The 267,100-nt window shown below is 40.8% G+C and overlaps 1 protein-coding gene, 2 long non-coding RNA genes and 1 pseudogene across 15 annotated transcripts; 2 read left to right on the top strand and 2 right to left on the bottom strand.

Annotated features, from left to right (window-relative positions):
• The first annotated feature begins 69,095 nt into the window (after nt 1-69,095).
• On the top strand, nt 69,096-266,062 carry LOC134357955 (aryl hydrocarbon receptor-like). Of its 13 annotated transcripts, XM_063069773.1 has the most exons (13): nt 69,300-69,452; nt 69,886-69,958; nt 90,083-90,212; nt 96,514-96,695; nt 125,123-125,224; nt 193,795-193,913; nt 232,150-232,239; nt 247,840-247,975; nt 250,052-250,179; nt 252,692-252,894; nt 258,462-258,568; nt 258,872-259,013; nt 260,774-265,042. In XM_063069773.1, the coding sequence occupies exons 6-13, from the start codon at nt 193,866-193,868 to the stop codon at nt 262,002-262,004; spliced, it is 2,085 nt and encodes a 694-aa protein (XP_062925843.1). In that variant the 5' UTR covers nt 69,300-69,452; nt 69,886-69,958; nt 90,083-90,212; nt 96,514-96,695; nt 125,123-125,224; nt 193,795-193,865; the 3' UTR covers nt 262,005-265,042. The 13 variants fall into 13 exon arrangements, with proteins under 13 accessions (XP_062925836.1, XP_062925846.1, XP_062925833.1 ...); XM_063069776.1 differs by lacking the exons at nt 69,300-69,452; nt 90,083-90,212; nt 125,123-125,224 and adding an exon at nt 69,233-69,292 and having other exon boundaries at nt 260,774-260,845; nt 264,903-266,062; XM_063069771.1 differs by lacking the exon at nt 125,123-125,224.
• On the bottom strand, nt 102,353-106,094 carry LOC134357958 (uncharacterized). The gene is made up of 3 exons (XR_010020763.1): nt 105,998-106,094; nt 103,342-103,438; nt 102,353-102,726 (listed from the first exon to the last, which is right to left on the bottom strand). It is a non-coding gene; the product is annotated as an uncharacterized LOC134357958 (long non-coding RNA).
• On the bottom strand, nt 162,587-190,712 carry LOC134357959 (uncharacterized). Its single transcript, XR_010020764.1, has 3 exons — nt 190,489-190,712; nt 166,612-166,771; nt 162,587-162,780 (listed from the first exon to the last, which is right to left on the bottom strand). It is a non-coding gene; the product is annotated as an uncharacterized LOC134357959 (long non-coding RNA).
• Nucleotides 163,416-164,140, top strand: LOC134357957 (ferritin heavy chain B-like; annotated as a pseudogene).
• Nucleotides 266,063-267,100: the final 1,038 nt, after the last annotated feature.

Below are 267,100 nucleotides of genomic sequence, written 5' to 3'. Positions count from 1 at the left end.
GGCATTTCAAGTACACATCCAAATAGTTTAAATATAATGCCATTAGCATCCTTTCAGGTAGTGTACTCTAAACCCATATTGGTCATTAGGTGAAAAAAAATCTATCCTGTCATCTTAGTAATTATTTAAATATATGCTTCTTGTTTTTCTCTCTCTCTACTGAGAAATAGAACATAGAAGCAGACCCCTTGGCCCATGATGTCTTTTGTCAGCCATGACACCAATTTAAACTAATCCCATCTCCAGCAGGTTGTCTCCATTCCCTGCATCTCCTGCATGTGTAACTGCTTCTTAGACATTGCAATTGTATCTGCTTTCACCACACCCCCAGCAGTGTACTCTTGTCACCTACTACTCCGTAAAATAACAAGACCCCTCATAAATCTCCTTTCCCCTCTCACCTTGAAACTCTAGTATTTGACATTTCCACCCTGAGAAGAAGACTCTGACTTTCTACCGTGTTAATTCCTTTCTAATTTTTACATACTTCCCTCAGTTCCCCTCAAAGCCGCTAACACTCCGGAATAAAATCAAACCATGTAGTCTAATCTTTCCTTGCTGTCAGTATTCTCTAACCAGGTAGCATCCTGGTGAACTTTTTCTGCACATTCTCCAAAGCCTCCATATTCTTCCTATAATATTGCAACCGGAACTGCACGCAATACTCTGAATGTGGCTGACACAATGTTTTATATAGCTGCAACATGACTCCTACACTTAAGGACTAAACATTACATCAAAGAAGTTAAGTATGTCTTGTTTACTATCCTAGTTTACTCATTTTGCCCCATTCAGGGAGCTACGGACTAACAGCCCAAGATAATTCTGTAAGTCAATTCTCCCATCATTTTAAAAATTATTTATACTTTTATTGAGCCTTTGAGCCATACCGCCCAGCAGTCCCCCAATTTAATGCTAGCCAAATCACAGGACAATTTACGATGACAAACTAACCTACCAACCAGTACGGCTTTGGATGGTGGGAGGAAACAAGAGCACCCGGAGGAAACCCACGCGGTCACTGGAAGGACATTCGTACTTTTTACAGGCAGTGGCAGGAATTGAACCCGTGTCGCCTGTACTGTGAAGTGTTGTGCTAATCAGAATCAGAATCAGGTTTACTATCATCAACATAGGTCATGAAACTTGTTAACCACTACACTACCATGCCGCCCCTGTAGACTTCCCTCTTGTATTTGACCACCAAAAGTGCAACACCTCACACTTTTCTGGATTAATCTCCATCTGCAATTTCTCTGCCCACATTTCCAAATAGTCTATATCCTGCTGAATGCTTCGATAACCTTCCTCACTCAGTGCAACAGAGAATTTTTGTAATCAACCCACCTACATTTTTGACCACACAAGGGAAGTCTAAGAGCATAAAAGCAAAAGAGAGGGTATACAATGTACAAAAATTGCTGAGAAGCTAGAGGATTAGGAAGTTTTTTAAAAACAACAGAAGGCAACTGGAAAAAGGAGATAAAAGATGGAATATGAAAGTAAAGTAGCCAATAACGTAGAAGAGAGATACCAAAAGTTTTTCAGATACACGCATAAATAATGAGAGGCACGAGTGGACAATGGGGAACAAAGAAACAACAGATGAACAGAATTAGCATTTTGCACCATCCTTCACTGTGGAAATCACCAGCAGCATGCTAGAAATTCAAGAGCGTCAGGAGTCAGGAATGAGGGTAGTCACTATTACCAAGGAGAAAGTGCTTGGGAAGCTGAAAGGGCTGAAAGTAGATAAATCATCTGGACCAAATAGACTACACCCAGGGTTCTGAAAGAAGGAGCTGAAGAGACTGAGGAGGAATCAGTACTGATCTTTCAAGAATCAGTAGATTTTGGAATGGTTCCGGAGCACTGGAAAATCAAAAATGTAACTCCAATCTTTAAGAAGGGAGGGGGACAAAAGTAGGAAATTATAGGCCAGTTAGTCTGACTTCAGTGTGTGACGAAAGAGGGTTGCAAAAGTACACATAGACTAAGATGTTAACTGTCCTGTGCTAGCACCAGTGGGATCAACAGTTGATCTGCCACCTGTCTTCAGGAGAGAGAGATAAGTAAGACAATGGAGCAGCATTTGCAAATGTTAATGAAGAGATGAGAGAGTTTAACGGAAGGAGACACCGGTCTGAGTATTGTCAAGACAAGCTCCTTTTGAACCCTGAACTGTTTGAAGTGTGATGGACAGGCGATACCCCAGCAGGGGGGTAAAAAGGGGCAGGTTCGCTGAGACAACACACACGACACCATGAGGTAACGAGACCCTGGAAGTGGTGCGCCCCCCCCCCCACAAGTCGGTGGGAGTTTTGGAGGTCTGGTTGCGGGACCAGCCATAGACGCACAGGGTGGAAAGATACGGTCGGCGGGAACCCGGTGTGTGTCCGCCCTTGCCTGGGTGCCAGGTTCACCGCTGAAGAACGATCGTGTCTGGAACAGAGGGGTCACAGTCGGTGACCTCAGAAGACATTACAAAGGGCTCGCCCGAAAGCTGACTGCGAGGAATATCGAAGGTCTGTTTGGAATCCGATTTGAATATTCATTCGTTCTCTCTCTCCCCGCCCCCAACGGCACAACAGTGATTACTGTGAACTGAACTGAACTCAATTGAACTGAACTTTGCCTCACTTGAAACTGGTCATTTACCCCTGGACGGCGATAGAGCTTGATTGATCCTATTATCCTAGTTCTGTGTACATGTGTGCTTATCATTGCTGAACTGTTGCATTTATTATCCTTTTGATTAGAGTACTGTGTTGCTTATTTCTTTAATAAAACTTTCTTAGTTCCAGTAATCCAGACTCCAACTGAGTGGTCCATTTCTGCTGGTTTGGCAACCCAGTTACAGGGTACGTAACAAGTGATTGACAAGACATTAGTGTGATTATTAAGGATGAGGTTTTGGGGTACTCGCAGGCAAGCAATTTAAAAAAAGGCCAAAAGTTGGCATGGTTTCCTTAATGACAAATCCATTGGAATTCTTTGAGGAAATAACAAGCTGGATAGACAAAGGAGAGTAGTGGATGTTATTTACTTGGATTTTTAAAAGGCTTTTGATAAAGTCCTGCATCTGAGGCCTCTAAACAAGATAAAAGCCCATGGAATAGCATGCATAGGAGACTGGCTGACTGGCAGAAGGCAAAGTGTGGGAATAAAGGAGACCATTTCTGGTTGGCTGCCAGTCTCTAGTGCTGTTCCACAGGAGTCGGTGCTGGGCCCACTATTTTTCATATTATGACAGAATTGTTGGTTTTGTGGCCAGATATTAAGAAAGCTTGGATTCTGCAGAAGGAATTAGAAAAACGGACAAAGAAATCATAAATGGAAAATAGCACAGGGAACTGTATGGTCATGCATTTTAATAGAAGGAACTTATTTTCTAAATGTGGGGCAAATTCAGAAATCAGAGGTACAAAGGGACTTGGGAGCCCTGGTGCTGAATTCCCTAAAGGTTAACTTGTCAGTAATAAGGAAGGCAAATGCAATGTTAGCATTCATTTTAAGAGGACTAGAATATGAAAGCAAAGTTGTAATAAGAATATAAGAACGTAAAAAATAGGAGCAGGAGTAGGCCATCCAGCCCATCGAGCCTGCCCCACCATTCAATAAGATCATGGCTGATCTGTCTGTAAACTCAGCTCCATCTACCTGCCTTTCCCCCATAACCCTTAATTCCCCTACTATGTAAAAATTTATCTAACTGTATCTTAAATATATTTAGTGAAGAAGCCTCAAATGCTTCCCTGAGCAGAGAATTCCAGATTCACCATTCTCTGGGAAAAACTGTTTCTCCTCATCTCCATCCTAAATCTTCTCCCCTGAATCTTGAGCAATGTCCCCTAGTTCTAGTCTCACCTACCAATGGAAACAACTTTCCTACTTCTATCTTATCCTTCAAATTTTTGTATGTTTCTGTAAGATCCCCTCTCATTCTTCTGAATTCCAGAGAGTATAGTCCCAGGCGACTCAATCACTCCTCATAGGTTAACCCCTTCATCCCTGGAATCAATCTGGTGATCCTCCTCTGCACTGCCTCCAAAGCCAGTATATCCTTCCTCAAGTATGGAGACCAGAACTGCACACAGGACTCCAGGTGTGGCCTCACCAGTACTCTGTATAGTTGCAGCATGACCTCCCTGCTCTTGAATTCAATCCCTCTAGCAATGAAGGCCAACATTCCGTTTGCCTTCTTAATAACCCGTTGTACCCGCAAGCCAACTTTTTGTGATTCATGATCAGGCACTCCCAAGTCCCTTCGCACAACAGCATGCTGCAATCTTTCACCATTTAAATAATAATCTACTCTTCTATTACTCCTTCCAAAGTGGATGATCTCGCATTTACCAACGTTGTATCCATCATGGCAGGAGGAGAAGATGGCAGCACATTGCGCGTGCGCAGCTCTCCAGTGAAAATGATATCGTATCCATTAAATAGAGGCCGTGGACAATTCTGGTTGATGGAGAATGGACGTGAAAGCACAGACGAACATCTGGAGAAATTTCTGAAACGCCCGTTCGCTGATTGTGGTCGGCATGGCAGGGAGAGTTTTTCTTCCTTCTCCCATCTGCGTGAGATGTGAGACATTTGAGAAACTTTGAACTTTACTGTGCTCATGGACTTCTTCATCAAGTTATGGTATTATTACACTGTTTGTAACTATATGTTATAATTATGTGGTTTTGTCAGTTTTTTCAGTTTTGGTTTGTCCTGTGTTTTGTGATATCACACCAGAGGAAATAATGTATCGTTTCTTAATACCTACACTACTAAATGACAATAAAAGAGGTCTACGTGTTTTCATAATCATAATAATCATAATCATAATATTCCATCTGCCAAACTTTGGCCCACTCATTTAACCTACCTATAATCCCTCTGCAGACTCTCCACATCCTCCGTACAATTGCTTTTCCACTCAGTTTAGTGTCATCAGCAAATTTTGCTACGCTACACTTAGTCCGCTCTTCCATATCATCAATGTAAATGGTAAACAGCTGTGGGCCCAGCACCAACCCCTGCAGCACCCACTCACCACCGACTGCCAACCAGAGAAACACCCATTTATGCTAACTCTCTGCCTTCTATTGGTTAACAAATCCACTATCCATGCAAATACACTTCCTCCGACTTCGTGCATCCGTATCTTATTTATAAGTCTCTTGTGTGGCACCTTACCAAACGCCTTCTGGAAATCCAAGTATATGACATCCACCTGTTCCCCTCTATCCACTGCACCCATTATGTCCTCAAAGAACTCCAGTAAGTTTGTCAAACAGGACCTGCCCTTTCTGAATGCATGCTGCATCTGTCTAATGGAACCACTCCCTTCTAGATGTTTCACTATTTCTTCCTTAATGACAGCTTCCAGCACTTTCCCGACTACAGATGTTAAGCTAACTGGCCTATTGTTGCCCGTATTTTGCCTACATCCTTTTTCAAAAAGTGGCGTGATATTTGCTGTCTTCCAATCAGCCGGGACCCACCCAGAATCTAAAGAATTTTGGTAAATGATTACCAATGCGTCTACTATAACCTCCGCCAATTCCCTCAGCACCCTGGGATGCATCCCATCAGGACCAGGGAACTTATCTACCTTCAGGCCCTCTAGTTTGCTCATCACTATCTCTTTAGTGACAGTGATTTTATCAAGGTCCTCACCTCCCATTTCATCCATAACGTCATTCTTTGGCATATTAGACATGTCCTCGACTGTCTTTATGAGGCTTTATGAGGCATCGGTCAGTCCCTATTTGCCAATCAACAGCAAGAATGCCTACTGTGCTTTTCCACGCCCTCACTCCAGGAAGTCTAATCACCTGGTTATACTTCTACTCCCTGAGTATAGGCAGAGTCTGAAGACTGCAGCACCAGTACTGAGGACCAAGAAGATATGGACAAGGGAAGCACAGGAGCGCTTACAGAACTGATTTGAATCGGTGGTCTGGACCATATTCTGGGATTCATCTTCGAATCTGGATGAGTATGCTGCAGCTGTTATCGATTTCATTAAAACCTGTGTGGATGAGTGTGTGCCTACAAAGACTAAACCAAAAGCTGTGGATGAAGCAGGAGGTATATCATCTGCTGAAGGCTAGATCTGTGGCATTCAAGGCTGGTGACCCAGGTCTGTAGCAGAAAACCAGGTATGACTTGCAGAGGGCTATTTCAAGGGTGAAGAGACAATTTTGAATGAGGTTAGAGGCGACATTGGATGTCGACAACTCTGGCAGAGTTTGAAGACTTTACTTCCTACAAGGCGAAACCCAATAGCATGAATGGCAGCAATGCTTCACTACCAGATGAACTCAATGCTTTCTATGCCTGCTTTGAAAGGGAGAATATAACTAAAGCTGTGAAGATCCCTGCTGCACCCAGTGACCCTGTGATCTCTGTCTCAGAGGCCGATGTTAGGCTGTCTCTAAAGAGAGTGAACCCTCGCAAGGCAGAAGGTCCCGATGGAGTACCTGGTAAGGCTCTGAAAACCTGTGCCAACCAACTGGCGGAGTATTCAAGGACATTTTCAACCTCTCACTGCTACGGGCGGAAGTTCCCACTCGCTTCAAAAAGGCAACAATTATGCCAGTGCCTAAGAAGAATAATGTGGGCTGCCTTAATAACTATCATTCAGTAGCACTCACATCGACAGTGATGAAATGCTTTGAGAGATTGGTCATGACTAGACTGAACTCCTGCCTCAGCAATACCTGGATCCATTGCAATTTGCCTATCGTCACAATAGGTCAATGGCAGACGCAATCTCAATGACTCTTCACACGGCTTTAGACCACCTGGACAATACAAACACCTATGTCAGGATGCTGTTCATTGATTATAGCTCAGAATTTAACACCATTATACCCACAATCCTGATTGATAAGTTACAGAACCTGGGCCTCTGTACCTCCCTCTGCAATTGGATCCTCGACTTCCTAACCAGAAGACTGCAATCTGAGAGGATTGGTGATAACATCTCCTCCTCGCTGACAATCAACACTGGTGCACCTCAGGGGTGTGTGCTTAGCCCACTGCTCTACTCTCTCTATACACTTGACTGTGTGGCTAGGCATAGCTCAAGTACCATCTTTAAATTTGCTGATGATACAACCATTGTTGGTAGAATCTCAGATGGAGATGAGAGGGTGTACAGGAGTGAGATATGCCAACTAGTGAGGTGGTTTCGCAGCAACAACCTTGCATTCAAAGTCAGTGAGATGAAAGAGCTGATTGTGGACTTCAGGAAGGGTAAGGCTAAGGAAAACATACCAATCCTTACAGAGGGATCAGAAATGGAGAGAGTGAGCAGTTTCAAGTTCCTGGATGTTAAGATCTCTGAGGACCTAAACTAGTCCCATCATATCAATGCAGCTATAAAGTAGACAAGACAGTGACTACACTTCATTATGAGGTTGAAGAGATTTGGTATGACAACAAAAATACTCAAAAACTTCTATAGCTGAACTGTGGAGAGCATTCTGACAGGCTGCATCACTGTCTGGTATGGAGGAGCTACTGCACCGGACCGAAAGAAGCTGCAGAGGGTTGTAAATTTAGTCAAATCCATCTTGGGTATTAACCTATAAAGTACCCAGGACATCTTCAAGGAGCAATGTCTCAGAAAGGCAGCATCCATTATTAAGGACCCCCAGCACCCAGGGCATGCCCTTTTCTCACTGTTACCATCAGGTAGGAGGTACAGAAGCCTGAAAGCACACACTCAGCGATTCAAGAACAGGTTCTTCCCCTCTGCCATCCAATTCCTAAATGGACATTGAATCCGTGAACACTGCTTCACTTTTTAATTATATATTATTCCTGTTTTTGCACAAATTTTTATATACGTATATTATAATTGATTTACTTATTTATTATTATTATTTTTTCTTCTTCTATGTTATGTATTGCTTTGAACTGCTGCTGTTAAGTTAACAAATTTCACAACAGATGCCGCTGATTATAAACCAGATTCTGAATCTGAACCTGACCTGGTGCAGGAGGCAGAGGACAGAAAAATCAAAGGGCAAGTGAAGTGAAGTTGAGAGAAGCAACAAAAACTCCGGGCCTGTGAACTGAAAACATGCCCCTCAAAACCGTCAGCTAGTTACACCTCCTCCAGAATATCACTGTTATCTATCGATAGGAGTGTATTATGTTGAAGCAACGACGTAGCAAATTTAATAATGTGTCTGAGATAATTTAAACATAGATTCAGTCTTAAACTCCTTTTGTGTTAAGTAAATGCTACACCTACGATGATGAGAAATGGTGATTTTTTTTTTAAATGAGGAAGAGGAAATGGCAATTTATGTCCAAATGGTGCACCAGTCTGCCTTGAAGTGAACATCAGTTTTCTTATGTTCCCATATTCTTGATGCTGGTGTCTTTATTAATGGGAAATGTTCTATCCATCAAAGGAGAAGATGACTTTTTCCACCACTCTCCCATTTTAGGATCGTAGGTGCTATAGACTTTCAAAGGAGTGGTTTGTCACATATGCCAACATAGTTATATATTCATCATACTTCCTTTTCTTTTTCAATCTTTTTATTAATTTCAAAATATAGAAACAAAACATAGCAATAATACAAATAGTAGGAGATATATTGTTACACTTAAAAAAGTAATTGCAAAACCAGATAGTGTAAATTAACAAAGCTCCCAATCATGTAGAACTAACAACGGATAATACAAAGCAAAAAAAACCTGGGAAAAAAAACAAAACAAAAAAACAAACAAACCCCATCCCCAAAGAAAAACAGAATTAATCAACTAAACTAAAAGACTTGGGCAGAACTAACAGCTTAAAAATGGAAAAGAAGAAAACCTTAGTGTCGACGACTCCATTCCCCTCCAACAACAGTACAGAGAGATAAAACAAGTTTGGAAATAACCAAATTACATCAAGTGAAAATGCTGAATAAATGGCCTCCAAGTTTTTTCAAACTTAATGGAAGGGTCATAAACCGCACTTCTAATTTTCTCCAAATTCAAACACACCATAGTTTGTGAAAACCAATGAAATACCTTAGGAGGGTTACTCTCTTTCCAATTCAACAAAATGGACCTTCTAGCCATCATACTTCCTTAGGACAAAGAAGGCAGCCATTGTGAGTGAATGTTGTTTCTCAGAGCAATCCTATTTCCAGTTCCCTGTAACATGTTCTCTCTCACATACTCATCAACTCCCACCCCTTTCTCCTGTCTTCCATTTGAGCAATAAACAGTGACCAATTAACCTATTAACCCGAATGTCTTGGATTATGCCATCAAACCAGAAGGGGCGATCCATGCAAACACAAGAAGCACACATAACGTTCACATGAAGTTGGGGTGAACCTCATGTTGTTGGAGGAGTGAGACCTCCGCATTACTGGTTGCATAACTCTGCCACCCATATGAGCCTTTAAATGATGATGGCATCCTTGCCCTTTCATGGTGGTGATGATGCTAACTATCAACAGTGAGGCCAGTAATGGAGTGCAAAAGGTGGTAGAATGTTTCCTTGTTTGATATTGCTTGCTGATGCAATTATTTGGTAAGAATAGTGTCTCTTACTCACAATCTCAGTCTTGGATGCTTTCACAGGGCCGTCCTCAGGAACTTGTACGTGGACTTCTGTAGTCCCCCTTTTAACTTGCTAATGGATAGCAGGTCATTGACAAAGCAGTATCACATAACTAGATCAGGAATGCTTCCCTGACAACCCTGCCTTTTATCATAACCAACTAGACCACTACCCAAAGCAGAGGCACGGCAGAATACCTCAGCCAATTCATGTCATCATACTGCAGAATATTCAAATACGCCAGTGCCCCTTTAAATAATGCCACCTTAGTGAATAGAGTGCTTTGACAAATCCTTAGTGTAATCTGTTGATGCTGACTGCTGAATATCCCAGAACTTGAAGTCAACATCACACTTATTTTGAACAAGCATTAATAATAAGCGTTACATTTTAATGCTTATTCCTTGATACTTGCTCTGAGTAATCATCAGTAACACCTGTTAATTGGTGAATCAATTAATTGGCAAAAGCATTTTGATCTACAAGTTATTCAAAATAGATTTCATCCCAAATAATTGTGTTACTTTGCTTGGATATTGGAAGAGAACGTAAAGGCAAGAAGTCTAAAGCTAGTTTTTTTGAATGAAATGTAGTTATAAGTAAATTAAACAAGTTTATGAACAACCTTCTCACAAGAGCAGAGGGAATGGTAATTCACCAGAATGATTGAGTTGAATATTGCAAATCATACATTGGTACATACAGAAACCACAGTATATACATCAGGTTGGAGTGAAGTGTGTAAGTGCGTAAGAAACAAAATAATAAGCTGATATGTTGATATGAAAAGGAAACCATGATCAATCCATATTTAGGTGAGGTGAAATCCTGGGGCTAAGGCATGCATTAAAAAAGATTGTTCACTCATGGAAGGAGTACAGCTCTGATTTAAAGAGCAGCCAAGGTGAGAATTCTGCTTATAGCTTCCTCTCATACAGAAGTGGATTATGTTTTATCTTCTGCTGGGTTATGCTTGATCTCAAGAGGGAAGTTCTTTACTTTGGTATTCAAAGATATATAAATGATCCCACAGCATCACTTGAAAAGTATGCAAACTCCCCTAGTGTCCTGCAACTACATAGTAATCAGGTTAAAAGGACATTCATCTCAGTCATTAGTGGAACATATTTCTGTGTATTGTGCACAAACAACAACAATTGCGCACTAAACACTTCATTAGTTGTGAAGCACTTTGGAGAGTTTCACAGATATGAGGGATATCATACTAATAGATAGACAGATGCTTTATTGATCCCAAAGGAAACTACAGTATCACAGTCACATTACAAGTGCACAAGTCTAGAAACAATAGAAGAGAAGTAAGAAAGTATAAGTTATCTTGAACAGTCTAGGAGGAGGGGGTCATCACTTCCCCGGCTATAGGTTGACTCTTTATAGACCCTAATAGCTGAGGGTAAGAGTAAACTCATATAGCGCTCTTTGGAGCAGCACAGTTGTTTTAGTGCATTAGTAAAAATGCTCCTCTATTCAGCCAAGCTGGTATGTCCAGAATTGCCAGGATTTTCCACAGGGTCCTTTGTTCTACCGCAGCCCCCAGTGTATCCAGTTTGACTCCTAAAACAGAGCCAGTCTTCCTCATCAGTTCATTGAGCCTGTTGGCATCACCCATGTTGATGCCATTGTCCCAGCACACCACTGCGTAGAACATTGTACTGGTGACAACAGACTGGCAGAACATGTGAAGGACTGGTAGAGCACTTTGGAGGGTTTCACAGATATGAAGGATATCATACTAACAAATTGATAGATACTTTATTGATCCCGAAGCAAAGTACAGTTTCACAGTCACATTACAAGTGCACAGATATACAAATATTAGAAGAGAAGTAAGAAAGAATAAAACATAAGTTACCTCAAACAGTCTAAGAGAAGGGAGTCATCACCTCCCCGGCTATAGGTTGACTCTTAATAGGCTGCAACACTGTCTGGTATGGGGGAGGGGGGGACTATTGTACTAGACCGATAGAAACTGCAGAGGGTCGTAAATTTAGTTGGCTCCATCTTGGGTACTAGCCTACAAAGTACCCGAACATCTTCAAGGAGTGATGTCTCAGAAAGGCAGCGTCCATTATTAAGGACCTCCAGCACCCAGGGCATGCCCTTTTCTCACTGTTACCATCAGGCAGGAGGTACAGAAGCCTGATGGCACACACTCAGCAATTCAGGAACAGCTTCTTCCCCTCTGCCATCTGATTCCTAAATGGACATTGTATCCATGAACACTACTTCACTTTTTTAATATATATTATTCCTGTTTTTGCACAAATTTTAATCTATTCAATAAACATATTTTTTCTTCCTCTTCTATGTTATGTATTGCATTGAACTGCTGCTGCAAAGTTAACAAATTTCACAACACATGCAGGTGATAATAAACCTGATTCTGGAGAGGTCTACATATTTCAAAGGACCTCAGCCTCCTCAGGAAGTAGGGGCAACTCTGGCCCTTCTTGTACACAGCCTCTGTGTTTGTGCTCCACTCAAGTCTGTCATCCAGGTGCACCCTAAGTTTTGAGGTTGCAATAAGACAAGTTGATATTATTGAGTTCTGACTGCGACTTTGGAATTTCTACAAAGTTTGATATGGAAGTCAAAATACACTGATATTGATTAAGTGCTCCTCGACAAGTTTCTGCACCTTTCTCCACAGCTACCAAATAAAATCTTATCAACTACCCAACCATAATATGTTGTGCAGTGCATGTGATTTTATTTTATATATGGTATGCTAATTATTGCTTGACAAACTCTGTCCTAAACAAAAATTATGCATGAGGATTATAACTACATCAAATAAAGGACTGAAAATGTGGCCTTTAAGCTGGTTTTCAGCTTATAAGACCATGACTATATGCCACAATATTTTCTCATTTGCAAAATGAATAACTGTTAACTGGAAATTGCCCTTTTCCATTCTGGGTTTCCTGAGAACTCTACATTGAGATTAGCTGGCCAGTTATCTGAAACGCATCATGGTTTGCTCTTTCTCAGGGATCCCACTGAATTAGCAACCGACCCCAAATCAGTTTTAGAAATCAGAGAGAAAGCATCCTCATGATCATTAAATTATGGGAGCACCTTTCAGAGAAGAGTGGCACAAGTTCACAACAGCGCATGTCTTTGATTTAAAATCTCATAAAAAAGCAGAGGACACCAGCCTCTGGTGCTAAGATTGGATGTAGTTCCATTCAGCCATCACATAACCAAAGATTTTGAGCCTTGCCTTTAAGGCCCACCACGAAATACACTAATTTGATAGTGGGACTTCAAGAGGCTCACTACAGTTTCATTGCTTGTTGCCAAAGAAGGTACAGTGAAAGAGTTCACAGTTGAGAATCCATGGGTGATAGAGCATCATCTACAAGCTCCCACCCAGGCCCCTGATTTCAATGACTGTATTGATGCAGAGAGGGTGTTATGTTCAAGAATTATTACTGGAGTGATTCAGAATTACCTCAAGTACATCAAGGCATCTCCCATTATTCTACCACTAGGTAGGGCCCCCGCCAAATTTTAGTCAGGCTCTTCACTTGTTCTGGGACATGTTTCTGCAGGAGATGCAGGGACATGAATTGGTGATGAGAGAATTGTAGTATGCAAAGGTCAGCGTGAATGCTTATTAAACTTGTGCTGGGAGAAGAACACCATCTCTACTAGTTGAAGATAACATAACTAGAGGACTACATGGACAAGAGGTCAGAAGAGGCCAATTTTTCCTCTTCCCTGAAACAGAATTTTATGCCGTATAATTTACTTTCAGTACTTAAAACAAAAACTATAGCAATATTTGAGTTGGTAAGGAAAAAAGGAGAGGGGGATTGCTAATTGGGACTATGGTTTAGAAGCTACATTCAAAGGTCAAAGTACAAAGTACATATATGTCACCATATACAACCCTGAGATTCATTTCCTTGCAGGTATTCACAGTAAATATAAGAAACACAACAGAATCAATGAAAGATTACACCTAACAAGACAGGCAAACAACCAATGTGCACAAGACAACAAAATGTACAAATATAAAAGGAAGGCAAAATGAAATAATAACAATAATAAATAAATAAGCAACAAACAATGAGACATAAGAGAAGGAGTCCTTGAAGGTGAATCCATGGTTTGAGGGAACAGTTCAGCGATGGAGTGAGTGACATAACCCTCTCTAGTTCAAGAGCTTTATGGTTATGGGGTAATAACTGTTCCTGGACCTGGTGAGGTAGGTTCAGAGGCTCTTGTACCTTCTTCTTGATGGCAGCAGCGAGAAGAGAGTATGGCCTGGATGGTGGTGGTCCTCGATGAGGGATGCTGCTTTTCCTGCAACAGCACTCCGTGTAGATGTGCTCAATGGTGGGAAGGGCTTTACCTGTGATGGACTGGGTCATATCCACTAAAGTTTGTAGGCTTTTCCGTTCAAGAGCATTGGTGTTTCCATACCAGGCTGTGTTGCAACTAGTCAATAAACTACACTACATGTCTATAGAAGTTTGTCAAAGTTTTAGGTGACATGTCAAAACTTCACAAGCTTCTGAGAAAGTAGAGGTTCTGCCGTGCTTTCTTCGCAATGTCACTTACGCGCTAGACCCAAGAGAGATCTTCTGAAATGAAAACACTGAGGAATTTAAAGTTGCTGAACCTCTCCACCTCTGATCCCCTGATGAAGACTGGTTCATGGACCTCGGGTTTCCTCCTCCCAAAGCTAATAATTGTCTCCTTGGTCTTGCTGACATTGAAAGAGATGTTGTTGTTGTGGCAACACTTGGCCAGATTTTCATTCTCCCTCCTATAAACTGATTTGTCACCTCCTTTGATTCGACCAATGACAATGGTGTTGTCAGCAATTTGAAGATGGCATTGGAGATGTGCTTAGCCTCACAGTCATAAGTATAAAGTGAGTAGAGAAGGGGGTTAAGTATCCCGCCTTGTGGTTCACCTTGCTGAAGGAGGTTGTGGAGGAGATGTTGTTGCCAATCCAAACTGACAGGGATCTGCAAGTGAGAAAATCAAGGATCCAGTTACGCAAGGAGATACTGAGGCCAAGGTCTTGGAGCTTATTGATTAGTTTTGAGGGGGTAGTAGTATTGAATGCCGAGCCATAGCCAATGAAGAGCATCCTGATGTATGCATCTTTACAGTCCCGGTGTTCTAGGGTTGAGTGAAGAGCTAATAAAATGGCGTCTGCTGTTAACCTGTTGTAGCAGTCGGCAGATTGGATTAGATCCAGTTTGCTTCTCCAGCAGGAGTTGATATGTTTCATCACCAAACTCTCAAAGCACTTCATCACAGTGTAAGCACTTCTGGATGATAATCGTTGAGGCAGTTTCTTCTCAGGCACCGGTATAATTGAAGCCTGCTTGAAGCAGGTGGGTACCTCAGATTGCTAAAGTGAGGTGTTATAGGTATCAGTGGACCCTCCAGCCAGTAGATCAGCACAGGTCTTTAGGACTTGGCCAGGTGCCCCATCTGGGACAGATGTTTTCAGTGGGTTCACCCTCCTGAAAGTTTCTCTCATGTCGGCCTCAGAGACTTAAATCACAGGGTCATCAGGGGCTTTGGGAGTTCATGAAAGTCCCTCAGTGCTCTGATGGTCAAAGTGAGCATAAAGAACATTGAGCTCATCTGGGAGTGAAGCATGTTGTCACCCATGTGGCTCGGTTTCACTTTGTAATAGATGATAGCATTGAAGCCCTGCCACTGCTGTTGCACATCATTCAGGGATTCAGGATTGGTCTGGAATTGCCACCTTGGATGTGAGAAGGCCCTGCAGGGATTATACTTGGACCTCTTATATTTTACTTGGTCGCCAGACCTGAATGCCACTGATCTAGCCCTCAGCAGATTGCGGATCTCATGGTTCATCCACAACTTCTGACTCTGAAGTGATTTTGTGGGAACACACTGTCCACAACTATTCTTATAAAGTCCATGACAACCATGGTGTATTCGTTCAGATCCTCTGATGAGTCCAAAAACAGGGCTCAGCCCACCCACCTGAAGCAATCCCATCGCCATTCCTCTGCCTCCTGTGACTATCTCCTTGTTATCCTCATCTCTGGAGCCTTCCTCCTTACCAAGAGCCTTGCTCTTTACATGGAAATGTAAATCATTTGGAATACCTGTCTTGGTCACGTAGTACAGTGGATTCCAGTTAATTGGGCCATCAGTTAATGGGGCAGCTACTTAATTGGGCAAACCCTTAAAGAACAAGGACTAACTGAGAAAATATCCAGGATTCCCTTCATTTATTTGGGACCCCCTGCAACTGAATTGGGAGAGGAGACTGTTGCCGAACAATTTCTAACTAGTGTCAGTTGCATGCACGTTGGATACTGCACCGTGCTTAGAATGAACAGTTTTTAAATAGCATCAGGTGCATGTATTTGTGTTCAAAAATTTGCGGTTTTTGTCACTGATAGTTGGTGACAAATAAGCAGTAAGACAATTCAAAACAGTTTTTCTCACTGTGATTTCAAGCTTTCAAGTTTGGAGATGTCGGAAATGGCTGGGAATTAAAAATAAACAATTTCACTACTTTAACAAGTTAGGGATTAACAGTTTTTTATAGTACTGTAGTATTATTGATAGTGTTCTAATTTGTTCTGTAGTTCATTTAAATACACAGTTTGTTACTCATTTAAACCGTAGTTTGTCCGTTTAATAGCTTTTTAACTATTTCCATGAAACTTTCACTAATTGGGTTAGCTGCTTAATTGGTCCTGATGTGTCCCAATTTACCAGAATCCTCTGTAAATGTTTTTACTAGTCTATGGAAGACAATAAGTAAATTAAATTGTAAAGATACAAGGTTAGTTGAATATTCCAGATCCTTGAGGATTCAAGGAGATTTATTTAGGAATATTTTGTTTAAAGTTCTAGCGTAGAACTCAAGATAGTGCAGTCTGAACATATTTACACTCAATTAGCAAAAACAGAGGCATTGTTTTTCTATGCTACCCTACAACTTTAGCAACATCCTCATGTCATAAGCTAAATATTTAGGCTAGGACAGGGAAAATAATCCAAGCAAATGAAGGAAATTCCATGATGCAAAATCATGAAGCAGTCTGAAGCATCATTAGGCTGGTTTAGACCAAGATGTGTGTGCTGAGACAGAAGCTTTGCAGTTCCAAAAGGGTCAAGGTTTAATTTAAAGGGTCTTTTGACAGTTTGCACGCCGTAGTGACTGCAGAGTATTAATCTTTAAGGTGCTACCTCAGGGAAGCCAGACATCAGAAATACAGTGTGGCTGCCATGGAGGAGAGGGAGGGAACAGGCAGCAATATTTACTCAAAAGGACATGGATGCTTAAGGAAATAGAGGCCAAGATGGAAGTCCTATGTGCTGGTGGTGGGGGGGGAGGGAAGTTTGAGTTTCAGGGCCCTTGCATGGGATGGTACAGTGTTCTCAGGAATGATGTTTCCCAAAATATGGAACAGTGTTGTGCAGGGAATTCCATGACCTTCCTGCTTATGTCAAGGTGTACTCTTGGCAACAGAAGTACTACTATTTCATGCTGAGTGTTCTTCATCACAGCTACACACACACACACACACACACACACACACACACACACACACATAAAATTGAACTGTTAATTAGTTATTAGTCATTTAATCTTTGAACAAAATATTTGTGTAAGGGGTTTCTTCTTTTCTGTTACTGTGTAGGCTAATCAAAATGGCTTCTTTGTTATGTTAACTGCTGAGAAAGTTCTCTCACTAGCAGCTTGTTTGGGTTATAGAGGGAGTTGTATTCAGTTGCTAACCAGTTGGGATGGATGTTATTCTTTCTTGTGTGTCTGTAAGCTATTGTGATGCGCGGGTTTTTAGGCAGAAGGCGCGATGGGGAGAGTGAGAGTGGACCCGATGCTGTGAACTGGCCGATGGGGCGGACCCCGAGCCGGAGTCCAAGGTCCAGGGTCTTTGACAAGGAGAGGAGACGAAGACAGACTCTTGTGGAGCGTCTGGTCGACCACCGTGGTTGGTCCCAGGCGGCGGGTCGAGGTGGTCAGAGGGGATCGAATGGTGAAAAGAGGACCGTTACTAGAGCTCCAACTGTTTGCGCACGAAGAGGTTGAACTTTGATAAGTTTGGCGCCTTTTACTTTCCTTTTATATTTTTATCTCTATTAATTACATAGTTCCAGAAATATCTATAAATAATATCATTTATTATTGTCTGTTATTTGGCGGGGGGGGGGGGTACATCACAGAGCGTCCGCACAAACTTAATTACCCAGTTTGGCGGGGCAGAAGGCTGCTTCCCCTAGACGACAGCGAGTTGAGCGAGCCTAAGGCTTACCAGGAGGGCTACATTTGTAATTTCACAAAAAACTTAATGATTATCCCCTAGTCTTTCAGTATTGGACTTTTTTCCCCCTGTGAGATCAGCTGTTCTCCAACTGTGCCAATTCAAAACAAACATTAATAATGTCTTATGGCTAATAATATTTTTATTTTGAATGCTTTGGCATGATTGCAATAAATTAAGATTTCCCTAGCCCATACTGATATAGAGACTGAATATTGAAAACTTAACTATTGCAGAGAGAAATTGACTATAGATTATAGATTAATGCCACTGCAGATAGATAAGGAAACCAAGTATATGAACACCAACTAACCAAGGTATATTGGAATTAATTCAATAACTCCTACCATTCCTGAGAGAAGCTAAACCATTTTGGAGTTGGAACACTTCATCTTCCTTGTCTGTACTTCAGAGAAGTTTTAAATTGAAATTGGACTATTGAACATCATTCCCAAGGTTTTTTTTACGATCTCCAGTAGTCACTGATTAAATTGACCCATTCTAGATATATGATAAATTACCAAGTTTAAGCAAAAAACTATACCCTTATGTCTGTTGGGAATGTTACGTACCCCGTAACTGGGTTGCCAAACCAGCAGAAATGGATCACTCAGTTGGAGTCTGGATTACTAGAACTAAGGAAGTTTTATTAAAGAAACAAGCAACACAGTACTCTAATCAAAAGGATAATAAATGCAACAGTTCAGCAATGATAAACATACATGTACACAGAATTAAGATAACAGGATCAATCAAGCTCTATCGTTGTCTAGGGGTAAATGACCAGTTTCAAAGTGACGCAAAGTTCAGTTCAATTTAGTTCAGTTCAGTTCGCAGTAATCACTGCCGTGGCGATGGACAGTGGGGGGAAGGAGAGAGAGAGCAAAACGAATGAATATTCAAGGATTCCACATACAGACCTTCGCAGTCAGCTGTCAGGCAAGTCCTTTGTGATGTCATCTGAGGTCACCGACCGTGACCCCTCCGTTTCCAGATACGACCATTTCCCTGCGGTGAACCTGGCACCCAGGCAAGGGTGGACACACACTAGGTTCCCGCCGATCGTGCCTTTCCACCCTGTGCGTCTATGGCCCGATACTTCCCACCGACTTGTGAGAGACGCACCGCTTCCAGGGTCTTGTTACCTTGGGTGTCGTGTGTGTGTCTGCCTTAGCGAACCTGTCCCTTTTTATCCCCCTGCTGGGGTATCGCCTGTCCATCACTTCAAACAGTTCAGGGTTCAAAGGGGGAGCCGCTCTTGACAGCTCTCCTTCCTTCATTAACATCTCCAAATGCTGCTCCATTGTTTTCCTTATCTCTCTCTCTCCTGAAGACAGGTGGCAGACCAACTGCTGATTCCACTAGTGCCAGCCCAGGCCAGCTACATCTTAATCTATGTGTATTCTTGTCACAGGAAAAAGACAAACATCTGTCGGAATTGTTCCCCCACCCCCCAATTAGCCTTCATCATATTTTAAGAAAAATCAAAATTGGACTTCTTTTATATTAGAGTGAAACATCACTCATGAAAGATCTGCCTAATGCAGAGATTGATAAAATACACCAATGAAGTTTTACCCAAAATTAAGACAGAAACCTGCATTTGACCGATGAAAATCTAAAATGTGATTTAATAATGAAGGTTGATCTGAAGGACAAGGCAGGGAAGCTAATCAGACTCCTTATGGTGGAAAATAAATGTTTGTATGAAGGCAATTCTCCCTCGTTGCCAAAGCTCCAGCTCACATTGGTGAGGGCCAAAAGAAAACAAAACTCTCTTTCATTAACTCTTCAATTCATAGTAAATGCTCCAGATAGAATTTGTAATTACATAGAAACATAGAAAATAGGTGCAGGAGTAGGCCATTCGGCCCTTCGAGCCTGCACCGCCATTTATTATGATCATGGCTGATCATCCAACTCAGAACCCCGCCCCAGCCTTCCCTCCATACCCCCTGACCCCCGTAGCCACAAGGGCCATATCTAACTCCCTCTTAAATATAGCCAATGAACTGGCCTCAACTGTTTCCTGTGGCAGAGAATTCCACAGATTCACCACTCTCTGTGTGAAGAAGTTTTTCCTAATCTCGGTCCTAAAAGGCTTCCCCTCTACCCTCAAACTGTGACCCCTCGTTCTGGACTTCCCCAACATCAGGAACAATCTTCCTGCATCTAGCCTGTCCAATCCCTTTAGGATTTTATACGTTTCGATCAGATCTCCCCTCAATCTTCTAAATTCCAACGAGTACAAGCCCAGTTCATCCAGTCTTTCTTCATATGAAAGTCCTGCCATCCCAGGAATCAATCTGGTGAACCTTCTTTGTACTCCCTCTATGGCAAAGATGTCTTTCCTCAGATTAGGGGACCAAAACTGCATACAATAGTCCAGGTGTGGTCTCACCAAGGCCTTGTACAACTGCAGTAGTACATCCCTGCTCCTGTACTCGAATCCTCTCGCTATAAGTGCCAGCATACCATTCGCCTTTTTCATGGCCTGCTGTACCTGCATGCCCACTTTCAATGACTGGTGTATAATGACACCCAGGTCTCGTTGCACCTCCCCTTTTCCTAATCGGCCACCATTCAGATAATAATCTGTTTTCCTATTTTTGCCACCAAAGTGGATAACTTCACATTTATCCACATTAAATTGCATCTGCCATGAATTTGCCCACTCACCCAACCTATCCAAGTCACCCTGCATCCTCTTAGCATCCTCCTCACAGCTAACACTGCCACCCAGCTTCGTGTCATCTGCAAACTTGGAGATGCTGCATTTAATTCCCTCATCCAAGTCATTAATATATATTGTAAACAACTGGGGTCCCAGCACTGAGCCTTGCGGTACCCCACTAGTCACCGCCTGCCATAAAAAGAAAGAAAACGTCTTTGAAAATTCTTCTAAGACCTTGAGGGATTTGTTTGAGATCGAGGAGAACCTTGGGAGAAAAACAGTAGAACAATGTGATTACAGCTGTGTAACCCACAACACCGAAACAATTCCACAAACAGCATGCCTGCTGCTTTTCAATGAACCACTTGGATAAGCAGAACAGCATGTGAAAAATGCTTCACGCCAATCAATCACCATTTAAAAAGCTCGAAATCTGGAGGATTTCTGAACAGAGTTCCCAGTAGGAAGAGAAGTTGCCGTGGAGATACTGAGGCACAAGTGGATAGTCAAGAGGGAAGCAAAGCAAAATCAATGCATTCACCTGATAAAAGTATAATGATCTTCAGACAAGCAGACCCAGGTTCAGAGTAAGCTAATCACTTAAGAATGAGAAGCATAAGGAAACTGTATTCATGTAACGATCATAAAGAAGAAAACAGTGAGAGCTTAATGATAAAAGTGGTCATCAAACAACTCCAATAAATGACATTCAGGTATGTCGAGACCTACCGCTATGTTTTGCTGGTTTGACGAGTTCATGACAGGAACCCCCACCCCATGGCTAGCACCTGATGACTCAGGGTGATCAGGATACCTGTTAAGAAAGTCCATGACTAATTGAAGTCCATAAAGTACTGAGAGGGGACCTAGTATCCTTCTGCCGCACCATAACCTTCACAGTCTACAAGGTATTGTATCTTGCCACAAACACAAGATGCAATACTGAAGACTGAATACTTCAGTATTCACTATTGAAAAGGATTTTGGTGATTGTAGTGATGACTTGCAGCGGACTGAGCATGTAGACATTAAGAAAGAGGAAGTGCTGGAGCTTTTGGAAAGCATCTAGTTGGATAAGTCGCCGGGACCGGGTGAGATGTACCCCAGGCTACAGTGGGAGGTGAGGGAGGAGATTGCTGAGCCTCTGGCAATGATCTTTGCATCACCAATGGGGACGGGAGAGGTCCCGGAGGATTGGAGGGTTGCGGATGTTGTTCTATTATTCTAGAAAGGGAGTAGAGATAGCCCAGGAAATTATAGACCAGTGAGTCTTACGTCAGTAGTTGGTAAGTTGATGGGGAAGATCCTGAGAGGCAGGATTTACGAACATTTGGAGAGGTATAATATGACTAGGAATAGTCAGCGTGGATTTGTCAAGGGCAGGTCATGCCTTATGAGCTTGATTGAATTTTTTGAGGATATAACTAAACACATTGATGAAGGAAGAGCAGTAGGTGTAGTGCATATGGATTTCAGCAAGGCATTTGATAAGTTACCCCATGCAAGGCTTATTGAGAAAGTAAGGAGGCCTGGGATCCAAGGGGACATTGCTTTGTGGATCCAGAACTGGCTTGCCCACAGAAGGCAAAGAGTGGTTGTAGACGGGTCATATTCTGCATGGAGGTCAGCGACCGGTGGTGTGCCTCAGGGATCTGTTCTGGGACCCCTACTCTTCGTGATTTTTATAAATGACCTGGATGACAAGTGGAGGGATGGGTTAGTAAGTTTGCTGATGACGCAAAGGTTGGAGGTGTTGTGGATAGTGTGGGGGGCTGACAGAAGTTAGAGTGGGACATTGATAGGATGCAAAACTGGGCTGAGAAGTGGCAGATGGAGTTTAATACAGATAAGTGTGAAGTGGTTCATTTTGGTAGGTCAAATATGATGGCAGAATATAATATTAATGGTAAGACTCTTGTTAGTGTGGAGGATCAGAGGGATCTTAGGGTCCAAGTCCATAGGACGCTCAAAACAGCTGTGTAGGTTGACGCTGTGGTTAAGGCGGCATATGGTGTATTGGACTTCATCAATCGTGGAATTGAATTTAGGAGCCAAGAGGTAATGTTGCAGCTATATAGGATCCTGTTTAGACCCCACTTAGAGTACTGTACTCAGTTCTGGTCGCCTCACTGCAGGAAGGATGTGGAAACCATAGAAATGGTGCAGAGGAGATTTACAAGGATGTTGCCTGGATTGGGGAGCATGCTTTATGAGAACAGGTTGAGTGAACTCGGCCTTTTCTCCTTAGAGCGATGGAGGATGAGAGGTGACCTGATAAAGTTGTATAAGATAATGAGAGGCATTGATCGTGTGGATAGTCAGAAGGTTTTTCCCAAGGCTGAAATGGTTGCCACAAGAGGGCACAGGTTTAAGGTGCTTGGAAGTAGGTACAGAGGAGATGTCAGGTCTAAGTTTTTTATGCAGAGAGTGGTGAGTACGTGGAATGGGCTGCTGGCAACGGTGGTGGAGGCGGATATGATAGGGTCTTTTAAGAGACTTTTGGATAGGTACATGGAGCTTAGAAAGATAGAGGGCTATAGATAACCGTAGTAATTTCTAAGGTAGGGACATGTTCGGCACAACTTTGAAGGGCCTGTATTGTGCTGTAGGTTTTCTATGTTTTCTAGTCCAGTAGCTGCCTAACTCTGTCAAAAAAAATGAAGAGGGGAAGGAGCCTTGAGAGTAGGGGGCAAGGGTCTTGCAAGTACAGGCTTGAGGTGAGAGACATGAAATGTGTGTTGGATGCACAAGATTCTGGGTAATTCTAAGCGATATGTCCCTGGATTAATTTTCCGGTGAACATTCAAAGGGCAAACTTGTGAGACAATTTCTGGATCCTACCTGCTTGGAAAGGTCCAGGCTGGATAGCCAAACCCTCTGGCTCGGTCAGAATGACGTGCATGGTCATGCTCAATGGTTAGCCAGTTGCTGCTGCTTTTGGGAGTTGGGCATTAAAGTTGATCTTGTCTTAGATCATATCTGCTTGCATCTGATAACCAATTTATCAGCAGCAGGGTCATCCACTGTCTGATTCATGCATACCACAGAAATCAAAAAGCAATTCCTCATACTACTGTGAACAAACCACATATTCGGGAGAGCGTCATATGTTCCAAGATCCAGTTCTATTTCTGCACTTGCCTCTCATCCTCATTAAGGTTGGTGAAATTCCCATGGGCCTGCCTCTGACCAAAGGCACCCCGTTGACCATTCAAATGGAAGTCTCATGCCAGCAGGTGGTGATCCTTACATCATGAAGATTGAGTAATGAATAAGGTGGTTCTTCTTTTTTGCCTTTGCAAGACATAACTCTTATTCTACAAACATTCCCAAAATGACCAATACATGTGCTATCAAGAGCAAATATGTACAATGGTGCTTACAACCCTTTTAATTCAGCACTGCTCAGCTGCCCCCAAGGGGAAAGAAGGCAGCTGAATTTTTTCAATACAGAAGTAAAAGCTGGTGTGATGGCCATCCCCTGGGACTTCTGTTGTGATGAGGCCAAGGCTGGATCAGCCTGATTTTATGGAATGGGGAAGCCGGCTTGAGGGTCCAGTTATTGCTGCTTCTTTCCTATATTTTCTTATGTTTCTGGTGCAATTATCAAGACATGCCTGAATGCTGCCTTAGTCTTGCTGCGTGTAGACATCGACTGTTTATTTTGCTTCAAAGTTATGAATAAAGTTGAACACTGTGCTCTCAGTGGACAATCCATTTGTGATTTCTCAGTGAAACGAAAGTCATTGATGAAGCAGCCGAGGATGATTTGAAATTAGAACAATGAAATCAGAAAAAATCTGCTAACACTCAATGGGTCAGACAGCATCCGTGGAAAGAGAAACAGTGAAGGCCCTTTGTCAGAACAGGGGCAGTGAAGAAACTTGGTGTAAAGTTACAAAGAAGGTGGGATAATGAAAGAAGATGAGAGTGAGAGAGGATGATAGCAGACAGTCAATGCTGTGGAAATGAGTTCTGATGAATATCTTATCAAAGATGGGTGCCGAAAAAAAATACCTAGAGAAAACAGCAAATGGTACAAATGGAAACACCTGGACTCAAAAACATCCCTTTGACTTGAAATATGAATATTTCCCTTTCTGTGGATGCTGCCTGACATGCTGATATTTCAAGCACCTTTTGATTTCATTTCAAATTTCCACATCTGCTGTTTTGTTTTTGATTTCCATTTTTGGTTGAAGATATTTTCATTTCTTTTTCAAGTCACCGGGACCGGACGAGATGTAACCCAGGCTACTGTGGGAGGCGAGGGAGGAGATTGCTGAGCCTCTGGCAATGATCTTTGCATCATCAATGGGGACAGGGGAGTTTCCGGAGGATTGGAGGGTTGCGGATGTTGTTCCCTTATTCAAGAAAGGGAATAGAGATAGTCCAGGAAATTATAGATGAGTGAATCTTACTTCAGTGGTTGGTAAGCTGATGGAGAAGATCCTGAGAGGCAGGATTTATGAACATTATGATTAGGAATAGTCAACATGGCTTTGTCAAAGGCAGGTTGTGCCTTACGAGCCTGATTGAATTTCTTGAGGATGTGACTAAACACATTGATGAATGTAGAGCAGTAGATATAGTGTATATAGACTTCAGCTAGGTATTTGATAAGGTACCCCATGCAAGGCTTTTTGAGAAAGTAAAGAGGTATGGGATCCAAGGGGACATTGTTTTGTGGATTTAGAGTTGGCTTGTCCACAGAAGGCAAAGAGTGGTTGTAGATGGGACATATTCCTCATGGAGGTCGGTGACCAGTGGTGTGTCTCAGGGATCTGTTCTGGGACCCTTACTCTTCGTGATTTTTATAAATGATCTGGATGAGGAAGTGGAGGGATGGGTTAGTAAATTTGCTGATGACACAAAGGTTGGGGGTGTTGTGGACAGTGTGGAGGGCTGTCAGAGTTTACAACGGGACATTGATACGATGCAAAACTGGGCTGAGAAGTGGCAGATGGAGTTTAAACCAGTTAAGTGTGAGGTGGTTCATTTTGGTAGGTCAAATATGATGGCAGAATATAGTATTAATGGTAAGACTCTTGGCAGTGTGGAGGATCAGAGGGATCTTGGGGTCCGAGTCCATAGGACACTCAAAGGCTGCTGCGCAGGTTGATGCTGTGGTTATGAAGGCACATGGTGCATTGGCCTTCATCAATCAAGGGATTGAGTTTAAGAGCCGAGAGGTAATGTTACAGATATATAGGACACTGGTCAGACCCCACTTGGAGTACTGTGCTCAGTTCTGGTTGCCTCACTACAGGAAGGATGTGGAAACCATAGAAAGGGTGCAGAGGAGATTTACAAGGACGTTGCCTGGATTGGGGAGCATGCCTTATGAGAAAAGGTTGAGTGAACTCAGCCTTTTCTCCTTGGAGCGATGGAGGATGAGAGATGACCTGATAGAGGTGTACAAGATGATGAGAGGCATTGTTTGTGTGTATAGTCAGAGGCTTTTTCCCAGGGCTGAAATGGCTAGCACGAGAGGTGTTTGGAAGTAGGTACAGAGGAGATGTCAGGGGTAAGTTTTTTGCGCAGAGAATGGTAAGTGCATGGAATGGGCTGCCAGTGATGGTGGTGGAGATGGATACAATAGGGTCTTTTAAGGGACTCCTGGATAGGTACATGGAGCTTAGAAAAATAGAGGGCTATGGGTAACCCTAAGTAATTTCTAAGGTAAGGACATGTTCGGCACATCTTTGTGGGCTGAAGGGCCTGTATTGTGCTATAGGTCTTCTATGTTTCTATGTTAAGAACACAGATCATGAATTTCTGCTACTTCTACCATGGGATTTCTGCCCACTTAATGTTTAATTTCACCCTCAGTGGCTCCTGTCTTTTCTTGTTTTTGATAAGGCATTGACTAAATTCTGGAACCTCATCTCATTCTGCAGTAAATATCTCTAGTTCCAATTCATCTCACATGGATTCTCATCTCTCTGTAACATCCTCATTCCACAGCTTATTTTTTTCCCTTATTGGCATTTTCTATCTCTAACCATTCTTTAACCAGCCAACCAGACAGCTTCTTCGACAGCTTATTCCCAAGGCTCCTCTAACCTTATCCTGTCAGGGATCTTCCTTTTCTCCGTATTCACCCCTCTCCCCACCACCACCATCCCTACCATCCATTTTCTCTTTTTCTCAGTTCTAATTAATTGTCTTTGACCTGAACACTAGCTCTATCACTTTTCTACAGATGCTGCCAGAAATGACAAGTCTTTCCAGCATTTACTATTTTTATTTCATTACTGAAGAGAGTTGGGACTAGGACACAGCTTGCCTTGATGGGATGACTGACGACTGACGATTTGTGCAAGGTATATTTCCAGCCACAGCAGTGATTTCCTCTCAACGCTCATCAACTTTGTTTTTATCAGGACACATTGATACCACATTGGATCATATGCTACTTTGATGGTAAGTTGTTTGCTTTTTCAACTTCTGGAATTCATGCTCTTTGGACCATATCTGGCCCAAACTGGGCAATATTAGGCAAGTTAGTGAGACAAAGTGCCACTTGATAACACTGCTCTGAACTTGTTGCTGACATCTCCCATAACTTTGATGATTAACAGTAGGCATCAAGTACAGTTGGGAAAAATTTACTAATACTGATAAATTCTGGTTGAGATATTAATTTAAAGTTCCTAACAAACTAATTCATTTGTAGAAGATAGCAATCTCCAATACTTCATTACAATTTTGCTGCTCAATAGGGACATGGTTGGTTCTGGAGCAAGCAAGTCATGTGTTCCACTATGGTGAAATGACTTTTTTGAATCTGTAATTAAAACCAGTTGGGGAAAAAAACAGATATTTATTACACTGTGCCTGAAGAATCAGGGCTGAAACTGATCTCAGTGCCCCTTACATCTCCAGTCTCACTCGTGAACCTACCTGGCCTTGCTTTCCCAAGATTCAGAAGAAGAACACTCCTCATTAGTACGTATGGTTGAGAGGGATTAGAAAAGCTGGGAGCAGGTGCTTCTCCAGGTTCCCTAGCACGAGGCATCATTACCCAAAGCAATGAACTCAAGCTAACAAAGAACATACTGTCTCAGGGACAACTAATTATCGTTAAAATGTTGAGCCAATTCAACACTTAAAAATAAAATTAATTAAAGGAGATAGATTTATAGACAGAGACAATACAGCATCATTCAGTCTTAAATGAACAAGGAGTTCAGCCAATGAGTTGCTTTCGTTGTTGCAACACTGTGATCGACACACAGGAATGAGCATGCATCACTGAGGGATGAACAACAGCCAGGATATCAGGGAGAATTACCCCATTCTTCAAAATAAAAACAAATCCTTAAAAGCTACAGAGGTGCCAAATGGAGGCTTCAACTTAACAGATCACCTGGAAACATTTTATTCTCAACAAATCTGCAAATTCACTCTTGGGTTTCATGCTCTGACAGACCTGACTCTGAAGAAATGACTACAGGCTAAAATGGTCACCAGTGATGAAATCCCTGACTATACGTTTACCATTTGATCACCAATGTCTTGAACACCAAGTTTTCAAAGCAGACCTGTTCTCTAATATTACAATGACACTACTCATCCTGATACATTAGTTGCAGGGAATAAAGTTATCTTAGGCTATGTGCTTAAATGCTCAAACGGCTAGTACAAGCTTGGCCTAGTGTTAAGTGGATTGAATAATTAATCACTGCGGTTTGTTTTGCAAGTCATGGTTGTATTATCCACTCCCACTTCATTAATGAAAGTTTTCCCTATTGCTACAAAGCCAATTGTAGCAATATTCCTTCTCTACATATACAAATAGATATTGCCAATTCCTTCTCTACATATACAAATAGATATTCAGCTACAAGTTAGTGCACCTTTTTGAAAACCTCTCTTTTACAAGCCATAAATTTGTAAATGAGTAGTGTCAGTGCAGGATAGTTATAAATGATATTGGACAGAACTTCCAAGGTGTAAATTAGATATTGAGCACAGAATTAATTAAGATAAAATGGTGAAATTCAATTTCTATATGTGCAAGAAAATGTGACACCAGTAGAAGCAGAAAGAATAAGTGTGTAATTGATACCTGAATCCGAATCAAGTTTAATAATATTTAATATCATTGGCATATTAGTGAAGTTTGTTGTTTAGCTCCAGCAGTATGTTGCAATACATAATGATAATAAAAAACTATAAATTCCAATAGAAATATATTATGCAACACACATCAAAGTTGCTGGTGAACGCAGCTGGCCAGGCAGCATCTCTAGGAAGAGGTACAGTCGACGTTTCGGGCCGAGGCCCTTCGTCAGGACTAACTGAAGGAAGAGCTAGTAATCTCTTACTAAAAAAACACAAATCACACGAACAATAGAAGTGAGCAATAACATTCCGAACCAAAATGAGTGCTTAGATCCGAATTCCAGAGCAGGCTGTAGTAGGCCCAAAGCCTAGGTATCAGTTCATCATATTAGTGGGTATGGTGCATAGCAGCCGGGGCAGTCTTCAAAGCCTCAGCGCCATGGAGAGGAGAGTGAACATCATGGAAGAACGAGCAAAATTGGCTTTTGCCACTGATCCCGACACCCTGTCTCAAACATCCCACCTCTCCCGGAAGTTCCAGAAGTCTCCCGCATATTAATAGTGGCTCCCTGATGCCCGCAAATTATATACAATATCACGGAAATCAATTTTTTTGAGAGTGAGCGCGCGAGCGAGAGAGAGAGAGCGTGAGAGCAACCACGAGACAGAGAGAGAGAGCGCGCGAACAAGAGAGTGAGAGAGAAAGCAAGCGAGCGCGTGGGAGAGAGAGAGCGCAAGAGCGACCACGAGAGAGAGAGCGCGAGCGAGAGAGAAAGCAAGTGAGCATGCAAGCGAGAGAGAGAGAGCGCGCGAACAAGAGAGTGAGAGAGAAAGCAAGTGAGTGCACGAGAGAGAGAGAGCGCAAGAGCGACCACAAGAGAGAGAGAGCGTGAGCGAGAGAGAAAGCAAGCGAGCATGCAAGCAAGACAGAGAGAGCGCGAGAGCAACCACGAGAGAGAGAGAGAGAGAGAGTGCGAGCAAGAGAGAAAGCGAGAGCACGCCGTGGCAGAGTGTTCCAAAAAAAAGAAAATATAAAACGTACATCACCCCAGTCTACCCTAGAGTGTACCCCTGCCTAATAGGGGTCAAAATAATGACAGTGTTGCTCGCTGCACTGTTTGCAACAGTGACTTTTCTATTGCCCATGGTGGGTTAAGACTGTAAATGCAAAAGACAAGTTGAGATGAGTTTAACAGGTGTCATTCGTTGATTAGCATAGCTAACATTATTTAACCTAGCTGGCTAGCTGCAATAGAGTAGACATCCTATCTCTTCCGGAGGTTCTGGGAGCCTCCCGCAAATTGATGGTGCTACCTCCTTGAAATGAGTTTTTGCAGGGTGGGATGTCTGCTGTCTTTCCAACCTATCTGGGCCAGTGTTTAAATTAGCCAAAAAGTGTATTGAATCTCGCACCAGGACTTGGGCACTGCAGCAGCGAAAGGCTCTGGGTCTAGACCACACTGCCCAGCAACTTGCTCCAGAATCAGATTTCACTGCAACCTGAAGCTTCTCTTGATTTCTCCAAATCAGCTCAGCACCCAGAGCAATCTAACCTTGCACCCAGAGCAATCTAACCTTGCACCCAGGCTAGCAGTACGGGCATTGAAAATCTTCTGCCTCAACTTCTCCCCTCTGAATGGCTCACTCCATCTGCACCAATTCTGCAATGTACCAGCACGGTACACGTCTCGAATTTGCTTCACCTTCACTCACCTTTTCATGGTTTAAGGGGATAATTTACCACAATTTACTTCAGAAAAGGTGTTATTAGTAACATTTTTAGCTGAATTTCTTGCCTTTTGAACTACCAGTGAGCTGTCACAGGCGTTTGGTAGCGCCATCTTAAACTGGAAGTATTCAAAAGAGCAATGCATCAGATCAAAAGCACTACAAATAGGACATACTTCTGGTCTCATTAGACTGATAGATGACCTGTAAACTGACTCAGAGTGTGATGGTACACGTCACCAGTTCTCATGGAGCAAACAGCACCTCTCTGCCTGAACACCAACAAGTTGAGGACCTAGGCAAATGCAAAGAAGTCTCAAACTTGCTGACAGATTCTTGCCAGTGATTCTGACATTTTCACTGGGAAATCTGCTTTTGAATCCATTGCCAGATCAGACCTTGCATGAGAACCCCAAAGACATCCTTTCGAATTGAGATTTTAAATATCAAAAAAGCAAACACATGCAGCATTTAAAATGATTTTAATTATTGAAAGTTTTAGAAAATGAAGGTTGTTTTTCTTATTTTAATAGTTTTGAATGTCAGCAGAGAAAATAAACTAAAGCTGTACTCATCAAAATCTGAGAAATCAATCATTTCTTCACAGACACTGCATAACTGGTTCAGCATTTTCTGTATTTTTTAATTAAGGCACACAGGCCTCGTATCTTCTTCATACCTTATTAGCTAGTGTCACCACTTTCATGGAGCTAGGTCCTGCTGTTCATCAACATTCCTAAGTGCCTTACCATTTATTATAAATGTATTGTTAATTGATTTTCCAAAATGTATCACCTCACAATTCCATCTGCCAATACTTCGCCCGACTTACCATCTGAACTACGTTTGTATATACTGCTGTAGATTTAGACCCATTCAGCAATAGATCAAGCGCAATTTTAAAACCTGAGCTGGAGGAAGAATTGACAAGCCAGAACCATCACTTGATTTGCTGTTATTCTTGTGAAGGTACTCCAACCCCCCTCAGTAGTCTAGCTAGACCTGCAGGTACCTGAATCATCGATATACTGATTGGTATTCCTCTCTCTTCTGCTCTGCCAACATCAAAACCACCAACTGCAACTGTGGAAATGCCAGCCTGTGAAAACATGCATTGAAAAGGGCAGCAGGAGAGCGGGGGAGGTACGGAAGCATACTTATAGAGGCATGTAAACTAATAAGACGTCCCCTGAGCATTTCTCCAGGCCATTATCAAATGAAATTTGACACACACCTACCTAATGAGTCATTCAGGGAGTTGATCAAAAGTTTGGCCAAAGGAGATCAATGAACAGGTAGATTTATGGACGATTTGGGGAAGGGAAGTCTGGCAACTGAAAGACATATGAATTAGATGAAGGAATGAAGAGATCAAAATTGCAGGACCAGCGATAACTTGGAGGGCTTTAGGACTGAGGCAGATCACAGAATTAGGTAGAGTGACACAGTCGAAGAATTTACCTTGTTTTACTGTATTATACTGAATAATAATAGAATTTACCCCATTATCAATCAGAAATAAAGACACAGACCTCGGTATAAGATTAACCCTTTAATACATGAATTTATATAGCACATTTTGGGCAATGGTCAACAGCGAAACATACTTGGTCAGTGATTTCAAGAATTAGGATTGCATGTCCATATTCAGTTCCCCTTTTAGCCAGACAGGCTGTAAGTTACTTTGTTTCTCAGATAAAGGTCAGCAATACCTCATTATTGGCATGACCTTTTGTTAGTTAGCACAAGCAAGACAAAGTCTGCATCTTATCCTGTCACCCCATGACCGAAATCTGGGGCAATACTTAGCTGGTCAAGCTTTACAACAAAATTTAATTCAAATTTTTATTTTCTGTCTCAACTTTGTGTTTATGGAAATGGGGAGAGTGTTTAATTGGAATTAAAGGGAATAAGAAAATGAAAGTAAAGAGGAAACCAAAGGTGAAGATGTTGCTTCAGAAAAAAAATTGAGGTATTACACTGGACAACAAAGATTTTGCTTCCTGAATAATTTTGGGTGTATTTTATGGATTTTGGGCTGCGTATCATGAAAATCACCATGAAATTTCCCTATCACTTACCATTTTTTAATTGCCTATTTTTGATATTTCAATTCATAATTCAAAATCAATTAAAATGTTGCTCATAATGCAAGCTGAAAAGTTTTCTATCTTGTCCAGGTATGCTTGGGCATGCTTAGGCAGGGCAGATGCTGCATGGCAGGACAGGTTTTAGAAAGGCTTTAAATTTCCGTGAAGTATTTCGAAATTTGAGACAGGGGTTTCCCAGATAAAGGAAGACGTACTTGTTGTTCACAAATCAAACAGGTCATCAATGGCAGGCAATTCAAAGAACTTGTAGTGGGACCGAAGAAAATTGTATGGAAGGCTTTCAAGGATGTTGTTGAAATTTTTCTTGGCAACTACAGAGCACCAAATTACTTGCAGGTGGTTGACAACATGCTTCAAGCATAGGAAACTATGAAGTGCAACATGTCACTAAAGATTCATTTTCTGCATTCTCATCTAGACTTCTTGCCATCATGGAGACATGGTATTAGGGCAAATGGAATCCATCAATGCTGGCCAATTACTGTTGGACACTTAAACGAGAAGCCTCAGACACTGAGTACAAGTGAAAGTCAACAACAAAATATTTTTAGCTTAGCAAAGCACCAGCACCGTTATGCTATTTAATGCAATTTATTCAATCAAACTTAACTTCTTGTTTCTCTAAATTCCTACGTGATACAAGTAGTCTGAAATTATATTTGTGTTCAGCTTCAAGCAGTCTACCATAAACAAAAAAATTCTGAGGAAGCAACACTTTTGAAAAAATTCATCCTCCTGTGTTATTGAACCAGGAAGACAAAGTAGATCAATAGGCACATAATTGATGGATGAACAAGTCATAACACAAAAGCAGAGTCTTGGATGACTTTAATTTCATGGACTGCAAAATTAGGGTGACCTGTTGTCACTGCATAGAAGTAATCAAGTCAATGGATAACAAAAAAGTAATGAGATTTCAGCAGTTTATAGTTTGAGGCAGAGATGGAGGGAGGAGCCATCATGTGGACCAGGGGTTCCCAACCTAGGGTCCACAAACCCCTTCCTTAATGGTATTGGTGCATGGTATAAAAAAAGGTAGGGAATCTCTGATGCCGACAGAAATTGAAGGTACTCTGGTTATCATATGAAACCAATGTTCTTAACATACTGGTATGGTTTCAGATAAATGTTAAAAGACTGGAATGAAGTAAGTGAGCAAAAACTAGACTTCATGTTGGAGGCTGAAGATGATGGTTTGAGTCTTCCGAACATTAACTGCGCTGAAGGTTTCAACCAAGATTTGATTTACAGCAGAAACCGACTGACACCAATTTCTTCATACATTTTGTCATTCAGAATACACTGTGAAGCTGCTAGGTTTATCCTTGTCATGCACTAAATTGAAGGAAATGGAAAATATAAACCACCTCTTACCTCTGTCACAGTGTGATAGATATTCACTTCTATCTCATGTTTGCTAAGCTTGCTTTCTAAATAGCAGCTGCCATTTGAAAAGTCACAAACAGTTATAAGTAAACTTTCAACTATATTGCTTTATTTAACTTCTGGTCATAATGGAAGTTGGTCTTCCGTTCTTAAAATGTAAATGGATAGCACTCTTTATAGACCATAAGACATAGGAGCAGAATGAGGCCATTTGACCCATTGAGTCTGCTCTGCCATTCAATCATGGCTGATCATTTTTTCCCTTCCTTAATCCAATTCCCTATAACCTTTGATGCCGTGTCCAATCAAGAACCTATCAATCTCTGCCTTAGATACACCAAGCGACCTGGCCTTCACAGCTGCATGTGGTAACAAATTCCAAAAATTCACCACCCTCTGGCTAAAGAAATTTCTCCACACCTCTGTTTTAAATGGATGTCCCTCTATCCTGAAGCTGTGTCCTCTTGTCCTGGACTCCCCCAACATGGGAAACATCATTTCCACATTTACTCTGTCTAGGCCTTTCAACATTTGAAAGGTTTCAATGAGGTCCCCCTTCATCCTTCTAAATTCCAGCGAGTACAGACCCAAAGCCATCAAACGTTCCTTGTATGATGACCCTATCATTCCCAGAATCATCCTTGTGAATCACCTCTGGACCCTCTCCAATGCCAAAACATCTTTTCTTAGATGAGAAGCTCAAAACTGTTCAATATACTCAAGGTGGGGCCACATCAGTGCCTTATAAAGCCTCAGCATCACATTCCTACTCTTGTATTCTGACCTCTTGAAGTGAATGCTAACATTGCACTTGCCTTCCTCACCACTGACTCTACCTGCAAGTTAACCTTGAGGGTGTTCTGCACAAGGACTCCCAAGTCCCTTTGAATCTCAGGTTTTTGGATTTTTCTACCTATTTAGAAAATAGTCTACACATTTATTTCCAAAGTGCATGACCATACATTTTCCAACATCGTATTTCATTTGCCACTTTCTTGCCCATTCTCCTAATCTGTCTAAGTCCTTCTGCAGCCTACCTGTTTCCTCAATACTACCTGCCCCTCCACCAATCTTCCTATCGTCTGCAAACTTGCCAACAAAGCCATCTATTCCACCATCTAAATCATTGATATACAGCATAAAAAGAAGCAGTCCCAACACCGAACCCTGCGGAATGCCACTAGTTACTGGCTGCCAACCAGAAAAGGATCCTTTTATTCCCACTTTCTGTCTCCTACCAGTCAGCCAATGCTCTGACTATGCCAGTAACTTTCCTGTAATACCATGGGCTTGGTAAGCAGCCTCATGTGTGGCACCTTGTCAAAAGCCTTCTGAACATCCAGATATACAACATCCACTGCATCTCCTTTATCTATCCTACTTGTAATCTCCTCAAAGAATTCCAACAGGTTCATCAGGCAAGATTTTCTCTTAACAAAACCATGTTGACTTTGTCCTATCTTGACCTGTGTCACCAAGTACTCCATAACCTCATCCTTAACAATTGACCCACATTTTCCCAACCACTGAGGTCAGGCTAGCTGGTCTATAATTTCCTTTCTGCTGCCTTCCTCCTTTCTTAAAAAGTGGAGTGACATTTGCAATTTTCTAGTGCTCTGGTGCCATGCCAGAGTCCAATGATTTTTTTAAAAATCATTGCTAATGCCTCCACAATCTCCAACTCTACCTCTTTCAGAACCATAGGGTTCAGTTCATCTGGTCCTGGTGACTAACGTACCCTTAGGTCTTTCAGCTTTTTGAGCACCTTCTCCCTTGTAATAGTAACAGCACTCACTTCTCTTCCTTCACACAGTACATCTGACACACTACTAGTGTCTTCTACAATGCAGACTGATGCAAAACACTCATTTAGTTCACCTGCCATCTCCTTGACCCCCTTTATTATTTCTCTGGCCTCATTTTCTAGTGGTCCTATATTCACTCTCATCTCTCTTTTAATTTTTACATATTTGTAAAAAACTTTTACTATCCACTTAGATATTGTTTGGTAGCTTGCTTTCCTATTTCATCTTTTCCCTTCCAATGATTTTTTTAGTTGCTTTCTATGGGTTTTTAAAGGCTTTCCAGTCCTCTATCTTCCCGCTAATTTTTGCTTTGTTGTATGCCCTCTTTTGTTTTTACATTAGCTTTGACTTCAAATCTATAGAACATCTTTGCAAACAGGTGCTGTATTTTGAAGAAGATCTGTCTGTAAAGAGTCATTACACCTGCTTTATTGTTCCTTCAGAGTAGAGTATAAGACATTGGATTGTTACAAACAGACAAGTTGACTCTTAAGTTGCTTAGTTCAAAGTACCTTGCAGAACCAGGTGGATAATATCATTTAGCATATTAAAAACAGATGAGTTTGTAGTTGGAAGAGTTTTATGTACTCATAAGTTCACTTCACAGAATTAATGGTAGCTATCTAAGATCCATGTTTCCAAAAATGTTTTTAGACCATTTGTATTAAAAGGAGATCTGAAGAAATATCACATGCTTGTGAAGTCACTCAAGTGGGACAAAAGGGATATAAATATAGAGAAAAGCTCAGGCTTATTGGGAATGGAGTAAAGAACATCAAGAAACGGGGAAGAATTAGAATCTATTCCTCCAGCTTTGATTTCAGTGATGGACGAAATGTCTGTCTGCATCATTGGTATATCTTTTTCAGTTTATCGGAATTTATCTGTGTTTTGGAAAGCCTTAATCATTTTTGTTTGAGAAAGACTTTGTACTCTGTGCTTTGGAAATGTTTTGTGTTGTGGAAGTGGTTTGTAAATGGGAAATGTTTAATATTAGAGTGTTTTTTAGGGATAGCACATATAGTAAATGACTTCAGAAACTGTCTTCAGCAACCAGCTTTCAGATGGGAATTTGAACTATGGATTAAAGTGCATCTCTGAACAATGAGTTCCTCAGGACCATGAACCAAGTTAATCAGAAGACACCAAAGCTAATCGGAAGACCAGACAATTTTGATTTAAACTTGTGTGTATCTGGGTGTCTGTAGTACAGATGAGAAGAGGGAGCTGTGAAGGTGGTGTGCAGTTCAAAGAAAGAATTGTTCTGAACTTTCCTTTGACCTTTAGCATATAAAATTTCATGTAGTGTTGGATCAAGCAGACCTTTTGCTCCAAGAGGGTCTCAGTATGATGCCTGCAGTATCTCCTTTTGTCCAATAAAGAGATCACATCATGTCTACCTGTACTTCTCTCTGGTACCTTTATTTATGTGACTAAATTTGGGGGCTGGTCTGGAATGCCTTTGCGACCCTTGTGTGGTCAGTGATCTCAGCAGTCTAACTGAGTGAGTATTTTTAAAATTAGCACTCACACTTGGACTTGTTCGGATTGGTGGCTACGGGATCGTTAGGTATCACGAACACAGTGAAGAGTTGAACTGCTGGATAGTGTGTGTGTGTGTGTGTGTGTGTGTGTGTGTGTGTGTGTGTGTGTTGTGTGTGTGTGTGTGTGTGTGTGTGTGTGTGTGTGTGTGTCTTTATGTAAGAGGCTAAAATTTGAGTGTTAATTTGGTGAGATAGAGCCACCAGTTGCGAAGGGTGGTTATTGAAGGTTCGGGATGCCAGTGGGGGCATGTACACTCATTCTGAGAAGAGTATTTTAGCTCACACATTTGTGAGTGTGGTGTGCCTTGGTGTAACAGTTAGGCTCAGAGGAATACAGCCCACTTCATGTGTTTAGATGCACATAAGTGGCAGATTCCAGAGTACATACTTTATAGTTTTAAGTGTGTACTGTTTAACTTTTATTCCTCATTTATATTTTGCGTAGTGTGGGAATTAGTGTGGAGATATTTTAGGGAGAGGATTGATCCATATATATCTGTCAGGATGGCACTGATTGAGGTCAAGCAACGTCAGATCAAGAACCCTGATGACCCAAGCGAGCCCTTGACTTTGATTACGACCACCCGTCACCCTTTCACCTCCGGGAAAAAGCAAAGTATTCCGCGGAGCTGCCCTCACTTGAGGCTGCCTGCAGGAATGCAGAACTGTGGCACAAGCCTGAGAAAATGGTTGAAATTCACCAGATGCACCCCAAGGATATACATGTGTTGGTAAAAGCAAAATGCCCGAGGGATATGTGGGACAGTATGGCCCAGGGAGTGCAGGTTGGTACATGGGCAACTACAGGGAACACCAGCAATGAATAAAGATTTTGCTTTTTTAAAGGGGAAGTGAAGCCGCAACTGGGGGGCAGTAAGATTAACAGGGGAATGATATTGGCAGTGATTCAAGAGCTGATGAGACAAACATGGACTATGCAGAACATAAAGATCAAGTGTTTGAGGAGTATTCAGGGTTGGAGACTAGTGTTGAAATTGCGGGGTCCCTGGCAGAAATATTTAAAATGTCGCTGTATACGGGTGAAGTGCCGGAGGATTGGAGGGTGGCTCATGTTGTTCCATTGTTTAAAAAAGGATCGAAAAGTAATCCGGGAAATTATAGGCCAGTGAGTTTAACGTCGGTAGTAGGTAAGTTATTGGAGGGAGTACTAAGAGACAGAATCTACAAGCATTTGGATAGACAGGGACTTATTAGGGAGATTCAACATGGCTTTGTGCGTGGTAGGTCATGTTTGACCAATCTGTTGGAGTTTTTCGAGGAGGTTACCAGGAAAGTGGATGAAGGGAAGGCAGTGGATATTGTCTACATGGACTTCAGTAAGGCCTTTGACAAGGTCCCGCATGGGAGGTTAGTTAGGAAAATTCAGTCGCTAGGTATACATGGAGAGGTGGTAAATTGGATTAGACATTGGCTCGATGGAAGAAGCCAGAGAGTGGTGGTAGAGAATTGCTTCTCTGAGTGGAGGCCTGTGACTAGTGGTGTGCCACAAGGATCAGTGCTGGGTCCATTGTTATTTGTCATCTATATCAATGATCTGGATGATAATGTGGTAAATTGGATCAGCAAGTTTGCTGATGATACAAAGATTGGAGGTGTAGTAGACAGTGAGGAAGGTTTTCAGAGCCTGCAGAGGGACTTGGACCAGCTGGAAAAATGGGCTAAAAAATGGCAGATGGAGTTTAATACTGACAAGTGTGAGGTATTGCACGTTGGAAGGACAAACCAACGTAGAACATACAGGGTTAATGGTAAGGCACTGAGGAGTGCAGTGGAACAGAGGGATCTGGGAATACAGATACAAAATTCCCTACAAGTGTCGTCACAGGTAGATAGGGTCGTAAAGAGAGCTTTTGTACATTGGCCTTTATTAATCAAAGTATTGAGTATAAGAGCTGGAATGTTATGATGAGGTTGTATAAGGCATTGGCGAGGCCGAATCTGGAGTATTGTGTTCAGTTTTGGTCACCAAATTACAGGAAGGATATAAATAAGGTTGAAAGAGTGCAGAGAAGGTTTACAAGGATGTTGCCGGGACTTGAGAAACTCAGTTACAGAGAAAGGTTGAATAGGTTAGGACTTTATTCCCTGGAGCGTAGAAGAATGAGGGGAGATTTGATAGAGGTATATAAAATTATGATGGGTATAGATAGAGTGAATGCAAGCAGGCTTTTTCCACTGAGACAAGGGGAGAAAAAAACCAGAGGACATGGGTTAAGGGTGAGGGGGGAAAAGTTTAAAGGGAACATTAGGGGGGGGCTTCTTCACACAGAGAGTGGTGGGAGTATGGAATGAGCTGCCAGACGAGGTGGTAAATGCAGGTTCTTTTTTAACATTTAAGAATAAATTGGACAAATACATGGATGGGAGGTGTATGGAGGGATATGGTCCGTGTGCAGGTCAGTGGGACTAGGCAGAAAATGGTTCGGCACAGCCAAGAAGGGCCAAAGGGCCTGTTTCTGTGCTGTAGTTTCTATGGTTTCTATGGTTCTATGGATAATCCAGGGAGGGATGGCCCAGTCTTCCTGAAAATGATGAAGGAAGGCCTGAGCTCAGTCCACCAGCAAGTTTCAGATTTGGGGAAAGCAGTGGGATTGACGTTCTCAGCTGTAGTTTCATTGGCCACTGAGATAGACCAGAAGAAGGCTAGAGAAGTTGTAAAATTACTGTAGTGGATGTAGCTGCTAAGCCATCACAGAGACCTTGCGTTGTGTACCAACAGCTGGGGGAATGTAGCAAGGAACTGCAGGAATGGAGGTGGGAGGGTAAAGGAGATGATTTGTTCTAGCTGTGGCTTCTCAGTCCAAGGTTGGAGGCAGTGCCCTGAAAGGGTAATAATCACTCACAAAAGCAAGCAGAGTCCACAGCAACACCCTCTCTTTCTGCTATGGCTGCCGACCAGATTATAGAGGTAAGGTCAGGCAAACTACTGACAGCAGCCTCTATTGCCAGTGGTGGTCATCCACAGATGTACACAAGAAGAGTATTAGGGGGCTGGCAATGCAAAATGTGAGTGGACACGGGATTGTCAGTATCTATAACGAATCTACCCTTGCCCACGACTGGAGAGGCAAGTTTTCCTCCCCCACTCCCCCCTCCCGTTCCCTCCTCCCTCCTGCCCTGTTAATGGTGGTTGGCAGTCCAACTTAAAGGTGTATTTCCGCCACCAACTGGATTGGCGTGTGGTGTAGAGAGTTGGGAAATAAAACCCCTACTAGTTCTTTATCAACTGAAAATTAAATTACCCCAAAAAGCCCTTTAGATTTTAAATATTGAAAGACGATATTGTGAATTAAACCAAAGTCACTTCCGTAACTTAGTAAAGTTTTTAAATGAAAAATGTCAACCCCCCCAAAACTAGTAATGGAGACTGCATTTCCTTTCTTTCAGCCTTGTGTGCAACTGTTTCATAATGATGACAACACCTACACTCCCCAGAGTGATGTTTTCCAACAAGATATAAGGAATAATTATGCAGAGTATGCCCAATTCTAAGTCGAGTCAATATAATTTCTTCCCTTCTTGTCTTACCCCATTCTCCCATCAATCCAACAGTTCTATGTATTCTGTAAAGGTCTTCCCCTTATGCCCATGATCCCACAGGTCTCGCCATAATCCCTGAATTCTTAACCCCACCAACCCTTTAGCTTCTGATTTGCTAAGTGAAAGGTCTATATCCCCAGATGAAGTTTTAACAGCTTTTTAGGCCAATTAATCAACCTGCTCACTCCCCTCAATACCTCTATGTCCAGGAACCTATAAGAAGAAGACAAGGTTACCAATACTTTGAATATGAATAAAGTTTGAAAAGATTCCAGTAAATTAGAACTACTGCGAGAATTACCTGTTTTAAGACTAGCCAAAACCGAAAAAGAATCTGAACAAATTATAACTTTGCAAGGACAGATTTCCTCCACCCACTGTAAGCCCAAAATGATGCCAACCAGTTCTGCGTATACACTGATAAATAGATGGTAAGAAGTTTCTTTATTGCTACCTGTAATTCAGGCACAAAAACAGCCACTCCAACATTCCCCATTAAGTTATCTTTTGATCTATCAGTAAAAATGGTTAATATATCACAGTAATTTTTCTTAACATGATAATGAATCAACAGAGTCTCAGGCATATCAGAATCCTTGGATTTCATTAAATCATGCAACCTAAAATCAACTAAAGCCATTGGAAATTACCATGTTGGGTGGGGTTACCAAAAAAGCTACAATGGGACAGATTGCACAATCCAGCAAACCCGTTTTCCTAGTGTGATGAGAACCCAGCCATCCAAAACTAAAAACAATTTTCTTGTGATGTTCTCAACAGTCTTCCAAACATTTTTAACAGGGGTTCGTTCCCCTGCGCCCTCAAGTTAACGCAGTATGTTAACAACAACTACATCCTCCACAACTGTAAGGGTAATTTCAACCAGTAAAGCTGAAACAGGAGATGACATTACTGCACCACAATGCAGTCTTAAAGTCTGTGCTTGTATCATATCAAAACATTTTAAATTTGAAGATGAAGCTGATCCATAAACCACACAGCCATAATCAACTACCAATCCATTTAAACAAATACATCTAGTCAACAGAGATTTCGTGTAGCACCCCAAGAATCTCTCCTGGGTATGAGGATAAACTACATCCGGCTGTGGAGCATTTGCTTTGGGTAATGAGGTTACATTAACCACAGCTCCCTCCAGGTCACCCTTAGGCAAGGTGTAGCACCTGTTAGCCTCCCTACATGGGTTACAGTGAAGCCACGGAATGCAGGCGGTGGATGAAGCAGAAGGCAAGTTGTGGGTAACACAATCGATGGTTCCTGCTTCTCAGACGCTGAGCAGTAGATCCTTTTAATAGGACAATGTTCAGGGTCACCCGTCTTGTAAAGACACTGCATCGGAAGCAAGCAAGGGGAAGCTACTTCTTGTATTTTATCCCTAGTACAACCATGGTTAATACACACACAAATGTAAAAGACAACAGCGTAAATGGCAGCCCACTTCCAAATAGTGTGGACACCCCACTGGGTACGGAATATCATGTAAACAGACAGGTGAGCCCGGACTGTCATACCACTACTGTCTGCAAGAACAAGAGACTGCGAATTGCCACTTGGAATGTTCGAACCCTGCACCAAGCTGGTGAGCTAGAAAATGTAAAATTAGAAATGAAGAGGCTAGAAGTCAGCATCCCAGGCCTAAGTGAAATAAGATGGAAAGGCACTGGAGTATCCCAATCAGACGACTACAGGGTGTTATACTCTGGTGGAGGTAAACACGAAAAGGGTGTTGCAATCATCTTAGACAAAGAAACATCCAAGAGCCTGCTAGGATACTGCCATCATAGTTATGGGCCACTTCAATGCAAAAGTTGATGAGGGAAGAGAAGACCATATTGTTGGAGACCAAGGATTGGGAGAAAGAAATGAAAGAGGAGAAAAGCTTATATCATGGTGTAAAACAAACAATCAGATAATCACCAACACTTGGTTTAAACAACATCCAAGAAGGAAATGGACATGAAGAAACCCAGATGGGAACAACAAAAATCAAATCAACTACATAACAATCAATAACAGATTCAAAAACTCAATAACTCAATCTAAAAGCTACCCTGGAGCAGACTGTGGAAGCGACCACATACCAGTCATTTGCAAAATGAAAATAAAGATGAGAAAATTAAAGAAACCAAAAAGATCAGAACCACTGGATTATCAATAACTACAAAACAACCCTCACCTGAAAACACAATACACAATCAAGGTGAAAAACCATTTTCAATTGCTGCAGGATGAAGGAGGCAAATCTTCCTGGGACGTACTGAAGGAATCCATGGTTGTAGCTGCAAAAGAAACTATCCCACGAAAGGAAAGGAAAAGTAAGAAGAAATGGATAACTGAAGATATAATACAATTGATGCAACAAAAACAGACCATCAAACTAAGAGTCAGAGAAGAATACAAACAACGTGTTAAGACAATAAAAAGAAAATACAGAGAAGCTAAAGACAGGTGGCTAAATGAGAAATGCTCAGAGATAGAAATGCTACAAACCCATAACCCTGGAACAAAGTTGATGCACAATAAGATTAAAGAACTAACGGGGAAATTACCTTGCTCAGCAAGTGGATGCATCAAGGCAAAAGATGGCAGCAAATTATGAACAAAGAGAAAATCCTAAACAGGTGGATAGAATATATAAAAGAACTTTTTGAAGACCAAAGAGGAGAAAAACCGAACATAAAGAAGAATCTTGAAGGACCTAGCATTCTAAAATCAGAAATTCGAGCAGCCGTAAAAAAAAACAAAACATAACAGAGCAATTGGTCCAGACAACATCGCTGTTAAAATGATACTGGCCGTAGAAGATTCTGGAATAGAGAAAATAACAGAAACAGCAAATGAAATCTATGATCATGGGGAGATACCTGATGATTTAAGTAAATCAGTGTTCATCACACTTCCAAAGAAAGAGGGAGCAACAGAATGTGAGTTACATCGTACAATAAACCTGATGAGCTACGTGGCAAAAATTATTCTCAGAGTAATCATGATGAGAGCAAGACGCTGTATAAAACCAGAAATCAGTAAAGAACAATGCGGCTTTGTGGAAAACACTGGAACCAGAAATGCAATTTTCATGCTACAGATGATCTGTGAATGAGCCATCCAGGTACAAAAAGACATCTACTTATGTTTCATTCACTATACTAAAGCTTTTGACACTGTCAGACAGCAAGATCTTCTGGAAATGCTTCAAGATCTTGACATAGATGGGAAAGATATACGTTTCTTACGAAACTTATACTGGGACCAGACAGCATCCATCAGAATAGAAGGAGAAGTGAGTGAGTGTGTGAATATCATGAGAGGAGTCAGGCAAGGTTGTGTCTTTTCGCCAGACTTATTCAACCTGTATAGTGAAAATATCTTGAGAAGTATCAAAGACATCAAAGGATTCGCAATTGGAGGCCATAATATAAATAACATCAGATATGCTGATGACATCGTACTAATAGCTGACTCAGAAACAAAACTTCAATTACTACTCACTATAGTGGCAGCAGAAAGTAATCGCAGAGGCCTCTCAAACAGCACCAAGAAGACAGAAAGCATGGTCATCTCCAGAAAGACAAACATCCCACAATGTGTGATCAAGATAGGAAATACAAACATCAAACAAGTCAACAAATCCAGATATCTTGGCAGCCTAATAACAAGTGATGACAGGTGCGACACAAATATCAAATACAGAATAGCAATGGCGAAAGAAGCTTTCCAAAAATGAAGACCATATTAACAGACAGAAAGATGAGCACATACACTAAAAACAGAATACTGCAGTGCTACATTTATTCTATCCTGACTTATGGAAGTGAATGCTGGACCATTTCTCCAGCAATGGAAAAGAGACTAGAAGCAGCTGAGTTATGGTTCTACAGGAGAAGGTTAAAAATATCATGGACCACACACATATCAAGTGAAGAAGTTCTCAGAAGAGCCCAAGCTGTTTGATCACTCATACCAACAATAAGAGAAGTACAACTCAGATTCCTAGGACACATCATGCGGAAAGATGAACTAAAAAAACTCATACACTCTGGAAAGATTGAGGGGAGTAAACCTAGAGGAGGACCTCGGCTTATGTACATCAAAAGCATCGAGGAAATGGAAGTCATCCAAAAAATGAAGGATAGATCTATATGGAAAACCATGGTCACCGAGGTCCGCATCGGATATGGAACCTAGACAGACAGACAGACCCCAAGAATGCCCACATAGACACCTAAGGATATTTAATGTCCCTTATCGATATGGTGCTTCCAGTCAGCTTATTATCCATCCGCCTGCCAAGAAATCTTATCACTGACACTTCTACAAGAGTTTGACTATATGATTTCAAATTAAGTACAGATCTATTGATCCTCTTTGTAAAATATATAATGTGATTTAGCTAGTGAAAGCTTAAAAGCCCCTCTATTTGCCCACTGTTCGACCTTATTAATCACTAATTGCATCCTATATGCAGTTAAATTGAATTCTTTTCCTCTGATCCATAAAGCTCCATCTGTAAAAAGTGATTTACTCACCCCAGTACCTATCTCAAAGAAAATATCATTAATCATAATATTAAACAATAAAAGGCTGCAAATACTGCCTTGTGGAGTCCCATTCTCTATCTCAAAGAAACCCCAATATACCTTTCCTACCATACCTGCATAGACTGTCCAAGTAAGAAACTCAGAAAAAAATTATATAGCCTTCCTCCCACTCCTAATTTTCTTAACTTAATCAAAAGACCCTCCCTCCATAACATATCATATGCTTTTTCAATATCAAAAAATACTGCTATTACAACTTCTTTATTTACCTGTGCTTTCGTAATATCATCTTCCAAACATAAAACTGAATCCAATGTCATTCTACCCTTCCAAAATCAGCTCTGATAAAATGCTATATCACCTCTTTTTACCAAAGGATAATTCAACAACTCTATTACCATACATTCCATAATTTTACACAAATGAGACATTAATGATATTGATCTATAACTAAAAGGATTTTCAACAGGGGTTTTCCAGGTTTTAGGCTATGCACTACTATTGCCATTTTCCATGAGGAAGGAAGATGGCCTAAATTCCAAATATTCAAAAATTTTAATATTATCTTAAGAGAGCTGTTGGCCATATGTTTAAACGTACAATAACATTTATCATCCTTTCCGGGAGCTGTCTGACCGGTACTATTAATAGCTTTCATAAGTTCACACAAAGAAAACTCTACATCACTAATACTATCATTGCTATAGCTGGCTTCCAACATTTCAGGGTATTCACTTAGAACCCTATCCCTACATTGTTTAGCCTCTTCACTTAAATTATCTTGATTACGAATTGCAGCAAATGACCAAGCCAGAACTCAACCTTCTCTGTTTCAGTAACAATCATGTTATTTTCTGTAATCAGTATTGGAATGTTATTAGCCCTATGAATGTCCCCATTTTTTTAATCATTCCCCAAACATCTCCAAGTTTAAAACGCCTTCCAATACTATGACACTGAGTTCTATCCTGGGAATAGACACACTGAGTAAGGCAGGTGCGATGATAGACTCAGGAAAAGGAGAAATAACATGGACATCGAACGTGTGTGATCTGCACAGCAGCTAACATGGCCCACAGAGAGACATCAGCTCCAGGAAGAGACGGGAGACAGGGCGATCTGCTGCAATCATGTCTGGAGTTCCCAAGGGGAGGGGCCGAGCACAGTCAGGAGCTATTAGAAGGACAGCAGCTTCCTGAGCTGATTACAGTGAAGGCTCACCAGAAAGAGGGTAGTAAGAAGCAGAAAGGGAACAAGTGGGCTGACGTCAGTGTGAGGAGGGCAGCGGAAGAACAAGAAGCAACAGAAGTTACAAGTGTACAGGAAGGAACTACAACTTCCGGTTTAGTAAGATTACACGGAGATGTGAAGGACCAAGCAAAACGACAACAGCTCATTGCTGATCAGCGAGAGCTGAAGGGAAGGAAGATAGTCCTCCCACAGCCGGGTGACCAAGTCATGTGAGGATAGGACCACAGATGGTACTTTTCACAAATGACGCTCGTGTCTGCGTGCAGACTCGGAGTGGCACCCAGTGGAAACACTGGACTCAGGTTTAAAGCTTACGACTGACCTGCTTGTTGCCCCCACAGGCAGAGTGGGAGATCAAGTGCACCCAGTAACCATGGATATACAGAGAACCTAAGAGATGACCACCAGCTGGCAACACCAAACCTGGCCACCGCTGATGGAAGCAAACCCATGGCCAATATGAAGGCAGAGAATACCAAGACAGCATGACAGAAAGCCGAGAATAGCATGTTAAAGTGTAATGGTAATGGTACTCTGTAATGAAAGCTGGTTCCTGAAGATAGATGATTACTTCTATAGCATAGAATAGAAAAGATATTGGGAAAATAGATGGGGAGGAATTTAAGTTACAGTAGAGACATCAGGTTCCACAACTTCGCTGGCATAGCAGACTGAGAAAGAGAAGAAATTGCACACAGCATCTGAGAGCATTCCAACCCAAGCCTGAATGGGGAGCGAATACAACTGAGCTGGGCCCTTTCAGTGGTTGGGCTAGCAGCCAGTGATTGGACAGTTCGAAGGGAGGGCCTACAGGGAGAGGTCCTTGCAGTCATTCAAATAGAGACCAAGCCCAGCCCCTCCTGCGTATCAGTGTGTGCCTGTACATTTACCTTGCTGGTGCCCCTGGAAAAAGAGGGTTTTAGCTATCAGAGGCGAAAGGGTGCAGATAGAGAATGTGATCAAAACTACAATCAGCCAGCAGCAAAGGAGGTAACGTGCATACGAATGACAAAGTGACATTTCAGTCCCCCGTCCCCCTCCCACTTTCAAATCTCTTACTAACTCTTCCTTCAGTTAGTCCTGACGAAAGGTCTCGGCCCCGAAACATCGACTGTACCTCTTCCTAGATATGGTGCCTGGCCTGCTGCGTTCACCAGCAACTTTGATGTGTATTATTTCAGTCCTGCTGAAGGGTCTCGGCCCAAAAGGTTGACTGTACTCTTTTTCATAAATGCTGCCTGCCCTGCTGAGTTCCTCCTGCATTTTTGTGTGTTGCTTGGATTTCCAACATCTGCAGATTTTCTCTTGTTCTTATCTACCAATACTTCTCTCTAGTGACTTTGTTAATTTAAGATAGAAATCCTATGTGAAATTTAAATATGTTTTAAGAGCGCAGTGCCGAATTAAACATGTATCACTGTAATTAAATGAACTGTGGTTTAAACTACTTTGAAAGCTGGTAGTATCTTCTCCTTGGGGATGTATCACACAAATAGTGAGTATTGGCAGCTAAACTCACTACCGAGAATAAAAACAAGGAATTAAGCTAGTCTTTGAAGATTGGTAGTTACAGTATAATCGTCCTTTAGAGTGAGCACTTGTGGCTATTTATATTGATAGGGCTTAAAGTCTTTATTTGAGTTTAAAGCACAATAGAACCGAGACAGGTCTGTTTGTGCTGTGTACCACAATGATTGCAATTGATAAAAGGTACTAACTAGAGCCAACAGCGATGTCCTCCAGCATTCACTGTCAATACACTAAGCATATTATCTACGTGTAGTCCCTCATTAATACCTGTTAGTATTTGTTGTCCTCTGCATATCACTCAACATGATAATCAGCAGAAGTGAAATTTACGAGATAGGCTGGATGTGGATATTCACAAACAAGAAGGAGTCTGCAGATGCTGGAAATCCAAGCACCACACACAACAGGCTGGAGGAACTCAGCAGGTCAGGCAGTATCTGTGGAAAAGAGTTAACAGTCGACACATCAGTGGGTCTCAGCCCAATACATTGACGGTTTACTCTCTTCCACAGATGCTGCCTGGCCTGCTGAGTTCCTCCAGCATGCTGTGTGTGCTGGATGTGGACATTGCCTATGACAACCCGATTGGCTTTCTGTGTTAAAATAGGAGGCATTTATCGTTCTTTCTTGAGCTCCTTCTGTACTTTTCTCACTTGTCTATTAAGTGCACCCAGCTCACAAGGCATTATTTATATGTCTACTTCATCCTGAACTAGTAAGGTAGTTATTAGCCCTAAGGTATTAAATGAGAAGGAATTGACACAAATTTGGTATAAGAGCAAAGTTAATGCATCGCCACTCATTTCAGCATTTTCCCTTTGTTTACTGTACCTATCTTGTGCCACGAGTTATTGCTGGCAGAGGTCACTGTGTGCTTACTTATTTATATTGGCTTTCAACTCCAGAAGCAATCAATGCAAGGTCTGCTACCTCTGTGCTGGAGGTTTCCATTCAATAAAATGACTCCCCTACACCATTTGGAAACAATCAGTCCATGTAACTTGCAGATTGGAAAGCAAGCAGAAAGTGCTGAAGTTAGGTAAGTCCTCATTGCATTTCAAAGAGGCCCACCCTTCCAATGCTCTTTACAATTAATAATCCGATCTCTCTCTCTCTCTCTCTCCATCTCTCTCTCTCCTCCCCTCCCTCTCTCTCTCTTTTTCTCTCTCTCCTCTCTCTCTCCTCCCTCCCTCTCTCTCCTCCCCCTCTCTCTCTCCTCCCTCACTCTCTCTCTTTCTCTCTCCTCCCTCTCTCTCCCTCCCCTCCCTCTCTCTCTCTTTTTCTCTCTCTCCTCTCTCTCTCCTCCCTCCCTCTCTCTCCTCCCCCTCTCTCTCTCCTCCCTCACTCTCTCTCTTTCTCTCTCCTCCCTCTCTCTCCCTCCCCTCCCTCTCTCTCTCCTCCCCCTCTCTCTCTCCTCCCTCTCTCTCTCTCTCTTTCTCTCTCCTCTCTCTCTCTCTCTGTGATTGGTGAGTTGAAACTTGGAAACACAATGTAAGGTTGATGCACAGGAGGAATTCAGTTCCTACATAGTGTCCTAGCTCTAGTCCAATTCATTTCTCCGCTGTCTCACTGCAGCCTCTGAGACTGAACTAAACATAGCTTTCACTCAGCGATATCCAGTGACCCGACTTGATCCTCCTGCCTCTGAGGCACCAACCTTAACCAATCAAGCGGGTGCCTTTCATCTCCCATGAATGAGTCTGAACATGCCGCTTGAAGGGAACCACTCAACATGGTAAACCAGACGGAGATACCAAGAGCCAATGCAATTCCCCTGCCCTGTGCATGTCCGACCAGAAAGCAACAAGCAGGTAGTGGCCCTTGGGTTTGGCAAGTGCTAATCAAAGAAACTAACAGCCCGACACTACTCAGCTGTGAACAGGGCTGCCCCTCAAATCCAGTGATTATGATTTTTAAATGTTACCATCAACTGCCAAATTTTGTCAGTCGTAATGTTTTCTATAGTATTGTTTTTTTTAAATTTCAAGACATTTGTGCCAAATTGGTTAAAGATGAGCATAAATGGGAATAATTGCTGCATCTGTAAGCCTCAAGCAGTAACTCACTCAAAGGCCTTTACATTTCTGATAGACATCATCATTCAGGTATGTCTCTTGTCTGTATGTATTTTTTTTTCTTTCTATGCCCTCTAATAAGATTTGTTTACCAGTACAGAACAGGAACAGACACTTCAGCCCACGATGTCCATCCCAGTCATGATGCCAGCTGAAACTTATTCTATCCCAGCTCATGTGCCAGTCTAAATGCTTTTTAAACACTGTTTCCACCTCTTCCCCTGGGAGTACATCCCAGCCAGCCTCCTCACCATTAGAATCAGAATCAGATTTAATATCTCTGACATGTATCATGAAAGTTGCTGGTGAATGCAGCAGGCCAGGCAGCATCTCTAGGAAGAGGTACAGTCGACGTTTCGGCCCCAAGGGTCTCGGCCTGAAACGTTGCCTGTACCTCTTTCTAGAGATGCTGCCTGGCCTGCTGCGTTCACCAGCAACTTTGATGTGTGTTGCTTGAATTTCCAGCATCTGCAGAATTGCTCGTGTTTATGTATCACGAAATTTGTTGTTTTGTGACACGAGGGAAGCATAATACATAAAAATGCTATGTTACAATAAGAAATATAAGTAGTGCAACAAGACAGCAAAAAGAGTGAGGTAGTACTCATGGGCGGGTTCATTGACCACTCAGAAATCTGATGGCAGAGGGGAAGAAGCTGTTCCTAAGTCATTGAGTGTGTGTCGACAGGCTCCTGTGGGTCTTCCCCTCTCTGATAGGGTTAATAAGAAGAGAGCATGTCCTAGCTAACGGGACTCCTTAATGATGGATGCCGACTTTTCGAAGCATTGCCTTCCAAAGATGTCCTCAATGCTGGGGAGGCGCGTGGCCATAATGAATTGGCTGAGTTTGCAACCCTCCACAGCTTTTTCTGATCCTGTGCAGTGGCCCCTCCATGCCAGACAGTGATGCAACCAGTCAGAATGCTCTCCACGGTGTATCTGTAGAAATTTGCTCGACATACAGTACCAAATCCCCTCAAGTTCCAAACGAAATTTAGCCGCTGGCATGCCCTGTTTGTAATTGCTTCAACGCTTGTTTCGAGGACATCTTTACCCAGTGATACCTCAAGAAGGCAGCACCTATCATGAAGGGCTTTCACCATTCAGGTTCGCGTTTCCCATTACTACCATCAGGGAGGAGGTACAGGAGCCTGAAGGTGCTGGCTCATCCTTTCTGAAATAGCCTCCTTACCTCCACCCTCAGATTTCTGGATGGTCCATGAACTCATGACCACTACCTCACCATTTCACTCGCTTTCTACTCTCTATATATATATATAATGTAACTTGAAGTAATTTTTATGTGATGCACTGTACTACTGCTGCCAAACAACAAATTGCATAACACATATCAGAGATAATAAACCTGATTCTGATTCTGATTCACCTGGAGATCCCTCAGTGCAACAGTCCAAAGGGTCTTGCCACTTATTATATATTCTTGTCTTAGATCTTCCACGGTCCAACACTTCAAACTTGTCTTTATAAATTCCATATGCCTCTTGTCTACCCACATTTTCAACTCATCTACAGTATACACTGTTGAAACCTCTGACAGCCTTCCTCAATGTCCACAGCTCAGCCAAGGTTTGTGTCATTTTTGATGTCGGGTGTAAAGGATGTGTCCAAATGTTTTAGTGCCATCCCTGCGCAGCCTTGAAGATAGCCAATTATGGATGTTAGACAGTGTAAATGTAGGTACATAGAGCTCAGTAATTGGAGAAGGATCCAAAGTGAAGGGCATTTTTTGCTGAATCAGTCCCTCCTAAAATTTTGGCCTTCCTGGAACAGATTTCTGTCCAAGGGCCAAGAGGAAGGTATGCTAAGGAGTATTCTGGAGTTCTGTGAATAACGCAGATATTAATTCAAATAAGAACCAGGCTTCAGTTCCTATTGTAGAGGTAAATAAAATCAGGAAGCTTGCAATTAACCTTGTATTCTTTGTAAATTGCAAGCGGTAAATTGAAGTTAAAAGCTTAGCCTGCTCCACAGACTAAGAGATTGCATATGCAATAGCCAATCATTAAAATAATGGGATTGTGTTCATTTGTTTGCATCAAATGAGGTAATATGGATAAGTTATTTGCACCATTGTGACTTGAGTGCAAGATGGCAGACCAGACGGATGTTGTCATTTAGCATTTCAAACATAATCACAGGTATAGGAAATCAATAGTTTTTGTGTACTCAAGGACAGCCCTAACAACATTCATTTCATGTGCCTGGCTTTCTGTTAAAAGGTTTTAGAATATTTGGTTTAATTAGTTTCTCCCAAAGGCGTTTGGATCTTCGGAGATGTCTTATTGATTACAATGTGTTTCCACTTAAAGGAACCATTTGTCAACAAAAGTATTGAAGTAAACAATGTTATTGGAACTATTGAAAATGTATTAAATCAGCTGCTGTCACCTTGATCTTAAGGGTATTAAAATGTGACGTACCATTGGGTTTGTGAGCCTTTACCGAGAGTGTCTCCAGTATGATGCCTTCTTGAAGTGCTATATAATGACTTCTGTATCGCCAACTTCAGTCTCTCCAGTGACTCGGTTCACGGACCATTCAGAGGTAAAATAATAGAAAAGTACAGCACAGAAACAGGCCCTTTGGCCTATCTAGTCCATGCCAAACCACTTAAACTGCCTACTCCCATTGACCTGCACTCGGACCATAACCCTCCAGACACCTACCATCCATGTACTTAAATGCTGAAATCCAGCTTGCGTGCACCATTTGCACTGGTAGCTCGTTCCACATTATCACAACCCTTTGAATGAAGAAATTTCATGAACCCCTTAAACTGCTTTCCTTTCACCTTAACACACGGCCTGTAGTTGAGGTCCCACCCAACCCCAGTGGAAAAAGCCTGCTTGCATTTACCCCTCATAATTTTGTACACCTCTATCAAGTCTCCCCTCAATCTTCTACAATCCAAAGAATAAAATCCTCATCTATTCAATCTTTCCTTATAACTCAGGTCCTCTAGTCCTGGCTACGTCCTTGTAAATTTTCTTTGCACTCTTTCAAACTTACTTACATCTTTCCTGTAGGTTGATGACCAAACTGCACATAATACTCCAATTTAGGCCTCACCAATGTCTCGTACAACTTCAGCATAACATTTCTTGTACAGTACTCATTATTTTGATTTATGAAGGCCAATGAGCCAAATGCTTTTCTTAAGACTCTATATACCTGTGATGACTCCTTCAATGAATTATGGACCTGTATTCCTAGATTCCTTTGTTCTACTGCGCTCCTCAGTGCCCTCCTTTTCACTGTGTAAGACCTACCCTGGTTGGTCCTACCGAAGTGCAACATCTCACACTTGTCTGCATTAACTTCCATCTGCCATTTTTCAGCCCAATTTTCCAGCTGGCCTAGTGTCAAGTGAGGTGCTAGAAGCTCTGATAGTCTTTCTTACTGTCCACTATACCCCCAATCTCTGTGTAATCTGCAAATTTGCTGATCCAGATAACCATATTATCATTCAATATTGTTGATACAGATGACAAACCACAACGGATCCCTGTGGCACTCCACTAGTCACAGGTCTCAAGTCAGAGAGGCAACCATCTACTACCACTCTCTGGCTCTCCCACAAAGCCAATGTCTAAACCAATATATTACCTCATTTGAATGCCGAGCAACTGAGCATTCTTGACCAATCTCCCATGTGAGACCTTGTCAAGTGCCTTGCTGTTGACAACATCCAATGCCTTGCCTTCATCCACTTTCCTGGTAACCTCCTCGAAAAACTCTATAGGATTGATTAGACACAACCTACCATGCATGGAGCTACGCTGACTATTCCTAATCAGCCCATGTCTACCCAAGTACTCATTTACCTGGTCCCGTAGAACACTATGCAATAACGTTCCCACTACTGATGTCAGGTTCTGCAGTCTGTCATTTTCTGGTTTATTTTCAGAGCTTTCTTTCACAGCAGAATGACATTAGCTATCCTCCAATCCTCTGGCACCTCACTTGATGCTAAGGCTGATTTAAATATCTCTGCTAGGGCCCCAGCAATTTCTGCATTTGCCTCCCACAGAGTCTGAGGGAACATCTTGTCAGGCCCTGGGGAAATAGCCATCCTGATGTGCCTCAAGACAGCAAACACCTCCTCCTCTGTAATCTGTATACGGTCCATGAAGTCAAAGCCACTTTGCCTAACAGCTATAGACACTGTTTCCATCTTCTCAATAAATACAGATACAAAAAATTCATTTAAGATCTCCCCCATTTCTTCTGGCTCCACACATGGATTACCATTCTGATCTTCCAGAAGACCAATTCTGTCCCTTGCAATCCTTTTCGCTCTTAATATATCTGTAGAATTTCTTAGGATTCTCCTTCATCTTGTCTGCTAGCTAGGGCAACCTCATGCCTTCTTTTAGCCTTCCTGATTTCTTTCTTAAGTGTTCTCTTTATATTCATAAGCACCTCATTTGTTCCTACCTGCCTATACCTGCTATGCACCTCCTTTTTTCCCTTAACCAGGTCCTCAATATCTCTTGAAAACTTAGGTTCCCTAAACCTTTTATGTTTGTCTTTCATTCTGACAGACACATACAAACCTTGTACTCTCAAAATTTCATCTTGAAGGCCTCCCACGTACCAAGTACACCTTTGCCAGAAAACAGCCTGTCCCAATCCACTCCTGCCAAATCTTTTCTGATACCGTCAAAATTGGCCTTTCTCCAAATTTTAGAATCTCAATCTGAGGACCAGACCTTTTTTCCCCTCTATATTTACTTTGAAACTAATAGCATTATGATCACCAGATGCAAAGTGTCCCCTACCCTGTCTCAATCTCTAACGGCAGGTCAAGTGTCGCACACTCTCTTGATGGGACTTCTACTTACTGATTAAGAAAAGTTTCCTGAACATATTTGACAAACTATATCTCATCCGGTCCTTTTAAACTGGGTGTCCCAGTTTAAGTTGGGAAAGTTAAAATCACCTATTATATCAATCTTAAGTTTCTTGCAACAGTCTGCAATCTCTACAAATTTGTTCCTGTTAATCCCTCAGACTGTTGGGCGGTCTGTAATATAGCCCATTAACGTGGTCATTCCTTTATTATTCATCAGTTCCTCCCAGCACGCCTCACTGGAACAGTTCTTCAGTCTGTCCTGGCTGATAGTGCCGTGACATTTTCCCTGACTAGTATTGCCACCCCGCTTCCTTTAATCCCTTGCACCCAGTCGCGTCTAAAACAATGGGACCCCAGAATATTGAGCTGCTAAGTCTCACCAATAGCTACAAAATCATAATTCCATGTGTCGATCCATGCCCTGAGCTCATCTGCCTTTCCTGCAATACTTCTTGTACTGAAATATATGTAGCTGAAGACATTATTCACACCATGCTCAACAATTTGATTCCTGACTTTGTCTGATGTCTTAACAACATGTCTCCACAACCTCTCAACTATCTATTCTGGTACTCTGGTTCCTGTCCCCTACAACTCTAGTTTAAACCCCACTGTGCAGCACTAGCAAACCTTCCCACTATGATAGTAGTCCCCCTCCAATTCAGGTGCAAACCGTCTCTTCTGTACAGGTCCCACCTTCCCTGGAAGTGCCCAATGATCCAGTAATCTGACGCCCTCCCTCCTACATCAACTCCTTAGCCACATGTTAAACTGTATAATCTTCCTCTTTTTGGCCTCACTAGCATGTGGCCCAAGTAGCAATCCTGAGTCACAGCCCTGGAGATCCAGCTCTTTAACCTAGCACCTAATTCCCTGGATTCTCAATGCAGAACCTCGTCACCCATCCTACCCATGTCATTGGTACCTACATGAACCATGACTTCTGGTTGTTTATTCTCCTACTTAAGAATGCTGAGGACTAGAACCGAGATGTCCCGGACCCTGGCACCTGGGGGGCATTGTACCATCTGGGAATCTTGTTCTTGTCCACATCGCCTCCTTTCTGTTCCCCTAGCCAGCAAATCCCCTATCACCACAGTCCACCTCTTCTCTTCCCTTCCCTCTGAGTCGCAGAGCCAGACTCATTTGCAGAGTCACTTTCCTCTGCTAGGTCATGCCCCCTCCTGCAACAATAAACAAAGTGGTATACCCATTGTTCAGGGGGGTGGCCACAGAGGTACTCTGCACTGGCTGTTTAACCCTTTTCCCCTTCTTGACAGTCACCCAGTTTCCTGTGTCCTGCAACTTGGGTGTAACTACCTCTCTATTTGTCCTATCTACCACCCCCTCAGCCTTCAAAATGATCTGGAGTTCATCCAGTTCCAGCGTCAAATTTTTAAAGTGGAGTGTGAGAAGCTGCAGCTGGATGCACTTCTTGCAGGCGGAGTTGTCCGGGACTCTGGGGGTCTCTGACGACTAAATCAGATGGAGGAGGGGAAGAAGCTACTCCTAAAAACATTGAGTGCGGGTCTTCATGTTTCTATATTTCCTCCCTGATGCTAGTAATGAGAAGAGAGTATGTCCCAGATGGTGAGGGTCTTCAATGATGGATGCTGCATTTGCTCCACCACTTGAAGATGTCCTTAATGATGGCATGAGTGATGGAGCTGCCTGATCTAGAACCCTCTGCAGCCTCATTCAATCCCACACATTGCAGCCCCCTTAGAAGATGGTAATGCAACTCATCAGAATGCTCTCCACAGCACATTTGTAGAAATTTGGAAGAATCTTTGGTGACTACCAAATCCCCTCAAACTCCCAATGAAGCAGAGCTGCTGCATGCCTTTTCATGGCCTGGTGTGTGTTCTCCTGACTTCCCTTTCCTGAGGTCCACAATCAACTCCTTGGTCTTGCCAACACTGAGCACGCAGTTGTTATTGCGACACCACTCAACCAGTCAATCTGTCTCGCTCCTCTATGCCTCCTCATCACATCAAGTGTGATTTAGTAAGATGATTCTAATCCTTCTGAACTCCTGGTGGTTATGTACCCAATTTACTTAATCTCTTTCCTAGCATAACAACTCACCAAGCCAAAAATCAACCTGTTGAACTTTGGTTGCTCTCTTTCATGAATATATTCTTCCCTCAATTGGAATTATGCATAATTTTAAGTTCGTTATCAGCTGGCCTTTTACAATTGTAGTGGGATGTCTTTTGAACTCAGATAAAGACTGAAACACCCTTAATCACTTGCTGTTCCTCACAGTAGCTTGCAAAGTTTCGTGAATGATACCCAGCTCCTTCCTAACACCAGCATCTTTTAACCTTCAACATTTAATAAAAGAATCTCTGTTTGTCAAGATCTTTTTCGCTCAAGCACGTGGCACTACAGTTTTTCATGTTATATTTCATCTACCATGTTTTTCCCCCATTCGACTTAATTTGTCAATGACTCCTTGAAGTCTCCCCATATCCTTGCCAGAAGTGCAGCAGCTTTACATCAGTAGTAACAACGAATAGGTTGCACATGGTCCCTCTTGCATTAGCATTGATTGTGAACAGCAGGGGTCCAGCATTAATCCCTGTGGCATTCCATTTGTCACAGTCTCACAACCCAAACATGACCCATTTATTCCTTTTCTATTTTCTGCCCAAATCACACCAGTACTTTACCCTCAGTCTAATCTGCTGCAATTTTGTTCAATAACCTCGTATATTGCATCCTATTGAAGGCCTTCAGAAAGTCCATTCTGCAAGTTCCCACCTCAGAAAAAACAAATTTCTCAAACACGTTTTTTCTTCCATAAATCCATGTTGACCTTAATCAATCCTATCAACCCTTCTTTCTTTCCCAGGGTGAGGTTACTGTTTCTTTAGTATCCGTTTTGGTATTTTCCACAGTACTGATGTCAGACTGACTGCTCGAATGCTTTCTTTTGTATCACGAGATTGGGTAATGAAATGTGTGGAAACATGGGCTAATTCACAACCATCATCAACATTAAGTTGGGATTCACTTTAAGAGGTTGACGCAATTACATGAAGTTTTTACTGTGCTTTATGCTTTATGTTCTGTGTTTAGTTGACAATAAAGGAGTTGTTATATTTTTGCTTAATCATAAAACGCCTCTGTCGTTTTATTTACGAAAACCTACAGGATTACATTTACCTTCTAGTCCGTGGGAACCAAACTAGAACCTATGGAATTTTGGGAATTGACATATAGTATGTCAACTAACTCCATAGCCACCTCTTTCAAAACCTGGGCATGCAGATTGTCCTGAGGATTTATTGCCATTCACTCCTCCCAATCTATTTTTTCACTAAAGTTAATTGCTTCCATTGGCACGTCATCAGCAAGGTTATCCTTAGTTATCTGGATAGTGGTCTGGAACCACCTTTCTCAACTGCCACGCTGTCTCGTTATAGATTGTGTTCTGAAAGGACAGCTGTTACTGTACCTTGCTGTAAGTTGTGGGTCTGGTTTAGAAAATTAATTAGATGCTCGAACTGAGGCTGGGGAGAATGCTTACATGCTCTAATTGGGAGGAAGTGATAGCAATCTGTGTTGGGAGGAGGCCTCATTTATTCACTGTACTGAGTAATTACTTAAATAATACACTCAGTGGCCACTTTATTAGGTACATCTGCTCCTTACTGCAAATATCTAATCAGTCCATCATGTGGCAGCGATTCAGTGCATTAAAGCAAGCTGGCATGGTCAAGCCTTTTAGTTATTGTTCAGACTAAACATTAGAATGGGAGAAAGAAATATGATTTAAGTGACTTTAACTGTGGTATGATTGTTGGTGCCAGATGGGGTAAATTGAATATCTCTGAAACTGCTGTTCTCCTGGGATTTTTTCACACAGCGGGTTTACAGAGAATGGTAGGAAAAACAAAAAAATAACATCCAGTGGGCAGCAGTGCTGTGGGTGAAAGTGCCTTGTTGAAGGAGGTCAGACTAGTTCAAGCTGACAGGAAGGTCACGGTTACAAGAGTGATGTGCATCTCTAAATGCACAACATGTTAGACCTTGAAGTGGATGGGCTACAGCAGCAGATGACCACACCAGGTTCCACTCCTGTACCCTGAGTCTATGTCGGATATCAAAATATTCAGTGCATTTGGGACAAATTGATTACACGAATGGGCAAAATTGAGGCAGAAACTTCTCAACATTCAAAATGTGAGGTAATCAATCTTAGTAAATAAAAAGTCAGATGCAAGTATAAAACAGATGGTGAGCAAACAGATGGGCATCAGTACAAAGTGCTCCAGGATACAAAAACAATCCAAATACTGAAAGAGTGATTGCATCTGTAACTTAAATGCTAATTTTTTGCCAAACAGCTGTGGGAAATCCTGGGTAGACTACACATGAAGCCCAGTCTATGGTTAATTACTAATTAGTTTATTATTGTCTCATGTTCTGAGATACAGTGAAAAAATGTTGTTTTGTATGCCTTCCATACAGATAATTTCAAAACACTACATTGAGGGTGTAGAAGGGGGAAAACAAAAAAAGAGAATGCAGAATATGATGTTACATTTCAGAGAAAATGTTTTGCAGGTACAGTAAGGTGCAACGGCCACGTAGATCGTAAGCCCAAGAGTTCACCTTTATCATAGATCAGCTCCTTTCAAGAGTCAAGCAAAAGTGGGATAGAAGCTGCTCTTTGGCTTGAGGGTATGTGTTTTCAAGTTCTTGTGTCTTCTGCTTGATGGAAGGGGAGAGAAGGTAACACACATCTTGGGGACGTTGTGTTGGAACTGGAAAGTGTATCAGTTAGTGCAAGACGTTACAGTGCCAGTGATTACCAAATTGGGGTTCAATTCCCACCACTGCCTGTCAGGTGTTTGTACGTTCTCCCTGTAATCACATAGGATTCCTCCAGGTGCTCCGATTTCCTCCCGTATTCCAAATGCGTATATGGTGAGGGTTCGTGAGTTGTGGAGACGCTATGCTGGCACAAGAAGCATAGCGACACATGCCAGCATCATTCTTGCTGATTTATTTTAACAAAATGATGCATTTCACTGTACGTTTCGATGTAAGACCATAAGATATAGGAGCAGAGCGGGCCATTTGACCCATTGAGTCTGCTCTGCCATTCAATCATGGGCTGATCTAAGTGTTCCAGTCATCCCCACTATTCTCCCCATACCCTTTGATGCATTGGCTAATCAAGAACCTATTTATCTCTGCCTTAAATACACCTGATGACTTGGCCTCCACAGCCGCTCATGGCAACAAGTTCCCACAGATTTACCATCCTCTGGCTAAAGTAATCTCTCCGCACCTCTGTTCTAAATGGACGTCCTTCAATTCTGAAGTCGTGCCCTCTTGTCCTAGAATCCCCTACCATGGGAAATAACTTTGCCATAACTAATCTGCTCAGGCCTTTTAACATTCAGAATGTTTCTGTGAGATCCCCACTCATTCTCCCAAACTCTAGGTAATACAGCCCAAGAGCTTCCAGAAGTTCCTCATACAGTAACCCTTTAATTCCTGAAATCATTCTCATGAATCTTCTCTGAATCCTTTCCAATAAGGAACCCAAAACTCCATGTGTGGTCTCATGAGTGCATTATAGAGCCTCAACATCACAGCCCTACTCATATTCTATACCTCTAGAAATGAATGCCAACATTGCATTCGCCTTTTTCACCACTGACTCAACCTGGAGGTTAAACTTTAGGGTATCCTGCACCAGGACTCCCAAGTCTCTTTACATCTCTGTATTTTGAATTCTCTCCTCATCTAAATAATTGTCAGCCCATTTATTCCTTCCACCAAAGTGCATGACCATACACTTTCCAACATTGTATTTCATTTGCCACTTCTTTGCCCATTCCCCTACACTATCTAAGGCTCTCTGCAGGCTCTCTGTTTCCTCAACACTACCTGCTCCTCCACCTATCTTTGTATCACCGGCAAATTTAGCCACAAATCCATTAATCCCATAGTCCAAATCATTGGCATACATTGTAAAAAGCAGCAGTCCCAACACCGACCCCTATGGAACTCCATTGGTAACGAGAAGCCACCCAGAATAGGATCCTTTTATTCCCACTCTGTTTTCTGCCGATCAGCCAATGCTTCACCCATGCTAGTAACTCCCCTGTAATTCCATGGGCTCTTATCTTGCTAAGCAGCCTCACGTGCGGCACCTTGTCAAAGGCTTCTGAAAATCCAAGTTCACCACATCCACTGCATCTCCTTTGTCTACCCTGCCTGTAATTTCCTCATTAATTGCACTAGGTTTGTCAGGCAGGATCTTTCTTTCAGGAAACCATGCTGGCTTTGGCCTATCTTGTCAGGTGCCTCCAGGTACTCCGTAATCTCATCCCTAACAATCGATTCCAACAACTTCCCAACCATTGATGTCAGGCTAACATGTCTATAGTTTCCTTTCTGCTGCCTCCCACGCTTCTTAAATAGTGGAGTAACATTTGCAATTTTCCAGTCATCCGGTGCAATGCCAGAATCTATCGATTCTTGAAAGATCATTGTTAATGCCGCCACAATCTCTCCAGCTACTTCCTTCAGAACTCGAGCGCACATTCCATCAGGTCCAGGAGATTTATCCACCCTCAGACCATTAAACTCCTGAGCACCTTCTCAGTCGTAATTTTCACTGCACATACTTCACTTCCCTGACACTCTTGAATGTCCGGTATACTGCAGATGTCTTCTGCTGTGGACTGATTCGAAATACTGATTCAGTTCCTCTGCCATCTCTGTCGTCTCTCTTTACAATATCTCCAGCATCATTTTTTATTGGTCATATATCTACCCTCAGCTCTATTTTACTCTTTATATACTTAAAAAAGCTTTTAGTATCTTCTTTGATATTAGTCGCTATCTTCCTTTCATAATTCATCTTTTCCTTCCTAATGACCTTCTTAGATTCCTTCTGCAAGTTTTTAAAAGCTCCCCAATCCTCTATCTTCCAACTAGCCCTGACTTCTTTGTATATCCTCTCTTTTGTTTTTATTTTGGCTCTGACTTCACTTGTCAGCCATGGAAGTGTCCTTCTTCCCTTTAAAATTTCTTCTTATTTGGAATATATCTGTCTTGCACTTCCTTATTTTTCACAGAAACTCCAGCCATTGCTGCTCTGCTGTCCTTCCTGCTAGTGTCCTTTCCGGTCAACTTTGGCCAGTTTCCCTCTCATGCCATGGTAATTTCCTTTATTCCACTGAAATACCGACACATTGGAATTTAGTTTCTTCTTATCAAATTTCAAAGTGAACCCGATCATATTGTGATCACTGTTCCCTTAGGGTTCCTTAGCCTTAAGCTCTCTTATCACCTCTGGATCATTGCACAACACCCAATCCAGCACAGCCGATCCCCTAGTGGGCTCAACAACAAACAAACTAAAAAGCCATCTCTTAGACATTCCACAAATTCTCTCTCTTCAGGTCCAATACTGACCTGGTTTTCCCAATCCACTTTCATGTTAAAATCTCCAATAATTATCATGACCTTGCCTTTCTGACATGCCTTTTCTATCCCCTGCTGTAATTTGTAATCCACATCCTGGCTGCTGTTTGGAGGCCTGTATACAACTGCCATTAGGGTCCTTTACCCTTGCCATTTCTTAACTCAACCTATAGAGATTCTACACCTTCCAATCCTATGTCATCTCCTTCTAATGATTTAGTATTATTTCTTATACACAGGGCCACACACCCACTCTGCCTCCTAACCTATCTTTCCGATACACCGTACTGTATATCCTTGGATGTTCAGCTCCTGATGGCAGCCATCCTTTAGCCAAGTTTTAGAGCTGGCCACAACGTCATACTTGCCAATCTGTAGCTGAATTTCAGGAATGTCCATTTTATTCCTTATGCTACGTGCGTACAAATACAACACTTTCAGTCCAGTATTTGTTGGTTTCTGTTTTAACTCCACCATACTTGCCCTGTAACTCATCCCACTGGCTTTGATTATGCCTCATTTCCTGCCTATCCTTTCTATCATCTCTGTTGCATGCTATCTTTGATTTATTTCTGTTTCCCCTTCTTCAGCCCTATCACTCTGGTTCCCATCCCCCTGCCAAAATTGTTTAAACCGTTCCTAACAGCTCTATTAAAACTGCCTGTTAGGATATTGGACCCTTTGGGTTCGGGTGTAACCCATCCTTTTTGTACAGGTCGTACCTCCCCCAGAAAATGCCCCAATGATCCAGGAATATGAACCCTGTCCCCTACACCAGTCTCTCAGCCACACATTAATATGCCTGAAAATGCTATTCTTGCGCTCGTTAGCATGTGGCACAGGCAGCAACCTTGAGATTATTACCCTGGAGGTCCTGCTTTTCAGCTTCCTACCCAACTCCCTAAATTCTCTCTTCAGGACCTCCTCCCTTTTTCTACCTATGTCATTGGTACCAACATGTACCAAGACTTCTGGCTGTTCACTCTCTCCCTTCAGAATACTCTGCACCTGATCCGAGACATCCCGTACCCTGGCACCTGGGAGGCAACACACCATGTGGGTATCTCTATCAGGCTGACGGAAACTCCTGTCTGTTCCCCTCATTATGGAATCCCCTATGACTACCTCATTCCTGATTGTCCTCTTTCCCTTCTGCATCAGGGAACCAGGCTCAATGCCAGAGACCCGATCGCCATGGTTGTCCTCTGTCAAGTCATCCCCCCACAACAGCATCCAAAACGAGATAACAATTACTGAGGGGGACAAAGAAAGCTAATCTTTACAATCTGTCTTTAAAATGCTACAGAGAACCACTAGATTATTGTCAAGACTTCATGGGTTAAATTATGTGTTAAGATTATGTAAACCAAGTTTGTATACTCTGAAGTATTGTTGAAAACCACTGTTCTTAAAATAATACTACTTATAAGAGTTATACTTTTTAACAAACTCATGTATTTTTCACAGTATGTGGTGGTCCATCCCCACTCACTGGCAGAAAGCGGTATAGCAGCTAAACTAACGGTTTATCACCTTCACACATAAAAGTTGCTGGTGAACGCAGCAGGCCAGGCAGCATCTCTAGGAAGAGGTGCAGTCGACGTTTCAGGCCAAGACCCTTCGTCAGGACCTTTCTCATTTTTCTTTGGCCAAGTATTAGCCCATTGCCCACGTGATAAAATTGTTTTAATTATGTAGCCTTTTAACTTGTTTATTCCTATCTAAGGAATTTCTTAGCTTCTCTATAAAAGTGATGGATTTTTCAGAAGTGCCATCTTTGTTTCTTTTTTTTTGTCTTCACATTCTTAGCATTGTTTCTCAGCTCTTTATTTAGTTTGCTTAGTATTTGTATGTTGTTTGTACTTTAAAATGAACTGAAATTTGTGAACTAAGACTGCTTATCATTCCAGATTCCTGGAAGAACCAAAAGGATCAGAAAGTAAACAGAGATTTAACAGTAAAGGGGGAAAGGCTTATTTTAATGGTGCTTCTCGGGGATGTTGATGGAATTTAGGATGTTATATACAGAGTGATGCAATTCAAGTAGGGTTAGAAAACACCATTCACAGAGCATCCAAAAAATAACAGATGATCTCTCAATTATTCAAATTAAGCCGCAAATATTAAATAATTCCCTTGTCATCAGACTTAGAATCTCTGCTTAAACATAGCCAAACACAAAGTCCTGAACTTACTCATCCAAAGTCAGCACCATATCTGAGAGTAGCTGCAGAGGGTTGTAAATTTAGTCGGCTCCATCTTTGGCCTACAAAGTACCCAGGATGTCTTCAAGGAGCGGTGTCTCAGAAAGGCAGCGTCCATTATTAAGGACCCCCAGCACCCAGGGCATGCCCCTTTCTCACTGTTACCATCAGTTAGGAGGTACAGAAGCCTGAAGGAACACACTCAGCATTCAAAACAGCTTCTTCCCCTCTGCCATCTGATTCCTAAATGGAGATTGAACCCATGAACACTACCTCACTTTTTTTTAATATATATTATTTCTGTTTTTGCACTATTTTTAAACTATTCAATATATGTATACTGTAATTGATTGATTTATTATTAATTTTTTTCTTCTTCTGTATTATTTATTGCATTGAACTGCTGCTGCTAAGATAACACATTTCATGACATATGCCAGTGATAATAAACCTGATTCTGATTTTGATATCTTTCCTCCTGGGACCAATCCTTGTGAGATCTGATGACAGAGGTGGGTCTTGTTGAAATCCTCACTGTTTCTGTTGAGGAATCCATTCTTGAAACCTGCTTCACAGTAGACGACACAGGATTCATAAACTCTTTGACTTCTAGCTGTGGGAAAGAAAAACATGCAGAAAATAAAAGCAACACACATACAATGCTGAAGGAACTCAGCAATCAGGCAACATCCAATATTTTGGGCTGAGACCCTTCTTCAGGACTGAGAAGGAAGGGGGAAGATACTAAAATAAAAAGGTGGGGGCAGGGAAAGGAGGCTAGCTGGAAGGTGGTAGGTAAAGGCAGGTGGGTGGCAAAGATTCTGGAGAGGAAGGATTCCGATAGGAGAGGAGAGTGGACCACAGGAGAAAGGGAAGAAGGAGGGGACCCAGAGAGAAGTGATAGGCAGGTGAGAAGAGGTAAAAGGCCAGAATGGGGATTAGAGGAAGGGGGGTGGGGGAGGGATTTATTTTTAACTGGAAGGAGAAATCAATAGTTGTGCCATCAGGTTGGAGGATACCAAGACAGAATATGAGGTGTTGCTCTTCCTCCCTGAGGGTGGCCTCATCTTGGCACAAGAGGAGGCCATGGCCTGACATGTTGGAACAGGAATGGGAATGGGAATTAAAATGCTTGGCCACTGGGAGGTTCTGCTTTGGACAGATGGAGCAGAAGTGCTCGACGAAGCGGTCCCAGTTTACAATAGGTCTCACCAAGGTAGAGGAGGTGTATCAGAGCACTGGACACAATGGGGAAAGTAAGTTCCTTCCCTTTTAACCATCTGTGGTTCATTTAAAGGTTTAACTTAATTGTTTAACCCCAAGATACAGGGTCATTAAATAATTTTAAACAAAATGGTTTAATAACAAAATATTTTTAAAGACAGCTGCCAGATAGCAATGCAGCTGAGTAGTACTAACTAGTTCCTGACCATAAAATAAAGCTCATTCATTGTCCTGTCTCTCAAACCTGTTGTGTGAATCAAAATATCACAACTAATCTGCACCTTAACTCCAAGTATCTGTTTTCTTGCCATGTTAATGTAAGGTTAAACTACAATTGTAAAACAACATGACCTGGTCACAAGCTTGTAGATCAAGTTTACTGTCATCTGACAGTACATTCAGTATATAAACCACACAAAACAGCATTCCTTTGGACCACGGTGCACCCACAAAACATGTATCACACACAGCACATCACATAAACCAAAATATTACCGGAAATAAGTTACTTGAATGTAACTCAGCATGCACGTAATGTGCATCACATGTAGGCAGGAAACTGTAAACAATACAGTGATGAGACCTTGGTGGTAGCAGGATATTCATTAGTCCAATAACCTGGGAGACGAAGCTGTAAATCTAGTCTGGCAGTCCTAGTCCTGATACATCAATACCTCCTTCCTGATGGTAGTGGGTCAAAAAAATTGTGGGATGGGTAGTGGAGATGCTCTACAATGCTTTGGATCTTGTGTCTGCAACACTCCCAGTAAATGTCGCAAATACGGAGGAGGAAGACCCAAGAATCCTATTGGTTTCTCGTCTAAAGATAAGGAAAATTTAGCTTTACACAAGGATTAACCACCTGAAGTAACTTTCAGATAGAGAGAAAGAAACAAAAGCTCTGGCGTAACTAAGAACAAGTCTACTGCTATATAAATGTTGAGGTATTTTCTTTCTGAACGAATGGAAAAGAAATGCTGAAAGACAAGTCCTCACTGAGGTAGAACACAGAGATACTGTAACCACAAATTAGATGGATGATGATGCAATTAACCTCAGTGAGTAGATGCAACAGGAGAGGAAACACATATTCTCCAAGGCATTGCAATCAAAGAAAATTGCAATAATTGTCAATTATTTACTGAAATTTAAATTAAACCGGTTGTACCAAGGCAATTATCCAGCAGAGGGTGCTGTTCTCCAGAAGCTTGGATAAAAATGAGGCTTCCAAGTTAAATGCATCGAGAAACTAACTGTATGTCTGTAAACATTGGTTAAAAGTAAAACGCATTTTGCTGTTGCTTTTGTATATCATCAATGGTTTTAACTTGACAGAAATTGTCCTTTAATATAAAGTGTCCTTCAAATTGTTTGCCCAAATTTTAAAATTCTTTAAGGCTAAGGTGATTGATGACTCCTATCTAGACTTCAGAAACAACTAAAGCAACACATACAAAATGTTGGAGGAACTCAGCAGGAGAGGCGGCATCTATAGAAATGAATAAATAGTCGTTGTCTTGGGCCGAGGCACTTCCTCGGGACTGACTTGCAAAGCTAATGCACTTACTGTAGCACCTTGAACATTATAAAGAAGTCCCAAGGTACTTCACAGGAGAGGCAGAATGATTGGACAACACCTGATACCAAGCCATGTGTAAAGCCTTAAAGCTAGATAACTGCATCGTGCAGAGAGGGGATGTCTAAGCTTGGGGACAAGGCAGCTGACGGGACAAAGTTAAAAATCCACAACGTGCTCAAGGTCAGAATTGGAGGATTGTGGACAATTGAAAACCAAAATGAAAACTATGAATGATGAAAATCTAAAATATAAGTCAAAACACTAGAAAAAAAACACAGATCAGGCAGCATCTGAGGGGATCAGAAAAAAAGTTAACGTTTTAGATTAATCAATCCTTCACCATAAATGGATTGTAGAACTGAAGGAGACCATAAGACAAGGTGATGGGATAATTGAATTAAAATTAGCATTTTCAAAATTGAAATCTGTTCAAAACTAGATTTGGTAACACTGAAGATATGGAGTCGGGAGGCTGGCTCATACTAAATGGGGAGCAGCCTGATTCTACTCAGACAGTGACAGAGGAGCCGGATGCAGTCTGTATCCAGCATTTAGCCAGAAGGAAGCTTGCAACATGATTGAAAGACATTTGTTCTTCCCAGTGTTTAAATGAAAAAGATTGTATTTTTCATTATTGGAGTCAAATTGTGATAAATCAGAAGGAGAGGTCAAGAGGTAGGATGTTGACAAAAAATATCCTGGGAACATCTGAAATCACATTGCTAAAATAACTGAAAACTACTAATTCAACTTGCATACTCATATTAGAGCACAATTCAGGAATAGTAATCCACACACAGCGGGACAGGTAGCGTCTATGGAGGGCAATGAACGGTCGATGTTTCATACCAAGGCTCTTCGTCAGAACTGGGGAAAAAAAGAGTAGAGAAGCCAGAATAAAAAAAGATCAGGGGAGGGGAGGGACACAAGTTGGCGGGTGACTTACGGGTCTTCTACCTTCTTTCATTCCAGTTCTCATTGAAGGGTCTCTGACAATCTATCATTTCTCTCCCCGATGCTGACCGTCCTGCCGACTTCCTCCGGTTTTTAATCCGTGCTGTTACTCCAGATTTCCAGCATCTGCAGTCTTTCTTGTGTCTCAATAATAGTAATTTTTTGGGTTGATTGGTGATTGGAAATAAAATTAAGGATTTATATGTTGGGGGTGCGGGGGTTGGTATTTTGCTCAATACATCGCAAGTAGGTCGACCTTTACATTACAGAATGATCAACGCCCTGTCTTTTTTTTTGCATGTCCAACACTCACTTGCTGGAGAACACACATCGGATAAAACATTTGAAAATGCTGTTTTTTTACTTTCTCCCGATGCATTGTCACGAAACAGACTTATAGTTTTCTCTTTAATTGGGCAGATATCTGGGAAGTTGGCATCGATCCAACTCGGAGTCCTCCAGTAAAATTAAAATACAATTATATATACATTATGTATTTTTTAAGATTTGCAGTTCAGGGAAGTTAAAGATAAACCGGCTGCTGTTGCTGCCCATTTCTCGCAGTGCTTGGTGAGTTTAGTTTAATGCCATGTGTACGCGTTGATGAGCGATTTAGGAGTTTTGAGGGCTGTCTCTCTCCGCTCACCGCTCTGTGCTACTGTTGTGGGTGACATTGCGTGCAAAGATTCTGATGACATTGAATAGGATCCGGTACCTGAAATATAAGGAAGTGAGCTCTTGCTTAGTTGGGTTATTTAATGCGGCAAAACCATTACTTGGGGCTACATGTTCAAACCTAATGACGGTCAGCACCAATTTCTAGACCCATGCTGTCGGATTATATTGAGTAGATGCGCGCGCGCGTGTTTAGTGTAATCTAGAGGCGAGAGGTGCACATTGATAGCAACTGGAACTCTGTTGTATTTCCTCATCTCGAAGCTCCTCTGAAGCTTGCCCGGGACCAGGTAAGTCTGGTACACCCTGGAGATGGCTAATCACAGAGGTGAGGACAACAGATCGAGCAGTGAACCCACGGGTAGGCTCGGGGAGTTCAAGTGTTAATGTAACAGGAGCGTGATCTCTGCAGTATTTGTATACGTTTTATGCCCAAACCATTGCCACGGACGTAACTCCTGAAATGCGTCGGATTTAACGGAGACTGGTCGCATCCCTGCATAAACTCAGAGATCTGGTTAGGAGTTGGCGTAACTTTTGAAAGTTTGAAGAGGTAGTTGTATTGACGTGGTAGTAACCTGTTTCGGATGATCAATAGCGAGAGAGCTGACGGGATGTGACTGTGCGGAGTCACCGATAATACAGGAATAAGGGGAGGGAATGGGCAATGAATGGAGCGGAGCGAGCACAAGTGATTAAAGTAGCACCTGTAACTGTTGGCAGGAGCGAGAACCATGATCCCGCTCGGAGAGTGTATGTATGCGGGGAGAAAGCGAAGGAAACCCATCCAGAAACAGTGAGTACTGCAAAAGCACTGAGTCCCTACTTTATTTTGCCTTCACAAATAATTGGTGCCAGCGACTTGCGCGGCGATCGATCAAATTCGCCTTCATTTTGCAACGGAATTCGCTGTAAAACACCTACCGAAAAGCTAGTCGTAAACCTTGGAACCGTGTGGAATAAAACGTTTAATGTAAAAGATATGAGACTTTAAAAGTAGTTAGACTTGATATCATTAATAAAGACAAATAAAACTTAAAGAGATTTTAAATTGTCAAATGATTTCATATGTAGATAAACGGCACCAGTGGTAGGAGTTTATAATATATTCTATTTTTGAAATATATCCATCTATCGAACTCTAAATGTGTAAATTCATAACAAATTCTAAAATAGATTGTTTCAATGCTGAATGTGCAGATGCAGAGTCCACTATAAGGAGGCCTTATAATTTTATTAATGCATGTATTAAAATTGATTACTTACTCGTTAAACGGACAACTGTGAAGTTTAAATGGGTTAAATTGTAACATAAGTGTTTTTAGTTATCCATAAAGAGTTAGTGAAATGGCAAATAATAACGTTCACATTTCAGATTATTTGACAAGAGGACACATTATCATCCCCCCAACCACTTTGCAATAATTAACATCATACAGCTGAATCATAAAATGTGTTTTCACCTGTAAATCTTATGAAATGGTTTAGAAAATCCTTTACAATGTGTTTTTAACTTCAGGCTTGCTTGTAGCCCAAGCTGATGCATTTATTTATTAGCTGATGTTACTTTGTTCAATGTTTAATACCTTTTCTGATTATAAATCACCAATTAAATTCTAAAGGTAAGGATGATGAAAACCAAGTTAAATTTGGATTGATCAACTGTTTTCTTTTGCCACATGAGTATCGCCTCAAAAACTTCTGTGAAGGTTCCATGATTTCAACTTGAGTCAAAAAGCAAAGATTCCAAAAGGCAAACTGATCCAGCTGCAATTCCGATATAAGAGTAAGGCCAAGCACCAACTCCAGTGCTGCAAGGGAAGTTTATTTTATTGATTAATGAGGCTTCATTAAAACCAAGCCCCGAGCACCGCTAGTTCACTTCCGATGTCCATTTCACACCTTGCCTGATCTTACTCCAACCAGTCAGGGGTGAAAAGTCAACGATGTCACCTCACTTGTTAGCATCCACACACCAGGAGGGTGCTCCTACTGCAGCACCATCCTGCTGCAATATTGCTAGAAGTGGGGGATATTTTGAAAGGGAGTTGGTGATGTTTCCACACAACACCTCTGTGCTAGGAGATGGTCACATAATGAGCAAATTTCCCGCGTGGAGATTCCCATTGTAGTCAAGAGCCTGTGTTGTGCTCTATCCGATTCTCTCCGCAGGAGCATGCTAGTACTTTCCCCCACCTATCCTTACAAACCTCACCCATCACCTGCTCACTGACATCTGACGATCAGCAGCCGTCCCTTCACTAGCTCCCTGTCAATTTTTCAAATTCTCGTTCCTGGTTCCGGAAGTCAGCATGGTCTAGAACTCTGGAGCCTCACTTAAGTCTACAACACTCTGAGGTTTCAATACTTCTCCAATTCTCAGAACTCTAATATTAGTAACTTGTCAGAGTGTCTCATTGTGAGATTGGAACTAAACTTTATTGAGAATGTTGTAAAAACATCCCTGAGGCCCTTATGCCAGCTTAAAAGCATTGTAAAATGTACACTCATTGTTAGGTACATTGTATGCCTAATAAAGTGGCCACTGGGTGTACGTTTGTGGCCTTCTGCTGTTGTAGCCCACCCTCTTCAAGGTTTACAAACAAGAGAAAATCAGTCCTGCCGAAGGGTTTCGGCCCGAAACGTTGACTGTACACTTTTCCCAGATGCTACCTGCCCTGCTAAGTTCCTCCAGTATTTTGTGTGTGTCACTTCAAGGTTTGTCATCTCGTGTATTTGGAGATGCTCTTCTGCCAACATAGTTGTGATTATTCGGGTTTATCTGAGTCACTGTTGCCTTCCTGTCAGCTTGAACCAGTCTAACCATTCTCCTCTGGCCTCTCTCATTAACAAGGACGTTATTACCCACAGAACTGCCACTCACTGGATTTTTTGTTTGTTTTTCACGTCATACTCTGTGAACTCTAGATACTGTTGTGCGTGAAAATCCCAGAAAGTCAGCTGTGTCTGAGATACTCAAACCATCCTGCCTGGCACCAATAATCATTCTACGATCAAGGTCACTTCCCTAATCTGATATTAGGTGTAAACAACAACTGAACCTCTGCCATGTCTGCATGCTTTTATACATTGAGTTGCTACCACATGATTGGCTGATTAGATATTTGTATTACTGAGCAGCTGGAGAGGTGTACCTTATAAAGTAACTACTGAGTGCAAGTTATATGAAATCAACACCTCATCTACCGTCTGGGTAGTCTCCAGACCCTTGGTATGAACATTGAATTCTCCAACTTCCGGTAACTCCCTCCCCCTCCCTTCCCCCATCCCAGTTGCACTCTGCCCCCTTCCCCAGCTGCTTATCACCTCCCTCATGGTTCTGCCCCCTTCTACTACCCATTGTGCTTTCCCCTATTCCTTCTTCACCTTTCCTGCCTGTCACCTCCCTGCCTCCCCTCCCCCACCCCTTTATCTTTCCCCTTACTGGTTTTTCACCTGGAACCTACCAGCCTTCTCCTTCCCACCCTCCCCCCACCTTCTTTATAGGGCCTCTGCCCCTTCCCTCTTCAGTTCTGACAAAGGGTTCCGGCCTGACACGTTGACTGATTGTTTCCACGGACACTGTCCGACCTGCTGAGTTCCTCCAGTGTGTTGTGAGTGTTGCTTTGACCCCAGCATCTGCAGATTATTTTGTGGTTATGAGTGCAAGTTATTATTGATGACAAGAGTTTTATGAGACAATGAATCCTATCATAAACATGTCATTTTGGGTAATCTTGTAGTTGTATCCATTTAATATAAATGTTTAAAATGTTGAAAAGGCCTAATTTTATATACATAGGCTCTAAAGTGGAGGAGAGGGGAGACTTTTAATCCCTTCCATTTTTCTGTCAGTCTAGGTCTGTCAGACAGCCAACTTCTAAAGTTAGCACCAACTCAATATTCAGGTTCTTTAGCACCATTATTTCACAGGACCTCATGTGAGAGAATCAGATCTCCTTCATTAACAAAAATTCTCAGCAGAAGATGTACTTCTTGCGGCAGTTGGTAAATTCCATCCTCCCTGGAACACACTGGTGCTGTTCTGCGCTGTCATCACAGAGAGAGCGTATTCACATCAGCCATTACTGTCTGGTTTGGTACAGCATCCCCTCACAATGTACACAAACTACACTGAACTGTTCGGTCAGCAGAAGAGATCATTGGCTGCAGTCTACCAGCACTGCAGGACTTGTATGCGTTAAGGGCAGGAAAAATCACTGCAGACACTACCCATCCTGCTAACTGCCTTTTCCAAAAGTTCCCTTCTGGAAAGCACTACTAGGCTATTAAAACAAAAACTGCATGCCATTATAAAAGTTTTTTCTTGCTGGCAGTTAATCTAATCAACCATTTTAGTCCGCTCCCCGCCCTTCTCTATTTATCATCCCCATGACTGCACTATAGACTGCACTATAGACACTTAAACCACTTTTAATAATGTTGCTACATTGTAAATACATGCTGGTATTTAATTTTTATGCATCTTTTATTCCATATCCACCCTTTCACATCTAACTATATTAGCCTTTTAATTTATAATTCTTTATTTTATGTAATTATTTATTCTTTATAATTGTTGACTGTAATTCCTTTTTGTTGTATGTCGCGCACTTACCAACACTCCAGAGCAAGTTGTTAATACGTGTAAATGCATATTGCGAATAAAGTTTATCCTTGATCCTAGTGTAATTTAGAGTATTATTCACTTTCTTATTATTCCAGTAAAAAGAGGTGTTACTATGCATTTCGTAATGTGCATAGTTAAATTATCTCCTGCCAAAACCAGAGAGAATTACAAAGCTGAACTGAAATTCATGAGGTTAGTTATTCAGATGAAGAGTTTACTGTGTAACAGAGGCCAATACCAATGCTCAGTGAAGTTTAGAAGAAATGGAGATGAACTAGTTGAGATATACAAAATTCTAAAAAACTAACAGGATGAACGTCAAGAGGCGGTGCTGTCAATTTGGATTGACTTGAGCAAGGAGGCAGAATCTCAGGATAAGTGGTTATTTGGGATTTTTGAGTTCAGGATAAACTTCTTTGCAAATGGAATTGCAAATCTTCAGAAAACTATCATTTCCTCAAAGGTTGTTGATGGTCAGTGTATTTAGAGAAAACTGAAATTTATTGTAATTATTTTTGATTTGTCTTGCCAGTGTTTTTAGTTATTATTGTTAGACAAAATTGATTGCTTTTGATTTCTAAAATATTTTGGCAAATACATCAACATGTTTCTATAATCAATTGCAGTTAAATTGGTAATGACAATGACTTTACATGTACACTCAAAATCACCTCATTGTTCCACTTGCATTTTTACTATTCTGGGGATGTTCCCTCGTAAGTTGCTTAGTCATGTCACTGACTAGTATATTCTATTATGTATCCACTTACAAACACATTTGGATATTAGTCTTTGCAAGCACACTCTTAAAGAAAAAATGTATAGTTGATATGTAAATTCTAGCATATAACACTTGATTTTATTTCTATGCACAAAATACAAATCAATTTTTTGTGTAGGTCTAGAGGACGGCATTCTTTTTGTTGCAACCAAATGAAACTCATGCTCTGTGTACACTGAAGACTAAGAATCAGATCAATTATGACTTCATTGAATGGTGCAACATATTCAAGAGGACATCTGGCCTTCACCTGGGTCTGTTTCCTTTCTCCTTACATTTTCTGAAACCCTTTTACACTCAGTGGCATCATTATTAAGTACAGATGTGGAACGCAGTGAGGTGCTCTGCTGCTGTAGCCCATCTACTTCAAGTTTCACCACTTGTACATGCAGGGAAGCTCTTCCACACACCACCTTTGTAATGTATGGCTATTTGAGGTACTGTTGCCTTCCTGTCGGCTTGAACCAGTCAGACCTCTCCCATTAACGAGGCATTTTTGCCCACAGAAGGGATGTTCACTGGATTTTTTTGTCTATCACACCATTATCTGTAAACTCTAGAGACTGTTATCTATGAAAATCCCAGGAGATCAGCAGTTTCTGCGATACTCAAGCCACCTCATCTGGCACCAACAATTATTTCATGGTTAATGTCACTTAGATCAGAATTCAGAAGAATTAGGTTTAATATCACTGGGATATGCTATGAAATTTGTTATTTTTTTCTTCCCCATTCTAATGTTTGGTATAAAGAACAACTGAACCTCTTGACCATGGCTGCATGCTTTTATGCACTGAGTTGTTGCCACGTGATTGGCTGGTTAAATATTTACATTAATGAACAGATGTACAGGTGTACCTAATAAAGTGGCCACCGAGTGTAAGTAAGCAGATTATAATATTTCTTCTGCCATCCCAGCAATTTATCAAAAAATTACTTTTGATTCATAGATTTTCCCAATGGACCTGCTGAGTATAGACTTTCTGCCACACGGAGAAATCTTAAATGAACAGAAAATATTCATCTATGAATGTTTGTACGTGAGCATCTAAGTATCTATTACTCAAGCGAAGGCCGTTTTGCTGGAGGCACACCATAGAGAAACCAGTTTCATAGTCAGTTATATATCCTATGCACAAACTTGCAAAATATGGTTGGCATTGTATTGGTTGTGTGTTACGCCTTCACGATTGTTTGAAAACTTTTATTACCTGCCCAGAGTGAAAGGTGCCAACCTTTTCTAAGTGGACAGTTTTCTAACCTCTAAGTCAATAGGTCCTAGATTTGGTATAGTAGCTTAGTAGTTAATTTAGGAGACTGGACTAATGCTTAAGAGTTCAAGTCTCAATTCAGCAGCCATGTAATTTAAACTCAGTTAATTGAAATGATCTGGAAGAAAAAAAATGTCAGTAACGTTGTTCATGAAATCAGCAGATTATCAGAAAAGGACAGAATGGTTCACAAGAATTCCCTAGAGATGTAGATCTGCCATTCCTACCTGTTCTGCTCCACATGTGACTCCAGGCTCACATCACTGTGAATGACCCAGGTGCTTTGTGAAAAAGCTAGTTACAGAAGGGCAATAAATATCTTCCTTGCCATCAACTATAATATCCTGTGAATGAGTAAATGGATTCAAGATCTACCCCAGCAATTCAGGCAATAGGATGACACCCATTTTAGAGTCACCAGGAAGCGTAACAGATTCATATAGTATTTTTGAATATAGTATAATCACTAGCCAATTCATTCAACAAACAACATAGTTAGAATTAAAAACAGAAAATGTTGGAAGGCAGCAGGTCAAGAACCATCCATAGAGCGAGAAATCAGGTTAATGTTAGACTGGCATTCTTTCATTTCCACCCTGATGGAACATCATTGATCAGAAGCATTAATTCTCTTCCTCTCTCTACAGATACTGCCTGACCTGCTGAGCATTTCCAACATTTTTACATTTATTTCAGATTTTAGCTTTTACAGTTTCATGGAAGAGGTTCGATAGTTGAAAGTAAATTGAAGAGCTGCTGTCTAAGAGAATAAGATTTTTTTTTGATTTAGCACCAGAGAATTTAGCACCTAGTAATAAATCATGGGCATTAGTTTTTCCTTCAGAAATTTCATGAGTGATATGAACTAGCTTTTCCTCTACGGATTTTCTGGGGGGTATTCCTCTCTATGTCCAAGGAAACCTCTCAATAGGGATAATAAGGAAATTTTCAATGTAGGATTCCAATAAGAGGGCTGTACAGGACAATGTTTCTGGTTCCCATGTTTCAGTGTCAGGGACACTGTTCTAGTCATGGGCATGCAGCTCAGAAACAGATTCTTTGTCCCACCAAGGACATACCAGCCAACAAATACTGACACATCTATACAAATCCCTTTTGCCAGCATTTGGTCTGCTGAATTCTATGCCTTGGAAAATACTATTGACAAACACTAAATGACTTATTGGTAAATGGCAGAGATCCAACATTATTTAAAATACCCTGCAATATACTATGTGAGTAAATAGATATCACGTATTATTGTAGCATGATGTGGATGGCGCAATTCTGCTGCTTCACAGCACCAAAGACTTGGTTCAATCCTGAACAGGGGTGCTGTCTGCATTTTATAGGCATCTGTTAGTCTCGTGAGACCATGGATTTGCGCCTTGGAAGGTTTCCAGGGCACAGGCCTGGGCATGGTTGTATGGAAGACTGGCAGTTGCCCATGCTGCAAGTCTTCCCTGTCCATGCCACTGATGTTGTCCAAGGGAAGGGCACTAGGGCCGATACAGCTTGGCACCGGTGTCATCGCAGAGCAATGTGTGGTTAAATGCCTTGCTCAAGGACACAACATGCTGCCTCAGCTGAGGCTCAAACTAGTGACCTTCAGATCACCATACAGATGCCTTAGCCACTTGGCCATGCGTCACACGCTGTCTGTGTAAAGTTTGCAAACACTCCCCATGACTGTGTAAATTTTCCTCCATGTGCACTGGTTCTCCCATATTTTGGGGACAATAATAATAATAATAATAAATGGGATTAATGTAGGATGAGTACAAATTGATGCCTGATAATCAGTGTGGAGCTTGTGGACCTTTCTCTGTGCTATATCTTTCTTTCATTTTATCACATCCTCCACTAGCCAGCGGTTTAGAATAATCCATTTCTAACTTATTATAGGAGTGCTCTCTGAGAAATGGGAAGAAAGAATTCAAATCAGGAGGGAAGTGGAAATCAGGAATTTACTTCTCCAAAAAGACTTTGGTGCTGAGGAACATGATACTTTGATACACTCTTTTGTTTTGGGGTAAACCTGTCAAGGGAACATGGAGCAAGAACTCTTTAATGCACATGAGATTGTGATAAGCCTTGACTTCACAAGCAGAGATAAAGAACTAATGGTTTTCTCCTAATCCCCCACATTGCCTTTACTTCCTGACTCCTCTTGAGTTGTTGTATGGGGTACTGAGTAGTTTTAATGTGAGGCTTTATCTTCTCATCCAGGTAGAGGGTAAAGATGTTGTGCTGCTTTATTGAAGCAGAGAATTTCAAGTCCTAAGCATCATTTACCTCTTAAGCATCACCGTTAAGTTGACAATCTGACCATTATCCCTGTGAATCCACTGGACGTACTGCATTGTCCTATTTTACTGCATCGGTGGTGAAGTGCTTTGGCAATCCTGGCCTTTGAAAGGTGCCCCATGAGTGCAAGTCTGTTTTCTGACATGTTGGGGGCCGATTTCACTTTGTAGTTAACCACCTAACAAAATTTTTGAAATCAACATCACACCAATTTCATCAGTCGTTCTTTAGTTTTGAAGGAGAGCAGGTATTCTCCCTCTGGAAAAGAGCTGTTTTTGCAGCTGCCCAAGCCTATGCATAGCGACATGAATACTGCCTAAGCAATATTTTAGTTGTGAGACAGTAAATAACTTGCTGAAAATATTCCTGATCACCACAGTCCTTTAATTGAAGACACTTCCGTAATGAAGTGGCAATGACGAACTGGTGATATGTTACTAAATCAGGATGATATGCGACATAAAAGGGAACACATAGGTGTTGGAGTTCCTGCACTCCCAATGCCCTTGGCTTAATTTGTGGCAGAAATTACAAGTTTGGGAGGTGCCATGAGAGTAGCTGAAATAAGTAACTGCAATGCATTTTGCAGCCAGCACACACTGGAAGTCACTGGGCACTTCTTAGCCCATGCCTGAATGTTGCCTGAATCTTACTGCATTCACTAATGGACACACTTCATTAGCTGAGGAGTTGTGAATGAAATTCAATATGGTGCGATCATTGGTGAACATTCCCACTTCTAATATTCTGAGGAAATGAAGGTCAGTGGTGAAGCAATTGAAAATGACTGAGTCACCAGGTCCCGTGTTGTTCAATATTGTTCTGCATTTCCACTAACTTCATAGTAACATCGGATGCAATTTGAAGGAGACTCTGTAAAGTGACTTTGAATGGTAAATACTGGGCCACATTGTGAGCAGTTTCCCATCTCAACTAAAATTCAAATGCTTCTGATTAAATCCAGTACCTCTTTTCTTTTCTAGCACTGATTATCTAAACAGTGAAAGTCAGGAGAGAGCATTTATACTGTGAAGGACATATTCTGCACCATTTCACAACTTTCAAAAACCCCTCAGTTGAAAAGCAAATGGATAGACACAAGACACTGTCTCAGATCTTTGGGGAAATTGGATTACATTTAATGGGGAATTAGCTGCTTACATGATCATACCACTGGGAAAGTGGCATTGTTACAATCTGGATTCTCCCTCTTAAGTTTTTCTCAAGTTATACAGAAAGAGTGAAATGACTTGAACTCTCAGTCTCAAAAAGCCTCCTGCTCTCAAGCACAGAGAGTCATGATTTTCATTACTTGTTGTGAACAGACTATAAGGATTGCATTTATTTGACTGATATTCCTTTGCACTTTGAAGATTGAGATTGATCAAATTAAAATGTTTAAAAATAAACCAAGGCTTTGACAGGGAGGAAATTTGTACAAACAGTCTATTTTTTCAGTATAATTCCTGTGAAAATTGGTCGCTTTTGGAGTGCAATGCAATTGTGGTGATTTCTAGGTCAAATTACATCACAACTTAAGTTTAAAAAAGTCTCTGCTGGATGCCTTTTGCACACATGCAAATGATACGATTTTCAGGCAGGATTTTAGAGCATGAGCTGTGAAATTATGTCAAAGTCTGTTTTTGGGGCACTCTTAGAATAACCACATTTTGTCCTTGAGCCAGAGACAGAATTTCTCTTACCTACCTTCCCTCCTTCATTCTAGTGCCCAAAGGTCTTCCCACCCTCACTGATGAGACATTCTCACCAACCCTCTGGGTGAGATCTATGTTTCTAACTGATATCTTACTCTGACCATGATCTCTCAGATGCTTCTGAATCTTTCCTCATTTCCTCTAAATCTTTGCCAGAACTTCTGACCCAGTCTCTCCTGTTGCTCCTTGACGATGATGTCAGTTCTTCATTCTGACCCAAGACTGGCTGTCTCCTAACCAAGGTCTCAGTTGTGCCTCCCAACCTGCAGCTGAAGCCAGGAATTGACCTCCCTCATTTTTATCCCAGGACTGGAATTACCTGGTATCCTCCACTGCATGCTCCATAGTGGTGCAACACACTAAGAAAAATTGTAAGAACTTTAGGTACGACTTTGCTGAGGCATGCCCACAGCCAAAAAAATATTGTAGATATACGTCTCTTTGAGCCTTGATAAGAAAAGACCTGATATTTGATCTTGCACACTGCAGTTGCCAAAATGACAAATGGGCATAATTAAAGAAAATCAGACAATAAGCCACAGACTTAATGTGTCACTATGATACTTAGCATACAATATCCAACAGAACCCCAAACATATTTTCTGTGTCAATATTTTGAGCAACGCAATAAAATGTAATATTCTTTTAGGAGTTCAGCTCTAGGTGCAGTCACAACTCTGCAATGGGAATCTCTTGGGTTTTAGAGAATATATAGATCATTGAAAAGGCTTGAAGAAAATGGAGGAAAGTTGATTTGGCCAGAATGGGCAAGATTTTAGATCTCTCAGACAAATAGAGCCCCAGTAACTTACAGAAACATTCACACGCTCTGTGGGGCTCAGTTGAAAGTCCCTCGTATAACGTTTACTCAGAGGACATTGAACATAAGGTAATGATGGAATTAGATGGTAGGGGTTGGTCAAATGTACAAAATATGTTTTTGTGAGGTATGAGGAAATTACGTGTTGGCGTATGAGTGTAATTATTGCCATTTTATTTTGAATTTGGGTGCTAATAGTGAACTGCAGTGATCCAGTATATTTTGTTCCCTTCTGATAACCGTGAACACTTAAAATTTACAGGCACTTACAGACCCTCCCCCCCCCCCCATTTGACAACTCTGACTTCCATTTCCCCAGCATTACACCCTGTGGCTTTGCTTGTCCCAAATCCAGAACTTCATTCTAAATTCTTCTATTTCTCTGGAACTTTTCTAGTTTTCAAAACAATCCTCAGAAGCTTCTATTTACCTTTGCAAAATATCTTTATAAGATTTGGCTTGAAGTTTTATGTGTTCTCATCATTCTTTACAATTCAGTGGGAAGCCATTCAGCCCATTCAGCCAATGCTGGGTCTCAGGGCAACCCCGTTAATCCTACTCTCCCAGAAATCTATTCTCCCCCACGTGTACAACAACTTTCTTTTCACTATGACCAATGAACTAATTTAGGTACCAATTAACCTACCAACAAGAATTGCACTTTTGCAACGTATCCTTGAAATACACATCAGCAGAAAGAGTTAACTTAACAATTGTCAAACCTGAGAAAGAGACGGTGTAAATTGCCCATGACCATTGTACCATTGCCCTTTTGACATACGTTTTTTATCTCCTGTTTAATTTGTAGACCACATCTTTGCTACTGTTCAGAGGTCCTCCCATCAGGGTCCTTTTACCCTTGCAGTTTCTTAGCTCTGCCCACAACTATTCTACACCTTCCAATCCTATGTCATCTCTTTCTGTTTTTTACCAACAAAGCAGCACCACCCCCTCTGCCTGTCCCTTTGATACAATGTGTATCCTTGTACGTTAAGCTCCCAGCTATGATCTTCTTTCAGCCATGATTCAGTGATGCCCACGTCACACATACCAATCTGTAACTGTGTTACAAGTTCATCTACCTTATTTTGTATTCTGCATGCATTCAAATTTAACACCTTCAGTCTTGTATTCATTATCTTTTTCGATTTTGTCCCCCTTTTACATTGCAGCTCATCCTGTTGACTGTAATTTTGCCCTATCGGGTTTCCCTGGTTTGTAAAAACTGTCTATTTCATCTGAATTAACTTCTAAGACAGGTTCTTTCTGGTCTAAATATTCACAAAATTGCAGTATACTCATCCCTAATATGGTGACCACAAGCCCATTTACTTTGAATTTGTAAGATATCCATGTGTGTTTTCTCCTTGCCCATTACACATATTGCTTTCAATTCAAACCATTCTTGATAAAGAATACTGCAAACAAAAGGTCTAAATGAGCAGTAGCATTCAAGTGAACACTGTAACACTATAGTCCTGTAACACGACTTGACTGTTTGAGAAATTTTGAGAAATTTTTAATGAAAGGGTGTGTAATCATTGCAGATAAATTACCAGAAATAAGGTGATTATATGTATATGCATGCCAGCATTGCATTCTGTTCCATTACATTTAATGGAACTAATTTAAAGAGTATAAAACAGAATTTAACTTTGTGAATTCACAACCTCATTACATAAAACTTACACACAAGCAAGTCTCTCAGCCCAACTGGTGTATGCCAGTGTTATATTTTCCACATGATTCTCCTCCAAATCTTTACATCACAAAATATTTCTGCTACTTTCTTCCTCAAGCAGCTTCCCTTTAAGTGAATAAATGCTATTCACCTCAATCACTCCACATGGAAACAAGTTCCACATTCTAACTATTTTTTTGTAGAACGAAACTTCTCCTTGATTTCTCATTTTCTGAGTTTGTATGTTCAGCAATTACAATCTCATCGTCGATTATTTCTGTTCTTGCATACACCCCAGCGTAGAAGACAATTCAGTGTCAATTTTGTATTGTAAGATCTCAGCTCCTGGACTCTTATGAAAGTAGATATATTTTCATTTCTCAGACAAGGTGAGAAAACTATAGCTAGTTTCATGCTCCTAAGTAGCCTGGACTCCAAATGAAGAAGACTACTTCCTTTTCTGTCAAATCTCTTATCATGTTTGCTCTGATAAGGCATAAGCCCGTTCCTAGTATGTTCACCAAAATCATGACATCTAGAAACTCACCCACCGGATTCCAAGAAATTACAGGAAAATGTTTATTCCAATGTTTGAGGGAACTTGCATTTTATTGCTGAATTATGGATAGTGAAAAATTATAGTCTGTCCAGCTTTATGCAGCTGTGGATAACAGAAAGTGAGAATACATTCTTCCTATTTTTTACCACGGTTTAGCAGTAGATGGTCATTGTAGAACTCATTGCTGTACTTCATATTCCAGGAACAACAAATAGAAATTATTTTCATATTTACGTCTACCAAGCTCCAACACAGTAAATGTTTCCCTTGTGTGCAAATTATTTCTTTACAAATTGTAGACTTAGCTTCAGAATGTCTTGGTGCAGATTTGATACCTTGGCCTAGATTTAACAATTTGTTTTTTTTAAATCACTTGCAAATTCCAGTTTATTGAAAAGTATCTAGTTTATGAAGATTGTTATCACCTAGTATTGAATAACTTATAGCTAATCTGATGCCTTTGTAAGTAGTGCCAATATATAAAGTCAATGCATGGCTGCAATCTTCTACTTCAAAACTCAACCAATGTTCGAAGGACAAATCTCCACTGCAGATTCAGCAGTGATTGTGGAGTTTATCCACTTGGAGGAATGGGATGGATACCTGATACTTTGGATCAATTCCTAATACCACTTTTAATATTATATTCCCACACCCCCATGGTAACTGATATGGAGAGTTCAGTGGCAGAACAATTTTCTGGGTTCCCAGTAACATTCCTTAGTTAAACTCAGTTGACTCATAAGCTCTCAGCCAATCCCACATCTTTAAGAGATTATGAAACAAGTACCTTGTTTTTGAATAGTTAAACATGATAGACAAAAGCATTTGTCATCTAATCTTGGATTCTGTTTCCTTATTTTCAAATATAGTCTGAATTACTTCCAAAATGTTTATACAAAGATTCATAAAATATATATATTCATAATACTTTTTGCCCTCCTCAACACTGATGATGGTTTGGACTTGTGTATACGTTGACTGAAGAGTTGATTGCTTCCCCAATTGACAATAATTAGCCATTTAAGTTTTCATATCTGTCTAGCAGCTTCCTTTCTTACATCTCCCACTCTATACCCCAAGTAAAATTTCAATGACTTTTTATTTAGAGCATTATCTTACCTTTGAGACATGCTATTTTGGGACTTGTTTAATATAATTTTAAAATCTGGAGAGTAAGAAAACTTTCTTAGGGTATCTCTGATTTGAACCCTAACAGTATAGTTAAAACTGCTCGGGCTAAGTTTACTAAAACAATCATGTAAAACAATAGCAATTAAAATGAAATCTCTTCCATGCAGCCTTTTCTGAACTGTTCCCTCCCAATGAGTTTTCAAACTGATATCTGTGAGGCATTTTCTTTCCTAGCAAGTAATCTAGGATTAATAGATTTACGTTATATGTGGATATTGAGAATAACTGAACCAGGATGAGTAAATTAATCCAAGAGGCAGATCAGCTAGGATCTAACAGAATGTGGGTTCAGGATCAACAAGCTGAGTGTACTTTTCCTGCTCCCTTTTTCTTATTCTATTTATCCTGCCTAAAGTACTCCAAAAACTTTCCAACTCATTCCACTATCTCTTTTAATGGCATCATGATTCAGGGAGCCATTCGAGATGCTGGAGGGAAGAGGAAATATAATCAGGGGAGTAGGCACAATTCTCTGTCTCAAGGATCAACAGCCCTGAAGGTTGTGTTGCCTGTCTGATGCCCAGGTTTGGAACATCTTCTCTGAACTACAGAGGAATTTGAAGGATGAGGGAAAAGATCCATTTGTTGTGGTCCATGTGAGTACCAATAGGTAGGAAAACAAAAAAAATTCTGCTAAGGGAATTTAAGCAGCTAGGGATGAAATTAAAAAGCAGAACCAAATAAATAATAATTTCTGGATTGTGCAAATTGGCATGGCAGCAATAGAATTAGAGAGCAAAATGAGTGGCTCAAAGATTGATGTGGGAGAAGTCTGTTTAAATTCTTGGGACATTGGGTCCAATATTGGGGAAGCAGGGAGTTGTCTGATGGGATGATCTTGACCTGAACAATGCTGGGACCAACCCTTTGGAAATTTGCACTGTCCACTGCAGCAGCATGACCTTTACAAAGGGTCGGAGCTGTTAGTTACAAAATTAAACTTCCAAAACATGTTCCTTGCTCAACTTCTGGTTGTAAACAAGAACCAGTCTTCAGTCCTCAATATAAATTGCAGAAGAAATAGGTTTGAAGTGAAAAGGATACTTGGGCTGGCTGCTAAGAAATGTGGTTTGCAAAGTGAAGTGACCATGAGGGTTCCTGCCTGCATTAGCCAAGCACAACACAATGGGGTTATGGTAAAACTACAGCTGTTATTTGCACCATTGTCTTCAGGAACTTTTAGACCAGGAGTTCCAATCTTTTTTATGCCATGGACCCCTACCATTAAGTGAAGACTCCCTGGATGCCGGGTTGGGAACCCCTATTTTAGACTATCTGAGGAAATTAGTTTGTCCCAGTAAAGGTATCTGGAAAACATGACATGCAGATGATGTCATCCAGCAGAAAACAATACAAATATTGGGAAGCATTAGGGATTGTTGGGAATGACAAGAATGACAGAAAAATGAGGTGACAGAAAAAAGAATTAGAATTCATTCCTCAGTCCTTGGTTTGTGAGATAGATGACTCCATCTGCAACTCGTTCTTTTAGTTCATAAGAATTATACCTTGTTTGGAAACACTTCGTAGCTTATAACTTCTTTGTAACTCAAAAATCTATTATAAATTAGGAAACCTCTAAATGTGTATCATTAAAAATAATATAATTTATATTTACACTAGTTCATTAGCTGGAAGTATCTCCTCCTTGGTAGGGAAGGGGGTCCTACAACTCAAGCTGTGGGTATTGGCAGGTATGCCTTGCCACAGAGATTAGACAGGGAAGTGAGTCCTGAAGAGTAGATGTCTACAGGTACCCTCTATAGTAATGGTACCTGTAGACATCTATATCAGGTAGGGCGTAAAATCCTCTTTTGGGTTTAGGGCTTTGTGGACAGGGAACCCAATACAATCACATCAGGGTCTTAGTGAATTGCCTAACCAGAGCTGTGGATATGAGAAAGGGGCTGGGCTCAACAGATTGGAAAATAAACAGATAAAGGGAAGGAGATTGCAGGTGGGGTCACTGAAGTCTCCTCCGGAAAAGGATAAGAATTTAACTTCAGAGAACACAGAGACAAAGTTGATAAGAGGGGCGGTAAATACAGGACTAAACGTGTTATATTTGAATGCACACAGCACATGAAACAAGGTACATGAGCTTATAGTACATTTAACAATCACAGTTACAACATTATTTGCAGCACAGAGTTGTGGCTAGAAGAAGATCAGAGCTAGGGAGCTGTTAGATTAGGATGTAGAACTGGTACTTTTATTGTACTTTTCTTGTAGTTTAACTTTCATATATTTGCTTCTATTTTTATATAATCACCTATATAGACTATGGTCAACACGCTCCTAGCAGACAGCGGCGCGTCTAATGTAGATGAACTGAACACACTGATGAGGGAGAGGGAGAGGCCATTGTGCTTGACGCCGGCCCCCTAGGCCTGAGTCGACGTAGTAGTAGTAGAATATACGAGGGGTGATTGATAAGTTTGTGGCCTAAGGTAGGAGGAGTCAATTTTAGAAAACCTAGCACATTTATTTTTCAACATAGTCCCCTTCTATATTTACACACTTAGTCCAGCGGTCGTGGAGCATACAGATCTTGGACCTCCAGAAAGTGTCCACAGCAGAGGTGATTGATAAGTTCGTGGCCTAAGGTAGAAGGAGATGAGTTATACAGCTCTTGTTACATGCACATGCAGTTCAACGCTTTGAGTGATTATGCAGAAAGTTTGAAGTTAATAACTTATCTCTTTCTACCTTAGATCACAAACTTATCAATCACCCCTCCTGTGTGTGGTTGTTCATCCAATTTTCCAGTAATTGTAGTACAGCTGCTTCTGACATTTTCAAGAAGCTTCTTAATTTTCTGGAGTAGATGTCTCATAAGTCAAATCTAGCTTTTTTGTAGGTTAATTCCATCAGTGGAACATTGTTGCTGCCTTTTTAGTCGGAGCTAGTTTTTTCTTGCATATGATGACCTCTAATCGTTTGTTCTCCGCTTTTCTTTTTAATTCATTCTTTTGTTCCTGTAACACGTAATGTAATGGCTGTAAGCAACAAGTTTTATTCCTCATTCTTGACTTTTGAACCTCTGGATCACAAAAATGTCAGGATCCAACAGAGCTAAACATCCAAAGACATACTGTATACCCTATTGAAAAGACAGGCGGGTGTGTAGAGGGGGTGGGATGGCTCTGGTGGTAAAAAAAGAAATCAAATCCCTTGCAAGATATGAATAGAATCAGAAGATGTAGAATCCTTGTGGGCAGAGTTAAGAGGGTAAAAGTACCCTGATGGGAGATTATATATAAGCCTCAGAATAGTAGCCAGGATGTGGTATACAAATTAGATGGATAGATAGATAGATAGATATACTTTATTGATCCCGAGGGAAATTGGGTTTCGTTACAGCCACACCAACCAAGAATAGAGCATAAATATAGCAATTTAAAAACCACAAACAATCAAACAACAAAATGCAAACTATGCCAGATGGAAAATAAGTCCAGGACCAGTCTATTGGCTCAGGGTGTCTGACTCTCCACGGGAGGAGCTGCACGTTCGATGGCCACAGGCAGGAATGACCTCCCGTGCCGCCCAGTGTTGTATCTCGGTGGAATATGGCCGAAGTCCAACAGTAAAAAGTTCAATATCCGGTCTACAAACACGTTCCTCGATCGTAATATGACCCGGATTGCACCATCTGTTGTTAACCAGAACAGTAAGCACCCAACTCCTTTACACTTACAACAGGAGATAAAAAAAAGGCACATAAAAAAGGAAATGCTACAGTGGTCAGGGGAGACTTAAATATACAGACCGACTGAGAAAATCAGGATGGCACTAGATCCGAAGGGAAGGTATTTGTAGATTTTTTTTTAGAGAAGTATAGTCAAGCCTACCAGGCATAAGGCAATTTTGGATTGGGTGTTCTTTAACGAACCAGATTTGATTAGAGAACTTAAGGTAAAGAAACACAGAGGAAGCAGAGACCACAAGGTGATAGAATTCACCCTGCAGTTTAAGAGGAAGAAGCTAATATTAGATGAATTGATGCTATAATTGAATAAAGGTAACTCCAGAAGCAGGAGGGAGAAGCTGGCCAAAGTTGATTGGAAGCAGACTCAAGCAGGGCTGATGATAGAGTAGCGATGGCAGGAGTTTCTGGGAGTAACCATTGAGTACATCAACATGAAACACTGTCGCAGAAGAGCAGCATCCATCACCAGAGATCCCCACCACACAGAACATGCTCTCTTCTCGCTGCTGCCATCAGGAAGAAGGTACAAGAGCCTCAGGACTTACACCACCAGGTTAAGGAGCAAATGCTACCACTCAGGCAACAGGCTCTTGAACCAAGGGGGAAAATTTCACTCCATTTCACTTGCCCCATCAATGAAATGTTCCCACAATCAATGCACTCACTTTCAAGGAATCGTCATCTCATGTTCTCAGTATTTATTGCTTATTTATTATAATCATTTCTTTCTTTTTGTACTTGCACAGTTTGTTGCCTTCCGCATTCTGGTTTAATGCCCAAGTTGGGTAGCCTTTCACTGATAGTTATTATTCTATAGATTTATTGAGTATGCCCATAAGAAAATGATTCTCAGGTTGTATATGGTGATGTGTATGTACTCTGATAAAACAATTTAATTTGAACTTGAAATTTTAATTTGATTTGGAAAGCACTGGATCAATTCATCACAAAGCAGAAGAAGCATTCTAAAGGGACTTTAAGGAAACTGAAGCTGACAAGGGAAGTCAAAGACAGCATAAAAGCATAAGAGATGGCACACAGTATTGCAAAACCTACCTGGAAGATGGAGTATTGGGAAACTTTAAAAAAAAACAAAAGAAGACAAAAAGAAAGCAAAAAGGGGAGGAAAAAAATGACACATGTCATACTGAACTGTGAGACAGACTCGAGGTGACATTTGGCCGACTCCTGCTACTTCCTTGTGCTCTTCTGCACAAACCGTGCAGACCAGCTTCCACGTGAATGGTACACACAAATGTCTCAGGCATGTGACAAATGGTGTTAGGTATCAGCCACGTGTTCAGTTGCTTCCATCCTTTAAGGCATGAGGAACCAAGAGGAAAATCACACACTAACTTGCAGCACCTCCAAAGTCCACAGCATTTCACCGATAGAATCGGAAGTGGGGTGGCCGAAGTTGATCAGATCAGCAGATTTTTTGATGGCTGATCTTGCTGGGATGGCTGGGCTGGGTGGCCCAGAGAAGGAGTGTGCTCTTAGGGGTGGGGAGGGTCATCTTCTAGGGCTTTGTGGTATGGGCTGGGCTGGGCTGGGCTGGGCTGGGCTTGAAGGGGATTTCATTGGGCTGGGTTTTTCTGAAGATGACACTACAGCTTGAGATCAGCTCATTTCCTGTGGCTGAGGTTTCGCCAGCATCATGGGGGCCTGCTTTAGCAAGTATCATCAGGTACATATGCACAGGAAGAAAATCCCAGAATCAGCACTCAGCCTGCGTTGCCTTCCACCGCTCCTGTGTGATGCCAGAGTTAAGAGGAAAATCACAGGTCTTGTGCAACTTGCAAAAAGTCCCGAATTGTAATTTTTTGTTTTTCATTCAGATTGAATTGCAACACTTAAACATGACAGTTTGTTGCTGTTTGAAGGGTGTAAATTGCTGCAGTAGCCAACACCTTCATACTGCACTGAGTGTCAGCAGGAATATATGCTCAGGTCTCTGGAATTAGGATCAAACACTGCACCTTTAGTCTAACTGAAGTGTACTACCACTGTACCATATCAAACAGCTCAATGCACGATGCAGAGCTGTTTTCCCTGATTATCCATATAGTCAGTAGGCAGGCTGTTACAGTGTGTGTTGATTATAATGATGCTTTCTATTTTCTGGAAAAGATTTGAAAATTTCTTTTGATCTATGTGGTTTACTGATATAAAGAAGCTCTCTAAAGTCTGATCACAGAAACCAAAAAGAAACAAAGCAGTCCAGGGGTTTACAACTTTCCTGTATTGCAGGAACTGCAAAGGGAATTAGTAACACACATAAAAGTTGCTGGTGAACGCAGCAGGCCAGGCAGCATCTCTAGGAAGAGGTGCAGTCGACGTTTCGGGCCAAGACCCTTCGTCAGGACTAACTGAAGGAAGAGTGAGTAAGGGATTTGAAAATGGGAGGGGGAGGGGGAGATGCAAAATGATAGGAGAAGACAGGAGGGGGAGGGATGAAGCCAAGAGCTGGACAGGTGATTGGCAAAAGGGATACGAGAGGATCATGGGACAGGAGGCCTAGGGAGAAGGAAAAGGGGGAGGGGGGAAAGCCCAGAGGGTGGGCAAGGGGTATAGTGAGAGGGACAGAGAGAGAAAAAGGAAAGAGAGAAAAATAATGTGTGTATATAAATAAATAAATAATGGATGGGGTACGAGGGGGAGGTGGGGCATTAGCGGAAGTTTGAGAAGTCAATGTTCATGCCATCAGGTTGGAGGCTACCCAGACGGAATATAAGGTGTTGCTCCTCCAACTTGAGTGTGGCTTCATCTTTACAGTAGAGGAGGCCGTGGATAGACATGTCAGAATGGGAATGGGATGTGGAATTAAAATGTGTGGCCACTGGGGGATCCTGCTTTCTCTGGCGGACAGAGTGTAGGTGTTCAGCAAAACGGTCTCCCAGTCTGCATCGGGTCTTGCCAATATATAGAAGGCCGCACCGGGAGCACCGGACGCAGTATATCACCCCAGCTGACTCACAGGTGAAGGGTCGCCTCACCTGGAAGGACTGTCTGGGGCCCTGAATGGCGGTGAGGGAATTAGTGTTTTTTTATGCTGAGTTAAGGTGATCCATCAGAGTGAATTTTTGCTAACTTGTTCATTTATTCTTGTAACAGTGCATGCACAGAAAATATATTATTCCCGCCGATCTCATTTACGGGTTTATGTCTTACAAACATGACCCAGAAAAAAATGATGCTTGGCAGCATCGTCAGGAAAGCTGGATGCTAGCCTTCAGTCTCCTACAGAGCAACCGTCAGGGTAGTCATAGAACTAGGCAGCTAAATCCTAAACCAGTATTGTCAAAGTGGTGACATTTGAAAAGTACTTTTTGGTCTGTAGCATCCTTTGACAGCTCCTGCACTTGTGTGAGATTCTACCGTATGTTAATACAAGTTACAAACACAAGAGATTCTGCAGATATTGGAAATCCGGAGTAACACAAAATGCTGGTGGAACTCCACGGGTCAGGGAGCGTCGGTGGAAAGAAATACACGGTCGATGTTTTAGACCAATGCCCTTCGTCAGGACGGGAAAAGAAGGGGGAAGAATCCAGAATGAGAAGCTGGGAGGACGAATAGGAGCCCAAGCTCACTGGTGATGGCTGAAGCCTGAAGGGTTGGTGGGGCAGGGGGGAGGATGAAGTAAGAAGCTGAGAGCTGATAGGTGGAAAAGGTAAACAGCTGAAGAAAAAGGAATCTGATAGGAAAGAAGAGTAGACCTTGGGAGAAGAGGAAGCAGGAGGGACACCAGAGGGAGGTGATATGCCGGTGAGGAGAAGAGGAGTAAGAGGGGAACCAGAATAAAGTTATTTCTTTTCTTCTAAGTTGGTTCTTCCATCCCACGATAGTAAGATAACTTTCTCTGCTATATATTGCCAACTCAGCTGTTTAGCTTTATGCATGTAGACTGGTTCAGACCACAGAATGACTTGGGTACATTATGTAGCACTCCAAATGTAGCAGTTGGTGGAGTCTACCGTCAACAGGTGTGGTGCTATAGAAGTCTACCTTGTCTGTTAACACTTACCTTGCTCTTTTGTGATGGAATCTATAGATTATGAAGACCTGTTTAAGTATCTTTTAAATACTAGGCAATGTAGTGAAGTACCTGTTCTCTTGTTCATTCCCTGCAATCTGAGGAGGCGATAGTTTCTTGAGTGCCCTCACTATTCTATTTTTGAGATACATTTCAAGTTTTTTTTGTGACATAGCCATTGAAGTTGATTTTGATCTTCACTATCTTGTTGAGATTAGTGAGATAGGGACAAATGACATTCTCCTTCATAGAAATATTTAGATAGTCTCTCGAATAGGCAAGGAGACAGATCTAATGTGAGCAAATAAGATTAGTGACGGTGGCCAAAATGTTCAGCACATACACAGTATGTTGAAGGTCTTTTTCTCTTCTGGACAGATCTATGGCTCTGTGCAGTACACACAAAATGCTGGAAGAAATCAGGTCAGGTAGCACCTATTGAGGGGAATTGTCGATGTTTTGGGCTCAGACCCTTCATCAGGACTGGAAAGAAAGGGAACAGGATCCAGCTGAGAAGGTGAGGTGTATAAGCTGGTAGGTGAGAGGTGAGACCAGTTGAGGGTGAAGGTGGTAGATGGGGCAGGGGATGATGTAACAAGCTGGAAGGTGATGGGTGGAAGAAGTAAAGGGCTGAAGAAGGGGGAATCTAACAGCAGAGGACAGTGGATCATGAAGAAAAGAGAATGAGGAGGTGATGGGGCAGGTCATGGGGTAGAGAAGAAAAAGGTTGAGTAGATAACCAGAATGGGAAATAGAAAAAGAGAGGATGGGGAAGGAAATAAAGAGGGGTGTGGGGAGGGGGCAGTAATTGCCGGAGTTAGAGAAATTTTCATTCATGCCATCAGGTTGGAGGCTATCCAGATGGAATTTGAGTTGTTGCACCTCCAATCTAAGTTTGGCTTTAATGTGGCAATAGAGGAGGCTGGTAATTACTCCACAACTACCTGAGTTCTCACTTCCTTGAATTTGATACAGTAATATGGAGAAGAATCTGGACATATGCAGAGGCATCTAAAATCATGCATCAAACAGTTGGAATCCACTTGTTTAAAATTTAATTCTGTACATCTTCAAAAACTTGTGCAAATTTAAACTTTCACAATGTTTGTAAAGCTTCATAAGAATGATATAAGTAGAAGCAGCAGTAGGTCATTTGGCTCTTCACATTTATTCCACCATGCTGTAAAATCATGGCAGATCTTTTACCTCAGTATCACTAACTCATTGATTCCTTTAATATGCAAAAAAGCTTTCTATCCCTTGTCTTGAATATATTCTGGATCTGAGCCCCCCACAACTCTCTTTCAATTTCCAAAGAATTGCTTTTCTCTAGAGAAGACATTTCACACCATCCTGAATTTAAAAGCTGTACCCTGCTCCACCCAACAGTAATCTCATCCCTTCAGCTACTATGTCAAGTCCTGTAGAAATTTTGTATGTTGACTTTCAATAGTTCATGCATAAAGGCAGCTCAAGTCCTCTGAAAACCGCAGTTTTTCAATCCCTCACCGTTTATAAAATATTCCAAAATTTAATCCTTTTCTGTGGAAACTGATGGCCTCACATTTTCTACATTACATTCTAAATGCTATTTTCTCAGTTATTCTTTTAACCTCCCTATATCCCCTTGAAAGCTCTCTAATCCTGTTCACAGTCACAAAGCAATCAAACTTCATATCTTCAGCATACCATATCTTATCAAAAATAAAGGAATTTTAAAAGGAATTTTGAATAGTCTGAGCCACAGCATAAATTCCTGCAACATCTCACAACTCACTTTCAAGGACTCTTCAACTCATGTTCTCAATATTTATTGCATATTTACTTATTTTTTTTTGTATTTTCTATATGTTGTCCTTTGCACACTGGTTGGCCACCATATTGGTACGCTCTTTCATTGATTCTGTTATGGTTATTGGATTTATTGAGTATGCCAACAAGAAATTGAATCTCAGGGTTGTATATGGTGACATATATGTACTATAAAAAGTATTCTTCCCCCCGGAAGTTTTCATGTTTTATTGCCTTACAACATTGAATCATAATGGATTTAATTTGGCTTTTTTGATATAGGTCAACAGAAAAAGACTCTGCGTCAAAGTGAAAACAGATCTCTACAAAGTGACCTAAATTAATTACAAATATAAAACACAAAATAATTGATTGCATAAGCATTCCCCCCCCCCCCCCCGCCTTTAGTATGACACCAAATCATCACTGGTGCAGCCAATTGCTTTTAGAAGTCACATAATTAGTTAAATGGGGATCATCGTGTGCATTCAGGGTGTTTCGACTGATTGTAGTAAAAATACACCTCTATCTGAGGGAGGCCACCAAGAGATCTATGACAACTCTGGAGGAGCTACAAGCTTCAGTGGCTGAGATGGGAGAGACTGTGCATACAACAGCTGTTGCCTGGGTGCTTCACCAGTCACTGCTTTATGGGATAGTGGCAAAGGGAAAGCCATTTTTGAAAAAAACTCACATGAAATCTCAGCTAGAGTTTACCAGAAGGCATGTGGGAGACTCTGAAGTCAGCTGGAAAAAGGTTCCATTTATGGTCTGATGAAACCAAATTTGGCCATCAGACTAAAGGCTACGTTTAATGTAAGCCGAACACCTCACATCATCAAAAACACTCCATCCCTTCTGTGAAGCATGGTGGTGGCTGCATCATGCTGTGGGGATGCTTCACTGCAGCAGGCCCTGGAAGGCTTGTGAAGGTAGAGGGTAAAATGAATGCAGCAAAATACGGGGAAATCCTGGAGGAAAACCTGATGCAGACTGCAAGGGAACTGTGACTTGGGAGAAGATTTGCTTTCCAGCAAGTCAATGACCCCAAGCATAAAGCCAAAGCTACACAGGAATGGCTTAAAAACAACAAAATTAATGTCCTGAAGTGGCCAAGTCAGTGTCCAGATCTCAATCCAATTGAGAATTTGAGGCTGGACTTGAAAAGGGCTGTTCACTCACGATCCCCATGCAATCTGATAGAGCTCGAGCCATTTTGTAAAGAGGAATGTAGGCAACATTGCAGTGTCCAGATGTGCAAAGCTGATAGAGATCTACCCACACAGACTTTAGGCTGGAATTGCTGTCAAAGGTGCATCTCCTAAATACTGACTTGAAGAGGATGAATACTCATGCAATCAATTATTTTGTGTTTTATATTTGTAATTAATTTAGATCACTTTGTAGAAATCTATTTTCACTTTGGGACTAGAGTGTCTTTCTGTTGATCAGTGTCAAAAAAGCCAAATTAAATCTACTGTGATTCGATGTTGTAAAACAATAAAACCTGCAAACTTCCAGGGGGGTGAATACTCTTTATAGGAACTATACTTAGCTAATAAGTTTACTTTGAACTTTGAGCTTTGAATGTACTCAAGCGAAATGAGTCATTTACTGCCCAATAACCATCTCTCAGTACACACCTGTACAATACTGTCCACATGCATTGGTTTTGGTTATTCAGGTAATAAGATTGAAAGCCTTAAGACACCTTATCAAAGTTCTTCTATAGATCTAAATATGTCTGGTTCTATAGTTTGATATGCCTATTCCTTTGGATACAATTTCAATTCAGTTTGAGTTTACGTGGACCTTCCCCATCTGATACAGACTGCCTCCAAAGACCCTACTCAGTTGGATCCCCATTAATGAAGGTGTTGGGCTTTCACTCCCAGTCTTGACCAATCCTATACCCTTGCCTAACAGTCTGCTGAAATAACACAATTCCCATCCCAGCCACTTATTCTGCACTCCCAAGATTATAGGATTGCAGCCATTGACAGCCATTCCATACAAAGCCAACCTAACTGCCTGTCTACCAGTTCTAGCCCTTGACTATTGACCCTAGTCCCCTTCCCTTCACAGTCTATCCATCTTTCAGTCAGTTTTCATTTCTACCAAACAACTGGAGCAAGTTCTCTGTCTAATCCACAGCACCCTGTGTACTCCCTACGAGTCTTCTTCTGAGCAGAACTCAGACACAGACCCAGCTGATTCCTTTGAAAGTGAAGGATAGGCTTTGCGTGAACAAAGCCAGTTTAGTAGTATATAGTACCTTACACCTGGAATACTACTAAATTTCGCAGCAACAGTCTGTCAGTCAAAATGCCTGCTGCCTTGCTGTCAGTGACTCTACAGTGGAACTCTACTGAGGCTAACCTTTTTCTTACATAAGTGCAGAGCTGGGGAGTAGCAAGGATTAAACGGAAAGTTTGGGACTATTTGAAGGAAAAGAGAAATTAAATGAGGAGAGATAAAGTTAAAGGCTAAACGGGGTTTAGAACTGAACAAGAGTAGAAATGAATTATCTGACAAGATGAGGTGTTTTTGTGTTAGCAAACTAACAGGAGAATTTGGAAATGTGAGGCAAATTTATGTCATCTAGGAACCTCCACCAATCTTTTTTTATTTAGTAATCCCTCTAAAATTTAACCTTCACTTTCCCTAATCCTAGTACCTTCAATGTAGTCATAATGTAGAAACACTAATGACACTATTTTCAGCAAGCAAGCACCTTGTTTATGCCAACCAACGAGCTCTTCAGTACCTAGATTTATGTTTTAGTCTTCACTCAATTTATAAGGCAGTTGCATTCTCCAAGTAACTATCGCTTTTTCCATTATGTTTTAAACAGCAAGTCAACACCGACCAGTGCAAAGTCTAATCCATCCAAGAGACATCGAGATCGTCTGAACGCTGAGTTAGACCACCTGGCCAGTCTCCTGCCATTTTCACCTGATATTATTTCCAAATTGGATAAACTTTCAGTTCTTCGCCTGAGTGTCAGCTACCTTCGAGTAAAGAGCTTTTTCCAAGGTAGGTGCATTTAACAAACCAGTGTAACACACATTTAACAAACGAGTGTACCACTCATTTAATACAGAGTTGTTCCAAATCCAGTCTTCCATGTTTCTGCTGGTGGGTTCTCATATTTCAATTTCAATTTAGGTTTTAATCTGATTTTGATCTTTGAAGTTGTCACTTTGTTATATTTATCTGGTAAAATGCATTCTTTTTGTTTTATTCAATACATATTTTTCCTATCCTTATCTTTGAGGCAGAACTTTCAATTCATTCCCTTGCACTTGCGATTTTCCTTTAGAATTTAACTTGAGTTTCAATGTCAAAATTCTCAGCTTTACTTTTGATTCCCTCCATATTCCTGCTGCACCTTGTCAGTACAACCTCCTCAATTCCTACACCCTCTATGTTCCTGCAAATATGGCCTCTTGTCTACCAAATTTTTATGAATGTTGCCTTTAGTTTCCCAATGTAAACTGACTCTTGTACTCTCTCTACAGAATAAATTGCCTCTCTCTTTTTAACTCGAATCACATATCCTCGCGTCTCCTTATATGAATTAGTGTTAAATTGTGTTTGATTGTGTTCCTGTCAAGCAACCTGGGTTGTTTTACAATATTAATGGTGCTCTATAAAAGCAAGTTTTTTTTTAAACCAAACCTTTGAAACAATTTCTTATTCTAACAGTCTTCCTGGTTTTCTGTTGCTTCTTTCTATAGCTCTATAATGTGGTCCTGTCATCTCATTGTTGGTCAGCTGCTCTTTTGACACTGTGTGAACTTGAATCTCAATGAATTGTCTGGGTTTGATTACTTTATTGAGTAAATGATGTTGTGAAGGCCAAGAGAATCAAAGTCTAGATTAGTGGATACCAGTAGAAATGCCAAAGCCTACTAACTGTCTGGCATATAGCAATCCTTTTTTATATGGCTGTTTGGGATGTAGGATGAACACACAAGATCTGAAGCAGGATAGGATGCAACAACGGAAGAGATGCAACACACACAATATGCTGGGGGAACTCTGCATCTCCGGAAAAGAGTAAGCAGGCAACGTTTTGGGCCAAAACACTTCATCAGTCCTGAAGAAGGGTCTCGGCCCGAAACATCGACTGTTCCCTCTTTTCCACAGATGCTGCTTGACCTGCTGAGTTCCTCTGGCCTGTTGTGTGTGTGTGTTGCTTTGGATTTCCAGCATCTACAGATTTTGTTATATTTGAAACAGGAGAGATGTTTCTCTGTCATATCCATCTCCAGGTTTAATGAGCTGTGATAGGCTGGGAGTCACTGTGGCGCTTAGTGGAATTATTATTGAGGCAGCTAAACTGTCAATCAACTTATTGTTTAGCATCGCAGTTACATGGGAATGAAGGGATTTTCATTTGATGTGTAGATTATTTCGAATTTGACAACCCCATCCCTGAGGTTGCAAAAATAATAAGATTAAGGAGCACTTGATATTGGCTTTTTAAATTCAAATGGCCTAATCGCAATAAAGGTTCAATGTTTACAGCAGCAGTCTGGCTTAGCATGATGCAGGGAGCATCACAGATTCAAATGGTACAGGAAAAGCACTTCAGGTGCTGAATGGGTCAGGGTGCACTCTCTCATACTTCCATTTTGGGTGTGCAGAATTATAATGCCAGGTTTCACTGAGCATGCAATGGACAGTTGAAAGACTCGCAGATGAGAGAAAACTACATTGCCTATTGGGTATCTTCAGATATCACCAAATGATTCAACTGATTATTCTGGTTTGAACAAATAATGGGTGAATGCTCCCAGTATCGCTACTTGCTGTCCTACACTTTGCATAAAGAGTTCGCTGAACTGCACATCCAGCCACTGTATATTCACCCAGTAGGTGTGGTCATGCTTTGATATTTACCATGAAACAGGCTAGCAGGCAGAATGAAACAAAGCTCAGAATGTGGGAGTAGATAAATAAGCATTCTGAATCATAGATAAATAACAGAATTAACTACCTACCTTCCTATGATGAATCACCATTTGCTTTAATCTGGATTCTTTGCTGCTTCCTTTTACAATTATTGGAAGGCAAAGACCGATTGTTTAGGCCTTTGCCTGGACTGCTGAGATGTGAAAGGTCCATCATCTCAGAGGTTTGGAAGCGAAGGGTCCTGACAAAGTCTGTAGCACCTACACTGGTGTCTGAGCTAGAGGAAGATGAAGGAGAATAGAAAGTATTATGTAGAATGTGGTATTAACACTGGGGATGCCTTCTTTTATCTTTAATCTTTTCCTCAGTCCCATCAGTTGGTTGTACGCCAGCCTTCTTACAGTCATGAGACCATGGAAAAACTAACAAGTAGCGTGTTTGAAGAGAGAGACACAATGATACTCAAAGTTTGTACCGTTGTGAGCATGGACTATAACCCATATGACAGACGTTGTTAAAGCTCCAAAGAACGTGCCAGTGAATTCAGCCTTTCACATTCCCTCCCATCAGTTCGCATGTTTGGAGTCGGGCTGCTCCATGAACTCTGCCTTAATGGAGGTTTGGGCTCATGCAGGTTCTACAAAGCTTCACCAAGTTGCTGATAAACCTCTGCATTTGCTGCTGCGGTGATGTTCCCCTGGGGCTCAGAGTCCACATTTGCAAGATGAGTGTGGCTCAGAGAAGCTTGTGCCCAACGTGCAGGTTCTCCACAGTTAACTTTGTCACCTGCCTCAGGGTGATGATTTGTGAATGACCAAGTGAAAGCTCAGCTATTCATCGGTCTTGCTGAAATATGAGCACTTGTGTTGCGACATAGTTGCACAGCCTATGATGGTTCATCCTCAGAAAGAATTAGATCCTGGTGAAATGCTTCTTTGCATCTCCAGCAAATCTTCCTTCATGCATGAAGAACTTAGAAGAAAAACAAAGCATGGGTATAGATCACCATACTCAATTTTCTATTTGTTCTATTTCTTGGAAAAGCTGTCCATGAGCTCCCTGTCTCCCCATGTTCAGTTAAAGGCGAGACAGATGGGCATCTGTTCTATGGTATTCTTAACGTCACTTAACTGAGGTACTCCTATGATAATGCACCAAACTTAAAGCAATGTTAAGAAAATACTTGGTCATCAGCAATGAACATGTGTATTTCTGAGAGATAAACACAAGAAAGGACAAGCCAGTTCATAGACACCCCATCAATAGTCTGGTTTTTTAGTGTGGGGTATATAGGCTCTAAGTAATTACAAACTTAATCCTACCAGAACTTTACACTTAGCTTAGAATTCCAGCAGACCGAATTGCATCTCTTCAACACTACTCTATATTACTCTTGAATATATGTGACCGCATTCTTAGAATGCTTTCGATTACACTGAAAATTTAGCTGCATTTGGTGTTTCTTTGATGAGTTGGGCATTCATTTATTACAATTACACTGAATATCATGACAGAAATAATCATTAAGAAGTGTTCATTAAATCATGGTGCATTGATTTTTTTTTTCAAAAATTCATTTATTTTGTGTATATAGTAAATTACACCTATGCATGTTATTCCAGTTAAATACTTTAAAACTTCTCTAAACCATTCAGTAAATCAAACTCAACTCAATTTTGCTCATTTTTCAATCTTTCTCCAATCTTCTACCTGTTCATGACCTAGTTTCCAAACTGTCATTAGAGTGGTGCTCAACATTCCGAAGTGACAGTAATTCTTGGGCGTCCTTGTTCGTCAGGAACTGGGTATACAACTGATACAACACCTAGCATATTTCAGTTAATGTATGTCACTAGAAAGTTTTCTGGCAGACTAGGGGTTTCTGTTTGACTTACTAAGAGTCTGGACCAGCTGGATGTTGTGATTAGAGTACACTTATACAACACAGATATTTGTGGGTGTATTCCAAATACTATCCATCAGGTCCCACTCATCCAATACCCACTATATACTTCATCTCCCAGTACAGTAACACTTCAGATTTAAATTTCCCACCACTGTTTATCAATTACACCATAACCCAGTTCTCAACTCTGACACCCCATTCAGTCCTAAATGTTTCCAAGATCCCTGAAGTTCTGGCCTCCTATACATTCCCAACTTACATGAATTCCACAAATGGCTAACCAAACCAATAGTTGATTAGACTCTTGCTGGAATTCCTTCTATATTCTCCTTCTTGTCATCTCTGCTCCTTTTAAACATGTTTTAAAAGCTACCTCTTTTGCTAACAATGTGTTTACTTGTTCTAGTAGCTCCTTGTACCTCAGGATGTTTAATGAATTTAGCATGTAATGATCGCTGCGTATCCTGAAATAACATAAAGCATATTCATTAGAATGAGATATGAATACACCAAGATAGCCCTTTGAAAGTTCATCGGAGTGATTTTAACCTGTATTGACTTACCATGATTTTTTGACACTATACCCAAAATGCTTACATTCAATCAGTACCAGTATCCTCTAACTTAATGATTACAAGAAGACTCAGCCAAAAAATAGCAATGATCTCAGCCTACTTCTGAGTCTGTTGCTGGTTTTAATTTTTAACAAATTTCATCATCAAAATTCCTCCAACTTTTCACAATCCAACATTGCATTTTTTAAATAGTAGTTCGTGATTATGAGTTACATATAAACATGTTTTGGATAAGGAATAGAAATCACTGATCATTTTGGGAGATTTCACTTCTCCCTTAATCCATTGGGAATGAAGTAAAGAAACTGAAGAAGTTTTAAGTATAAAACAAAACCACAAATCATTAGTTGCTGGAGAAGAAATTTGGTGCTTGGGGACACTGCTTATTCAGGAACCTTAGTCCAATCAGGGTCAGTTTTGAGTGTTTGTAAGTCAATGGTAATAAATCTAAAACAAGATAATCATGGTTCTGAACGCAATTACACACAGCAATATACTTGCCAGGTTATTCTTCTGAAAGGGAAGCTAATATCATTCACTTGTTAGATGAATCGTAACAGGCACCATAAAAGATTTATAAGATGACCTAGGGAATGATTTATTCTTCATATTTTTTCAAGGTTATTATATAATGATGTAGATGAAGAAAACTTGTCAGAAGCTCTTTCTTCTGCTGGCATAGTCCAAAAAGAATACAAACTTATCATAGGAATTAAGTGGCCCCCCATTAACCTTTCTAACCAATAACTAGATTTGGAAACCAAGAGTACCAATGACCAAGATGGGATCTGAAATTGGGCTTTGCTGGAAACACAAAATGGGCACCAGCTGGGCAGATTTGGTTGTGTTCAACTGTCCTTTGCTTCTGTTGATTGAAATGTAGAAAGAAAGAATGTGTTCACCTGTTGCCTATCCCTGCTCTACACTTTCACAAACAACTTCCACCCTTTGAATTGATTTTTTTTAGTGGTTAGAGAAAGAAACCGTCCAGATTTGCAAGGTTATCTTTAAAATTCTAAATTCTGAATTAACACAGAAAGCGGTCATTTGTCCCAGCAGATCAGCAGGATGATACTGCTAATAGTCCTCCTGAAATTCTTTCCAATGCTTTTCATCTAACTCCAATAGCATATCCTTCTTCTTTATTTCTCTGACTAGCCAGCTACCGTTTCAGATCTTGATTTGTTTATGATGGTGAGGTCCATTTTTAACTGCTTTCAATATTAGACGATCCTAACAGTGGCATAACACTAAAATAAATGCCATAATAATAAAAAGGTTGAAATTAATGATTTATTTTACAAAGTCCATAAGTGCTGTATTATTCTACAGTAAAGAAGTATCTTCTGAAATTTAGTTTCTTTTTTAATGTGGAAAATGGGTTGTTAAGAGTAGTCTCACAGAAACAGTGATAGAAGGAATAACTAGATCAGCCATTTCAGATGTTGGTTAAGAGTTAACTCTTGGCCAGAACATGGGTAGAACCCATCAAATGTTCTTCAAGTTGTGGTCCATTACATCCGCTTGGAAGGGCAGATGTGGCCTTGGTTCAATGTCTATCTGAAAGACAGTCGCCCCAATGGCAGGGTACTTCCTGTCTTCTGCAATGGAGTTTCAACTTGGGTAATAAACTCTTATCTCCAGAGTAAGGTTGAGGGTCACAAACCTGTAAAAATAATAAAAATAAGTTTTTTTTCTTTTATTAATCCACTCTAAAATTACGTAACTTTCAATTTCAGTCAATCCCAAATTAACATATTCTATTTTGTACCTTTTAAAAATGTAAATGACCTTTACAAATGGTTATCCCCTGATCCTCTGTGGTGTCTCAGTCAACTGTTAATGTAAATAATTTGCTTCAGTTATTCTTGGCTCAATTTCCTGCTCTATCAGTGTAATCATGGCACACATAGGATAGGATCCAATACCTCCAGTAGGTGTAGGGGGTGATCTCCAGAAAGATAATTGGGATTTCCAGATTCAACTATACAGCCAGACTAAAGAAAATGGCTTATTCTCATCGGACAAGGGGTAGTTAATTGGAAATGGGTAGACAAACCACTTAACAAAGATTAACGGTTTAATAAAATTGACAAAGGAACCAGGGGTGAAGTGAATGAGAATATTTTCTTGCATAACAAACCTTAATGGTCTAGAATGCTGTACCTGAAAGTGGTAAGAGACGTGTCATTGAAAAGGAAAGATTTGCACGAGCAAGGGGTAACAGATGAGATTTGGAACTAATTAATTTGCATGTTCCAAGGAATAACAATTACTCAACTTTTCTTTTATCGAATACCCACATCCTGAAGTAGTTTAAGAAGCTGGTTGTGGTCTGTCCTCTTTATTGTTTCTTCAAGTAATGCCATCTTAAGAGTCTTCAATGCAATGGAGAACATTAGTCATATGCAGACCATGTAGGGTAGGTTACTGTTTTCCTGCACTGACAACCACAATCATTATGCTTATCACGCTATTCTTAATTCTATGGAATCAATCCTTCATTATGGAGATTGGTAAAAACAGATTCAATTCACAGATCCAATTTTTCAATAAAGCAGTAACAGTATTTCTTGAATCATTTTGCAAAGTGCAAGTACATACACTATTGAACGTGATTAAAGGACCATATTCCTTGAGGAAGCACATTGTTTTGGCGAAGTAAGCGCCTTCCATTCTGTTCTGGAAATCTATTCCGGGACAGAAAATTAAATTATCTTCTCAGGCCATTTTAGTCATGGCACAATGATTGAAACTAAATTAAAACAGTTCCTCAGGTATGTAGATAAAACAGAATCTTTAAGGAAGTACTTATCCATTTAGTAGAGTTCTTGCTGGAGTGAATTTTCATTCAGAGAAACTTAATTGAGTAAAGAAATAGCATTAATAAATCCATTGCACATGGCGAGAAGGTTAAGGTCAGGATGAAGTAGTGGACACAATAATAATTGTGGAATTTTTGTTAAAGCTAGCAGGAATGAAATTGGACTGCCTCAATGTTGCTATCAGAAAGGCAACAGAATAATTGCCTCTCAAAACTGAGGAGTCATTAAATGTCACATGCGATTAAACATAATTTAAATCACATTCCAGATTCAGTAAGATATGTCACTGATTTATCATTACTCTGAGCTGATGTTCAATGCATAAAAACATGATTTTTGCAGGTGCACAAAGAATGGAATGAAATATTACAAGTACATTGTGATGTTTATAATTGAAGTCCTCATCAGCTGAATTTACCTAGCCTTTTTTTTAATTCACATTTAGTCCATTTCAATTTCAGTTTTAAGGCAGAGAACTATTTCAAGAGTATCACATTGTCTTTATTTTAGGTTTCCAGTATCTGCAGTTGTTTTATTTTAATTTCATTTACTGTAACATTCTGACTGGTTACATATTCCAGTCATCCGCATGTTGCCTTCAGATAAAGATCACAAGGAAAGGCTGGCTGAGTGGCAGGAGAACATCTTTTATTTGTAGTTTCATTACCTGGGGTGCCGATTGCGGCCACTATTAGTTTTCTTGATTCTAGTTATAATGTCTCAGTTACATTGAAAACTTATTGAACTGCTGTAATAGTGAAATGTAATCCAAACTTTTAATGTCAAACGTAGAAGGAAAATTAACATCCATGTCAATAGAAAAAAAATAATCAGGGAAGCTGAGGCTGGAGATTAGAGCAGGCAGTAAAAATTCAAGTCTAAAGTGTGTGCTAATGTTTTATCCTCCTCACAGATCATCAGATGGCCCACACTAATATTTGCACAAATTTTAAGGTTTCCCCAATGATCTAACCTTGCCTCCACCAACCACTTTCTCCTCTGCGTGGTGCTCCTGTGCAGCATTTTCAAGGAGAATGTTACATACCATATTTCCATAGATGATACCCATCTTTATCTCAGCACCATCTCCTTGACTCATTGCTTATAGTTTGTTCAGTATACAGTATTAGGATGAGCAGAGGTTTAAACTTCAATAATTTGCTATCTGATTATTCAGAACTTCTGGTGACTCAGCATCTGGCTCACCAAGAGGTATTTATCAAGAGTGCTGCCGAAGGACTTTGGCCTGAAACATCATCTGTACTCTTTTCTTAAATGCTGCCTGGCCTGCTGATTACTCCAACATTTCGTGTGTGTTCCCAAGAGATATTTACCATGTTCTCTGGACCCTGCCTCCTGCATTTTCTTCCAGTCCATGGGACGCCTGCTCTATTAATCATGAAAATGCTGTCAATGCTCCCCTCTAACTTTCCACGGCCCTGTTTCCCACTATGCTTTTCAACTCACAAAGATTCTGTTTCTATTCTCTCTTGAAGAATGTCTTGGATTCCAACCTTGCATCCCTGTTTAACTTACCAAGATCAATGGAAAATTCTTTTTGATTCTGTGAAACATGTTTAAAAGTTGAATTAAACGTGTTTTGCAGCGTTATTAAAATTACACCCAGTAGTCCAGAAGATCTGCCAGTCCAGCACCACTAAAGTCCCAAAAGTACTGGATTAGAATGCAACTGCAAAATATTCGGGACTCAAACTGTTCACTGTCATAAATTCCATTCCATATCTACCAAATCCCTAAATTTCCTGGCTGAAATTCAATTAAACTAGATAAAGTTTCAGTATAACTTCTGCCTACATCAACAGTGTTAAATGGTTTGAGAACTTTCTGTTTTTAGAGGTGAGCAGCATCAGTAGCCTGTCCTGGTCAAGCTGCAGTCGCCGTGATCCTGAAAGCTCACCTGAGCCTCTTCTTCCTCAAGCAGCAGAACAAACATGGTCCCTTTGCACCTCAAACTATTTTCACTGATGCTCCATGGAAAGTATCCAATCTGGCAACTGTTCTGCATATGACTGCAAGACATTGCAGAGACTTATGAACACTGCTTGACTCGTCATAGAAACAGCATCCCCTCCATAGATTCTGTCTCCTTACCCTGTCACCTACGCTCGACATTCTCTCTTCTGCTCTCTCCCATCGGGCAGCAGGTACAAAAGCATGTTCCACCAGGTTCAAGGACAGCTTCTACCTCACTGTTATAAGACTATTGAAAGGTTCCTTAGTATTTTCTGATTTTATCTGTATGAACAGTATGTATGCAAGATGAACTTTTCATTGCATCTTGATACATGTGACAATAATAAAACAATTTAATTTTTAGTCATTTCCAACACCAAGATCACCATTTTTCACCTTTGTATCATTGCCCAACAACAGTATTGCCTGAGCTCCTGAACTGCTCAATCATGCCTTGTTATCTGCAGCCTTAATTAATCCAGTGCATTCCTACCAAGTTTGTCCAATTCTAGGTCAGCCCTGCTGAGTATGCAAACTCACACAGTTCCATTCATCCATCACCTTTGTGAAGAAGTCTACCCTACTGAAGAAGTCTTCCATTTTAATGTTTTCAAATCGTTCAATGGTCTACCCTCTCAGTATCTTTGAAAGGATCGCTATGAGATGAGGCCACTCCTCTAATTATGGTCTCTTGAGCATCCTTGAACTTAGTCACCCTGCTATTAACAACTGAATCATCTCCACCTTTCTTGCCAGCTTTCAGGCACACTTTAAACTTTGGTCAATAGTCAAACCTTCACATGTGGTTTGATTTTAAGGTTTTGATTGAAACGCCCTTGCAAAGTGCCTCAGGATGTTCTATGTAAATGGATGTTGCTGTTGTTGACAAGGGGTGTGCTGGGGCAAACTTTCACTTTAAGCAAGCTATGAGACTGATTGAGTAAGATCAGCTCCCTGTTGCATGTCCTGCCCAACTTGCCTAACAGGGTACTAGGCAGGGTATATAACGGGATCTCAATCCAATGCTACTCTAATTGCAATGTTCCTTAGATTCAAACTTACCTCAATTAAGTATTAAAAGATACAATGCTTATATTGTCTTTACTAAGCTCCAATACATCCTAAACTTCACTCCACTTCCATGTGTATTTTCACTTGAAATTTCCTTTATTTTCCTATTATCCCTAAAAGACCCCTTCCAATGCCTGACTTTGGCATCATACCACCTCCCTTATATTCCTCATTCACATGCTCTTCCTTCAATCAACAAGGCCAGGCAATCCGTGATATATGTCTTGCATGTACCAGTATTCATTTATAGCCCCTCTATACTTGCACATGACAACAAAGGCATTCATAAATGTACATGCAAGGATATATCTTTGCCGATGGCTGGTTCAAGTTTCTGTACTGACCTGGATAATGTAATACACGAACTGGATTCTAAGCTGTATGGATTTTTATGGGAAATTGTGCAAGATTAACCGCTCCAAGAATAGAAACATGCTGTTCAACTTAAATGAACAGCCATTTCACTGAGAAACAGGAAGACTTCCATATGGAAGATTCATCAGCAGGCAAGAGTGAGGCCAATCCTATAAAAATAGTAAGTGAAAAATTAGGGAATCACTCGCTATATTTCAGTTGCTTTGTTTCTTGGAAAGAGATCCAAGGTTTTGCTTATTATTTCAGGAATACCAGCCAACATTTTTTCTGAATTTGTTTTTAATTACTGATTTCTAAAATTGTATCACTGGTGTAGAGAAATGTCTGCAAATGAGTACTGTAAATCAGGTTTATTAAGAAACTGGAAGAAGAAAGAAATGCTTATTCACAGCATTTGTAGTGCTGAAAGGAACTGATGTAAAAGGACTTCCCTTAAAGAAGAAAAATAAAATGGCTTCTCCTTGGATTTAAGGAACAGATTTTCTGATACCAATGTCTGCTTATTTGAATACTGCCAAAGATTAACTAGGCTATTACACTAATAATAACTTCTTCAAGTTCGGTAATGGGGATTCCCCTATTTGGCCTCTTTGTGACTCAGTATGTTTGTTTCTTAACTATTGTCTAAAATGGCCTCACAAACCAGTCTACTCAGTAACCAATTAGAGTTAGACAATAAATGGTAACTTGACAGCAGCAGACATATCCCAGGATTGAATAAAAAAAACATTTACTTTATCTGGAAAGATGCATAAACTGCATGCAGTATATTTGTATCTAGTTATGTAAATAAGTCATGAGGCTGCAGGGTATATTGAAATCAGTGTATACCTATGATGCACATAGCTTATGCAAAATGTTGCTGTTAGAATGAACATGTGATGTGTTTAGCCATCATAAGTCCCCTAAATGTTATTGTAATTAGAACTTAATAGTACTCTAGCAACATCCAAGGCCTGTTTTAAGATACAACATTAAACTGGATGAGCTAAAAAAGAATAAAAACAGAATAAATGAAATCAGCAATTTTGCATTTGATAGCACTGTGCAAACGGTAAAAGTTCCATGGTCATGAAGACAAACAGCAGACTATAAGCCATGAAGGTTCAATCTCCCAATTGGTGGCTGAGTAGGAGGATTTTTGAGTAGCTCATACCACTTAGATCAAGGGAGGGCAGGTGAGCTGAAGGCAAGATTCTTTTCACTGTAAGACAACAGCAAACAATCTTAAAGGTGCCATCTTTTAAGGCAAAGTTAGAGCAAGAAACATAGAAGAAATGCAAAGAAAAAGATTGAGCGTGAAATATGAACACACAAAGCTTTAGGTATTATGAGAGCAGTTCGATGGAATAAGAAAATAACATCTCCAGCACATGGACAGCCTATGGTTGTATAACAGTACTGAAGTGTAGAAGCATTTCGGTGTCCTATGGTATAATTTACAAAACACTAGTATGCAGGTACTGGAAGTAATTATGAAACTTAATAGAATGTTATCATTTACAGCAGTGGGAACCGAACAGCAAAGTAGAAAGTTTATGTTTCAGAAGTACAGGGTTTTTGTGAGACCACATATGGAGAAGTATACACAGTATTGAACCCCTTACTCAGAGAAGAATTTTTGTGCATTGGAAACATTTCAGAGACCGTTTTCTGCATTAATGCCAGGAGTGGAGGAGTTATCAGATGAAGAAATGTGGGACAAATTAGGCCTTATCTGCTGGGGTTTTGAAGAATGAGGGGCAAGTGGATAGAAACATAAAAAATCAATAGGGGTATGGACACGGTGGACATGGGAGGATGGAGATGAAGTCATTCTTTTTCTGTCAGGAACACTCTTCTTCAAAATGTATTGAAAGCAAGAGTTTTTGGATTTTTTTGAAGGGGGTGGGTATGTAATAAGCAGGAGGTAGGAGTTTGTGGAAGTGATAGTGAATGATCACGACAGGTGGATGGGAGTGCAGAGTTGATCTTGCAGGCAGATCAGCCATGATCTTATTTAATGGCAGAAGAGTCGTGAGGGGCTAAAATGCTCCTAATTTGTGAGTATGAATTACTCATGTGCCACAAGGAAAGAATGGAGATGCTAACCATGCCAGGTTATGTTCTTGAACTTGAAGACTGCATGAAACCTCACAATTAACGCAAGATGTGAATCCAATAATGATAACGGAGGGGATTCCAAAAAGTATCCCGCGCTTAGTAAGTTTATAGCTCATCAATAACTCATTTGTGATGGTGGTTCAGAATTTGAAAGAATATTTCACATCATAGCAGTTTCAGACTGCGGAAAAATATACATTTGATGCATGGGGTCAAAAGCTGGGGGAAACCATTCTAGCATTCAAAAACCTGTCAACTGGTTAATGTTTGGTCAAAGGTTCAGAATTATTTAATCAAAGCACGATAAGCCTTGTGACTGACGGTGTAGAAGATTGTGAGTGAAAGGACGTCCCTTTAGAGCCGAGATGAGGAGGTATTTCTTGAGCCAGAGGGTGGTGAATCTGTGGAATTCATTCCCATGCAAGCCAAGTCATTGGGCATATTTAAGGTAGTCGTTGATAAATTATTGATTTGTAAGTGGGTTAAGGCTTATGGAGAGAAAGTGGGGGAAAGGGGTTTGTTCAGTTTTTAAACTCCAAAATGTAAAACTTATGGAAAAGAAAGAAAGGGAGCCAAGAGAGGTGAATCTTAGTTCGTTTTTACTTTAAGCAAGGTGCACATGCTTCATGTGTTGGCGTAATGACGTATGCCATTTACGTACTTTTACATTTAACCCACATTGCTTTATTAAACAACAACAAATGCTTAACCAAACATACGTATATAATATTACTCAATTTATTACTGAAATATTAAAAACGCAATAGGGTTGAAAAAATAAATCAGTTGTGTTTGGGTGAGGGAGCAGATATTCTGGGCTGAACAGCCTAACACTGCTTAAATATCTTTTGGATTTCTATGGAAAAGCCAGTCAAGACTTTCACCCTGTGCGAGCCACAACTGCAACCATCAAAGGACAAAATTCAATGCTTTGTTCAGGAAGCAACAAAAATCAAACACGACCACAAAATGATGAGATTTGCTTTTCTGGATCCATCACTACACATTCTCTTTACATCTGGTCTTTTAAAAAATCAGTGCAGTTCTCAAGAGAAAAGCATGACACAGAAGTTTATTAAATGCAATGAAAGTCAACTGATAGGAGTGCAGTCCCTAATATTCCCGGCATGGCTTGGAAAATGATTTCCTCTGAGGTGTGGCCATGTGGACGACCGATTCCAGACCAGTGGTGCTGACTGAAGCATTGTAGGAGAAGAAACATCAGGATTTTGCTGTGGCAGACGTATGGACAGAGATCTAAGTAATCAAGTGGTCGCAATCTCTCTCTATTTCTCTTGACTCGGGGAGAGTTTGCTGCCGATTCTTGAGTCGGAGAATCTCAGAATAAAAAGCGATGTGGCAGACGGTAATACGGTAACAGCATCAGTCAGTCTCCCCTTTCGCTGTGAAATGGATGATATCTCTCTGTCCCTTGTGAGTGAGAGAGAGAGCCTGCAGCATATCGAAATGTCGGGTGAACAATAGTTTTTGCTGACTGCAGATCATGGTCTGTCTTTGGGTGCTTTGCTAGTGCATGGGGGGAGGGGGAGGTTGATACGTTGCTGCTCGCATTGGTGGGGGGGGACTTTGGGGTTCTAAAAATTTTCTGTCATTCTTTATTTTGGGGTTCTTCTGTTTTTTGTGGATGCCTGTGAAGACAAGTATTTCAGGTTGTATACTGTACATTCTCTAATAACAAGGGGAACCATTTGAACACAATACCAGCACAGTTGCTATGAGTCACTAAAAGGAAATATGCACATAATGACAATTGCTGCACTTGATACAGATTTTACTTTTGAAAGCAATTTTGCTACTTGCAACTATGTGATGAGTCACTGGGACTTTGAAGATGAAGTTTCTGATTAGCACAAAGTAATTAGAGGCTGACACATCAACGGTACTGTAGACTGTCCCATTAAGGGAAGAATACATTCGATGTATGGCCCATTATCTGACGAAGGCAAAAGGTCAATTCAGGGAAAGATGTAGAAGTCTTGAGTTAGACGCTTTGTGGAATATCCAAATATGGTCAGGGTCTCAAATTAACTTGGTGACCAATGATGTTAGGAAAAGATTGGTTAATAGGTCCAGAATCTGATCAGGCATATTATTTACTGTTGAAGATTATCTTTAGATCAGAATACTGCATGAATCTTCTGATATCAGTAGAGTGTTAGTTTTTTGCCCTCCAATTTATGGACATAGATTTTTTGATAATAGTCATTGAGGTCACTCAGGACTCAACAAGTTATATTATTTATACAGTTCATGAAAACACTTTGAGAGGATGGACTAACCTGAACAGTTCTCAGTTGATAATTTAGCTATGTGATCTTAGACAATAAAATATTCTATAATCACAAGGGTGTCTAAAATAGAAATATTAAATGTTTACTTCAAGCATTCTCAGAGAAAGCATTGTAGAAGAGCTACACATGGAATTCACTAGAATCGTAAATGTGAAAGCCTCTGGCAAACAGGGTTAAAGATCTGGGGAAGTTTGTACCCACATGGCTATTTGCTTAAGAAGCAGTTATACCACCTAATACACCATTACGGACATAGAAATGGCTAACTTGACCACTCCGCACAGGTCAGGAAAGAATGACACAAGAGGTTATTTGAAGTCAGAAATGTACTTCTGTGTGTGGAGAATATCATTGAAGAGTTAAGTTGGGTAATTACTATGTACCGACAACCAACGGAACATGTGCTGTATCATCTAATGATTCTCCTGGAACATTCTGTTTCCAGTGGGGCAGCAAAGAGTTAGTCCATCTGAGCCAACAGATTTCTAGCTCTTTAGTTTCTCCTGCTCAATGAACTAATGAGGATTGATACGACTGTCCCTCTCGTTATCACTTTAATCCAAGATGGGTGTGTACCAAGAGGGCCCCAAAAAGTGGTGACTCTTTGTGTGCAGTTCAGATGGAAATGATCAAATATTCCCACTTCGGCCTGCTAAAGCTGAAATCCACAATCACAGCCATGGGTAGTTCAGTAAGCAACATCATTTAAAGATTGTTTAAAAACCTATTGATGTTCAAAATCAGCAGCCCCAGATGCAAGACTCAGGACGCGAGTACAGTTCCACTTTAAGAGAAGGAAGTAGGGAAGGCGTGTTGGGTTTCAGAATCAGTATCAGGTTTATTATCACTGGCATGTGTCATGAAATTTGTTAACCTTTCAGCAGCTGTACAATGCAACGCATAATATAGGAGGAAAAATAAATAAATTAATCAATTACAGTATATGTATATTGAATAGATTAAAAATCGTGCAAAAACAGCAATGATATATATTTAAAAAGTGAGGTAGTGCTCACAGGTTCAATTAGGAATTAGGTGGCAGAGGGGAAGAAGCTGTTCTGGATTTGCTGAGTGTGTGTCTCCTACCTATGGTAACAGTGAGAAAAGGGCATGCCCTGGGTGCTGGGATTCCTTAATAATGGATGCTGCTTTTCTGAGACACCACTCCTTGAAGTTATCCCAGGTACTTTGTAGGCTAGTACTCAAGATGCAGCCAGCTAAATTTATGACCCTGTGCAGCTCCTTTCGGTCCTGTGCAGTAACACCCCGACACCCGCCCTCCATCCCATACCAGACAGTGATGCTGCCTGTCAGAATGCTCTCCACAGTACATCCATAGAAGTTTTTGAGTGATTTTGTTGGCACTTCAAGTCGCTTCAAACTCCTAATGAAGTATAGTCGCTGCCTTGCCTTCTTTATAACTGCATCGATACATTGGGACCAGATTAGGTCCTCAGAGATCCTGACACCCAAGAATTTGAAAATGCTCACTCTCTCCACTTCTGATCCCTCTATGAGGATTGGTATGTGTTCCTTCGTCTTACCCTTCCTGAAGTCCACAATCAGCTCTTTCGTCTTACTGACACTGAGTGCCAGGTTGTTGCTGCAGCACCACTCCAATAGTTGGCCTATCTCACTCCTGTACGCCCTCTCGTCTCCATCTGAGATTCTACCAACAATGGTTGTATCATCAGCAAATTTATGGATGGTGTTTGAGCTATGCCTAGCCTCAAAGTCATGTGTATATAGAGAGTAGAACTTTGGGGAAGCACACACCCCTGAGGTGCACCAGTGTTGATCATCAGCGAGGAGGATACGTTATCACCAATCCACACAGATTGTGGTCTTACGGTTAGGAAGTCAAGGATCCAATTGCAGAGGAAGGTACAGAGGCCCAGATTCTGTAACTTCTCAATCAGGATTGTGGGAATGATGGTGTTTAATGCTGACCTGCAGTCGATGAACAGCATCCTGACATAGGTGTTTGTATTGTCCAGGTGGTCTAAGGCCGGGGAAGAGCCAATGAGATTGCCCCTGCTGTTGACCTATTGTGACGATAGGCAAATTGGAGTGGGTCCAGGTCCTTGCTGAGGCAGGAGTTCAGTCTAGTCATGACCAACCTCTCAAAGCATTTCATCACTGTCGATGTGAGTGCTACTGGGCGATAGTCATTAAAGCAGCTCACATTATTCTTTTTTGCACTGGTATAACTGGTGCCTTTTTGAAGCAAATGGGAACTTCCACCTGTAGCAGTAAGAGGTTGAAAATGTCCTTGAATACTCCCACCAGTTGGTTGGCACAGGTTTTCAGAGTCTTACCAAGTACTCCATCGGGACCTTCCGCCCTGTGAGGGTTCACTCTCTTTAAAGACAGCCTAACATTGGCCTCTGAGACAGAGGTCACAGGGTCACCAGGTCACTGGGCGCAGCTGGGATCTTCACAGCTGTAGTTATATTCTCCCTTTCAAAGCGGTATGGAAGGCATTGAGTTCATCTGGTGGTGAAGCATTGCTGCTATTCATTCTATTGGGTTTCTCAATTAGGTACTCAGGGATTCATCTTCAAATATGAATAAATATGCCACAGTTGTTACCAACTGCATCAAGACCTGTGTAGATGAGTGTGTGCACTCAAGAACATACTGGACATACACAAATTCACAAGCCATAGATGAACTCGGAGAGTCTGCTGAGGGCTGGATCTGTGACATTCAAGACCAGAACTATACAAGAATACCAGGTATAAATCTGAAGGCCGTTAGATTTCTGAATGAAAAATGAACCCATGTTCCTCACTTTTTTTTGCTCTCTTTTTGCACTATGAATTTAATTTAATTTTATATATATATATTCCTTATTGTAATTTATGTTTTTCATTATTATGTATTGTAATGCACCTCAGCCATAAAACAACAAATTTCATGACATATGCCAGTGATGTTAAACCTGATTCTGATTCTGATTCTGATCCCTCATTCAGAGATTAAAAGTTAGACAAAGTTCAGAGCATATGAAGGATGCTCTGATATTATTGAAGCAATAACATTTCCCACTCAGTCTAAGTGTCATTCAGCTACACGTGCTAGAGTCAGAAACCACAGAATCCTTCTTACAATGCAAGGTTGATCTCTCAGGCCAATACTGAAAGAGGTTGGCAAGGTGGATTCCTAAGAATAATTGCATCTTCTACCGCAGGAGGAAATGACTTGACAGTAGCCAACTAACCTTCCAGCACATCTTTGGGATGCAGGAGGAAACTGGAAGTTGATTTGGTCAAAGGGAGAACACGTGCAAAGTTCACACAGACAGTGGCTGAGGTCCCCAGACCTGCACGGCAGCATTGTACCGCCCTCCATTGTGTGAGCACCCTGGGTACTTGGAAATAACAGTGGAGAAAATTCTTTTCAGATTCCATTACATCTTGAGAATTGAGTGAGTAGCACTTGCCTTTTATGGGAAGGTCAAAGTTCTGAAAGGATCTCAAGTCATCTCAAGAAAGCAGTCTATCATCAGCTGAACTTTGGGAAATTCCACATTGCTGCCAAGAGCACTCCTGAAGGAAAATTCAAAGAATTCTTCTGTCATGAGCTATACAGTTTGCCTTTGAGCGTCAAGTTTCTAGGGTTTTTGAGTATCTGTATTTAGTAATATCTTAAGCCCTTGTGTTTTCAGTTTGATCTTGGCAAGTTAATTGTGGCTGGTACATGTTTTGCGCATTCTATGGTTATTTGGGGAGGACTCATTCAGTGCTGGAGAGGGGTCAACTTGTCACGATGCGCTCACAAAGGACTGCGCCAAGGGGAGGAGGAATGGCGGGATCCTCAGGAAGAGATGGAAGCATGAGGTTAATCACTGGAATCAGAGCCTCAGAGAAGCGACTGAGCGATGCCAGGAGGTAATTCATCCTCTCCAACACAATGACCCCCCCCCCACTCCGGCACTGCATGACAAAACATTTATAACACCGAGTAGCCAATTGGGCCAACAAGCTTATTTTCCACGCAGAGCTTCTCTCATACTGCCTCATCCAAACTTACAATTTTTATTTTGCTTTGTCAACACAGTTTCCCATTTATTCTAACTACGCTTATCACAAGTAGTACCTAATTTTGGACAAATGGTGGCTTTGTGGGAATTAATACTGAAACTGCTGCACTAATTAAAGCAGTTCTACAAATTCTTTGTTAATCTCAATATTTATTGCTTTTTGTTTTTACGTACTTTGCTGGTTCTGGTGAAGCCTAAAAATCAGGCAGTTTCATCCACCTGATAGAAGCTTGATTATGCCTGTAATTGTCTTAGTAATTATTTAATTATCTGGCTGATGACCTAAAATTGATGATTATGCAGGTGCAACTGCTCAAAATTACTAGAGGTGCTTTGGTGAGTGGAAACTTCATGAGTCAACTCAATTTAGATCTGGCACATTGCCTGGATTCAAACTAGACTCCAGGAGTGAGCTGTCTTTCCACCCCCAGGAGGTGGAGTGAGACTCAGCTGAAAGAGAGCTTCAGTTGTCATACTACTGAACCTCCATCCTAGCATGTCCTGAGAATCTTTTTTTTTGCTGTTTAGGTAAAATCTTTGATATTTGCAGACATTTAAAGTATGAAAATGTTTGTAAATATTTTTTAAAAAACAAATCCTAAAATATTAAAGTATTTCATGAAACAATTAAACTAAACTTAGAAATAATACGTGGAGGAACTCAGCAGGTCAGGAGAGGAACAAACAGTTGATGCTTTGGGACAAGATCCTTTAACAGGACTACAAAGGAAGGGGGAAGAAGGCAGATTTCAAACTGGTAGGTGATGGGTGGGACCAAGTGAGGGCGAAGGTGGGTGATGTGGGATGAAGAAGCTGGGAGGTGATAGGTGGAAGGGGTGAGGGGCTAAAGAAGAAGAAGCTGATAGGAGAGGACACTAGAAAGTACTGGAAGCTAGAGAAACCAATGTTCATGCCATCAGGTTGGAGGCTACCTAGCGGAATATAAGGTGTTGCTTTTCCAACCTATGTCCTCATTTCTCAGGATGAGACTTTTCAGTCCAGAGCAGTTTATCCACTGACATCCTTTATAAACCCACTGATTCTCACAACTACCTGGACTATACCTTTTCCCATCCAGTCACTTGTAAAAACATCATTTCCTTCTCTCATTTCCTCCGTCTCCACCGCATTTTCTCTCAGGATGAGGCTTTTCATTTCAGAACTAACGAGATGTCCTCCTTCTTCATAGAAAGGGGCCTTCCTTCCTCCACCATCAATGCTGCCCTCACCTGCATCTCTTACATTTCATATACGTCTGCCCTCACCACATCCTCCCACCACCCCACCAGGGACAAGGTTCTTTTTATGCTCACCTACTACCCTACCAGCCTTCATATCCAGCATGTAATTCTCCATAACTTCTACCATCTCCAACAGGATCCCACCACCAATCGTATCTTTCCCTCCCCCAACTTTCCATGGGGATCGCTTCCTACACGACTCCATTGCCCATTCATCCCTCCCCACTGATCTCTCTCCTGGCACTTACCCTTGCAAGTGGATCAAGTGCTACACCTGCCACTACACCTCCTCCCTCACTAACATTCAGGGCCCCAAACAGTCCTTTCAGGTGAGGCAACACTGCACCTGTGAGTGTGTTGGGGTCATCTATTGAATCCAGTGTTTCCGGTGTGACCCCCTGTATATCAATGAGAAGCGATGTAGATTGGGAGACTGCTTTGCCGAGCACCTATGCTCCGTCTGCCAGAAAAAATGGGATCTGCAGTGGCCACCCATTATAATTCCACTTCCCCTTCCCATTCCGACATGTCAGTCCATGGCCTCCTCTACTGCCACGATGAGGCCACACTCAGGTTGGAGGAAAACACCTTGTATTCCGCCTGGGTAGCCTCCAACCTGATGGCATGAACGTTGACTTCTCAAACTTCCATAACCACCCTCCCCCTCCTTCACCATTCCCCATTCCCATTTCCCTCTCTCACCTTATCTCCTTACCTGCCCATCACTTCCCTCCAGTGCTCCTTCCCCTTTCCTTTCTTCCATGGCTTTCTGTCCTCTCCAATTAGATTCTCCCTTCTCCAGCCATTTACCCCTTTCACCAATCGGCTTCCCAGCTCTTTACTTCACACCTCCCCCTCTCCCAGTTTCATCTATCACCAACTCCCTTGTACTTCTTTCCCTCCTTCCCCTACCTTCTAACTCTGACTTCTAATCTCTTTTTTTTGATCCTGATGAACAGCCTCAGCCTGAAACATCGACTGTTTCCTCTGTTCCATAGATGCTGTGCTCCTCCAGCATTTTGAGTGTGTGCCCATCTTGTGACAGCAGAGGAGGCCATGGACAGACATGTCAAAATTGGAATGGGAAGTTGAATTTAAGTGGTTGGCCACTGGGAAATCCCATTGTTTGTAGCAGACAGAGCAAAGGTCAACAGCATTTGTCATTCAGTGTGTCCCAGACCTAAGGCGTTTCCACATTAAGTCTGGGGTTTGTTGGTATCGGAAACTTTGGCTACCGCCAGCATAATTCTTTCTTGTACTCTCTACATCAAGCTTGGATTTTGCACAAATCTGTTAGTTTTTCCAGTTTAAAGGAAACCTTGTACAGACTGAGAGCACCCAGCATGCCAGTGTATTTTTCTACAGCCAGTAGATGGTATAACTTCAATCTAGACCAGGGGTTCCCAAACCTTTTTAATGTCATGGACCAATACCAATAAGCAAGGGGTCTGTGGACTCCAGGGTGGGAATCCTTGGTCTAGACTTTCAAATGGAGGGCAAGTTAAAAGACAGATTAGCAGGATTTGAAAAAGAGGAAAGGAAGGAGAGAAACCACATATAAGCAAGTGCAGAAAGGAAGAATTGATAGATTGATTGTTTGAGAATGCAATAGATCATGCAATAGAAGCACAGAGGAAATAATGTAGAGTCACTGAAAAGTACAGCTCTGAAACAGGCCCTTCGGCCCATCTGGTCTGTACTGAACCATTAGACCTGCCTTTGCCCATCGAACTGCATCTGGATAACAGCCCTCCTTACCTCTACTACCCATGTACTTATCCAAACTTCTCTTAAATGTGGAAATAGACTTTGCCTGCACCACTTGTGCTGGCAGCTTGTTCCACACTCTTATGATCCTCTGAGTGAAGAAGTTTTCCCTCGTGCTCCCCTTAAACTTTTCACCTTTTACCCTTAACTTATGATCTCTGGTTGTAGTCCCACCCAACCCCAATGGAAAAAGCCTGCTAGTATTTACCCTCTCTATACCCCTCATAATTTTGTATACCTCTATCAAAATTTCCTATCAATCTTCTATGTTCCAGGGAATAAGGTCCTAACTTATTCAATCTTTCCTTATAACTCTGAACCTCCAGACCTGGCAACATCCTTGTAAATTTTCTCTATACTCTTTCAACCTTGTTTACACTTTTCCTGTAGGTAGGTGACCAAAACTGCACAATACTCCAAATCAGGCCTCACCAATGTCTTGTACAACTTCAACCTAACATCCCATCTCCAGTGCTCAGTACTCTGATTTATGAATGCCAATGTGGTAAAAGTTTTCTTTGCAACCCTATTCACCAGTGATACCACTTTCAATGAATGATGGAGCTATATTCCCAGCACTCCTTGTTCTTCCGCACTTCACAGTACCCTACCGTTGATGGTGTAAAACTTACCCTGGTTGTTCCTATCAAAGTGCAACACCTCACAACTGTCTGCATTAAATTCCATCTGCCATGGCTGTGTAAACCATTGTAACGGTTTCAGATTTCCAGCAGAGTATTTTCTTGTTTAACACACAGAAAGTACTGGAGTAACTCAGCAGGTCAGAACCGAAATATCAATTGTTTATTACCCTCCATAAATGCTGCCTGACCTGTTCAGTCCTCCAGCATTTTGTGGGTGTTGCTCAAGATTTCTAGCTTCTGCAGAACCTCTTGTGTCTCTGTTTTCTTGTTTGCTTGGCTTTGCTTAGATGTTATGACATTTAGTAAATATTATGCACAGGCAAAAATGATGCCAATAGCAGAGTAGTACAGTGTATGAAAGGTCGCTTTTTAAATATTTGATTATTAATGTTGGTCTTGCTGTAGGAGACCATATGGAGGTTTGGAACTCACTATTCTATTGACACAATTGGCTGAAGAGGAGTGTGATTTGAGTTAGATGTGCAAAATCCAATGTTAGTGCACCATGTATACATGGATTTTCAATTTTATGGGGATATTTGGGCTGCTACTTAACTCTCCAGGATAGGGAAGTAATTTATTTAAATAATATATATTTTCATATCATTTTTTCTTTATGACTTTTGAAGCTCTTGGAATGCAATTGTTAGCACATTTTGGAATTAATAGTTTCTGCAATAGTTTTCTGGTACTTCAGAAAATAGGAATGGTAGGGAGAGACCACGAAGTGTATGCATTGTTTGCTTTTATAGATTGAGGATTTTCATACGCATCGATGGATGAATGAATTCATTTGAAACTGTTGAGCATACTATAACCAGTATTCAGTCTTTGAGGTAGAATTGTTTTTCAGTGGAATCAGATTAGATACAAAGCTTGTCTTTTGCTGGTCCAAAGAAGAACTGTAAGCAATAGAGAATTTAATTGAAAAGGAGCTAGATAGTGTGGAATAAATTAGTGCGGTTTTTGTCACTGAAGAGGATAATGGACCAGTAATGCTTTTGCCCAAATCTGGAAAAGAATAGTGAGTCTATGTGGAAACTACAGAGATACACCAACTCAAGCTGTAGACAGTAGATAATATCTACCACTTCCTTTACAAGATCTCAGAGTTAGCAGGATCAAAGGTATTCACAAAATTGGATCTACACATAATAGGTCAGGAGCACCTGACCATCAAAGAGCATAAAATGCTCCACTCACATGCAACAGTTATCCTGAGGAGTCTAGTTTGTTTTATAATATGCTTCCCAGGCTTTGATGGATTGAACACTGCGAGGAGTAAATCATTGCTTGTGCATGAAGATGACCTGTTTATTAAGAGCACAGAAGAGAAACATCTTCTGTTTTTGTGGAATGGTTCAGAAGTTCAGGAGCACAATGAAAGAAAGAAACAAAGCAAAGCATGCCTTGGTTTGAAGATGAACCAAATACCTAGCCAGTGACAAAGAAAGTAGAGGGTATCAACTCTGTACCTAAGCTTGATAAAATAACATATATCAATAATGTTTCACTTGTATGCGAGCTCCTTCTCCAACCTTTGCAACAGTACTGCATCATTTTTATTAAAAGGATATGAAATAGATGTGGAATGAGGAGGAACTTGGTGCAGAGGAAATATAGAAGAAAAGACTGGCAAGTGAAACTCCCTTTGTTCATTGTGATACCAGGTGTGAGTTGAGGTTGGCCAGTAATACTTAAGTTATGAATAGGTGAAGTTATGCCACCTGATGGATAATAGGAAAAAGAAAACTTTATCCTGGATAGAATGACCTGTGGCAGACAGGTTAGCGACACTGCCTCAAGGCTCCAGGAACCATGCACAATCCTGAAGTCAGAAGCTGCCTATGTGAAATTTGCACATTCTTCCTATTACTGTATGGATTTTCAGTTTCTCTCCAACGTCTCAGAGATATGCCGCTCAGTTATCTGGCCTTAAGCATAGGCAAGTAGCAGAAAGAACCGTAGTCTGGGATTGATGGGCTTACCGTTGGGATCTGAAGAACTGAATAGTATCTTTGTTCATCATAGCAATTCAGTAAATAATCACTTAGACTTCTCATTATTAGAAGTTGTTAGTATAATTATATACAGTTCAAGAAAGAAGCACGTAGAATTTTGCTTGGAACCAGGAAATCCTTGGCAAATCGTTTACCCTAGTGACAGATCATTGTCCGTTTTGTCATACTAGATCTCAATGGCCGCAGCCTCAGCGATGCAGAAATGGGTAATCCCCGTTTTAGTATGTTTGTGTAATTGAGTATAGAAGTTCCAAACAGAACACTATTGAGGACGCTCTGTTGCAATCACCACATGAGAACCCTGCTATAGGAAGTGAAAGTGGGAAGCACACCTTAAATAAGGTTGATGAAGATTTTCCGGTAATTGGAGCCAAAACCACGAACAGGACGCAGATGAGCACTAATGTTGAAGAGGATCTATGAGTAACTACTGAAAGGTATAGACACAAGACATTCTGCAGATCTGGAAATCTTAAGCAACACACACAAAGTGCTGGTAACATCTGCCATCTACAACAGGTTCTCTGTAACTTCATCCATCTACAACAGGACCCTACCACTAGGCACATCTTTCCTTCTCCCCCCACCCCCCACCCACTGCTCTCAACTTTCCATAAAGATCGTTTTCTGTGTAGCTGTCTTGTCCTTTGATCCCTACCCACTGATCTCGCTCCTGGCACTTATCCATGCAAATGGGACAAATGCTACACCTACCCCTACACCAGCTCGTTCACCGCCATTCAGAGTCCCAGAAAGTCCTTCCAGGCGAGGCAGCTCTTCACCAGAAACTCTCTTGGGTTCATCTACTGTATCTGGTGCTCCCAATGCAGCCACCTACGTCAGTGAGACCTGACATAGATTGGGGGACCACTTTGTCGAAGGCCTTCACTCTGTCCGCCATAAAAGGGAGGATTTCCTGGTAGCCACCCATTTCAATTTATTTTCCCAGTCTCATTTCTACATGTTGGTCCATGGCCTCCACTACTGGCATGATGAGGCCATACTCAACTTGGGAGTGCTCTGTCTAGGCAGCCTCCAAATAGATGGCATGAACATCGATTTCTCTAACTTCCGGTAATTTCTCCCCGCTACCCCCTTCTCTCTTTTTCCATTCCCCATTCTGGTCCCCTTCTGAGATCTCTTCTCCTCCTCATCTGCTCATCACCTCCCTTTGTTTCTCTTCTTCTTTCCCTTTCTTCCCTGGTCCACCGCCCTCTCCTCTCAGATTTCTCCTTCTCCTTCATCACCCTCCTCCGCCCACCCACCTTCCTCCTCATCTTGTTCCACCTATCACCTGCCAGCTTGTACTCCTTCCTCTCCTCCCACCTTATTCCGGCTTTGCTTCCCTTCCTTTCCAGTCCTGTTAAAGAGTCTCAGCCTGAAATGTCAACTGTTTGTTTCCCTGCGTAGATACTACCCGACTTGATGAGTTCCTCCAGCACTTTGTGTGTGTTGCTCTATTTTCCGAAAGGATAGCCTGATTTTGAAGAAGGTCAAATCAAGGAACTGATTTCACCTTTCCACAATCAGTGCAGAGAACAGCGATTCATCAAGTGGGATGTTACCTTGTTACTTTGAGGGGGAAAATTGCATTGAATTTCACATCTTTATTGAATATATACTGTATGAGAAAACTGCCATAGTTTTGTTGATTGCTCCATTTGGGCGAAGGTCTCAGATCATTTGTAAGCAAGCACAGAATTAGTCAAAGTTGTAGGAACAAGCCACCAAAAATATTATTGCTGTCATGGGCATGACCTCCTTGAACACTTCAGGGAGTGCATGCAGACTTCTGTGAAAAAGGGACTGAGTGTTTCCTGCTACTGAGTAATCATCATTCGACATGGGTGGAGTTCTGAATGCAGAGACACGGGACTGCAAATGTCGGGAATGTGGAGTGAAGCACGAAGCACTGAAGGAACTCAGCAGGTCAGGCAGGGTCTGGCAGGCGAGACCCTTCGTCAGGACTGGAAAGAAAGAGGGGGATAGCCAGTAAAAAGGGTGGGGGTTGAAAGGAGCAGAGCAATAGCTGGTGGGTGATAGGTGGATGCAGGTGAGGGAAGTGATTGGTGGATGTAGGGAGGCTAGGAATAATGTAAGAAGCTAGGAGATGATTGGTTGAGGTGCAAAGGGCTGAAGAAGATGGTATCTTGCTATGCCATGGTCCACTATAATTCTCCTATCGGATTCCATCTTCTTTAGCCTTTTGTCCTCCTGTTTTGTGTGTTGTTTCTAACTTCTGAATGTATTGTAGGTGAGTTGAGCCTTAAATCTGAACGTTTCTGCTTTACTTAAAGAGCTGATTTCTGACCTGAACCCGCTGGTACAACCTGCTGACAGCAAACTTCATGAGATGAGACTGTGGCAAACAGAATCACTTTCCTTCATAGTAGTTGACTTCAAGAGGTGACACTGAGAGACCAGATTATTAGCTGTTGGCCATTAAATGTATAATTGATATTTTTCCTATATCCCTTGCTTTAAAAAAAGTTGAGCAGGGTATCTTTAATATGGATATATTCTGCCTATATCCATGCGTATGTGAATAGAAGAGTCTCACACCGTCTGTCATATTAAAGTGTCAACGTATAAAAATTTGTAGCCTGCTGCCTTGCAAAATAAACCACTGACTACTTGGATATATAATATGCTATGTCATAGGGAACTTTCACAGGAAAAAGCAAACAGTCCTAATTTGATATCACATTCAGCAAAGAGATCGTCACCAAATGCCTGTAATGGTTCATGTAAAATACTACCTGCATTGTCTCAACACTGCTTGGGATGGATAATTAGTACAGCTTTGTCAACATCTGAATCAGAGAAAACCATTACAGCTTATGATATTAGCCCCAGAGAGAAAAAGTGCCTTGGGATTCCAGTGAATGTCCTATTATAAAATATGCTCCCTGGGGACAAGAAAAACTAGATTCCCTTCAGAAGAAAAATTCTATTGTGCATGGATAATTGAAGATCTCACATGCATTAACTCGAGGTGAATAGATGAAGCTGGCTTACGGTTCCCAAAGTTCTCCATTTTGTGGGTTTTCCTTGAGTCACTCATAGGTCTGTTGAAGAGATGTATAGAGATTGTTTGATATGATAAGTCAGCAATTCTTTATTTCTAGGGACTGCCAGGGGAGTGAAAGGCAACATAGATGGGCCGTGATTCTTTTTTGTACAGTTGTACCTGTGCCTGTTGCGTGACTGGTATTTATAGCCCCGATATTTACAAGTTCTGCCAAGTTATCTTGCCAGAGGGAACACACTAGTGTTTGTTTATAAGTCTTGGTGTTTGTCAGGAGTTGCCATTTGTTTACACTTAGTGCCTGAAAATAGCAAACTTCCACTTTTCCTTTCTTTTTTTACATGCCAAAAGATTGCTACAAAACCATAAAATGGGAAAGATGTAATGTAATTATAATTAGAAACAGTGTGTGATAGGTTTTTAAAAAGCAACCGGTAATGTGTATATTGAAGATAAACCATGAGTAACTGCAGGATGCAAGGAATATCCTGCTACTTGACTACGTTAAAGGCAATAGTAAACCAGTTTGAACAACAGAACTGAAATATTTACGGTGCCTCGAGACATTTCAAATACTTCACAGTCAATGACAAGCTTTTAAAGTGTAGGACATACAGCAGTAAATGTTCATGTACTGCTGTTTCATTGTATCACAGAGGCTGCTAGGTGTTCAGGTGACGTATTGCCCAGGATCCTGGGAGAACCTTCCTTCAAGCACCCATACTAGACATTCAGAGGCATTACCAATGCTGAGTCAGGTACAGTATCACCGGCATAGAACATACCATGAAGTAAGTTGTTTTGCAGCAACAGTACTTTGCAATACATAATTAAAAAAATTAAAAATACAATAATATATATTAATAGACAAATTAAATTAAACAAGTAATGCAAAAAAGAAAATCGGAGGTACTATACATTCAGAAATTTGATGGTGGTGGGGAAGAAGCTGTTCCTAAAATGTTGAGTGTGTCTTCCTTGATGGTAGCACTGGAGGCATGTCCTGCGTGATGTGGGTCCTGATTAATGGATGCTTTTCACTGCATCTTGAAGATGTCCTTGATGCCCGAGAGGATAGTGGCCATGATGGAGCTGGATGAGTTTGCAACTTTCTCCAGCACTTTCTGTTCCTCCATAGTGGTCCCTCCATACAAGATGGTGATACAACCAGTTAGAGTGCTCTCCCTGGTACATCCGTAGAAATTTGCAAGAGTCTTCAGTGACGTACCAAGCCTCTCAAAATTCCTAATGAAATATGGCTACTGTTGATCCTTTATTGTAATTGCATCAATATGTTGGGCTCAAACTGGATCTTCAGAGACGTTGACACTCACGAATTTGTAACTGCTCACTCTTTCCAGTGCTGATCCCTCAGTGAAGACTGGTGTGAGCTCCCTTGACTTCTCCTTACTGAAATCCACAATCATTTCCTTGGTCTGACTGATGTTGAGTGCAAGGTTGTTGTTGTAACAGCATTCAAGCAGCTGATCTATTTATCTCAATATTGTATCCCTCATCACCAACTGAAATCCTGCGAACAATAGTTGTGTTATTGGCAAATTTATAGATGGCATTTAAACTGTGCCCAGCTACCTGGTCATGGGTGTAGAGAGAGTAGGGCAGTGGGCTAAGCACACATCCTTGAGGTACACCAGTGTGGATTGTCAGCAATAAGGAGATGTTATTTCCAGGTCTACACTGACTGTTGTCTTTTTATGAGAAAGTCAAGGATCCAGTTGCAGAGGGAGGTACAGAGAGCCAAGGTTTGGAACTTGTCAATTAGTACTGAGGGTATGATGGTGTTGAATGCCAAGCTTTTATCAATAAATGGTAGCCTGACATAGGTATTGCTATTGTCCAAGTGAATGAATGGAGCGCCAGTAAGACCACTGTGATCTATTATTGCAATAGGCAAATTCCAATGGGCCCAGGTCCTTGCTTAGACAAAAGTTTATTCTGGCCATGACCAATCTCTCAAAGCACTTCATTGTAGTAGATGTGAGTGCAACTGGATGATTGTTGCTGAGGCAGTGGCCTGCTCTCCTTGGGTACTGAAATGACTTTCGCCCATTTGAAGCAGGTGGAATCTGCGACTGCAACAGTGAGGGACCGAAGATGTCCTTGAACACTCCTGCCACTTGGTTGGCGCAGGTTTTCTGAGCTCTACCAGGGCCTGACGCCTTGTGAGCCTTTACCCTCATAAAAGATATTCTGACCTCGACCTCTGAGACAAGATTACAGGGTCGCCAGTTGCTGCAATGATTTGCACAGGCGTAGGTTTATTCTCCCTTTCAAACATGCATAATAGACATTTAGCTCATCTGGGAGTGAAGCATCACAGGCATTCATGATGTTAGGTTTTGCCTTGTGGGAAATAATGGCCTGAAAACTCTGCCAGAGCTGACATGCATCTTTAACTTCAATCGCTGTTGTTATTTTGCTCTTAAAATAACAATATTTTCAAGAACATTCTGCAGGCCGTACGTGGACTTCTTGTACAGTTCTGGATCACTGGTTTTGATTACCACAGATGTAGCCCTCAGCAGGCTATGAATCTGTTGATTCATCCATGGCATTTGGTTTGGGTATGTCTGGTACGTTCTCAAAAGCGTTCACTCATCCACACATGCCTTGATGAAGTTGGTGAAATTCAAAAATGAATCCCTGAGTGTTCTCCAGTCCACCGACTCAAAGCACCCCTGGAGAGCTCCTCCGCCTTCCTTGATTGTACCTTCTTGGTCCTCATCACTGGGGCTGCCAGCTTTATTATCTGCCTTGTTGCAAGGAGTAGAAGTACAACCAGCTGATTGGACTGTCCAAAGTGCAGGAGTGCGATGGCACAGTAAGCTTTCTTGGTGGTGGTATAACAGCAGTTAAGTATGTTGGTTCTTCTAGTTCCGCAGGTGATATGTTAGCAGTCGTTCCTCAAGCTGGCCTAGTTGAAATTCCCTGCAATGATAGTGAAGACATCAGGGTGTGCTGTTTCATGACTACTGATCATGATGCTCAGCTCCTCCAGTGCCTGCCAAATGTTGGCCTGAGGTGAAATGTACACAGCTACCAGGATGACAGCAGAAAACGCCCTCCGAAGATAAAATGGATGATATTTGATCACTAGATGTTCTAGGTCAGGTGAACAGGACTGAGACAGAACTGTCACATCTGTGTACTTCAATGAGTTAATCATGATCATACTCCCCCTCCTCTACCTTAAAAGAGTCAATTGACCTGTCTTTAAGGTGAATGCTGAATCCATTGGACTGCATAGCTGCATCCAAAATGGCAGGCGTTAGCCATATTTCTGTGAAGCAAAGTACACAGCAGTCCCTGATGTCCCTCTGGTACTGTAATCTTGCTCTGAAGTCTTCAATTTCATTTTCCAGAGACCGTACATTCGTCAGCAAGATAGTCGGGAACTTGGGGGGGGGGGGGGGGGAGGTTCTAAGGCGTCTGTGTTTCAGTCATATCTGTAGCCCATGTAGCCCAGCATATCTTCTCTGCTTCTGTTTTTTAAAAGGGGAACTGCACTCATGATCTGAGTTTGCCATACAGGGTACATCAATTCTGAGGATCAGTAGATTTTTTTAATCTTCTTAAAACAACGTTGCTTACTGAATTATCGATGGCTGTGACTGTGGGTTTCAGCTGTAGTAGTCCTCAATGGGAATATTTGATGATTCCCATCAGAGCTGCAAGCAAAGGTTCACCATTTATCGGCACCACTTGATATCTTGCAGCTCACCACTGATGAGAACCCAATTGCACCGGTCACAAAAATACTATGACTACAGGAGCATGTCAGAGGATGGGTACCCTGCCATGAGTGACTTTGATTGGCACTCTTTCTTCAACCACAGGCAGGTTCTTCATAAAGACACACACAGCATCTCAACTTGGAAATACGCCACTAGCCTTTTGTTGTGAAACTCCCTTCCCAGCAGCATTGTGGTCCTCCTTCATCAGAGGGACAGCAGCACTTCAAGGATGAGGCTCTTCACCACTTTCTCAGAAGTGTTAGGGACGGGCAATAAAAGCTGGCTTTGTCAGTGAATGTCTATACCTAGAAAAAAGGTAGATTCACATGTCCAACAACACAACTGTCCCTAAGTATCTCTTGTCTGCATTGCTATACTGAGGGTCGATTATGGACTGGGATGTGAACCCACAACCTTTGCATCAGATGTTGACTTCACCACTGAGGCACCAGTTTAAAATGTGCGTCATGGTACGTATTACATTCTTGACTTGTGTCCTGCAGGCAGTGGATAGGTGTGTAAGGATGAGCTTCCTCCAGACAGAATATCTGCATCAAGCTAAGTTGTTAAAGAAATGTTGACACTATAACTTAAAGTACCAGCGGATGAAGAAATGAAGTCTGTTAGATTTATTTTTTCACTTTGTTGATCATTGCCCATTGTTTTAGAAGGAAACATTGTCTAGTAAGTGATTTACAACTCACTGACTCTTACCCCCACAATGAATGTTGATTGGCTGTGAGAAAGAAACAAGCAGGGGATTAATGGAGCAAAAATAATTCTGTTCAATCATTATTGCAAATTGTACTGGTCATGTAAACCAGGGGTCCCCAACCACCGGGCCACGGACCGGTACCAGGCCGCAAAGTGTGTGCTACCGGGCCGTGAAGAAATGATATGAGTGAACTGCACCTTTCCTCACGCACTGTTGAACTTGAACATAGGGTTGCCAACTGTCCCGTATTTGCCGGGACATCCCGTATATTGGGCAAAATTGGTTCGTCCCGTATTTCCCCCTCTAAGGTAGAGCGTTCCTATGAAACCTTTCATGCCAAAATGGTGTAAAGCAAAGAAGCAATTACCATTAATTTATATGAGAAAATTTTTTGAGCATTCCCAGACCCAAAAAATAACCTAACAAATCATACCAAATAACACATAAAACCGAAAATAAATAACACTAACATATAGTAAAAGCAGGAATTATATGATAAATACACAGCCTATAAAATGTAGAAATAATGTATGTACAGTATAGTCAGGAAGATGAAGGCAAAACCGATTTGTGGGAGAAAAAAAATCGGCGCGGACGTGCATGCGCACATCACATGCGCACACAGATGCCCGTGCAAGGCTTCATGGTCATGGTAGTCTTTTCTGGAGTAAACACAAGTGTCCCAGGATTTGACTGCTACTTTTGTCTCTTACTTGGGAGTGAGAAAGTTGGCAACCCTAACTGTAAAAGACATGTTGAGGTAAGTTTAACCCTACTTGGACACCCCCCCCCACCCCCCGGTCAGCCGGTCCGCAAGAATATTGTCAATATTAAGCCGGTCCACAGTGCAATAAAGGTTGGGGACCCCTGATGTAAACAAAGCCGGATCATTTTCTTTTTACGTAAACAACAGGAATTCTGCAGATGCTGGAAATTCAAGCAACATACATCAAAGTTGCTGGTGAACGCAGCAGGCCAAGCAGCATCTATAGGAAGAGGCGCAGTCGACGTTTCAGGCCGAGACCCTTCGTCAGGACTAACTGAAGGAAGAGTGAGTAAGGGATTTGAACTCTTCCTTCAGTTAGTCCTGACGAAGGGTCTCGGCCTGAAACGTCGACTGCGCCTCTTCCTATAGATGCTGCTTGGCCTGCTGCGTTCACCAGCAACTTTGATGTATGTTGCATCATTTTCTTTTGATTGACATTCTTGGACCTTTTCAATATGTTTGATTCATGAAATAACCTTTTGCTTGCTTAAGGCCAGGTGTTCATTCTCACTGCAAATTTAAACATTAATCATGACTTGGAGCCAAGAGAAAATCTTTTTTTTTGGATTATTTTTAAAGGTATTAAACTACTTTTAAAATACTGGCTTTGAACTTAAATAGCCAGCAAAACCGATGTCCCCACATGTAGCTTTAGTGAGCTCAGTGACCTGTGATCAGATACCCGCAGTGATCACAATCGGCTTCCAAAATCATACATGTAAATCTTCAATCAAACAATGCAACAAAGAAGTATTACATTTATAATGGCAAGTGGAACAATGAAGTTTTTTCCTCAGTTGAGCATATAGATTTTTTTAAGGTTATGAGCATCTTTCTCTCTTGAAGCATGAATATTGTTCATATCAGAAATGATGACCCTCTGCGACTCCACTGATTTTTTTTTTGTTTCCTTGGCTGAATACTTGCTAAAGGTAGAAAAGCTTTCTTTTGATAGTGATTTCTAACTGAAGGTAGTGATTGGGTGATTGTGAGTGTGCAGGTTGATCAAATTTAATTGGAATTACAGTATAGAGACACTCAACTTTGACATGTTTTACTTCCTGCATTTGACCATCTAAATGCATACATTATTGTACAATGATTCCATGATTAACATATACTTAAAACTAAAATGAATTTTAAGGAACTTCATCCCTTAATTGTCTTTACATGTTATTCTCCCATTGTAAACAAGACTTCCTTCATTGGTATTTTGAAAGAGCTTCATTCATGCTTTGTGCTTTTGCTCTTCTAATAAGCAAAGTTTTAAATTATAAATGTTTTTGGTTCAGAATCCTTCCATGCCAGCCATTCTCCAGTTTCTGCTCAGTTCCAGTTGAAAAGTATGATGCATATCCAGATGTTTTTCTTCACTTAATTAACAGTTTCTCCTGTATTGTGAACTGATCAATGTGTTTGAAACTTATGAACAAGTATGCAATAGAGTGTCTTTAACAGGATGCTTTGAAGTAATTAGGTTGACCATTGGTTTAACTTCTATTGTTCAATAGTTATGTAATCCTTGGTTCGGCTAGTAGCTTAATCGAGGGGAAGACAGCCCCTGGCCCAGCCAAACTTAAGAAATCTTGTTTGGGTGGATGCTGCATGATGTGTCCCCTGTTGCAAATCAGTACCATGAAATAACAAACAGTACACAATATGTGATTGAATGATTGAGCTTTATAATTCTTAATTTGACTATATAGTTAGTAAAGAAACAAAAAAGGAAAAGGACCTGTTCTCATGAAACAGTCTAATGCACAACGTTGGAGCTCACTGTTCCGTCCATTTGTTTCCTGTCGACCTCCTATGAGTGTCGCCAACCCTTGGACCCTCACTTCAAGTCCACTCCATCCGGCGGTGCACCAACTCTCTCCATTCGCGTCTTCTCTCCTCATCTCTTCCTGGCAAAAGACAGCAAAATCCCTGCTCCCAGACCCATAAGAAAGAACAACATGCCTCTAATTGGATAGCGCGCATTCCAAAGCCCCCATTATCTCTAGTCATAACCCAAACATTACCGCTACAGAGAAACCATTACCTTAGCTATGAAACGATACCGAGAGGCCATTACATTAGCAGTGAAACCTTAGAGCGCGTTATAGTTAAGTGAACACTGCATCTTAACTGTCTTCGAGGTCACAGTGGAACAGACACAGACGTAAAATATATAGTACAGCAATATGAAGAGAAATCAATGCCTTAGTATTACCAATGAACTTCTAGACAGTCTGATTAACTGGTTATATGTACCTCAAATGCAAGTTAAAAATTTGCAGAAGAATTCTATAAAATAATGCAATTCTGTGAGTAACTGTGACTGCAGGTTGTGGTCAACCTGCTCAGTCCATTGGCTCCAAATTCTCCATAAGCAGAAAAGTTATCTAAGCTGCAGAATTAGCTTTCTTAGTTATAAAGTAATAGGGAAGTTCAGCACAGGAACAGGCCCTTCAGCCCTTCTAGTTCGTGCCAAAAACCATTTAAACTGCCTACTCCCAATGACCTGTATCGGGACCATAGCCATCTGTATTCCTGCTATCCATGTACCTATCCAAACTTTGCTCAAACGTTGAAATCGAGATCACACGGACTGCTTGTGCTGGCAGCTCATTCCGCATTTTCACTACCCTCTGAGTGAAGAAGCTTCCCCTCGTGTTTCCCTTAAACTTCTCACTTTTCTCACCATTAAGCCATGATCTCCGGTTGTAGTCCCACACTACCTCAATGGAAAAAGCCTACTTGCATTTCCCCTGACTTTACCCCTTATAATTTTGTATATCTCTATCAAATCTCTTCTCAATCTTCTGTGTTCTAAGCCTGGTCAATCTTTCCTTATAACTCAAGTCCTCCAGACCTGGTAACATTCTTGTAAATTTTCTCCGCACTCTTTCAAACTATTTCACATTTTTCCTGTAAGCAGGTGACTAATACTGCATACAATACTCCAAATTAGGTCTCACCAATATCTTATACAACTTCAAAATAATATCCCATCTTCTATACTCAGTAAATTGTTTTATGAAGGCCAATGTGCCAAGTGCTTTCCTTAGGACCCTATCTACCTGTGACGCCACTTTCAATGATCCCTTTGTTCTACCACACTCCTCAGTGGCCTGCTGTTCATTGTGTAAGACCTACCCTGGTTGGTCCTACCAAAGTGCAACACCTCACACTTGTCTGCGCTGAATTCCATCTGCCATTTTTCAGCCCATTTTTCCAGCTGACACAATTCCCTTGCAAGCCATGATAGCCTTCCTCACTATCCACTATACCGCTAATCTTGGTATCATCCCCAAATCTGCTGATCCAGTTAACGATCCAAATCATTGATATAGATGACAACCAACAACGGGCCCAGCATCAATTCCTGTGGCACAGCTCTAGTCACAGGCCTCCAGTCAGAGAGGCAACCATCTTCTACCACTCTCTGCCTTCTCCCACATAGCCAATGGCTAATCCAATTTACTACCTCATTCTGAATGCCGAGCAACTGAACCTTCTTGACCAGACTCCCATGTGGGACCTTGTCAAGTGCCTTACTAACATCCATGTAGACAACATCCACTGCCTTGCCTTCATCCACTTTCCTAGTAACTTCCTCGAAAAACTCTACAAGATTGGTTGGACATGATCTACCACGCACGAAGCCATGCTGACTATCCTTAATCAGTCCATGTCTATCCAAATACTTATATATCCGGTCCCTTAAAATACATTCCAATAACTTTCCTACTACTAATGTTAGACTCACTGGGCTGTAATATCCTGGTTTATTCTTGGACCATTTTTTAAACAGTGGAGCAACATTGGCTATCCTCCAGTCCTCCATAAAAATCATAAATAATATAAAATCTTGGTAACGATAGCAATTATTAATAACATAGAATTCCATAACAAATAGTTCCTTTGACCCAAATAGTTGTTTTCAAATGATTCATCATGTGTATTTCCTGCCATTAATTACTTCTTAATATTCATGACTTAATGTTTGCTTCTTTTCACCCCACATGTGTTAACCTTGTCTGTCTCAATTACGTCCCTTATTTTTAATTAGTAAACTTCTTTTAGTAATGATTTTGCAGCATTGTAGCCAATCACTGGGTTTGTTTGTCTGTCAGCTGTGGTCTATTTGGTAACACATTTGTTTCTGAGTCAGTAGTTTATGGATTCAATTTCTTTCAAGAGACATTAGCAGATGACCAAGTGACAAACAGTGCAGAGATGAAGAAGGTGCACCTTTTTCTGAATAAGACATTAATTCTTCATAAAGATGGAAAGTAAAACAGCTCGGCATGTAGAGTTCCACATCTAAACAAAAAAAACCTATGAATGTATGGAGAGTTGGCTATGGTAGGCGGGTGAGCTTCATTGAAAGATATGATAATGGGAAAGCAATGGCTAACATTTAGAGAATAAATGTGGCAGCCACAATAAAAAAAAGGGACCCTAGCAGAATAAATCAAGGCTAGTATTAGATGCAGTAATATAAAGTTGCTATAAAAAGTGACAGCTCTGAAGTTTAGTAACAGTTCAGATTCCAACAAAAGAGGCCCAAGAGTTTGATAAAGACAGAACACAGTAAGCTCACAAGGAATTGAAAAAGTAGGCCATAAAAGTTCCTGAATGCATAAAAGATCAGTGAAGGCATATGTAGGTTTCCTATGGCCAGAAACAGGATATGGGAAGAAGAATAAAGATATGGGAGAACAATTAAATAAAAGTAGGCATGAGAGATTGCAGATATCAAAAATCCAGAGGTGATGAAGGACTTCAACCTGAAATATCAACTGTCCGTTTCCCTCTATAGATGCCATCGGATCCACTGATGATCTCCAGCTCCTTTTGTGTGTGACAAGTAAATAACTTAGTTCTGTTTTCAGAAAAGGGAACACAAATAACTTCCCAGAGATGCTAGGAAAATAAAAGGCTAATAAAGAGGAGGAAATGAAGGAGCTTGGTATTGGTTAAATAAAAATGTCTACAGCAGTTATTGGGGCTGAAAACAAAGAAGTCCACAAGTCATGGTAATTTGTACCCCAAAATAATAGTTTTGTGGAAATAGCGAATGCATGGTTTGTAGTGTCCAAAAATTCCATGGGTTAATTTTACAAGATCAAAGAGAAGTAAATGTAAACCCACTATTTATAAAAAGAAGGGGGAGCGAAAACAATCTAAAATTGTTAGATCCTATTACAAAAGGTGCTTAGAAAATATCAATGAGATTGGACCAAGTCAACATGGATTTATAAAAACTGAACCACATTTAACAAATCTACTGAATTTTTTTAAGAATATAAGTGGTAGGACAGAAAAGGTGCCACTTATTTAGATCTTCAGAAGCTACACATAGGAGGATTCTCACTTCACATCATCTTTAAGCTTGTACTTCATCAGCTCCACCACCACCATATTCTAGCTTCTTTCACCTTCTTTTCCAGTCCTGATGAAGGGTCTCAGCCCAAAACATTGAGTCTTTATTCCTCTCCATAGATGCTGCCTGACCTTCTGAGTTCCTCCAGCATTTTGTTTGTGTTACCCCACATAGGAAGTTAATGTGCAAAAGTGCATAAAATTGGGGTAATATACTGGACTGGACTGACAGGTAGAAAATAGTGAATAGGAATAATTAGGATTATTTTTTGCAAGCGGCATATTGTTAGTTAACATCACTGACAATTTGTTGAGAGACAGTCTTCTTCCAGATGTGGCTTTCCCTCAAGAATTCTTGTGAGATATAAACCAGTCACTTGGGTGAGCCAGAGCAAGGCCCACCCACAAACCTGCTGAGGAAGCCTTGTTCAGTTATCTCATTGCTATCTGTAGGAAGAAGCTTAATGCAAAATGGCATTTGTTCCGTCTATATTTCAACAGTAATCAACAGAACTACCTCAGTGGTTTCACTTCTTAATGTTATCAAAGGTGTTATCATCTCAATGTTATCAAAGGTGTTGTACAAGTATCATGATGGTGAAGTTTGGTGGGGAGAGGTGGGTAATAGCGTTCTCATGTCAATTGATTAGGGCCTAGTAACCAGGCCATGCTTTTGCTGGTTGCAATGCTGAGATCCACATTTTCCTGCAACAAAATTTTAATTTACTACTTTGTACTTGCTGCTAAATAAAAAGAGATGTTGCTGCTAAGTTATTTCATCTATTTATGTCAAGCTATTCACTAGTTTGTGGATTTTTGCTACATTGTCTTTTCCATCCACTGAATCAAAATATCTTAAATTTATGGCCTAAAATCACGAACATATCCATTTGTTTTTAGTGAAATCTAATGGCCATTTTGACTGAACAGGAGATTCTGCAGATGCTGGGAATCCAGAGCAACATACACAAAATGCTGAATGAACTTAGATCAGGCAACATCTATGGGTATGAATAAATAGTCGACAATTCATGCCAAGACCTTTCATCAGGACCAGAAAGGAAAGAAAACGAAGCCAGAATAAGAAGGTGTACAAGCTGGAAGTTTATAGGTGAAGCCAGGTAGGTGGGGGAGGGTGAATGAAGTAAGAAGCTGGAAGGTGATAGGTGGAAAAGGTAAAGGGTTGGAGAAGAAGGAATCTGATCGGAGAGGAGAGTGAACCGTGGGAGAAAGGGAAGGAGGAGAGGTACCGGGGGAGGTGATAGGCATGTGAGGAGAAGAGAAAAGGCAAGGGCAAGCCAGAGTCGGGAATTGAAGAGGGAAAGAGGACGAGGAAAAAATACTGGAAGTTAGGGAAATTGATGTACATGCCAACATGTTGGAGCATATTCAAATGGAATATGAGGTGTGGCTCCTCCACCCTGAGAGTGGCCTCATTGTGGCATTAGAGGAGACCATGGACCGACATGTTGGAGTAGGAATGTGGAGTGGAATTAAAATACTTGGCCACCAGGAAATCCTGCTTTTGGTGGATGGAGTGAAGGTGCTCGACAAAGCGGTCCGCCAATCTTCATCAAGTCTCTCACCAATGTAGAGGAGACTGCATCGGGAGCACCACGTTGACTGCTGCTAGCTTTATATTTCTTGACTCATTAAATTAAATGTTAACATATCTCATGGATCAAAGCAAGAAATAGCTCAAATAGCAGAGCATGACAAAAGCTCTTTGACGCCTACACTCTCAACATCACAGCTGAAAGGTCATAAGGGAAGAGCTCAGGGATGGACATTAGGATACAAAAGTGTTCCTGTGTGGAAGAAAAACAACAAAGTAGCACGTAGATAGCACCTTCAGCAAAGCAAAATGACCTTGGGTGTACTTTGCAGAATTGTCAAAGAGAAAAAAATTCATATCCAGTTACATAAAGAGATTTTGCCAAAAAACCTGTTCAAAGCGGTAGTTTTAACGGAGAACTTTGAATGAGGAAAGATTGAGAGTTGGAAGTCTTGAAAGAGGGAATTCAAGAGCTTGGAAATCTGGAGCTGAAGGAATGCAGAAGTTTCAGAGTGCAATAGACCGGAGGAGGTGGAGAAGGCCAAGGAAATGAAGGGAATTTTTGGTGAGAATTTTAGTACGAGGCGTTGCTACGTTGTTCCAAAGGTCAAGTTAAGGCACTGTGAAGGAAGGGGGAGCTTGGTTTGAGATAAGCTATATGCAACACAGATTTGGATGAGCAGATTTCTGGGAGGGGAAGGATAGATGGAGGCTGAAACAAGACTGTATACTTTCCAAGGAAGAGTCATATCATTTAATAACACAGTCCCGTTTGAAAATAATGTCTTTGTTGCAGAAATGTAAGTTTTCTAAATGTCATTTTGCAAAATCGGATCCTAAAAAGCATAGAGCAAAAACATATGAAAGATCGTCCTTGCCGAGTGTTCAGCTGCATTGGGTCACCTGGGTGTAGCAGAAATTGGAAAATCAAGCAGCTCTTTTGCATTCAAAGCAGCTGATATTTGTACCCTCCAGGTGTTCTGGATAACATTCTGTCATTTTTACAGGGAATTCCCATACTGACATATTCTTTGGCAGAAATAAAATACTGGCAACCTCCAGATGATCTGAACTGTGCACCAAGAGATCCAGCCAGAAAACAATGAACTGCATGTCAAATATATCTAATTTTCAATTAATTTTAACATCAATTTTCAGCTGTTGATCTTGTTACGGGAGCAGGGGACACCTAAATCTTTTCAATTCTTACAAATGAGAATGTTGGTTAACAAAATGAGTAATGTTAGCTGTAAGATCAGGGGAGGTTAATTTGATGCCTTCCTGGAGTGAGGAGGTTTTGGTGCGTTCTCCAGCTGCCTGTTTGCAGTTCATGCTTGCATATCAAATGAGAGCTGTTGCCAATGTGGTTTAATGACAGGAGACTTGGGAATAATATGTATGAATTATTATAAGACTAGTAACTGTAACCTGGCAATTTATAAGAATGCTTAACATTGTTAAATGTAGGCAATATTGGTCATTGTGCTGAAGCAACTAAGATGCACAATCCTTGGATAGGCATATGAATGTGCAAAGGATGAATAAATATGGGCATTGTGTAGACAGAAGGGATTAGTTTAGTTAACTGTTTTATAACAATTTTGGAAATCTATTTTTTCTACAATCTCTAAAGCTTAAAAATCAATTTACAACCTAATAAATTGACAGTTTTGATTGGTATAATTCCTCAACATATTCACGGTATTTCTATATCTGACCAATACGTAATTGCATTTGTCACATTATTGGCTAGAAGGGCTATTATATTAAAATGGAAAGGTGCCTCTGATCCCACTTTGATACAATGGTTCTCTCAGGTGATGTTATGTCTTAGTTTGGAAAAAATTAGAAGTCGAACTTTTTTTCCTAAATTTGACTGCGAGAAAAGGTGGGGTTCTTTTGCCCATTATTATCATTTGACTTAAGTTAATACAGATGGTCCTTTTCTAATGCTTGGTTATATAGATTTGGTTGGCGGTTTGATGTCTTTTTTTTATGGAAGCTTGTATGGTGCATAGCTCCGGGTTTGTGCTCCAAATGAGGTTCCCCCCCCCCCTTTTTTTAGCTGTTAGGGGTTTTCTCAGTTTTAGTTAGTAAGGGTTCTTTTTTTACTTTCTTTCCTTTTTTCCATAAAAAAAACTTTAATACTTTGTTTTTTGATTATTATTGATACACTGTTCAGTTTGGTTGATAGTTTAACTCTTACTCTACATATGGATATATTATCTTGATTATTTTGATGTATTTTTCTCTGTTGTTGATTTTCAATAATAATTAATAAAAAGATTTAAAAAGAAAGTTTAGTTAACTGTTTTATTACTGGTTTAATCAGTTTGGCCACGACCTAGATCAACACATTGCCGCCGTGCGGAAGCTTGCGTGCTTCAAGGACTCGGTCAGGCGACGCCAGCTCAGGGCCACCCATGATGAAACGGCCATGGACAAGATGCCAGACAAAGATTGATCCAACCCCAGCTCCCAAACAGAGAGACTCACGTCTTCCCCTCTTGGGCCACACTTCATCATGAATCAAGCCAACCAGTTAGAAGTGTGAAGAGAAAAGCACCTCCCTTATGAACCAGCGATCAATTTGCCATAGCATTGCGAGCTGAAGGGTCTCTTCCTGTGCTTATTGTTCTATGTTGTGTAACTATTAGTTTAATCACTGATTAAATGCCTTCACTAAGATAATAATGGCATTGCGCAGATTGAGAAGAAGTTGAGAGTAAGTTCATTTGGGGGCAATGTCGGGTGGGTAATTTGGACCAGTAATGTTGTATGTAAAGAATTATGTGCACAATTGCAGGCATTATATGGTTGTTATTGCCCCTAAACTGGGAATCTGTACCCTTGCATATTGGGGAAGGTAAATGAAGACTTGGCTCCACTGGAAGTCTTAATGTATCTGCTTAAAATTCAACTACCAAAGACTGAAATTCTTTAGAATCTCATGGGACCCCAAGATGGTCCATGGCCTGGGAGCCTGGCTGTTTTTAGTTTCTGGTCCTTAATTACATATGCTTTATTTATGTAAGCAGGTAACTGTCTTGGGTTGCAGTCAAAACACCTGGATCCAATTCACCTGTGTTGTAGTGACCCATGAGGAGGAATGGCAAAGGGGTGGAATGCAGGGTAGGAGGAAGTGGGAAGGTAGGGAGCTTGGGGACATCATGATCCAGATACTCCATGCTGCCCCTGTATGAAGATTTTGATTTGTCAGGGAGAACCTTCCTCACAGTTAGAGTTCCATAGAGTCATATAACATGGAATTGGGGCCTTCTGCCTAGTCGATCCATGCCAACCAAGATTCCCATCTTAGCTAATCTCATTTGGCACATTTGACCCATATCTCTCTACCTTTCTTATCCGTGTACCTGTCCAAGTGCCTTTTAAACTTTGTTAATGTTCCTGTCTCAACTACGTTCTCATGTAGCTCATTTCATATATGACCACCCTCTGGATGGAAACAGCTGTTTCTCAGGGGTTGCTGTTAAATCTCACCCCTCTTATTTTAAACCATACCTCTAGTTATTGATTCCCTCACCTTGGGAAAAAGACTGTGTGCATTCACCATATTTACGTCCCTCATGATTTTATACAATCCTTATTCTCTGATAGGATCATAGGTTCCATCGTGTGGATAGTCAGAGGCTTTTCCCCAGGGCTGAAATGGCTAACACGAGAGGGCACAGTTTTAAGGTGCTTGGAAGTAGGTACAGAGGAGATGTCAGGGTGCTTGGAAGTAGGTACAGAGGAGATGCCAGGGGTAAGTCTCTTACGCAGCGAGTGGTGAGTGTGTGGAATGGGCTGCCGGCAACAGTTGTGGAGGTGGATACGATAGGGTCTCTTATGAGATTTCTGGATAGATACATGGAGCTCAGAAAAATAGAAGGCTATGGGTAACCCTAGATAGTTTCTAAATAAGTACATGTTCAGCACAGCACTGTATTGTGCTCCAGGTTTTCTATGTTTCTATGTTTCTATGTTCCTGTCTGCAAGCTGATGTATCAGTACCAAAAAGCAGAAGGTTCAAATGATAGTGGAAGGAATCAAAATAGAACAATAATTAATTCACAACCGCAGTCAGAGGGTTGTGAATTCGAGCACCATTCCAAACACTTTAAAGTTCAAAGTCAATTTATTATCAAAGTACATATATATCGCCATATACAACCCTGAGATTAATTTTCCTCTGGGCTCACTAGGTAAATCCAGAACAGAATATTAACCATTACAGAATAAAGAAAGACCGCACCAACTTGAACATTCAACCAGTATGCAAAAGATAACAAATTGTTCAAATACAAAAAGAAAGAAATAATAATAAATAAATAAGCAATAAATATCAAGAACCTGAGATGAAGAGTCCTTCAAAGTGACTCCATGGGTCGTGGGAACATTTCAATGATGAGGCAAGTGAAGTTGAATGAAGTTATCTCCGTTAGTTCAAGAGCCTAATGGTGGTGTGAGTCTTGAAGCTCCTGTACTACCTTCCTGAGGGTAGCAGTGAGAAGAGAGCATGGCCTGGGTGGTAGACGTGCCTGCAGATGAATGCTGCTTTCCTGCACTAACGTTCGGGTAGATGTACTCAATGATGGTGGGAGGGGGTGGGGGGAGGGCTTTACCCGTGATGGGCAGAGCTGTAACCACTACTTTTTGTAGGATTCTCTTTTCAAGGGCATTGGTGCATGTAACTGGGACTGCTCATTACCTTCACTGTCAGGAGTGGCAGCTTAATGAGTAAGCATTAAACTGAGACTGTCCATGTAGTTTAGATTCATTAGAAAAACACACAATTATTTGGAAAAAAGCTGGGGAGTTTATTCCTAAATTCTGGTCATCATCAGTCAACCACATCACTTTCTGGGTCTTTGTGTACAAATTTGCTGTTGCATTCTAATAGTCACTATGGCAAGACCATAAGACATAGGAGCAGAATTAGGCCAGTCAGCCCATCAAGTCTATTCTGTCATTCCATCATGGCTGATTATGGATCCCACTCAACTCTCATTGGCTTGGTTGGCTTTGAAGTGCTTTAAAGTGTAGGTTCTGTTTATTCACTTGCAAAGTTGTCCTCTTCTCAAATCCTACACCTATCAAAAGATGTAGCAAAAGAAGTTAGTTCTTCAGTGCTGTGGTAATGGAGGAGGTTCATACAAGTAATTTAAAAAATTGTATACCAGGAGCAGGCTGCAGCTACACTATAACACTGCATTAATCCTTCATGGGATTAGCTGTTGAATTGCAAAGCTCACTGGGTGCCCTTTGTAGATGAACATAAGATTTGGTGACATTAGAAGAAAGAAGTAGTATCTACAGAAAATGAGAGTAGCATTCAACTAACTTCCGCAGTAGAGTCTTTCAAACCAGTGAGAAAACAAACAACAGAGTTTTCACACAGCTATGACTCACTTTGTTTTAAGATATCACATTTATCACTAATTCATGGTATTAGTATCAAAATTTGGAAATGAATCTTCTGCTGGGACTTACTTTACTGGTCTGTGCATCCTGCTCCCCCACTCCAACTCCAGCTGCAAACTCAAGGCTGGTAATTGCACAGTAGTTTTGCAAAGCCTGCAAATAAAACAAATCGTTTTATAGTCCATTAAAAATCTTCTATTTGCCATCTTTCGCAAGAACGTAATGTGTTATGAATGGCTGATGACTGTGAAGTGTCTCTCCCAATCTGTAACACTCCATTGCCTCCAATAGTAGTGGCCACTATCTGTGGGAAATTTGCCAATGGTGTCCATATATATTGTGTGAGGTTAATTGCTTACTTGCAACAGGGAATTCTGTTGCCGCTCTCATTTTGTACTTCACTCTCACTTCCCTCACTCCAGCCTTCAGAGTTAGTTTAAGCCTGTGTGATCAATATTTAGATATGAACAATTGGAATTCTTGATCACCGACTGCAAGGTCTTTGGGTTTCTTTATGTTGTTGCAAGCTTTTGCAATGAGGTATATAGTTAGTGTTGTAAACCAAAAATACAGCAACTCTGTACTTTGCACATGCAACAATCTGTATATTTCTTTTAAATTCTCTCCATCTTTATATTCACTCTGTCTTACCACTTGATTTGTGCTTTGACATGCACAACGTTTCATATTTTTTTGAGTGACAAAGCCACTTACCTGACTTTCCTTTCTTGATTGTCAACAATAGTTTCATCTGTGGCCTGACTGTTTTCAAAGCTGCTTCATAACACTCTGGATATGTTGTGTTTGGCTTGATGTTACGACCCTGCCTAATGTAGCATCCTTCAGAGAATCTTGAGTTCTTTGGAACCACATCCACATCGTAATGCAAACAACAGGAATTCTGCAGATGCTGGAAATTCAAGCAACACACATCAAAGTTGCTGGTGAACGCAGCAGGCCAGGCAGCATCTGTAGGAAGAGGTGCAGTCGACGTTTCAGGCCAAGACCCTTCGTCAGGACTAACTGAAGGAAGAGTGAGTAAGGGATTTGAAAGTTGGAGGGGGAGGGGGAGATCCAAAATGATAGGAGAAGACAGGAGGGGGAGGGATAGAGCCAAGAGCTGGACAGGTGATAGGCAAAAGGGGATACGAGAGGATCATGGGACAGGAGGTCCGGGAAGAAAGACAATGGCGGGGGGGACCCAGAGGATGGGCAAGAGGTACATTCAGAGGGACAGAGGGAGAAAAAGGAGAGTGAGAGAAAGAATGCGTGCATAAAAATAAGTAACAGATGGGGTACGAGGGAGTGGTGGGGCCTTAGCGGAAGTTAGAGAAGTCGATGTTCATGCCATCAGGTTGGAGGCTACCCAGACGGAATATAAGGTGTTGTTGCTCCAACCTGAGTGTGGCTTCATCTTTACAGTAGAGGAGGCCGTGGATAGACATGTCAGAATGGGAATTGGATGTGGAATTAAAATGTGTGGCCAATTCCCATTCTGACATGTCTATCCACGGCCTCCTCTACTGTAAAGATGAAGCCACACTCAGGTTGGAGGAACAACACCTTATATTCCGTCTGGGTAGCCTCCAACCTGATGGCATGAACATCGACTTCTCTAACTTCCATTAAGGCCCCACCTCCCCCTCGTACCCCATCCGTTATTTATTTTTATGCACACATTCTTTCTCTCACTCTCCATTTTCTCCCTCTGTCCCTCTGAATATACCTCTTGCCCATCCTCTGGGTCCCCCCCCCTTGTCTTTCTTCCCGGACCTCCTGTCCCATGATCCTCTCGTATCCCCTTTTGCCTATCACCTGTCCAGCTCTTGGCTCCATCCCTCCCCCTCCTGTCTTCTCCTATCATTTTGGATCTCCCCCTCCCCCTCCAACTTTCAAATCCCTTACTCACTCTTCCTTCAGTTAGTCCTGACGAAGGGTCTCAGCCTGAAACGTCGACTGCACCTCTTCCTACAGATGCTGCCTGGCCTGCTGCGTTCAACAGCAACTTTGATGTGTGTTGCCACATCGTAATGCAGTCCTTTCTCAAAGCAACCAGCTCAACCTGCACCTGATGTGTGCCTATTCAGTAACTCTGTAAACAGCACGATGTCTTGTGGACATAGATTTTCCTCAGAATAACACACAACAAATGCTGGAGGAAATAAGCAGGTCAGGCAGCATCTATGACAAGATAGAAACAGTTGACGTTTCAGGCTGAGAACCTTCATCGGGACTTGTGCTGCTTCAGGGTCTCAGTCTGTGATGACTTTGCTAAGCCCAGATGATATTACCTCAATGCATCATCTAATGAAGTCTATTGATTCTCTCCTTGTTTGTGGAAATTGAATGAATGCATTTATTTTCCTAAAACTCCTATTAATTGTGTCCCCTGTGTTTTTCCAGCATATTACAGACTTCCCTTCAGAACTGCCTGCCTACATGGTTTGTAGATAGTTTTTACTAAAATCTCAGACCACTGTTCACTTTACTGTTTTGACTTGTAATGGCCTTATACTCGAAAGAAGTTTTTCTCTGGGACACTTCATCCTGGCTAAGTTCTCTGACAAACTTATTTCTTTGGTCTCCAGATTTTTTTTAATTAACCTCATGGCTGCCTTCATAGAACTTTATGTCTTGTGTCTTGCTGCTATGTTGAGGTGATATCTGCGTTATGTATTACTTAAGCATACCCAGTGTTTACTGGCTGTCATCCAAGCAGTCAGTACAGGAGATCCATAACTCAATCAATCTTCCCATGCTCTTTGTCTCTGAAGGAAGATCATATGTTAATGTTGTCTGTCTCTCTGTGCGTTCATGTCGGGAGATATCATATTTCCGTTTACTGCAATAAAATGGGTCTTCAGTGTATAATACACAATAATCTCTGCCAAAATAATGGATTATCTCCTCTTAGAAAGGTCTCAAAACTCCATTGTTTTCTCGATTTCCTGAACCCCAATGCCACCATCCCTATTGAATTGACTCATCACATTCTGTACACAGATTCTGGGACTTTACGGCTTTCACCTCAATCACCATACTGGCCCTGTGGAAAGGACAGCCAGTAATTTCTGCACCTCTATCCCAGGTTATGCATTTTACCAGTGCCCGAGGAATTCTATCAAATCCAATGTTCTCTTCAGTTATCTGAGTTGAACTGCATTCTGTCATCCTGGTCTGACAGTATTTTCTAACTGGAGAGTCATTGGCAATCAAACATCCAGCTAATTCAATGGTACCATTGCCATCATTGTGGTCTTGTTATCTGCTTGTGCCTCAGAATCATGCTTCAGATTTTTGAATGCTACCGACATACTGGTGGTTATTCTACACACTTCCCTGGTCTGCTATTTACATAGTTTTGCCTGAAATCTCCCTTCCTCCAGTCAGCACACAAAGCAATACCACACTAGCTTTTTCTATACCTGACTGTGTATACACCAACCACTTCCTCTGGTCTCTTGTTGTATCTGCCTCAAAAATTATCTGATGGCATCAGATGGCATCAAAAAACCTTTTTGATGTTTTAATGGAAACCTATTTCAGTATCTCATTTATTGTTCGTGGAGGTAGGAAGTTCACTGAATTGCACATATCTCCATCCCTCCCACCAGCAGCAACATCATCTTTTGCTTCCCTGTATTACCACGTTTCCCTGTACTGTGTCCTTTGTCAGGACCAAAAGAATATTGTGTCGAGCTGGGGAACATTTGCTTTCCTTCCAGATGCTGGAGCAAATAGCTGAGGAATACCTTTCTCTCAAATTCACCAACATATTTGTTACACCCACTATCTGCCATTGCCACTGATCTACTGAGAGAATGGCATTTATTTTTTCACAGCTTAAATCACTGCCAGTCCCTCAATGTTGGCATCAAGGTGCTAGTGAGGTATCAGTCGATGCCTTTGTGCTGTCACTTGCGAAGGAAATAAACAATGTTAGAATTATAACAGGATATCCCTTAATGAAGGTCTTAACTCTCAACTGAACCACTGAGCCTAAATTATCAAGAGTTACTGTACTCCTGATACGAACCTTCCCTTAAAGGTACTGGACATATACACTACCCCACTCAAATAACCTGTGAAGAGATACAATGCTGAAAAGGTTGATAACTTACAAGCACCTTAATCAGATCAAGGCAGTCTAGTAAAAGTAAGTGTAACGCTTAGCTATATTGGCTCGTATATATCTAGGGGAAATCCCATCCGGCGCCCGCCTGGATGCTCCCGGTTGGGTCGGTTGCTGTACCACTGCCACCGAAATCAGTTCCAAACATCAATGATCAGCCAGCACACACAGTACGTTTTACCAAGTACAATTTATAGATATTAATAAGTCTATGAAATTAATGTAAGTTCAATACAGAAAAAGAAGCAATGGAAAAAGGTGCCAGACTTATCAAAGTTCAAGTTCTTCGTGCATAAATTGGAACTCAAGAAGTTCTTCGGGACCACCCGGACCCTCCGGACCCCGTCGACTCGCGGCTCGGGACCACCCGGACCCTCTGGACCCCGTCGACTCGCGGCTCGGGACCACCCAGTGTGATGGACCGGAGCCTTCCCACACGTCCGCCATCCTCCCCATCTCTCGTCCGACACCCCGTCTCTCCATCGTCCTCCCCATCTCTCGTTCGATTCCCCGTTCCCAGTCATATGAGACAGCATTATCACCCCAAGAAATAATAACATGACCACCCACTGGCTAATAGCACCCAGCTATCTGTATTAACCCAAGCAAATGTTCAGCTAGAGACTTTCTCAGCATCTAACATAACATAGAAGCCATTTTAATCCACATAGCGGCAGTTTAAAAGATTAACATAACAAAGAAGAAACCCCATACATAAGAATTTGTATTTATACAGAATCTTCTCATCTCCGGGTATTTGAAAATATTTATAACAATGGAAAATGTTTGAAGTATATTAGTATAGAACATAATAGAAACACCCAGCTGGTCTTTAGAACGTGAAACAGAATTAAGGTTTCAACCAGCACCTATTCAACACAAAAGACCCTTCTTCAAACTAAAATTAACCCTTGTTCACTTTCCACAGATGCTGCCTGACTGCTGAGTGTTTCCAGTGTTACTTTATTTGTTTCAGATTGCCAGCATCTGCAATTTTATGGTTTCTATTTGAAGTGTAGTCAGAATTAAAATGTAGAAAATGGAGTTGACAAACTGTTTGAGTGGCACCATAAACAACAATTGAAAGTGAAATATTGTAAATAACTTGAAATGAAAGCAAAATAGAAAATGCTGCAAAACTCATGTCAGGTCAAATCAGTCTTGATTTATCATTCTGTGCAATGCCTGTTTTCAAAACTAAAAGATCCAGTATCAAGCAACACACATCAAAGTTGCTGGTGAACGCAGCAGGCCAGGCAGCATCTCTAGGAAGAGGTACAGTCGATGTTTCAGGCCGAGACCCTTCGTCAGGATGCTAAGTCCTGATGAAGGGTCTCGGCCTGAAATGTCGACTATACCTCTTCCTAGAGATGTTGCCTGGTCTGCTGCGTTCACTGGCAACTTTGATGTGTGTTGCTTGAATTTCCAGCATCTGCAGAATTCCTCTTGTTTGCGTTTTTAGATCCAGTATCATACCAGTATTTCTAGGAATGGAGGAGACACCCCAGGACAAGGTCCGAAAATGTTCCAAGTTGACTTGTTTCATCTTCCATCAGATTCCTGAGATACTGCACTCTCTGCATCTTCCTGACTTTCATACCCCTGCTTAAGTGCTTCATTTACACTCTGGTTTCTAATTTGTTAGTTAGTTATTTAAACCAGCACTTCAGGATTTCACCAAATTGTCTAAGCTAATGTGTCAACTCCATGCTTAGGAAAAACGTCAACGTGTTCCGACAGAGCTCCATCCGCAAGTTCAGATGGATATAAAAAAGAAATTTAAGGGTATGATTCAAGAAAGAGCAAGGGATCGCCAATGTTTACAGATTAACGTTGGTTTAATGCTTGGGTTCAAAAGGGAAGCTATCACTGCTATTTGGAGGACCATACTGTGTATTATTTTTACCGTGTAAAAAATAACAAAGGGTCACTGAAATAGCATGTACATGATAAATACAATCTCAGAATAAACTGTCATATATTGTTACCATAGCAACTACTATGTCATGGGTTAAACTTCACTGGATGCCAGTAAGAAATGTTTATATTATGCATTCATTCATGAGGCTTCTAAAGTGTGCTATAGTTTCAGATTAAGTTAGGCAGTGAATAGGTTAAAAATGTAAAAGATCCTGTTTAAAATCAAAGTTATATATTTGTGTGTTGGATTTAGAATTTGATCTATTGGGAATGGATCAAAATCTGAGGTGAGTTTTGGTGCTTTGAAATTTTCTACTGCATAAAGTTACCTTTTGATTGAATGTGTGTTTACGTGAAACTGATAGAAATGCTTGTTAATTTATTAATATTGTATGGCAGACCCCATGTGCAAAATGTCAAGCCTTCAAAGCCCTCGCAGCACTCAAAAACATATGTAGTTCTTGGCATTTATAGAAAAAATTGTGCCAAGTATTTATAGATTGCCCTAAATTAGATGTACCCTCTTAAAAATTACTTTGAGTACATTTTCAAATCTCTGTAAGCAGGATTGACTTTGCACAAGGAAGGTTGATAAGTGAAGTTATGAGTAAGAAAGACTATTCAATCAATCTTATCTCACAATCCCAGAGCAGACAGCAAGACTCCCATCTTCTCCCTAAAGATCTCATGGCTTTTATCTTTTCTGCTTTATTTAGAAGTTTATTGCACTCATTGTTCATACTTCGGCACATAAACAATATGCTGGAGGAACTCAGTGGATTATGTAGAATCTGTGGGAGGAAAGAAATTGTCAACGTTGCAAGTTGAAACCCTGCATCAGGACTGAGAATAGAGAGGTGAGTTGGCCAGGATAAAGAGGAGAAGGTGAGTGGCGAGAAAGGATTCTGAGGTGATTGGTGGGCTGAGGAGGAGTGTAGGATGACAGGCAGGTGGTGCCTGGTAGCAGAGGTGAGTGGGGTTGGGGTTTGAGTTGGAATACCATGGCAGGTGAATGATGGTTGGATGTAGACAGAGAGAGAGAGAGAGAGAGAGAGAGACGTGACAAACAAAAAGAGATGGAACAAGGAGAGAGGAAGGGAGTGTGAAGATAGGAGATGTTCTAAATCTGGTTGATCTTAAACTTAGTTTCACAATAGCCCAATCTTCGAGTCAAACATGGGTGCAAATCCACTATTAAGTTTAGAAATAGATTTAACAGCTGAGTGACATAAGAAGAGAGATGCACGAGCTGATCATCCATTTTTCTTTCCCTGGACTTCACTGAGGACATGGAAGATTGAATTCTGATGAGACAAGAACTGTGAATCATGCCCCTTGATGGGGTTCTGGGTACGTGGGAGGAACAGAGGATTGCAAAAGGCAACTTCATTGCAGAGTTCTTTATTCAATGGAACTGGAGCTGAAAAATGAGATGAAATCAAACACTGTTATTCAGTTTGTGACCAGGAAGTTCTGTCTTAACTTCATCAGTTGACAGGATTTGTTTCCAAAATGCATCAGGCTTGCTTAGATGTTCCTTTGATCTTTTTGAATAGAATTTTTTGGCCGCAATGAGCAAAGGTATGTTTGGAGAAAAAGGGGTGCAGAATTTCATGAAAAGAAGCCCTCTCCAACTGTTAAGCACGGGGGTGGTTCGATCATGCTTTGGGCTTGTGTTGCAGCCAGTGGCACAGGGAACATTTACTGGTAGAGGGAAGAATGAATTCAATTAAATACCAGCAAATTCTGGAAGCAAGCATCACATCGTCTGTAAGAAAGCCGAAGATGAAAAGAGGATGGCTTCTACAACAGGATAATGATCCTAAGAACACCTCAAAATCCACAATGGACTACCTCAAGAGGCACAAGCTGAAGGTTTTGCCGTGGCCCTCAAAGTCCCCATCATCGAGAATCTGTGGATAGACCTCAAAAGAGCAGAGCATGCAAGACAGTCCAAGAATCTCACAGAACTAGAAGCCTTTTGCAAGGAAGAATGGGCAAAAATCCCCCAAACAAGACTTGAAAGATTCTTAGCTGGCTACAAAAAGCGTTTACGAGCTGTGATACTTGCCAAAGGGGGTGTTACTAAGTACTGCCATGCAGGGTGCCCAAACTTTTGCTTCGGGCCCTTTGCCTTTTTTGTTATTTTGAAACTGTAAAAGATGGAAATAAGAGAAGTTTTCTTGCTTAAAATTTTAAAGAAATGTGTCATCTTTAACTTTATGACTTTTGGAAATCAGTTTGTCTTTTACTCGCTTAGCTATTCACAGTAACAGAAATTTTGACCAGGGGTGCCCAAACTTTTGCATACCGCTGTATATTTCAATGCAAGAAGTATTACAGGAAAGGTAGATGAGCTCAGGGCATGGATCAATACCTGGAATTATGATATTGTGGCCATTAGTGAAACTTGCATGCAGGAGGGGCAGGGCTGGCAGCTCAGCGTTCTGGGGTTCTGTTGTTTTAGATGCGACAGACCAGGAGTGTTTAAAGGAGAAGGAGTGGCAATACTAGTCAGGGAAAATGTCATGGAAAATGCTCAATCGTGACAGACTGGAGAACTTGTCTAGTGAGGCAATATGGGAGCAACTGAGAAATAAAAAAGGTATGACCACATTAATGGACAATATTACAGACCACCTGGCTGTCCGAGTGATTTAGAGGAATAAATTTGAAGAGGCATCGCAGACTGTTGCAAGAAATACGAGGTTGTTATGGTAGGTGATTTTAACTTTCCACATATTGACTGGAAGTTTAATACTCTAAAAGAACTAGATGTGATAGCGTTTGTCAAATGTGTTCAGGGAAGTTTCCTTAATCAGTACACAGAAGTCCCAATGAGAGAATGTGCAATACTTGATCTGTTACCAGGGATTGAAAAAGGGCAGGTGACAGTATTATGTGCTGGGGAATATTTTGCATCTAGGGATCACAATGCCATTAGCTTCAAAGTGAAAATGCAAAAAGATAGGATTGGTCTAAGGGTTGAGATTCTAAATTGGAAAAGGTCCAAGAGTGATGGCATCAGAAAGGATCTGGCAAGTGTAGACTGGGACAGGCTGTTTTCGGCAAAGGTATAATTGGTAAGTGGGGGGCCTTCAAAAGTGAAATTTTGCGAGTACAAAACTTGTATGTGCCTGTCAGAATAAAAAATAAAGACAACAGGTGTAGGGAACATCGGTTTCCAAGAGATATTGATGCACTGATGAAGGGAAAAAGGCGGTGCGCAGCAGGTATAGGTGGGTAGGAACAAATGAGGTGCTCATGGAGTATAGGAAATGCAAGGCAATACTTAAGAAAGAAATCAGAGGGCTAAAAGAAGGCATGAAGTTCCCTAGCAGGCAAGGTGAAGAAGAATCCCAAGGGTTTCTACAGATATGATAAGAGCAAAAGGATTGCAAGGGACAAAGTTGGTCCTCTGGAAGATCAGGATGGTAATCCATGTGTGGAGCTAAAAGAGATGGGGAAATCTTGAATGATTTTTTGCATCTGTATTTACTCAAAAGATAGACATAGAGTCCATAGAAGTGAGACTCCGGAAGAAAGCAGCATCATCTTCATAGACCCTATACAGATTACAGAAGTGGAAATGTTTGCTCTCTTGAGGCAAATTAGAGTGGAAAATTCCCCAGGGCCTGACAAGGTGTTTCCTCAGACCTTGCAGGAGACAAGAGCAGAAAATGCTGAGGTGCTAGCAGAGATACTTAAATCATTCTTAGCGACAGGTGAGGTACCAGAGGATTGGAGGATAGGTAATGTTGTTCCACTGTTCAAGAAAGGATCTAAAAATAGATCGGGAAATTATAGGCTAGTGAGTCTGACATCAGTAGTGGGAAAGTTTTGGAAGTTATTCTAAGGGACTGGTAGGTAAGTATTTGGATAGACATGGACTGATTAAGGATAGTCAGTATGGCTTTGTGTGTGGTAGGTCCTCTTTAACCAATCTTATAGAGTTTCTTTGAGGAAGATACCAGGAAGGTGGATAAAGGCAAGGCAGTAGATGTTGTCTAATGGACTTAAGCAAGGCATTTGTCAAAATTCTGCATGGGAGGTTGACCAAGAAGTTTCAGTCACTTGGCATTCAAGATGAGGTAGTAAATTGGATTAGACACTGGCTTTATGGGAGAGGCCAAAGAGTGGTAGTAGATGGTTGCCTCTCTGACCAGAGGGGTGCCACAGGGATCTGTGCTGGGTCCATTGATGTTTGTCATCTATATCAACAATCTGGATGATAATGTGCTTAACTGGATCAGCAAATGTGCAGATTACACCAAGATTGAGAGTGTAATGGACAGCAAGGAAGGTTGTCATGGCTTGCAGCAGGACCTGGACCTGCTCAAAAAATGGGCTGAAAAATGGCAGATAGGATTTAATGCAGACAAGTGCGAGGTGTTGCACTTTGATAGGTCTTCCACAGTGAGCGGTAGGGTATTGAGGAGTTCAGGAGAACAAAAAGATCTGGGAATACAATCCATAATTCATTGAAAGCAGTGTCACAGGTAGATAGGGTCGTAAAGAAAGCTTTAGGCACATTGGGTTTCATAAGTACTGAGTACAGGAGATGGGATGTTATGTTAAAGTTGTATAAAATGTTGCCGAGGCCTAATTTGGAGTATTGTGTGCAGTTTTGGTCACCTACTGACAAGAAAGATGTAAAGAAGGTTGAAAGAGTGCAAGAAAAAATTTACACAGATGTTGCCGGGTCTGGAGGACCTGATTGGGAGAAGATCTGATAGGAGATTTTATGAGGAGTAGAGACAGGGTAAGTGTAAGCAAGGTTTTCCCACTGAGCTTGGCTGTGACAACAACCAGAGGTCATATGTTAAGGGTGAAAGATGAGAAGTTCAAGGGGAACATGCAGGGATACTTGTCCACTCAAAGAGTTCTGAGAGTGTGGAATGAGCTGCCAGTGCAGGTAGTGCATGCGAGCTCGATTTCAAATTTGGATAGGTACATGGACGGTAGGGGTATGAAGTGCAGAGCCATAGAAGTGGGCAGTTTAAATAGTTCAGCACGGACTAGAAGGGCTGAAGGGCCGCTTTCTGTGCTGCACTTTTCTACGACTCTGTGACTCTAACTATCTCCAGGTCTACGCCGAGGGTTCTTTGATACTGGAAAAATAAGTGTAACTAGCCATTTAAGTTGCTGTAGAGAAAGAGCAGTGAAAGAGGACTAACTGCTCCTGTTTGTCAAGGAAAAATAAAGACAAGATGGGCTGAATGGATCCTGTGCACTCTTTTTGTGTGACTAGCTCAGGACGACACTTATATCATCTTTGCCTCTCTGCAACATGACAAAGATATGCCTGCTATTGCTTTGCTACTGCTCTCCATATGTGATAAAGATTGCTGCTCATTTTTTGTTGATCCTTCAACTGTGGTGTGCTCGGATGTTTCAAATTCCACTCCAAATATCTGATCCCCTACTTAAAGCTTCAGCTTCCTTTTAGTCTAACTTGAGTGCTGCACGTTCCATTTCAAAACAAGAGTTTGTCAACCTTCCCTGATGAATGCAAACGATTCCATGGCTTTATTTTAAAGAAAAGTAGCGGACGAATTCTGTGTATCAATACTTATTCCTCAAGGGATAAGGAGAAAATGACTCACATTCAGTCATATTGTTCACTGTGGAAGAATGCTGTGCACAATTCTGAATGTTATGAGAAACTCCACTTTAAAGTTACCTTGCTGATTGAAGAATGCTTTGGTACTCCCTGTGTTAGTGGTCAGCTGCACATAGAAAATAAATGTAATTAATTTGCTATGAGGAAATGCTCATTCAACTTGATGACTCATCACATCTTAGAATGTTTCACATACCCCTTGTTAGGCCGAAGAGGGAACTGTTGGATTTTTTTCAGCCATCTGGACAGTTTCTTTCTTCATTTCTTATTCTAATAGAGGCTTCTGCAACTGATGTGGTGGAGACAAGTTCTCAACATGCAAGGCCAGCACTTAATGCACACCCTCGTTGTTCTGATGGGGTAGTAAAAGGCTTTACTTCCCATTAGTCAATTGCACAATCTTCCCCCTCTCACCAGCCCCGCCTGACTCATCCTCACACTAATTTCTCATTCACAATGGCTAGCAGGCTACTAGGTTCACTGAGAAATTACTATGGGAGTCATTTGATGTTATTGGAGAAAAAAATGAAATGAAAACTATCAAGTCTTGCTCATGATTTGCTGGTTATCCTGGTCATGAATTTAAGAAGAATTAACATTACGGATCAGATTCAAATCCAGAGTTGCATTTGATAAATAATGATAACGTGTTTTTATCATCAAACTGGACATCTATTCCCCTCCCTGAATTTCATCTTTTCATTTTTTGCCGATGACATGAGGAAGAATGATTCTGGAAATTCGTGGGATAAGTCAGTCATTACGAATATGTAATGGGAGCATTGGGAGGTGTTTCCATGAAGTAAAGCCTTTACAACACAGGACACTAGTGCAAACAAGAGAATATCTGCAGATGCTGGAAATCCGAGCAACACACACAAAATGCTGGAGGAACTCAGCAGGCCAGGCAGCATCTATGGAAAAAATACCGTCGACATTTTGGGCCGAAACCCTTTGGCAGGATTGGAGAAAAAAAACTGAGGTGTAGATTTAAAAGGTGGGAGGAGGGGAGAGAGAAACACCAGGTGATAGGTGAAACTTGGAGGAGGAAGGATGAAGTAATGAGCTAGGAAGTTGATTGGTGAAAGAGACAGAAGGCCATGGAAGAAAGAAAAAGGGGGGAGAGGCAACAGAGGGAGGCAATGGGCGGGCAAGGAGATAAGGTGAGAGAGGGAAGAGGAGATGGGAAATGATGAAGGAGGGAGGAGGTGAGGGGCATTACTGGAAGTTTGAGAAATTGATGTTCATGCCATCAGGTTGGAGGGTACCCAAACCGAATATAAGGTGTTGTTCCTCCAGTCTAAATGTGGCCTCATCACGACAATCGTAAAGGCCATGGATGGACATATAGGAATGGAAATGGGAAGTGGAATTAAATTGGACGACCCTGGGTGATACCGCTTTTTCTGGTGGACGGAGCTCGGTGAACTGGTCTCCCAATAAACGTTGGATCTCACCAATATACAGGAGGCCAAACCGAGAGCATTGGACACAGTAAATGACCGAAACAGACTCAGGTGAAGTATCGCCTCACCTGGAAGGACTGTTTAGCGACTTTTAATTCCACTTCCCATTCCCACTCCGATGTGTCCACCCATGGGTTCCTCCGCTGCCGTGATGAGGCCACACTTAGGCTGGAGGAACAACGCCTTATATTCCATCTGGGTAGCCTCCAACCTGATGCACAAACATCGATTTTTCAAACTTCTGGTAATGCCCCCCCCCTCACCTTCACTATTTCCCATCCTTTTCCCTCTCTTATCTTATCTTCTTACCCGGTCACCGTCTCCCTCTGGTGCTCCTCCCCCCCCCACCCACCCCCATTTTTCTTGCTTCAATGGCATTCTGTCTCTTTCACCGATCAACTTCCCAGCTCTTTACTTCATCCCTCCCCCTCCAGTCTTCACCTATCACATGCTGGTTCTCTCTCCCCTCCACCCACCTTTTAAATCTACTCCTCAGCTTTTTTTCTCCAGACCTGCTGAAGGGTTTCAGCCCGAAACGTTGCTTGTACTTTTTTCCATAGATACTGCCCAGCCTGCAAAGACACTAAAGCAAACGGGTTCACCCTGCTGGCAGGGTCAGTAGGACACTCAAACAGAAGAGAGCACAATGCAGATTCATATTATCAGAACATGCTGATGGCAGCAAACCACCCTTCTCAACCTAGACAAATGAAAGTATATTCATATTTGTTCTTTGCCGATACCCAAAAGTCAACTGGAAATGGAGAATGTATTGGACCTATACTAGCGATCACCTAAACACAGCTTAATCCCATCACATCACCTGCCTGCAAAATGTCCAAAGAAAGCTTTGACAGCTACGTCCCGTGCTTTGCTCGCTGTCACGAAATTGAATGCTACTTGAATAACCATGACAAAAGCTAATAAGAAGTTATTAACTCTTAAAAATGGTAATTAAAAACATTTAAAACCCAAAACACAAATAATTTAAGATGCAACCATTCTTCACTTAAAAGAACAGGCTTGCTAATTATAGTTTGACCTACCACAGATTCAATGGGTACATTCTCCAGTGTAGATTCCACAGATTAGGCTCTGTTTTTGGACTCCAAATAGGGTAAAATATTGAGGCAATGTTAAGAAAAAGCCATGGAACATGGCCTGCAAATGCAGGACTTTTTGTTTTTACACGGAAGTCTAAAATGTGATATTGGGGTCAGCAAGTAAACATCGGTAGTTCAATGTCAAGCAACATATAATGTTGCACCCCATTGGGTTCCTGCCTGCTGTGTGGAAGTGCATGTAAGAAGAACAATAACATTTATTTTTTTAGATCACTAGAGCTTGGGGAATGATGTGATAGATTAAAATCATAAAAGGGTAGAAGGAAGCAGAGTGATTCCAGTGGAAGAGGACAAAAGAATCAGGCACCGTAGGAAGAAGATAGAACCAAAATATTTTCAGAGTAGATGAGGGGAGAAACTTCTTCACACAAAGGGTTGTATGTCTGTAAAATTCATCTGTAAAAGTAATCCTTGAAAAAGAACAGGTGGATATAGAGATGATGAAAAGGGAGGATTAAGGGATATAAAAGAAGAATAGGTTGATGTATACCTCCTAATGTATTGAACCAACATTTGTCCTCCAACTAACATGAGTGAAGCTGGTTCACATTCCTTGTGGGATTTTGGTGTGAGCAAATTGGCTATGTATTTCCTCCATTATAATACCTCAATGATGGTCAATTGGCTGTGAAGTGCATTGGGACACTTTGTAAAAGGCATATCATAATCGCAAGAAATTTTACTCATGAATTATTATTTCTTGCTAACCTTTTTTAAACTTTGCAAAAGCAAAATTACTTCCTTTTCCCGTGAAAGGAGATTAGCAAGCATGAACCTACAGGCTGGAAAATAGAATGAAAACTTCTATTTTGTCAAGTAACTTCCATAAAATATTAATAAAACCTCTCTAAAGAGAAGGGAAGTTTATGCCGAGAAGAAAGGGTTAACAGAGCTGCACAGAAAATGAGCACTTTTTGAATGGGAGCACTGGCGAGTCACTGCAACAACATCCTCTGTAATGTAATAGTAAACCCCAATAGGCTGGGGATTGCGTGACTGGAGCAAGCTCGGCTGTGACCTCAGAAAAGTGGTTATGAAAAAGATATGTCGATCAGAGGAACAGGGCTGCACTGCAGAAGTGACCAGCAATGCAAAAGTGAGCCTCATCTCCACGATTCAGGGAAGCACTGCCGTTCAGCAGTCTGTAGATTTTGTGATTCTTTCATCTCCTGTTCCGACCTTTGGCTTAGTTTTCAATCATGTTGCGGCCAATTTAATGCCTTAATTTTTTTGTGCCCAGGTCGAGGGTCTCTGGATGTGGCATTTTCCTGATGGAGGTAGCAGTAATTGCTCTGTTCAGGCCACATCAATGATTTAGGCATTTCATTTTCTTGTAATATTTTTGAGTCATCGTCACTTTAACTCCCTTTGACACCAATGTATTAAGTGTGTAAAATGCAAGGGAAAGAATACAAGCAAACCTATTGTTATTGTGCAATAAACTGCACAGATTTCAGATCCTGCATAGTTGACTGTAAAACCCCAATTTCCTGCCTGACATGCTGGTACCTCACCAACAAACTGAGGATTGGAGCCTTGGTGATGTTGTGCTAAAGGCTATGCTTGCTTCATTCAGATGTGCATAAATCTTTAATAAGATGTCAAGTTTTCATTATTGAGGTTATGATGTGGTGATTGATTTGCATATAACATTTTCATTTAGTTGTCATATGAATAGAAATTTCTTTTGGAATTTATCTGCTTGATAGTTTTTTTTAATCCAGTAGCCAAATTTCATTCTATCCTTAGTCAATGCCTCGATGTATAGATTGTTCATGTAAAACCTTGCTGATCATAATTTCTACCTTCTTTTAAATTACTGATCAGTCTTCTTCTTTTTGGTTACCTTCCACTTACCTTGCATTGTAAGTCTGGAGGCTTTGGGTCAGACTCCAAACCTGATCTTACAATGTATGCATGCCTTGACATCTTTATAATATAAGTCACATTCAGTTCATTCCATTTTTGTCTCTATTTCCTTGTTATTTTTGTCAGAGGTAAAGAACACAGAAACAGGCCCTTCGGCCCATCATGTCCATGTTGTCTGTTGTACCTATCTATTCTAACCCCATTTACCTGCATTAGGTCTGCTACCTTCTATGCCTTGACAATTCAGCTACTTCTCAAGAAGCCTCCTGGATGTTGTGAGAGCATCTGCCTTCTCTATTCTTCAGGTAGTGCACCCAAGACTCCAACAACTCACTATGAAAAAATTCTCCCTCAGTGTCACTCTAGACCTTGTACCTTGTACCTTGCACCTTAAAACTATGCTCTCTTGTTTCTTTCACCAACATCACAGAGAAAAAGATTTTTATTTACCTTATTTGTGTTCCTTTTAATTTTATGCACCTCTCAGTTACCCTCTTCTCCAAGAAAAACAACCTAGCCGATTCAGTCTTCCCCCTTATAACTGTAATACTCCAATCCAGTAGCATCCTGATGAATCTCCTCTGCAGCACAAACTCATCTTTCCTCTAGTGTGGTGACCAAAACAGGACACAGTACACCATCTGTAGTCTTAACAATTTCAATTTTATCAGTTTCAGTTTGTTGGACTGGAAGGACCTGTTAACATGAGGTACAATATCTCCAAATACTGTAAAATAAATAACTGACTATAGTTCAAAAATTCTGAGACACTTTGTGATTGTGAAGGGTACTATATAACAATAAATCTTTCTTTTATTCTTATCTCCAGCTGCACTTGTTATTGACTTCTAAAGTAGAATATCATGCTCTGTTTTGCTCTGTGTAACCTGGGATATGTGCAAACAGTGGAAACACTGAATTATAACTTGTGAATCATAAGCTTAGACTCTCTTGCACTTGAGAATAAGGAATGAGTCTGAGAATGATTCACATCGAGGCATTAGAATATGAGTAAGTTATTCTCAAATTGTTAGGAAATTATTTCTGTTCTCTGTTTATCCAATGGACCAGCACTGAGAAATCATGGAATGAAATTGTCACCCATTGATAATGGGAATATTGCAACATTCCCTAAGCCATAATTTTCTGAAAACCCTGATGAGTTATCTTAACGGATCACATTATTGTGATTGTAATTCGTTTGTGAAAGCTGTATCAGCTACATCCTAAAATGATACCATGCTTCCAACATAGCAAAACATCCTTACAATCTTTACCAAGGCACTACTGGACAAAGTTGGATGCTGGTCAAAGGATTTGAAAGGATGGGCAATGTTTAGTCTTAGTAATCAAGATGGTTATAATACTGGAGTCAGACCTCATTGGATTTACACGTTAAACCCTCATTAACGCAGTGGTATAATCACATCTTTCATGAGTATTTAAAAAAGGATTTGGGATTACCTTTCAATGGATTGGAATGCAACTCAACAATTAGGGAAATCAATCCTGTTTTAGACAATTGTTGAAATTGTATGCCTTCCTTAGTTCCCAGCTGAAATGCAGCTGTTGTTTTAATTCAGGATCAGCAATAAAAATGTTGTATTTTGCAAGCAGTCCAAGTTGCAGATGGGTTTGATTCAGTGAGATGGTGCGTAGGGAAGTTATCAATTGTGGAGTTACTGTTAAGTGGGGTTGCTAAATGGTTTGAGAAAATGAACACTTTGAATGTCTATTGTTTTACTCAAAAGTTTTTCATCGGAATTTTACTTTGTTTTGAATATATTTGGCAGACCTATAGATGATAGCTGGGACTGACCAGGTTGTTTCAGAGTTGGCCACAAAGGCATTGTCCCATCCTTGTGATTGAACATTAGTACTCTTCACAACAGTGCTATCCTGAGTGTGACATTAACTTATTACGTCCCCACTGACTACTGTCAACTGGTTGATGATATTCATACATGCATGCATGCATGATTGGGCATCTGATAGAAACAAAACCGAATGTTGGAAACAGAAGGCAATCTTGGAGAGAGAAACTGAGGTCATATTATAGCCTGCCAACCTTTCATCAGAAATGGGCACAAATTGAAAAAGCTGGCTATCTGAAATTGTGTAATGTGCCTGGTCAGAAAATGAAATGTTAATCCTACTCCATGGGCATCACTGGAATAGTGCAAGATGGAAGAGACAGGGTGATCAGAGCTGGAATGTGAAAGAGTTTTAAAATGATAGGAACTAGAAGCTCAGGATCATCTTTTAAGAGAAATTATGTCGTGATCACTAAATGTGATACAACAGATTAGAAAAAGTGCAAGTGAGTTGTTTTTCCTGCTCCACTTTTGTTTCCTGGGTAGGGATGGAGGGGCTTGGTGATGGTGTTGTTGAAAAAGTGGGGGGGGGGAGTTAGTTAGCTGACCATGAGTTACTTATCTTGTGGTTGCATTGGAGAATACAATGACAAAGGAAGTGAGTGTTGGTGGATATGGAAGAGTTGGTCAGTAAATCGTGTGAGGAACAGTCGGTGCAGTGTGCTAAGAGGTGAGGTGCACACGCCTCTGTGAAGGTGATGATCTATTCCACCTGGAGTCTGGTGGAGTGGAAGATGGCGATAAGTGGAACCTTCTTTCTGTATATGAGGAGGGCTGAGAACAGAAGAGCAGGGAGAGGAACAGATGCGGCTGAGAACCCTGACGACTATGCTGGAAGCAAACTCATGGCTAGAGAGAAAAAGACACCTCTGAAGTGCTCATGTGGAGAGTGTTGCCATCAAACAAATAGGTTGGAACTTGAGAAACTGGAAGAAAGGAAGGGATTTCTTCTAGGGAAAAAGGTGAAAGAAAGTGTAGTTAAAACCCCTGTGAGACTTTATAAACTTAAAAAAAGTATTGATTGCTGATCTTGAAATGTAGATAGAGGTCGAGAAAAGGAAAGAAACATCGGAGATCATCCGTGTGAAAATGAGAGCGGTGTGGAAATTGGTGATGATGAAACTATTAAGTTTGAGATCACAAAGAGGTGCCAATACAGTCATAAGTGTGCTTGAAAAAGAGAAGGGTGGGGATCTGAGTGGGACTGAAACAAAGTTCGTTCCCTTTATCCTGTAAAGAAACATACCTCCCTTAAGCTGTGCAAGTTTTCGTGGCTGCACTTAGAATTCAAGGAGAAGATTTTCAATGTGAGAACAAGTGAAAGTGTGATGGTGGTGGAGCAGTAATGATTTTGGGCCTCTGTTCAAGGAAGAAGTAAATGATCTTAGACAATCCTGTTGTGGGATAGAGGTGAAAGGGATTTAACGGTCTTAGTGAGCCATTTAGGATCATGGAAATGGAAACTGTCAAAATGTCAGAGGATGTGAGAGATACTATGGATGTAGCTCACAAGATTGGTCAAAAAGTGATGGAACAGATTTAAGACAGGAATAAATAGAGCTCTGTGGGATAAGAAAAGGTCAAACCAACAGATCCACCAGTACAGTCCTAGGCTTGTGAATATGGGAGAGCAATCAGAGGTGGGCCATCCAGGGAGAAGAACTATAAAACTGTAAAGGAAAAATTAGTTTTTTGACCTAATAATCCAGCCTAGTGATCACTCAGATGAGTTTTTGCCAAGTATTTACCACCACTTGGAAATCCCCCTCTAAGTCACTCACCATCCTGACTTGGAAACACGTCACTGTTCCTTCACTGTCACTGGGTCAAAATCATGGAATTCCCTCCCTGACAGCACTGTAGGTGTGCCTACACTTCAGGGACTGCATCGGTTCAAGACGTCAGCTCATCACCACCTTCTCAAGGGCAACAATAATGGGCAATAAATCCTGGCTTAGCTGGTGACGCCCACATCCCGTAAATGAATAAATAAAAACAATTATACACGCAGCTTATTTGTGAGTTGCTGAAATTTGCCCTGAGCTCTTCTTATTTCATAATACAAAACAAGCACCAGAGATCATGGCTGATTTTGCTACCTTTAACTCAATTGTGTCTATTTCCTGTAAGTTATGTGATATGGTGCCTCCTTTAAATATCATGAACCAATTTTAATCGACATATACATTTACATGTATTAAGAAGTTGCTGCGTTGTGTTGGCATGACATGTGACAAAAACAATGACATTCAACAATGATAAAGGATAAAGAATTCAATGAAAATAATCTCAGAGGTTAAAGTCTGGTTATGGAATAACGTGCATAAATACCAGCATGTATTTCCAATGTAAACAGCATTATAAACAGTGGTTTAAGCCTTTAACATACAGTGCAGTAATTGAGGTATAGAGAGGTCTGGGGTTCCTAACTAGTAATGGATAATAAGATTCTTACTTCCTTATTAGTAAATTAGTCTATTATCCTTGAGAAAAAAGGTTATATTTTGACCGTTATCATGCCAAAGGAGGTTCAATGGGTTTATCAGTATTTTGAGAAGCTGACAAGTGAATTTCATTCCAGCGGCGATGTGAGAATTAACATCTCCGTGCCTGAGTGATGATGGAGCTTTTTGTTGCTTCTCTGTGGGGTTCTAAGTGTTGTGGACATCCAACGTACAGGGCTCCAGGGAAAGCAATAGTTCATTTTCTTTAGCTGGCAGCCTGTTTAAAAGTAAAAACAAAAACTATTATTGTCATATTATTTGCTGTGGGACTTTGTTTGCACTGGGATCACATGACCACTCTACTGTATGAGTACATTTCTGTGCAGCTTGACTTCGACAGAAAGTGTTTCCTCTGGGTACGGGTATCACTGTAACAAAACATGCCTATGTCTAAACTTCAATCCTTTTGCAATCAATGTTAACATGCCATTTGTCCTCTTGATGAACTTGACTGCTAATTGTTTGTGATTGATGCACAATAACTCCTAGATCACTTTGAACGTCATTCATTTGCTGCCTCTTTCAATTTTGACTTTGGATTCTTTTCACTAAACTGTATGACCTCACACCCTCCCACATTATCCTTCCTTTGCCAAATTTTTGCCCACTCACTCAATCTGCATCCCATTGCATTGTCACAATATCCCTGTCTCAGCATGCCCTTCCACCTATTTTTGTGCAATTGGCAAATGTGGTTATTTTACCTTCTGCCCTCCACTCCAGCTCTTTAACAAAATAAAGGTCCTTTGGATACTCCACAAATAATATAGTATCTGTTCAATGAGCTGAGGAAGGAAGGTTCTTCAGGAGCTTCCCCAGGTGATAGTGAGTTGTAGTTGTCCACTGAACAGGATGGCTTCCCGAGTTTGTCAGACCTTCCACAAGGAGTGTGAAGGTACAGTCAACAGGCAGATTAACATGGAGCTCTATTCCTCCTAAGTTTATCTCTCCTTGTCCTTTTACTTTGTCCGGGATGACACTAGCCTACATCACTTCTCCAAGTTCTTCAGGGAACAGTCCCATGAGGGACAGTAGCATGCCGAGAAATGGATGGAATTCCAGGCCGGATCGTACTGGAGGACATCAAGGAGCCAGAGTAGGATGAGTGGAGCAATGGTCTGGAGGCGATGCAGAAAGCTCTGCAGATGGAGAAGGATGTGAACCTGAGTCTCCTGGATCTGCACAAGCTCTCCAATCAGCATGGTGACCCTCATCTGTGTGGCTTCCTGGAGAGGAACTACCTGGACAAGTAAGTGAAGATGACCAAGAAGCTTGGAGATTACATCACCAACCTGAGGAGACTGGGGTCCCTGAGTATGGCCTGGGAGTGTACCCGTTTGACAGACTGTCCCTGGAGGAGAAGGAATAGAAGGACTTGATGTTATTATCTGTTAAATTTGTAAAAACAAACTCTCTACTTGTGTGAATTTTAACTTGACCAACTCAAAAGTATTGGAATGATATATCAACTGTGAAAATAAACGTCAAAATACTTCTTTAACAAAAAACAAAAATGACAATGTGACTAAACACATTGATGAAGGAAGAGCAGTAGATGTAGTGTATATGGATTTCAGCAAGGCATTTGATAAGGTACCCCATGTAAGGCTTATTGAGAAAGTAAGGAGGCATGGGATCCAAGGGGACATTGCTTTGTGGATCCAGAACTGGCTTGCCTACAGAAGGCAAAGAGTGATTGTAAATGGGTCATATCCTGCATGGAGGTCGATCATCAGTGGTGTGCCTTAGGGATCTGTTCTGGAATCCCTTCTCTTCGTGATTTTTATAAATGACCTGGATGAGGAAGTGGAGGGATGGGTTAGTAAGTTTGCTGATGACACAAAGGTTGAAGGTGTTGTGAATAGTGTAGAGGGCTATCAGAGGTTACAGCAGAACATTGATAGAATGCAAAACTAGGCTGAGAAGTGGCAGATGGCGTTCAACCCAGATAAGTATGAGGTGCTTCATTTTGGTAGGTCAAATATGATGGCAGAATATAGTATTAATGGTAAGACTCTTGGCAGTGTGGAGGATCAGAGGGATCTTTGGGTCCAAGTCCATAGGATGCTCAAAGCAGCTGTGCAGGTTGACTTAGTGGTTAAGAAGGCATATGGTGTATTGGCCTTCGTCAATCGTGGAATTGAACTTAGGAGCTGAGAAGTAATATTGCAGCTATATAGGACCCTGGTAAGACCCCACTTGGAGTACTGTGCTCAGTTCTGGTCGCCTCACTACAGGAAGGATATGGAAGCCATAGAAAGGGTGCAGAGGAGATTTACAAGGACGTTGCCTGGATTGGGGAGCATGCCTTATGAGAATAGGTTGAATGAACTCGGCCTTTTCTCCTTGGAGAGACGGAGGATGAGAGGTGACCTGATAGAGATGTATAAGATGATGAGAGGCATTGATTGTGTGGATAGTCAGAGGCTTTTTCCCAGGGCTGAAATGGTTGCCACAAGAGGACACAGGTTTAAGGTGCTGGGGAGTAGATACAGAGGAGATGTCATGGGTAAGTTTTTTACTCAGAGGGTGGTGAGTGCGTAGAATGGGCTGCCGGCAATGGTGGCGGAGGTGGATACAATAGGGTCTTTTAAGAGACTTTTGGATAGGTACATGGAGCTTAGAAGAATAGAGGGCTATGGGTAAGCCTAGTAATTTCTAAGGCAGGGACATGTTCGGCACAACTTTGTGGGCCGAAGGGCCCGTATTGTGCTGTAGGTTTTCCATGTTTCTATGTAATATCATTCCAATCTGAAAAAGACCCATTTATTCCAACATTCTGGCGTTGATGCAATAACCAATTTTCAATACATGTTCCTAAAAAAGCCTTTACTTCTTTAATCCTGCCTTGGATACTCACACTGTCATTCATTTCTGTCAAAACTACTGTGCTTTCAGTAATGAGCAAAGGGAGTGCCATCACATATGTAATTTGTAATTACATATGTAATAAAATACCAATGCAATTTGCAGCCATTCTCCAGAGCACCGTTTTTATCACTTATTGAATTTTGTATCCATGCTGCCAGCATGTATTTATTCCATTATCTAGTTTTGTTCATAAATATGATGTGCTGTCATTAAATGCCTTTTAAATGTCCGATTAAGCACCAGCAATCATGTTGATCCTCATTAATCCTTTCCATTATCTTGTCAAAAAATGCAATCAAGTTAGTCAAACGTGCTATAACTTGGCTCTTCTGATTGTTCAGCTATCCATTAATTTTCTTTCTGATTATGGATTCTGTGATAGATTTTGTCCCATAATGATAAAAGTGACTGATTTTGTTATTCAGGTCAGCCCTCCTCCCCTTTTTAATAATCATGTATCATTTGCAAGCTTTCATTTCTTTCAGCCTGCCTGCCTTTCAGCCGCATTAGAAGCTTGCAGTTAGTACATCAGCAATTTTATCCTTGCTTTTCACTGCGATTTGCAATGAATTTCATTCAGACAGAGTGATTCACTTATTTTACCTGCTGATTGGTTTCTTTGGGCCTCACCGTGAAATCCACCGCACTGGAGTGTAACATAGTGCCCCAGCAACTCCAGCTTCAGAGGAGTTCGTATCCTTTGTAAACGCTGAATAATTTCTCAGTTGTATCTTGCCTTACCCTATAATTTCAGGTTTGACCCCTACTCAAAGGTACATGTGCCACTACGAAAAATAACTGATAAAATGCCTATTGAATTCCCTTTTTTTGCATAACCTTTGATGTTGTAAACTGCCTCAAAACTGTTACACAGGAAGGTAATGAGATAAACATTTTTCATTGATCTTCTTAAGAATGTATTACGATAGTGGCTACAAGCTCAGTCAAAGAGGTAGGTTTTTAATATTTTAAAAGAAGATAGAGAGCCAGATGAGGTTGTGTTTATTGACCTGAAAGTGCCTTCAAAAGTAAGGAGAAGGACAAGCCTTTTTGTTCTCATTAGTGTTTTTCAGTGAATTCTTTCTAACTTATACAAAGAATTGATAGGGCTGTTTTGTAGTCATCTTGGTACACACCTTGTATTCTTCTCACATGGGATGTCCCTGAATGTGCTTACCTTTTGTAGCCTTACAACTCCCAGCCTCCTGCTGGCCTTACTGCTGCAGAGTGGGCCACAAGCAGTGGGTCTGCTGCAAGTGGGGAGGGTCCCAACCATGGTCCGAAATGTTTTCCCAACAACGTTTGCTCTGAGACGGACACTATTTCCAAATGGGCACCTGGCAATGTTTGAAAAACAATTAAAGCATTAAAAAACATCAAGTATTAATATAGTTTCTTCATGTTAATATTAAAATTGTATTCAACATGTAAATTATTAAAACACTCATATTAACTTAAATAAATAAAGATAAAACAAACTACTTAACCTTATTCAACTTTTTGGCGACAGCCAGTAACCTCAATTAAATGAACTGCGTTCTATTAGATGAGTCAATTGTGGACAAGCACAGAGCTGAAATACTGTATATTCAATTCCGCTGCTCAACTGAGTTCTATGGTGCAATAAGAGACTGAGCAATGAGATCTCCAGATCCAGCCCTATACTTTGTAATCCCATTCACCCATGAGCTAATAGTTAATGTTTTATAAGCAATATAATTTTCTTCCAAGCATCCTGGATTCATGAAAGTTTCCGATCTTCATCATACTGTGATGATTCCACAAAGTGAGTCCATATAAATTTTGGTATCTTATTGATGCATCTTGCTGTGGTAGCCCAATTAGACATACTTCCTCGATTGTACTATTTTTCTATTAGAGTCAAATTTGAATGGCACACACAACAAGTTTTCTATAAATCTGAAATTCTAATTCAAGCCACAGTGGATGTGAACAACGATCAGATACTTTCTAAAATCACCAAATGACAATATATCAACAGGGATTATGGATGGGTAATATTGCCTTGCCCACATATCCATATCCATAAGAAAAGAAACAAAATCATATAGCTATCACACATCAAATGGGGTGTGTCCAAAGCATAACTGGACTATTTCTTTGGCACAAACTCTCTTCATCAGGGCCATCTGGGCGGTAGATTCACTTCCTTCATCCCCCTTACTATCTTTTGAATGTAGTCCAATATCTTTCTCACCACACTTGCGGAGCTAATTTCCTGATTCTTAAATTTGAAGTAAAATTTATGTACTTTTACTATATTAGATACCTTTGTAGATTTTTGAAATCATTCCTGAAAAATTCCCATCAGCTCATCATTTTCTTTTAGTGTCCTTCTGATCATATGAAAGAATCTTGTTTCCCAGTGACCCATGTTTTACCCATATTCATATTAGCTTTCTTCCAGCTGCTAGCACAGAATTGTTATGGATCAATTTCAGTACAGGACTTGTGAAAATCATTTGTCTCCTGAACTGGCTTCTACTTTGGTATAAGTTTAAGTTCATCTGAAGTTTCGTCATTCATTGCTTAACTCTTACCCTGTTCCTTTAAGCCACCATTGGCTGCTATGTCTTCAATACTTAAATGTTAAATTTTACAGTTCAGTATTTGACTTTTTCACACCACCAAACAACCAACTACCATTGATGAAGATCCACCAACAGTATTGCTTAAATTCAAGATTTTCATTTAAAATGAACAGAACAGTGGCAGTGAATATCAACCTAAAATAAAACGTTACAATACCGTGAGAATATGGTGGCTATGAATATACATACAGTGGACCAGTTAATCATTTAATCAGGGCAGCTGCTTATTTGAGACAACTCTCAAAGAACAAAAACTAATCAAGAGAATTGCCGGGATTCCCCTTGCTTATTTGGAACACTATCCCACTTAATTGGGCAGGAGACTGTTGCCCAACAGGTTCCAACTAGAGTCAACCGTGTCCACTAGAGTGGTTATTAGATGCTACAATCTGCTTCAAGCAAAGTTTTTAAATAACATCACTTGTGTGTGGTTGTGTTCAAAAAGCAGTGATTTTTGTCACTGATAGTTGATGAGAAATAAGCAATAAGATAACTCTGAGCTGTTTTGCTCACTGCTGTTTCAAGCATTCAGGCTAGAAGATGCCAGAAACGACCGGGACTGAAAATGAAACTATTTTAGTGTTTCAACAAGTTAGGAACTCCAAAGAATTTGAAGATATTGATCTTGAATGTTGAATGTGACAACGAAAATGGAGATTTGGAGGATGCAATCATTGATAGCATTGTATGGAGGCATTCTATTATACGTGTGTATTAAGTGTGTGCATTGATTTTGTTCATTGCGTACACTGGATCAATTCCTCTGTCGAAAGCTATTGGGAACTAATATCGTTTTATAATACTGTAGTGTTATTGGTACAGTCCTAATTTATTCTGTATTTCACTCAATTACATAACTTTTTACTCAGTTAACTGGCAGTGTCTTTTTTATACCTTTTAAACTACTTTCATGAGACTTTGGCTAATTGAGGCAGCGGCTTCAATCGGCCAAAATTATCTGATCCTAATGTGTCCCAATTAACCAGAACTTGTTGAGGGAAATGATCAGCTACGAAAAAATGGCAGAACAGACATGATGGGCCAAATGGCCTAATCCTACTCCTATATCTGATGGTCGAATTAGAAAGTGGGAAAGTTTCGATGATATTTGTATAGGTGGTCATGCACAGTGATGGTTTTCAGTTCAGGTGACTGACCCTGGCAGTGAGAATTTGACGGACAGTAACTCCTGTGCACATGGAACTCAAAATAGAGATGGGTCTCCGGCTCATAATTATACTGAAGGCAGAATCAGATAGGTGAGATGATTCACCAAACCAACGCTGCCTGAGCCAGGGGCCTGTTCACTAGACCCACACTGGGTGGGGTGGGGATAGGAACACCGGGAGAATACTGGGTGGGGTGGACCTGTTTGCTGGACCAATACTGGATGGGGGGGGGGGCAGGAAGCATCTGTTCACTGGCCCCACGCTCAGTGTGGTTAGGATCCATTCACTGGACCCATACTGTGAGCTAAGTATCTGTTCACTAGACCCTGGCTGGGTGAGGGTGGGGATCTGTTTAAAGTAACCAAGCGTGGCTCTGCCATTTCCCTCATCAAACAGCTGTGATTGCATTAATCAGGGATAAGGGGTCCTTGGGCTCACACACTGAAATCATTTAGGATGGAAATTCCTGTGGCTGCATCATAAAAAAGCTCGCTTTGTAGCAAAAGCAAACAAAACTGACTGGATATGAGCAACATATCTTTTGCACGTTGGTTGTTTATCGATCTTTGTCTATGTATAGTTTTTCATGAGTTCTATTGTACAGTATTTATTTTCATGTAAATGCCTGCAAGCAAATGAACCTCAGGGTTGTATATGGTGACGTATATGTACTTTGATAATAAGCTTACTTTGAATTTGACTTGTCTATTCCAGGATGCTATGAAATCAAGATGACAGATATTGGTGATAGGATTCCTGTGAAGTTATTTAACTCCCAGGTTACTTTAGCTTTGTTACAGCACCTAAAAACTTCCAGCACTTGCCCTGTGCATGGGCCCAACAGGCAGGTATTGAGAACTATTATAGCACAGAACAGGTTGTTAAACTCGTGTGCTCCTTTCCTATTTTTATGCTCTCTTTTCTTCTGTGCTACCTCACCTCATCCTCTCTGCATGTCCGACTCTTTTCTCTCTCGTGTATCTTAAATAGGTTCAGCAAAAAAATGTAGCAATGCTATCTGCCTTGCCTATTCTACGTGATGGCAAATTCCATATTCTAATCTCTCTGGGGAAGGACTTCTCTAGTTTCAAGTTTCTAGCAGTGAGTGGTGGGCTGGTGTTTCTGCTGGTGAGTGGGTTGAATTCACAGGAAGATGAATGGCCTGATTCACGTGACTGTGTGTTATGGCTTTGACCTCAAATTTCTAAAGCGAATCTGTGACCTTATCTTGAAATATTCTTCATGGGTGCAAAACTGTAAAATTAGATCTGAAAAACATTAAAATATTCGTAAATTAAAATGAGCAAGAAAGAAGGAATTTTCATTTATATAGAGCACCATCTACATCCTTAGGATATTTTAAAGAGTTTTACAGGGAGCAAATTATTTCTGGAATGTAATTGTTGTCATTAACACAACAGGAGTCTGCTCACAGCACAACCCATCATCATCATCATGAAAATGACCAGACCATCTGTTTCTTGTTGCTGCTGTATGAGGGGTGAAGGACATAGGGGACCACCCCAACCTTATCCCCTTCTTTAGCTGTCTACTCTGAAATCTGTTACAACGGCCAATCACCAAGGAACCAGTCGTGACCAAAGTATCAAAGTTTGTGGGTGGGGAGGGGAGGAGGGGATATTGCAAAGGGAGAAGGTAGAAGCAATTGGAAAATGGCAAAAGATATATTTTCTTTGAATCTGACAATATTTAACATAAGCAACCTCGGAAGATCAATAGCTCTAAAAATGCAAAAAAAAACTAATCCTAGCGTCACAGAACTGACATTGCAGTTGATGAAACATATCATCTTTGTTCTTTTAGAACACAAATTTAAATTGTCAGAATTCTGTTTCATGTTTATTTATCACTGTAAATACCTAAGTTCATCGTCTTCCTGTTTAATGGAATGGAACAGAAAAGGGCATAACCAGCAAACTTATGTTGTGTTGTTAGGCTCTTAGGCTAGTCTTCGTATAACTTGAAACTCAAGAATTTAATTTGTTTTATTGAGTTGCTTCATCTTTGGTAGCATGCACTTAATGCAGTTTTTCTTTTCCCACAGCTTCATGGCATTATTATCGCCAAGTATCCCTGACACAAATAAATATAAATGGGAACTGGCAAGAGTCGCCAAATAACTTCTCTTTTAATGTTAGGGGCATCTGAAAAGAATTAAGAAAATCTCAGCCCAATTATTTCCATTCATTTCATCAACGAATGGGAGTGATTTTTTGGAATTTTGCTATGTAGCAGACCTGAGATTTTCACCAAATTTAAAATAAACTTTTAATTTGCTTTAAAAACTTTTCATCATAAACCCCAAGCCAGAAATACTTTTCACATCATTCACCAATGTCATTTGAGCATATATAGTTAAGTTTCACTTATTCAAAATGCTGGGACATCATACCTAATACTTTTCCATCACACAAAGAACATTAATTCAAGAAAGGATCTGCCACTCCATTCTCAAGAGGGATTCCAGCCATCGTCGTCGTGGCTATCCCTCGAGGTCGAGGATGATGGTCTTCGTTCTGTTGATCTACTTATGGGCTCTCAAGTGGCTTATGAGTCCAATCTTGGCTTTGAAAGTTCTTCCACCTTCAGGACAGGTAGTTCCAGATGGCAGATCGGGCTTTGGTTGTTGCTGCCTCTCTTTCCATTTTCTTCTCTTTTCTTTTAATTCTGCATATCTGTTGGCTTCGATAGTTACTGTTCCTTCTCGGATGATGGCTTACCAGAGTTTCCTGTCCTTGGCATTGGTTTCCCAATTGTTGATGTCGATGTTACATTTCTTCATGTTGGCTTTTAAGACGTCTTTGAATCTCTTCTGTTGTCTGTCTCTTTTATGTTTGCCTTCTTTAAACTGGGAGTAGAAGATTTGTTTTGGCAGACATTCGTCTTTCATCTGAACAACATGACCGCTCCATCTTAGTTGGTTCTTGATGACGTAGGCTTCAATGCTTGTTGTCTTTGCTTCATTTGGCATACTGACGTTGGTTCTTCTATCTTCCCAGCTGATATTTAAGATGTTTCGAAGACAGCGTTGATGGAACTTTTCAAGTGCTTTCAGATGTCGTCGGTATGTTGTCCAGGTTTCTGATGCATACAGGAGCGTTGGAATTACCACTGCTTTGTACACTAATATTTTGGTGTCTGTTTGGATGTCACGATCATGAAAGACTCTTGTTCGGAGACGTCCAAAAGCTGTTCCAGCACATTTAAGATGATGTTGGATCTCGTCACTAAGGTCAACATTGGAGGAGAGGTGACTTCCAAGATACGGAAAGTGGTCCACATTTTCCAGGGTTGTTGGGCCAAGTTGGATTGATGATTCTTTTGGATTTGTCTCAGTTGGTGACAGTTGATAGATGATCTGAGTCTTCTTGGAATTGATGGTAAGTCCAAGTTTCGTGTATGCACGGTTGAAGGCAGTCAGAATCTGTTGTAGGTGGTTTTCTGAAAGAGCTGCAACACTGTTGTCATCTGCATATTGGAACTCGATGAGGGAACTCGTGGATGTCTTCGTTTTGGATTTGAGACGGGCAAGATTGAAAAGTCTGCCATCTGTTCTGTAAACAATTTCGATTCCTGGGGGTAGGTCGTCCTTGATAACGTGGATGATTGTCGCAATGAAGATGGTGAACAAAGTTGGGGCAATCACACATCCCTGTTTTACTCCTGATCTAACTTGAAAAGATTCACAATTACTGTTGCTGACGATGACTGTGGCAAGCATGCCAACGTGGAGGAGTCTCAGGATTCGAATGTACCTTTCAGGGCATCCATAGGTGGATAGGACATCCCATAGGAGTTCCCTTGATACCGAGTCAAAGGTTTTGGTAAGGTCAACGAATGCCATGTACAAAGGTTGAAGTTGTTCACGACATTTTTCTTGTAGTTGTCGCATTGTGAAGATCATGTCGATTGCTCCACCTGATGGTCTAAAACCGGCTTGTGTCTCCGGAAGGATCCTCTCAGCTAAAGGCTTGAGCTGGTTTTTCATGATGTGGGTGAGGATCTTTCCTGCTGTTGCTAACAGGGAAATTCCATGATAATTTCCGCATTCGGATCGATCGCCTTTCCTTTTGTAAATGGCAACGATTGCTGAATCTTTAAAGTCTGCTGGAACGTCTTCATTTATCCAGATCTTGATGAGAAGTTGATGCAATTGATAATGAAGCGGGTTACCTCCAATTTTGTAGACCTCAGCTGGTATTCCTTCGAGTCCAGCGGCCTTGTTGTTTTTCAAGGTTTTGATGGCTTCCTTGACTTCTTCAAGTGTTGGTATTTTGCTTAAGGACTCATCAACGGGCTGTTTTGGAATGTTGTTAATCACATTCCTGTCAAATGAGACAGTTTGATTTAGAAGATCTTCAAAGTGCTCCCTCCATCTAGAATTGATGTCAGCATTGCTCTTCAGGATGGTTGAATCATCTCTGCTTTTGAGAGGGGCTTGACCGTGTGTGGATGGGCCAAAAATAGCTTTAGTTGCGTTGAAAAAGCCTCGAGTGTCGTTGGCGTCTGCTAGTTGTTGGATTTCCTGAGCTCTCTTCCTCCACCATTGGTTTTTCAGGTTTCGGGTGCTCTTCCGGAACTGCAGCCTTGCATTCCTGATAGTGTTTTCTTTTGGTAGCCGATTGTTAGTCATTTTGTAAGGTAATGAAAGCTTTTCTCTTTTCGTCAATGAGCTGTTGGAGTAGTTTGTCGTTATCATCAAACCAATCCTGATGTTTTTTCGTCTTGAACCCAATTGTTTCTTTGCAGGATGTGATGATAGCATTCTTCAATTGATTCCAGTGTTCTTCTACAGATGGTGGGATTTGTTGAGGCAGTTGTTCTTGAAGATTTTGTTGGAACTTCTGTACATGGCTGATGTCTTGAAGGATGTCAACATTAAATTTCTTAATTGTGTTCTGATCTTGGTGTTCCCTTTTGGGCCGAATCTTCATTCTCATGGTGGACGAGATGAGTCGATGGCCTGTCCAGCACTCGTCAGCACCAATAACAGCTCTTGTTATCAGTACACCTTGTTGGTCCCGAGATCGTATGATGATGTAGTCGATGAGGTGCCAGTGTTTGAAGCGTGGATGCTGCCAGGAGACTTTGTGCCTGTTTTTCTGGAGAAATAGGGTGTTTGTAATCACCAGGTTACGTTTAGCACATTTGGTGAGGAGGAGTGTTCGATTGGCGGTGACCTTGCCAACTCCTTCCTTGCTTATTATTCCAGTCCAGAGCCTATGATCTTTCCCGACTCTGGCATTGAAGTCTCCCAAGAGAATGATCTTGTCGTTGTTGGGAACGGAGGAAAGGACATGGTCAAATTGGGCGTAGAAGTTCATCTTTACTTCATCTTCAGCGTCCAGAGTTGGAGCATAGGCACTGATGATGGTGGCGTGTTGGTTCTTGTCAAGCTGGATTCGCAGAGTCATGAGACGTTCATTGATTCCCAGTGGTTGCTCTGTCAACTTCTGAAGTAGGCTGTTTCGGATAGCAAAACCTACTCCATGGATCCTCGGTTGTTCAGGATCAAGTCCTTTCCAGAAAAAGGTGTATTCACCTTGCTCTTTCTTTAGTTGCCCTTTTCCAGCTCTGCAGGTCTTACTCAGAGCAACAATGTCAAAGTTGAATTTTTGGAGTTCCCGGGCAACAAAGGCAGTTCTCCTCTTTGGTCGGTCAGAGTTTGGGTTATCCATCAGAGTTTGTCTATTTCAGGTTCCAAATTTCATAGTTTCACTTCTCAATGTTTTTCGACCACATGATGGTGATCTCTCTGGACATGGCTTTCCAGACAGGATGGGGTGAAGCAGACTATTTTCAGGACACCTTTTCTAGACACTTCCCAGTTCAGGGTGAGTAGAGTGGATCCTAAATAGGGATGCTCAGATGTGAATACTGCTGCCAAAGAATTTTCCTGCTTCTGTCCAAAAGCTGAGCGACTGAATCAAGTATTCACCGCTTTCGGGCCGGTTCTTGACTAGGAGCTTCCAGCCATCACATTGCTTGCTCCCGTCGCCCTCCGCCGATCGCTGAAACACTTGAAGAAGTGGCCCACAGAGTGAAGATGCCTGTGTGTGTATTTGTTTTACATGTACTTGGTGTTGAACTCCAAGGAGCGCACGATACATCACAAATCAACCAACTGATTCCAATGGCATGAAAACCACGACAAATGGAGCTGATGGATTTGTTGCAGTCTTCATCCACCTTCATAGCCATTGAGTTCGAAGTAACTTCGTCTGCCTCTTCCACCATTGAGGTCTTGGTTGGATTGTTCTTTGTCAGGGACCTCACCCTTGACCTTACCGCCATGGGTGACCCCACCAGGAGCATAGCTCCAGACGGCATCGCTCTCGGGATCTCAGGACCACACAAGCTTCTCCACCGCGACAAGGCGACAATCCACGGAGAGGTCCAGTCATACAGCTTGTTAACAGTTGGGATGAGCACTAGTTGTGCTCTGAGTTTGCACTGTAGAAGTAAGATTTAGGATGGATAAGGTATGGGGCGTTAACATCATGGTCCTGAGCCAAATCAGCCCTGTCATTGCAATCCCACCAGCTGAGTTGCATCAAAAAGCTTGCTTTTTTCAGGTTCCTGGACTTTATGCATGGTTTATCACAAGAAATAATTAATTTGTCCACAGCAGTGAACTTAAGCCAATTGGATCTTAGTGTCTTCAATTATAGAAAACATGATCCAAACCAGAACTTTTCTTGGCAAATTAATTATATTTTTTTATCTAGATGCTATACTGCTGGCAAAACCTTACCTTTTTGCAAGGCAGAACCTACATTGTTTTGTCTGTTAATAGATGATGGCCAACAAAGTTAAAATAGGATTACAAGTTATTCAATGCCAATATACTAAAAAGTAGTGAGCGGGGAACTTAAGAAGCAGAGAGAGGGTGAAGCTATTTGGCTGTCCTACCCATTCCCACCATTCAACCAAATTATGGGTGACCTTTCTAAAACATCGTTTTCTTGCAGTATCCCTATATCCCTCCTTCTCCTTTTTGAATGAACTCAGTGCTGAGCCTTTGTAATCTTTCAGAGAAATCAAATGATCACTTGTTGCTGAGCTAGAAGTATCTTCCTTCCATGAAATCTTATAAGGATTTGGTACATATCAATGGGATCAGACTTTCTCCTAAACTCTAGAGCAAGAGTTCCCAACCTGGGATCCTTGCTTAATGGTATTGATCCAAGGCATTAAAAAAAGGGTTGGGAACCCCTGCTCTATAGAATGGGTAGGCTAAACCCTCTAATCTCTCCTCATATGGTCAACCCACCATCCCATAAGCCAGGCTAATGAATCTAGTGTTACCCTACCAACCCTCTCTACTCCAATACCTCATTTCACTTCCGATCAATTTTCTGCTGAAGTAGAGAATGACTTACTGAGTATGCAGCCAATACTTGCCATAAACTCAAATATGGAACTCCTAACCATCATTGATTTCGTTATCAAGGATTGAGCTTGCACTGAACATCTGACAGGTGCATCTTCATTCTGCATTGCCACACAGTTCTGTCCCATGGCAATCGTGATCCATGGTGAGACTCTGGTCAACCTGGACCATTTCGCATATCATGGACAGATATGAGCGAAGCTGTCCAGTGCACCAGCACAGCCTTCAGCCTCCTGAGATAAAAAGTGTCTGAATTCAAGAACTCAAGGCCAATATCAAGCATATGAATTGCTGAGTTGTAGTGGTCCTTGCCTTATCTGGCATATGCTGGCAATGCTGGTGGAATCAGATACTATCTCTATGTTTAAAGAGCATTTAGAAGGTACCTGAATAGGCAAGGCACAGAGGGATTCCGAACAAATGCAGGCAAATGGACTAGCATAGCAGACATAAAGTGTGGCATAAATATGGCAGGTCAGAGAGTTCATTTCTGTGATTCTATGATCCTAAAAGTGGAGTGGGATTACAGCATATTACAAGTATGAACAGAGGTTGTATATAGAGAATAAGGACTAAAAATAGAAACATCTGTGGGTGCTTGTGATGTGTTCCAGAGTTTGAGAGGAGCAACTGGAGGATTTGCTGGAAAAATTTGATTATTTTCATGTTGGTATATGTTGAAATCTGCTTAAGCAAAAAGAGCCAAGCCAATAAACTGGAAGTCAATAGAGTTGCCTCATTGAGTAGCTTTTAAAATTCTTAATCTATGGCAAATAAACTACATAACACATAAACCATGTCAGCTAATGAAACTGAAGGCAGATTTTTAACCGCGAAAAGTTGCGTCGACTAATTTATTCAGGCTTTTGAGGAAACCTCAGGTGTGTGGAATCCAGGAACGCCATGGATATTTTTATGTGAGGGTTTTCAGAGGATATTCAATAAATTACACTTGGCTGTATAGAATGAAAGCGAGTAGATAGGGTTACTGTGGGATGAGAATAACAGATAAGTGGATGTTTTCTCTGTTCTGGATATGAATAATAATATGCTTCTGAATCATATCTGAACTTTTTCTTCTTGGTTATATTGATGATTTGAGGATCATAACAAAATATTCTGTAAAGGAGAAAGGAACACACACATTTATTTAGAATTATTCACAACTTCAAAATGTTGCAAAATATTTTACAGCCAATAAAGCATTCTTAAGTTAGGCTGCAGTCGATCTGTACCTAATAATGTCCCACAGGCTATCATAATGACCAAAGATGATGAGGGTTTAAAGATAAATATTAACTAGAATATTATAGTGAACTTGCCTGCTTTCCACTTACTTATTGAGAGACCCAAGGATGTCATTCAACCTAATGGGTTGTCCCAGCACATGGCAGAGCAATCCCATTGGCCCCATTCCTCTTCTTATTTCCCGGTAATTTTACTCTCTCCTGAATGCCCATCAAATTCTCCTTTGAATCTTTCCCTGCACTGGGGGTAATTTGCAATGGGCCTGATAGTATGGCTCTGGGATGTAGGAGAAAACTTGAACCCCTGGAGAGAACCCACACAGTCACCAGGAGAAAGAGCTAACTTCACACAGGCAACAATAAGGGTCAGGATGGAACATGGGTCCTTGGAGCAGTGAGACAGCATTACCAGCTACTTCAAAATATGCCACAGAATCTTTTACTTCTGCCTGGAAGAGCAGATGGGATTTTTATTTAAAAGACAGCACCTCTGACAGTCCAGCAATCCCTCTGAATGGCAAAGATCAGTCCGTAGTAAACACAGGAGATTCTTCAGTTGCTAGAAATCCAGAGCAACACGCACACAATGTTACAGGAACTGAACAGGTCAGGCAACATCTATGGGGAGGAATAAACCGTTGATGTTTCGGGCCAAGACCCTTCATCAGGACCTGACCTGAGTTCCTTTAACATCTATGTGTATTACTCAGTCCATACTATCTTCTCAACCTTCCCTGGATGAAAATGGGGAAAGGAGTTCTGAAACAATGCATTAATGTCAAGTTGGTTTGCTGTGAATGTGAAGGCAGAGTGACATTGATGTGATGACTACGTTGCTTAATGTTAGTATTCTGATTTTGTGCAGCTTGTGTACTTGAAGAACAACAACTCAAATGAAACATTTCAATAAATGAACCTGATAATTGGGTCGGGGTCAGCCAATTGTATCACTCGGATGTTTCTTTCATGTTTGTGGATTGGATAATGACTCATTATGTTCAAAGTAAATTTATTTTCAAAGTATATATATGTCACCATATACAGTACAGTACTATCTTGAGATTCATTTTCTTATGGACATTCACAATATAACAACTAAATATAGTACAATAGAATCAATGAAAAACTACACGCAAAGACTGATAAACAATCACATGATGGTTTGGCAGGTGTCACATAGTCTGTTCATATTAGAGAGATTATTTTAACCACTGTTGCATATTAGAGAGATTATTTTATCAGTTGACGTGTCTTACCTTGAAATACATATCCAGTTACTAGTGCTAAGCACACTATATACTTCTGTGAATGTTTGGTATGCTTTGCTTCTGAAATTCTCTTGCTTATGTTTCCAATTAAACTGAATTGCATATTAACAAATAAAAATCTGTCACAATGGAATAGAGCAAAAGCAGGTATTTTTTAAAATGCTTAGAAACTACTTGATATATTTAGGAGTAATAACTTGCTGCAGTTTGATAAACATAAGTGAAAATAAGTTGAAACCAAAAATAAGTATATTAGCTCACCAACTCTGAGATCTCCTCAAAGCAACGTGGGCTGAAGGAGACCTGATGAATGTGTGCAGCTTCAGGACAAATAAATAGAAGGGAGCCATTCCCAGTATTGGATGATTCAAAGAGGAGTATATGGACTGGCTGCATCACATCCCAGTATGGAAACACCAATGCCCTTGAATGGCAAATCCTCCGAAAAGTAGTAGATATGGCCCAGTCCATCGTGGGTAAAACCCTCCCCACCATCGGGCACATCTACACAAAGCACTGAAGCAAGAAAGCAGCATCCATCACCAGAGTCCCCTACTTGTCAGGTCATGTTCCCATCTTACTGCCGCCATCAGGAAGGCACAGGAGCCTCAGGATTCACACCCCAACTGTTATTGTGCTTCAACCATCAGGCTCTAGAACCAGAGGGAATAAGTTCACTCAACTTCCCTCACTGAAATGTTCCTACAACCTACGGACTGACTCGCTTTCAAGGACACTTCATCTCAGGTTCTCTATTTATTCCTTATTTATTTATTATTAGCATTTCTTTCTTTTTGTATTTGCAAAGTTTGTTGTCTTTTTCATACTGCTTGAATGCCCAAGTTGGTACAGTCTTTCATTGATTCTGTTACAGTTATTATTCTATTATGGATTTATTGAGTATTCCCACAAGAAAATGAATCTCAGAGTTGTATGTGGTGATGTACTTTGTACTTTGAACTTTCTGAACTTCGAAGGGGCATAAATTTAAAATGAAGAACAAAAGATACAAAAGTTCTCTAAACACAGAATTACATGTGGTGTCATGTATGACAAAGTTAGTTTACAAGTCACATAGGATTACTTTGGAAATGCTTGGTGAAACCTAACCATCCAGGAGGAGATTTGAATGCCAGAGGCATGCAAGCCTAAGGGCAATTATAAAAGACCCTGTAGCAACTACACTTAGAGGTCTGTTCTTCATACCCAAGGAAAAACATGCTTTGGAAGTGAAGATCAAAAAGTTCAGTTAGCTAATTCATGGATGGGGGTTATCCCATGTGGAGAGATTGAATAGACCAAATCACTATTTCCTTGAGCATAGAATGTGTGGTTATGTATTTAGGTTGAATAATACTCTTAAGAGGCCTGAAAAGCTACAATGAGATGTTCTCACCAGACGAAGAGCTTACAGTTGAGAGTGAGCTACATTGCAAGCTCTATTGTAGGCAGAATTTTAGGTGGTGATGAGGAGGCATACAGAAGCAAGATAGATTAGTCGATGGACTGGTGTCACAGCAACATCCTTGCTCGCAACTTCAGTAAGACTAAGGAGTTGGTTGTGGACTTCTGGAAGGGAAAGTCAAGGAAACACACACCAGCCCTCATCGAGGGATCAAAGTGGAAAGGGTGAGCAATTTCAAGTTCTTGAGTGTCAACATCTGATGATTTTATCCTGGGACCTGGAATGCAATTACAAAGAAGTCTCGACAGCAGCTATATTTCATTAGGAGTTTGAGGAGAATTGGTATGTCACCAAAGTCACTCACAAATTTCTACAGATGTACCATGGTGAACATTCTAACTGGTTGCATCATCATCTGACACGGAGGGGCCACTACACAGGATTGGAAAAAACTGCAGAAAATTGTAAACTCTGCCAGTTCCATCATGGGCACTAGTCTTCCCAGCATTCAGGACACCTTTAAAAGGCAATGCCTCAAAAAGGTGGCATCTGTTATCAAGAATACCCATCACCCAGGACATACCCTCTTCTCATTGGTACCATCAAGGAGGAGGTACGGAAGTCTGAAAACACACACTCAACATTTCAGGAATAGCTTCTTCCCTTCTGCTATCAGATTTCTGAACAGACAATGAACCCATGGGCACAACCTCAGTAATTTTTTTCTCTTTTTGCACTGCTTATATCATTTAATTTCCTTTTTTTTGTACAGTATACTTATTGTAATTTACAGAATTTATTTGTATGTATTGTAACGCACAGCTACTACAAAGCAACAGATTTCATGGCCAATGTTCCCTTTAAGGTGCACGTGCATACATCTTTTGCTGCTAGCACGCAAAGAAATTTAAACTGTGCGCAAACGATTATCTGACTCTGCCTCATTGGCATGTTAAGTATATTTCATGATCATACACAATCTCATTTCCTTTTCTGGTTTCTGACGCATAGAGTGTTGACAACATGGAGTTAGCGATGATTTGCCTGCAGAGTTTAGGACTCTTATTTAAACTGTTTTCATCGAAGAAATTATTGATTCAGTATGTCAAATTCCATAGAAGCAGAGGGCATAGTGTGCAAAAGAACTGCTAGTTCATTTAAAGCAGAATGGCTTAATGAAAGAGTAGAAACTGCTACATCAAAAGCTTATGAGGTCAGGAACGTGCAGCTACAAGAAATATTTATGTACACTACAGAAACTGGTGTTACCTGTGTGTATTGTCACAATGTTGACAGTTGCTGGAGAATTTGCAAGCGGGATGAAGCAGAGTGATAATTGAAAACGTGACTTTTTAACATATTATTTAGCAAGCAAATCACATATGGATGGTGTGCAAAAGCTCCAGCCAGAAAATCCTTCATTACCCGCTATAGGCCTGCTTCATATGTTTTCTGTGAGGGCAGATGAACAAAAGTGAAAACAATCAAACCCAGAGGAGAACAAAATTCTTATTGACCATGTATTGCTAGTTGGTATATTGAATACATCTATATATAAAATTCAATGCGCACATGTTGTTGTCACTGGGCAAAAAAATTGCACAGCATAAGATTTTTGCAGACACTGGTCATTACAAATTAGAGGGAATATTGGTTCATTGCATATGCCAGTGATATTAAACCTGGTTCTGATTCTGAAATTTAGAATAAGAGCTCAGCCATTTGGGACAACAATAAGACTAAATTTCTTCTGTCAAAAGATTGTCCATCTTTGAGTTTTATGTACCCCAAGGCTTTTGGTACTCAATTATTCCATGTTCTGTTTCATTAAGCCATTCCGCTTTAAATGCACTACCAGTACTTTTGCACTTCGCACCCTTTCCTTCTTTAGAATTCGACATAATGAATAAATTATTTCTTCAATAAAAACAACATAAGTAAGCCAGTTCTAAAATCTGTAGACAAATCTTCACAAGTGATAGGCTTTTGGATATTAAAAGCTGCAAGGTTTAAAGAAATCATAAAATTGTCATCACTAACATGTTATAGTTCACCATTGCATTGATGCTTACAAGAATTTGTTAATTGCTGTCATGGACTACACGTCCAAAATGCTTTTGTAGCTAGAAAGAATTTTTGGACTTCCTTTGATACGGAAAGTGCTCTGTAAATGCAAATTTTGGCTATTTTAAAATCTATTCTGGAATTCATTCTGTAAATTTCCAGAAAACGTTATTTACAAACTCAGTCAACATCTATTTAATTGTAATCACAAAGTAAGACCATTTTCCACATTATATTTTGAAGCCCAAAGCAAGCTGATTTTCTTGGTTAGTTTTCCGTCGTTAACAATTAAATCTTTTGAATAAAGGAAGGAAACCTTTTAATCATGTAAAATTAATGCAGCTACTCCAGTGTCAGAGCAGCTATATCCTCCTAACTACTGATTTGCTCACTTAGATATACAGTGGATTTGGGTTAATTGGGTCATTGGTTAATCGGGGCTGCTGCTTAAAGAAGAAACGCTAATCGAGAAGATAGCTGGGATCCCCTTTGTTTATTTGAGCCATTATGCTGCTTAATTGGAACAGAAGGCTGTTGCTGAAGTTTCTAACTAGTGTCATTTGTGCGCACTGGCAGGGCCGGTAGACACTACTCTATGTTTCAAGCAAACAGTTTTTAAATAGTGTCAGCTGCGTGTCAAAAAACAGCAATTTTTGTCACTGATAATTGGTGAGAAGTAAGCAGTAAGACATTTGAAAACTGCGTTTTCAAGCTTTCAGCTTGGCGATGCCTGGAACAGCCAGGAGTGAAATGAAATGATTACAGTACCTCAACAAATTAGGAACTACAAAGAATTTGAAGGTACCAATAATCATCTCGAATGATACAATGAAAATGAAAATTTAGAGGATACAATCATCAACAGAATTTTATGAAGGCAATCTATTATCTGCACTAGATGTCCTTGCTGATTTTGCTCATCTATAGTCAAAAGAACGTAACGTGGATAAATTCCTTCATCAAAAGTATTAGGAAATAATACACAGTTTTATAGTACTGTAGTAGTATTGGTAGTGTTCTAATTTGTTAATATATTTCTTTTAAATACATAATTTGTTATTTGGTTTGACTTTTTTATACCTTTTAAATCCTTCCATGAAACTTTGGCTAATAGGGTCAGCCACTTAATTAGGTCAAAATGTATTGAACCCAATGTGTCCTAATCCACTGTATTTTGCAGAACTGCACAAAACCCAACGTCAGTGAAGAGGCATCTGATTTGAGTAATGCCATAGTTACTTTATGCAAAATGTCTATCACCACGTAAACCACAGGAGAATGCAACTATGTGATGATTGGATTTAGAATCTGCAGGTGTTAACTATAGTGAATTGAATTATGTATCTGCAATCATACAACAGGAAATTATGACATTTTCCCAGTGATACTTCTATCTGTGTGAATTCATTTCACTTGCCTTCACTGCAATGTAGCCTCCTAACAACATTAGCCAGTTTGTTGGTAGTTATACTTTTCTAGTTAGCAGCAGGCTTACAAAGCTCACTAGATCTGTATCTTTTTTAAACTTTATCTTGTCCTGCTGCATGATATAAAAATTAAAGTTTTGCAAGGATTTTTTGAAATACATCGCAACTGTGTAATGTGGAATCGCCTGGATAATTCAGCTGAGAAAGAACTTCAGCCTAATTCTGTCCTAAAATAAAATTGCCAGATTAAAAAATAACAAAACTAGACACCACTATTTAATTTGTCCATTAAAAAAAATAAACAAGTATATGTGGTCTTGAGGAGGAATGGTGGTAGGGTAAACTCAAACATAAGATGCAAAAAACCAGGGTTGAATTCTGCTGGCTACTGTGCATTTTTCTACTTTTGGGGATCATTTTTAAAAGATGAGAGTCTGGGTACAGTTGAATTTCAAAAGCTCCTTGGTGCGTTTGTACATAAGTAACTGAAAGATAAAAGATTAGCTTTGTTTTGATGGACAAACATTAAAACATATGGTGAAATGCATCGTTTGCGTCAGGAATACGCTGATGGCAGTTTGCAACGTCGACATCTTCCGAGGCTAACATAGCTTGCCAACAATTTATTTATCCTAACTCGTGGGAGGAAAATGAAGCACCTGGAGGAACCCATGTGATCACAGGAAGAATGTAGAATCTCTTTACAGGCAGTGGTGGGAATTGAACCCTGATCTTACAGCTGGTGCTATAAAGCATTATACTAACTGCTTTAGTTCAATGCTGCTCCAAAGGTGCAGGAGGCAATTAGGAAGGTAACTGTTGTATTGTCCTGAATTACATAAAGATTTGAGAACAAGAGGAAATTTACAGAGGAAAGACATCTCGGCCCGAAACTTCGATTGTTTATTCATTTTCATGATGCTCTCTGACCTGCCGAATTCCTCCAGCATTTTGTGTGTGTTACAGTTCTGATTTCCAGGCCTGAATTAGGTTTGTAAATGTCAAGCTAATCTGATGGGGGATAGTGTTCACAGCTGGAGTTAAATTATTAACTTTCTTTATTGCTGTTATCTGTGTCTTTCAGTGTTTCGGTGATTAGGTTGGTCTTTCCTCTGTTCCACTTGTCCAAATAGAGGAGAGCATTCCCTTCATTATTTAAACTATGTGAAAATTCATACAAGATTGATAAATTCTGATATTTAGCAAGTGAAAATTTGATTTGATTTCTCACCATTTAAATCTGGTTTATCTCAGCTTCTTAATTATTTTTTTCTCAGAATGTGTGTATTGCTTGGTCACAAGAGGACAGTTACAACATACAAATCTTTGCAAAATACTCCTCCAAACTACCCTCCAATCTACGCAATGTCTCAGACCTTTCCTGTGGTTTGACTTTTTACCTTCAAAACATTCAACTATTTAGAACTGTTTTAACCTAGTTCATGAAATGAGGAAATAGTCTTCATATCTCTTTTTGTTCCTGACTATGATTTGATCTAAATTTGTAATAGATTAATTTTATCTTGGGAAATATTGGCATATTAAAACAACCCAATGTTAAACTCTCCCCAGTATTCTCTTCCATGATTCCAGAATCCCGAATGCGACTGATTCACTCTTGCCAAATGATTTAATGGCATGCATCTTTTGGTCATGTAATATTCTGGTTTTGTAAGATTCCCTCAATATTATTCATTAAATCAAAGTACTAACAGCACCAAGTCAACTGTTAACAATGCATTGACTTGCAGTCACCAGTTATTTGGGAAATTAATTTTAGAAGCTTCAAACAAACCTATGATAACATTCCTTTTTCAATGTGTCCATTTAACTGAGAAAAATACATTGCCTTTCTTTTAAATCAGACAGCAGGAACTTTGAGAACTCAATGTCCAGATTACAAGACAGTAGGAAAAATTAAGGAACTGAAACATCGGAGGATGAAATTTCTGAATAGGATTCAAAATGAACAGGATTCAAATTCTTCAGCAACAACTCTCATTGACTTTGTGAGAATATTGTTAAATTTGCATCATAATCTCGCTGTGCCTTTTCTGTCCTTGCTGTGACCCATGACAACAAACTAGAAATGCATTCTGACACAATGACATTAATGCAAGCCAGGAGGAAAAAACTGGTGTTGAGTTGAAATGTTACATCACCAACGAACGATGCAGGAAAAATTTGCAATATTTGGAATGCCAGATGATTCCTGCAACTGCCCCATGTTTTTCTATTTGAGTTCTTGAACAGGCTGTCTTGCAGTGAGTAGGCAACATTGGCTAATGCCAGGAAGAAGTTTAATGAATGTGGTTCATACTAAGGAGAGAATGGTCTCTACAGTTCTTTTTGCTCTTCCTATTTTAATCTGGAACTCTGTGCATGTTGACCAGTTTGGATCAAATAGGAATAAACAGAGTAATTTGAATAACAACGTGTTTGTTAAACACATACATATTATGCATATTTGCACATAGTTTGCATAAACAGGCCATGCATTCACTTGTGAATGGAGAATGAATGGTAATCTGAAGAGGTACTTAAAATGGTGGAGATTCAAAAGGTTAGAAATAGGTCTTAAATCTAGAGCTGGCTCACTCAAGGGTGAAATGAGACAGCGTTTTATAATATTAAGGATGATGGAAATCTGGAGTTCCAAGCCTTAAGAGTCTCTGAATGCTGTAATACTTGGATATTTAAAGGCTCAGATCTATACATCTATAATGAGTAAAGGTGTCAAACTGTATGTAGCAAAAACACCTAAATAGAATGACAAATCAGCCATAAATATATGGAATAGGTTCAAGGGACTGAATGAGTTGTATTCATTTCTAAGGGTAACACTTTGTACTATCAAACGCATTTTATTTTGGTACATCAATACTATATCTATTCTTAGAGGGATAAAAGACTTCCTATTCAAATGGAAGGAAGTGGTGTCAAGGTAAAGATTCCAGAAAATGGAAAATTGGTGAATAACATTACATCTAAAGACAGATGTGTGCAGTGCATTTTTACCATGGACAATTCCAGAGGGATAGAAAAGAAGGGGGATTTAAGAGTACGGAATTAATTACTCACTCTCAATTTTAAAAAGTTTAACATTTATCACGGAAATAACCTATAAGTAAATTTATGTCATCTGGAAAACAGTCTTGTTAAAAAAAAATCTTCAGCAAATGAATCGTATGCTTTAAAATGGTCAGTGTGTCCCTTCCTATTTTCTTTTCACTCCCAACAAATAACTTTCAAGACTTTTTCTAATTCCTCGCTAAATCTGCACCTCAGAAATGTCATGTCAGCTGATGTGACTGCTGAGAATCCCAAATTATCCACTCCATGCCTTTCTACTCTTAATCCCTCTTTCACTCTTTTCGCTGTCTCTCTTTCTCGCTTTTTGATTCTATCATCTTTTTTCCTCTCATTTCCCATTTTTTTCCTGCCTTGAATCGTCTTCCTTCCTTTTCATTTTTACTCTTTTCCTTTGCATTTTCTCTTTAGCTTTTTTAAATTCTATTTTTCCTACACTTCTGTGCCCTTTTTAACACGTTTTATCTGTGCTTATTGTTCTTTCTCCCCACTGTAAATGTCATGTGCGTGCGTGTGCTTTTGTAATTAATTAGCATACTTGTTTCTCTATCGTGGCTAAAAGTCATGGTTGCCGTAAATAAAGAGAAAATTCTGGGTATCTGATAGAGCAAACAGCAACGAATTAGGTTCCATTACATTCCGGTTTAACCTTTAAGAACAGCTCTGAATGCTTGGCAGCAGTCATCAATATTTAACAGCTGTTGTTATTATGAAATTCTTTATAGAGTTATGTGGCTTGCCCGTTTGCACGCAATGGCTTTGAACGCGAGCCAACGGCATGTCAGACACAGAGGGAAGATTGACAGTCTGCTACGTTGCGTGACAGCAGGGCTCTGCTCATTTGGCAATGTGTGTTCAGTGTTTCAGTTGGATGGAATTCCGCTGTTTTTCTAAAGGATGGGTTGGGGGTGGATGGTGAGAAGGGAAGGGGGGAGGGGTGGTGGTTGAAATGAGAGCAGGGGAGGGTGGAGCTATACAGATGAGATGGCTCCGTGCCCAACCCCCGCCCATATGTCTCCAGTGTAGATAGCTTCTTCTGTCGACTGCACGCAAAGCTGTCAGGGATGACTGTATTCAGACACGCCTGAGCGGTTGCTAAACCTGAGGCTTGGCAACAGTGATCCAGATTACAGACAGAGGGGAACAAATATGATCTGCTTCTTTAGAATCTAACGCAATAATACTGATCAAAATAACACCATTTTTTAAGACTGCATATTTGGATGCAGGGGGGAATTTGTCCACTGAAATAATTGCTGAAAGATTGTTCAGGTGACATGATGCAATTGCGTTGAAGAACCAATTTCCCCCGGGATCAATGAAGTATGACTATGACTAAGAAAAGAATAGCATTTCAGGAAATCACAAACTCTATGCTTAATGAATTGCAATATCCTTTTGCAGACTTTGTCCCCTATCATCCCCAGACTGTTAATCAAGTGGCAACTGATCCCTTCGCTCAAAGCAAGTAGGAGAGTTGTTGGCTGAGTAGCAGGTGTAACATCCATTTGAGGACAATCAGCTTTCACCAACATATTGAAATGTTACTTAAATGTGTTTTAACCGAAATGTGGGAAAGTGTATACACTGCTGCATAAAATGCTTTTCTGGAGGAAATTCTTATCCGATGAACAAGTGTAAACAACTGATGTCAATGGGCCCGGAGGTAATGCTGCTAAAGATTCATCCTATCCTCCTTTCTATTGAACAATTGCTTAAACATCTTCATCTCCTCACTTTTCACATTGCCAGTTCTGTCCCAGTTTCCTCTGCTACTGAGACTGTTGTCCATTTCTCTACCGAAGACGAGAAGTCAAATGTTTTCTGGGAAAATAATCCAGGCCTGCCCTCTATGTAAAGCCAATCTTCCAATACTCACAAGTCTTGGCTTGCACTATTAAACTATCACCACCCACCACCCCTTCAAGCTCACATTGGCACCTGTTCAGTGGTTTTAAAATAGTTATTATTTCAAATTTCCATGAGGTCTCATTATCTCTGCAGACAATGCCTAATCTTACAAATTTACCAGATCTCTGTAATCCTCAATTTCTGGGCTCTGTGCTTCCCCCCCCCAAACCCCTTCCCACATCCTATTAGAGTTCAAAGTTATTTATTATCGAAGTATGTATACTTTGTACAAGCTTGAGATTTGCCTCCTTACAGGCCACCACAAAACAAAGAAATCCAATACAACCCATTAAAAACAAAAGACCGTCCAACACCCAGTGTGAGAGAGGGGAAAATATGTGAACAATAAAAACAAGCAGACAGCATTCGGAACTGAAGTTCGCAAAGCCAGGCATCACTGCAGATGATACAGAAGTCCACTAGTTGCAGACCTCAACCTCAATCCAGCTCAGAAACAAGCAAACCCCACCAAGCAGCGAGTTAAACTGGACCATCCCTCGCTTCCGACCCTGATACACCGACCATTTCAATCTGGCCTGGCACTTAATTCGTCCAAACCCTGGGTTGTTCGCTTTCGGACTTGAGCTTGCCACTTCGTTATGCCCTCAGACTCAGGTTCTGCGGCCTCGACCCGACCTTTCCAATTCGGCTCGGCTCTTAAATCGGTCAAACTTTGGATCTTTCCTCGACTTCACCTCGCCTCAGCTCTGCTACATCGAATTGTTTCCAAGTCTACTCCAACAACTCTGAACTGGATGTGGCACAACCATCCTTTCCCTCCAAGACCCCAGCCCACACTGCAAAAATGTCAGGTCCTACAGACAATTCAGCTCAACTGCTGAACTGACTTGCTCCAAATGCCCATGTCCTAAATTTTTGAGGTCCCTCCATTTTCCAAACTTACTGTTTTCCTACTTCTCCCTTCCCTAAAGATGGTCTGAAAGTCCTATTTATCCAGCCAAGCACTTGGCCATCATTCCTTATTTCATTGTCAGATCTTCCCTGCTAACACTGATGTGCTGTGCCTTGAATTGATTTACTGCATAAGAGGAATGTATGAGTATATATCATCCTTGCTTGGATCTACAAATTCACCCCAAATTTAGTGTGTGATTCTGCCTCATCAAAACCTTCAAATGATTTTGAAATACATTTAATTATTTCAGAAACTTAGCTGCTGAGACAATTTATAATTTGTCATCCACCTCTCTGCATCTATCCCCTTAGAGAAATTCTAATGTCACACAGAAGAGGGCCTATTCTTAATCTTTTTCTCAGCTGCTCAGACAAGATGATTACCCTTCAAAGCCACTAAAATTCCTGAAACTCTTGGGGGAGAAAATATGACAGATTTTGGAGACAATGCATTGCTTAGCCAGTAAATGTGTTGGTCTTCCATTACAATTATGCATTGCCACTTGGGCTGAGATCTGCAGTGCTCACTTACCCACCACTAGATGTCAGTGTTTAGCATGGATGAGAACAAAAAACAGACGCATCTGCAGGTTATGCTGCGGATATCTAGTTGTTGTGTTTTAGCCTCAGTTCCATGAGGGTTCGGAAGAGGGAGGAACAACTGTCAGTTAATTCAACCAACACACATCAAAGTTGCTGGTGAATGCAGCAGGCCAGACAGCATCTCTAGGAAGAGGTGCAGTCGACATTTCGGGCCGAGACCCTTCGTCAGGACTAACTGAAGGAAGAGTGAGTAAGGGATTTGAAAATGGGAGGGGGAGGGGGAGATCCAAAATGATAGGAGAAGACAGGAGCGGGAGGGATGGAGCCAAGAGCTGGACAGGTGATTGGCAAAAGGGATACGAGAGGATCATGGGACAGGAGGCCTAGGGAGAAGGAAAATGGGGAGGGGGAAAAACCCAGAGGATGGGCAAGGAGTATAGTGAGAGGGACAGAGGGAGAAAAAGGAGAGAGAGAAAAAGAATTAATTCCCAATTTCTAGCAAATCCTTTCAGGCTAAGAGCCATAGTCAGCTTTAATATGATATTTTTCACAGTTAAATAGGCTGTCAATTTTCATTTGTAGAGCTGAATCAAAAAAAATTATTTCTAGATATAGTATGTCCTTTCCATTACCCTAACCCTTAATTTTTATGTCTTATCCCAGTAATACTGGAAGAAGGAAAATAATTATTCAGAACAGTAAACTGTCAGTTAAATTTAGGTTTATAAAATTTATTGAACACAAATAAAATGTGTAATATCTATTCAGGAGTAAGGAGAAAAAACAGTAAATGCTAGAAATACTCAACGGGAGAGGCAGCATCTGTGGAGAGAGAAATGGAGTTATTGTTTCAAGTCGATAATTCATCATCAAAATTCTGATGAATGATCATGAACCTGGAATATTAACTTTGTTTCTGTCTCTACAGATGCTGACTGATTTGTTGAGTATCACTAGTGTTTCCTAATCTGTGTGCAAATATCGATCCAAATAAACACTGGAAATACCGATTCAATCTGTTAATTATGGTAACATTCTTAAACCTAATCACAATTAGTCCTGACCACACTGGTAAATCCATTCATCCTATTTGTTGGAGTCACTCTATCAAACACATCTATACTGCTAGTTCTAAGCACACTCATAAACTCACTGAAACTGAGAGTTTTAGTTTTACTGATAAACCCATCCACACCACAAGTTCCAGTCACATTGATAAATCCATTCACATCACTAGAAGTGGTCACTTCGTTAAACTCTCTCACTTTGTTGGTTCTGGTTACATTGTCAAACTCGGTCATGCTGCTCATACCAAACATGCTTCAAGTCTCGGTCAAACTGCAAATCCATCTAGCTGTAGCTTCTTTCACACTGCTAATGCTGTTCACGCTGAATGGAATTTAACAAAATCCAGGGGAAAATTTTCTTCGAAAATAAATACCAGATGGAGGAAAAGTTTGAAATCATAGAATCTCACGGCAGTGGAGACCAACTGGTCTATCCAGCTTGTTTCATTTCAATGAAAGAGCTATAAAAGTAGTCCCACTTCCCCATTCATTCCCACAGCCTATAAATTCTTTGCTTCTGATGTACTTAAACAATTCCCTTTTGAAATTTATTCTTCAGTCTGTTTCCAACTTGGTTGGTTCCCAACTCTTGGTTCTCTGGCTAACTATTTTGCTGGTGAAACCATTTCTTCCTATCCTATCAAGCCCTTTGGAATGAAAAACAAATCAATTGAATCTGCCCTTAAACTTCCCTTACTCTAAGGAGAACAATCCCAGCTTCACTGGCCTCCTCGTTGCTGAAGTCCATTGTCCCTAAAATAAAAATAAATCTAAATTCATGTTTTTTTTAAAAACCATTTTGAAGTGAGTTGCTAGTTCTACCAGCCACAGGGATATGTTTTAACAGCTGTAGGTACTAATGCAGCATGGAATTTGGAATTACTATTGGATTTGGTTTATTATTGTCATATGTACTGAAGTACAGTACAGAGCTTGTCTTGCATACTGTTCATACACACCAATTCATCACAGTGCATTGAGGTAGTACAAGGTGAAACAATAACAGAATGCAGACTAAAGTGCAACAACTGCGGAGAAAGTGCAGTACAGGCAGACAATAAGGTGCCAGATATCGAGGTAGGTTGTAAGGTCAAGAATCAATATTATCGTATGAAGGAACCATTTAATAGTCCTATAACCATGGGGTAGAATCTGTCCTTGAAATTGGCAATACTTGCTTTCAGGCTTTTGTATCTTCTGTCTATTGGGAGAAGGGAGATGAGAGAATGTCTGGTGTGGGTACAGTCTTTGATTATGCTAGCAGGTTTACTGAGGCAGCAAGATGTGTAGACAGAAGACGTGACGGGGAAGCTGGTTACCGTGATGTGCTGAGCAGTGTCTACAGTCCTCTGCAGTTTCTTACTGTCACAGGCAGATCTGTGGCTATTATCAAGGCTGTTAGTGATGTTCACCTAGGAACCTGAAGCTCTCAAACTTGTCAAACTTAGCGCCATTGATGTAGATCAATATCAGCACTGCCCCACTACCGATTTCAGTGACCAACTTGTTTTGCTAGCATGACAGCATGTTGCTAAGCTCTCTATCTCTGTCCTGCACTAGTAGTGTCTCTACTAGTAGAGCCACTGCCTCACTGTGCCAAAGCCTTGGTTAAATCCTGTCCTCACGTGCTGACTGTGTGGTGTTTGCAGCTTCTCTGCGACCGCAGTTCTCCTCTCTCCATAAGTATAATCACCTTCCAAAATACCTCGGTATAAAGTTCCCTCAAGGGAGCCTCAATGGCATTTGACCCTTACCAGAGTAATGAGAGATACCTACTAATCCTTCAACTTCTCTGCCACACTTATGTTCTTGTAAAAACATGCAGTCCCACAGCAGAGATTTCCAGTCAGCAAACCCATGCAAGGATCAAAACATCAAGCCTGTGGCTCTCATTCCATCCCTCTCTCCCCTTCTCATATTTTCGTATCAACATTTTAATCAGAATCCCTGAAAGTTTCATGCTATAGGAGCAGAAAATAGGACTGTGTATCTTTTCTCACTGCGTTTTTTTCTAACTGACTGCTATGCAGTGGGTAATCTGGCGTCTCCAGCACCATCTCCTCTCTTATGAAATTTCCTACCTTCCCCTCTGCTGGGCTATCCAATAAGGGAGGTGGGAGGAACAGTATGATTTATAGTATGATTTTCTTGATATGATTGCTATCTTAGAGCACACACTATGTTGCATTAAGCTAACTTTAATCATTTGATGTTTGATTGTGATGCAGCCTTGGAAGACACAGAGCTGAAAAAGGAGACTCACCATCTTCTCAGCCACAACACAAGGGACAATCAAAGCATGGCTCTGATTAGGAATTTATCACCGGAAGGAGAGCTTCTGCTGGATGTGAGTAGCATCTGTGTCAAATGAGAGCTGCATTTAAACCTAAACTTCCTTCTTAGGTTTGCCTATCTCTAGATGCCCAGAGCTGGAGAGTTGTTTCTTTTGGATTCAATTTCGATTGTTTGCTACACCACTATAGAAGACAGGTGTCAGCCCTTTGAGATAGGAGAGGAGTTAGATGTCTGCCAGTTATATGTCATAGTTCCTTCCTCACGGGTCAAGAAAATATTCGTGATCCCTTTCTTTGAGTGCTGATTCTTTTAAGGCTTCTTTATATGCAGATCCTTAAAAAGCTGATCTCATATTCTGAAGGTGCCCTATAATCCACAAGAATCTATCAGGGGATGACTTATTGGAGGAGTGATCCATCAGGCCACAACAGCAGCAGCAAGGCCAATTTCACTGTGGCCAGCTCTAAGGATCAGCAGCCAAGGGTAAAGTCAGGAGGACAGAAAATGGAGTTGCCAGGATGGTGTGTTGCCTCACAGGGTTAAGGGTGTCTCAGAAGGGCTGCAGAATATTCTCAAGAGGGAAGGTGAGTGGATAGAGGTCCAATAACATAGGTAAAATTAGGGAAGAGGTCCTGTGCAGTGACTATAGGGAGTTAGGGAAAAGGCTGAAGAAAAGGAGCTCCAAATTAGTCATCTTTAGATTACTCCCAGTGCCAAGCGCTAGTCAGAGAAGGAATAGGAAGATGGTACAGTTGAATGAGTTGCTGAGGAAGTGGTGCAGGGGACATGGTTTCAAATTTCCAGATCATTGGGATATTTTCTGGAGAAGATATGACGTGTACAGAAAGGACACCTGACCCTGAGGGGGACCAACATCCGTGTGGGCAGATTCGCTGGAGCTGCGGGGGATGGGAACCGGGGTCACAGGGTTGAGGACGAGGCAGCTGGTATGCAAGTTTATAGTGAGATTGTGAGGACGCGCAGTTAGAGATTGGCAGGCGCAACGTCATGGACGTCACTGGGATGTTGCTGAAAGAAGATCATAGTTGGGAGCTTAGCATCGAAGGATACACATTGTATTGAAAGAACAGACAGGTAGGTGGAAGGGATGGGGTAGCTTTGTTGGTAGAAAGTGAAATCAGATCCTTAGGAAGAGGTGACATGGAATTGGATGATGTAGAATCCTGTGGGTAAAATTAAGAAAGTGCAAGTGGAAAAGACTGATAGGAGCTATATACAGGCAACGTACAATGAGAGATAGAAAAACCATTGAAAAGGACAATGTTATGATTGTCCTGGGGAATTCCAATATGCAGATGGATTGGGAAGATCAAGTTGGTTCCAGGTTTCAAGAGAGGGAATTTGTAGAATGCCTACAAGATGGCTTTTTAGGACGGCTGTGGATGAGCCCACGGGGAAGTGTACTGTCATGCACTTGGGTAGAAGGGATAAAAGCATAGACTATTTTCTAAATAGGGAGAAACTTCAAAAATCAGAGGTGAAAAGGGACTTGGGAGTCCTTGTGCAGGATTCCCTAAAGGTTAACTTGAGTTGGTGGTAAGGAAGGCAAATATAATGTTAGCATTCATTTTGAAAGGACGAGAATAAAAGAGTATGGATGTGATGCGAAGGCTTTGGTCAGACAGCATTTGGAGTTTTCTGAGCAGTTTCGGGCCCCTTATCATATCTAAGAAAAGATGTTCTGGCATTGGAGAGGGTCCCGAGGAGGTTTACAAGAATAATTCCAGGAATGAAAGCGTTAATGTTTGAAGAACGTTTGATGGCATTGGGTCTGTACTCGCTGGAGTTTAGAAGAATGAGGTGGGGGGATCTCATTGAAACCTATTGAATGTTGAAAGGCCCAGATAGAGTAGATGTGGAGAGGCACTTTCCTATAGTGAGTTAGCCAAAGGGTAGTGACTCTGTGGAATTCATTGCCATGGACCGTTGTGGAGGCCGTCACTGAGTATATTTAAAGCAGAGGTTGATCAATTCTTGATTAGTCAGTGTCAAAGATTACATAGAAACATAGAAAACCCACAGCACAATACAGGCTCTTCGGCCCACAAAGCTGTCCTGAACATGTCCTTACCTTGGAAATTACTAGGGTTGCCCATAGCTTTTTTAAAGCTTCATGTACCTATCCAAAAGTCTCTTATAAGACCCTATCGTATCCGCCTCCACCACTGTTGCCAGCAGCCCATTCCACACACTCACCACTCTCTGAGTAACCCCTGACATCTCCTCTGTACCTACTCTGCAGCACCTTAAACCTGTGCCCCCTTGTGGCAGCCATTTCAACCCTGGGAAAAAGCTTCTGACTATCCACACAATCAATGCCTCTCCTCATCTTGTACACCTCTATCAGGTCACCTCTCATCCTCCATCGCTCCAAGGAGAAAAGGCCGAGTTCACTCAACCTGTTTTCATAAGGTATGCTCCCCAATCCAGGCAACGTCCTTGCACCCTTTCTATGGTTTCCACATCCTTCCTGTAGTGAGGCGACCAGAACTAAGCACAGTACTCCAAGTGGGGTCTTACTAGGGTCCTATATAGCTGCAATATTACTTCTCAGCTCCTAAATTTAATTCCACAATTGATGAAGGTCAATACACCATATGCCTTCTTAACACTGAGTCAACCTGCGCAGCTGCTTTGAGCATCCTATGGACTCGGACCCCAAGATCCCTCTGATCCTCCACACTGCCAAGAGTCTTACCATTAATACTATATTCTGCTATCATATTTGACCTACCAAAATGAACCACTTCGCGTTTATCTAGGTTGAACTCCATCTGACATTTCTCAGCCCAGTTTTGCATCCTATCAATGTCCCGCTGTAACCTCTGACAGCCCTCCACACTATCCACAACACCCCCAACCTTTGTGTCATCAGCAAACTTATTAACCCATCCCTCCACTTCCTCATCCAGGTCATTTATAAAAATCACGAAGAGTAAAGGTCCCAGAACAGATCCCTGAGGCACACCACTGGTCACTGACCTCCATGCAGAATATGACCCATCTACAACCACTCTTTTCCTTCTGTTGGCAAGCCAGTTCTGGATCCACAAAGCAAGGTCCCCTTGGATCCCATGCCTCCTTATTTTCTCAATAAGCCTTGCATGGGATACCTTATCAAATGCCTTGCTGAAATCCATATACACTACATCTACTGCTCTTCCTTCATCAATGTGTTTAGTCACATCCTCAAAAACAGGGAGAATGCAGAAGAATGGGGTTGAGAGGTTAAAAAAAACAGCCATGTGGAATGGCAGAGCGAGACAATATGCTGAATGGCCAAATTCTGCTCCAATGTCTCATGGACCTACGGTCTTATGGTCTAGAATCGTTCCGCAGTTCCAGTTTACACAGCCAAAAAATATTGACCTCAATCTTTTACTGTACTTGTGACATGAATATAAACAGCTGCTATTAATGAGAAAATGGTCAGACAATTAACATTGAGGTATACAGAGAACTAGTTATTTTTACATTGAAAATAAATAAAACTGCAGCTGCAAGAATCAGAAACATAAACAGAAATGCTGGAAGAGCCCAACCAGTCAAGAAGCATCTATGGAAAGAAAAAGTAGTCAACATTTGAAGTCAATAATCCTTCCTAAGAATACATTGTATTTCTCTGCCATTAGCTTCACAGACAATGATGCTTTAGTGAAGGAGGCATAGTAATGGCATGAGTGTATACAGATAATAATAATAAAATTAAAATTCATTAAACAGATGGGCAACTACAGACTAGTACTAAATCTTAAGGAACTTTAGAACTTGATATTGTACTCAGCTTTATTTAAACCTGTATTTGAGCTGCCCAGATAGATTACAAGTTTCCTTCCATTATGAATATTCTTAAAGCAACATCAGGAATTTACGAATTTAAATAGTGTGCAGAACATAAAGCAATAAAAATGGCAAAGATTTTAAACTTTAGTTAACTTCTTTATTGCATGTATATTGGGACAATCTTGCCATTATAGTATAGATTTATTGGCAGTCAAGTTATTAAGTATAGTTGGGATGATGTAATTCCAGGAGAAACTGAAACCCTTATCTTCTCTTGCTTCTTTGTATATGTGTGTGGTCCTTGGGTCTTTTGTGTATAATTGTTATAAATGACTCAAAGCCATTTTTGAACCAAAGCAAATAATGGGCATCTCAATGCCTGTTTTTACTGCAGCAGTCATTTGTAGGCCATAAGACATTGGAGCAGAATTAGGTAATTCAGTCCATTGAGTCTGCTCTGCCATTTCAACATGGCTGATTTATTATCCCTCTCAACTCCATTCATCTGCTTTCTCCCTGTAAACTTTGATGCCCTGACTAACCAAGAGCCTATTAACCTCCGCTTTAAATATACTCAATGACTTGGACTTCATAACCTTCTGTGGCAATGAATTCCACAGATTCGCCACACTCTGGTTAAAGAAATTCCTTCTCATTTCTGCTCTAAAGGGACATCCCTCTATTCTGAAGCTGTGTCCTCTGATCCTATATTCACTCACTATCGAAAACATCCTCTCCACATCCACTCTGCCTAAATCTTTAAATATTTGTAGGTTTCAATTGGATTTCCCCTTCAGTCTTCTAAATTCCAGCTACTACAGGCCCAGAACCATCAAATGCTGCTCATACACTATACTTTTTATTCCTGGAATCATTCTCATGAACCTCCTCTGGGCCATTTCCAACGCCGGCACATTCTTTCTTAAATAAGGGCCCAAAACTACTCACAATTCTCCAAGTACAGTCTGACCAATGCCTTATAAAGCCTTAGCATCGCATCCTTGCTCTTATATTCTAGTCCTCTCAGACTGAATGCTAGCATTGCATTTGCCTTCCTTACCACTGACTCAACCCGCATTAACATTTAGAGCAGAGATTCTCAACATTTTTTATGCCATGGAGCCCTACCATTAACAGAGGAGTTCATAGACCCCACGATGGGAACCCCTGCTTTAGAGAATCCTGCACAAGGACTCCCAAGTTCCTTTGACCTCTGATTTTTGATTTTTCTCCACATTTAGAAGATAGTCTATGTCTTTATTCCTTCTGCAAAGTGCACGACCATACATTACCCTGCATAATATTGCACCTGCCACTTCTTTGCCCATTCTCTCAATCTATCTAAGTCCTTCTGCAGATTTCCTGCTTCCTCAACATCACCTGCCCTTCCACCTATCTTTGTATCGTCCACAAATGTGGTCACAAAGCCATCAATTCCATCATCCAAATCATTGACATACAGTATAACATGAAAAAGAAGCAGTCACAACACAGACCCCAGTAGAACTCCGCTAGTCACCGGCAGCCAACCAGGCAAGGCCTCCTTTATTACCATTGTTTGCCTCCTGTCATTTCCCCAGCAATATCCAAAGGGGTATACTTGTTGCTGAGGGGAATGGCCACAGGCAAATCCTGCACTGACTGCTTACTCCTTACTTCTTATGGTGACTGCCCATCTACCATCTGAACCCTGCACTCTGGGTGTGACCACCTCAGTAAAAAACTCAGCTATGAAGTTTTCAGCCTCCTGGATGGTCCTGAGTACATCCAGCTGCAGTTTCATTTCCTTTACCTTGTCAGTCACGAGCTGAAGTTGGGTGCACTTCTTGCAGATGTAGTCATCAGGAAGACCTTTAGCTACCCTGAAATCTCACATCTCACAGGAGGAGCATTCCACTGCCTGAACTACCATCCTGCCTACAACTCTTATGCTTCTAACTTCTCAAACTTAAGTCCTAGCCTGCTTCTGTTCTCATCCAAGCCTGTTGAGCCAAAGCCTAACCACTCTAACACTGTCTACTTACGCAATATTTGTTCTGCTCAAACCCCACTTCTTTTTATTGGTCCTTACTAATTATTAACCTAAACAATCTCCCCCTCAGCAAACAAATCCCAACAGGCCCCGCTCCCTTTTTAAAACTGGCACGTAAAGTCCACAAGGAACAGTCTCCAACTCGTTCTGCGCTCTGCTGTTCCACAGAACCCATCAGTAACAAGCTGAACCTGATGAATTGTTGAATTTGAGAAGTCATACAATCTACTTTGTCAAAGAGCAATGTTGACATTCTAAAACATTCTCCCAGGAGGCTGACAATTTGTGTAGAAGCAAGCTAAGGAAGGAATGGTGATTTGAAACTCATAAAATATGATGTAGGGTGAGTTGGCAATGTGTAAAACGTGGCAATAAAAAGCCAATACTAAGCAGGTTCTCTGCATTACTGAGGAAAGTGATGGAAATAACTTACAAATGCTTCGTGTGTTCCAACAATACTTTTTTGGCTTACCTTAGGACTTTTGCTTAAAACCTGCAAAGCTTTGAAAAACTACGTGTTAAGTGCAGTAGTGCTCAAGCTCTGAACACAGATCGTTTGCAAACTCTTTGACCAAACTATTGAGTTGGAACAGAGTAAAACCATACACAGAACATAAATGTAATCTTTCAGCCTTCTCTCAGCTTACCGCTGTTTATTTTCTACCCTGAGGTCCAACTGCTCACTGAACGCTTCCAAACAGTCATTCAAATGGTAACTTTTGGCAAGTTATTCAGCTGTTGAAATAATGATGGATAGATGCGTGCACATATATATAAAAACTCAGGAACAAACAGTTGCGCAGAAAGATACTAGTGCACAGACTGTTTACAAATGCTGACACACAAGCACAAGTTTTCAGACCTGTGGTTTTTATATTCTGTGTTTTACATCACCCATTTGTCTTCCAATTTGTTGTGCGACGGGAGGGTTTTTGGGGGATTGATGTTCCGTTGTGTTCTGTTAGTTTTTTTGTGTGGGGGAGGGATTTTTTTTAGGAATCGATGTTCCTATTCTGTTCTGAGCAGGTGAAGGAGGGGTTTTGGGGGTTGATGGTCAGGATGCTATTCTTTTTTGTGCAGGGAGGGCGAGTTTGATGTTTCTCTCTGAGTGGCTTTCATGTTCTTTCTTTGTTTCGTGGCTATCTGGAGAAGACAAATTTCAGAGTTGTATGTGCTTTCATAATAAATGAACCTGTGAACCATTTTTTGAACCTTTGAAGTAAGCATACACCATGCATAAATATATATGCACACCCTGACACAAGCACACAGATAGTAGACAGGCTCACACATACACTCACACAAATAGACAGTCATAGAGAACTGCAGCACAGAAACAGGCACCTAGGCCCATCTAGTCCAATCCAGCCCGTTCTTCTTCCTAGTCCCATCTACCTGCACCTGGACTATAGCCCTCCATACCCCTCCCATCCATGTACGTATCCAAACTTCTCTTAAGTGTTACAGTTGAACTCCCATCGACCACTTCCGCTGGCAGTTTGTTCAATACTTGCACCACTTTATGAATGAAGAAGATCCCCCTCAGATTACCGTTAAATATTTCATCTCCTAGTTTATGTTTCACCCAATGTGAGGGGGAAAAAGCTTGCATGCATTCACCCTATCCATACCCTTCATAATTTTGTACACCTCCATAAGATCTCCCTTCATTCTCCTGCGCTCTAGTGAATGAAGTCCTAATCTATTCAACTTTTCCCTATAATTCAGATCCTCGTTCCCTTCACATCCTGCACTCTGCACTCTTTCAAGCTTATTGATATCTTTACTGCAGGTAGGTGACCAGAACGATATGCAAAACTCCAAAATCAACCTCTCTGGCATCTTACACTGCTTCAACATAACATCCCAACTCCTGTACTCATTGGCCTGATCGATGAAGACCAGTGAGCCAAGAGTTCTCTGTGATGCCACTTTCACAGAATTATGGATCTGGATTCCTAGATCCCTTTGTTCTATCGCACCCCTCAGTGCCCTACCATTCACTCTGGTTTGTCCTCCCAAACTGAACGCATAGCACTTGTCTGCATTAAATTTCATCTGCCATTTCCTCACCCCATTCTCCCAACTTGCCAGCATCAGGTTTATTAGCACTGGCTTGTCATGAAGATCCTTGTTTTGTAGCAGCAGTGCAGTGCAAAAGATAAAAATTGCATGAACTTACAAAAGACAAGTAACAAGGTAGTGTTTATGGATCTTTCAGAAGGGGAAAGCTGAGTTTAAGACATTGAGTGTGGGTCCTCAAGCTGCTGGACCTCCTCTCCAATGGTAGTAACAGCAAACGAGCAAGTTCTGGATGGTGAGAGTCTTTAATAATGGATGCTGCCTTTTTGAGGTACCACTTGGTGAAGAAGTCCTCAATGGTGGGGACGTGTGCCTATGACAGAAATGGCTAGATCTAACAACCCTCGGCAACATCTTGCGATCCTGTGCATTGAAGCTTCCATACCAGGCTGTATACATGCATGTGTATACATGTCCACTTGTGTATGTGTGTGTGTATATGGACACAAATGCACAAGGTTGTATTTCACACACACACACCAAGGCACTCATAAAGCCACATGCCCAAATGGGCACAGACTTACACATAACAAGCATTGGCAGGTACTTCCCTTGGAATGTAGGGCAAACTGGGAGAATGATCAGAGGGTATATAGAAACATAGAAAACCTACAGCATAATACAGGCCCTTTGGCCCACAATGCTGTCCCAAACATGTACTTACTTTAGAAATTACCTAGGGTTACCCATAGACCTCTATTTTTCTAAGCTCCATGTACCTATCCAAAAGTATCTTAAAAGACCCTATCGTATCCACCTCCACCACCATGACAGCCTAATTCCATGCACTCACCACTCTCTGCATAAAAAACTTATCCCTGACATCTCCTCTATATCTACCTCCAAGCACTTTAAAACTGTGCCCTCTCATGCTAGCCTTTTCAGCCCTGGAGAAAAGCCTCTGACTATTCACACGATCAATGCCTCTCATCATCTTATACACCTCTATCAGGTCACCTCTCATCCTCCGTCGCTCCAAGGAGAAAAGGCCAGGCAATGTATGAAGAACAGAATAGGTAATTTGAAGACGGAGGACGGGGCAAAGTTCTCCCAACAGGAGACCATATTCATGCAAGATATTCAGAAAATATGGCACAGTAGCACTGTAAGTAGTGCTTTGCTTTACAACGCCAGCAACCCAGGTTCTACTCCTGCTGCTGTCTGTACAGAATGTGAACGTTCTCTCCGTGGCAGAGTGACTTTCTCCTGGGTATGCTGGCTTCCTCCCACATTCCAAGGATTAAAGATTAGCCAGAACAACCATGGAAAACTGCACACAACTCCAAAACCAAAATATATGGTGTATTGTTGAAAATTAGGATAAACTGCAGCCAAGAAACTTTGTTCTGGATATCTTCACCTTTGTCTCTTCACTAATGATGGGATTTTTATTCTCTTCTGCAATAATGCCTTAAGAGCAACATGCAAAATTTGTCTGATGAACTTTGCAAATTTACTGGTCTAAAAGTTCTTATTTACTCATGGAACAATGAGGATTAAGTAATATATTTACCCTGAAACCAAACTATTTGAAGGACCAAGGCTCAAACTGCTCTCGTTGAGAACTGTGGTCTCCTACAAACCTACAAGCTACTTTGCATGTGTGTTAGTGCCATTGATTACAAAGTCAAAGTCCAGGTCTGTGTGTACATCCTCACCTCAGGTTCATTCCAGAATGCTGCTGTTGATCTCTGTAGCATCTCAGTTTGCTGCTCACTGCTACATTAAGGAGATCGCCCAAATTTCAAGATGAAGAGAACTTACTCACTTTTTCTACAGCCCATAGGAACAGGCACAGTGAGCATAGCCACTTGCCTACATTGCAGGATTTCCCAAAATGTAAGCATTTATTGGTTGCCTTCCTGCCTTACAGAGAGCTTCTCCTGTGTGGAGTGCCTGCTTGTAGCCCTGGAAGGTCTCAATGGTCCACTTGCATGAAAAACATTTCTTTAGGCACTACCCTTCTTCAGAATTCTCATGTACTTAAAAGATGTACCCCAACTCCTTCCATTATTATTGTATTCATTCAATTAATGGCAACACCTGCTTGTAACTAGAAGATTGCTCTTCATATGTCCCTTTAAGACATTGCTGGTATCTGCAAGAACCTGTGTTACATCAATGGGGAATACCATGCTGAAACCAACAGTGTAAGTTTTGATATGGCTTTACAAAGGGAACCCCAACATACTGCTCTGTGAATCTTCAGCCAAGGTTCTAGCACTTTGTGCAATTTTTCACAAACAAGGTAACCCATAAAACTGATTTAACAACATATAAAACCAGGATGGAGTAATTGTAAAATCATGTCATGGGATCTTTAACCTCACAAGAGAGAAAAGGTGGGACCTTGGTTTAATACCTCACACAAAAGCATCATCCCTAATAGTCCGACACTCACTTGCAAATTTCAGACTGCATTTTTAGTCTGGGATAGAAGAATTTTGAATGTGGAATGTATTACATATTTCTTTTTCGGGAACATGTGTTTTCACTGAATATTTTCTTGTAAAATTTTCTTCTGGTAAGTTTATGAAGATTAATGACCTTTTGATTAATCATTGTATATTTAGCCAGATCTAAGGAGCTCTTTGATTTGTTTGTCTTTTTGAAAGAGAAGTCCCTAACTCTAATCAGATCCAGCAGTTCGGTTGTAATCCAGGGTTTAAGCATAGAGCCACATCTAGCAGTTTTAAGATTGAATACAGTTTGTCATTATTGGTATGGAATCATCTAAGAGCCAATTGTAGACACTCTCGGTGGAAAACGAGCTGAAGAAACTTCAGAGGAATCAGGATAGGTTTTCGACAACTTCATTTGCCCAGCCTACATTTCCAGAGAGAACAGAAAAGGGGGAGGCAAGTTTGGGAGAATAGAAATAAACATGGAACTTGTGAAAGGAGGCTAAAATATCAGGAGAGCTTGAATAAAAGAATTATGTCTAATAAATGTGATGGATTTATTAAACTCTTTGTGGAGTGAAACACTTGAATCGAGACATATAGGAAGCAGTCCAAAACCAGCAGTCATCAGCATAGAGCCCTTCAAAATTACATTACAATTTGCTGTCAATTTTTCTTTAATGACACTTGGGCACAGGAAATAAAAACGAGTTATGATGTAACAATGGAAATATCAGGCAGCTGTAAAGAGAAGAAACCAGAGTTAGTGTTTCAACACAATGGTTTCCAACATTTGCAGTTTCTTTTGTGGTTGTAGGAAGATTAAATGTCTAATACTCAAACTTTTCCATGATACTTCATAAAGTGCAAAAATACTTTATTGTCATAATGAAACTAAAAGCAATACATTTGACGAAGGGAAGCATTTAATTATTCAGGATCCACTTGACACTGTTCTTTTGACAAATGAATTAAGACCTCAAAGGATTCTGAATGAAATCTTGAAACCAGGTCAAACAAGTCAATTTGAAGTGACATGAATCAGAAAGTACTGGATACTTAAATAGACAAAAAAAACAGAGATTGTTCAATGTGTTCAGTGCTGTTCACTCCTGGATGGAAACTACAATGGAGGAGTGACTTAAGATTCTAAGGCTTTTTAATAAATCTCTGCTTTATAAAGCTCTTTGAAATTAGGAAGAGATTTGCCATGTAGTTGGGGAAAATCTAATTCCTGTGGTGGAGAGCCAGTGTTAAGAGTTAACCAAGAATGTGGGGAGAAAAACTTCTAGAAACTTCTGTGTCGAGTTACGGTGTGGAATGTTTTCCCACAAAGTGGGTTGGGCTAGTGATCATTGCTTAATTTAAGCGAGACTGGATTAGTGTTTGAAGCAGAAGGAAATATGGGTCTGTTGAAAGAGAATGCAGTGGGGAGTATTAGTCTTTGCTTCAGCTTTGCATAATATCGGTACTAATTAGACTTGTTTTGTGGGAACGCCTCTGGTTGCAAAGTTGGCTCCCCTCAGATAGCCATAATCTATCTCTGATCTTTCTGCAACGACTCAGTCACTGCATTTTACCAAACACTTGCATGCCTCAAAGCCTCTTATTTCAGAGGAAATAACTTCCCTCACCTTGTGTATTCAACTCTTTTAATCAGCCCTTAAAAAATTCTGAAAGTAGTCATCTATTTTGCATTCATTGATTTCTCTGGCAGTCTCTGACCCTTAAGTTACAGATTTATCAAGCTCTATACTGTCAACTGGTATCTAAAGATCTGCTTTATAAGACGTCAAAATCAGCTTTTCTTCTGCATCTTGTAATGTGAGGTGTTTGGTGTTAACGTTGGTAAAGCCTTCAATTAACTCCTGCTAACAGCATAGTGAACATTACAGTGCCGTCGTTTTTCATTGCACCTTGCCAAGTGCAAGGTTAATGCAAAGCATCAAGTGCTAACCTTGTCCACCAACTAGATAGCCTAGGGATGATATTCATCCCATAATTCTTTGTTTTTTTTAAAAAACTTCCTTCTAACAATTTAGTTCTCTGAAATTATGAAAGCATAGAAAGCCAGTTTCAGACTCTGTCAATCTTGCAGTTCAACTGGAAGCTAGAAAAGTATCCACTATACCAGGGGTGTTTTACCATGATTTCCTCTCCATCCCTTTAAAGAAACATCTGAGCCACACCTAATACATTGTGAACTTGATGGCACATTGAGAATATATGTTCACTATGTTATCAAAATCAGAAATATTGTACCATTCTGTTGCATGTACTGTATTTAGAATGCCTATTCTAGTTCAATGTTCTCTACTTGGAAGGCATTCATGAAAATCCTGTATGGTTTATTGTCATCTAATACAATGGCATTTAACAGCAAACACTGGTCTTGAAAACTTGTGTAAAGTAGGGTATTCCATACAAAGGCTGCTTTATTACCAAATAAGTTTGAAATGTAGGCAGATCTTTTAACATCCGAGTGCTTTGTGTACTAGCTTCTTGGATTTAGTTCAGTGATGTGTGTTAGGTTGTGATGCAAAACATCTACAGGTATGAAGAAATTTCAGCACTGCTGACAATAAACTATTCCTTTGTGTTATATTTTGTAGCTTCAAAATATTAAACTAATTCAAAGCAAGACTCAGGAGTGCAAAATTTTGGGTCTAATTTCGAGTTTACTTCAGACAAGGTGCACACATATCTCATGGTAGCATGATGACATATGCAGTTCATGTATTTATACATATAACCCACAATGAATTATTTTAAATGAACAAAAATGCCTAATCAACCTAGATATATAAACACACATGTGATTACTCAAATATAACTGAAATATTAAATGCACGTAGCCGGCTGGTGGCGTAATGGCATCAGCGCCGGACTTCGGAGCAAAGGCTCCTGAGTTCAAATCCAGCTGGCTCCCTTGCACGCTTTACATCCGTGCTGGGTTGAGCATCGAGCTAGCAACTCGGCCTCGTAAAAATAAGAAAACCTGCTAAAAAAAAATGCCGTCATGACGGCATCCCGATGACTCCACTCGGAGTTAAGGGCTTTCTTCTTCTTCTTTATTAAATACACAGCACTTTTTCAACATTTTCAACATTTCCCTTGTAGAGCAGCCTTTCAGAGTCAATCATCCACTATGCTTAAGACAAGATGGCATAGTTCTAAGATGAGAGGTAGGAAGGGATCTGAGGAGGAGTTTTTTTGCCCATACATAGGGTGGTTAGAGTCTCAATTGTGTTTCCTGAGATGGTGCTGAAGGCATATACTCTCAGAACATCTAAGAAGTGTTTAGATAAGTATCTGGATCACCTAGATCTACTGCAGATAAATAAGATTAATATTGATAGGTACCACAGGAAGATTGAACATGGTGATCTGAGGGACCAAGTTTGTGCTGCATGACTGACTTTATAACTTACCTGTTTACTTTTGTCATGTTACTAACAAGAACCACCCAGGCAACAACTTTTAAATAATTAAATATTGCAAGGCAGTTCACTGAACCTTAATCAATTTTGATTGACAACAGTCTTTAAGAAATTTTGTATGCTGAATGTGTCATATAAACTCAGGTTGTTATATTATCAAAGTTTGATTCAAATCCAAATGAAACACTGAGATGAGGTAGCAAATTTGGGCTTGCTAGCCTCTGCAGGCAGATTCCTTTTCAGCATATACAGCTCACAAAGCTCAGATTTGGAAGCAAACATTTCTATCAATCCACTGCCAAGAAGTACTGCACTTGGCAATATTTTATTGGGCACTGTAAATAATGGGAAAAGGGCAAATGTTGGGCTTGCTTTACTACGCACAAATCATTACTCAGTATCCAAAACGTGACCTGTTGTGTCCGTGCACAACTACCTATCGATTAACTAAATCACACATGTGGGAGGTAGCTTTAAATGGTGTATTCACATTACAGCGAGAGAGAGAGAGAGCGAACAATGCACATGTGTAGACAACAGCACATGCGCAGATAACTGATCAATACATAGTGCTAAGGGCGGGGGTAATTGCTCTAAAAGAAATAGATCCGTACATTACACTTCCTCCCCCTTTAGATTAATGCAACAGGAAATGGTATATGTACAAAACATTCAATTTCCCTTTCATAAACCCATATTCCAAATAGACATGCTTTCACAATAACAGTCCATAACTAACTTCACAGTTCTAAAGGTTCAATCTTTTGGGTGGCGCTCTGTTGTTTTCAGGACAGCGCCTCGGGACCAGTGCAGTGGCATTAAGTTTGGTGGTGTCTACTCTAAGACAATGTTCTCAGCTTCTGGTGTCACATTGCTGTCAGTGACATCATCACTGAGAGGCAAGTCTGGTGACTGTAATGTGTCCATCCTGTTGGATGCAATCGACTCAGGTGTGTTCTTCGGTTGAGCATCCAATACCTGGTCCACATGATGTCTCCATGTCTGGTCTCCAACATCCACTGCGTACATCAGTGGTCCAGTCTTGTAGCTATCCTACCAGGTGACAATTTGTCTTCCTGGTAATCATGTGCTAGGGCATCCTGTTCAAACTCAAAGCTCCTTCCTGCTTCCCTTGATAACCAGCTGAAACATTTATTCTGCACATTCCTCTGTAGATCTGGTTTCAGGAGATCTGTGTGAGATTTCAGACTCCTGCTCATGAACAGCATGCAGGGTCTTGGCTTGTCATCGCATGAACAGAGTTCTCAAACACAAAAAGGAAGTTGTCCACCTTGTGCTGTAGAGAAGTGTCCGCCTTGTCCATCATTTTTTAATGGAGTTCATGAAGGTTTGGATAAACCATTCAGCTAACTCATTCGTTGCTGTGTGGTGAGCTGACTTGAAATGCCTAATGCCATTTTTTTCATGAACAGTGAAAATTCTTCTGATGTGTATTGTGGTCCATTGTCACTCACAATTTGTTCTGGTAAGCTGTTTCTGGTGAAGATAGTCCTCAGCGTAGAGACAGTCTTTGCTGATGTGGTTGACTTCATTGGCATAACCTCCGGCCACTTCGAATGAGCTGTCACAGCAATCAGGAACATGGAGTCAATGAGTGGCCCAGCAAAGTCAATATATACTCTTTGCCATGGTGATGATGGCCACTCCTATGTGTGTAATGGTGCCTGTGGGGATGCATTTTGAACGTTTTGGCATCCCAAACAGCTTTTGGCCAAGTCTTCGATCCGTTTATCTATTCCCTTATCAAACACCTTCTAATTAACATTAAGCAGCCATGACAGCCTCTGGTTAGTGCTACCATTTGGGTTGCTGTTGCCAGTTGATGCCACACTGAGAGCTTTGATTGAGTTCCAGCCTAGCTGGATTTTCCTCAATCATTCATATCTAAAAAGTACAGGCCCTCCACTTTTCCATACATAAAGCTCTGACTGTTGTGTTTGGCCTCCATAAATCACATTTACTTTCATTTTGCCTTGGGGAGACACTTCTTCACCTGTGTAAGTCTTGGGTATCAATGAGGTCTTCTCTAATGGTGTCTTAGACAACAGTCTGTTGTAGCCAGCCTCTGGAACTATGGACAAAGCTAACCCTGCATCCAGCTCCACTTTTGGTTTTATGCCAAAGACATGTATTGTGATCCAGATGATTTTGTGATCTGCTTCAGTTACACTAGGCAATTCTAGGCATGACAGTTTACCTTTGTCAGACTCTGTGTTGTCTGATTCTGTTCTTCATTCGGTAACTTTATGCATTTGCTTAGTTTTGTGTTTGAGACTTTTCATTCAGTTTTGCTTTATGACTGCCTTGCACATTCTCTCTATGTGACCTTGTCTGTGACACTTTCTGCAGTCATTTGCATCATGGGAGGATTTGCCACATCGATACCATTTCTGGCTTTTGCACCATTCAGGGACATTTTGTGCGTTTCACATTCCAGCCTCCTTTTCTGTAGTTCTGCTGCATTCTTTTGCTGCAGTCTCTAAGAACATTGCAATGGTCAATGCCCATTCTAAGTTTAGCTCTCTCTTGGAGAGTAGCCTCTTTTGAGTGCTTTGACTATGCAACCACATACAAGCATGTCCCTTAATGCATCAGAAAGTCTGTCTCGAAAGTCACAGTACTGGGAAAGTTTGAGCAGTTCTGTAATATACTCATCCTTTGACTGGTTCCTTTTGTAAAATCCGAAAATCTCAGCTAATACCAATGGTTTAGAGCTCAAGTAATTTTGTCGAATGTCTGGCTTGCTGGCTTTTCAGGGGTTACTAAGTTGCATAAGAGTCTTTATGTTCTTGGGCCATTCAGCTAAGAAGCATAGGGGCTTTCTTTTATTTCTCCACATTGTTCATGTTAAAAAACAGTTCCATCTTCTCGACATACGGCTCCCAGCCTTCATTACTGCTATCAAATTTGTCATCTTTCCCAACTGAAGCCATCAGCATGTTATTTTCACTTTAAATTCAGCGCGTCTTTCACTGTTACTCATGTGTCCTTTGGCTTTCTCGTGCTGTTTAACTTTCGCTGTTTCGTCCCGTAACTATTGGTGCAGCTTGTGATATTTTCTGACATTCAAGTTTGTACTTGTCACCAATAAAAGCACACACACGGGAGATGGCTTTAACTGGAGTATTCACATTGCAGCGAGAGACAGAGAGAGAGCACAATGCACATACATAGACAACAGTGCATGCGCAGACAACAGATCAATATGTCGTGCTAAGGAGAGGGGCGTCATGACCCCATGCAGAGCTACTGGAATTACATTCATCCATTAGCACACTTAACTGAAACTCTGCCAGTAGCAGGAAAAAGCAGGAAGGTCATACACTCAGCAGCCACTTCATGAGGTACACATGCTCATTCATGCAAATATCTGATCAGCCAATCATGTGGCAGCAACTCAGTGCACTAAAGCATGCAGACATGGTCAAGAGGTCCAGTTGTTGTTCAGACCAAGTATCAGAGTGGAGAAGAAATGTGATCCAAGTGACTTTGACTGTGAAACGATTGTTGGTGCCAGATGGGGTCGTTTGGGTATCTCAGAAATTGCGAATCTCTTGCAATTTTCATGCACAACAATCTCTAGAGTTTACAGAGAATGTTGCAAAAGAGCATTAGCGAGCGGCAGTTCTGTGGGCAAAAATGCTTTGTAATTGACGGAGGTCAGAGGAGAACAGCCAGACGGTTTCAGCTGCCAGGTAGGCAACAGTAACTGAAATAGACCACACATTACAAAAGTGGTGTGCTGAAGAACAACTCTAAATGCACGTCATGTTGAACCTTGAAGTGGATAGGCTACGGCAACAGAAGACCATACCAAGTTCCACTCCTGTACCTAATAAAATGGCCACTGAATGTATATTTACTGGAAGTAGGAAAATAGGAGCATAAAAAGCAGAAAGAGTAGGTCATGTGCTGCTCAAGCTTACTGCATCATTAAATGTTCATGGCTGATTTTATTGCTTACTCACATTCCTACTTATTCCCATATCCCTCAGTGTTCAGAAAGCTTTCTAGCCGATTAGTTACAGCCTTTGACTAGTGGAATTGAAAGGCTCACAACTCTCTGTGAGATGAAATTTCTGCTCATTATAGATTCTAGTGTCTGACACCTTACCCTACATCAATGTCTTAATTGTCAACTTTCCATGCAGAAGATGCAATCTCTTGCCATTTTCCTTGTCAGTTCCTTTCAGAATCTTGAATGTTTTGCTGAGATCACCTCTTATTCATCTAAACTCCAGTGAGTTCACGCCAATCTTCCTCGATCTCTCTGCATAGTTCAAACTCTTCCTTCCAGGAATCAATCTAGAGAATCTATGCAGTCTCAGCTCCAAGACAAATACATAGTTCCTGAACTACAAAACTGCACACAGTGCTCCAGGTTTCTCCAAAGCCCCTGAACAATCTCAGTAAGACCTCCTTCCCCTACTGCTCCAACCGTTTTGCAATAAAAGCTAAAATTCCATCTGTTTTCCAAACTGCAAACAGTACCTCCATGTTTATTTGCTGACTCTTGTGAATAAGCATACAAACTCTCTCTTGAACACCAAAATGTATTAGTTTTGCATTGTTTAAAAATATTTTCTCACAAATTTATTATATAACATTGTTTCTTTCTTAGTACTAAACAATAGAAAAGTGCTTTTATATCCAGAATAAAAGGTGATACGAGTTATTTCTGGGCCATTGCACATCACTCCAGAGATTTGACAGGATACTTCTGGTTGTGATTAATCCTTGCAAACCGAGCTTGATTTCCATTGTCAGGGGCACATGGAATAATCTCATTCCCTATGTAATACTCCTTTTACATCATGTATTGCTGGAAAACCTGAACCAATTTGTACTAAGATGGTCATTATTATGTACATCCAGGACAAACAAATTATTTCACTACAAGGGCAGGCTGGTAAATCAGCAAATTCATTGTTCGAACTCCACTGACCTGGGCCCACTCATTATGTAATGCTCCGGATCGGGGTCTCTTTAAATTTACTTTGTTTATGTTACGATCTGGACCGTTGACTCCCTGTTTCCCTTTGGATCCCTGTTTTCCCGTGTCCCTTGGCCTTGGTGATTAGAGGCAATTTACTCTCAGCTGAACCGGTAGTTTATAGTCTCCGGCTTTCAGCTGTTCGGCGCCGGAGCGTTTGCAAAGTCACCAAGGTACGGCGTGCCAATGTCATCTGGCCGGAGCCAGCCTAGTCTCCTCCTGAAGCGAGTGCCGGTAATTCGCCTTTCCTCACCGGAGCAACCCTGTCCAGTTACCTCGCCAAAGCGAGCCTGCAAAGTTTCCTCACCGAGGTGGGTCCGTCAGTTAACCCGCCAGAGGGAATCAAGAACTGCTATCTACTGTTTCTGGGCCGAGTCGAGAGCTCGCCACTACCTGGCGGCACCCAAGTTCCGAGTCAAGTCCTGGTCCTGGCGGTCTGTGATTCCTGTCCTACCCCCCTGTCTGAACTCCTTCTCTGCCCCTCTCACCTCTAGTCCTCGTCTGCAGCCCTCACCTGCACTTCGGTCTAGTTCTATCGCCGGAGCTAGATAGGGACTGTCTGGTGTTCTTTCGTGTTGGTCTTGTCCTCGCCTCCGTGGGGTAAGTCTGGCCGTCTTGCCATTGCCCCGCGGGGGGTCATGAGTCCTGGCCCAATATCCTGTACCCAAGGAGGGGTCCCGGCTCTCTGTTCTGTGTGTGAGTCCCAGCCCTATGTCCTGTACCCAAGGAGGGGTCCCGACTCTGTGTTCTGTGTATGTGTCCATGGTTCCATGTACCTGCTCTCCCGAGACCGAGGCTCTGTTTTTCCATGTTCCTCCTCTCCCTAGCCCATGTCTTGTCCATGCCTGGTTCTGGGGTCCGAGCTCGAGGCAAGACCCAGGTACTGGGTCCTTGCCCAGTCCCTAGCTCGCAGTCCATTCTGTAGCCTCTTCATGTCGCCTCTAGTTCTGGGATCCTATTCTGAGTCCAAGGCCAGTCCCTCGGTCCCAGCCTAGTCGTAGTCCTGAGTCCTTGTCCAGTTGGCTATTCCTGCTCCTGCATTGCTCTCTTGGTTTCAAACAATAAACTCAATTTAATTAACCTCACAAGATGTGTCTTGCATTTGGGTCCACCCTTGCTCCCAATGCCCCCCCATTGTGACACGTTATCTCAGTTCTGCTGCCTATTGACTCTGTATTCAACATCGTCCAAGTCTCTGACCACTTTCCTCCTTAGCTCCCATTAGAAATCAGTCGTTTCCAGTCTTGCTCCTGTTACGTACCCCGTAACTGGGTTGCCAAACCAGCAGAAATGGATCACTCAGTTGGAGTCTGGATTACTAGAACTAAGAAAGTTTTATTAAAGAAACAAGCAACACAGTACTCTAATCAAAAGGATAATGAATGCAACAGTTCAGCAATGATAAACATACATGTACACAGAATTAAGATAACAGGATCAATCAAGCTCTATCGTTGTCTAGGGGTAAATGACCAGTTTCAAAGTAACGCAAAGTTCAGTTCAGTTCGCAGTAATCGCTGCCGTGGCGATAGACAGTGGGAGGGAAGGAGAGAGAGCAAAACGAATGAATATTCAAGGCTTCCACACACAGACCTTCACAGTCAGCTGTCGGGCGAGTCCTTTGTGATGTCATCTGAGGTCACCGACCATGACCCCTCCGTTTCCAGATACGATCGTTTCCCTGCGCTGAACCTGGCACCCAGGCAAGGGTGGACACACACCAGGTTCCCGCCGATCGTGCCTTTCCACCCTGTGCGTTTATGGCCCGATACTTCCCACCGACTTGTGAGAGACGCACCGCTTCCAGGGTCTTGCTACCTCGGGTGTCGTGTATGCTGCCTTAGTGAATCTGTCCCTTTTTATCCCCCTGCTGGGGTATCGCCTGTCCATCACTTCAAACAGTTCAGGGTTCAAAGGAGGAGCCACTCTAGACAGCTCTCTCTCCCGTCCCTTCATTACACATCTCCAAATGCTGCTCCATTGTTTTCCTTATCTCTCTCTCTCTCCTGAATACAGGTGGCAGACCAACTGCTGATTCCACAGGACAGCTAACATCTTAATCTATGTGTATTCCTGTCACACTCCTTCCCCAGTGAGCATCCAACAACATTATTTTTTCCTTCCCACTCCACTCCGAACATCAAAAACAGTGCAGGTACACACTCCACCACACCAGATGGTATCTTAATTCCACTCACCAAAAATGCCAGTATCCTTATCAACACTCTTCTCATGCAGAGCCCCCAACTCACCCAGCCTTTGCCACTCTACCTATGCATCAATCATCACCTATACCTTCACCCAGTCTTAGCTTTAACCATGATTGAAGATTGCAGAAAAGGCACAATTTAACATTATTAACAGACATTATCATACTGTTATTGATCTACTGATGAAGTATTGAGCTACTGTGTCTCCTACATTCAGGATATTCTGACATCATGGAAGGCTAACTGAACACCAGCTTTCCCTATCTTCTACTGAGTATACGGTGCCTATAAAATGTACTCACCCCCTGGGAAGTTTTCATGTTTTATTGTTTTACAACATTGAATCACAGTGTATTTAATTTGGCTTTTTGACACTGATCAACATAAAAGACCCTTTCACGTCAAAGTGAAAACAATTTTCTACAAATTGGTCTAAATTTATTCTAATTATTAAACACAAAATAATTGATTTCATTATTTCTCACCTCTTCTAGTCAGCGTTTAGTAGATGCACCTTTGGCAGCAATTACATCCTTGAGTCTTGTAGATAGGCTTCCATCAGCTTTACACATCTGGACAATGCAATTTTTCCCCATTACTTTTTACAAATCTGCTCAAGCTCTGTCAGATTGCAGATGGGTCATGAGTAAGCAGTTTTGAAGTCCAGCCACAAATTCTCAATTGGATTGAGGTCTAGACTCTGACAGCCACTCCAGGACATTAATTTTGTTGTTTTTAAGCTATTCCTGTGTAGCCTTGATTTTATCATTGGGTTCATTGCCTTGCTGGGAAAAGAAATCCTTCTCCCAAGTCGCAATTCACTTGCAGACCGCATTAGGTTTTCCTCCAGGATTTCCCTGTACTTTGCTGCATTCATTTTACCCTCCACCTTCACAAACCTTCCAGGGTGTGCTGCAGTGAAGCATCCCCACAGCATGATACAGCCACCACCAGGCTTCACAGAAGGGATGGTGTGTTTTTGATGATGTGCAGTGATGGAGTAAGGTGGATAGTGAAGGAAAGAGAGTGCCAAAGTTGGAGACAGCTGCCAAGAGAGAGATAAGCAGGAACACAAAGTGCTGGGATCTGATAAATAAAGAAGTTGAGAATGGGAATCGTTAGGAGGGAAGTGACTAGCATAATCAAATTGAAGGCAATGGGTTTTTGGTGAGAGGGCAAAGCCTGCAGGTGAACTGTGTGTATAGTTGGATGATGGAACCAGGAGGGAGAGGGGGGGTGAAAATAGGTGATAGGGTTTTGGGGGTGTGCTGCGGGTAAGGGGATAAAAATAGCAGGACTGGAGGAGTATCAGAACAGTGGTGTTAACTCTGTGGTTGTTTCTTTCCCCTTATTCCCCCCACCCCACTTCTCTCACTCCTTTTGATCCTCATCTGATCTTCCCATGCTTTGAGTTTCAACCAGAATCAGCAACAATTTGCTTCCGCTCACAAATGCTGCTTGACCAACTAAGTTCCTCCAACAGATGGTTTATTGCTCAATATTCTCATTGGCTGGGGTTGGTAAGTTTGTTCTAGAACAAGAGCTCACAGCCTTAGGATATGGAGTAAGACATTTGGGAGTGTGTGACATTTAACGAGATTTTTTTCACTATGAGTTCATCATCCTGTGGAGTTCTCTGACACAGAAATCACTGCCAAGTCACTGAATATATTTAGATGCAAAAAGCATCAAGAAGTATGGGGCAGAGCAGGAATATGGTGCAGAACTGGGGGACCAGCCTACTCGTGTGAATGGTAATGTAGGGGTGAGGTGCTGAATGGCCTGCCCCTGCTCTTTTTTTATGTCCATGAATTCTTCCATCATATCAAATGATTTCTGGGTATCTTTCCTATCAAATCTGTTTTAATTGTAATTTTCCCTGTTTCTGTTGACTTACTTAGGATTAGCCTTTTCACCCAAAACCCAAATGTTTCTAAATGGGGATGGCCTTGGATGAAAGAAATTTGATTAATCTTTATTCTAAACCTGCAGGGAGTAATATTCTTTCTTGAAGATCTTTGTGCACTCAATCAGAACTCAGAGGGATAAGCAAGGCAGTAACAAAATATGCTGTGCTGAATCTCTTCCTGTCAGCCACCAATGGCAGATACCAAAGTGTCACCAACAAAATGAGGAAACATCTGGCCGGTGCGGACTCCACATTGCTAAGAACAATAAAGCTGAAGATTTCTTCCTTTATTTACATTCACGAGTCATTTCAAAGAGATAGGTAGTTCAAAACATTTTACAAATAGCGAATTCTTGGCTCAATTTAAATGGGAATTTTCTTTAATTTATCTCCTGCTGCCCTAAATAGAGACTCGAGGTTGGTGGAATGCATTAAACCCAATGTTTCCTGTTCTCCTTTGTAAGTGAGTCATTGTGGATCAGTGGCATTTCTAAAAAAATAGAGTCGTGCAAAAGGAAAAAGGAATGTAATAAAGATTTGTATTTATAGAGCATGTTGCATGACTTCAGAACATGCCAAAGTATTTTCCAGCCAGGCTTTTGCAATGTTGTCATTATTTTACTAGAAGACAATTTACTTTTATCTATTCAATGACATCTTTTTTATTATTGACTAAGATACATAACAAGCAACCATGCTCTTTAAAATATTTCACCTAAAGTTTAACATGTTATACAAAAGATGTCAGCTAAAGTTATGGACTGAGAAATGACACGTCAGAGATCAAAGTCTGATGTTGAAGTTTAGTTCATTAAAATTGGAACTGACCTTGGTTATTGCTCAGCTGGGAAATTTTCAAAAACAATTACTATTAGCATTTGCAAAAAAAATCCAAGAAAACAGCTAGTTTTTAATCCATATTTAAGTCTAATAAATAAACAAAAGTTGAGCACACAGATTAAAAGTGAATAAAACAGTAGCTTATACAGAACACCTGAACACTAAGCATTGGTTGTGCTCCACGTTAAAGTGCCTTTTCAGCATTCATGTTGTCACCCGTGATCAATATGAAGATATGTTTCAATGGAGGTGGAGAAAGGGTTTTTATAAGCACAGTTGATGTTCTTTATCTTTTTAATGTTATGATGTCTTCCTTTGGAAGAACTACCTCAGATTAAAATAAGGAGCTGATCATTTCCACATTTCAACCAGCTAAGACTTATAAGTAAGTCTTTGGTGTCTCGATAATCATCAGAATGTTGTGAGACATCAGAATAAATTATCATTTGATTACTGTACTTCTACAAAGCTTTATTTAAATTGTGTGCGGCACTGTTGATGTTCATCTAAATTACTATTTTCATTTACTTCATTGATTAATCAGGTTCAAGTTTAATTGTCATTTTTACATATGAATACAGCCAAATGAAACAATGTACCTCTGGGGCCAAGGTACAAAACACAGAACCAACAGCACAAGGAACATATAGCACATATAATTATAATAGCAGAAAGACAAGGCTACAAAAATATATATTAAAGATAAAAAGTCCTTGAGTGTCATGGCCTGCAGATTGATGCTGCATGGATGTTGTCCTGGAGCATGGATTTTGTAATGGAAGGAATAATGTTTCAGCCTGAACCATACAGTGAAATACCTGCTTAAGAGCAGACCATTCAAGTAGTTTTGTGCATTGTAGATAAACTCATACTGTTACAATTTACAGCAGGAGTAATGCCACTGAGGTATTGCTGACACAATTATGTTGCAGAGTTCTCAAGAGGCCAGAAATAGAGGAAAACAGACATCTCAGAAGATTATAAGGGTGGAGGACGTTACAATGTTTGAAGGTGTGAGGCCCTGGAGGGAAGTGAAAATGATGCACCTTATCTTTAAGAGGAGTTGAATTCTAATGTTTTATCCTAGGTTCTTTCAGAAGTCAGGAAAGAGGCTCAAAACTTGGTGCTTCACAATCATTTTATTAAGCATTGACAGACCAAAGAAAAATGGAAACAAACAGTGACAGAAGTCTACTAAGCAAAGTGAGAGACAAAAGAACTAAGATGCCGCTGCTTTGTGGTCAGCTATTTTCATACTATATCGATAAGGGATGTTCCATTCAAATTTGTAGATAAGAGTTAACCAATGAGATAACATGTATTCAAATAATGCAGAACAAAGAAATTTCCTCTGCTTTCCAGAATTATACCAGTACAATCACTAGGGTGCATATTAAACTGTTACATGCATATAAGAACTACTTAAAATACAAGCAGATAATTAATTGTTAAACTGCAAAGAAAATAACAGTCTAATATAAGAATTAAATTGTCCGATTCAACAGAGGGAAAGTATGGCAATGTAATCTAAAAATAAATGACACTCAGTTTTGTTTTATGACAAAGATATAAAGTGTATAAGGAAAAAATCTCCTTCATTAGATAATGAGAAGAACAAATACATTGCCTTTGTGTCATAGTCGGCCTCAGGGTGAGTTTCTAATCTTTTATTTGCAACATCACTGACACTACTTACTCCATGTAATTCAAATCTGCTGCTGAAAGCCTGATCTATGCTTTATAACCTTTGGATTTGACTAAATGGAAGTATTTGTTATATTAACATTCCATAACCTTAAGGCCATTGAAAACTGTCCTCCAGTCATAAAGAACTGAAAGTCCAGTTCTACATCAACTCTGTGTCTGCTGATTTACATTGCATTTCAGCTGAGTAAAGTCTCAGGTTTTAGGCTTCCAGTTATGGATTTTGCCCACTTCCTTATTAATCCTCTCCCACACTAACATTCTCCATAATAGTTGTTCTCTTTCAATTTTGCCATCCCAAATTTTGATTTTAACTTAAAGTTCAAAAATTCAAAGTAAGTTTATTATCAAAGCACGTATAAGCCACCATATACATTCTATCCTGAGATTCCTTCATAACTGATGCACCATTTAAAGCCAGTTCTTAAGCTGTCTGATTCTGGAATTCTCATCTTAAGCTTCTACTTCTCCAACTCCCTGTCCACTCTTCAGCTTCGCCTTAACCCTTTTATGACCTACACGAGGAAGTCTGCAGGTGCTGGGAAGTCAAAGCAGCACACACAAAATGCTGGAGGAACTTCCCAGGCCAGGCAACATCTATGGAAAGACTGAGCAGCTGATGTTTCAGGACGAGACCCTTCATCAGGATATGCTGATGCTCCTCCAGCATTTTGTGTGTGTCCCTTTTATAACCTTATATTTCATTATATGGCTCAGTGGAAATATTGCTTGGCATTGCCCCACTTTAGGCATACAGTAGCTAATCGGCAAGTTATGAGATAACATCAACTCGAGCAAAGAGCTGGAGGATGGCAGTACTGGTATCAAATCAGGTTTTCACACATATTCGTGTCAAGATCTGCCTTCCTGGAACACTGGTACAGTCAAGAAGTTGGTGGTAATTGGGATTGTGTTGTCTATATAGAAATTATTTGTTTCCACACATCCTACAAATTTGAAGCCTTGTCGTGTGCTATTGCCTGCTGATCACAGACCACCCCTACTCGTCAACCTCTATCATCCTACACCCACTGCATTGACTCTGGGCCTGTTGCAATAACCCAAGGACTGTTGGCAAATAGGAGCAGTGCAAAAATTGGCAATTATGACATATACAATGATGGTTAATGGATAATTTTCTGTGTAAATATAGCTTGAAATAACTATTTGCTTTCGACTGGATAGTTCAGGAGAATTCGCAACACCATTGATCTGGTGGTATAGACTTAGAAGGTGCTGGATGAACTCAACAGGTCGAGCAGCATCTGCGGAAAGAGAAACAGACCCTTTATCAGAACTAGATTTTTACTGACATTTTTTGCTTTTCTTTACATTTCCAGTATCTGCACTTACTTCGATCTTCATTTATTGATCCGGTTTGCTAAAAAGTGTGTGTGTATGGATAGGCTATCGCCCATTGGGGAGATGGAGAGAGGAAATTAGGGATATTGGTGGAAACAGCAATAAAAGCTTGAATACTGTCAGCTAATACCTGACTGCTGAGAGAACATTGATTTCCAGTTTTTCATGCTCCTTCATGCTTCACTGTTAGTTAAGTTATTGAATGAGTCATTTCATGGATAATCATATAACTGATAGCATGTTCTCTGGGTGTTAGTTTTGCAAAGCCTGTCAGTAAGTCCTTATTTGCAGCTCCACTGTTCGAGTTATTCAATCAATGAGTAAGCTGGAACAACAGTCCAGTATCTTAAGTGAAACAGTTCCAAGCAAATCAGAAGTCAATTGACCCTGGGAATGTGATGCCCAACTTGCGTGACTTAAAAGCAGTTCACAGCAGGGAATGACTGGAGGCTTTGATAATTGGGCTGGAGTTACCATGGAAATCAATACTCCAGAGGCCACCAAGCCAGTGATATTTTCCCTCTACTTTTATTCAAAGGAAAGCCTAATATGAGAAATGTTCTTTGGAACAGCTCTTCTTTAATATGTCCTGACCTTCTAGCAGAATAGCTTTGAAGTCCTGACTAGCTGGCTCAACTCCTGCTAAAACAGAGAGAAAAAAATATTATGAGCAAGCCATTTCAGGAAATCCCATCTACATCCCTGTCAAATGGATTTTTTTTCTCTTTTTTTTATCAGATGCTTCTAATATTTCTTGACACATCAGAAATCCTGCAAAAACCAGCTCTTTTAATCTTAAAGGTATATTGATTAAGAAATTTCACAATGCCCACTATTATTTTCCTAGAGAATATTTCAATAAAGAAAATGCACATTTCTATCACACCTATGCCATTTCAGGAAGCTCAAAATTGATCTTCAGCCAATGAGGCATTTTTGAAATATAATCACTGTTGCAATGTAATCATTGTATGTAGCAGGATCCCAGTTTACACAGTGAAAAAAAAGCAACGTTAATTTCTTCAGTGGTATTAGACAAGAGATAATTTCAGGCCTGCATCATGAAGAAGGAGTACCCTAGGACATTTAACATGTTTTAATGAGCCTGAGAGGTAGGTGGGATCTCAGTTCAACATCTCATTTGACAGCTGATATCTCCAACAGTGCAGAATCTTCTCTGAATCGACATTGAAGTCTCAGAAATTTCCACAACTGTGACTTGAACATTATCTTTGTGATGAAACTGTCAGCTCTGACCCACAACTAACTCTTAAGAAAGAACGTGTGAAAGAGTGAGACAGAAAATATAAAGTCTGGTTGAAATTAAGGTGGAAGATGCTGGCAAAATGCCAAGTTAGAGAAGTGGGAAGCAGATCAGTAAATAGGTTAAAGGTAAGTGGGATTGGAAGAAGTACTGCATTCAGGCATAATAGAGTAATAGAATCATACAACATAGCAACAGGCCATTCAGCCCAACATGTTCATGCTAACCATCAATCACCATTCCACAATAATCCCATGTATCAGTACTTGGGCCAAAGCGTTATATACCTTGGAAATTCACTTACTTCTTCAATGTTTTGAGTGTACCTGCCTTCACCACACATTTAGGCCATGTGTTCCAGCTTCCAAGCCACTTTCTAGATGAAAAAAATTCTTCCACAGATCTTATCCTAACCCTTTCCCTTTAACCTAAGTCTATCTCTTTTTGTTTTTGACACCACTGTCATAGGGATAAAATAAATCCTGCTATCTACCCTATCTATGCTATCAAAGCTTCATTCAGGAACTCCCTCAGCTTGCTGTACTCTGAAAAAAACCTAAGTAAGTACAGTCAATTCTGATTAATTAGGACACATCGGGACCAGTACATTTTGGCCCAATTAAACAACTTCCCCAATTAGCCGAAATTTCATGCAGATAGTTATAAAAGTATGAGAAAGATGAACTACTGTTCAACCGAGTAACAAATTATAGAACACTATAAGTACTACCACAATACTATAAAACTATATATTAATTTCTAATAGTTATCGACAGAAGAATTAATCTAGTGTACACCGAAAATGAACAAAATCGGTACTGACACTAAATATAGATAATGGACTGCCTTCATAAAATGCTTTTCATGATTGCATCCTCCAAATCTTTATTTTCATTGTAACATTCAAGATGATTGTCGATACTTTCAAATTCTTCACAGTTCTCTAACTTTCTTGAACTAGTGAAAGCGTTTCATTTTTGCTCCCGGCCATTTCTGGCATTTCCAAGCCTGAATGCTTAAAATTGCAGGTATAAAACAGTTCTGGATTATCTTACTGCTTATGTCTCACCAAATATCAGTGACAGAAATCATTGTTTTTTGAACACAAACATGCACAAGTAATGCTATTTAAAAACTGTTTGCTTTAAGCATGGTGTAGTAACTAACTCAAGTACATGCAACTGACATTATTAAAAATTGTCCAGCATCTGTCTCCTGCCCATTAAGTGGCATGGTGTCCCAAATAAGCGAGAGAATCCAGCTATTTTCCCAATTAGTTTTTGTTCTTTAAGGGTTGTCCCAAATAAGTGGCTGCCCAGATTAATTGATGATCCAATTAACCGGAATCCACTGTGTATCCAGACTCTAGCCATAAGTGAAGCACTCCATTCCAGGCAGCATCTTGGTCAATCTCCTCTGCATCTTTTGCAGAGAGTGGTGCAGACAACCCAGCACATCTGTAGTTGTAAACTTCACATGATTCAGGATATTTACAAAGACAGGTGTGAAAAGAGGGCCCGACGGATCATGGGGACCGAGTCACCCCAGCCACATTCTATCCCAGCTGCTACCATCTGGGAAATGGCACCACAGAATAAAAGCCAGGACCAACAGGCTCCGGGACAGCTTCTTCCACCAGGCCGTCAGACTGATTAACTCACGCTGATTTGAGTGTACTTCTATGTTACATTGACTGTTCTATTTATTATAAATTATTATAAATTACTTTGATTGCACGTTGTATGTGAAGGATGTAAGATGTAAAGTCAATTCAATTCAATTCTCTTGGCCTTGTATACCAAGGTCTGTCTGTTCCTCATTACTTACTAGAGCCCTACCTCTCATTGTGTAAACGTTTCCTCCACTACCACCCAAGAGGGTCCATGAATTCCGAAAATGCTGGAAATACTCAGCATGTAAGCTGCATTTGCAGAGTGAGAAAGTTAATGCTTAATCAAAAATGTAGTTGATCAGAAATATTACCTCTGTTTCTTCGCGGGTGCCACCTGATATGCTGACTATTTTCAGCTTCTATTAAGTCTCCTAATAACTGCATATTATCTTGGTTTTCTCGGCCACTGACAATCTCACCTACAGTGCAAGCACTATCACCAGTCTCCCAGATTATTCCTGAGACTTATTCCACAAACAATGCTTTGAACAGCTTCAGGCTGAAATCCTAGGGGTATTAGAATGGATAATTTTATTTGGACATTTTTAATTAATAGTTATAAAAATATTCAAAATGAAAGTTTGTTTCAAATGCAAAGTTAGGAGACAGAATGCTATCTAGTGGAATACCTCTTTGATCCATTTGTGGCACTGGCCTCTGTATGGCTGAATTTTAACCATAGTTTGAAATGAGCTTGAATGCTACTTCATTTGAAGGCAAAAAAAAGGACAGGCTTGTCAATAACACCAACTTTCTGTGAACTAAGTATTAAAAAAACCATAACTTTTAAATCTTCTCAACTAAAATAGCCTTGAGGTAGGAAATAGGACAACGAGGCCAAGACGAATTTAGGATTAGCATTTGTGGCCAGAACTCTAGCATTTGGCAAGGTAATCACTTTATCTGCATTGGCCTTTTTGGCATAGAAAAGAAAAGAACTTAGGAACAAATTCTCTGTTATTGGAGCATGCAGTGACCACAGCACAACAGGAGATAAGTGCACGGCTTTTATATGTAAAGAATAGCAGAGTCCACAGATAGACTTCATCAACAGGAAAATACTCCAGGGTCTATTTGAATGGTTACAAAGTATTGAATTATTGGGGCATCACCACTTTCCCACCACTTCCAGCCCCTCCCCTCACACCGCCTGAGCTCCCGTTTTACCAAGGACATTAGTTCCCCACGACCAGTCAAATCGGTTGGTGAAGTTGTTACTGTATAGGAATCCATCCATGTATTATATATATATATGTGGAGAATTTGCCTTAATCTCCTACATACATACAGTATGTGTACATGGGTGAAATCTAATAAAATCTTTTTTATCACCAATAGGAACCAAGACTTTCAACAAAAATCTGCCCATTATTTCCAAGGCACCATGATGAGATTGAACAGTCTGAATCTGAATCTGAATCCTTTTAAGTTTCTCCATCTTGATAACTTACTTTGCACTCTATCCTGCACTTTGACCTCCAGTTTATCTTCGCTTGAAAAACAGGCCTTTTCTCCTCTCTGCTCTCCTTTTTACAAATAGAAAGTCCCTTCCCTTCCTAGATTATTATCAATGCATGCTCTTTGACCATTACTTTTCTCAGACAATTATGGCATACTTTGCCTTTACTGCTATCTGAAATCTGGAGTAACATCACACATGGGATCATTAGAACCTGGGAATCATTTCCACATTGCAACTTTTACTTTTTTGAAATGTCCAATTCGGTCTAAGCTTGGTTCAGTCCCTTGACCATTGGAGATCAGGTAAACATCACATTCTTTACCAAGATCTGAGCAGTATCACCAAATGCAGCATCATCATTGAACCTGATAGAAATGGTTTAATTACAGTACCCCATGTGAGTATTTCACCTTCTACCTTTTTAGTGGATCCTTCCAATGGTGCATCCATCATCCTAACAATCTGATGAAATGGCTGTCTCATGTTGCTCAAATAGATCATAGACTCCAGAACTGCTTGTAGCGAATAAAACCCCTTTTTACTGGGCGTCTCTGGAAATGTGGCTCGTTAGCCCCTCACTAACAGCCACTGGACTCCGCAGCAAGAAACCCACCTTTCTCGGGCTCCATACATCTAGGACATATACGACTTTGGTCCTGCCAAACCCGGGAGGTTGGAATGTCTCGCCCACCCAAAACCCCGGGTTGTGTGAATGCCATGTGCTTTACTGCCCCCGTAATTGCCCATCAGCAAGAAATAACAGATCATACACTGCAAGCAATTATAAAGGAAGTATACTTATGAACGTTAACTTAACCAAAAGAAAGAAAAAGCAAAAAGGGCCATTATAATTCAACAGTCAAATGTACACATAAGTTGGATCTCATCTTGAAGTTGTCTCTAACTCACACGCTGGACCCTCAGTCTGCATGAAAGCACACACCACCTTCCAAATGTCACCCGAAATCCATCTCGAATAATCAGGCTCTCCCACAGGAGTATTGGTCCTTCCTCCTTGAAGCCATTCAGTTGCACAAAGCACCTTGTGCAACAGGGACGGCATCCTCAGCCATCTTCCCTCCTGTCTTCTCCCAGCTCCCACCTAAAAAGACCTTGACCCACACCAATGTCCCTCACAAAACCTCTCTGCCCAGTGTTCTCTAGAATCTTCTCCCAATTCCACCATCCTGATTGGCTGACACCACCAGGGCTGGACTTTAGGCTGGGCTGCAGCCCAGGGGCCAGAGCTGCAGAGGGGCTATCACCATGGCAGACAAAAAAAATATGAGAGTGGAGCACAGAAAAGAAAAAAGAAACAAGAAAAAGAGGACTGTGAGAAAGAAGCATTAAAAAAGACATTGAAATTGACGGAATTTTTTAACCCTGTTCTCGATGATGCAGCAGTACCATTGTTCTTGTCACAGTCTGAGACCGGTGGACAAATGGAGACTTGTTCAACAGCTAGATCTAGCACCAGCATTAGCACAGGACCACTGTCCTTGCCACAGTCAGCAGCAATTGTTGAAGAGGTAGAGAGCATGACTTTGGGATTCCCGACCACAGAGGCCCCCGGAGAAACCAAGTCGGGTCGTCATTAATGTTAATATTACTGCTACTGAGGGTCCTTACAGCACTGATCCTGCTCGCTGGGGAAAGGAAACGTTAGATGATTCAGTCCGAGCATACTGGGCTAAGAAAGGGCCGGAGTCCTGCTAGAATAAGTATGTGGATATCAAAGCTTCAGAACGAGTATACAAATAGCAGAGACGTTTTTTTCTCCAAATTTCACTTCAAACACAAGCTCATAAATGGTGAGTACATATCAAGGCAATGGCTCTTATATTCCCTTTCCACCGGCTGTGTGTTTTGTTTTGCATGCCACATCTTCAGTGATGGTAACTGTCAGTCCAGCTTCGAAACTGGCTTTAGCGACTGGAAACATGTCACTGAGCGCATAGGAGAGCATGAAAATAGCAAACTGTGAAAACGATTCTGACCTACGCTACACTAGCGTCTGACAGTGGAAGAATAGATACAGAACTGTAAAAACAGTTCAAGTCAGACTGTGTCTACTGGACCAATGTATTGAGAAGAGTGTTGGCGGTTGTGAAGTTTTTGGTCGAGAGGGGACTGGCTCCAGTGACATATTTGGCAGGCCTGATAACGGCAACTACATAGGCTCAGATCCACGATGGGACAGGACAGGCTGAGTCATCTTACTCTGATGTCACTTGAAAGTCATCTTGTTCGGAAACTGGATTTTAGTGATCTGATCAAGGACTTTGCTGTGAAGAAATCCAGAAGAACTAGGCTTTAATTTTGAAAAACAAGCATCTGACTTTGTAAATATCTAGACTTGTATGTCAGTGCTGTCCCTGTTTTTGTGGCAATAGGCTATTAGTTGACTGTTTACAAACCTAGTAAATAATAAGTGGTCTTTACTCTGCAAGCCACACAGTACAGCAATAGGTTAGTATGTGCTAGATCTCATTCTTCAAAAAGATTGTTGGAGTATTGTCAAGTTTCCGAGTTTGCCATAGTGCCATCTCTCTTGGCCTTTTTGTCTCTCTTTTCCATTTTACTTTCTCAGAACACACAGTTGAGAAAAATACCAGATAAAAATGCTTTGGCATTGTTTGAGAAATAAGGCCTATGGTATGTGCAACAATAGCTAAATAAAGATTTAAGATTGGATACATCATACTTCGTCTCCCTCATAACTTTACTAAGCCAACTAAGCCTAGGTTAATTTTTGAGTGCTTTAGATGTTGTCCTTCAAACTAAGAATCTGCATTACTTTCTGTCCTCCCTGTAAGTTTATAGCCTACGTATTGTAGTAAACCAATGTCTTGGTCCGCAGCTTTGATATTTAGACCAGTACGATCTTTGCTCTTGTTCAGCAGCATTTTACGGTGTCGGCAGGGGCCCTGGCCCCACTAAATCCAGCCCTGGACACCACATTCCTAAGTTGAACAATAAGACCCCTTATCTCTGCTCAAACCCAAACAGGTTGAAAGCAGAACAGACCGGTCTTACAGAACTGCTAAAATGAAATACCTACAATATAGCAGTGGAAATCTTAACCACGGCATTACACAAAGGACTATGAATATGCAGAATGCTCAAAATAAAACAAGATTGTAGCCCTCCACCATACTCCAGAATCAAACTGTTGATCAGAATTGTTTGTCACTTCAGAGTTCTTACCCTGATCTGCACTTTTTTGTGCTATGCTTTATAACTTTACCTTTCCATTTCATGGGGCCTCCACAGAAAGTTCTGTAAAGGCAACATCTGCCCAGGAACATCAGTGCCAAATCTGGTCTGTTTTACACTTTCAGCACGATTTCCATACCTATCGTTCTTCTGCATGCTCTTTTCAATGAGAGGAATGGATTAAACATTTTTTGCGTGAATCCTCCCACTTGTCAGCTCACATAGCATAAGGGATAAATGTATAGAGGGAATACAGGTAATGTTGGAGGAAACTTATATTGCCTGTTTTTGTGCTGTACATTCCATGTAATTCTATTTAATTAAAACCAGTGTATCATTTTACAGACATGCACACAATGTTTAGCCAAGTCCCTTACTAAATTTCAAACTGTGCATTTTAATGAGATAGAATTTTGTTCTTTACCTTGTTAATAATAATCCCTGTTCATTTGTCTTTTAAAAATACGTCTTTGGGGAACAGGTTTGAATTTGCACTTAAATGTGTGCAAAACAAGCTCTATATTTAGATCACAATAAAGAGAAAATCGGCAGATGCTGGAAATCCAAGCAACACATACAAGGTGCTGGAGCAACTCAGCAAATCAGCATCTATGGAAAAGAACAAACAGTCAAAGTTCCGGGCTGGGAAGGGTCTCGGCCCAAAACGCCGACTATTTACTCTTTCCCATAGATGCTGCCCGGCCTGCAGAGTTCCTCCAGCACTTTTTGTGTCTATATTTAGATGTCCTGTTGTAAAAATATGGCTTACGGCTGTTTTACTTTATTATTGAATTACATCAAACATGTATTACTTGTGTGGGAGTGGGAGGTTGGATTAATAAATGTTGGGTTAATAAATGGCTCCTCCCGGTATTATGGATGTATCACATTGCTACTGAACTATTTGTACGTTGACCTAATGCAACTGTTCTAACTGAATTTAAAAAAGTTGTCAGAGTTAAGGGGAAAAAATTTAAAATTTCTGCAGTTCTAAAAAAATTTTAGGTGTGCTTTTGATGGAAATATCGTAGCTTCTATGAATGATATTTTATATGTGTGTGTTAAATCATGTTTGACATACATTATACATAGAATATAGACTTTATTGGAAAGGAATTATATTAGCATTATTGGATGTGATGAATGATCCATAGTAAACTAAATTTTAAGATTTCCATAATCTGAATGCTGGAAGAATGACAAAACCAACTCAGGATAGATGTTTTCAGGTCCCTGCTTTGGTATTGCCCTATACAGCAATACAGTACAAGGAAGAATGCTTTTATATACTGCCTTCCTTGACCTCTCAAGATGAATTATATCCAATAAAGGTTAGTTTTAAGTGTGGTGACGACTAGAATTGAGGCTAATGGAGCCACTAGTTTATACATAGTGCTGGGAGTACAATCAAGATTTTGCTTGACAGTGTAGGGATCAGAGCTCAGGATCTCTGTAGCTGCACGTTCATGAGTGGAATCCAGCATTCATAATCAAGACTGGAGATATAGTTTGAGAATCTGTGAGAGTGGGGCAGGTGCTTGTGACCCAAGGATCGTGTTCGAGAGTTTGAGGTAGTGGTCAAAAATTTGTGGGAATGAATGAAAGTCAGGTGGTGTTAAGAATTGGATTAGGATGCTGATCAGTTGTGGTCATTAGAAGTTGTGTGCAAGGTTGGGCCTGGATGCAAAAATAAGTCAAAGGACTTTACCAGTACAGAAACCTTTCCAGCATGACACCTATAAAACATGGTTGCTCCAGGAATGATCATCGATCGTCCATTAACATTTGCTCATGAATATGTATGCTACAATTTTCTGCACAAATTTTCTAGATGAATATTGCACATGAAATGACATGATCAAAGCAAAGGTGATGCATGGCTGGAAGTATATGGATGAATTTCCAGTGTAGTATTAAACATACCAAATTATGTCACAGGCATTGTGACTTACAGATCACGCTCTGCTGAGAGAAACATTGGAATGGGATCCATTCTCCAAGTCTATAGAATTCCTGTTTGGTTACTAACATCAAATCAAAGATGAAAATGTTAATTAGTATCTAATTCCAGTGCATATTGGAGGAAAAGGAAAAAGAAAAATAGTTAATTATTTCTTCTATTGTTTTCATAGCTATCCACATATTACAGCATTCTGTCCAATTAGCAGGAACTTTAGCCACTGTCCAATCCAATACCACAACATTCTGAGCTTTACATTAGATGTCAGTTCAGAAAAGTGCTTTACAGTCAATGAATGATACTTCAAACACAGCCACTATTTCAAATAAGTCCTCATAGAGGGATCAGAAGTGGAGAGAGTGGAGTTTCCTGGGTGTCAAGATCTCTGAGGATCTAACCTGGTCCCAACATATCGATGTAGTTATAAAGAAGGCAAGACCACGGCTATACTTCATTAGGAGTTTGAAGAGATTTGCTGTGTCAACAAATACGCTCAAAAACTTCTTTAGATGTTCCGTGGAGAGCATTCTGACAGGCTACATCATTGTCTGGTATGGAGGGGGGTTACTGCACAGGACCAAAAGAATCTGCAGAGGGTTGTAAATTTAGTTGGCTCCATCTTGGGTACTAGTCTACAAATTACCCAGGACAACTTCAAGGAACAGTGTCTCAGAAAGGCAATGTCCATTATTAAGGACCCCCAGCACCCAGGGCATGCCCTTTTCTCACTGTTACCATCAGGTAGGAGGTACAGAAGCCTGAAGGCACACACTTAGCGATGGACATTGAACCTTTGGACACAACCTCAGTTTTTTAATATATATTATTTCTGTTTTTTGCGCGATTTTTAATCTATTCAATATACATATACTGTAATTGATATATTTATTTATTTATTATTATTTTGTTTTGTTTTTTTCCTTCAATATTATGTATTGCATTGAACTGCTGCTGCTGCTAATTAACAAATTTCATGTCACATGCCATAATAATAAACCTGATTCTGGTGAGGCCAAGCTCTCATAAATAGCAATGTGAGTTAAATATTTTTATTCGGTTACTGGAAGATGCTCCCCTTCTCTTCACCAAACCGCCTTGCAGTATTGCTTACTGCCACCCAGCGCTAAGGAGCAGCTCCTCTCAAAGTGCATTGTTTTCTCCAGGAGCGCACTGCAGGGTTTTCTAGTTGAGAAATGAGAAGGCTCCAGTGGGTGAAACAAAACAATACTCACTCCTTAGCTCACTGGCTGGTTACAATGGTAGACCATTTGTATAAATTATAAATAGTGTATTCTTGAATTTCAGTGTTTTTAAAAGGGAAATACTTTGGTATTATATTTTTCCTATTTTCACCATTTAGTCTTTTCCGGATCTCAGAACAATCCCATCAAACGCATTCCCCAACTTATGTTCCTGTGAGCCACCTCTCTCACATTCCAATCAACTCCACTCTGGTTCTCTGCCTAGCCACTGACACTCGGGTAATTTACAACAACCAATTAACCTCCCAGCCAGCTCATCTTTGGATAAAAACCTGAGCATCCTGAGGAAACCCATGCACCCACAGGAAGAACATGCAAACTCCACATAGGCAGCACGAGAAATCAGGATTGAAACTGGGGACCCAATGGCCAAGTTTGGATTTAGTGCCTCAACAAGTTATGTTTTGTGCTGCTTTCCATTGTCAATCAGTTGCCTTCTTCTCCTGCTGAGGTCTATGAGCTGATCTCATTGACTTCTATAATCTCCAGTTGTTAAACGATCCCTCATCAGCACATCTTGAGATTCTATTTCCAATTTTTTAAAGGTATTGGTGCATCCTTTAACCGGGTTTAGTGTTCCTGCAGCTGAAGACACAACCATTGCCAATAATTTCAACATTCTATTGAACTAGCTTCATCTTCCTTCTCCTCAGGCTCTGGATGGATTTGTGGTGGTGGTGAGTACCGATGGAATGGTATTTTACGTGTCTCCCACAGTTATCGACTACCTGGGATTTCATCAGGTAAGGAGCCCAGTTATTATTCTGCACCTTAAAAGGCACATTAAAGTAGTGTCACCCGAGGGACCCATGTTTTCTCTTTGCATATGTGCAGCCTGCAACAATATTCCATTGTCCAAAAGTCCACCAATGCACTTTAGTACAGGAATTCCACAATTTCATAAAGGCCTCACCTCTACTTTTGCCACCAACTTTGGAGAAGTCAGGTGGGTTGGGCAAAGTGGTTTTTGAAAGTGGTTGGTGGGGAGCTGGGTGGTATACGAAGGTTCAGAGCTTCATTAGTGGGCGACAAAAATTAAGTTGAAACACTGGGGCAGGATATGGATCAGGCTGCATTCTAGTGGTGGAGGATCAGCAAGATAACCTAGTGCAATGGAACAGAATGTGGTGAAGAATAGGAGAGAGATGTGGATTAATCTTAAAGGGGACAGAGCAGTGGAACGAGCTATGCAGTTGAACACTTGGCTATGGATCAAATGAGGTGATTCTCTACGAGTCACAATAAATTTGCCTCACTTATCCTGTGACATTGAGTGGTGTGTTGCATATGCTTTGACAGGACTGTCTATGTTTGGGTAACTCTATGTACACTTTACATAAAGGCAGCCCACAGAAAATCTGATTCTCAATGTAAACTGTATCTTTCAGACAAAATAGTGCACCAAGGTAAAGAATATCTCAGCATGTAACTTTAATGCAGCTGATGCCATACTTCTTGCTTTGAGTTTCGAGTCTTCCATTCCTTGAATACAAGGCTCATCAGTTGAGACAAGCAACCTCTGAAAGGAACACTGAGGAAGTTTTAAAGAGGATAATCCTTAGCTGTTCCTTCTGAATTGGTCCTATGTCTGTTATACAAAGTTCATTTGCAAATACATGAGGGTGAATTTCATGGGCTATTCAGACATTAAAAATCCTTCACAAGACATCTGAGGCCTGGATTATTGTTACATGCTGGGGATCATCTGGACCTGTCCATGGTTGCCTTGACCTGCTTGAATGGTTAATGTCAGGGTTAAATAATACTGGGAAATCATCCTAAATTAGATGCAACTAATATTTCTTTTAACTGACAATGGGCATGCCAGTAAGATGCCAATGTCTGAAAGAGCTGGATCATCTAATGAAAAAACTGTCAGAGCACTGGAGCAGGGATCCAATTGCAGACCCAGTACTGTTTGAATAACAAATCCTGAGGTGCAAACAAAGTCAGCATCAAAATTCAGGCAGAGATCAAACCATCCAGAGAAATCCAAAAACCAGAATCAGGAAACAGGCAGAGGCAATATTCAGACAGACAGACAAACAGACAAACAAGTACAGATACAAATGCTGGAAAGACTGATGAAAATTCACTGACACAATCTGGCAACAAACAGGTGAAAACACAGGACTGAAATAATCTGAGCAATTAACAGAGAGGCAGATGATAGGTGGAGCACAATGAGACACAGGTGGCAGCAATACAGGTAATAATGAGAAACAGAAGAGAGACAGAGTACTCAGTAATATAGGGGCCTGAGTAGAGCAGGAGTGGGGACAGGAGCACATGGCAATACAAAACCACAGGCTGACAGCTAGAGGGAAACACACAAAAAGACAAAGTTCAACTGGAGGTACTGACAAAAACTTTGTTCAACTCACCATACATGACACCCCTTCAAATAATGGGCCAACTAGTACTATGTTCTAAGAGCAGATTTAGGAGATGTGATTGCAGGCGGCCCCACAATGATGCTGTGCCTGGTGGAGGAATAAACATAGCCTCTACCCAGAATTGATGATGACCAGAATGTGGTTGAAGGTGTAGGGACCCTGGTACTGATGGATGTTTGGGGTGGGGTGGGGTGCTGTGGCAACCAGAGGGAGTCTCACTGTGAGGAACAGATGATGATGAGAGAGAATGTGTTTGGAGGAACCACATTACGAATGTTTGGAAATGTGGGGCGGAACTGGATTTAGCTAATCATGGGGTAATTGACTTAAATGGCAGGTATGCCATTTGGAGGCTGGGTTGAGAAGACCACATTATTCCAGGCAATGTGGTTCAAGTCCCACAATGCTCCAGAAAAAGCACTGCCAAAGGAATAATGGCATCCCATGAGCCCAGTAACTGGTCAAACTTCCAGAGGGACATCGGGCAATGTAGAAATGATAGTTATCATGTTTTGCTCCAGGGAATAAAAGTAATTTTCCATTACAATAGGCTCTAAGATGAACACTTAGAATCAGATATCTACAGAGCTTGGAACTAAGAAATAAAATAGTCATGTTTTCTTTAAAAGTTGCTCAAATTTGGGAACTACTTCATAAAGCAGACATTAACAAATTTAAGCAACACACATCAAAGTTGCTGGTGAACGCAGCAGGCCAGGCAGCATCTCTAGGAAGAGGTCGACATGACAAAGGGTCTCAGCCTAAAACGTCGACTGTACCTCTTCCTAGAGATGCTACCTGGCCTGCTGCGTTCACCAGCAACTTTGATGTGTGTTGCTTGAATTTCCGGCATCTGCAGAATTCCTGTTATTAACAAATTTAACCCTGTGACATTGAATAGTGTTTGTATCAGTACAAAACTGGTTAAGAGTGAGAAGTTTGCCTTCTACAAGGACATAGAGCTGCCATCACAATGAGCCAAATGACATGCTTGTGTGTGTTACATTCCTGATGTTTAAGATGGCAGAGATATGTAGGAGATGTAGAAGAGTGGACTGAAAGAAATGGCTTTAAGCTTGGGGTTCTGCCGAATGTAACAACAGTAGTTTATTTTTCTTTTTCCTTTCATTTCCTAATTCAGCCAGCAGCTGAATTGACAACGTAACAGGCTGCTTGCTGGAAGCTAGCAGCAGGACACTGCAGATGGACCTGGAGGATCATCTGTGGAAGGTGGGAGGAGGGAATTATGACCTGCAGACTGGACGGATGATTGTGGTGGATGGATAGGAGGGTATAAGTAATGATCATGGAGCAAGCTGCAGCTTTGTGGGAAGGTCTGAAACTGCTAAAGAGCCCACAATCAGTGGAAGGGAGGCTGAAGGATTCTTTAGAGGGTCACTGAGACAGGTACAGGTTAGGAAAAGCCCTCATATACCTTCTGACCTGAAGCACTGCTGAATCTAAAAAAAAGTCATCTAGGCTGGCAGCTTTGGTGCTGTTTTTCCTGAGGCCTGGGAAACCAGCAGATAAATTTTAAATCAGGCTCTCAATTGCACTGTGTTAATGAAGTACCCTGGCTCTAACACACAATGGCAGACATACATCAAGGTGCCGTTGATTTTCTGGTTTCAATTCACCACCTGAATCTCCAAATCTCTTCCCAGCTACCTCAAGGTGGCTAACAAATGTTTCAAGAAATTTGGTTGAAATTAGATATGAGTGATATTTTTCAATAGTATTTCTAAGTGAATTTTAGGAATTTAATATTTTTAATTATTCCTGGAATGTGAGCAATATTGACCTTTGGTGTCCTGAAGGCATTAGGATCAGCCAGGTACAGTACTGCAGAAATGCTGTGAGATATAAGCTGAGGGAGGAAGAGATGGTGACTTGTTGAAGGGCAAGGGGGAAACATGTGCAATTTTCTGGCACTCATTGAGACAGTTTCTCACAAATTACCAGAATTTGTCATCTAATTTTCAGAAATGACCATCATAGATTTATGATTTACCACCTCTGATATTGTTCTGCGATTATAACCACTGAGTTAGTCACTATAAAATGAAAAAGCGGTATTTAGCTACAGAGAATGCATTCAAATGTGCATAATTGGCTTTAGGACTTCATGAAGCTATGAAAGATTCTTTGTAAATTCAATTTATTTCTTCATTCCACCGTGGCCTTCTCAAATCAAATTGTCCTCATCAATAAAAGATGCTTCTTGACAAAGAAAGTCCCAGACCAATCTTGTCAGAGAGTATGCTCCCCAAAAAAATGTTTTCCTTCAATCTTTCCCCTGCCACCACCTATCCAAGTACCCATTCCCCCCAATGCCAAAAAAGCTCATGTTCTTGAACATTTATAACAAAAATTATACTACAAATAAGGCAGATCCAAAGTCTGCTTGGTCCAATGTCAGCTGAAAGAAATATGTCTGGCAGGTTGCTCAAGTACCAAATCCCACTTATTGTTTATGCAACAATAAGAGCCATTCAATAGTTGGAAGTTATTCACGTAAATGCGAAATAATGCCAGTAAATGGCCATTGTATTTACCTATTTGTCAATAAAAGGTCACATGCAGTAGATATTTTAAAGGGAGGTTTAAGTGTACAATCACAAACTGGCTGAGCCAGTCTGTTGATTGCCCTTTCTACTGGCATTAACCAAAGACCTGGAACAACACGGATGTTTCACACAGCTGCAGAGGAGTTAAAACAAGGCCTTATATTGACCGCACAGTATTATATGAAGGAATGTGAGGAACTTCTTCAAGATGCAATCTCAATATTTGTCTTCCAATTTCTCTAATAATATACCATTGTTTTTGAGGGAGTTTTCTGTTGAAAATTGACTACCATGCATTATCATGATAAATACACCTTAGAAATTATTTCCATGAGTGTAATATACTTGGGACATCCTGAAGTTATGAGGGGCTGTATGTAAATATAGTTCTTTCTCCCTTATGATTTTGTAGATTCTGGTACCTCAAAGCAATTTTAGAAAACTATGTGATTCATCAGAATTAATTAGCATCATTAAAACAAGTTACAATTAGTGGAAAGAGTGCAATAAAGATTTACGAGGATGTTGCTCAGAACTAAGGGCCAGAGTTACAGGGCGGGACTGGCCAAGCTACGTCTTTATTCCTTTGAACATTTGAGAATGAGGAGTTGACCTTTAGATATGTTTAAAATGATGAGAGACATAGAAAATGTTGATGGTAACAACCTTTTCCCCAGGGTAGGGGAGTCCAAAACTAATGGGTGTAGGTTTATGGTGAGTTGGGAAAATACTTAACAGGGACCTGAGGGACAGCATTTTTCATGCAGTAGTGAGTAATTGGAATGAGCTTCCAGAGGAAATGGTTGAGCCAGGTACAATATTATCACTTAAGGAGCTTTTGGATGGGTATATGGACGGACAGAGCTTAGAGGGATATAGGCCAAATGTAGGAATTTAGGACCGGTTTTGTGAGCAACGTGGTCACCATGGACTGGTTGACCTGAAGGGCCTGTATCATGCTGTGTTGCTCCGTGACTCTATAAAAGCCCTGGTTAAACCCTGCCTACACAGCCTGTAGGAACACTGGGGGTTTCATCTGGAAGCTGTACAGATCCCATTGTTGTCCTCTTTTTCTTCCCTTATGATTTTGACTCTCTAGGTTTCTGGAAGGCCAGTTGCCAATTTCACAGCAGGAAGAGAGCTGATGTATCGGAATGTTGCAGTTCAATGAAACAGTTCGGACCCTAACTTAATTTTAACTTTAGTGTTCAACCTACAGTTCACACAACCTTCTCCTTCCTAATTTATGTCCTAATGTATGGTGACATTTGAATCTATGGTTATCCACCATTGTCAATGCTATACTCATTGTACTTACAAACACAAGAAAATCTGCAGATTGTGGAAATTCAAAGCTACGTACACAAAATGCTGGAAGAACTCAACAGGTCAGGCAGCACCTATGGAAACGAGTAAACAGTCAACATTTCAGGCCAAGGTCCTTCTTCAGGACTGAGAAGGAAGGGGGTAGATGTGGGGAGAGGAAGGGGGCTAGCTGGAAGGTAATAGGTGAAGCCAGGTGGCAGGAAAGATCAAGGGCTGGAGAAGAAAGAACCTGATAGGAGAGGGGAGTGGACCATAGGAGAAAGGGAAGGAAGTGGGGACCCAGGGGGAAGTAATAGGCAAGTGAGAAGTGAAAGATCGGAGTGCGGAATAGAGGAAGGTGAAGGGAGGAAATCTGTTCACCGGAAGAAGAAAATGGTATTCATGCCATAAGGTTGGAGGGTACTCTGATGGAATATAAGGTGTTGCTCCTCCATCTTGAAGGTGGTGTCATCTTAGCACAAGAGGAGACCATGGATCGACATGTTGGAACAGGAACGGGAATCAGAATTAAAATGCTTGGCCACCAGGAAGTCTCACTTGTGGCAGATGGAGCGGAGATACTTGAGAAAGCAGTCTCACCTTTGCAGAGGGGACCGCATTGGTAACACTGAAGACAATAGATGACCCCAGCAGATTCGCAGGTGAAGTGCTGCCACACTTGGAAGGACTGTTTTGGCCCCTGAATGTAAGTGAGAGAGGAAGTACATGGGCAGGTGTAGCACTTAGGCCACTTGCAGGTAGAAGCACCTGGAGGAAGATTAATGAGGAGGGACAAATGGACAAGGGAATCGCAGAGGGAGCAATTCCTACAGAAAGCGAAGGTGGGAGAGGTACTAATATGTTTAGTGGTTGGATTCCTTTGGAGATGGCAGAAGTTGCAGATGATAACGTATTGGATGTGGAAACTGATGAGGTGGTGGGTAAGTACAAGAGGGACTATCACTATTATGGCAGCGGGAAGATGGGGTGGGTGCAGGGTGAGTATTCATTGTATTTGGGTGGCTATCACAGTGGGAATATCTAAAGCCATTAGTGATTTACTGAGAAGGTGTGAAATTCATTCAGGCACCAGTGAGATGGCAAGTTAAAGTCTCCAACAGCAGACAGAGGAGTCATTTATAATCACCAATAGCCAGTCACAGAAAGTTGTAGGATATTTGAGTTCTTAATTTAGTTACTTGCAGTGTATGCAGGATAATATGCTGGAAACATGAAGACCTCTAGAAAGTATGCCAGGTTAATGTGAGGTTCTGTTTAGATTTAGAATATGCATAGCTGTATAGTGACACACATGATCAGTTGTGCATTTGGTATCACACACATTTACACACCATGTATGTATACTGTACTTCTTTTAACAAAAATAGATTTAACTAATTTAACAACTTTACCAATTTTATAAATTTAATTATTTCAGTTCCTTGAAGTTCTCTTTGATCTTTTAAAGTTCAAAGGTGTCAGCTGTTTTGATCTAGGACATAGAGTATCTAGAGATTTTCTTGATGTGGCTTCTGTCTCTGGATTCATTGAGGGGTCACTTCTCAAACTTTAGCTCTGTTTTGCATTGACTCTTCGACAACTGCAGTTTTCCTATTTTTTAACCTTGTTCAGTATTCTTGCGATGTTGGCGCACAACCTTTATCATTATTCTCTTGAATATTTCTGCTGTGCTCCTCAAGAACTTTGCTGACCCTCTCACTAATTCTTACAAGATAACTGCTGCAATGCCTCATTTTCCTACTTCTGACCTGCTAGAAGTGTCAGCAGCCAAATCTTATCACATAATGCGAATCTCTTCCTTTATTGCACGTGGTGTGATGTTTTAGCTGCCTTCCTTCTACATTTCCTTCCAGATTGAAATGAATTTTTACTCAGATGCATGCTGAGTCTTCTGTGCACCAGCACTTCTCCAGGTGTGTGCCCTGTAGTCGAGTGTGGCTTCAAGCTATAGCTCAGAAGAAAAGTTGTGAGTTAATATTTCATTGTAATATTTACTTTTCTTCCCTGGAGTTGCCATATCAGTAAATCCTCCACTCTATATACTGATCTATCTGCTTCCCTATTTGATGTTAATTTGTGAGGCAATATTTCAGTCTATTTTGTGTTACAGTTTACTCAAACTAAAAAAAAACTTGAACTCTATCCATTGCCCATCTTTGTGAAGACCGTGCATTGCAAGCAATGGATCTAAATTATTCTCTTGTACATTTGATGACCTATGTGCTTTATCACAATTTACTTTAAATGACTGTCCACCAACATCATTGTCTGTCCAAGAGTCCATGTGGCCTTACTGCGATGGCCCTGTGGCCGTTTCTACACATGGAGTGGTGCACATGAATAGGTATTTAGTCCTTGTGCCCCTTAATACCAATAAGGGAGTCTTTCAGCACCTCTTCATATTGTTCCAGAAGCTTGTTTAGACATGGTTACACAGTGCCCATTCTGAAGGTGTTCTTCTTTAAATTCTCTGAGTATTTTGCATTTTGCTCAACACTTATTTGCATGGTCCAATATCATGCCAGATCTCTAATGGGCTATAACATGCACTAACTCCATTCTATCAGCTGGTGATAAGAGAGGAACTATAACGGTGGGGAATGGAAATAAAGAAGGCATAGGGATGACTTCTGCATAGTGATATACGTACTTCTACTCATGATAGAGTAGTCATCAGCTACGTAAAAGTGTACACTGATAGAATGGACATTACACTTTAAAAATGATACCTTTCCTATTGATACCACAGTGGGATTGCTACTGCTTCAGATTTGCTCTTCATGTGGTTTACTTGTCTCAGTACCATAGAGAGTTCTTCTCTGTAGTTTGCTCCTGTCAGTATTATCCCTTCTTAGAGAACCCACTTGGCTGATATTATCCTTCCTTGCAATCTGTGCCTTTTATTAAACATTGACGCTCTATACCTTTTCTTCTACAATTAAAGCATGTTGTTAGTGTGTCTGTGGGGTGAGCTCTGGTATACCAGCAGCAGCCTTTGCTGCCCATCATGACTTTCAACCTACTTTTATTTAAATGAGTCAGGCGCAACAGCAAAGCTCCTCCATTTGCTACTGCCATCTGCCCATCTGTTATACACTAGCCAAACATCCCGGCATTTTCTGAAGCCATCTCCATTGATATGCTATTTTCTACACGCTTTCAAATCTGTTTATCTCTGCAGCTACACATGGCTTTGCCTCACTACACTCGTTCAGAACAGTGCCAGAGTTACAATCTTGTGACAGGTTCGTCAAGGCCACTGTTTAATCACTATGGATCTTGCTTGACCTTTGTCTTCTCATTGCAAATTAGTGCTGGGTCAAAGTGATTCGGCCGTCTCCATTAACTCACCAAATTAAATATATTTTGGTTGTCTGCATGGGTTCTAAGTCACTCACCATCTGTGAGAATTTCTATCAGTGAGGTTCTCTCTTTGACTTAATTAGGGTAGACAGAATTGGGCCCATGCGTTGAACTTCCGCTGTATTGTTTCCCTTGAGGAACACTCTCATTAGTTTTATGGATGAATGGAAAGAGCTCTGCACTTTATCATAGATGCAGCAAAAATGATGTGAAGCTAGGAAAGACCCGAGATTTGGAGGATTTAAGAGTTGGGCAAATTGAGAAGGCTGGGTACTGACTGTATCGTGGCAGCAGAGCCTGAGCCAGTGGGCGAGGAATGACCGGAGGTTTGGACGATTTAAGCACTGAGCCAGATTGAAACGGTCGGGTTGCCAGGGTCGGAGGTGAGAGATGGGCCTGTTCGGCTCTCTGCTCTGTGGGATTGCTCGATTCTAAGCTGGATTGAGGGTGTGCCCTGCAATTCGTGGCCTTCTGAATCAGCTGCAGTGATGCCTAGTATTGTGAACTCCATTCCTTAATGCTGTTTACTTGTTTTACTGTTTGCACAATTTTTTTCTCTCTGCACGTTGAGTATTTGACTGTCTTCTTTTGTTTTTAATGAGATCTACTGGGGTTCTTTGTTTCATGGCTGCCTGTAAGGAGATGAATCTCAAAGTTGTATAGAGTATACGTACTTTGATAATAAAATGCACTTTGAACTTTGACTCTGAGAGTCCTGATGTAACTGGACTGGAGTTGTGCCTGCAGTTTTCATTGTTCCCTTCTTCAGATCGCAAGTGTTAACCCAATGATCTCGTGCACTGGCACATCATTGTCAAGTGCTCAAGTTCAACCTTGCGTTCCATTGTTCTCGATCTGCACCTTGACATTGCTGTAGTTCACTTTACGTTCACAAGGCACATAACTGCCTTGACAGTTATGCAACTTCAGGCAACTTAGTAGCCCATTCCTCCTAACCAGTATAAGATATATACAATGGTGAGTTCCTAATGTGGTAACTTTCTGGGTGAGGCACAAGAAAAATAGAGAGATCTAAAACTGCATCAGGTTTATTTGATGGCAGAAGTATACAAGGATACCCATGTCACTAAATACATCACATATTAAGGCAGGCATATTTTAAAACACCAACATCCAGTAAGAGGATATATTTAAACTCATCTGGACATCATAAGGTTAGTGATTTAAAATTAAATAGACCCCGCAGATGAGGTATTTTTACATCACCTGGCCCTACTGAGAGAAGATATCCAAAATCACCCAGATGCACTGAGGGCATAATCCATAGATGTCTGTACCTCTGTGAGAAGAGGTATTTATACACATGATGATGTTAGGTAAGAGATATTTAAAGTTGGCCAAACCATAGTGATGATGTATTTTACATTTTCCAGGGTAAAATTAATAGGAGAGGGAATGGGTAGAAAGCCAGATTGATTCCCACACTTCCTTTGTTAATGTTGGAGTTTAAAAAAAGAATGTCAGTATATGGTATGAACTTCCCACATGAAGGACTGCTAGTAATCCTGGGACCAGTTAAGTACAAGTGGAATGCAGCATTTACAGGAATCTGGTGTCCTTCTGAAAATTAAATGTTTCTTTCTATTGTATGTTTAGGATAGAAAAAACCCAAGGGCTTCACAAGAGGTTTATCAAACAGAATTTGACAGCTGCAAAATAAAATTAAAAAGCTAAAAAGCTGAAATAAAAACAGAAAATGCTAGAAATACTCAGAAGGTCAAGCAGCATCCATAGAAATGGTAATAAAGTTAGTATTTCAGGACAAAGACCCTATGTCAGAACTGAAATGTTAACTCTGTTTCATATTCTACAGAGGCTGACCTACCTATTGAGTGTTGTGAGCAATTGTTTTTATTTAAAATCTGTCAGTAAACCACCAAAGAGAATAGGATTGTAGAGGGTAAAAGTTAGAATTTAAGAAGCATGTTAAAGGAGGAAAGGGAGACAGCAAGCTACAGAGTGTAAAAGACCAGATTCCTGAGTTTGGGAATCTGGAAACTCCGAGGGATGGAGGTCTAAAGGAACTTGCAGTGTTGAGGCCATGGAGGGATTTGAAAACAAGGATGAGAATCTTCATGGAGACAATATACTGTCAATGAGCACCTAATGGGTGAACGGGATTTGGCAAGGGTTTTGTGTTTAGGCAGCAAAACGCTGGATGATTTCCTGATTGCGGAGGAAAGATAAATACAGACTGACCAGAGTGCATTGGAGAAGTCAGGTGTGAATATATTCAAGGACAAAGATGCACTTTTGCTACTGGATTTATCTTGGGATAGTAAAGCACATGAAGTCTCATAGCACAAGCAGGAAAGATACGTTCAGTTCTTCTTGGATTAAAGGCTAGAATTTGAATGGTTCAGCACTGGCTGTGACCGCAGTGCAGTAACTATTAATCTAGCATATAAGGGCTAATTTTTGGTTCACCTCAATGAAATACACATAAGATGAAGGCATGGTTACATTAGGGAATTGCAGGAGGTTACTTATAATTACACCCTTAGCATAAAATCAAGCTTGTGCCAGGAGAAACAGTGCAGATTCCTTTTCAACAGGCTGGTCTCATGCAATGGACATTTGATATGCCAGCTGCAATGTGCTGTGATGTATATCAAGTGTTGGCTACTTGTGGCATTCATGTAAAAATGTTCAGTTATTGTTTTCTGTTATTCAGCCCATAGCGTGCCTCTGCTCTGGAAAATATGGAAATGATAACTATTTCAGACAGCCATGTCACCAAAGCATTCCTGTCAGTGAGGAGGGGGAAGTGAAAATCCAAGTTTTATTTAAGTTTTAGTCTATTACGAAGTATAGTTAATCAGAAGAGGGAGCCACAGCTGCAGTTTACACAAAGCCTGGAGACAGCTCATGCTGCTATTTTTTTACATGTGATAGTCTGGTATTTTTCTCCGCCATTTTCGATGGCCTAGGTGGTTATTGATTTCATCATTTTCTTGGAAGAGACACTAAGTCTAGGTGCCTTAGGTGGATGTAAAAGATAATCTAGTGTTCTTCAAGGAACTTCTCTGTCAAATATTTATTACAAATTTTCTTGTTATCTCTTCATTATTATTCTGAACAAGTTGAGTGCAGTGCTTCCTGCGTTACATTGTGACAATCTTTCCAGTGACATGTAATGCAATTTGCATCATTTTGAAATGGATTGAAGTTATAAAATCTGCCATAGATATGCAAGATTTTTTTTCACCCGACAGATGAGATATGTTTAATGAGCATAATAAACAGAGGGGGTCTTATGATAAAGGCAGCAATTACTCATAGTTTTGCTTCCTCAAATACATCAAGTTCTTTAACTAGAATGGAATTTGTTAATAATGCTAATTTTTAATCTTTTCTTGTTTTCCTACGTACCAGTCCTTTATTCAATCAGATCATAAATAAGACAATCTAAACTCAACCCTCTGCCACAAGACTCAGTTATCAGTTATCAAGATATAACTGGCCTGGTGGATTGATCTTACAGTCTTTATATCTCCTGCTGAAGATATAATGCTCATCCCAATGACCCAACACTGGCTGCAAACTGAAGATGAGTATGAGCCAGGTGTGAAACTTTGCATTGGATTCCAGTAGTAAATCACCGTCACTTTGTGTATACCAGATGCACAAGTATACGAATCACATCATATAATTTGATCAACATACATCAAAGTTGCTGGTGAATGCAGCAGGCCAAGCAGCATCTATAGGAAGAGGTGCAGTCGACGTTTCAGGCCGAGACCCTTCGTCAGGACTAACTTGATTTGATCACTATTTCCCTTCCAGTCAACACACTGTCATCGCCACCATCTAGTATTCACTAGTATCTGCATTCCTAGCATTTAGTACACATCAGTATGTAAGTTACCACCATTAAGCATAATACACTATTAAGAACACTAGATATGAATCACAAGCAACAAACAAGACACTGGAGGAACTTAAGTTTTGTAACTCCAAAACCCAAAAACTAATTGAAAGGAAAACAAAAGAGCCAGGAATGCGAGGTCTAACTTCATATTTACATTAAGCTGGGTGCGCAGATAAGACATGTGGTGGAATGGCATGTGCAGTCACTTATTTTTACGTATAACCCATAATGAATTATTGAAATGAACAAGAATGCTTAATCAAACAATATATTTACAATATCACTCAAATATTACTGAAATATTAAATACACAACAGAACTCAGTGAGTCAGGTAACATACATGGAAGGAAATGGAGGGATGTTTTGGGTTCATTGATACAGATGAAGGGTCTCAACCCAAAATGTCATTTGTTCATTTCCCTCCACAAATGCTGCCTGACATCTGAGTTCCTCAAGCATTTGTTTGTTTTCTCATATTCCAGCATCGACAGACTGTTGCATCTCCATAAGTGGCCATCATCCAGTGTACACCATAGAGTGTGTACCAATATATAATCACCAGCACCCAGAGTAAACCAGACAGTGCACACCAGAATATGAGTTCACCAGTCCCTAAAATACTTTATACTTTATGCTTTATTGTCACCAAACAATTGATACCAGAACGTACAATCAACACAGGGATATTTGATTCTGCGCTTCACACTCCCTGGATTACAAATATTAAATATTAAAGATATTAAAATAGTTAAATATTAGTAAATATTAAAAATTTAAATTATAAATCATAAATAGAAAATAGAAAAATGGGAAGTAAGGTAGCGCAAAAAAAACCAAGAGGCAGGTCCGGATATTTGGAGGGTACGGCCCAGATCCAGATCAGGATCCATTCAGCAGTCTTATCACAGTTGGAAAGAAACTGTTCCCAAATCTGGCCGTACGAGTCTTCAAGCTCCTGAACCTTCTCCCGGAGGGAAGAGGGACGAAAAGTTTGTTGGCTGGGTGGGTCATGTCCTTGATTATCCTGGCAGCACTGCTCTGACAGCGTGTGGTGTAAAGTGAGTCCATGGACGGAAGATTGGTTTGTCTGATGTGCTGCGCCGTGTTCACGATCTTCTGCAGCTTCTTTCGGTCTTGGACAGGACAACTTCCATACCAGGTTGTGATGCACCCTAGAAGAATGCTTTCTACAGTGCATCTATAAAACTTAGTGAGGGTTTTAGGGGACAGTCCAAATTTCTTTAGTTTTCTCAGGAAGTAAAGGCGCTGGTGGGCCTTCTTAGCATTGAACTCTGCTTGGTTGGACCAAGTCAGGTCATATGTGATATTGACCACAAGGAACTTAAAGCTTTTGACCTGTTCCACTTGCACACCACCGATGTAAATTGGGTCGTGCGGTCCGCTACCATACACCATATAATGGGCACCAATATATCACCATTAGCCGATGTTCAGAAGTGAACATTGCACACCAATTCTCCAACATTCAGTACACACCATTCAGACCGTGTAATGTTAGCACACAAAGTGTGGCAGAGAGGAACACGAGGAGGCTAGTAGCATTCCGACAAAAAGATGTGTTTATTCATCTTGTTCATAGCATCAGCTGTTGCGTATTGTAAGGTCATATCCAACACTGAGACTGTCCTATCAATATATTTGCCTTACTTCCCCCACACTTGCCTTAATAAGTTTAATACCACATACATCAGCACCAAACAACGCACATCAGAGTGCATTAAAAACCACACAGCGCATCCTAACATATGCTTACAGCAGCCACGAAGTAAGGAAAGCATTGTGCTGTTGTTATATTATCCTTGAAATGAGCCAAACCAGACCAGAATATGCACTCTCTCTACCATCACTGCATGCTAACCATGTGTGTATTATCTTCAGGAAGTGCTGCAGCACATTGCCAACACTTTTTTGGCAACACTTCCCTAATCTACAATATCCATGTTCAAGAACAAAATGGGAAACAGGTACGTAGGAATACTGCCATCACCAATTTACATTTGAACGTATATATTAGGAGCAGAAATAGGCCAACAGCATCCAAACCCACTGCAAAATTCAATAAAACCAGGGCTGATCTGACTGTAACTATAATATAGTCAATATAGTAATATTTGAATAATATTGTCTGATTAAGCATTTTTGATTGTTTACATAATTCTTTATGGGTTATATGTACAAAGTACGTGAATGGCATACGTCATCACATCACCACTACATACTGTATATGCGTGTCTCACTAAAGTAAAATGAAGAAGACACATTCATCCTAGGCTCTATGTTTTTCTTTCAATTAGTTTCTAGATTTACAAAACAGAACTGTAACTTCAATTTTACTCCTCCGTTTAACTCAGGAATCTATCTACTTCTGCCTTAAAAAATATTCAAAGACACTGCTTTGGCTGCCTGTGCTGTGTCTACAATGTTTTCCTGTAGTGAATTCCAGACTCCCACCAGTCACCATTTTTCCTTCATCTCTCATTTAATCCTTCCACCATTTACTTCAAGTCTTCCCCTAGCTGTTGACTCTTCTGCTTAGAGAAAACCTTTATCTTTCATTGGCTAAATAAACAATGAGGGTTCTCCTGCAGAAAACCAGGAACAATACTGATATTGTTTATCTTTACTTTGAATACAGTACCTGGTGTATCTTCTCCACCCTGTCGTATCTTTACTGTCACAAGAGGAATTTGATCTACTATACACCACCATTAACCAGAAACCTGCTTTCTGTTAATTAATGTCAGTTCCTTGTACCTTGCCTGTCTCTGTTTCTGTAGACTGACATGATGCACCAGAGCGTGTATGACTTCATCCATGTCGATGATCGACAGGAGTTCCAGAGGCAGCTACACTGGGCTATGAATCCACCACAGCAGATGTCTGGGCATGATCCTTCAGGCCAGGGAACTAATAGTGAGTATATCCAAACTATTTCCTTCTCGTAGTGTACAGTCGAGTACAATGGGCATCCCTTGGATTTTATAGTCACATTAAAATAGTAGTTTGTGATTGCATGACTACGTGATGCGTTTATTCTTCATAGCACATCTTGACAAGCATATAGATTTCTAGATTATTTCAGCTGACATTAAGAGTCCATAGAAAGAATGGGATGGAATCAAGTGTAGTTCAATGTCATCTCAGGCTTGAAGTTCTTCATTAGGAGGCCCACTGAATGTGATGAGTTACTGTGACATATATTTTCCCTGATACTCATTTGCATTGGCTTTGCATGGAAAGAAGATGTCCAACGGTCAGTTGATTCCCTATTGCTCATTTTGCCACCTCACTCAGTCAAATTAGCATGCAGTGGTAGGGTTATGTTTTAATCTGTTAATTTTGAAGGCTGGTACAAAGACTTTGCCTACAAAGTACAGGCAGATTAAATGCAGTATTGATTACCTTGATTAGTGTTTGGGAACGGGAGGAGATGAGGTGTGGTAGATGATGAAGGTAAAAACCTGCAACTTCTTTGGGACTTAAAAAATATATTTCTTACAGAGCATTTTGGATATTCTAGAGTATTCAGGTATTAATTCAAACAAGAACCAGGTTTCATTTCATATTGTAAATGTAAATAAGTTCAGGAAGCTTGCAATTAGCCTTCAGTTTTTAGTGAATTCCAAGCAGTAAATTGAAGTTAAAAGCACAAGCTCCTCCACAGACTAAGAGACTCCATATGCAATAGCCAAGTGTTCAGACAATGGGGTTGTGTTAATTGGCTTGCTTTAAACCAGGCAACATTGCTAAGTTATTTGCACCATTGTGACAGTTCAAGCTAGCAGACCAGATGGATGTTATTACTTAGCATATCAGACATGGTCACCGGTATAGGCAATTAATAATTTTTGTGTATTTATCAGACAGTCCTGACAACTTTAATTTTGGGTGTCTGGGACTTCTGTTCCCCGAAGCTTTTAGACTATTTTTGTGAATTATTTTGTGACAAAGGTGATTGAACATTCAGAGGCATCTGTCACTGTAGATATATAATTCAAAGAAGCACTGTCAACCCAGAATATTGAAGGAGATGATGTCATTATAACTATTGAAATTGTATTGCATCACCAACTGTATCTTTGATCTTAAGAGTGTAAAAATGTGATATACCTTTGGGATTGTGAGCCTTTACCAAGACTGTCTCCAGAATGATGCCTGCTTATTATAATGACTGAAGTCTTCTATTTCACCAGCTTCAGTGCCTCTCTAGTGAATTCAATCACATTCTCAACAATATTAAGGGTCATTTTGGCTCAGTTGATCTTATATCTAGGTCAGGAGATCTTGAGTTCAAACGCCACTTCAGGACATGCAACCTAAATCTAAACGGACACCTCATTATAGCATTTTATGAATACTGCTTAGTGGAGGCTCTAGGCTTCTGATGGATTATTAAATTGGAATTGTACCTGAGTATAAAGCTGGATGTTAAAGATCCTACAGGTCTAATTGAAATGGACCGGAGGGAATTGTTACTCTAACTTTCTTCCCTCAAGATGAATTGCATTCACTGCATGCAAAATAGTTGCTGTTCAGTCAAAAGTGACTGTGACTCATTTGACAGAAGACATTTTGGGATGTTCTGAAAGGCTGACAATGCACTACATAAAATTAAAATATGCGAATGAGCTGATAGTTCCTGTTGTTGAGCTTATTGCTTTATTGCTTAAAATTTCAGAAGCATTAAAAACACAAAAGAATGTGTTTAAGGTAAGAAAGAGCAAGGCATTTTAAAGCACACCTGTAGGAATAGGCTTTTTACTGAGATAATGATTGAATGCTGGCAGAGGAGGTGGTGGAATCAAATACAATTACTACATTGAGGAGGCATTTAGACAGATTTAGACGAGGCACAGAAGGACAGAATCTCAATAAGGAAGCGGAATTAATGTAAAGAGGTAAAAGGGCCAATATTAATGTGATGGGCCAAAGAGCCTGATTTTGTGCTTTCCGTGCGAGTTGTGTAATAGTGCTTTTGTCCAATTTTAGGTGAAGAGTATCTGAGTTCTTTCAAAGTTTACGACCCAAAACTTCTGCCACCGGAATTTTCTCCATTCCTAAACCGTTATTTTGTCATCCGAGTCCGTTGCCTACTGGACAGCACTTCAGGATTCCTGGTAGGTAAACAGCTGAGGATGAATTGCAAGAGAAGGAAAGTCCTCCAACAAATGAATTCAGATAGAAATGGTGAAATTAATATTGAGAGCCTGCAATAGATGCTGTGATGGAGAGTTTTCAGTTGCATGTGTCAGATTCATCGCAGATCCATCTGAAGCCTCACAAACCAAATATAATTGCACAAAGGAGCCCTTTTCCCTACATTAAATTATTGCTTGAAAAAATATAATAAATCCAAAATTGCAATTCTTCGAACCACAGATCATCTTTTGTTTATTTAACAGCAATTAGATTTTGTAGCTTTTATAAAACTGTTCCTTCCCACTGCCACCACACCTCCCACAGAGTTAGTATTGGGAGTGCAACATTTTCACCAGCACTGCAGCTCTGGTCTATCTGTGATAGTGATGTTGCTTAAGGTTAACTGATTAATGGTTGGGGAAGGTGTGCATCATACAATATGCATGCTGCTGAATAGATTTTGCAGAGTACTTCCAACTTATATCAACAAGTAATAACCATTGAGGTGACACAGCAGGGTAGCAGTTGGCATAATGTCTTACAGCAGCCAGCTGACGATCGGGATTTGTAAGGAGCTTGTACATTCTCCCTGTGACTATGTGGGTTTGCACCAGGTGCTCCAGATTCCTCCTTTATTCCAAAGACACACGAGTTAGGGCAGAAAGTTGAGGGTAAGCTATGTCAAAAGCGTGGTGACAATTTTGGACGGCCCAGCATAGTCCTCACTGATTTGATATGATGCAAACAAAGGATTTCATTGTATGCCTTGGCATATATGTGACAAATAAACACTAATTCTTCTGATCTTTGAAATCTTTACTGCTAGCTCAGAAGCCCAGCAATGGTAATGAAACGTTGGTGAAGGATATCGCTTGGACGTTAAAGCAAACTGTACTGCACAGACATAAGCTGTTCAGTTCAGCTCATACATACACATGTATGTTCTCCTCATGGGCCTCATCTTCTCCCTTCTTAATCACGATGATGTCCCATTCCTTTCCAACAATTAGCCTCTCTGTAAGTACATTAATGATCTTTGCCTCAGGTAACCACATGGATTACTCGAGGCAAGGTTCATTAATTAACTTATGAGGAGGCTCCACATTATAACCAGGTGGCAGAAAACTCTTGTGGAGATAGTATTAAATTGGCAGCATATAACACTTCCTCTATCCACTTTCATGAAATGTCCTAGTTTGATAGAGCAGTGATTTTCTATCTAATTATTTTAGGACTTTTGATACTTGCTAGCAAATTTTTCCAGTTTTTCTTCAACATAATTCGCTCTCCTATGCACCTCTTACACTTGCATCTTGCCATCTTCACTCTCTTTGGTTCTTCCTCCAGCCTCAACTTCACTCTCCTCTCTCCACTGTCCTCCTTGTAGGTCACCTATTGTTTGATTATATCATAAATGGTCTGTATATTATTTTTACCTTCCTGCTGTACTTCCACAGTCCTTGATGTTTTCATTCAATAAAATCTGTTGACCTCAATTTTGAAAAACACAGTTGTCCCAGCACCTTTCTGGAAAAGAGAGTTCAAGAGGTCCACTAACTTTTGCATGAAGAAGCCCTTCTTCACCTCATTACTCACCAACCCAACTATAATTTTCAATTTTGCCCTCACCCTTTGACTTCCATTATCAGAGGTAGCTTCTTCATTCATTGACAGTTCACAGGCACAATGCTCTCCACCATCACAGACATCTCCAAGAGGTAGTTCCTCAAGAAGGCATCATCCATCGGATTGAACGTTCACCATCTACAACATGCCCTCTTCCAAATACTGCTATCAGGGTGAAGGTAGAGACCCTTGAAGACACAAGTTCAATGAATTAGGAACAACTTTTTCCTCTCTGCCATCAGGTTTCTGAATGGTTGATTAACTGATGAACACTACCTCATCGTTAACAACAGGAATTCTGCAGATGCTAGAAATTCAAGCAACACACATAAAGGTTGCTGGTGAACGCAGCAGGCCAGGCAGCATCTCTAGGAAGAGGTGCAGTCCTGACGAAGGGTCTCGGCCTGAAACGTCGACTGCACCTCTTCCTAGAGATGCTGCCTGGCCTGCTACATTCACCAGCAACTTTTATGTGTGTTACTACCTCATCGTTCCTCTTTTTTGTAACTTACAGTGATTTTGTGTCTTTACACTGTTCTGCTGCCACAAAATAAATGGTTCACATCATATGACGGTGATAATAAATCTGATTCTGATTCTTTTTTCTATCTACCAATCAATTTTTTTCAACATTTCTGTTCAATCATCTTTAATTTTCTTCTTCCAAGAGACTACATGCCTAGATTCCTCTTAATTTACTTGTTATTAGATTTCATGGTTTGTATAAGACCATAAGCTATAGCAGGAAAATTAGGCCATTTGGTCCCTCGAGTCTGTTCCACCATTTTATCATGGTTCATTAACATTTTTCAATTATTTCCTTCCTTCACCACTCCATCTGCCCACCGCCCCTCCTCACAACAGACGATGCAGTTCCAAGGCAGACTAAAGTACCTCCAGGGCCAGAGGAAGAAAGATAAGTCTGGCGCTGCCCTTCCACCACAGCTGGGCCTGTTTTGTATTGCCGTGCCTCTGTTGCTCCCATCCATCGGTGAGATGAAGCTGAAAAGCTTGCTCCTGAAGACCAAACACAGGCTTGACCTCAGCCCCATGACACTCGGTGCAAAGTAAGTAACAAAGTCCCAGTCAAATGGAAATGGCTACCTGAAAGAGCGGTGGAACTAGATTCACATGTAATTTTCAAAAGGGCGTTAGACATACATAAGAAAAGGGAAAGGTTTCAGGCTTTTGCGAGAAATCCACAGAAGTGGGACTCATTGGGTAGCTATTTCAAAGAACTAGTGCAAACCTGGTTAACTAATTGACCTGATAAGTCAATAATTCTATGAAGTAGATTTTAGTTAATAAAGTAAGTATCTCAGAACAGAAATTGTGTTCGATGTTTTTGAACACTTAGATGGGTCTAATAGGAATAGTTGGTTTGCAGACACGCACACAATGCAGGTAACTCGGCTGCATGTGTAAATATACTTGATATCTGCCACTACTCGTTTAATAAAGAAATAAAACAACACTGTGGGCACCACAGTAGCATAGTTGTTAGCACAACACTATTACGGCTTGAGGCGTCGGAGTTCAGAGTTCAATTCCAATATTGCATGTCCACGCTGTGGAATACATGGGTTTTCTCCCACAGTCCCAGGACAGACTGGGTAAGTTAACTGGTCATTGTGATGGGGTTAGGGTTAATCAGGGTTGTCGCAGGTCGCTGGGGTGTCAGGTCTCGAAAGGCCAGAAGGAACTACTCTGTGCTGTATCACTAAGTAATAATTCTAATCTGAAAAGCACTTCAGTTTTATCTTAACATTTTACAAGAAGATCCACAAAAAGGCTTAGGTCCACGTGAATCTGGTGTGCAATTAGCAGAGTTAACCAGGGTACAGTTATGTTGTGATTACATAACTAAACTAAACACAAAATACTCTGCAGATGCTGGGGTCAAAGCAACACTCACAACGCACTGGAGGAACTCAGCAGGTTGGGCAGCATCCGTGGAAACGATCAGTCAACATTTTGGGCCGGAACCCTCTGTCAGGACTGAAGAGGGAAGGGGCAGAGGCCCTATAAAGAAGGTGGGGGGAGGGTGGGAAGGAGAAAGCTGGTAGGTTCCAGGTGAAAAACCAGTAAGGGGAAAGATAAAGGGGTGGGGGATAACTAAACTAGTAATCTGAGAATATGCAGACACAACAGTTGGATTCATATGGGAAGTGCTGTCCCTCATGGAAGGATTGTTTAGGCCCCTGACTAGTGGTGAGGGAGAAGAAGTGGAGGCAAGCATAACACTTAGTTGCAATACAGGCACTTAATTTTGCACAGCTGTAATACGGTATTTAGTGTGGTTGAGGGAGGAACAGCACCTCATATTTTGTCATGGTAGTTTCCAACCTGACAACAGCAACACCGGTTTCTCTAATTTCCAGTAACCTGTTCCTTCTAACACCCACCCTTTTGTTTTTCATTATTCATCTGGCCCTTTTACCTCTTCTCTTTCCTCTCCCCTGCTCTTACAATCTGCCCATCACCCACGATTTCCTACTTTTTGTTTTCCACCTCTTTCCCCTTTATTCCACAGTCTACTGTCCCCTCCTATCAGATTCCATGTTGTTCAGCCCTTTCCATCTTCCACCTATCACCTCCTAGCTTCTGACATCATTCCCAATTGCCCCCACCTACCTACTTTCCCCCTTCACCTGGATACACCTATCTCCAACCAGTTCGTGCTCTTCCCCTCCCCCAACCGTATTATTCTGTCATCTACCCACTTTCTTTCCAGTCCTGAAGGTTCTTGTCCTAAAATGTCAACTCCTCATTTCCCTCCATTGATGCCATCTGACCTGCTGAGTTCCTCCAGCATTTCGTGTGTGTTGATCTGGAGAACATTAATTCACATTATATGAGAACCATTTGAGTCTCTGAGTTTAGTTTGATAAAATCTGAAGCAAAGAGCTGAAGGCAATAAAAAGTTTTGTCTCAGAATCTGTTCGAGCACAGGCATTCTACAAAAGGTTCTAAGGTCCCCTTTATCAGGATGCCCAGGCGTTGGGCTTTGGAGGCCCTTTTCAGATGGAAGCTGAAGCCCAGTGACACCTTTGCTGATCTCAGCTTTTCTTATTTTCAGATATTTTTAAAGTAAATTTGAATACTCAGAATAGTGTGTTTGAATTTAAATGACTGCTGTCTGGATTATTGACCCAAGCCTCAGAACCACATACTCAGTAGTATAAACACAACATATTGCTAACGAAATTCTTTGGATAGAGCAATCAAAAATATAACGAACACAATAGTTATAATAGTTCCTGCATCAGAACACTTGCTGAGAGATTGGAGGTCACTCTCAGTGTATATAGTATGATCACCCACTTGAATGTTTTGAAAGGATTGGGCAATATTGCATTAAAATTTGCAAACTAATTTATAGGCTCACAAACATCATATTACTGCTGCAGTGAACTCCAAGGAGGTGGTCAGACTTTAAGGAGCCTCTCTCCATGGCAGCCTCAGAGCCATGAAGAAAAACGTTGCCAGAGAGGTGAGGGAAAGCACAGACAGGTGGAAATAGGAAGCATGCAGTGATCCAGTCTTGTGCAATGAGTGGCTCCGCATTCTCTTAGAGTTTACCGGCCAGTCTGACGGGCATTGCAGCAAACTGCACTAGAGATGCATTGTATGGAACTGTTGCAATTATCACATGGACACAATGATCCTGCTCCATGTCAGCACTGAAAAGGGAGTCCGTGAATTAACTAGGAACCCTTCCATCTAGTCTCTTTGCACGTCTCCATCATTTTGTTCCTTTTAGGATAATTAATTTTTTAAAAAGCTGTAGGTAGTATTCTTCAGCACTAATTCAGCTTACAAAGTGCAGAATGGCTGCTGTACAATACTGTGCCCTGAAGCTTCATGACAGCCACAGAACAATGTTTGCTCCTCAGAGGGAATCGTGCAAGGCAGCACCTGGGCCAATTTCCCAAGGTGAGCTAATTGACCTGGAAGTGATTGCTGGTGGGAACTACTGAGAACAAAAGGGCACTTATGCACACAATGTACAGATAAAAACGCAGACAAATTGGTCCAATTTCTAGTTTGTGAAGAGTTGCTGCTACTGGAATAACATTTTCCCCATTCCTTCTCCTCCTAACATCCCACCCCAACCCTCTCCCCTACCATCAGCTGGCTCAATATTAACATGGAAGTTAATATTGAAGGTTGTTTTTCAAGGATTTGGTAAAGGTTGGGCAACACCGGCTGGCCCCCTGACCAATTAAGATACCACCTTCACCTCATTTTTTTCTTGAATCCCTACCCATGACTATCTTCACACTTCTTCTTCCTCACGCTCACTTATCACCATGAGAATTACTGGGACTGATTCATGGCCTGTTCAGGCTCATCTCACAGGTTACGGCAAGCTGTGTGCCTAGGTTGTGGGGAGTGGGAAGGGCAGACAATATGATACTGAATAATGGTACGTGTCTAAGTATTTCCTGCCTGTTGAACAACTTAGTGGCTGCTTTCTAAAGAATCCCTGCATCTTCCTGGCTTTTCCTGCTCAAATATGATTTATTGTCCTGTGGGCTAAAGAATCACAGGAGAAATTTTTCTTGTTAAAATTGTGACAGGTAAAAGCAAAGTCAGCATTTTCTTTTGGCAGAGGATCCAAACACATAACATGACCTTGTCTGTTCACAGATGATGCCAAGGTCAGTGTTTCAAGCCTAATATGCTATTCTTCAGCCCATTGTTCCTAATTCCAAGTTCCCTACTTCCTTGTCATGTCAAACTATTTTAAAGGAACATTTTTCACAAGCAAATGTACAAAGATCAACATCACCATCTGCTGTTGACAACCAGAACTCTACAAATGTAAAACATGCATTACAGCAAAAATGAAATACTACGCAAGCCAACAATTACTCTGCTCAGAGATATTTTGTACACTTTCCTTATAGGCAGCAAAAGCTTAAGTAAAACGGTGCCACCTGGATTTTGCCCTTGTTTCTTGTCATTTCCTGCTAAACCTTACTCATGCCAAACCAAAGCAGTTGGGAATCTAAAATGAAAAGAGGAAATACTGAGCAGGCCAGCAATATCTGTAAAGGAATGTCCTTGCTTCTGACACATCAGTGATTTTCATTGTACTGCAGTTGCTAGGGGCCCTAAACCCTAGTTTCAGAGACAGCTCTTTGCTGCTTTAAGATGCTCTCTGAAAACATGTTTCACAAAACTTATGCTCATCTCTCATAATGTCTCCTTCTTTTGACTAGTTATTCTTCTTTCATCTGGCTTTCACCAGAATTCTTCTTTCACTCGTAGAGTAAGCACTTTAATTTTATAGCAACACAGAAAATGCCAGAGAATCCCAGCAGGTCAGGCAGCATCGATGGAGAGGAATAAAGAGTCGATGTTTCGGACCAAGTCTCTTCTTCAGGACTGGGAGGGAAGAGGGAACAACCCACAGTACTAAGGTGGGGGGGGGGGAGGTGTACAAACTCACGGGTGATAGGGGAATCCAGGTGAGGGGAAAAGTGGGAGGGTGGGTGAGGGGAATAAAGTGAGAAGCTGGGAGAAGATGTGAAAATGGTAAAGGGCTGAATAAGTAGGTATCTGATAGGAGAGCAGTGTGGACCATTGAGAAAGGGAAGGAGGAGGGGCACCAGAGGGAGGTGATGTGCAGAAGAGCAGACAAGCAGGGATAAATTGAAAAAGAGATAAGGGGGAGGGTGGATAAGTTAGTGTGTTAGAGAAATCAATGTCCAGACAGGATATGTGGTGTTGCTCCTCCAAGTTGAGAGTTACCTTATTGTGACAGTAGAGGAGGCCGTGGACTGACACATTGGAATGGGATTGGGAATGGGAATGGGAAGTAGAATTAAAATGGGTGGTCACCAGGAAATCCTACTTGTTGTAGCAGACAGAGCGAAAGTGCATGACGAAGTGGTCCCCCGATCTACGATGCATCTTAACGATGTAGAGGAGGCCTCACTGGGAGCACCAGGTATATTAAATGACCCTGACAGACTTCTGAGCATATCACAAAGACATCTACTTCATGTTTATGACTGATTTTTTAGAATTGACTTAAGGGTGCTGTATAAATGGAGGTTGTTTAAGTCTGAAAGAGTTTAATATTTTGCAGCATTCACACTACATCCAGTGAACTTTCAGCCGATGTTCATTGTTCATTTGTGAGCCTGACTTTACAGAGTACCTTCCACAAAGCTAGGGGGCTACGGAACCTGTACACAAGGGAGTATGAAATGCCTGATATGAAATTGGGATGTCTGAATCTCATGGAGTGTCAAGAGGTGGAGGAATTGACTACTATTCGTCAGGAACTAAAGATCTTGAACTTCATGTCCCTTGGAGACAGTGTTTTATTAAGTGGAAAGGGTTAGTGCTCATCTTGGAAGATCTGTATCCATGATTACAGAGATTCAGGACCCCAACTCACCCTCTTCACCCAAGAAAACAAAACTGATTTTTGAAGTACAGACTATTTTCAATGGCGTTTTCATTTGGCTATAATCTGTTAAAATAAAAAAGAAAGTATTTCAAGCACCACTTCAGCTATTGAAGAGCAGTGCTCAGAACTGAACACACAGTCAAATGCAGTCTAAGCAGAGAAATGCATAGCTCCAAAGTAACTTGTATCCATTTGTGATGTGACCAGGGGCAAAGCAATTGCAGGATGGTCAGACACAGAGCACCGAACAAGATCTGGCTGCCATTATTTCCACTTTACGGATGTGCTGTGCCGTGCGGAGAATCAAATCCGAAGTAAGTTTGCCCCTAAACCTCCATGAATCCCTTCCTCTAAAAGGCATGCCCTAGAACCTGCCTCTTTGACCGAGCTCTTGGACATTAGTTCCTCAAGCACTTTTGAAATATTTCTATGACGATCCCTTCAGCAAAGCACCTTGAATAATGCACTATTTTAAAAATGCTGTATCAGTTGTCATTGTCAAGGTAAATTTCTGCTTCACCCTCTACCAAACAAACATTTTCCAAGTTGTTATGTACAAGAATGCGGAACAGAATGACAGAGATTGTGTTTGTTTCAAAATGTTCATGTTCCCACAGTGATGAACACTGGAGAAAATGGCCTCACGGTCTTCAGAGTGCTCACTAAAGAAGGTCAATGGGTTTGGTTCCAAGCTAATGGCCATCTGCCCTATAGGAACAAGTCTGCAGAATATGCCACAGTGCCTCAAGAGGAATTCAAGTAAGCTAGCAACTTATTAATAGTGTTTCTTTTGGAATTGTTCCTAAGTCATAATACCTCTTTAACTCTATATGGTGTTTGAACAAGCAAGAAAAACGTCAAAAGAAGGTAAAAAGGGCACAGATGTTCTTCATATCTGATTATTTATTCTCTTGATCACGTGGTCAAAGGATTTATTTTTAATTCTTGGGCAGTCTATGGTTTTGCCCAGTTGTTTCTGGATGTATCAGAAATGACCTGACTTGGTCCAACCAAGCAGAGTTCACTGACAAGAAGGCCCACCAGTTCCTTTACTTCTTGAGAAAACTAAACAAATTTGGCCTGTCCCCTAAAACCCTCATTAATTTTTATAGATGCACCGTAGAAAGCATTCTTCTAGGGTGCATTACAACCTGGTATGGAAGTTGTCCTGTCCAAGACCGAAAGAAGCTGCAGAAGATCGTGAACATGGCACAGCACATCACACAAACCAATCTTCCGTCCGTGGACTCACTTTACACCGCACGCTGTTGGAGCAATGCTGCCAGGATAATCAAGGACACGACCCACCCAGCCAACACACTTTTCATCCCTCTTCCCTCCGGGAGAAGGCTCAGGAGCATGAAGACTCGTACGACCAGATTTGGGAACAGCTTCTTTCCAACTATGATAAGACTGCTGAACGGATCCTGACCCGGATCTGGGCCATACCCTCCAAATATCCGGACCTGCCTCTTGGTTTTTTTGCACTACCTTGCTTTCCGTTTTTCTATTTATGATTTATAATTTAAATTTTTAATATTTACTGTTTTTACTATTTTTAATATTTAATATTTGTAATCCAGGGAGTGTGAAGCGCAGAATCAAATATCGCTATGATGATTGTACGTTCTAGTATCAATTGTTTGGCAACAATAAAGTATAAAGTATAAAGTATATGTAACCTAATCTGCAATTAGTTGTACATGTAGCTTCTCAAATCCATCTGTATTTCACCTGGATCTCCACATTTTAATCCCTCCATTTAAATGAATGTCATCCCAACACGAGAGAAACAGTTCTATTCAAGGAAAATATTGATTGTAATTGTGATTGTCAATCAGTCTGAGTCCTTTGACATGTTTGACCACACCATTTGCTATGTCAGCACCAATTTACACCTTGATAGGACTACCTTCTAACCTATCTAGTCAAAGTCAGTGAATCACCACCAATGGCTTCTCCTCACACACCATACAGGTGGGCCAAAGGGGCGATTTCTCTGCTGTACCCCTGAAGGCTTATGCTTCTTAAACCCTACCATTAAGGTCAATCTTCTAGCCATGTGCTTTCCTTGTGTAGATCAGCAGCAGTTTTCCTTTTCATAATCCCTCTGTGATCACCCTGGGACATATTTATTCTACTAAAGATGTTGTTATCAGTTTTGTAACACTACACTACCTAGAGGGATTTAGCAGGTTTAAATATTCATGTAATTCAACGTTAATGAGGTGCTACTAACTTATTTATTGACTTGTGTGTTCATGCATTGACAAGGTGTGGAACAGTAAACCGAACAACTTCTAGCCCAGAAATGTATCACTTCTAAGATACTCGAACAAGCAAGTCTAAAACTGACATTAATGAAATTGGTTAATAGTTGTGGCTACCTTGGCCAATGTTGGTGAACGCTGGTTTTAAAATCAAATATTTAAAACATTTGGGAACTGTACTTGAAAACTTGTTTGTAGCACAGCAGCACGTTGTGTGCATACTATACTTATGATTCTGATTTCCTGCAGGGACACAGAGAGATCCAAGGAAGAGCATCTAAGGAACCAATCAAGCATTGACCAATCAGGCAGCACCAATGGGTTTGTGTACAGCAACTGCAATGATATATCTTTGCAATTAAAGCCACTATATGACCAGGCACCAATGAAAGAAGGGAGAGAAGAGAAATATGAGCCTGTTAAAAGTGATGGTGGTGTTAGCCAGAACGAACCCCTTAATTTTTGCACATCATTTCCAAAATCTGCAAAGGTTTCAATTGCAGATGACCTATGGGTATCAGAATACAGCAGAGGTCTATCAAATCTGCAGCCTCTGAAACCCATGGGGAGAACAAACAATGATCCTGGGCGACTGGCTAAAGGCTTCTGTGGCAGAAGTAGACTGCTTTCTGAGCCTCAGCTCAGGGATAAATCACAGGCCTCAAGCTTTCAAAACCTAGTCCAGAACTTCCGGGCTGTTGGAGAGAAGGTGCAGCAGAGACAGCTGTTTGGCCTGCAATCTACTAACCTGGAGAGCTACCAAGCTGAAAGCTGCAAATCGGAAGATGTTACACCAATGTGCAGTCCCATTATTCAAAAGTCAAGGGATTTTCCCATGGAGTACTGTAATAGTGCAGATTTGTTCCATGGGGTGCAGATCAAAAGTGAGTACAACATGGAACAGCACAATGGACTAGGAGGGACTATGGAATCTCCAAGTCATCTCTGGGTTGACAGTGAAATGGGAAAAAAGATGGTGGTGAACCTTCCAGGACAGCAGCAATTGAAGAGTGATCCCAACACACTAGAGCAGTTGTCACCCTGTGAGAAACTGAAGACTCTCTTGCCAAGTCCATTGTGTGGAGCCAGCACGGCTAAAGGCAGTTGCTTGTGGATGGTGGGCAGTGCTTGCAACCACAGTAGGCCTTCAAAGCAAGGAATGGACATGGTTCACTTCAATCCACAAAGAGCCACGCATCCCTGTTGCTCTCACAGTGATCAACCCACAGACTGTTTGCAAGCACAAAACTTTCCTCGCCATACTATCCAGGATAAGGGCCCAGGACAGGATGAATATAAAGTGCCACTGCAGTTCAAAAGTCATGATCTGATTCACACAGTCATCAAACAAGAGCCCTTACCTTCTCCTCCTTGGTCTTGTGATAATCTGCATAACATACAGGCAGGCTTGCAGAAAAATATGCCCAGTTGTTTGATCAATTCGTTGAGTCAAAAGATCACACAAAATGCATACTTGTAATTTTTTTAAACAGAAGAAATCATTGTGCATATTTTAAAAGTGCTTGGTTTATAGATTGTGGTCCTAAAGTCAGATATGTCACTCCATTGTTTATTTTTTAAATTTATCAGAGAATTTTATTATAAATATTGCTTAAGATAATATTGCATGTGAAAGTTCAGTCTTGGAACACACAGGAATCATTGAAATGTTCAGCATTTTTAAGCTTGGTTTTGTTTAAGGGAGATACAGTCAGAATAACAAGAACTTGCCTTAAATTGAAAGCAATCACAGAAATATTATCAGACAGAATTTGATGTTGAACTACATGTTAGAGCAGCATGACCAATGCTTAAAAAGCGTCTTAAAAAAAGGACAGTGGGGCAGAAAAAAATAGGAAGGTAATTCCAGAGGTTTGGACCTAACTTCTAAGGATAAAGCCACTAGTGAAAATACAATGCAATCCAGTCAGGTTAAAAAATATTCAGTTCCAGCTCTTATCCTTGAGATGGAAGATCAGTGCTCTACTAATAATATCTTGTCCCAAAATCCATACATTAAGGTTTATGTCTGTCAGTCTGAAACAGTGTTAAATTTTTACAATCTTAACTGATCTAGTTTAATCATGAGCATGGATTTCCAGCACATGATAACAAAACTGCAGTCAGAATAGAATAGCTGGACTTTACTCCAGATTGACAAAACTGTAATTATCTGGGTATTGCTCCACAAATCCAGCACTGATCAGGAATTGTACCGTAAGCCTACTTATCTCTATTAAACATTTAGTTGTTATAATGTAAAAATGGCTCAGTGTACACGATCTGCAGAAAGCTTTCCATTCCTTCAAACTGACTGAGGGAGATTAGTTATCTTGCTTTGGGATAATTTCCTCCATTAGAAGGTACTAACCATATACAAGTTCTTGCTAAAATCAGTGCATTGGACAGTTTGGGGATGAGTTGCAGCAACCTATTGGATTTCTGAAGGCAAGAGATTGGGGCTGAGAGGGAAAATGGATCAGCCATAATGAAATGGCAGGGAAGACTCGACGGACCAAGTGGCCTAATTCTGCTCCTGTATCTTTTGGTCTTATGGATTACATCGAGCTGGTATGCAGGATCACAGTATCCATCTATACATTAATGTTATTACTGGAGTAATAACATTACTAGAGTGGTAATTCAAATGCATGAGTTCAAATTACCAGAAATAGTGATCATGAAATGATCAAGTTATCATAAAAACTCACCTGGTTCTCTAACGAACTTAAGGGGAAAGTCCTACAGAACTGTCCTGTTCTGGTCTGTGTGTTACTCTTAATCCTGCTCGGAGAGTGGCTTTGTTTACCACATCTCATAACACACAGGATGATCCAAAATTGGCATCCAATGCCATCCAAATACTATGTGTTCCTGCAACATTACTCTTTTTCTATGTAGGATTTCAGCAATAATTTGCATTTAAATAGCACTTTAAATTCCCCGGTAAGACAAGTAAAATTTATCATGGGAAAGTAATCCTTTCCAATTATCCGACATCAGCATAAAATAGAAGGACCATATTCTATCAATTGATTAATATCTTAATGCAATTTTCATATATATATACCACACAGATTTGAATGTCAGTATTATTTTTAACAATAAATATTGAGGCAATAATGAAGTTGGGTTTTGTTCTTAAGTAATATTTTGTTCATTGAAATGCAGCAAGATTGATTACATTTCATAAAAAGTAAAAAGGTACACTTTTTATTCATTATGGAGATCTCACCGTGGTATTTCAATCCAACTTCCTCACAAAGATTAATCTAGGGCCTGATTTTGCAGCCATAATAATTGGAAAACTATTGGTGCTTGTTTCAGTTATACCTTGAAATTAATACGGTGGGTTTCCACACATGTGTAACTGAACATGGGAATCCTGAAACAGATATCCATAATTCAGCATTTCTTCACAGGCTGGAGCTTTGAGCAGCTTTGGCAAATGGAATCCAAAGGAAATAGATTGAATTGCTAAGAAATCCAGATTCTTATAAACCAGTTTCAGTAAGAATACTAAGGCTTATGTAAACGGGGATGAGGTCGACAATCAGCCATGACTTTATAGAATGAAGATACAGGCTTAATATCTGACTCCAGCTTCTATCACTAACATTCTTATATTATTAAATATTACACTTATTTGCATGATACCTAAATGAGTGTTTAATAGCATTCTAAACAATATTTACTACTCACTGAGTTTTTTTCGCCAAAACACGAAACACATTTTATGGATGTGGATTGTAATTTCCTCAGGGAAAAAAATATCAAAATATGGTGAACTTTGGTTAAATTAGTTTTGAATATTTAATTTATTATATTTTAGCTTTTACTTTAACATAAGTGTATATTTTAATCTTTATTTTGCACACTGCTGAATGTTTAAAATATTAGCTTAAAATAGGTTTTTTCTATCTGGTTAGGTGTTTCTGAGAATTCAGTTTGACTTTGTGTCTGATAGAAACAGAAGTTTGTTGAGAGTACTTCCATGCCTTTGAGGTCATTAGATATATACAGAGGTTATTACATTACTTCTTTACTAACTGCAGAATTTGGGCCATAATTTTCCTCATTTATTTTCAGTACCTTCCCATTGTTTCCTGGACATTGACTTTTGCATAAATTTTTCGTCACAATGCAAAAAGAATTCACTTTTCTTCCATCAACTATATCTAGTACTAAAATAAATGTTGAGAATAATCTTTGATTCAATGTTTACTGACAGAGGTTTGCCATCAAAGTTGCTGCTCATTTCTCATAACTAAGTGTAAACACAGCAATAATGTATAGAAAGTGCTTATTTATTTACAACATCATTTAGATTAAACATATGTATTATCCTTAATACTGTGTTTTTGTTTGCTTTCTATAGAAACAAAAAATGGTGTTGGGTTGATTTGATTGAAATGAGCACTTGCAAGTCAAGTACTGGCTGCTTCAATAATGTGCCTGAAGGGAAACTTCATAAAAGTACTTACTGCTGCAGGATAGAGATGTTTGGCAGTTCATCAACTATGATTAAAGTTTTATTCCATGCCAGTTCCCCTCTTCTCTTTTATAGAGTGCAGTATTTTTGCACTAAAATGTACCAGTTGCTATTACTTTAGAGATTATTGCAGTGGATGTATCAGATCCTTTGCAAATTTTTAATCATATTTTATGTTCAGCTACTGTTTGATGTAGAGTTCTATGTACTAAACTGAGATGAAGGTTAGTTTCCAGCATAATCAGGGACAATAAAAGGAAGTTATATCATGCATGCCTTCTGCTGTTATGATATTTTGATTATGGATTTTTATACCTATATCTTTTAATGGAAATGGTCTGTGTTAATCAAGGCCTTCTCTGTGCACTCAGATGAAAAGATCCTGTGAAATAATTGCAAAGAATATCAGAGAATTTTGTCCCTCAAGCTCACTGAAGAAACTGCTGATCTCATTATTTTCACATTGTAGGCTGCGAGAGTTTGCAGTGCTGAGATTACCACACATCTTATGGTAGAACAGTGACAACAGATCATAAATAAATCTTCAAACTTCCTAAGATATTGAAAAAAATTTGAAAATTTGTTTCATCCTTTATCAATGTAAGCTTATTATGTTCTATATTGTCCCAATCTTTGTGGCCTTTCAATTCCACTTATAAATGTGGATTTATAGAACTTATTGAGAATATAAGATACCCACGCAAATTAAATATTTTTAATTTTGAATTTTAAGGATATATGCAACTGTTATTTTACAGATGCTCATGGAGATTATTTTCCACTGAAAATATTTTGGAGCATCTGTGTAAAAGAGTTTACAATATTAATCTCATTATCTCTTTACTTGGAATTAAGAAAAGAATATTTGCCTTAATTTTTTTACTGATAATGTGGATTTACCAAGAAATACATATAGAACAGTTCAGTTTTTTAATAATCAAATATCCTCTAGAGTGAAGGGTTGTTATGTTTTTGCCATACTGGAGTAATTAATTATTACTTTGTAGCAACAAAACGTTGAAAATTGTAGTATAAAAATACCTGGAATAAAAAATGTACATATTTTATCAAAACCTTTGCAATCGCTTCTATCAATGCAATTAATACATGCCGGCACACAGCAATAAAATAGTGAAAGTACACAAAAAAATGAGAATAAAATATGTGTCCGCACTCTTTAAAACCATTCTGTAGTATTGAATGTTGCAGTCATGGCAAAGACGTACTCGAAAAGAATGCAATTTGTATATTTTAAATGAGAAACAAGTAATGGAAATGTGCAATTTTCTTCACTATATTAATTCACTGGATTAATCAGACCCAACAATTTGAGTGTCCAGGAAATATGGCAATAAGCATACAAGCAGAACGAAGTAAGTTAAACTGAACTGATTATCATAAAACAAGCAACACCAATAAACCACACAACATACTACAGAGCAAGTCACTCAGGTTGTTGACTTCATGATTCTTAGTCAACACTTGATTGTTGCTGCTGCTGGGGAACTCTGATTTCTGAACTTGCTTGGGAAACTACCCCTGGATTCTCGGCATCGACCACAATTTCTGGCCCCGACTGAAGTCCAAAATAAATCTCGAAAAGCAGGTCAATATATACACAAGGTTCACAAACACAGTCATCAAGAGACAGACAAACTCTTTGATCTATTGTTCTTATTCCTTTACGTCTGGACTCAACATTCTTCAGGCTTAAAGTTTACACTTAATAATAAAGCCCGAATCCAGACAGACATTAGCATTTTAATGCTTAGTTGTTTTTATTTTGTTCACTCATGTCCGGACACACTATATTCATTGGGCTTTCAAAGTACATTAAATTTTACAGATAAACAATAACCACAAGAAGGAATCTGGCTATCAGCAAACGTTCTACAGACATTAACAGACTTCACATGCTGCGAGTTTCGGAAAGAGTTAAGTTGTCATTGACCTGACAGACAGTCATTCAATGTTTTACAAAATCTAATATGCATGCTATGTTCACCCAAAAGAGAGGAGGATACAGGGAGCATTTACGAAAAGTCAATATATTCTGTTTAGGAAAGGATGTTAAAGGATCTGAA

The sequence above is a fragment of the Mobula hypostoma genome, chromosome 17 (assembly GCF_963921235.1).
Source record: "Mobula hypostoma chromosome 17, sMobHyp1.1, whole genome shotgun sequence".
In the NCBI taxonomy this organism is placed as follows: domain Eukaryota; kingdom Metazoa; phylum Chordata; class Chondrichthyes; order Myliobatiformes; family Myliobatidae; genus Mobula; species Mobula hypostoma.
The sequence above is the reverse complement of the archived record's forward strand: the minus strand, read 5'-3'. Positions and strand labels throughout refer to the sequence as shown.

Excerpts from the sequence above, each read along its gene's own strand:
- LOC134357955 (XM_063069763.1), top strand. Across the intron at positions 69,959-96,513 it reads AGGAAACCCATCCAGAAACA|CAAGTCAACACCGACCAGTG; the intron begins GTGAGTACTGCA and ends TGTTTTAAACAG. Across the intron at positions 259,014-260,773 it reads GTGCCTCAAGAGGAATTCAA|GGACACAGAGAGATCCAAGG; the intron begins GTAAGCTAGCAA and ends GATTTCCTGCAG.